The sequence below is a fragment of the Mirounga leonina genome, unplaced genomic scaffold, assembly GCF_011800145.1.
Source record: "Mirounga leonina isolate KUSES-001 unplaced genomic scaffold, KU_Mleo_1.0 Mir_129, whole genome shotgun sequence".
Taxonomy (NCBI): Eukaryota; Metazoa; Chordata; class Mammalia; order Carnivora; family Phocidae; genus Mirounga; species Mirounga leonina.
The window spans coordinates 10794693-11065250 of NW_023270323.1; the positions used below are offsets into that span (position 1 = coordinate 10794693).

At 41.7% G+C, this 270558-nt stretch overlaps 3 protein-coding genes and 1 long non-coding RNA gene across 10 annotated transcripts in view; 1 reads left to right on the plus strand and 3 right to left on the minus strand.

Moving 5' to 3' along the window:
* Nucleotides 1-25641: 25641 nt before the first annotated feature.
* On the minus strand, nt 25642-229049 carry AFF1 (AF4/FMR2 family member 1). Of its 4 annotated transcripts, XM_035004571.1 has the most exons (21): nt 228816-229047; nt 213724-213797; nt 118422-118542; nt 117108-118028; nt 79460-79504; nt 73821-73907; nt 72829-72865; nt 69324-69375; nt 60464-60518; nt 60305-60342; nt 57167-57323; nt 51269-52219; nt 41712-41815; nt 40474-40741; nt 39647-39738; nt 39404-39464; nt 35477-35613; nt 34820-34888; nt 34066-34203; nt 31981-32186; nt 25642-30956 (listed from the first exon to the last, which is right to left on the minus strand). In XM_035004571.1, the coding sequence occupies exons 2-21, from the start codon at nt 213759-213761 to the stop codon at nt 30835-30837; spliced, it is 3699 nt and encodes a 1232-aa protein (XP_034860462.1). In that variant the 5' UTR covers nt 213762-213797; nt 228816-229047; the 3' UTR covers nt 25642-30834. The 4 variants fall into 4 exon arrangements, with proteins under 4 accessions (XP_034860462.1, XP_034860460.1, XP_034860458.1 ...); XM_035004569.1 differs by having other exon boundaries at nt 25642-32186; nt 79460-79501; nt 228816-229049; XM_035004567.1 differs by having other exon boundaries at nt 25642-32186; nt 228816-229049.
* LOC118010361 (60S ribosomal protein L10a-like) lies at nt 136026-138921 on the minus strand. The gene has a single exon (XM_035004579.1). The coding sequence runs from the start codon at nt 138505-138507 to the stop codon at nt 137932-137934; it is 576 nt and encodes a 191-aa protein (XP_034860470.1). The 5' UTR covers nt 138508-138921; the 3' UTR covers nt 136026-137931.
* Nucleotides 229050-230499: 1450 nt separating the features above from the next.
* Nucleotides 230500-269926, minus strand: LOC118010364. 4 transcript variants are annotated; one of them, XR_004679175.1, is made up of 6 exons: nt 269578-269926; nt 269414-269466; nt 254789-254926; nt 244822-244909; nt 234348-234404; nt 231320-231344 (listed from the first exon to the last, which is right to left on the minus strand). It is a non-coding gene; the product is annotated as an uncharacterized LOC118010364 (long non-coding RNA). The 4 variants fall into 4 exon arrangements; XR_004679176.1 differs by lacking the exons at nt 231320-231344; nt 234348-234404 and adding an exon at nt 230500-230789; XR_004679177.1 differs by lacking the exon at nt 234348-234404 and having other exon boundaries at nt 231318-231344.
* Nucleotides 269927-270167: 241 nt separating this feature from the next.
* CUNH4orf36 (chromosome unknown C4orf36 homolog) overlaps nt 270168-270558 on the plus strand; it is a 15226-nt gene continuing 14835 nt past the window's right edge. The window contains exon 1 of the mRNA XM_035004580.1: nt 270168-270250. The gene's annotated coding sequence lies outside the window, so the exon portion shown is untranslated. The remainder of the gene's footprint in view (nt 270251-270558) is intronic.

Consider the following 270558-nt stretch of genomic DNA (forward strand, 5'->3'; position numbering starts at 1 on the left):
GTAAGTAGTTTCACTAATCTTAGTAACTGATTAAAGCAATGGTCTCTTCAGCAACTGCAGACTTGTATAGAAATGAGATTCTTTATGCATTAGGATGAATGTTGTCCTTCCAAGTTTGTTTTTTCTTTTCCAATTATGTTGCCATTGCTAAATATTTTTCTGAAAATGGCCAGAAGAATCCATTTGTAAGACATCCAAGAGAATTAGTCTTGTCACTCATTTTAGTCATACGCTATTTTTAATTTAAAAAGTTTTTAAGGGGTGCCTTAGCCAGGCGCCCAGTCATGTTAATTTTGACCAAAATCTTGATTACAGCCATGTGTACTTTATTCATCAAGCTTGATTAAAAATATCTTACAGTTACAACAGGGGACATCTACCCTCAAAAAATTAAGATTTTCGTTTACTGGAAAAATTTTTTCGCAAATAGACCGTTCCAATGGAAGATTTCTAAAATCACCCTGAGCGATAGTAACTTTTTTTTTTAAAAGATTTTATTTATTAGAGAGCAAGTGTGTGTGAGAGAGAGCACAAGCAGGGGGAGCAGGAGAGGGAGAAGCAGACTCCCTGCTGAGTAGGGAGCATGATTCGGGGCTCCATCCCAGGACCCTGGGATCATGACCTGAACGGAAAGCAGATGCTTAACCCACTGAGGCACCCAGGCGCCCCTGAGCAATAGTAACTTTGGTGAAAGAAGTATATAGCTTCTTTGAGGGGAAATATTATTTGATGCAAAAATTCTGGTGGTTTTTGTTGTTTTAAACAGTTACTCTTCCATTATATTAATGGTTGAAGCTAAGTTCAGCCTACCTGAACAAACTCTTTAGAATATAAGGGGCTTCTTTTTCTTTTTTTAAAAGATTGATTTAGGGCGCCTGGGTGGCTCAGCGGTTAAGCGACTCCCTTCGGCTCAGGTCCTGGGATCGAGCCCCGCATCGGGCTCCCTGCTCAGTGGGAAGCCTGCTTCTCCCTCTCCCACTCCCCCTGCTTGTGTTCCCTCTCTTGCCATCTCTCTCTCTCTCTGTCAATTAAATAAATGAATAAAATCTTAAAAAAAAAGATTGATTTATTTTAGAGAGCACATGTTGGGTGGGGGGAGAGGGAGAGGGAGAAAAATCCTGAGCAGGCTCCCTGCTGAGCAGGAAGCCTGACGCAGAGCTTGATCCCAGGACCCTGAGATCATGACCTGAACTGAAATCAAGAGTTGGATGCTTAACCGACTGAGCCACCCAGGTGCCCTATAAGGGGGTTTCTTAAATTGGGGTAATAGTCAAGGGGAAAATATAATTTTTAAAAAATGTAGTTTGTACCACTTTATAGCATTTTAATCTTTATAATAATTCTGTATTTTACAGTTAAAAAATAGATTCAAAGACATTAAATGACTTGTCCAAGATCCATAACTAATGCGTGGTTACAACCTGTATTGTGACCAAAAAACCCCATTGTTCCACCTAACCAGCTATACTATACATCTGCTTTTACAAGGTAGTGTACATACATTTAAGGGAAGATGATTTCCTTTTTCATAGTGTCTTAGCAATATAAAAGTGTTTCTGATCACTTTTTTAGCTGAGATATAATTGACATATAACAGTTTTAGGTGTACACCATAATGATTCAATATATGTATATTTTGTGAAACAAGTCAAGATTCATCACAACACAGTTACAGTTTTTTCTTCTGGTGAGAACTTTTAAGATCTCTCTTATTGGCAACTTTCAAATATACAACACAGCATTATTAACTACAGTCACCATGCTGTAATTGTATCTCCAGGACTTACTTTATAACGAAGTTTGTGTCTTTTGACCACCTTCCCCCACTTTGTCCACCCCCCACACCCAACCTCTGGCAACCACTGGTCACTATATTTCTTTATGTAATGTTTAATTCATATATAAAAATATATGCGTATGGAGTTAATAAATAAATGCCTATGTACACACTCACTAATTAAGAACTAGAACATTTCTGATAGTATTGACTGTACTTTCATGTTCTTCCCAATTCCAGTACCCAGCTTACCCTCTTCCCCAGAGGTAACTATTGTCCTGAATCAATCACTTTTTTGTTTTTTGCTTTATATATATATATCTATATATCCTACATAATGTTTACTTTTTTTGGTGAACTTTATGCAAAATAGTATTGTACTTAATATGTAGTCTTACGTTACTTGATTTTTCCATTCAACAGGCTCATTTTTATAATTTAATTGGGTATAGTTTTCCTTATTTTTGTTTTTGGCTTTTATAGACAATTCTAAAATGAACATTCATTAGTTTCTTGGTACAGATCTACAAGAATTTCTTTAGAGTGTATCCCTAGAAGCAGAGTTGGTTGTAAGGTATGTGCCTGATTAGCTTTTTAACAGTTTTATAAGAAATAATATAGTTATTTTCCAGAATGGTTGTGCTAGTTTACAATATGGTTTATCATTTGTTTACTACTAGAAGATCTGATTCTTGCCAATCTGGTAGGTGAAAAATGACATTTTGTGGCTTTAATTTGCATTTTCCTAATGAGTTGAACATGTTTTCACTATTCTTGTTTCTTCTGTGAAATACTTCCTGGTGTCTTTTGTCATTTTTTTCTTAGAAGAGTTCTTCATAATAGGATACTAATATTTCTACTGTTAATTTTAACACATTCAAATATAGTTATTTTTATGTCTTAAGATTTTTTTTTTTTTAAGGGACGCCTGGGTGGCTCAGGTCATGATCTCATGGTTGTGAGATCACCTCCACACATCTGTCAGGCTCCGCAGTCAGCGCAGAGTCTGCTTGAAATGCTCTCTGTCCCTCTCCTTCTGCTTCTCCTCCTGCTTGTGTGCATGCATGCACACTCTCAAATCTAAAAAAAAAAATTTTTTTAAATCCTTAAAAAAAAAAACATTTTTTAAGATTCTTAAGTAATCTCTACACCCAACATGGGGCTGGAATACAACCCTGAGATCAAGAGTCGTATGCTCCACCAACTGAGCCAGCCAGGCATCCTATGGCTTAAGATCTTTCTTATAGTCTCCTCTAGCAGTCAGAGTCTCACATTTGCCTTTAGTCCCCTTGGAATTGATTTATGTATGTGTGAGAAGCAATTTAATTTTTTACTATGTGGATAACTGGTTTTCTTTCTACTGTTTATTGACTAATCCATCCTTTCCTTGGGGACTTTATCTACATGGCGAATTTCCACATAAATGTCTATTTTGGGACTTTCTTTGCCATTCTATTGGTTAATTTGTCTAACCAAGAGCTAAGGTGGCACATTATTTTAATTACTGTAACTTGATTACAAGTCTTGATAGCTTATAGAGCAAGTCTCCCTTCACTTTAAGGAGTGTTCTTGGCCTTTTGCTCTTTCATTAAATATTAGAATCAGTTGTCAAATTCTTTGGGAAGAAAAACAACAGGAGATTCTTTTTTTTAAAGATTTTATTTATTTATTTGACAGAGAGAGAGAGGCAGTGAGAGAGGGAACACAAGCAGGGGGAGTGGGAGAGGGAGAAGCAGGCTTCCCGCTGACTCCGCGATCACGACCTTAGCCGAAGGCAGACGCTTAACTGACTGAGCCACCCAGGCGCCCCTTTTTTCTTTAACTAGAATCATATTTAATCTGTAGTTATTTAGGGAGTACTAACAGCCCTACAATATTGAATTTTACTAGGTTTTGCTACTCTTTATCAGGGCAAGGAAGTTTCCTTCTATTTTATTAAGCTTTTATTATAGGGGTAGAAATTTATAAAACACTTTCTTTTCCTCTTGAAGTAAATGTGTTTATTCTACTTTAATCTGGTAATGTGGTGAATTACACATTTAAAAATTTTTAAATGTTAGCCATTCTTGGGCTAAAGCAACTTGCTCATTAAGGAACGATCATTTTTTAAAAATACACTTCTGAACTTTAATTGCTGATATTTTGTTTAGGACTTTTACATCTGTGCTCAGGAATGAGATTAATCTGTTACTTTGTTTTCATAGTTTTTAGCCTCATAGAATGAGTTATGGAATATTCTTTTCTCTGAATTCCTTAACATTGAAATAATCCACTTTTTGAACATCTGATAGAACCTCATTGTAAAACCACGGGGGCCTACAGTTTTCTTTTGTGGAAAAATTAACTACCAGTTCATTATTTTATTGATAATAGGATATTTTAGAATTTTTAAGTCAGTTTTGGCAAGTTTTATTTTTTAAAATACCATCATTTTCTGGATCCCACAAGTTTTATTTTCATTATTTCATTTCATTTTCACTTCTAAACATTTTTTTTTTTTTAAGATTTTATTTATTTATTTGAGAGAGAGAGAATGAGAGAGAGAGAACACATGAGAGGGGATAGGGTCAGAGGACGAAGCAGACTCCCTGCCAAGGAGGGAGCCCGATGCGGGACTCGATCCAGGGACTCCAGGATCATGACCTGAGCCGAAGGCAGTTGCTTAACCAACTGAACCACCCAGGCGCCCACTTCTAAACATTTTTAAAATGCTTATTACAAGTTTTCCTTTGAGCCAGGAGTTTAGAAGTATACTTTTAAATTATTTTATTTTATTTTATTATTTATTTGAGACAGAGAGAATGAGAGACAGAGAGCATGAGAGGGAGGAGGGTCAGAGGGAGAAGCAGACTCCCCGCCCAGCAGGGAGCCCGATGCGGGACTTGATCCTGGGACTCCAGGATCGTGACCTGAGCCGAAGGCAGTCACTTAACCAACTGAGCCACCCAGGCACCCTAGAAGTATATTTTTAAATTACTATTTTTCATTTCATCAGTGATCATGATCTGTTTGACTCCACTTCATGGAAATGTATTGAACTTGTTTCATGGCCAATTATGGAGTTAAATTTTATTTATGTATTTTTTTTTTAAAGATTTTATTTTATTTATTTGAGAGAGAGAGAATGAGAGACAGCATGAGAGGGAGGAGGGTCAGAGGGAGAAGCAGACTCCCTGCCGAGCAGGGAGCCCATTGCGGACTCGATCCTGGGACTCCAGGATCATGACCTGAGCTGAAGGCAGTCGCTTAACCAACTGAGCCACTCAGGCGCCCTTTATTTATGTATTCTTAAAAAGCCTGTTTTGGTGCAGCTTCTGTATTTGTGCATTATATCAAACTAGCAGTTCATGCTGCTCAATCTTCTATACTTTGCCACTTTTTTCTTTGGCTAATCTCTTCCTCAAGAGAGGAAGTGTATTGACATTCTACTTTACGATTAGTTGTATGTGTTGAGGTTTTAGGTGTATGCTGATTTTAAAAAGAGTTGAGCATTTTAAGTTGTGTGTCTTCAGATGTGTATTTGTTTCTAGGGACTTTATCCTGGAAGGGAGCTTTCACTGGTTTTGAGAGTTCATGGGCCCAAAAATACTTCAGCCTTTTCAGACCGGTCTCAAACCCTTTGCTCTCAATATTTGAGAAGGCAAAACCCCATCCAGTTTCAGTACTGTTCTGGAGCTAGTCCTCTGAATTTTCCAATCAGTATGTTACCCTCTTTTGTGGTTCACATTCCTGGTTGCTTTCCCCCTGCTCAGTTGCTAATTTCTCACAGGTCTTATACCTGCCCAAATTTTGGGGTTCCTGAAACACCTAGTTTAATTAGGATGTTGTACATAGGTTAATTTTGTTATCCTACTTGTCCTGTTTTTTGGGGGTTGGGCAGGTTAAGTGGTCAGAAATTTTACCAGAACTTCCATTTTTGTCCAAGACCTTTGCCTTTGTTTTAATGTTTTTGTGTGTTTTCCCTCCACCCCTTCCTGTTCTTTTAGTAGTTAACCTTACATGTGCATTGAAATCTTCAACAATCTAAAGTTACTTAGTACATTAAATGCCTTCCTAAACACTGAGGGCCTTAGAACACTAAAATTCATCACCTCATCCAACCTTTGTTATTCAGTATTTTAGTTGTTTCCAATCCACATGTAAACAATATTTATTTGGGTTCACTTTGATCATTTTTCTTTTGTGATCTCAGAGGTTCCTTCTGAGGTAATTTATTTTCTAAAGGATGTATTTCTATAAGTTACTTTAAGGAAGTTCTAGTTAATTGCTCAGTTTCTATTCATCTGCAAATGTCATTTTACTGCCATTTTTATATCTAAAAAATTTTTTTTAGCTTTGTTGTAGTTGACAAAATTGTATATTTGAAGTATAGAACATAGGGGTACTTGGCTGCCTCAGTCAGAGCATGCAATTCTTGGTCTCAGGGCTGAGTTTGAGGTCCATATTGGGTGTAGAGATTATATTTAAAAATATATATATGTATGTGTGTGTATATATATATATAGAGAGAGAGAGAGAACATGATTTAACACATATACATCCATCACCTCATAGTTACTTTTATGTGTGCATCTGGTGAGAACACTTAAGGTCTACTCTCAGCAGATTTCAAGTATACAACACTTAACTCTTCATAGTTTTACTGGGTACAGTACTAGTTAATACTTTTCTTTCAACAGTTTGAAGTTATTCCACTATTACCTGGTTTCCTTTGTAGTTTAAGTTAACTGCTATCCTTTTCTTCCTATGGGATCTCCTTTTACTTTCTGCTCTTAAAATCTTTTCATCTGTTCTGATCTGTAGTTTCACTAAAATGCATCTAGATGTGTGTCTCTGTATTCGTCATGTATCTTTCTGCTCAGAAAATTTCAACCACGGACTCTTTGAGTATCACTTCTTTTTCTGGGACTTTACACAGAGCTGAAATGAGAAGTAATAAAAGTTTAATCTGCTGTTACACCGCTGAATCTCTAATTTCAACTGCTGTTTTTCATTCCCAAAAGTACTATTTCATTCTCTTTTAGATAGGCTTGGCCTAAAGCTTTTTCATTCTTTTTGTTTGAGCATTTCATAATAGTTAATTTTATATCAACTATGGCTGGTAATCCTAGTATCTGAAGTTTTTTTTGGGGGGGGGGTCCTAAATCTGTTTATTGTCGCTGGATTTTTCTTTATGGTGCCATTCTACCACCGTGTGTGGTGATTTTATTTTGTGAATGCTTTCTTGGTTGAACTTGTGGGGATCCAGAGGTTCTAAATTGGGCATGTTCTCTCAGAGAGGTTTTGCATTTGCTTTTCTAGGCCAGGAACTGCCCCTGGGACACTTTAGCCCTCTCCTTGGTTCCTGGCCTAATTTGGGGTATCAGGCTCAGCTCATCCCCTTACTGTTCAACCAAGGCTTAGTCTCAATCCCAGTGCTGGTAAGGGCATTTGTCCTCAGGACAACCATGGCTTTTCTGTTTACTTACCATTCCTGCTTATATATTGTCCTTGGAGGTTTCCCTGCTTTCCTGAAAATCTAGTAAGCATTTTTTTTTTTTTTAAAGATTTTTATTTATTTATTCATGAGAGACAGAGGGAGAGGCAGAGGGAGAAGCAGGCTCCCAAGGAGCAGAGAGCCCGATGCGGGACTCGATCCCAGGACCCTGGGATCATGACCTGAGCGGAAGGCAGACGCTCAACCATCTGAGCCACCCAGGCGCCCTCTAGTAAGCATTTTTAAATGTTATTTTATCCAGGAACTAATAGTAATGGGAGAGTCCTTCAGAGGGTGCCTGGCTGGCTCAGTAAGTACAGCATGGGACTCTTGATTTCAAGGTCATGAGATCAATCCCCGCGTTGGGCCTAGCACTTACTTAAAAAATAAAAGTGTATTTTATTAAAAAAAAAAAAAATTGGTCTTTAGTAACTCCGAGTGTTGCCACTGCCACTCTAGAGCCAAAAAAAGGGGCATAGTTTTGTCTTGATATTCACTTACCTTTCTCTTATTATAGCTAGACCCCTTTGTAAAATTTAGTAGACCTTAACAGTTTTTAGTCCCAGATACTTGTCATACCTGAAGTGTTTTTTTTTCCTTAAGATTTTGAGAAAGAGTGAGTGAGCAAGCAGGGGCAGAGGGAGAAGCAGACTCCCCACTGAGCAGGGAGCCCGATGTGGGGCTCCATCCCGGGACTCTGGGATCATGACCTGAGCTGAAGGCAGATGCTTAACTGACTGAGCCACCCAGGGCGCCCCCTGAAGTTTGAGTAAATTAAAAAATCAGGAATTTATAAAGGATAATTCAGGATATGTAACATTACTTTGGCATAGATGTGTCTATCACTTCTTGTCTCAAGTATCAGTTTTATACACGAGACCCTTAACTTGATATTATAAATCCTTTCATAAATGTGACTCCACAGTATTGGTTTTCATTCAGAAAATAACTGCGTTCTGCCTGAAGCTTTGCAACTTTTTTTTTTAAATGTTTCCGTTTTGGCCTCTGGCCAAGAGTAATGAAATTTTTACGTGACCATAAATTCCCTGATTCCCCTCCCCAACCCCATTCATCTGCAAACAATGTTCTTTTTTCTTATCTGGAAACCAGAGCCCAGGACTGAAATGATACAGGGCTATTTGTATTATATTCTAACAGTGTTCTAATTTTCCTTCTACTTGTCTCACTTCTCAATATCTACTCTAATGCAATACTAAATCAATGTGCCTTTTTTGGATCCAGTTTTATTGAGATATAATTTATATAAAATTCGTTCACCATGTTTACAATCCATCATTTACTAAGTTTAGAGTTGTGCCAACATTATCATAATCCAAATTTAAACATTTTCATCAATCCTCGCCCCCAAATTTTTATGACCCTTCTTGCAGTCCATCTCCACTTCTCCCCAAGCAACCATAATATGGTTTCTGTCTATAAATTTGCCTTTCCTGGGTATAAGTAAAATCGTATTCTAGATAGTTTTGCATCTGGCTTCTTAGTATAAATTTTTTGAGGTTCACCTCAATCTATAGCATTTTTATTGCTGAATAGTATGTCATCTTATGTATGTATCACACATGTTGTTTATCCATTCACCAGTTGGTTACCAAATTTTGGCTATTTCTGAACTTTAACAGCAGCATTATATATAACAGAAGTAACACCAATCACCAAAGTAGTGATTGTTTATTGTGCATATCCTGGGAGCATTCACACCACGGAATGAGGCTCAAAGGTATATTATCAAACAGCTTATATAGTGGGAAAGCAGTGACTGTTTATTCTTCCCAGCGATTAATAGGGAATTGGTCAGTGGTCCCCTCATATCAACCTGGGGAAACATTTCAAGTTTTGCATAAGCAAGAAATGACCCAGGTCAAGTTAATCTTGCAAAATAAACTAAGTTTACTGTGTATGGCTAAACTGGTTTTGTCGGCCCAAGGAATTTTTAAGGCTGGTCTCCATTTGTTTTTGTTTTTTTTAATATTTTATTTGACAGAGACACAGCGAGAGAGGGAACACAAGCAGGGGGAGTGGGAGAGGGAGAAGTAGGCCTCCCGCCGAGCAGGGAGCCCGATGTGGGGCTCGATCCCAGGACCCTGAGATCATGACCTGAGCTGAAGGCAGACGCCCAACAACTGAGCCACCCAGGCGCCCCTCTCCATTTGTTTTTAATAATTACCCCCTTTTGGTCATTTTCTTAGCAGGCTGAGTATACTATTAACCAGTATAGTGTTATTCTCAGTTACCACCATTAATTTAGTCACGCCAAAGAATCACATGTTCAGGGTTTTCATCCAGTTGAGTTGTCAGACTGGAGGGCCATGTAGTCACCGTCTTCATCATATCTGTGGTTATTGTTGAGTTCATCCAGTTGTCTGATAATTGGTATGTCAGTGGCTGCTGACGGCATTAAAAACCCTCAAGAGTATACAATACACTGGAGAGGTGAATATGATGACTGTAAGGAAAACACCACAAAGGACTGAAAAATTCTCCAGAGTGGAGATAACCACTTGGAAAAAAAAAAAAAAAAACCCATTTATATACATAGGCACAACATGATGAATTAGCATTCACATCCTTGTGATTACTTAAAACATCCTTATATTCGTCCTGTCCTGTTTCAGTTGAGCTTTCACCTAAATTAGGTCTCTATATAATGTGAACAAACAGATAATTTAACCAGACGCATTTCAGTGGAAACAAAAGAGAAAGATTAATAGCAAATTGGAGAACTGTCAGTTGAGAAAATTTCTAGTGTTGGGTTCAGATGGAGTGGGGGCAAGCAGTGAGAGTCTGACAGATTTTCCTGGTTTGCAATGTGAATGAGACATACGAGCTGTTGTGAGGATTTCTCTGAAGTTTGTATCAGGTTGCGCAGCTTTAAGCTTGCATGGCTCTGGGAAAAGGGCAGTTTTAGTTTCATACTGATTCTAAGTCAAAACTGGACATGTTAGTTGGAGAGTTCTAGCCAAATACTGGAGCAAACTAGAAGAATTCAGGAACTAGTCTAGTTTACAGGTAGAAAACAAACCTCAAAGACAACAGCACTAGAATCCAGTATCCACAAAGGTATATTATTGAAAGGTAATTGTAAGATTTTATTTTTATGTTTTTTAAAGATTTTATTTATATATTTGTCAGGGAGAGAGAGCACACAAGCAGAGGGAGCAGCAGGCTCCCCGCTGAGCAAGGAGCCTGACTCGGAACTTGATCCCAGGACCCTGGGATCATGACCTGAGCCGAACGCAGACGCTTAACCGACTGAGCCACCCAGCTATCCTGAAAGGTAATTTTTCTCATCACTCCCCATTATGATCAGAGATAATGACAGTAGACTAATTTGTTTACAAATTAAATCTAGTTTCAATAAAGTTGGCCTAATTAGTTACACAACTGCAGCAAGAATAGGGATTGACTGCTTTGCTGGGACTTTTCATAAGGAATCTCAGATTGGACTTTCAAAAGCTTGAGGCTAGGAAGCCAAGCCTAGGACTTACCTAACTGTGTCCTGTTACAAAGAGAACAGATTCTTACTGAACAACTTTTTTTTTTTAAGATTTTATTTATTTGACAGAGAGATCGTGAGAGCAGGACCACAAGCAGGGGGAGTGGGAGAAGGAGAAGCAGGCCTCCCGCTGAGCAAGGAGCCCGATGTGGGGCTCGATCCCAGGACCCTGGGATCATGACCTGAGCCAAAGGCAGACGCTTGACGACTGGAGCCACCCAGGCACCCCTGAACTAACATTTTTTTTTTGAGAGGGAGGGACAGTGTGTGTGCATGCATGCAAGTGCGAGCGGGGGTGGGGGGGGGCAGGGGGAGAGAGAGAATCTTAGGCAGCCTCTATGCCCAGTGTGGAGCCCTACACGGGGCTCAGACTCACAACCCGGAGATCATGACCTGAGCCGAAATCAAGAGTCAGACACTCAACTGACAGCCACCGAGGCGATCCTGAACTAATTAAATGGTTTTCAAAATCTGGAGAGATCCCGTGGAGAGAGAGCGATAAATGCTTCAGCCTTTGTTGCAAACATACACTTTACCAAATTGCTGTAAGTTATAGATAGCTTAAGAGAGGAGAAAAAGGGGTCCTCTAAATCTAAAAAACATTAAAGAATCAGTTGTGTTTTAAATGAAATAAAAATTCTAGTCATCTTCATAAGTTCATTTAGTTGTATGTAATTCTTGTTTTGTTTCATCTTGGGTTAGCAGCTTTATGAATCCGTTTTCCATTAGAGCTTTAGAAATTCTTACCCAGTTCAGTGTTATGAAAGTTGCCAGAAGCCTGCATCTTTGAATAATTGTCAAGATCTTTCCCATGAATTTCTTTCAAAATGAAGCATTTCTGCAGGAACACTTCTGCAAAACCATCAAACAACTACTGTCTGTAAATGGCAAAAGACTTAAATAATAGCCACTTACAAATCTGGCAAGAATTCTCATATATACACCCCCAAGATGATGCAACTGGCAAGTAAATTTGGTTATTTTTTATGATCTACAATATTTTAAGATCATACTTGAAACTATGACTGATAACACTATACCGACATATGAAATTCTTAAAAATTTTATAATTTCTGATTTTAATGACCTACATATCCCAGAAATAGGATCTAAGAAGGTTAAGCAATTTGATGTTTCCCATGCAATTTAATGTATCAAATAAGCCTAGATAAATTAATACTTCTCTTTTTCATTCAGAATTTGATTTGGGGAAGTTTGTCAAAAAATGTCAAAAGATTTAAAACATTTGATCCAATATGATCATTGGTCACTGTGAAACGATACTTAGTTATCCATTCAACCAAAGTGACAGAAGATTGCAAAGGCAAATACATAGAAGTTTCATAGTTGTAAAAAAATCTTAGCTTTTTTAATAGAAGATTCAAGGGCTTGAAGCACAGGAAATATTTTCGTAAGATACAGATCTTTGTTTCCTAGGCAAATTACATTAAAGTTAAGAAAACCACTTCGTTTACAATTTCTTATTAAAAGCAGACCAATAATCTAAGGAAGAAACTTGGCTCTTTTAACAGAGAGGAAACCAAATTTTAATGTGCATCAGTATACTTTTGATATTAAAAGTCTTTTTAAAACTTAAATCCATTCTAATCTTGGCTGGATCACACTTAAGATTCCTTTCTTCTTCTGGAACAATCATTTTACTTTAGGACAAAATTATTTTTTTCCCTAAAGAACAAGGTAAAAACTCCCAAGTCCTTCATACCTTTCCTTAGCCAAAAAATACATTGTTTTCCTTACCTACTTTTTTTTTTTTTTTTTAAAGTAGGCTCCACGCCCAGCATGGAACCCAACGTGGGGGCTTGAACTCACGACCCTGAGATCAAGACCTGAGCTGAGATCAGGAGTTGGGACACTTAACTGACTGAGCTACCCAGGTGCCCCTCCTTACCTACTTTTCATCTACAGTTTGTTTTTTTATCCCTATTATTTCTAGTAATTTTAATATTACATATATTAGAATTCTTAACTGTTTTCACTAGGAATTAAAGATCCTAAGAAAAAAGCAACTGTGGGTTGACAAATTTATAAATATATCTCATAGTTTCTAGAAGTATATTCCTCATAGATTCTTTGGTGTGGCACCAACCATGTTTATTAATGGACCCAAGTATCTTTTATCTCCCTGTAGAAAATTAAAAAGCCAAAAGTAGGTAAACATTAAATGCTAAATATAAGTTTAGAAATGATTTAGATATCCAATGAATATCCACCATTCAGTTAAAATTAAACTTCAAGTTATTGCTTTAAACACTCATGTTTGGAGTAGGCATCAAGCAACTAACCATCTTATTTTTCTTTTTGGCAAATTTTGAAGACATACCTGCTTTTATTAAACCAGCAAACTTAAACAAGTTTTTATTTAAGATTATCTCAGATCATATGACCTTGAAAAACATCTGGGTTAGTTCCTATACTTCTGAGAGTATACTTGATAAAACACTTAATTTTTTTTTTAAGTAAATTAAAAAGAACTCTTTGCAATTTAATTTGGTAATACCATCTGGAAAAAGCAAAATATCACACCTGTAATATGCATAGGCGTACATAAACATACAGACATCCACAGAGATCTTAAAGCTTTTGTTGTGAAAATTTTACCCACGTCTCAGGTACAAAAGTCAAAAGAATTGTTGGATCCAAGCTGTTTTTATATTTTTGAGAGCGCGTGCATGCCTGCAAGAGTGGAGGGAGAGAATCTTAAGCAGGCTCCGAGCCCAGCACAGAGCCCGATGAGGGGCTTGATCTCATGACCCCAAGATCATGCCCTGAGTAGAAATCAAAAGTGGGACACCCAACCAACTGGAGCCACGCAGGTGCCTCCCAAACTGTGTTTCTGACAGATGGACTAAAGTTAAGGTTACATGCTCAGGTGGCCAAAGATTTTTTATTTGCATGTTCTAGGGATGCTTTCAGAGCTCTTTTTGGAGTTATTTTTGTCTTTAATTGCTGCCTATCAGTGAAAGGATGCATTCCATGGTCTCTGAGAGGTTTGGAATCTTCTCTTTTAAGGGTGCTTCTTAAGGTGGACCTATCTACATTAAAGGTTCCCCAAAGTGGCCACCCCAATTTCAGAAGTTCACTCATTTTCCAAAAAGGCACAAGAGCCTCATCCATAAACCAGGTGGAAACTGTCTTTGCCTTTAGATGTCTAAACTGAGAGAGGCCCTGTTTTCTAACGGTTTCAAAACACAGGGAAATCACATTCCAGCCCCCCCAATTCACTGAGTAGAATGACTTACCAAGAAGCTCCAACAAGCAAAATGCAGGTGTGCACTATGAAGTTAGAGAGCTCAAAACAAAGAGCAGAGCTCAGATCCCAGAGAGACCTACCCTCAAGTTCCATGATTAATGAGAAAGCAGTGAGTTCTGTGGGCTTCATGGATACCAGCACCTGTTTGTTCACTGGCCTTGGAGACATTCGGGGTCGTCTTTGGATCCCATTTCTGTTGCCAGGACATGGCAGAAGTTCAGAAACAGCAGAAGTAAAACTAACCCATCACCAAAGTAGTAATTAGTAAAAGTGTCTCGTACACACACCGGGAGCACTCAAACCAAAACATGGAATGAGGCTCAGAGGAATGTTTGTTATCAAGTGTCTTATATAGTGAGAAAGCAGCAGCTGTTTATTCTTCACAGTCTTTGGTTAAATTAGAATTTTCTTAAATGGTAGGGAATTGGTCAGTGTGTTACCTCCTACCAACTTTGGGAACTGTGCAAGTTTTGCTTATGATTTTCACAGACATAAGCAAGAAATGACCCAGGTCAAGTTAGTCTTGCAAAATAAGGTAAATTAAGTTTTGTTTGTGTGACTAAATTGGTTTTGTCTGTTCAGAGAATTTTCAAGGCTGGTCTCTGTTTTTTTAACACTGCCATGAATGTTCATGAGCATGTCTCAACATAAACATGTTTTCATTTATCTTCATAGGTTCATACAACTGGAATTGTTGGATTGTATGGTAACGATTTTTAAGAAACTACTAAACTTATCCACAGGGGCCGTACTGTAGAATATTCCCATCTGCACAGTATGAGGTTTCTGGTTTCTCTTCATCCTTTCCAACACTGTATGTCTTTTTCTTTGCTTATAGCCATTCTCCTGGGTGTGAAGTGGCACCTTCTTGTGGTTAAATCCGTGTAGTTTTTCCTAAGGGAAATGACTGCTCTCTAGTGGTGCATTCTGCGCATTACAATTGGGGTAAGGGCACTAATGAGAAGCCTAAAGCTAAAACTTGTTAAAATTTACATTCATTTCATGTTGTTCCTGCATTGCTTAGCATACTGCAATTTGAGGCCCAGGTTCAAAATGTTTTCCTCATTACCACTAAGAAGAATCCTCAGGAGCTGGCTGTTGGCTGTGGTTTGTACTTAATCCCCCGAGGTACGGTACAGTCAAAACTCTACGCTTTTGTGTTTCAGATCTCCTCCAGTTTATGACGCAGATCTTTTGGTGTATGGGTTTACACCTGTGAGTGACTAATGCCTATGAATAAGGGGAGGAAGAGGACAGAGACAGTTTTGTTGACTCACACCTACCATATCCTTTCAAGCCAGAGCCAGAGAAGTAAATAATTCTTACTAGTAGAATGAATGTAAATTCTTTTTAATGAATTGCACACAAATGGCATGTCTAGTGGCTCCTTGGTATTTTCAGGTAACACTTTGTAAATACGCCTGTAGAGAGTTGTAAAGTTTTAGGAGAATGGGTCTCGGCTGACCCCAGGCTCCTGGGCTCTGCTGAAAGGAGAGAGCACTATGCACATTAAAAATAGCAAAGAAATTGAGCCAAAGAAGGAACCTGGCCAGGGATTTACTTACAGGAATGTATATTTGGTAAGTAATGAAAGATGTGGGTTCAGGAAATTAGGGAAGCAGAACCAAACATTTAATGGTTTAATGTAAGAACCTACAACTTTTGCTTTAATACAACAGGATATTGCACTTTTTTTTTTAACGAAATGTCCATATGTGAAATTTCCCTAACTTCCTGTGTTTTAGGTAAATGCATTGTGCTAACAATGCACTTAACTATCCTTATATGTCCATTAAATAATCAATCATGGATATTCATTTGTGTGTATAGATACATATACACATACATACATACGTATATGCAAATGCCTGAACACAGAATAGTAGAGAATATAATGGATGGGCCTCCCCATGGTTGATTTCCTGTTCCAGTCAAATGGAGGCAAGAGGAAGTAAAGAGGCCAAGCCATCTGTGTGTGACATTTTTGTACACAGTAATTCTACTCCATAGTTAAAATATAGTCGAATTCGCTTATGTTCCCAACCGAGGTGGATACAGGGTATAAGGTTTAGTATAGGAGAAAGTCTATTCAACTTCAGATTAAGCACTGGAGAGAAGGAAAAATTAAAATACTCTGGAATTAAAATAATTTTTATTATTGTATTAGAACTTTAAAAATGTTGCTATAATAAATATTGCTATATATAAAGAATATGTAGAAATTTTGATTAATCCAGTGATGCTGCCATCATGACCAAAAGAAACATAAGGAGATACTGGCATTATTTAACAGGGACATTGTTTTTCCTCTGCTTTTTGAAAATTGGTGTTTTAGAGCCAAGTCTGGTGGACAGTATTGTTTAATTCTTCCCAGAAAAACGATCATAAAATAAGGTGTATGCTTGCCCATCTAGTCCTGCAAACAACTTTAAAGTGTTCTACATCTGTTTGGAACAATGCTCATACATGTGTACAACCACCCCCCACCCCAAGATGATGATTTTGAAGGACTTTTAGTAAGTCTTTTTAGTAAGTCTTTTTAGTAAGTTCTGTGTCACAATCTCTAAATTTTAACCCATCACATTTAACAAATACATTACTAACATTTTTCACTTCATAGACTTTAGGATAGCCTTTCTTTTTTGTTACAGGTGAGGAAATAGTACCAGACATTCAGGTGACTTGCACAAGGTAGAGGATGATTACTGTTTTTGGCTTCTGGTTGTTTTTCCTAGACACTGCATTACGAAAGTGAGAAGCGTCCTGCTCAGCCTTCAAAGTCATCAGTTTCTGAGCTGAAGTTTTATTTGGTCCTACTATTCTCCAACTTGGAGGGCCCTGGGTGGGGAGTGGTGGGGGGATTCATGCTGTTGCCTGTTTCAGTTATTTCATATTTGCTGGGGTTTTAACCTTTAAAGCTTACTTTGCATTGTTCATGACTTTAGAACTTTTGTTTTATGCTAGTTTCTTTAAAGGTTTATCACTAAATTTTGTTTTATTGTACTTTATTAAATAATACATTTACTCATAAAAAGAAAAAAAACTAATTTCTGCAAGCACTAGAGGTATACTTGTATTCTTACTCTAGTAAGTGGAGAAAATCTACAAGTCATATGTAAAGCAACCTCAGACTTGGAAAACCCCCACTGGGCTAGTCATGTCTAATGACTGAAGATTCTCAGGACTTCCTTCTCAAGTTCTATTTTAAAGAACGTCTAATTCCTACCCACAATCCAATTTTACGAATTGTCTCTAATACAATCCAAAACTGGTTAAATGTTAAAACAGAGTTAGGATACTGGTTGTAGATGACATTAAAACAGCCTATTTAAAAAACAAAACAAAACAGCTTATATTGGGGTGCCTGGGTGGCTTAGCTGGTTAAGCGTCTGACTCTTGGTATTGGCTCAAGATCTCGGGGTCCTAAGATCAAGCCCTGCACCAGGCTCTGCACTCAGTGCTGAGTCTGCTCTTCCCTCTCCCTCCCACCTGCACGTGTGTGTGTGTGTGTGCTCGCTCTCTCTCAAATAAAATCTTAAAAACAAAAAACAAAGCTTATATAAGCCACATTTCCTCCAGTTCATTCTCATAAGCAAAATCCTTCATCATGAAAGACAAATCTGTATCATAATTTGGGTCTCACCTTTTCCTAGCTGCTTGACCGTAACTTACTTTAAGTTTTATCATCTGTAAAGCATGATAGTGACTAATTTGAAAGGTAGTTTTAAAATTAGAGACTATGGAAACTACAGCACACACAGTTTAACCCACATTCTTTTTCCCTTCCCCATGTTTCCATTTTCTATGTCTGTTGTGCCGTAGGGATGGGGATGTATCATGGATGTAGTAAATGAAAGGAAAAAAGGCTGAGTAGCTCCATTTTGCTCTGGGGAATTTAGGACAAATACACAGGGCACAAGAGGAGTGTTGTCCTCTGCCTAATAGATAAACTGGCTTATGCCACGCTGTCAAGCTTGAAATAACTCAGTCTGAACAGTGTAGCCACAGGGTGTTAGTTTTACAAAAGCATCTATATTAAGACTGGCTGGAGGCAAGGACAACGGCAAATCTGGATGGGAAAGTACCAAATCTGAAGTTACCTGTCACCTGGATGGAAATGAGACACGCCGTCCGGAAGCTGGGCACCCTGCCCTATGCTCTGTGTTAACACATTCTGAAGCACGTCATTGACACAAAGCAATCACTCAGACTATTGAATGGACAGAAGTAAACTTCACAGGGATAAGAAATCAGTCTTCCCTTGTTCTTTTACTTTCATTTAAAATAAGCAAATATCAGGTTAATAGGACTGTAGTCAAATGAGGCTCGGGACTGACCTGTGACTAATTTGATCAGAGATTTGATCTCTGTAGGCCACAAAGAAACCTACGGTGAAGTTCATTCTGTACAAACAGTGGGCTTCAAAACTGCCAATATTTCACAGCTTTCAGTTTGTCCAGGATGAATATTATTTGCTTGGACTAGTAGTATGCTTTAAAGATTAATGGGCCTTCAAATTCTATGTCAGTGTTGTGCATGCAGTTTCACTTACACAGGGATCGATCATTGCCTCCTAAAGGGTTGGAAAAAAAGAAATGGGAATTGTAAGCAGCTCGAGGATGATGTTTTCTGAGGTGCAAGCTATGGAGCAAACTTGGGAAGGGTCATGCAATGGGTTAGAGGCAATCAACAACCTAGTCCAGGTTTCTTAATTTCCAAATTAGAAGAAAAAAGATAACCTCATAGAAAATGAGCTAAGCACAGGAATAGGCAATTCCACAGAACCAGAAACAAATGGCCAATAAATCTGTGACAAAATGGTCAATTTCAGTTGTCAGAGAAGTGCGAATTGGGTAAGGTTTTTCATACTGTATCCAAAGCTGGCAAGGATGTATGCCCAACCTGATAAAGGCCTTATATAAAAAAACCCACAGCCAACATCATACTCAATGGTGAAAAACTGAGAGCCTTCCCCCTAAGGTCAGAGCAAGACAAGGATGTCCACTCTCACCACTTTCATTCAGCATAGTACTGGATGTCCTAGCCACAGCAGTTGATAACAAAAAAGAAATAAAAAGCATCCACATTGGTAAGGAAGAAGTAAAACTCACTACTCACTATATGCAGATGACAGAATACTAAATATAGAAAACCCTGAAGACTCCGCCAGGAAACTACTAGAACTGATAAATGAATTCAGTAAAGTCGCAGGATACAAAATCTATGTACAATGCAATCTTTTGCATTCTTATGCACTAATAATGAAGCAGCAGAAAGAGAAATTAAGAAAACAATGTCATTTATAATTGCATCAAAAAGAATAAAATACCTATTTAACCAGGAAGGTGAAAGACCTAGCTATACTCTGATAAAAAAAAAAAAAAAACCCTCTAAAACACTGATGAAAGAAACTGAAGATGACACAAAGAAATGGAAAGACATTCCATGCTCATAGGTTGGAAGAAAAAATGCTGTTAAAATGTCTGTACTACTCAAAGCAATCTACAGATCTAATGTAATCCCTATCAAAACACCAGCAGCATTTTTCACAGAACTAGAACAAACAATCCTAAAATTTGTATGGAACCACGAAAGGCCCCGGATAGCCAAAGCAATCTGGAAAAAGAGAAAGAAAACTGGAGGTACCACAATTCTAGATTTCAAATTATATGACAAAGTGGTGATAATTAAAACAGTATGGTACTGGGGCGCCTGGGTGGCTCAGTTGGTTAAGCGACTGCCTTCGGCTCAGGTCATGATCCTGGAGTCTCGGGATCGAGTCTGCTTCTCCCTCTGACCCTCCCCCCTCATGCTCTCTCTATCTCATTCTCTCTCTCAAATAAATAAAATCTTTAAAAAAAAAAAAACAGTATGGTACTAGCATAAAAATAGACCCATAGATCAATGGAATAGAAAATCCAAAAATGAACCCACAATTATATGGTCAATTAATCTTAATAAAGGAGGAATGAATATACAATGGAAAAAAGATTGTCTCTTCAACAAATGGTGTTGGGAAAACTGGACAGCCACATGCAAAAGAATGAAACTAGACCACTTTCTTTCACCATACATAAAAACTCAAAATGGATGAAAGACCTAAATGTGAGACCTGAAATCATAAAAATCCTTGAAGAGAGCGCAGTCAGTCATTTCTCTGACGTTGGCCATAGCAACATTTTTCTAGCTATGTCTCCTGAGGCAAGGGAAATAAAAAATAAACTGTTGAGACTACATCAAAATAAAAAGCTTCTGCACAGTAAAGGAAACAATCAACAACAAAAAGCAACCTACTGAATGGGAAAAGATATTTGCAAATGACTTATCCGATAAAGGGTTAGTATCCAAAATATATAAAAAACTTATACAAATTCAACATCTAAAAAAACAAATAATCCGATTAAAAAATGGGCAGCTGACATGAACAGACATTTCTCCAAAGAAGACAGACACATGAAAAGGTGCTCAACACCACTCATCATCAGTGAAATGCAAATCAAAACCACCATAAGGGGGACGCCTAGGTGGCTCAGTCGGTTAAGCGGCTGCCTTCAGCTCAGGTCATGGTCTCAGGGTCCTGGGATCGAGTCCTGAGTCGGACTCCTTGCTCAGCAGGGAGCCTGCTTCTCCCTCTGCCTGCCGCTCCCCCTGCTTGTGCACTTACGCGCTCTCTGGCAGATAAATAAAATCTTTAAAGAAAAAAAAAAGCCAAAACAAAAACAAAAACACAAAAAAACCCCACCATGAGGTATTACCTTATACCTCTCAGACTGGCTAAAATAAAAAACACAAGAAATTAACAAGTGTTGGTAAGGATGTAGAGAGAAAGGAATCCTCTTGCACTGTTGAAAGAAATGCAAAGTAGTACAGCCACTGAGGAAAACAGTACGGAGGTTTCTCAAAAAATTAAAAATAGAACTATCCGATGATCCAGCAATCACACCACTGGGTATTTACCCCCAAAATACAAAAACACTAATTCAAAGGGATACATGCACTCCTATGTTTATAGCAGCATTATTTACCATGGCCAAACTGTGGAAGCAGCCCAAGTGTCCACTGACAGATGAATGGATAAAGAAGACGTGTTATATGGGCGCCTGGGTGGCTCAGATGGTTAAGCGTCTGCCTTCGGCTCGGGTCATGGTCCCGGAGTCCCGGGATCGAGTCCCGCATCGGGCTCCCCGCTCTGCGGGAAGTCTGCTTCTCCCTCTGCCTCTCTCTCTCTCATGAATAAATAAATAAAATCTTAAAAAAAAAAAAAAAAAGTGTTATATACAACGTGAGAATATTATTCAGCCATAGAAAAGAATGAAATCTTGCTATCTGCAACATGGATAGAGCTAGACAGTATAATGCTAAACGAAATGTGAGAGAAAGACAAATGCCGTATGATCTTACTCATTATGTGGAATTTAAGAAACAAAACAAATGGAAAAAAAAAAAAAAGAGAGAGACAAACCAAGAAACAGACTCTTAAGGATAGAGAACAAGCTAATGGTTAACCAGAGGGGAGGTTGGGGGGGGCGGGGTAGAGGATTAAAGAGTACGCTTATCATGATGAAAAATAAGTAAGCAGGAAAAAAAAAAGAATACACGCCCATCCACAGTTGGTATGAAAGCTTTTTGGGAGAAGTGGTTTGGTTAACATAAAAAATCTTAAATTTATCTTTTGTTCCAGACATCCCCCTTACTAAAAGACTTAAAATGATGTGTATATCAAGATCCCTCAAAAAAAAAAAAAAAAATCATCAGTACAGCACTGTAACAGAATAATGGGGGGAGTGCCCAGGAGAGGCACATATGCATAATGCGAGAATGTTTACATAAAGGGTGATATATCCTTACTGCACAATACTGTGTAGCCAAAATAGGATTACCATAAAAAGACTGAGTAAAATGAAAGAATCAGAATATGGTATATTCCACATCTATGTTTAAAAACAAGGTATAAGGGTGCCTGGGTGGCTCAGTCGTTGGGTGTCTGCCTTCGACTCGGGTCATGGTCCCAGGGTCCTGGGATCAAGCCCCGCATCGGGCTCCCTGCTCAGCGGGAAGCCTGCTTCTCCCTCTCCCACTCCCCCTGCTTGTGTTCCCTCTCTCGCTGTGTCTTTCTCTGTCAAAAATAAAATCTTTAAAAGAAAAAAAAACAAGGTATAAGGGCACAATAAAAGTTCTGGAATGAGATGCACCAAACTTTATGGCTGTTAGCTCTGGAGGGAAAGGGGTGGAGTATGTCTGCCCTTGCAAGTTTTTGCTTTGTATGCTTTTATGTCATTTGATATATATATTTTTTAATTAGCCTCTTTGCAATTCAGTTGAAAACAAGATTAAAAAAATTCCAAAATGATTTACATGTATATGTAGGCTTGGGAAGCTCTGCAAAGCCAGTCTATTGTATCACTCCCTCCCTCCTTAAGATGCTTGGCAAGTCCTCAGTTGCAGTGCTGGGTGCTGAGACCTCCCTGCAGGAAGAGTTTCTTCAAAGACTGCAAGACAAAGATGGAAAAGCAGGGAGTAGAAGAGTTAAACTGAAGACCTACTTCTAAAGCCCATGCGGTTGAGTACAATTCATTTTTCACATCCAAGAGTGTATACACCTGTAGAAAAATGTGTGCATGTGCCTGTTTGTGTGTGTACTGTTGCTTAGATGATAAGTTATAGGAATATTTAGCAGTAGAGAGCTACAAACCCGTAATTGTTTCTGCCGCCTACCCATCAAGTAAGGTAAATGAGAAGTTAGGACTGGGCCCCAGTAGTAGAAAAGGGTGATTTACAGCACTTATCCAGGGCAGGCACATGGTCTTTTGAAGCTAAAATAGAATTATCTGTTTAGAAAAGTATTCCAGGTCCGCCCTCCAGTCTGTTGGAAGGGCACAGGTCTTTATTATCTGAGCCTTGATGTCTCACTACAGTCTTGCTTTCAGCGGAGTGTGATCTATGGGGAAACCACAAACACTGACCGAGTCCTGTTCTAAGACAAAACCGACGAGACGGGTACATTTATTTAAGCACAGCCAAAGGAACAGCAGATAAAGCTCTGCTTATATTAAGGTAAAGACCTGTTGGGCTTCAAAGTTGTTTAGAACGGATTAGAAGATTCTCAACACCTAGATGTCCTAAGTAAAAGAAGCCTGGGTTGTGACAATTTACATTTCCAACAACCCTGGCACAGAGTAAACCAATATCTCTTTAAATAACTCAGACTCCAAAAGTGCCAAAATGGTTGCTAATGCAAAGACTGCATAGGACACAAAGGGCAAGGCGTGCTTACCTCAGAGTTGCTCGGTGCTCAACGACAGTAACATGGCTTCATGGCACCTGGGGTGCGCGCAGCCCATACGTGCCTCAAGACACCCAAAGCAGAAACTGCAAAAAGACATTGGTAGGAGTTGGCCTACTTAAAACAAAACAAACTTTCTTTAAAAGTGCCATAATAAAAGCTGAAATGCAGAAGATAATTTAGAGAGAAACCTTTCTAACACAATATGAGGTTAATATCCCGAATACAGAAATCAAAAAGGAAAAAGATGAATAGCCTCAAGGGAATCATCTATTCATTTTTGCTGCTCAGCCTCCTCTCTCTCCATTAAGAGAACCCTTTCCTAATGGTGAACTCATTACATGATTTAGGTGAAAACCTTCCCCACATCTACGGAGTTGGGCACTTGAACTGGGTCTTAGGGTATGGCCACAGAACCCACGCTCTGCGAATGGCAACTTGGCATGTGATGGGAAAAAACAGCACCACAGGGATAAAATGTAAATGAAAACATCAGAAGACACTGTTTCCCACCTAAAGAATTAGGTGGGGTTCCCCCCCCTTGCATTCTCCAAACATGATACCCAGGATTCGTAAAGGAATGGATTATCAATGCATGCTAAAATCACTAAGTGTCAGAAGTTGTTGGACCAGGGAAAGCCCATATTCACAACAGTGTTTCGATGGTCGTACCTTAACCAAACAGTTAGCATCACTAACAATTTTAGGTGCCTCCTGATAGGACACAATGTGAAGTATACCACATCCCCTGTGGGGTCCTGCCAAATATAATCCAGCCTCTAAGACCTAACCCAGTTTGCGGGAAATACAGGAGTTGGAGGAATGAATTAAAGGACACTTTGGGAAACACACAAATCCAAGATGTAGGACATCACATTTTTAAAAATATTTTTTTATATAATGACTAAATGTTCTGCATGAAACTTGACTGAATCCTGGTTTGAAAAATAAGCTCTAAGACCTTTCAGGGACAACTATAGAAATCTTAACATGAACTGAATATTAGATGTTTGTTGAAAATTTTTCTTAGATAACAGATATTGCTGTTGGAAAAGGTCGTGGGAAATGCAAGAACTTTTTAGGGCTGAAACCTACTTCAGCAGAAATATATATATGCACACATTTACTTAAGGACAATATGGTAAAATATTAATTGCTGAATCTGTCCAAATAGTTTGATTCAGGGATGGTTGTGGAAGCATTCTTTATCATAGCCCCTAATTAGAAATAATCTCAATGTCTAACAAGGAGGTTGGTTAAATAAACTGGTACAACCATACAAAGGACAACTACTACTGAAAATTTGTAATAGACAAGCTAGGACATGGGACATTTTTTGTGAAAAAGATGAAAACCAGAGATTTTATGGCCCATCTTTCAAGGCCTAGTTCAAATGAGATGTCTGCCCTACAGCTCCTCTTAATAGGGACTAAAAACACCCTTTCTCCACACGTGCTTACCGGTTCTTGCTGCTTGTCGACTCTGCCACAAGCTTGCTGAGTGAGGTTGGGGGTCTGTTCAGTAGGATCAATGTAAGTAGAGGTCAACCTAACCTATGGAACAAAAGATGGAAAAGGAAGAGGAGGGTAGTGAGGTCTTTATCAGTGTTCGGTCAGAGGCTGGAGGGTAGCTGTGGGGATACTGTGGTGCAGTAAGGGGAAGGAGTAAATTAAAGGAGCCACCAGTTTGAGTGTTCATGCCAAGTATTATGCTAAGTGCTCTCTAGAACCATCAAGCCTAATCCTCACCATCTTACTAGTAGGTAGATACCAAATCAAGAAAGTTTATAAAAATGAGAAGACCCCAGAGAGGTTAAGTAACTTGCCCAAGGCCACACATAGCAAACTCAAGAGCCAGGATTCAAATTCAGCAAGTCAGATTTCAGCACCTAGGTTTTTCCTGATTTACTAAAAGCACTGAGGTAGAACATGAGTTCTTTCAGAGTAGCAAAGGGAGGAGAGACCAGATGGCCTTTCAAAACCTTTCAACACCAACATTCTACAGATCTGTCCACCCAACAAACATTGAAAACAGGCAAATTAAGGTCACCGTTGCCCCTGGCCCTTAATGTCAGAGAAGATGCCACACTGGTGAAGGGTAATTCGTGTGTGACTGAAGTTCTTAAAAATAAACCAAAGAAAGAGAAGGATGAGCTTCCCTCTGCCCACACTTCTTTTCCCATTTCAACAATAAATACATATTGTGAACAAGGGCATGTCATTCCACCGTGTCAGACTCTTCTTGGCTAAGTGGTAATTATATATAGCAATTTTAGGAATTACTTTATTCAGGCAAAATGAAAGCATGGATTCAGCCCCAATGATTTCTCTAAATTTTTATTTTTATTTTTTTTTACAGCTCGATCCTCTTGTGAAAAGGAAAGAATTTGAAGATTAACAAGTCAATTACATGTCTTTTTAAACAGCAATTAATCCTCATTACAGAGAACAACAAACAAAAGATCTGTGGCACGTTATCTTTGGAAAGATCTTTTGCAAATTCTTCTTCTAAAAAAAGAAAACTATTATTTTCACAGATCACATATGTCTCTTTCAAAGGACTATACAAGGCAGCTAAATTTTATTCACAAAAGCCCCAAGTTGCAGTTCCATTGCTGAAGTAGATACAATACATGGCATCCCCCTTCCTTGTGTTGCACATCTTCCCGCTGAGAGCATCCCTGCTTCCCTAGCCTACGTACAAACTCACTGTGTGGACTAGACAGCTGGCACATTATTCCACAAGAACTAGAGACAAATTCGTATTTTAGATAGACCAGTGATCATTTATCAACTGGGCAATTTATTCCTTTTTTAAACAATTTTAATACCAAGATTTGACTTCCTCTAAAGTTATAAGAAAGCAACAAATATATAATATAATATAATATATAATGGTAATAAATAAAAAAAGGCAACCCTGCTCAGGTATCATCCAAAACATGATCACATTCAGAAAAAGACAAAAAAGATTTGGGACACATACCTATAAACACACACATACACACACACACACCCCAACATGAACAGTGTATACTTGATATCTGAGGGGGAACGTGCAGTAATTTTAGCAATACATGTTGATGGCCTGAACAAAAGGCGAAGTTAATACTGCCTGTGTTAAGCATCACTTAAACATCTACTTCTATAAGCAAAGCACGTTATCTGCCTTAGGTCGGCCACCGCCTGGTCTCACCAGTGCAGCCTGGCCAGCCTTGCTGCCAGTGGTCTTATTCCCTTGTCCTTGCAGGCCGAGAGAGTATTATCTAGGCTCACAGGGAGCTGTAGGTTTCCTTCCTGCCCTTGTGGGTAGAGAAATACAGGCACTTTTCTACCCATCACAGTACCTGTTGAGATCTGTTGCACAGTGGAACATTGTGTGATTTCCCTAGGACAACAGGAAGTCCACAGCCCCCTTAAGTAGATAGGTGGTGCTTGCCAGCTCATCGTAAGAACTAAAGAACATGGCCAGTGGTCATCATTCTTAGTCACCGAGAAACCAACACGACTGGATTGCATATTGGAGGTTTATATGGTACAAATACGCCTTGCAATGTTTGAAGGAAGATCCCCAACACCATGTAATTCTGCCACTCAACCTCCAGCAAACAAAAGGACAAAAGATGAAAAGGCACAGGAAAAACCTTATATTCATCAATTCTCAATAGGACCAAAAACAATCAGAAGAGACAACCCACTACAGAAAGGGAACAAAGAAGTACCACCATAATCCTGACTCGCCTCCGTAGCCCCATACACAACTCACTTTCCAGTGAGCAAATCTCTGCATTTGTGTTTCTAAAAGAAGCCCAAATATCCTTGCAAAACTGAAATACTGGTAATTGATGGTAAAGACTGTAGTAGAAGAAGTGGCAACCTTTTTTCAAAGATTTGTGTAGTGTCTGGGAAAATAAATCCTTAAGAAAAAAGTAGAATCTGTGGTGGGAGGTAGGGAATCAAGCCTTATTTGATTCATTTACCTGAAGATGAATAAATATGCCTCAAACTTCACGAAGCAGAACAAAAGGTACAAGACCCACATTAACATGTCTTAAAGCCGTATCAAAATAAATACAGCATTATCCCAAATTAGTATTATTTCAAAATTAGGTTTGGTCAACAAAGGCACAATGAATACATCTAATTCAACGAGCCTCATAGTCTGTGTGTGTGTGAATGCGTATGTATGCATACAACACACGCACATCTCCTTTCTGTATCAGATACAAAAGCTGTTCATTTTGAAGGACATAATGGTTCATCTTTTTGCTTCTAAAAATTATTGGACAGGAATCCTAACAAAATAGTAAGCTCCTGGTTCTACTGACATGAATATTTAAGGTACCAATTAAGGCAAGTTTTCAGCCAGAAAGGGGTCAACTCTTAGCTTCTCAAAAGCCTGGGATCTGGAATCAAAGGATATAAATGTGTTCTAATTTGTCTAGGGGAAAAAGCTAAATATCTTGGTCAAAACAGATCTATAAAATAAAGATCCTTTTATTTAAAAAAAGAAAAATTCTGATTCATTATCAGTCAGCACTGAGTGTATCCTAGAAGTCATGCTATTGCAGCTCTCGTCCTGATAATACACCCCCTGGACCCTCGCTTCTTCACCGCAGCTCACATGTGGCGAATGTTTTCACATTCTTAACCCAGTGTCATTTGGTAAATTTCAGTGAAGTGTTTATCATCCTTTAGCAGGGCCCCTAGTCTGGCTAAAATCTCAAGTTCAGTGATTCACATTTTAATTATCTCCAGAAATGACAGAAACATTCAACATTTTAAAAAGTAAAACAGTGTTCTTCCATTTCCTAGTAAAGACACACACACACACACACACACACACAAAACTGTAGTGCCGAAGGCAAGATTTTACACTCAATTTTCACTCCTTAAGATGCTTTGTTATTTGTCTCATTTTATAATCTAGTCCTTTCAATGATCTACCTCAGTACAAATTCTGCCTTTGGGAATTTAAGCATGCAGTGAAAAAGTGCAGTGATTTTTAAAATTCTTTAAGATTTCTATATACAACTGTAACAGGAAAAAAGACCTTATGAACATTAAGGATTCATCAGCCACTATTTTTCACATACTCTATTTAAAAAGTAGCCACTGGGAATCCTCTTTTAGGTACAAGGCAGTAAGAATCGGAAATATCCCATGTTCAAAATACTACAAATTGATCTCTGCAAGTTGATTAGTTTTTCAAGGGACAAATAAATTCTTAATATAAAGGTCAGGGGAGAAAAACACTACACACGAAGAATAAGGCCACTGAAAAAGCAATCAGTTTTTTTTTTTTTTTTAGAAGTGGCTGAGCAATCGACACCAAGATGTCTTCAGTCACAGGAGCAGTGTCGCTCACTGACAGGAGATCTGCATAGATCAGAACCTGTCCGAAAAAGACACAGCTTCCCAAACTGACAGGTGACTTGTACTGGGGAATGGTGGGGCAAAGGGGCAGAGAAGGCCAAGTGAATAAGCGGGAAAAGGACATTAAATAATCACAGAAACCTGAATCTGGTGTCTTGTTTCACACATACAAGAGATGGGCATGATGCCACAACCCAACAGACAATTAGGTTTTGTTAAATGGCCTTGCTTTAGAACATCAGCGAATGAAATCGGTCCATCAAGACCACACATCCAGTCCTCATGCTCAGATATTAGTACTGCTGTAACTCTCTGGTTTTAACCTAAACATGAGGTAACAAACCTCTGAACTAGCTACTGATAACAAAGAACAGGCTGGCTGAGACACTGAAGGAACAGCTTCACACGAACAATTCATACGTGAGAAATCATCATCACTCCCATCCTCTACACATCCCTTTACGTATTGACCAGATCACCGAGTTCTTACATTCCTTGTATGGACCTTCGACCTCTTCCTTATAAAGATGGCACTCCCTTCTTCATTAATAATATGAAAATGACAAATGTTCTGGGTAGGAAACAAAATGTAGAGGGGCAGAATGGGATAAAGGGAGAGAAAAAAATGGACCAATGGTAGCGGTAACACTCACTCCTCAATTTTAATACATGTGCAAATTCTACTTCTAAAAGGGATATCAAGAATTGGCTTTTAAAAACACTGCACTCAAAATAATGCTTCCAATAGCCTTCAAAGTTTCAATAAAAAAAAAATCTGTGCTTATGGTTACGTGGGAATTTTGACTGTGTTCTTTCATTTTAGGTCATTCCCTATGAACTTGGTTTAACGTCTAGAATATGGCAATAACAACATACGGGAAGGCCACGGTTCTTCAATCCAATCAAATCTAGTTGACTGAGAACACTTTGGAGTGAAGGCATGTGGTGACTTTTTTTTTTTTTTTTTTTTTTTTTAAGTCTAATTAACCACCCAAATCTCCACATCCTCTTAGGGAGTTGACTTACCCTAGACAATCAAGGGCTCAGAAAGTCTACTTTTGCTATAAATATAAAATAATCTGTAGCAGAAAAATATAGCCTCTCTAAGAAGTAGATTTCATTTTTCTTTGTTTGCTGACAAAATTCTGAGTTGGTTAGACAACATGAGTTACCACATAACTGTAGACCACAGATCAGCACCTCAAATTCCAGCTCTACTTAAACAAAAATTAAAAAGCACTTTAGCCATCTGGTCGGGTATAAATGTTGGTTCCCTTCTTCCCCAAGGTAGAAAATTCAGAATATAGTCAGTGGTGACTGCCTTTCGCTGAAGCAGGGGGTGGAGATGACACCGCCACGTCCTCCATCGTGCATGCGATCTCAAGATGGCGTCCCCGTGGGCAGCAGCTCCTCCCTCCACTGCTCGGACTTAGGCTGACTCTCAGCAGTGACGGAGAAATCAGAAGTGGGGTGAACGCGCGGTACTCCAGGCAACAGGGGCGTGGGGGGTGTGGGGGAGTTGCCTTCAATTTTATAAATTGTGACAATACTTGGTATTATCAAAGTCACTGTTCACGGGCAGAAAGTGGGGTACAGTGGAGTCCTTCACAACTTACGCTTTATAGATGACCGTTAAGAATTTACTAAACAAAGATTTCCCCCAAAACTTAAAAGAAAAAAAAATCATCCACAAAACCCTACACCAAAATTCATTGTTTAAAATATTTCCTTCTGGGAATAGACTAGGGTGGCTACTGAGATGACATGAACTTGCTCTCAGAGCTGAAACTGCTTCTCCTCATTTCATCTGCCATTTGCATCCTGCTGGTTAAAAAAAGTACGGAAATGTTTCTAGACCACTCATACGCCCACTTAGTCTACATTGCACTTCTGTCCTTCAGTTAGGAAAGGCAAGATCATCTCTGAGGCCAGCCTCCTCCTCTCTGCTTCTGTATAGCCACCATGTCCAACCAACGATCACATAAGTTCTTGAAAGCTTAAGCGGACAAATGTCCTGGCCATCTCATGGTGCTTCTCTTCTCGAGTTTGGTGTCGTGATGAGACAAACGTCTGAACTGTTTTTGAGGCTTTCAATGTGCAAAAAAGTTCCCAAGCCATCAAATCAACTTGGGCCTCCGTTAAGGTGTTTTGGTTGCTTGTTTTAGCCGCTGAAAACCCTGTCTTGTATAGTGCACCAGATCCATCAAACTGCTGTTGAGGGCCAAGGCGCACACACTTGTGCTGAGCTGAGCAAAAAATTCTGCAAACAAAGCAAAACCAAAACCAAGTGAACACATTTGCACACACAAAAATAAAAACGGAAACATAAAAAGTCAAAGTTCCAGCAACCGTATCCCCACAATATTCTGTACTTCATCACAGCCAAAAACCGCCATCTACTACCGTTAAAGGCTCGCTAGTTCTCCACATCCCCCCACTGGGCGCCAGGCTGGGCCCTGAGCCAGTTCCCAAGCGGACTCCTTCATGCCTGGCCCAGGGCACGTGCTGGAAGCTACCCAACCTGTACTACGGGGCTGGTGGGGGGCCGAATCAAAACAAAACGAAACAAAACACCCCCAACCGGTGAAAAGCGTCATTAGTTTGCTACGAAAGAAAGTAAAATTCTAAGAGGCTACGAGAAAAGTAAGTGGCTGCAGCCAGCTGGCCCCTGCCGTCCCTAGAGCCGGGAGAGAGTCCGGAGCGGCATCCGGGGCAGGGGCAGGGCGGCTTCCACTCAGCGCTCGCCGGGCGCCCACGGGCAGTCCCTCCAACGGCCCGCGCTCCACCACCGCCTAGGCCTCGGCTCTCTCCCGGGTTTCTTCCTCTCAAAGAAGCCTCAGGACGGTCTGCTATGCCACGCTTCTCAGACTGCTGCTGACCGTCTTTCTCAACAGATACTGAAAACAAGCGTGCGACCCGCTATTGAGGTCACACTACCTCTCGTACACAGGGGTTGTGCGCAGACAGCCGGTCCCCTCCCGTCTTCACGAGCCTTGCCCTGTCGCCGGCACTTCAGCTCGGGCTGAAACGATGCTGCCAGAACGTCTGGAGGGCAAGGCGCCGCAACCACTTCTACTTTAATTTTGCGGAGATCGGGTCACGGAAGCCTGGCTCCGTGCCACAGGGCTCAAGCAGGAACTGCGGCTGGGTCGGGAGGCGGAGGGAGGACAGCAGATAGCTCCACACTCCCTTGTCTTCAGAACACTGAACATAAAATACAAACCAACAATGGCACTCCCTCCAGATGCCCACGCCCCGGGAATTACCACCACAGAGCCTTTTACCTTTATTCTTCCTCGTCAGGACCTCAGCCTGCTCCCAAAGATCGAAGGCGGTAAGGACGTGGGATGTAATGGTGACATAAGACGACGTCATGTTTTGGATGGTGACAGGCATGCCGCCGCTCCCTCCGCTGCTAGCACTTGACTGGGAGCCGACGGAGCTGGCAGGAGAAGGCATCGGAGAGACAGGGGACGGTGTGCCTGTGCTTCTGGGAGGCGGGACAAAGAAGAGAACCGGTTCATCACCTTAACCCCGCAGATCACGGACTTCTTGTCTCTGGGACTGCAGTCCAAGTTACAAAGTTCGGGGTGCACTAGCCAAGATGAAAATCACTTCTAGAAGATCAGAGACACCCTTCACCTTCAGGATTTGGGGAATTTACTTAATGGCACACAACAAAATGGGGCCACCAAACAGAGAAAGTAAGTAGCTGGACGGACGCAAGGCGTCCTTCGCTGGACCCAGAATCACGTGGGCACATCTACATTCCGAATGTGCTTGCTCCATTTACACAGTCTACTCCCTCGGCCTGAAATCCCTTCCTCCCCCACCCTCAGTTCTAACTTCCACCAAAACAGTGCTTCCCTGGGAAGACAGTTCTAATCTCCTATATATTCATTCTCTCAACCAGTCAAACATTGACCGAGCACCCACTCCACACTTGGCCCTCTTCTGGACCCCAGGGAGACAGCATGGCCTCCCTTTGGCCACCACCTGAACTGGTCTCTTTGCATTTACCTATGAATTTATCCACCGCATTTCTCACATCCCATTATACTCTTCTGTCTATTCCTTTTCCTTCCTTGAAGGCTGGGACCATTTCTTATGAATCTTTGCATTTCTAGCACTTAACACAGAGAGTAGGCTCTTCCCAAGTATCTACTGAATCAATGACTAGATGAATACAGGACAGCCTCCGAGGAGACTGGGAAAGAGGTACGACGCATCAGGGGATGCAGTCTTCTCTCTACTCTCCTTCTGGCTACATACCTGCACATGCAAATTAACAAGGGCCTGATGGGCCTCAAGTGAGAAACAAGAGGAAAACACTTCGATCTAAAAAGTAATGGAAAGATGGGTCAAACAGCAGGAGCCTCATGATTGGGTCCATCTGCCCTTGGGGGGCTGCAGGGACCCCAAGTGTCCCCCGCAGAATGTACACTGTGAAGGACTAGAGTGGCAGCTCCGTGAGGGCAAATTCCTGTCTGCTCTGTATACTGCTTTACCCCTGTACCTAAAAACCAGGTTTGGTACAAAGAAGGTGCTAGCTATACAGCGGCTGGACAAACGGTGAAGGAGTTATTTAAAATAACGTGGCTGACAATTTACATCTGAGGTGAGAGTCATGAAAATGTTCAGAGGTGAAAAGTTACTTCTCAATCAGGACTTTTTTTTTTTTTTAAGAGAGGCCATATGGGACTCTTTTCTCTTGAAGGTGCTAGAAATGGGGCAATCTTCTAGGTGATATTCTTAAAATAGCAAAACTTATCAGAACGGGGAACTTTTCAAGGAGTATAACCAATTAAAAAAAAAAAAATGCTAGGTAAGTACTACAGGGAAGAAAATTCTAACTTCATCTTAACAACACCTGCACAAAAATTCTGTTTTTCAACATCTTATGGCACAGATGAACACCTTCAGTTCACAAAGGAGGCAGGAGCCAGCTAGAGATAGTTTTCATTCTTAATATTACTGTCATGGATCCCAGATAAGGGCATTCGGTTCTGGAAAGTTCTTGTTTACTGAAATGCCAAGACAACAGGTCACGTAGATGGAGAAAAGACTTCGGCTCTGATTGGCTCTGCCTTTGTTTTGTGTTGTTAGGCGTATCTGAAGATCCTCAAAGCTCTAAAATTTTGACCCTATATTCTTTGTAATTATCTTTTTATGTTACTTACTCAGCAAACACCTTGACTTATACCTATTCCTCAAAAAGGTAGAAATATGCTAATAATTTAAGGAGCAAATCAGCACATAGATGTACACAATTTTTAGAAAGCCAAAGTCATACAAATGGTTGCAAAAGCAAGAGCTAAATAAAGAGATAACTTGATCTTAAGAATTATTTAAATTAGACTTTTCATTACCTTGCAATGCATGGAGAAGGTGCCTGGGCAACTTTGAAAAAACTGCTGAAGTGTTCGTTAAGAGCACGAGAATACTTTATTGCTGTATCTTTTTTACAACGAAACATCGCCATGTTCAAAATGGACTGGCAACGCATGCTATGAACATAAACAGAAGTTAAAGTGAAGAATTACTTCGTAGACACGAGTATCACTACTACACAAAGCCATCTAATTAACATTTTATAGTCTAAGGAACACGCTGGGTTTTCCTCATCTACATGAGGAGAACATCTTAAGAATCTTACCGTACTGCTCACATTATCATCAAAAGTAGATAAGGCATAAAGGGGCTCCTGGGTGGCTCAGTTGGTTGAGCATCCCACTCTTGATTTCGGCTCAGGTCATGACTTCAGGGTCCTGAGATCAAGCTGACACTGAGCGTGGAGCCTGCTTAAGGTCCTCTCTCTCCCTCTCCCTCTGGTCCCTCCCCCCAAAGTAAATATTGGTGGAAAAACACAAATACACAAGAATATCATTTAAGTCATGAGACCAAAGCATCTACTGAGTCAACAGTAAAACGGCAGTAGATGCCTTTCATAAAAAATAACTGTCAGCGGGATTAACCTCTTGACCACGCATCCTACTTTCTATTATTGTTCTGCCTTTCATTATTAATTCCCATGTTAAGAAAACAAATTTCAAAATCTTTTTTATAACAGCAAAAGATGCAAAAGCAAATACTATTTAGACAAGGAAAAATAAAAGTACACACCATAAAACAGCAAATATTTTCTCTTGTGGAGTTGAGGCGTCTGAAAAGGATTTTAACGACATTATAAATCTATAGGAAAATATAAAAATACATCAGGTTAACCAAAGGCAGTTAGAAAATCCCAGGCACAAAGATATCTTATTAGGTTTGTCTTGGTTTTATGTTGATTTTCCTGAAGATGTGAAGACATGAAAACCACGCAGAAGAAAACCCCAGGCTTTAGAGCAGTAATTCAGGCCATTCAGCAAAGCAGACAAGGACATGTCTCTTCTCTGGCCTGTTACCTGCTGGAAACCACGTAGACGCGTGTCCTCCCGGCGTCCCCTGCCCAAACACAGACAAAGAAGGGAGCGGACACGGAGCTACCAGTGCATCTGGCAAGACAGCCAAACTGGAAAAACCAGGCTCTCCCTGAACGGTCTGGCATTTCACGGTGCACTTGGCAGGAGGATGGAGCTGGACCCGGTCCCTCCGTTTTATCACATCATCTAGAATACAATTTTCGTTTCGGGCCCAAGAAACGGTTCTGGATCAGTAACTTTTTTTTAAGGCTCCCCTTTGTTAAGTTGTCTTCCTACTAAATTCGAGTGGATTCGAACAATAAAAGGCGAGGAAGGAGAAGCACGTAGCAAGATGGCAAAATGACGTGGCACTTACTTAATGAGGTCCGCGCTTTCCGAGTACACCGAGTAAGCCGACTTGGACGTTGAGCTTTCCGACTCCGTGGCAATCCCACACTCAATGAGGGACAAGGCGGCCTCCAGGTACTTAAAAGCCTTCCCAACCTTGTCTGTCTGTAGAAGAGCATGGTCAGTGTTAGGCCTCAGACAGACTTAACTGTTTAGTTTCTCAACCATATTCTCTACCTCAACTTCCCTCCACTGTCTTAATTATGGCTAGGGAAAAGCGTGAGAACAAAGGAACTCAAAATGATAACCAAAGCCTGTTGGCTCTGACCTACTGCAAAATTTCTTTTAGCAAAAATTTAGTAGGAAAAAGAAAACCTTATTAAGACTACTCTCTCAAAGTCTTAAACTACACATTCAAACCAAGGCAGTAAGCACATCGTCCCCTTGTTACTGGTGTACAATTATGTGATTTTCATGAAAAGGAGATTTTCCTACTTAGAATGATGCAGACACAAATTTCTTTGCATGTGTGGAAGTTTATCTTATAAGCAATAGGAAACATGGTTTAAGGAGCATCTTAGAACTTATGTCTAACAATAATTGTCTTATGTATTTTAGAGCCAAACAGATTATCCAATCTCATTTGGAAGTCAGGGTTAAGTGTACAAGGCTATCCCTGGGCCAGGGAGGATAAAATTTCAGAGTCCCTTAAAGGGCAAGTAGAAACATGAATGAGCTCAAATACTGGTGGTCACCTAAACCTGAAGGCACGTGGTGTCACGGAATGCTCTCCTCCCTGGAACACAGCCAGCTCCCCAGAGACTGTGATGAGCACCCCCACCTTTTCTCTACACTTGCCATATGGACCATGTGTTATAAGAGCAACCAATTAACACATATCCAAGTTTGTAGTTTCTGCTAATGCTTTCAACTTGATATGTTCAAAAAGGAAAACAGCAAAGATGCAAGAGGAGTATAAGGAGATGGTAACATATCAGCAAAGAAAGATGGCGTGGGGCTGCTAACTTTTTAAAAATAACTTTGTTCTAAACTATTTTTTCCAGAGAAAGCCAGGCTCAGAAAATCAGTGACAGTAGGGAGGTTCCTCAAAAAGTTAAAAATAGAACTAACTACCCTATGATCCAACATATACACTACTAGATATTTACCCAAAGGATTCAAAAATACTGATTCAAAGGGGCACACGTACCCTATTTATAGCAGTGTTATCTACAATAAGCCAAATTATGGAGAGAGCTCAGATGTCCAATGACTGATGAATGGATAAAGATGTATACAAATGTATATATAAAATGGAGTCTTACTCAGCCATCAAAAAGAATGAAATCTTGCCATCTGCAACAACGTGGATGGAACTAGAGGATATTATGCCAAGTGAAATAAGTCACTCAGAGAAAGACAAATACCGTATGATTTCACTCTTGTGGAATTTAAGAAACCAAACAGATGAACATAGGGGAAGGGAAGGAAAAATAAAATAAGATAAAAACAGAGAGGGAGGCAAACCATAAAACACTCTTGACTGTAGAGAACAAACTGAAGGTTGCTGGTGGGGAGGTGGGTGAGGGGTGGCCAGATGGGGGATGGGTATTAAGGAGGGCACTTGTTGTGATCAACACTGGGTGTTATATGTAAGTGATGAATCACTAAATTCTACTCCTGAAACTAGTATTACGCTATATGTTAACTAACTTGATTTAAGAAATAAGGAAAAATTAAGAAAAACTTGAAACATTAAGTATTGTATTTATTAAGTGCTGTCAACTTCCTGTACTTGAAAAATGTTTTCTATGTTTAATAAAAAGTCTGTTTTACATTTCAAAAAAAAAAAAAAAACCCAAAAACTGAAAATTAGTGACAGAAAGAATAAAGATCAAATTGGCATGCCCCCACTAAACCTAAAGCAGTACAGGGCTTTACTGGTTTGCTTCACTGGTGAGAATTTAACTCCTCAATTTGTTTATTTAATGCCATTTCTTTCATGGAAATTCCAAGATTTATACTGGCCTTAGTGTATAAACAAAAGGAACTATAGTAAAAAAAAAAAAAAAAAAAAAAAAAAATTGCCAATATCCGCTTCTTTGAGGGAAGTATTCTGTAAGGCTAAGAACGAAAACATTCCTGTGACAGCCCCCTGGGTAGCTCCGGAGACAGGGTTTAAGAATAGCGGCCTCACTTCCCTTCTCAACAGTGAGTAGGACACAGAGAAAAAAAGACACTCCTCTATGTTCAGTGGTGCACTTAACGATTTGGAACACAAAATGGACCGTTTTGAGACCTTGTGCAAATAAAGGAGAATTAAAGAAAAATAAAGAGGCTGCCCATTCGGGCTTTTGTCCAAACCAGCATATTTTCAGAGTGAAATGAGCTATTATTAGCTATTAAAATGAGATGCAACAAGGTATAAACCAGGACTGAACTGGGAACACTGGGATATGTGGGCAACTTAGGCAGGGAGGAAGAAGAGGTGCATCTATACAAATTAAAAAAAAAAAAAAGTCCCCTGGACTACTGTTTGAATAATGAAGGAATCTGGGGCGCCTGGGTGGCTCAGTCATTAAGCATCTGCCTTCGGCTCAGGTCATGATCCCAGGGTCCTGGGATCGAGCCCCGCATCGGGCTCCCTGCTCAGCGGAGAGCCTGCTTCTCCCTCTCCTACTCCCCCTGCTTGTGTTCCCTCTCTTGCTGTCTCTCTCTGTCAAATAAATAAATAAAATACTAAAAAAAAAAAAATAATGAAGGAATCTAGTGGCTGAAAGCGTCCAATGTCAGGGCAAGTTTTAGACAACTGGCTGACAAAGTACTAGAATATTTACTCTTTTGCAGAACTCAAAAGGTTCTTACAGTTCTGGCACCAGCTCTGGGGAGCTGGAAGGGAGAGACAGGAAAAACACTGTCACATTTAGTACAGATGCAGCCGTCCTAGGAACGGGGCCGCTCTGGAGACAGGTCTAGAGGCAGAGGCTGATCTTTGAACCCCTCACAGCATTCCCGCATAGTAAGGATTTGATAAGCATCTTGCCCTGATGAACAGGGGCTGATAACAGGGTCTCCGTCCAGCCCTCCCTAACCGGTCTGAGGATCTGAGGAGAGATGCCTGTCTGCAGACTGGGGCAGAGAGCGCAGGCCCAGGTCTCGGGGGCCACCATGCTCTTCTCATGTGTACAAGGTTCAATATATGGTATTTGCAGGGGTTGGGGCTTAGAGCACACATGAAATAAATAAAAGGCCCCGAGCCTCAGATGTTTGAACACGACAAAGGGCAGGCATGATGTAATCACACTGCAGCAGGGATGAACAGCACATTCAATCACGGATGCAATTAACAACAAAGCACCGCTTCCCAGAACGTCCCAGCAGCCACTGGGGGAAGAGGGCTCATTCTGTAAAAGCACGTTTTTTTTTACTGTTTCATTATTACCTTCATGTTCAAATTTTACCGAAGAGCACTCGTTCTACTCTTTCCTCGGGCCATTATCTCAAGGGCGTTAAGACAATTTGGGAGCACAGACTACCTCAGTTTCTGAAATGTTTCAGGCTGAACACAAACTGATCGACTTTCAATAGCAGAACTTGTCTCCCACAGCCAAAGAACTGACTCAGTGGCACGAGGAAGCCCTCATGTATTAAAACAAACACCACCAGGTAGATTTAACTTCCATTCATTTAGATATAAAACTTGTCACTAGGTACCCTGTCTATTCATTCACTCATGTTCAGACTGAGTCAAAGTGAATAATTTCACTAAGAATCCCTTACCCCTCGCTGCTTAAGACCTGCTGATCCTGCTTTCCTTTGTGGCCCATGTCGCGACACGCTCCCCCCCCGCCCCCCCGCCCCCCCGCCCCGTTCATTCAGTGATAGGGAATTCAATGAGACCACAGAGATCTTATCAGAAAACATTCTACCAAAGGGATGAAAGAGCCAAACTGACCATTAACTCTGCTTTTTGCTTCAACTTTTTGGCCTCCTTCATGTGAAAATCTGCTTGTTGTCTGAAAGAGAAGCAAATATCAGCAGTGAGTCAGAGGAACCTGGAATTACTAGACTGGGACAAGATGAGTGAAGACGAAGGGGGTGAAAAAGGCTGGGAGGAGACGGGGCGGAGGAGGGAGGAAGCAGAGAAGGGGCAGAGGAAACAGGAGGAAAACAGAAGCAGGAGGACCCAGGGTCTTACCTGTCAGGCTTCACTGGAGGCTTCCCTGGTTTCGAGTTACCATTTGGCAAAGAAGGCACTAGAAAAGGATATGCAGTATCTCCAGAAGATCCCTTTAAAAAAATCATCATACAGGTCACACTCCAACAGTTAAAACCATTGACCTAAAGGTACCACACCCCTCTAAATTAGCCCAAAATAGTAGTTCAAAAAAAGAGGAAATCAAGTACTGTACAATGTAGCTTAGCTAAGCATTTTCCCAGCTAGATTCATCTGAAACTGTAGGTACTGATTGTACTGAGGACCAAAAAGATGTAAGACAAGAATGTCCGAGGCACAGATACTCAACAAAGCTAAACGTAACATTTTCTTGTAGTACACACACACACACACACACACACACACCCCACCCCACCCTCCAGGTTAGCAGGAAGAAAGGACCTTATATTTGACTATTATTTGAGAAAGTGGCTATTTTTTTTCCATTACAACCAAAAACCAAAGTATCTGATACCAAACATGTGAACCAAGAACTAAGCTAGGTAACATTTTTTACTGCAAAGCACCAGATAGAAAATTAACACAAAAATCTATTCCGACTTTTCACCTCTGAACCACTTCGTTAAGGAAGAATAAACTGACATCTAAACTTACACGGAATATTAACCATCTTTTTTACTCTTCCTCTAAAACGTGGTAGAATCTTAAACACAAATAACTCATTATTGCCCTATTAGCAGTGACGAAGAGTTCTGAAATACCATCCTTAGGAACTTCTCTTATCTGGGAATTCAAAGTAAAGATGTACTGATGGATTCCACTCCGTAAGTTCCAGCCCCCCCACTTACTTTGTGCTCTGTACTGCTTCCAGGTCCCTTCCCCTCGACTTTTCTGTGCTTGGGGGCGGAAGAGTCTTTGTGGTTGCCCTTGCTACAACTGGCACTTTGGGGAGGGTCCTGGCTGCAGGGGTCGGCTTCCCGCCTTGGCCTCTTTTGTGCAGGCTTGGCTGGCTTCTGGGAGGAGGAGGAGGAGGAGGAGGAGGAGGAGGAGGATGAAGACGCAGGTGGGTGGGGAAGCGCTTCCTTCTTTGAGGGCTCAGAGGAGGGCCTGGATGTTCTGGAAGGAAACATCATGCAAAATTTTAATTTAAGACAGAACCCGAACCACATAACTTTAGTAGTTTAGTTGTAAGAAAAAATGACTGACGACACCAAAAATTAAGAAATCACAGAGCATGAAGTCCATTCTTGTAGAAAGGCCCAATTTCAGGGACTTTGAAAGATCTAGTCCGATCTATGAATAATGGATTAAGTTGTGTGGTTTGTCACTAAGCTCCCAGAGTCTGCCACAGATCCCAACTCCCCCAACCAAGTTAGTCTTGTTAGCTGCTCCCTAACCTGTACCCTTCTCTGACAAGCGGCCAAGCCAGCTGCCACCTTCTCTTGCCCTCCTCCCCGCTCCTTCCCTCCCAAATCTCTGTTGGCTCCCACCCAGTGACACTATACACTTTCTTTTGCCAAGTCATCGTATGAAGCGATTTCTTGAATAAACCAGAGAGTGAATAATAGTTATTGTTTATAGTCACACCTTCCTGGAAACCCCCGCCGCCACCTCTCTCCAAAGCAAGAGACTGAGTGAATAGGCCTGGACACTCCCAGGAATCGCCTGAAGAAAGAGCACTGAAACCAGGCTCCCAGGGTTCAAGTGCCAGTTCCATCTGTCATGAATTTTGTGACTATGGACAAGTCATTTTCTCGGTTTCCAATTCCGCAAAGTAGGGATGATAATAATAGCACCTTTCTTGTTTTTATGAAAAATTCTTTTAGAAAGAAATTACTTCCAGATATTCAGGAAATTTTCCATAGTTAAAATGTCTTTGATAAACCTAAGTTTGGATTCAATGAATTGTTAATTCCCAAAAGGTCCTCATGGATAAAAGCAACATGAAACAAACTTAGCGCATCATCAAAAGGAGCCCAACAGTGTGCTGATCCCACTCCTACTGCAGAAGAAAACTGTTTTTGCCCCGTCAAGACCCAAGAAGACTCAATCACCTTTCAGGGCTATTGCTGATCTCTATACTCACTTTGTTTTAGAAGATTCTTTGTGGGAGGATGAAGATGATGACTGTGACTTGGTTTCTTTCTCCAGTCTGGCCTTCTTGCTATCGTGGTCTTTCTCTGCTTCAGCCTATTAGTGTAGCATAACAAAGTACACTGTTACAAACACAGATGTATGGACAAAACAGAAAAGACTTCACAGCGAAGGTAATGAGTCATTGGACTTTTGACGACATCTATACACACACAGCAAACTTCTAAGTACCTACACTGTGTGTGTTTTGGGGGGTGGAGGGAAGCAGACAATGGAGATTTGATGAGATTTGTACTGAGACAGATTTTCGCACAAGGAAGGAGGATTCTTCCCACCCAGGGAAGGGAGGATCTCTATGTCTAAGTAATAGCTGACAACAGGAAGAGTAAGTAATAGTCCTCAACACATCACTGACGTTTTTCTAAATATAAAAGAATCAATAAAACATGCATATTCACAGCAAGTAACAACGGATGATTTTATGAGTAAAGACATCCCCCTTTATTTCAAAAGGACCATCCACTTATGCCCACTAATTTATTCTTTGTATAAAATTAGGAGTGGAGTACTTAAAGCTCACTTTTCATCTAATGAAAAATAAGTATATTGTTGAGAAAGAAACAGGGTTACAAAACCCTCTGTCTCTATCTTATAGGCAGGACTAGAAAGACATACAACAAAGTAAGAATAGTTGCTTTGGGATTCTAGCTAACTTTTTTTTTTCCTCTTTCACGGACACAACTGTCATTCTTCCTTTCTTTTTAAGAGACTGTCTTTATAGCTCTGTATACATATACGGGGACACATGTTTCTATTTTTCAAAAAATTTGAAAAAAAAAAAAAAAAAGGAAGGATAAGGGGAGCCTGGGTGGCTCAGATGGTTGGGTGTCTGCCTTCAGCTTGGGTCGTGATCTCCAGGGCCCGGGATCGAGCCCCATGTCGGGCTCCCAGCTCGGCGGGGAGTCTGCTTCTGCCTCTCTCTCTGTTTGTGCTCTCTCTCAAATAAACAATTAAAAAAAAAAAAGAAGGATAAGTATAATTTTAATGAGGGAAAAATATGAACAGAAGGGATATTTAAATCTATAGTCACATACCTCAAAAACATCTGTTTATACCAACTAAAGCGCACGCTAAACACACGCAGTGATTAAGAGAACAAAGAATTCTTCATGGCAAAAGTCTTTTTCCCTTGTTAACATACAGACCAAGTTTACAGCAAGTCTCACATGGACTCAGTGACTTCACGGCGGCCTCCTTCCCACTGGTCTGAGTTCACATAACCGCTCCATGGGAAGAACAGCAAGTGACAATAAAGTGATTGGCGGGAGTTGTTCAATTAATTCTGATGCACATTTAGAACTAAACTCCTCCAACTGTCAGTTCACCAAGAGAGAAATCTGGGACACTACCCAGTCAATCTAGGACAATCCCTAAAAAACCTGAAATCCTCTCTTAAAGCCTTAGAGGAAAAAAAAACATTCTTCGAATTAACTGATTGTGGGAGGCCCCGACTTTCACCACCGGTCTCTCCCTCATTCCCTGAATTTCTCCAAGAAAAAATGAATAAATTCAGATGGGCAGGCTCAAGCTCTGCCCAGACATGAATAAGCAGCTTGACCCCGCTCAAAGGAAGGGGAATAGGAAACACGTGCCCCTCCTCCACCAGACATTCTGCAAACCCATGCACCTGAGTGTGCGCGGCCATTCAGCCCTTCAGCTCTCCTCTGGAAAAACACTTTTCTCTGTTGTTTCAAAACGGATCATTCAAGGTGGCTTATAAAGGTACAGGTTTCTAATCACTTGGTGTGTGCACAAGTGAGAATATGAAGAAGGGAAAATATGGGGAGAAGAGAAATGGAATCCAAGGGAAGGCTTCTACCCTCTTCGAGGCTCATTCTGCATGGCCGGCACAAGCCTGACGGCCCCCCGACAGCATCCAGACAGAACTCCGACATGGCTGGTCCAAAGTGACGGAGTTCAAAGACTTAGTGCAAAAATGGGAAACATACTTACATTTACATTGATAAAATGTTGAAGTGGTGATGTTTTAGATATACTGGATTCAATAAAAATTTAAAAATTATTTTCACTGGTTTCTTGCCTTTTTATAGTTTTTAATGTGGCTACTAGAAAATTTAAAATCACATACATGGTTTACATTGTATTCCTAGTGGACAGTATTGTACTACAGTTTTCTAGAGCCACTCTGCAAATTAGGCTCTGAACTTCCAATTAGCCAATTCAAAGAGGAATTATAAAATGTACAGGTTAGGGGTGACTGGGTGGCTCAGTCGTTTACGTGCTTGACTCTTCATTTTGGCTCAGGTCATGATCTTGGGGCTGCAGGATCGAGCCCCTGTCGGGCTCTGTGCTGAGCCAGGAGTCTGCTCGAGATTCTCTCTCTCCCCCTCTGCCCCTCCCCCTCCTCTAACAAAATAAGTAAAATTTAAAAAATAAAATGTACCGGTTAGATAAGATAAGAACAAACCAGTTGCTCAGAAATAGAACCATTTATTACAGAAGACTACAGAAAAAGCACCCTGGGGGACCCTAGTAAGAAGATAATGTGACGTAAACAAACAGGCACATCTTAGAGGCACAGCTGGAGGAGGACAGGGAATGTGACCCAGCGGTTTCTCTTGTGGCCTCAGCACGGACGTCGCGGGCCAGCAGCAGAATTCTGGAGCACAGTTCAGAAGAGATGAAGGGCGCTGGCACATGCCAGGAGAAGCCTCCTGGGGTTCCGCAGAGCACACAGATCCCCATCCAACAATTCGTAATGGCGACCCTTGAGAGACCGTCAACGCTGGCAGAGAAGAGAGAGTAGACTGGAAATGACTGGGTTAAAATAGAGCCCTGCTATTCTCCTTGTCAGTTAAGAACCTACTGTGCCCATGAGTCTCTGCCCAGTGAATTCTCCTCCATCTCAGATTAAGGGCTGGAAAGTTGGCCTAGCAAGCAGTGAGAGATGACGGGAGATTTCTCTCTGGGCAAAGTCACTGAATTTGCTGAAATATCCAGACAGATATTAACTTGTACATGTGGTAGATAGCAATATATACTTCTTCCAGTGGAAGGTGTTTCTAGGCAATTAATGACACATAGATAAGTCCCCACGGGAAAACTAGACATCAGCTGTCCACAAGGTTACTTCCTGAAAACAAAACAAAACAAAACACCACCAAACCCCAGAGGTGGAATAAGAGTTCATTTTGTTTGTCTTCACACTGCTTAGGACATGCTGGTTAGGACTATAAACCAAAGTGGCAGACGTTATACACCACACATGAAAATAAGACTCACAGTGAGGCAACCCTCACGAACTGGACATACCCCTGGCTTGTGCCAATTGGTGACTCAAGAGAACAGCCAGAAAACCCCAAGAAATCACCAAACATAAACGCTGACACTAACATTTCACACCTGTGTTGGCACTTACTGGAGTAATATGCTCATGACACTGATAGGCCGCACTGACAAACTGATCATATTCTGTAAGCTGGTAGAAAGTAAGCCATTAAACCCAACGAAGCAACATTCCCCTTCTGGTGACTGTCCTCGCTTGACTGAGTTCAAGTCTGTGGGCTTGAGGTCAGTGTTTCTGTACACTATGCACTTGAAACCCTGTCATCTTCTGTCTGGAACAATCACAGAGGCTTCCCCAGAGTATTTGTCAAGTGGCACAGAAAGTAAGTTGAGCGGCTGAGGGGCACAGCTGAGGCCCCCGGAAGCAGGACGGTGCTACAACTCTAAGTGGCTGGATTTAGGAAAGGGCCATTAAAGAGGGCACCAAGCAGTACTGAGTGGCAGGAAATGCAGTCTTGAATTCCAAGACCGAAAAGCAGGAGGCAAGGAGTTCTTCAGATTTTTCTGGGACAAGCAGCCATTTGAAAATGAGAGAAGAGTGATATACTCTTCAGGAGGAAAAAGAAGTCTCCTGCGCCTGTGGCTTAACCACAGATCAAGCCCTGTTACATGGAACCCTGTGTAAGCTCTGGGCTTTGGAAGTTCCCTTTTTCCAAAAGGATAAGCATCTCAACAGGGCCTGCATCAACAACAAAAGGAGGCTGCTGGCTGATGACTGGTTCTTAACTAACTTGTTTGCTTTTCTTAACCTGTTGGGTCAGGAGGCCAAGGATTACCTGCCAGATGCCACACCCTCTCCAGAGTACAGCAGAGGGCAAGTACAAAGCCCATAAAAGGAAGAGGGGGGCTGTGCTGGGCCAAGTTGGTTTCTGAAGGAGAACACCTTCAGGGCAGCCTCCTGCCTGCCCCAGCATCTGGCTCACTATCTAAGAACCGACAGGTAGCAAAGGGAAAATGAAGACAGCTTTTCCAAAACGGACACTCATTTTAGGCCACAGAGTTTCTACCAGGAGCTTAGCTACGACAGAGCCAAGGAGCATCTGAAAAGGAAACGGACATAGAAGGGTAGGTGGGGGTGAGAACGCAGCACACTGGAGTGGCAGGAATGGGGACAACAGAGGGACTGAGCCAGGATGGCACTCTGTCAGAGTCAGTACACTGATCTTCAACTGTGACCTTGTGCCTCTCTCCAATAATGCCCCCAACTAGACACCTGGGTACCAAAAAAACCAAAACCAAAACCAAAACCAACCAACCAACCAACCAACCAACCATCAGGTATGAAAGAGAAGAACATCACTGGACTGGGAGGAGTCAGCATGAGCTCCAGAACTACTTCTGCTAAGCACCCAAGAGATGTCAGAGCCTTCCTGGATCACCTCTAGAAAAGGAAGCAGCTGAGCAAGTAACCCGTAGGGTCTTGGCACTCAAACTGTAAGACCGTCACCTCCCTCCGGGAAGCCAGTGGGCTTGGTAGCACCTGGGGACAGGAAAAGTGGAGAAGCAGCCTTCTGGGAAATTCGGGATTTGCCTCTGCAAGAGGTGCACTAAGACGATGATGACACAGTGGACACCAGGTCCAATCAGTACCAAGAACGAGGGCGCGGCCTTACTGAGAAGACAGATTACAGTCACTGGGATAAGTACTACAGAAAAGGAAAATTAACCCACTGTCCCCCCCTTCTTCTTGATGAGGAAATACACAGGCATAAGAATGGTTTAAAACAGCCTTGGCAACCATGCTTATTCGGTTATGATGCTCTTCTTAGGGCAATTAACAAGGCATGAAGAAATCAGACATCAGTGGCTTTAGGAAACTATAAGGGATGACTTTCAAACCCTTGATTTTGAAGAAGACTAACTGGAAATGTTGGTCTGAATAAACAATCCAAGGAAAGACAGTCAGATCTTGGATAGAAGGGACTGAACCAACCATCCGCAAGCAATAAAAATGCACACTTTCCCACCACATCCCATAACTTCCTTTTCCCATTCCCCAAAACTGACATAAATGATAGTTCTGAAATGTAATTTCCAAAAATGCCAAAGTTTCTTGGTCAGTGAAGCAACTGTTTAGAAAAATGAAAAGGCAGACTTGAATGAATATACCTCCTTGTTCATATATTTGTCTACATAATGGTCAGGACAGTCTGGCATTTTATTTGAGAGGCGATCTATATACAATGATTGAAACTAAATGAGATATTATAGGGACGTCTGGGTGGCTCAGACAGTTAAGCATCTGCCTTCGGCTCAAGTCATGATCCCAGGGTCCTGAGATCAAGTCCCACGTCAGTCTCCTTGCTCTGCAGGAAGCCTGCTTCTCCCTCTCCCTCTGCCTCCCGCTCCCCCTGCTTGTGCTCTCTTTCCCCGTCAAATAAGTAAATAAAATCTTCTTTAAAAAAAAAAAAAAAAGAGAAATTACCTACAAAAGTGCCTAGAACGCTTAACTCACGCACGGAGCGCTATGCAAGTTAGGTGTGTTGTTAGAACACTCTCAATTGTGCTCAACTGACTGTATTTATTCTATTGTACTTCTCGACTTCCATGTCTTCCTAGCCTGGAAAACATAAGCTTGGTTTGCAAATTATATAAATGAAAATACAAGTTGTATTTTAAATTCTAAACCGTAAGCTAGATGATGAAATTTGCAGTTTCTGCAGGGAGTACTACGTCAAGTCATGCCTATTTTCTCCCACAGTTTTCTCCATTTTTCATCATGAACTGCCCCCTGCCCAGTCCTTTAAGGTAGTAAATACTTTTCTCCAGGGGCCACATCTGACAGCTTCAGCAGAACTGCTGTCACCCACCATTTTGTCCTTAGGATGATCCTCTCCTGCTTTTAAGTCTAAAATGGCTTCACAGATCTGTTAACCCTCTGAAAATATTTGCTACATTTTGCACCACAAAAGGAACAGACAGAATTTAAATGAAAAACTAAAGTTCAGGGGCGCCTGCCCGGCTCGGTCAGTAGAGCATGCGACTCAATCTCAGGGTGGTGAGTTTGAGCCCCATGTTGGGCATGGAGTCTACTGAAAAATTAAAAAAGAAAATATAGAAGAACAAAATTTCACTAATGCGAAGGATCAGGCACATTCTTCAACTGCTCAGAGCTTTTTTTTTTCTAGTGTTCACACTGAAAATGAAAGCAATGAACAAATCTTCACCATCCAAATTTGTGGAAAAGTGCTCAGGCTTGAACAGAGACCAGCCTTGCCTGCCTTGGGGCCCAGGTGCACACGCTGGGGGAAAGCAGCTGCTCTGTGGGAAAGGCTGAACAGTGGGAGTCAGGGTCCCGACAGGAAAGGGGGGAGCCCGCCCACACTGGGAAGGAGCTCAGGTTCATATGATCAATATTCATAGTACCTGGAACCCAGCAGGAATAAAACCAAAAGACCAGGATTCGCTGATCATGAAATAAGTATACAGTTGGATTACTTTTAAATTGACTTATCTGACAGCTTCTAACTAGTGACATACTTTAGGCAAGGAATTCCTCGTTGCCTAGATCCATGATGTCAAAACCGAGCACACTGGAGGAACATCTTGATCCAAAGAACTAGCTTTGTACAATCTCAGCCCTGTGGTATGGCTCTGTTCCAGCGGTTCCCAGCTCCGCTAGACATCAGGATTTAGAAAACATCAATGGAGAGGGGGAAGGAAGAGGGTGCAAACCCTGCCATCGGCCATAAAGGCTCCTAGGGTGACCATCACGTGTAGCCAGGTCTGGAACCACTGGTTCGGACCCTGATCCTGTCGGTATCACAGCAGAGAGGCAAACTGTTCCCAGGGGCAGATCTCTCTGCTGCCTGCCAAAGCATTCAAGAAAGCATGTATCTGACTCAGCTGAGGGGGTCATTATTTCTCCATCCTCTAGACAGAGAGCTAAATGAGCTGCCCTAGTGGAGCAAGGCCAAGGGCTGGGAACGGCTTTTTAGAGTGCACGGCTCACATACTCAACAGGGAGAGCGGAGTTTCCCATTCCAGAGTTATAGTCAATTGCTTCTGGATTTGCACTGGGGTATGGGCTGGGATGAGAACTGTCTGGGGAGCCTCCAATTTCTAACATTCCCACCTGGTTAGTAAGTATTTTAGAAGTGAATACTTCTCCCCACTCCAGCTAATGCAGAAGGTTCACTAGAGACTAGACAAGATCATGACAGCTGGGGGATAAGTGATAAAAAGATTTCCCAGGAGGAAGGAGAGGTAAAGGAGTGCAATTTTTTTGAGAGACAGAGAGAGCAAGAGAGAGCAAATGGCGGGAGGCGCAGAGGTAGAGAATCTTCAAGCCGACTCCCCGCTGAGCATGGAGTCTGATGAAGGGCTTGATCCCAACACCCATGAGTTCAAGACCTAAGCTGAAACGAACAGTCAGAGGTGCCCCCAAGGAGTGTATTTTTTGAACCTTTCTTGGGGATATGAGATGCAGGAAACTTTTTCTTAGCCGGGCCCATCACAATTTCATCCATAAAGTTTTACGCTTTTAACACACACACAGTCTTAAAAGTTACCTGACATGGGAATATGCCCTCTTCTAGCTGAAACAGCACCACCAATGAGGACTGGATCCCACCCGCTTGAGCTGCCGGCTGCGGTTATGGTGGTAATACACACCCTCACATCTCATTCAACAAGCTTCTGAAGAAAACAGTTGCCCTTTGCTATTTGATAAAGTCATGTTATATTTTTAACCTGGTAGAGTAATTGGTCAAATCACAGAAAGGACAACAAGCTTCATGATCTTTTTGTCCTTTGTTATTCTTAGCTCAACTTCCATGACTGAGGAAGAAGTTTTTTGTGTGCTTTTAAGAGTGTTAAAAATTTTTATCCCTTGTCAGCAGGAAAGACTTGGTCCTTCTTGTGCCTTTCACTCTGAATCTTGAACAGATTAGGTTGGAATGCCACTGGGGGAAAAATTCACTTATCTTTTACCATGAAGCATCAGCAAAAAGTATATCAGGAGCTCAGTGATTCAGAATCTAGGAAGGAAGGAGACTGTCCAAAACAGTGGTATGTCCAAGTTAACTCAGGATCTTAAGTAGTGTATAAATGTGTGTTTGTTTGGGTTTTTTAAAAGATTTTATTTATTTATTTGGCAGAGAGAGAGAGAGCACAAGCAGGGGGAGTGGGAGAGGGAGAAGCAGACTCCCTGCTGAGCAGGGAGCCAGATGTGGGACTCAATCCCAGGACCCTGGGATCATGACCTGAGCCGAAGGCAGACGCTTAACCAACTGAGCCACCCAGGTGCCCCGTGAATGTTGTTCTTTTCCCACTATGTTCGTTCCTTAAATGAAATTTCTAAAAATCGTGATAACTAAAATGACAGATTTTCAATACCGCAAAATATACCATTATCAGTCCAGTATTACTCAACAAGGAATCCTAACCATGAGTTTAACAGCTCTATAACTTTTTTAATAATGTTCTGTTTACTAATAAAAGTCTTTAATAGAGGTCACAAATTCTAAATCTGGTAGTTTCAAATTAATGAGGTGTCAGGCAGCCATGAGTTAAAATATAGATGTAGTATCGGTATTAAAAAGGATCCTACCACAGTAGTAGAATTTAGCATACAGCAGTTCTTTCAGTAATTCAGAATACTTATTAACATTTCAGTTCAGGGCGCCTGGGTGGCTCAGTTGGTTAAGAGACTGCCTTTGGCTCAGGTCATGATCCTGGAGTCCTGGGATCGAGTCCTGCATCGGAGTCTGCTTCTCCCTCTGACCCTCGCCCCTCTCATGCTCTGTCTCATTCTTTCTCTCTCAAATAAACAAACAAAATCTTTAAAAAAAAAAAAAATTCCAGTTCATGTAAGATATTAATTTCTAGGGCAAAACTTAGTAATGGGTAGAGTGGTAAATACCAATGTTATCAGAAAAAATAAAAGCATACCCCGAAATGCTACATTATCCTATAACAAGATATCCTTTTCCACATCTGCCTCACCTTTTCTCCAACTAGGAGGACTGCTGCAGGATCTAGCACATGCCAATGCCCGGGGGCAGAGTGGGAAGCATGCTGGTCCACAATGACAGGGTCACTCTGGTACAGGAGCAAAGGCTACATCACATCAGAGCAAAGATTTCCTGCCTCTTCTAAGACAATCCAGGGGTCACAGCCAGCCCCAGGCCAACAGCACGTACAATCCACACTGCAGAGGGAGGCCAGGCCCCCTTCACTCACCTTTCTTTTTTTGGCCAACTTGCTTGAATTGTCAGAGCCCCTCTTCTCCGAATCGAGCTTCTTCCCTGCGGGGGGCTGCTTGTCCTCGGGTTTCCTCGGACGGCCCCCCTTGCCAGGAAGCTGGGGTATCCGGGAAAGAAGGTCCAGGGTTATCTTCACCATCAAGATTGGAGGGGGAGGAGTGTCCCTGAGCGGGGACAGCAGCTTGGGGTCTCTCGCGGGCCCCGGGAGCTTGTCCTTCCTGCGGTCCTCCTGGACGACCACAGCGCGCCGGCAGCCACTAGTCCTGCCGCCGCCGCCGCCGCCGTGGGGTGGGCCCTGGCTCTGGGTCAGGGGAACCAGGGCAAAGTGCTCGGGGCTCCTGGCCCCCGCATTGTCCTTCGTGGGCTCCGGGCCCGAGAGCGCCTTTGAGGGGGCCAGCGGCGCGCTCCTGTGCTTCTTCCGCTCGCTGGGGCTAGGCGCCGCGGGCTTGGGCTCTCTGCTGTCTCCGGCACGGGGCCGGCCTTTCGTCTTCACCTTGGGCTTGTCTTTGGAAGGCTGGTCTTTGGAGCCGTACGGAGGGGGTCCTGGCTCACTCTCCACCTGCAGGCCGGCCCGCGAGTCCGCCTGGGCCGAGGCCTTGACGGGCTTCTTGGGCTGTTTGGTTCCGACGGTCTGCCTCGGCGGGGGTTCCTGTTGCGCGGGGGACTTCTGACAGCTTCTCTTGCCGGCGTGGGGGCCTTCAGAGGAGCCCCGAGGGGCTTTGCTGGAGCTTTTGAGGGGAGGATCTTTGGATTCCGAGCGCTCGTGACCAGGGACGGGGCCGCCGCTGTCGCCCCCACCTTTGCCCTTACTGTCGGGGTGCCGAGGCAGGGGCTCTGCGCTCCCCTGCGCCTCCGGGGGTGCTGCCGGCTGGTTGACTTTGGTCAGCCAGTTGTCCAGCTGCCATTTGTTTGTTGTAGGAGGCTCAGGCTAAAAACAAAGGACAAGAGAAAAATGTGAACTGACCAAGGATGATAAGTTCTTCTGTGTTAGTCAACCAATTGTATAGGACTCTCCCAGGGAGATGCAATCATTCCAAAACCTAAGAATTCGAGTCCTTTTTATCCTTCTCTAATTACAGGTCAGAGTCTCTTAATAATTAACTCTTAACACAATCTTCCAGTCTGTTTGTGCTACAGGAATTTTTGCTGTAGCAGATATTGACTACTGATAGACCATGAGATACCGACCACTAACCACTGCTGAGAAAAAATCTTTGTAATATTAAGTATTTTGTCCTAATGGTAATTACAGTGTAATTTAGACAGAATTGACACATTTTGGCTCGCAAACTATCCGAAAATGAAGGGAGAAATGAAGAAATAACAGAATCCTTTTATCAAAAGGATTTTCAGAAGGCTAATAATGAATAAACTAATTCTTAGTGATTACCTATAGGCTTTATCCTGTTTTTTGACATACTTTTCAATTGAAAATAACTTTCCTCAAGACTTGACTTCATCTCTTTTATTTACTTAAAAACATAAAACATTTATACATGACAAGGTTTGCAGTATATCATGGATTACAGCCTGATTTTCAAATTTTGCACCTTGGTAAAAGAACAAGTGACGTCACATTAACCAATTAAATTGGTCCCTAAATTTAGTCCCACTTGAATTCTTTAAAAATCAAACATTAAGTCTCTTGTTACAGATAATCTTATCTGAAATAGCATCTATTTTTCTAAGAAACATAGGGAGGCTCCAGAGCACACAATTAAAAGCAGTGAGATTAGACTGTTTATATGTACATCTGATCTGACGAACAAACAGAAGTTCCTGACTTCTGTATCCCAACATGTCTCTCCAAGTAGATTATTAACAGAAGACCCAATGACATTTGTATCTCCAAGTTCCACTATTATGTCTTGCATATAGTGGTGTACATGAGATATTTACTTAGGCATATTACTGTACCTATACATCTTATGCCATATGGAAACATCTGTGTGTAACAGAGTAAGCAATGATCACACCTTTTGAAAGGGCATTACATCACCGACATGCTACATGTTTTTAAGATCCATTCATTCTGATGGGTGGTTTGTATGAATGACTAAATCACAAACACAGTGCACGAGGAAGTTAACCGAAAGATAGTCCACATGGGATTTAACTGGTTAGATGATGGATAAGGAGATTGCTCCAGTAGGCGGATGGTATTTTACAGGGAAAGATTGCTAACAATTTTCCCGAGTGGAACGTTCCAAATAATTCAACTCTTTAAAAACACAACAACACATCAAGACATGTGGATATAATATAAGAGTTCGGAGCCAGGAAAAAGTTAGGTAATAAAATGATCAGGTAGGTAGTTTGGGCTTGGTGTATTACAGCAGAAGAGGAACTTTAAGGAACCAGGTAGGACCAAACTTCGGCCACGAAGAGGGCTGCAGAACTGTTTTTTTCTGCCTACCCTTTTATTGCTGCTTAATAAAATAGATCTCCTTCAATATCAACTCTACATCTAGGCTCTCATTTGAATTTCAGAGCAGGGCGGAGGGAAGAAGGAAACTACTCTAATGTGCCAGGCATTTATTTTGCCACAGGAAATCTCAAACTGAATTCCATATTCGAACAAGACAGGAGGACAGTTAAGGATGGAGAAAAGATCAGCACCCAATACCTACTTGTCAAACGATATTTCCTGCAAACACTTTAGGGTGTGGTAATCCAGGTGGCTCACTGGGGACCAGGCATTAGGATATATCACTTGCCACTCACCTTAGGAACCAAACCCTTCAAACTCTTCTTTGGGACGGGTATGGACCTCTCAACAGGGCTAAGTTTATAGCCCCATTTGAATCACTGACATGCTCTATAGAAGAGTATTTATTCATGAACCAAAAAGGAAAGTCATTCCTGGTATAAATAACATCTGCTCTCCCCCCACCCCAAAACAGGGCAGTATAAGATACATTTAGTAGGAATGTCCTACTAAAGGAATGTCCTGATTACAGAAATAAAACACATTTTCTTCCACTGTGGTCCTAAAAATGTCCAGAAGGGAGGCATATGGCCCAATTGCAGGGTAAAATTGAGTTTATGTGCCCAGGCAAGAAGAAAGGGTAGGGCGAGTCCTTTCTACAGACCTGCTATAAAGACAGAAAATGTATAGAATTCTTCTAAGGTCAGATATTTGGGTGTTGGGATGGGGAAAACTTTAACATAAGGGATTGACTCAAATTGATTTCACAATGAATTTTAAGTCTAAGTGCTAGGTAGGATCAAGGTTTGGACTCTGCTTTCTTGCCCTGCCTTTCTTCGCGCCCCATCGCCAGCCTCCCAGGGCTGGTGCAACCCAAACACTGCACACTGGGCATGAAAAAATACCAGACTGGTCTTCATTAGGTGTTTTCAGAAATGTTTGACTGCACGTCCCTTTACGTATAACTCCTCACATTGTCAGAAGTTCGTGTATTTTAAGGTGAATTGTGATATTGAATAAAAAGTTCTGAGCTATGCACAAATATGCCTTTTTTTTTTTTTTTTAAGTAAAATCATCATCATTATGAGTAGGAGTCTTAAAATGAAAGGAAAAGGAAGAGGAGAGAAGTGTGAGAGAGAGGCATAGTGTCATAGGGAAAAAAGGCTTCAGAGTTAGATGGCCAAGGGCCAGAATCTTGGTGTTGCTACCTTTTTACAGGTGAAAAGACAGCTCCCAACCTCACAGGGTTGGCAGAGAGCTAACTCAAATAATTCATGAAAAAGTACCAAGTGTCTAAGAGGCAAACCAACAAAGGTAGTTTACTACGGGGGAGAAAAAAAAAAAGGACAATGAATAGATTAGAAAAGTAAGGAGATCCTTGGATAACTGAGAATAAAAGCATTTTTTCTGAACCGAAGCAGGAAAAAGATGACTTGTCCTACATATTTTGAAAAGCTGAGATTTACATTTTGATTCACACCATAAAGCAGACACTGAAAGAGCCTTTCCCCCAAGTTCGCCGCCCACCCATTGACAGGCATAGGACATTTCAGATCTCTTAGGATCACTGGCCTACTTTGTCAAATGACCTTAAAATGGAGCCATAAAAAGCAAAATTCTCTAAAAAATCTAAAAATAGATTTAAAAAAGGTTAAAACTAGTAACTGTGGCTTATTGTGGAATTCATGTTACTCTCACACAGGAGATTTACAATAAGGCAGGTATCGAGGGAGAGAAGGTAGTTAAATACAGTGGGAAAAATTAAAGGTTTAAAATCTAGACCCAGACAAAATATTTCTGGTGAAGTCAAGTGTCAGGACATGACATACAAACTATGCCCAAGTCTAGATAGATTTGCTCATCAACACAAAGGTACAAATATGAGCCTATTTGGTAAGGTGCTTTAAAAAAAACAAAGTAGAATGGGAACATTTCTTTTTCAATTAAGAGTCTCTACATCTACTCCAGTAACCTTCTGGGCAATAAGATCTAATGGTTTCATTAATACAAACACCAGATTAAATTTTTCTTCCAAGTTTCAATTATTCAGCCAAATCTGTACCATTTCCATTTTATTTGAAGGGAATTTTATTATTTAATCTGATTCTCTTTATCTTAGTAACCGAACAAGCATGCAGATTTCTCTAATTGAATAAGGTGAGACATAAAGCAAAGATCTTATAAACAGGGAACAATCACACAATTTGTCTGCAGAGCATATTCAATATCTTTTTTCCTGAGGCACAGAAAAATGATTTCAACAGTAATTAGTATCACACAAGGAAACGGCCCCCAGAAATACACAGAGCAGTTTCCAAAATCTGAAAGGCATTTTAAGTGCAGTTAATGCTGATTCATGTGTATTCACTCCAGAAAATATTTATTGAGCACTTACTCTGTGCCAGACATAAATTCATATCTAACAAAAAAATGACACTCGGTTATTTTTCCAGCCTCCCTTGCCCTCGGCCACGGCTGTTAAGGCTCACTGCACGTCCTCCAGATGCATTCGGTTAATGCTCTAGTGGAACTGCCTTGGTTGCTAAATGGCAGAGACAAATACTGGGAACTTTAACGCTTTCTTAATCAGAAAGGCTCATTTCCCAGGATTCCCATCTAAAACATGCAGAGTAATTTTCACTATATAAGCTGGTCTAATTCACCAAGAATGTCTTTCTTCCCTTTTCACCAAGTAGTCTTCCCCAGCCTAATTTTTACATTGCTACTCCAAGTTTTGAGGGCATCTGGCAGCCCTGACTGTTGTCATTAAACTTCTTGTGCTCAACGATCCAGTAAAAAATAGCATAAATCCTCCAGATAAACTTAGTGCTTGCGATTTGCCATCTCATCGGTTTATTTTACAACATCGATGTCCCAAGGGTGGGTGACAGGCAAACACAATTATCCCTGTTTTACATGTAACAAAGGGAGCAAGAAACACAACCCTGGCAAAACCACTTCGCCATCAATTTAATGCATGGCTTTTAGTGATTCAAAAATAGAACCTCTGATGACTTATTTCTAGTTCACATTCCTGCCCTTTGCTAAATTGGGCTGTCTCCTTTTGATTTCCTTAATTCATGCATTCCTGAAATTTCAGAAAGAATTTTCATTAAGATTAAAACAGGAGCCTACTAAAAAACGAGTTTTCTTTTTCAACAGAAGGGAAAAGAAAATGGTGTGCAAACATTCTTAGTGAGTTGCTCTTCCAAACAACAAAGAACTTATCAGAAGACTGCTCACCGAAACCTCTGGGGCTGAATGTATGGTAAGAAGTAAACAGAAATGGCTGGCTCTACACAGCCCGGGGGCAGGAAAAGAGCTGCCCCACGGGACAGAACCACTCGGGCCAGGGTCAACGCTGGCCCACAGCCGACTCTAGCCCCAAAAGACAGAGCGCGCTGCCATCTTAGCTCGCCTCTCCGCCTCCTGGAGGGGACACGGTACCTCAGGAGCTGGAGTTTCTAGGGGTTCATTCTCTTCGCTGTCACTTGAGCTGCTCTCGCTCTCCGAGTCCGAGGAGCTGTCTGAGTCACTGGTGCTCTCTGACTCGGCACTGCTGGAATGTGCTGAGGCCACTGCTTCCGGAAGCGACTGCGGAGCACTGTGAAGTAACCCCAAGAAAGAATCTGAAGACACCTCACAAGGTGGACGTTGTCCCTCTCCACTCATTTCCCCCATTGGCCACTGTTCTGCTACTCAAAAGAAAGGGCCTCAATATTACCTAATATTACTAAATTACCATACCATCCAGTTGAGAGAAAGGCCCAGAGGGGCTCAAAAACCAGTGAAAAATCCTTAAAATAGCACACCAAATAACTACATAGAAGAGAAGCCTGTGGAATTTTGCTCCTGAAGAACACTGTGAGCTATACAAAATTTACGTTCAACGGTGGTGCCTATTTTTCTAAATAAAGTTTTACTGGAACATGTCCACACCCATTATTTTATGTATTATCTATGTCTGCTTTTATACTATGGAAGTAGAGTTGAAAAGTTTCGAGACAGGCTAGATGGCCCACAAAGCCTAAAATATTTACTTTCTGACCCTTTAAGTTTACTTTAAATGGATATACATTAGCCCAAAGAAGTTAATTTATAAAAGGAAAGCCAATACATTAAAATTTCCCTCTATTCTCTGTATGAAAACTAACCAAATGGTAGCCAGAGAATTACTAAATATAATATTTTGAATATAAATGGTGCTCCTCTAGAAAGTGACCTCAAAGATAATCCAGTCACACTCTTGGGCAGAATTATAAAAGAGGCCTTTCCTTATGAGAGGCTTAGGATCACCCCCAAATACCAGCCAAAGTAGAGACTAACTACTCCAAGTTTTAAGAATAGGGCAATCAGGGCGCCTGGGTGGCTCAGATGGTGAAGTGTCTGCCTTTGGCTCAGGTCATGATGCCCAGGTCCTGCGATCAAGCCCCATGTCCGGCTCCCTGCTCAGGGCAGAGCCTGCTTCTCCCTCTCCCTTTGCCTCTCCCCCTGCTTGTGCTCTGTCTCTGTCTCTCTCTCTCAAATGAATAAATAAAATCTTAAAAAAAAAAAAGAATAGGGCAATAACTCTAGGTCAGTGAGACGTACTTCTGGGCACATACAGAATTTCACAACCTGTGTTAAAAGCCTGCCCCAGATGGAATCAGCCAGAGCAGTAAATCAATAACTGTAATCTTTTGAAAGCATCCACATCTACCTAAGATACTAAATAACTTATTAAATAATACTGTTTATTAAAATAAGCAGAACAAAAAAATATTAGATAAAAAGTCACTAGTTGAAGTAATTTTAAAACACACACACTATGCTATGATGTAATTTCCTCATATAAAAATGCTACATCAAATTTGTGATCACTTTCACATTGGTAGCTTAAGTCAGCGATGAATGAGATGCACTTTCAATGTTATTGCTGCTTCTAATTTATGCCCACTTTTCCTTTTTTCTTTTCCTCCACTTTTAAGTTAGGCTATTTCGTCATAATTTATGGGACATTACAAGCCACCAGGAATTACTGAACAGAACAGAATATAAATAAGTGAGCAGAGCTTATGAATACATGATCTTCCTCCACATGAACTATAACATCACCTGTTAGGCAGGAAGAGTTTCTTGCTGCGCTGGTCTCAATGGATGAGCACATGTCAAGGAGTACAACCACTACCACAGAGTTTAACTCTTTGTCCCCGGAAGGCAGGTATCGGTGTATTAAATCATTAAATTCAGTACCAGAGGAAAATATTATAAAGGTAGTTTAGAGACAACTCCCACTTCCAAAAATTAAAGCATCTAATTTTCTGAAATATGGCAGCAGTTTGCAAAGTGAAAAGAGCGCCATTTTTCATCACACGAAAATGCACTCTAGCTCATTTTTAAAAGCAGCTGAGGGGCGCCTAGCTGCGCTCCATCAGTAGGGCATGCAACTCCTGACCTCAGGGTTGTGGGTTCAAGTCCCATGTTGGGTACAGAGATTACTAAAAATCTATTTAAAATCTATTTACTTATTTACAAAATGAAATAAAATGAAAGCAGCTAAACAATTAGAAATTCATGACTGAGAAAACAGGAACTATGGAAAACAATTTACAGAAATGATTCAGCTTTACAATTTTTGAAAACAGCAAATAAATTTCCCATAAAAACTTTCACAAAAACATTGGGCTTTTCAGCATAACTTTTAAAATATTGGTTATATAATACTGATGAAAGTGATTTAAGCTTTTTTTTTTTTTAAGATTTTATTTATTTATTTGAGAGAGAGAATGAGAGAGAGAGAGCAGGAGAGGGGGGAGGGTCAGAGGGAGAAGCAGACTCCCTGCCGAGCCGGGAGCCCGATGCGGGACTCAATCCTGGGACTCCAGGATCATGACCTGAGCTGAAGGCAGTCACTTAACCAACTGAGCCACCCAGGCGCCCCTTAAGCTTATTTTTAAACTCTCAAAAAATTATTAAAGATTTTATTTATTTACTTGACAGAGAGACAGAGAGAGAAAGCACAAGCAGGGGGAGTAGCAGAGGGAGAGGAGAAGCAGACTCCCCGCTGAGCAGTGAGCCTGATGTGGGGCTCTGTCCCAGGACCCTAAGATCATGACCTGAGCCAAAGGCAGACACTAACTGACAGAGCCACCCAGGTGCCCCCAAAATTTTATTTATTTTTAAAGATTTTATTTATTTACTTGAGAGAGTGAGAAAGAATGAGCACAAGGGAGGGGAGGGGCAGAGGGAGAAGCAGACTCCCTGCTGAACAGGGAGCCCAACTTGGGGCTCGATCCCTGGACCCTGAAATCATGACCTGAGCCGAAGGCAGATGCTCAACTGAGCCCCCCAGGCACCCTATGAACTCTCAGAAATTTTAAACATCCAAACTGATGATTTAGGTGGGTACAGGGACTTTCTCTTTTATAGAGTTAACAAGCTCTCTAAGGCTGATTTAAGCTTCCAAAAAATTAAACAGGTACTTTCTTCTAACTGTGATCCTTTATGTCCTTCCCCATGAAGAAGCTATGAAAGCACTAAATAAGGCTGTATGTTCCCCATTTGGTAGAAAAACGCAAACATTTTGCTCACACACGCACACGATACCTTGGAGGTGCAGATACAGGAGGAGGCTTCTCTGGGCTCTAGGTATTCACAATAAGGGGAAGGAGGACCAGGAAAAGAACAAACAACAGGTTAGGATATGCAGCTCAGAAATACTAGATTTAAAAGGATTCCTGGTATGATGGGGTGTACGAAACTTACTTGTTCGTTGTCACTGTCCTCACTGTCACTGAGCTGAAGGTCATCTTCAAGCATGCTGAAATGAGCAGGGACAGAGACATTGTAGGATTTAAAATAATTTCTAATAACTTATTTTAGCATATAAATTGAAAATATGCTTAATGATTAAAAAAGAGGGATGGGATAGGTCTAATTTTTATTTATTCATCAAATGCTTCATTTTCCTAGAAATGTAAGGTTTACTATTAACATAACACAGAAACTGTTTAGTATATGATCCTTACCATCTCAAGATGGACTCTTCCACACATTTTGAGCATTAAAAAGCAGAACTACCACGGGACAGGGATTTGTGGCCAGCCCCGAGACTCAAGTTCCCAGGTCCATACAAACAAAACAAACAATAACAACAACAAAGAGAAAAACATATGCACAAAGAGAAAAACACCCTACTTTCTCCTATAGTCTCCAACTAGAATAAGTGATTAACTGTTAATAAGCTAACCCTGGATAAGTGAATATTTGTGAAGTATTGGGAAGTGTGTCAGGGCACTTAAAAAGTACTCTATGTGAACTCAATACACAGTAAGATATAGGAAGCTATTGAGGCCACGGTCACCAAACCGTGCAGGTATCTTCCATTTTTGTCCAAAGGACATTATCAATATGGTACTTTACTTTTCACCGCTCCCCCCGCCAGCCCCGGACATACAAATTCTCATACACGAAGTCTGCTTAAAAACTAATCAGTTGAAAGAGTAGTAATACAAATAATCTTGTTGTCTAGAAAATATGTTTAACCTTACTGCTATCATTCTGGTGAAAATAAAACCTCAGTTCAGTTCCTCAAAGTTATCATAATACTTCTCTCTAGGCATTCTGGTTTATGAGCAACCTAAATATTAAAAGCAAATAAGATACTTCAATTTTTAAAAAGGCCATTTTCCAATCTGTACATGTTAACTGAAATCTTAGCCCTTCCCTATCTCCTCCCTCTCTTACCATCTTCCAGGGGGATGCCTACGTATCAAAAGAATGAATTAGTCGTTAACTGCTTGTTCCCACTTCCCCCCAAATTTATGAGGACTATTTGAGGAAATGTTATTAGTGCAAGTGAAAACAAAACCAATCTGCTTAAGTATTATTAATGCTCCAAAAAGCAAAAATTATATTGGAGGTTATAATACTTTAGCATTTCTGGGGCGCCTGGGTGGCTCAGTCATTAAGTGTCTGCCTTCGGCTCAGGTCATGATCCCAGGGTCCTGGGATCGAGCCCCGCATCGGGCTCCCTGCTAGACGGGAAGCCTGCTTCCTCCTCTCCCACTCCTCGCTTGTGTTCCTTCTCTTGCTGTGTCTCTCTTCTGTCAAATAAATAAATAAATCTTTAAAAAACAGTAATACTTTAGTATTTCTAAAAACACCTCTTCAACAAATAATCTGACCATTGATTTTTACTGCAAACCCACTAACCTGCCGCTGAAATAAGCAAGCATGATTATTTTGGGAAACCTTGGTAAAATCATTGTATTTTCTAATGAAAATAAATGATAAAATTTGGCTCTTTCATAATGACCACTTAATGCAATGTTGTAATTCTGCCAAGGAACTATTTTCACCAACAAATGGTACTAAAACTATCCTATGGTAAGTTTCTAAAAAATATGAAAACTGTTAGCTACTTGTAAATGTAGATGCTGCTCGATATTTACCTAATGAGAGCTACCTTCTTATTTTAGCAAGGCTAGAAAACACAGCCTTCAGATGCAGGACTTGGCAGTAGATATCATAATGGTATACAAGAAAAAGTCACTCAACAGTGTTACTGCCAAGTCCTGGCTCGGCTGGGGCATACCCAAGGAAAAGATAAAAGATGTATCTTTGAATAAATGTAAGGTATAACACAACCAGGAAAAAAAACCCACAAAAAAACCAAAAAACCGACAGCAAAACCACAGTAAGTGGACCTCTTTGTTTCTTAGTCACTGGCTTTTGTATAAAACTGATTTGCTTTAATTTCCTGAAACATCAATGATCAGGTAACCCATCACATTTCCTGATGTAAGCAGGGCACTAAATAATCTGTAAGCTGTCTGCCTTGCTTCCACAAATATATTCTCCTGAAGTAAGTCAGAAAGCGTTATGTTCTGACTTTTAGCTCTACTTGCTCTTAAGGAATAAAAGGCACTGTAAAAATGCTGTCCCAGATTCCAAGAATTTCCCCTTCAGAGCCTTACATAGACAATAACAATAAAAGCCTGCAGGTATGATACCTAAAGAGATGAGGGATAGTGACCTCTGAAAGAAGAGTGCTCCAGATATCGCCAAAGAAACACTCAAAAAGCAATGATAAACCAATAGGGTCAAACAAAATCTACCACTATGTAGGATATACTGGTTATTTACAGATGGTATTTCATTTAATCAAAATTCATGGTTCAAATTTGATAAAAAAATTAGTTTGTTGGTTTTGTTTTTGTTTTTTTAAAGAATAAGTTCTAACAGGCCCAATGTGGGGCTTGAACTCATGATCCCAAGATCAAGAGTCGCATGCTCTATCAACTGAGCCAGCCAGGCACCCTGATGCAAAAATTAACGAAGTGTACTGTCAGTGTCTGCCACCCCTAAGAGTAACATGGAATCTTCCAGAAACCAGAGTTTATTATATCACCAGATGGGTAGCTCAACATAAACCAGCATACTATTAGTGGGGCTAAGAAAGATACTTCTAAAATTCTTTATGACAAACCTGTCCTGAATCTGTAGTAAGAAAAAAAGTTACTTAAAAACCGTATCTAAGTTTTACTAATACAGAAAATTAATCATGAATATCATTGTAATTAAAAAAAAAAAAAAAAGAGGGGCGCTAGAGTGGCTCAGATGGTTGCGCATCTGCCTTCGGCTTGGGTCATGATCCCAGAGTCTTGGGATCGAGCCCCATATTCTCCCTCTCCCTCTGCCTGCAGCACCCCCTGCTTGTGCTCTCTGTCTGTATCAAATGAATGAATAAAATCTTTATAAATAAATAAATAAATCCATATAGTTGGGGGGAATCTAACCTGATAACCGGTAAAGGTTTTATCTTTAGAGATAAAGGAAAAAATTTAAAGGAAGCAGCTGCTAAAATCCCCGACTTGTCCCACAAACAGTTAGGTCTGAGCCCAAGCACATTACTCTAGCACACTTCACATGGTACATGTGGGAGAATTGGTCCATAATGTGAAAAATGGCAAAAACGAATTACAGCACATCTGGGTGACCACCTCAGCACCCACCAGAAGGGAATCAAACCTCTTAGACCCAGGCTCACTCATACCAGTAAGATCTAGGTCAAGAGAGCATCAAGGGACATACTCAACTATAAGCTTTTCTGGGGCAGGACCGAGTCATTTTCACCTTCGTATCTTCTATATCCAGAACTTGGCAGGTAACCCTAAAAGGCTGGCTGAATGAGTAGCAGCACCCTGTTTGCTGCATAGGTAACGGTACCGCGTAGCTGCGCCCCCTGTGTGCTCAGAACTCTGCAAACACTGCCTTTACTCACAACCGTATGGCCGCCTCTGATCATGCCCTCACATTCTGAGGGTGAGGAAACGGGCTCAGAACAGCCACCGACCCTGCCCACATCATGAAGCTGGTACATGCTGGATCTGGAATGCAAAAGCCATTCTGTCTCATACGATTGCCTTGTTCCGGCCAATAGAGGGCGCAATGGCTAGAAAACCTACATGATAGGAGGGATTCTCCAGAATCCCTGGAGAGAAAGACTTCGATTAAAGAAAACAGTAATCACCCTGCTGGAATAAAATGGATACGCTCTTTTTCCCTTACGAAAATAAATGAACTATAAACCTCATATACTTTTAAAATTGGTTAAATGACTAATTTCACTTCCAAACGCCAAGACAAAGCAGCTATTTCAAAGCATATGCCACCATATGGCCTACCTTGGCCCTGGTCAAAAGAAGCCAAATACTCAGGTAGAGCCACTCTTTGAACTAACACGTAGGTTTAACCACATTTTACATTACCGGTGAGGTAGAGTTTTTATTTAGAGGTTACCAACTATCCTCAAGCCCCTTTGTACAAATGCATTCTTCAGGCCAACTGCTCTGCAACGCTTAGAGAGCCATGTACATGTTCCAGCAGGCAGGCTTCAGTGACTCAGAGCCCGAATGTTACTGTGTGAAGACACACAAGACAAGCCTTTATTCCTTTTCCATTCCCCAGTCCTGGGCTTGCCAACAACTTCACTGCCAATAGTCTGTAACATCTCAATTCAAATCCCAAAACTACTTAAATAAGCTGATTTTTTGGCTCAACATTTCCTACAATTGGGCCGTACATTTTATTTGGGAAAGAGCAAGTGAAGGCAAGCTCACGGTAATTAGTAAGTCACAACCCTGGTATTAGGTGTGCGTAAGATGGCACGTAATACTTTTCAGAAACCGCTAATGAACATGTGAGAATTGGTGAACTTGAACAATCTCACAAACTGAAAACTGATTTGGGGATAGAATGGGTAACGGAGGGCAGAGAAAGAGAAAGAGGCTGGGCTCCAAAGCAGACATATGTAAGTCCCCAAATCTAAAATTCAATCAGGCTGTGATTCCTTTTTTTGATCAAGGGCGGAAATACGGACTGCAAATGCTTTGCAGGAGATGAGGGAAGGCGACAAATTATGAAGAAGGCTCCACATATAATAAATGAAAAACTGAAAACAACAAATCTCAAGCAGTTGTGACACTGCATATAGGGGGGACTCTCCAAATGGTGACAGTGGCTGGCATTATTCAAATTCAGGGAGGGACGGTCTATGGGAGATTACGGACAAACAAGACAGAGCGGAAAGTGACAGTACACAGAGTAATCAAGGTTAAAAACTGCCAGAGGTATAAAAGACTATTTAAAATCCATGGATGAAGTGAAGATTATCTGAGGTCATGGAAGGACATGAGAAAAATTACAAGACTATAAACGAGGGGAAATCTGAAGTTAATAAATAAGATTAAATCAGTAAGTATAACAGGGATGCCTGGCTGGCTCAGTTGGTAGAGCATGTGACTCTTGATCTTGGGGTTGTGAGTTCAGGCCCCATGCCAGGCGGAGAGATTACTTAAAAAAATAAGTATGACAACTAAGATATTAGTGCAAGAATGACATACTGGACAACCAGGAAAAACCTAGAAAAGTTATTGCCTTAAATCCCATGTATTAAGTATTGTTTATACACATATTTAATCAAGTTTCTATGTAAGTTTTCTTTCCACATTTACTCTTAGTACTTACTACATGCCAGGCCCTGCTCTAGATTCAGTGGATACAACTCTAAGCAGACAAAATCCCTGCTTTGTAGCACTGACAGTCTAGGAGATAAACAACTAAAATATATACTTTTCCCTTATGAAGAGGGAAATAAACAACTAAAATATATATTTTTTTCAATGGGTAAAAAGCCTACGGAGGGGAATAAAAGAGTAAAGATGGGCGTGGGTTGCTTTTCTACATGGGGTAGTTAGGGAAGTCTGCGCTGGTAAGGAGATTGCATACACTGCAGGAACAGGGGGTAGAGTGATCTGGGCACCCAAAACAGCAAAGAGGGGGCGCCTGGGTGGCTCAGTAGGTTAAGCATCTGCCTTCAGCTCAGGTCATGATCCCAGGGTCTTGGGATTGAGCCTCACATCAGGCTCCCTCAGTGGGGAGCCTGCTTCTCCCTCTTCCTCTGCACCCCTCCCCCAGCTTGTGTTCTCTCTCTCAAATAAAATCAAAGAAAGAAAGGAAAGAAAGAAGAAAAGAAGAAAAGAAAGAAAGAAAGAAAGAAAGAAAGAAAGAAAGAAAGAAAAAAAAGAAAAGAAAAGAAAAGAAAAGAAAAGAAAAGAAAAGAAAAGAAAAGAAAAGAAAAGAAAAGAAAAGAAAAGAAAAGAAAGAAGAAAGAAAACAGCAAGGGGGCCAACATGGCCACAATGGAAAATATACCAGAATATGGGGGGAAAGGGATCGTAAGGGGGGTAGACAGGTAAGTTACTGGCAGGCTTTGGAGGCCCCTGCAGGGTGAGACAGAATACACATTCTTGTGGAAGTAGACCACATCTTGTTGATTTAATAGCCCAGCATCCCAAGGTGGGTGGAAGGCATAAACTGCCTTCAGGGCTAACAGATTCTTAGTGCATTAAAACATATCTTATTCAATCTTTCAGGCAATGTTTAAATTAGTCTATGGTCACTTACTGCAGGAAATTAGCAGTTATGATCAAATGTGAGACTTAAATGGACCTCCACAGGCTCCTTCAAAACCATGCTTTGCATAGGCAAAGGAACTACTTCAAAGTTGTCACTGCCAGTAAGAATTACTACCCCCAGATGTTTTCAGATGGCTTCAGAGCCTGCCGCAAAATCTAGCAAGCCCCTTTAGACGTGGCAGAAATTCTCTGCCTCGCTCTCCCATCATTCAGGCTCCAGATCAAACGTCACCTCCTCTGAGAGACCTTTCCTGACCTCCCTCCCAAAAATATCACCGCCACCCAAAAGAACTGCTCCCTGAGCCTGTAGCCAACACAGAACCTAGAGTTTGTATGACATGACAGCTACATTAAGTTACAAGACAAAAAGACAAGAATTTTGTCTCAGCGGCCACCGTTTCCAAGTCCCTAAAGCAGCACCAAGCACACAGCATGTGTTCACTAATTATGCCCTGAATGGAAGAATGGAAGCAATTTTTGGAAAGATCTCCAAGTCACCTGGAACCAAGTCCAGAGAATAATATCGTATGTGAGGATTCCCAAGTACTAGCAACTGAAAGAAAAAGCATTAAGACCTAGACTGAGTTTTAAAACCACAGTACACATGATCCCGAAATGAACGTTTTTTTCTCTGACATTCAAAGTGCGTTAGACCATCTCTCTGGCACTCTGCCGCTCAAATAGTTTCAGTGCATGTCATAGAGCCTACACGCTGACGCTAGATCAAATTAACCTGTGAGCACCAACAGATGTGACCTACGGAGTCTGAAACCATGACTGCAGTGCACAAATTAATCGGGACACGGACGTGATTCCTTTTCCCAGAGGTACCTTTCTGGCTCTTATCGATCCCACCAGCCCTGCCCATCCGACCACCGTACCCCCCTCATTCTCTCTTCCTCTGGCACGCTTCCCTTTCCTCTTCGCCTCCTTCGAAGGGGCGCTGTCTTCCTCCCCTCCTTCAGTCTACCAGGATCATCATAAATACTCTTTTCTAGGCGATTTTATATATGGCAAATGAACAGTTTTGTAAAGAGAGCACTACCTATGTCATATGCCTGTCACATACTTGTAGGCACCTCTGATTTCTGGGCTTCAACTCAGCAGGAGGACGGCCCATCTCTCTGAGGAGCAAACCCAGCACAGAAAATGGTCTAAGTCCCTACCAACTACCCGAGCCTGAAAGCTGATGGAAGTGGGTGGTGTGAGAGGGTGTGACTTTGGCCTGCTCGGTGTGAAGCTGCTTCTTGGGCCTCACTCACATCCAGTGAGTGAGACCCAGTGTTTCCGCTGAGACATCCAGTGTTTCCTCCTCTCCCCACAGGCCCAAGGACACAGCGGCTTCCCTTCCTCTTCAATTCCCCCTTCCTCGCTGCCCCCAAAAACACAGACAGGGGCCTTTTACGGTCTAAAGGGCTTTACTACCAATCCTTACAAAGAGCACAAGGTGTAAAACCTTGGGGGAAGTTAGAGCTTCCACAGAATCGTTACAATTGCAGTCCCTTGAACTACAGTTTCTGTTCTCTACCAGCCATCGATTCCAGACTTCCAAAATTCAGGAGCCAGTAAAATTTAAAAAGGAAGGAAGAAAGAAAGGGGGGTGGGGAAGGGAAAGAAAAGGCACATAAGGTTAAAAAAAAATTTTTTTTTCTGGTAAAGGACAATAAAAACAAGCAAAAATCTCACCATCTGCCAGTACCACAAATGAAATAACTTTTATTACATGCACAAAAAACTCCACCCTTTGAACTGTAAGAAATTAATCTTTAAAAATATCTTGCCATATTGTTCTTTTTTTCTTGTTTTGCGATGGAGAAAGGAGCTGGCACTTGGGAGCTGTGATTTAACTTAGTCCCACATTCAGTCACGGTGAAAAGATAAAATAACCTCTTTGCCTCGACTACACAGCTTCTCAAAATACTCAACCCACAGCAATGACCCCTTCCAAGATGCATGGAACAAACACTGTACCCAGAGCAAAGCTGGAGCTTAAACCCAAAATTCGGGGAGGCTAGCGCCTCCCCCTCCCCCGTCAGTGACTGATTAGATACTGAAGGAGCATCACCTCGTTCCCAAAAACCCTTTGCAGTTGGAGGAAAACAAGTATTACTTCAATACCATCAAGAAATGACCAAGTGGGTCCAATTGCTGATTTGAAAATCTTTATTATGTACTTTAAACCGTTCTAAAAACCCCAAATGTATCTGGACTTACTTGGCCTTAATAAAGAACAGCTGGGCAACAGGACTCATTCTTTATTAGTTAAAACTAGGCCAAAAAAGTGGCCAAAAAATCTTAAATTGTACACATCCCCTAAAATTTGTTTTCCAAAGCAAAAGCTATTTAGGACTGAAATTTACAACGCTAAGACCTTCTATTTTCCACAGTTAATATGTAAAGAATGGCTCACATGCCTTTCTTTTGAGAAGACGCCTTAGCAAACTCTCTTGTGGTGCCTGAACCTTCAACAGAAGAACTTAATCCAAGTATAAATGTAGGGCATTACTTCCTTTTACAATGCAGTGGTAGGTTATGAAAGTCATTACTTGAAAGCGGTAGGGAAAAAAAAATCTAAGCAATGGATTTACATGGGAAATCACCATGTTACGTTATAAACTTTTAATAAACAAAAGCATATTACTTACGATGTTCCCTGCTGAGAATTAGTGTGGGTTTTTGAAGATGTATCATATTGTTCTGTGGGGAAAGGAAAATGATCAGAGCAGCACAATGAGATACATTCCTGAGTTTATTCCTTATAAATCCCCCCCTTTCTGTGCTGTCCCCCTCACCCCCGTCCTTGCTTTTTCCACCTGAACACTTAGTCTACTTCAACTCGGTCAATCATAGTGCTTGCTATATGCACCGCACAATGGTGATACATTCTCACCATCATACAATAGCACTTACGTTACCTCTAGATCGAGGACTTGCTCAGAATCGAAAAACCCTGAACAGAGCAAAAAGTCACAGAAAAGCCCTGCTTGCAACACACCCTACCCCATGACTGGTAACTTTCCTACCTGCTGGGGACCTGACTTTCCTTGATGTCAGCTCGCGGTGGGGGACCCGCATGGAAGCCCTAGGAGAGAGCTGCTCTCACTCCCACCTGGTCTGCCCTTCCCCATCTACCAGTGATTTACCAGCACTCCCTTTTCCCAGCCTCTGACCTCCGTCGAGTGTGCGCTCCCTCTCACCCGTCCATTATTCAACACCTGCCCCCATCCACGTAGTCACACTGCCTCCCAGATACAAGATATTCAAGGCACTCGACCCTATCCTCGATGAGCTGACAAGTAACTGAGGGACGCGTGCCGGGCACACAAATATCTCCAATGGCGGGCAGTGTGAGAGGGGCACGCAAATTGGTCACCTAAATGAACGGTCCCAGGAAACTAAAGAATGGTCTCTCTCTTGGTAGTGACTAAAGAAGGCAAGCTAGACAAGGAGCAAAATGAATTGTGTCACAAAAGATGGGTGAAGTTTTGACAGAATGACTGCCGGTCAAAGGGAGAGGAGGAGGAGGAGGAAGGCCTTCGGGCAGGAGAGGGAAGATTTAAAACGGCACAGACTTGGAAAGGGTAAGGACAGCGTACAAAATGTGTGGACACGATGGAAAGACAGGTGAAAGTCAGATTTGGGAGGGCGCTGAATGCCAGGATGGTAAGTTAGAAGTTTGTTTGGCAATGAGACACCACCAAAGGTCTCTACCAGGTACATGCTAGAGAGATTCCTCAGAAAGATTAATTTAGTGGTGCCACCTGGCAGAACCTAGAAAGGAACGGGCAATATTAACGGTGGAGGCAATAACCCATCTGGGAAGCTGCTTTAGGCGTGAGGTAATAGGGACCTGAAACAGAATGGGGAGTGGAATGGGAATACGGGTGCCTTTTAGGCAGGCTTGAATGAGATTTCCCAACAATGTCATGTGGAGACCTTGCAATTAATCACTTTACCCTCATGGCGGCAGCAGCTCTTACATGACGGTTATAACTGCTTCCCCTTCTGGCTAGAAAGCTACAGGCAGAACTACAAATCGGAGGGGCTAAGGCCACTCTTCGAGGCACTCACAGGGACTCTCATATACTGGTCTTCACTGGGTCTGAAGCACCCCAAGGCTCTGATTACCCTTAGGCATACTTCATTCTCTGCAGGCTCCAAACAAAACCTTAAGATAACTCCCTCTTCACCCAACATAAAACTAGACCTCTCTAGGGTTCAACTAGGTCCCACTCTCACAAAAGTAAACAAGGTTCCCCGGAACACGGACAGACAGAATGGCGGCAGCATGAAAAACCCCAGGGTAAGCATCTAGTGAGCCAAGACCTACTGGAGACCTGCCAGGGTCTGAAAACGCCTCAGAGCAAGAGCAAGGAGAAATTGGCCCACACTACTCCATCGGCTGAGAGGGCCACCCATTCTCCGCCAAGAAAGTGCTTACCAGCTCATCTTCAGCTAGATTTTGCTAAAAGGGGAAATCAAACAATTTAAAGGATTAAAAGGGTCTTTCTAAACCAGGAGTTAGCAATCATCAAAGCTGTGAGGAACCCAGGGGAAGGCATATGATCTGCCTGGCGGGCAGCCCTAGCAAATGGGGAGAGGGGAGAGCAAGCGGTAAAGGGGCACAGAGCAAGCCTGTCCACAGCTGAGCTGGCCGTCCTGCCGAGCCTTGTCCCACTCCACTGCTTATTTGTCTCTGGAGAGACCGCCAAGATGCTGAGAAAAAAAGATTTCCCAATCGCCCCAAGAAGCCATTAATTTTGGTTAATTTTACCTTGCCACTTATACAAATACTGTGGCAGGATGATCAGGTTTAATTCTCTGCATATGGGGGAAATTCAGTCATGAGTCCTTTGCAAGATCTTATTTAGTATCTAGAGCAGAGAATGGCAAACTTTTTCTATAAAGGTCAGAGAGTCAATATTTCTGGCGTTGCAAGCTGTACCTCGTGGCATAATAATAAATGAACGGGCATGGCTGTGTCCTAATAAAACCTTCTTTACAAAAACCAGCTGCAGAACAGATGGACTCTCAGGCTATGGTGGGTCCACCCCTGCTCTAGAGGAAAGGATATTCTGTTTCTTGCTTTCCTCATCTTTTTTCTACTCTCCTCACATCCGTGCAATTTAAACTGTAGAAAAATAAAGGGAAAAAAATATATAAGTGAGGGAAAAGAATGAGGTGGGGAGATTTGAGGAAGAGTCACCTCCATGGAGTATCTATGTGCAACCTTCCCCCAACATACATACATATCCTACTTTGGTTGCCCTATTTTTTTGAAGACTAACACTTCATAACTTGGACATGCACCATATATTAATAAACTAAATGACTGCAAATACCCTAGTCATTTTCATAAGGTTTGAAATGCCTTGCATGTAGTTGAGACACAAAAACTTTATTGAATCAAGGGGTTATTGATGAAGAGAATGGCTGGATCCAGTTAGCTTACTTCTGTTTCCCTCTGAATTATCAACTATTTACAATCCATAAAGAGAGACCAAACAAGAATTGCAGGGTGAATACATAAAGAAAAACTAAAGAAGCTATGTACTCTATTCCTTATACAAATTTCTTACTTTTCTTAGAAAAAAACACAAGAACCACAAAAAATATCCCAATCTATTCTATATACTATTCCTGGGTTACAATGCTTTGAGAGTCACATTCAAGATGTGTGCATACGTCAGGTAATTATATTTGTTATAATTATGACACATTATATTTGTCAAGTACTTTACTATGACATCTTCATTAACTCTTTGCAACGATCTGAAATTCCACCTAAAGCACAGTTTTATGTTTGTGCTCCCTTCCTATTCTTTCAAAATAGGAAGCCCTCGGGACCCCTGGGTGGCTTAGTTGGTTAAGCGGCTGCCTTCGGCTCAGGTCATGATCCCAGGGTCCTGGGATCGAGTCCCACATCGGGCTCCTTGCTCGGCGGGGAGCCTGCTTCTCCCCCTGCTTGTGTTCTGTCTCTCTGACAAATAAATAAATAAAATCTTTAAAAAACAAAACAAAACAAAAACAAAAAAACAAAATAGGAAGCCCTCATCTGTGCTGGGCTATTTTGCATTGTTTTTTTTTTTTTTATAGTAAAACAACAAAAACCATGCTTTGTTCTCCAATGCAATAATCAGTTCCACCTACTTTGGTTTTGGGTTGCAGAACTGATGTGCTGAGAATCCTAGAAAGAAAAAAAAAAATCTCTAGTTATTATTAAGGTTTATAAATCTAAGGTTGCATCACTGCTATGTCTGATGAACGCTGATAAATCTATTTTTTACATATGTAAAATGGGTTTTAGTTCTTCTATTTATTATTTATTTCTTCTATTCTTTCCTAGAATTTATTTTTCCTTTGGTACTGAGCAAAGATTCATTTATTTTTACAAAGTATAATGTTTGTACCAGGAATAACAAACAACATTAAAAAAAACTATCATGAGAAAATATGTAAAGTATCTAACATGGCAGATTCTGGTCTGGGTAGATATAACCTCTTTTGAAAACAATACCATGCAAAGGAATAGCTATAATATATTAACAGTGTGCATGCATACCAAGCTGGACAGAACACAGATCTGAAGGTGCTATTTCTATACTCTGAAGGTTATCCCAAAGTACAAATAAGCAAAGGAAAATGGCAGGGTTTAAAATACACTGTTCACAAATACTTCAATGGAAATATGCGAGTCAGCAACTGATTCACTTGTTATTAAAACCAGCACTAATGTAGATGATCACAGCAAACTTTAAGAAAATTAGTAGGTATGAGAAAGTCTAAGATTTATGTGTTATGCATATATCTAAATTCCGAACGAGGATTCAGACACCTACGTCACTCACTCTCCCTGTACTTCTGTTTTCCCATGTCTAAGTAAGAAGTCTCAAATGAGAGAATTTACTGAAAAGTCCTGAATGCTTTCATAAGCTACAAAACCCCATACAAAGGTAAGATGTTCTTACCCACATAATTTGGAGAGTGAAGTGTTGAAAACATTATGAAGCACTTCAGAAGCTTAGTGGCAGTTTTAACCGAATCTGCAAAGATTTCAACAGCTAGTGCTAAGTTAATCTATCTCATAGCAATACTTCAGACTTTGCACGGGTGTGGATACACGGCCTGTTGTAAAGAATTACCTTTGTGGGAAAAGGAAACTTGGAGGGCTCGGCTGTACTAGGCGTGTGTATTGCTGTCAAAGGAGGCGGCCATGAATGGGTCATTTCCTGGAAAGAGACATGGAAAGGGAAGAAAAAGTAAATTATAAATAGAACATTTATTGCTACGTAAGTTAACTTTTCAAACTAAACGTAAAGTGGATTGGTGGTAAATAAAAAGTGAAACCTTAGAAGTTATTTATTTTACTTTTTAAAAGACGCCTACTTAACGGGCTGTGTTCAAACGCTGAAGATCTCCCACTCACAAAACAGCATTCAGTTCAGAGAGGAAAAACAAGAATGCAGAACATGAGCGGTCTTCACACTGGAGATCATAAAGCATATTAACAGAGCTTATGTAACTGTGAACACGGAGTTGCAACTCAATGCTTACTTTCTCCCTCAGCTTCTTTATTGCATTTCCTGGAATTATTTAAGTTCAAAGGAAGAAGAACTTTCCTGTTTGACTTAAGCAAACAAGTAATTCAGGTCACTTGTTCCACTTGGGAGAGTTTTAATGGATTTGACCCTCCCCTGATACACACTATTAGTACATACGAACTTTTTTGGGGGGGCGGGGAGGGCCTTAAAAAATTACCTTCCCTTTCCAGTAATACAAGTTTCACTTCTATTCACTATTTTCATGGAGGCAAGATTTCTCTATCTCACAAATTAACATATTTATCTTGACCATGAATTCTTTTTTTTTTCTAAGCACATTCATGACTTATAGTCTGCTTTGCTAAAAAACTGGCGGAAAACAGGTCAGATTAAACGTGTCTAATCACAAATACATGCATGTGTGTGCGCGCACGCACACACACTTTGGTAAAGAGCTAAAATGGCATTGGAGATCATTCATATCAACCCCTCCATTTTTTTTTTTTTTTTTCAGATTTTATTTGTCAGAGAGCAAGAGAAAGAGAGAGAGGGAACACAAGCAGGGGGAGCGGCAGGCAGAGGGAGAAGCAGACTCCCCGCTGAGCAAGGAGTCTGATGTGGGGCTCAATCCCAGAACCCTGAGACCATGACCTGAGCCAAAGGCAGACGCTCAACCATCTGAGCCACCCAGGCGCCCCTCAACGCCTTCATTCTTACAGATGAGAAAACAGGCCCAGAATGACTGGATCAGGCTGATGGCTGAGAACACATAGCGTGGGCCCTTTTGCTTCTCCAGTCTAAGAGCAAGAAGTCCATTCCCAGGTGTGTCAGACTTGCCTGGGAAACTGGCTTAAAGATGGACTGGCAACTCCCTACCAGCAAGCGGGCGACCTCAGACTGCACCGAATTACTTCACTTGTACAATTATAACACTGTACTCTTTTCAAGTGCGGACAACCTCTCCATTACCACAGAAACGCTATCCGATCCTTGAACAACTGGAGATGGATCTCTAGCAGGTATTTCCATCCCCAACCTCTGCACCTTCCCCCTTGCCTTTCCTCATAGCCACTCTCTGGGTTGCTATCACCCCAGGACAGACAGAAATAACCGGGCACAGTGATGAGCAAAGTCCCTGATTCTGGCTTTCTTGAGTAATGTTTGCTAAAGGTGAAGACATGCCCCTGTTCACTGACTAACCCTCTGCTTTGTGCAGCACAAAGGAAGAATCTGTCCTCAAATATGATGGAAAGAGTAACCACTCTGGAGCCAAAGTCCCAGACTGGAATCTGAACTCTGATCCTTACCAGCCCTGGGCAGCCTGAGGTGCCTGAGCCCTCTGAACGGCTGTTCTCAGTGAGAGGTGAACTAAGACCACTTATTTTTCTGAGGATTTGAAATGAGGGTAATTTATGTAGTGTTTAGATATATGGTCATAGAAAGTACTTAAGTTAAAAGCATCACAACTTTTAATTAAGTCCGGTTTTTCAAGAATTTCAATACTGCACCAAAGAGAGCTCCTTGCTGTTTTATTTCTTTTACTGTCCTTTAAGGAATGTGACCATTATACCGCTACAATGTAAAAATGCAATTAATTGAGGTGTTTAAAAGTATCCCCCTCTTTTGTTTTCCAAGAATTTCTTTAGAATCCCAATGGTATCTATGACTTTTAGTCACCAGTTATTCCCAGAAAATGTCCCTTGTACTCACAATGCCTAAGGCTGCCCCAGCTATTAAATTAGGCAGTTGGAAAGTGCATAAACTCTTTCAAGCCCTAGGTTGTTTGCCAACAGTCTGAAAGAATTTATACACTTCCCTAAATGCCTAGCTTACTGGAGGGAGTTAGGCCTTAGGAGAACTGGGGCCATAAGGCAAAGAGGCTGCCCAGAATTGCACTCAAGGCCATGAATTCACTGCCTACCTAAACAATGACTTATCACACCTGCCCAGTCTTGGCTTGTTGGCTTCTAGGCACCAGGGCTGATGTTGCTCCTTGCTCTCCACCTTGCTCATTCTGCTCTAGACACACTGCCTAGCTCTTGGTGCTCTTCTAATACAGCAACCTGTTCCCACCTCAAGGTTTTTTGCATTCTTTCCTCTGTCTAGTCCTCTTCATTTGCCTGCTGTCGGACTCATAGTACTTAGCAGTACCTGACATTTTTATTGTATAATTCTCTTCCTCCTGTAGTCCCCTTTATTTTTTTTATTTTTATTTTTTTAAAGATTTTATTTATTTGACAGAGCACAAGCAGAGGGAGAGAGAGGGAGAAGCAGGCTCCCCACTGAGCAAGGAGCCCGATGTGGGACTTGATCCTAGGACCCTGGGATCATGACCCGGGCCGAAGGCAGCCGCTTAACCGACTGAGCCACCCAGGCGTCCCCTGTAGTCCCCTTTAAAGCAAGAACTCAGTCTTACTCATACGGAATCCCCAGTGCCTAGGAAAGTATTTGAGGCTTAGTGGGTATTTGTTGCATAAATGAATGAGCAAATACTAGTGCTGCCACTCACTGTCACAGCATCCCTACTGGGAGGCTACACTGAGGTCATGTCCACGAGAATTGCACTGACTTCCCCAGGAGGCTGTCCAGGCCATCCCACTGTAAGGACAGAATGTGAGCTGTTTCCATACACCCAGTGAGGACATGAGGGCACAGTGCCCTGTCTGGATCTCATGCACGACCAATTCCTAGTTTCTAGTAGTATCTATCTGCTATCTCCTTACCCCATCAGCCTACAGGAATTATAGGCCACCACCTCCCCTTCATTAAAAACACTTCCACTCTTAATATTTCCACCACAGAACCAAACAGTATCTTCTATGATTGATTTTTTCTATTAGGGAACTATTTACTGCTTCTATTGCCCATCAGAAAGATTTGTGTTAGGATTCCTGGCAATCTTCATAAATTGCTGGTACAAGAGAAAAACAGGAACCATGAGGCAGAGGAAAGTATCTGGATCAGCACCAGAGAGTGGGAGCTAGATCATACCCTAGAGTTCATCTATTAGCCCAGGGCCTTCATTTTACCAACGAGGAAACCGAGGCCCAGGGCACATGATGTAGCTGAAGCTCCAAACACAGGAGAAAAGGGGGCACAGACTCTAAGTCTCCGCTATGCAAAAGCCTGTGCCCCTCCCCAGTCCAGGACATCCTTCTGTTTGCTTTCTATACGATTTCCAAATGAAAATACTCATCCGGTTGCTTGCATTAACCATTCACTTTCATGTATTTCCAGGTAAGGAAGAACCTGTGAAAGTGATGTTGGCTTAGAGGGGAGGGAGTTTATTAAATTAAAATTGCTTGTCTGGTGCTCTAATACCATCGTCCTCATTAAGGGATTCCACAAGTAATATATTAACCCACATCAAAACCTAAGAGTAGCATTTGACATATACAGAAGACAAACTAATCTATATCGCTGCATTTACTTTTGAAATAACTATAAAACAAATCACATACACTTTCAGAGAAAATGCTAAGCCCATATTTTAAAACTAAGTCATTTGTTGTTTTTATGACTCATCACACCAAAGGATTTCAGAAATACCAGAAGGAGAGGATGAAACAAAAGCTTGATCAAGATAACCTGTTTATTATTAAGCTGGTTCATAAAAATTGCTCAATTCTAGCAGTACAAAGCATGTTTCCTTACAGATATTTCTTTCTCAGAAGGTCCTAACCACAAAAGCAGGGGACAAAGAAAACAAAAATGATGGGACTACTTTCCAAACATCTGGCTAGACACTACCTTTGCCAAAAATTTTGCAAGTGAGAAGGTAACCGATATAATTACTGGTTTCAAGGGCACCTGGGTGACGATCGGTTGAGCGTCCGAGGCTCTTAGTTTCAGCTCGGGTAATGATCTCAGGGTCGTGAGATCAAGCCCTGCGCTGGGCTCTGTGCGGAGTCAACACTCTCTCCCTCTCCCTCTGCCCACCCATACCCCCTCCTGATCACTTGCTCTGTCTCTCCCTCTAAAATAAATCTTAAAAAAAAAAAAAAAAAAACTACTGGTTTCAGTACCACCTTACTTTACAATGAAAAATTAAAGGAAAAAATTGGGTAAGCATATATTTTGAGAAGTGAACAGTGAAGATACAAATGAATAGGTACATGTGTCATATATATCTCTACTTCAAAAAAAAAAATCAGAAAACTTATAGTAAAACATAAAGCAAGAATATCATTAAATCCCACACGGAGGAAAGTTAAAAGTCAAAGAAAAGGAATGAGAAACAAATAAAACCCTTAGTTATCACAATTACAGTACTCGGGCATTAAATTTAGCTCTAGATTTCCTGGAAATTAAAGCCAAAATGGGAAATTAAACAGCTTATATAATTCTTCTCTGATAAAAAGAAAGCATGCTGGCTCATGAGGAGAATTTATTCTTTTTTCCTGGAGCTGAATTCTAGGAGGGATTTGTTGTCCTTGCGCAAAAAAACCTTGAACCCACAGATAATGGGTTCAATGATGGATCTGTAGAAGCAGCACAAATGTTCATGGCACCATCTCAAGAAACTAGAGTGAAAAATAACCCTCCAAGGTAGGTTTATAGATGTCCACTTACTTTCTACTGCTTTGTTTTTTTATTCCTTTAAAAATTCATGACCTCACTGAAGATGAGGCCATACATATCAGGTGTCACCTACGAAACACTAAGAGTATAAATCAAGCACTGTTTAACCCCTTAAATACAAAGGACTTTCCTTTCTGAGAAGTGAACAACCCTCGTGGGTCTTTATGAACAACAATCAGAAAAACCTGAGAGAGGTCTTAAAACTCTGGTCCAAATGCCTTGCAGCTTGTAGACTTCATTTTATTTATTTATTTATTTATTTATTTATTTTTTAAGATTTTATTTATTTATTCATGAGAGACAGAGACAGAGAGAGAGAGGCAGAGGGAGAAGCAGGCTCCCAAGGAGCAGGAAGCCCGATGCGGGACTCGATCCCAGGACCCTGAGATCATGACCTGAGCTGAAGGCAGACGCTTAACCATCTGAGCCACCCAGGCGCCCTAGACTTCATTTTAATTAATAGAATCTGTCAGAGAGCTCAGTCAGGCTCTTAAGAGTCCCTCTGTTACTGTTCTGGTTTATTTTGCATTGGAAGGTGTGAGGAGGGGAACGGTTTGAAGGGGTTTGGAATGGCAACCGTTCTTTAAAGTCAAAGTAAATAGATATCCATCTACCTCCTTCAATATTTCTTCAAACGGAGAAACAGTAAATGAACTCACCTTCAGAATCTCTTCAACACAATGAACTTCATTGGAGTAGGTCTGCTGAAAGCGAAAAACAAGAAGGAAAAGCTTAGCACAAGCAAACAACTCGAGTGATGGTTATTAGGGGATGCTGGGATTCACACAGCAACCCTCTTGCAAGGGCAATCACCTCGGGGCCACCTCTTACTGGTTAAGTAGTAGGAGCTTCACATTCTGGAGAAAACAAGGCAAGAGACCAACCTGACTTAATGGGTGGGGAAAGGGTTCTGCTGGAGACAACAGGAGGACAATTTGGATCCTCGGGTCAAAGTTTCCAAAGGAAAATGTGTATCTTAAAGAAAATCAGTAAATGAGTGAATCTAGGGGATTAACAGACATAACGAAAGTGGAGGCAGAAAGAGAGAAAACCGGGGTCACAGCTTGCGGCTTCATAGCAACATCTATCCAGCCAGCCAAGGAAAATGAACACAGAGATGGAAATCATCTGGACACCTCAGTGAGCCCACAGTAAAGAGGCTAACATCGAATCAAGGACAGATTAGATTTTGGGGGTAATAATCTAGCCGGCCAAAGACTGTCTTTAAAGTCATGACATTCACTCTAATGTCTCTACCCCTCCGTCAAGTGAGCATTTTCACAGTATGTAAGCACATGTATATACATGCACATGTACACACGAACATACACGGGAGATTTCCTCGTGTCTTGGATGAAAGATCTACTGTTTATACCTCTTCCCGATTCCCAGCTAAACAAACGACGGCTGTTACCGCTAGTATAACTACCACAGTGTCTAGGAAATGCCATTTTACAGTCTTCATATTTTTAAGTGCAAAGAAAATGGAGAAGTTAAAAAAAAAAAAAAAAACACCACTTTTCCTTAACTGGAGACATGAAACAAATCCCATGACCTCATGATTTTCACCGGAAAAGCAACTTTTTGCTTTGTGTCAATTCAGAGCCAAGTGCCCTGGGCAAGTTCTGTACAACACGCATCCGTCCTGTTACTGCCACTGCTGTGTGCCTAACGCTCTGGTCTTCCCAGTCCCGCAGGTCCAATACCTGCCTCACAGCTGGAGAGGACATGAAAGGGTTCTTTTCCTGGCTCTCATTTCTAATCTGAGTGTAATTTAATACAGCACTGGTTGCCAATTCCTGATCTAGGATTCATTAACCCACCATTTCAGTTTAAGGATGAAGGAAAAGGAAAGAAAAGAGCACACAACATTCACACTGTCGTGGAATCAAATCAAATGGACAGGTCAATGTTCAAATGTAATTTAACCTGCCTGGGTCTGGTTTTAAAACATGTAAATTTCACGGAAACAATTTTGTTGAAATTTCTGCAGTTTCCTATTTTTGAGGAAGTTAGAAGGTAGAACCAAAGAATCAAGGGTTATCACTTTTACCTGCATCCTATCAGATCTGCCTTTAGGCATTCTGCATGTCACTAACTACATTTCCTTACCTGCTTTTTGTTTTTCAAAACCACTAAGAGATGCCTAAAAACTGGACCAAACCCTAATAACCAAACATTTTAGTACAAATGTCAGAAACAGAACTGAATGCTGTTTTGACCTGAGGATAAAATGTAAGAATATTCTATGGTTTCAATTTTTCACATGCATCATCAGGAAAAATAACAATTATAAGCTGAAGGTGAATCAATACAACAGAGCATATAGCATATTACTACCGACTCCGGTCAAACAGTCCCCTCATCCCCCATCTGTTCCTGGAATGAGAATGGGAATCTGATTAACATGTTTGGGAATCAATGAAATAGTGAAGCACGTTGGAATGAGAGAGAAAAAGATTTGCCCACCGCTTCCAACAGAATGAGATGAGAAAGCTACGACTTTAGGACGCTAAAAGACTTTCCAATCTTCGTAATTATTCAAGGAGTCAACACTTAGCCAAGATGCTTCATGTCACTAAAAGATTCTTTTTTTCTAAAGCTTTGTTACATGAGATGAAGCAGAACTGAAGAAATTTTTCTATAGCTCAGTATTAATATCTGGGTAAGATAAATATTGCTAACTAGTCAACATTTAACCCATTTAAAATTGTAAATAAGGTCTTAGGTTCAAGCATTAATTTGTTTAATTTACTGTGAATTTTCTTATTAGGTCCACTATGAGAGTGGGAATATTTCAACAGAGTGCAGGGATTCCATTCCAAATACATGAGGATATTATCATATTTAAAGACCTCCAAACAGCACTGTTTATAATGGTAAATTACTGGAAATAATCAAATGCCCAAAAATAGGAGTCTGGCTAAACACCTTCACAGTACATCCACACAGCAGTATGCTACAGAAAATTAAAATAATAATGTAAATGTATGGGCTTCCATGGAAAGATACTCAAAATATTTTCAACTTTTTCTTTAGAAATAATTTTATACTTACAGAAAAATTACGAAAATAGAAAAAAATTCCCACAAACCCTTCACCCAGATTCCCCAAATGTCGGCATTCTACCACATTTGTTTTTTATTTTTCTCCCCCACCCATCTACACTGAACTCTTTAAGAGTAAGTTAGAGTTGGGGAGCCTGGGTGGCTCAGTCGTTAAGCATCTGCCTTCGTCTCAGGTCATGATCCCAGGGTCCAGGGATCAAGCCCCACATCGGGCTCCCTGCTCGGCGGGAAGCCTACTTCTCCCTCTCCCACTCCCCCTGCTTATGTTCCCTCTCTCAGTGTTGCTCTCTGTCAAATAAAATCTTTAAAAAAAAAAAAAAAAAGAAAAAAAGAGTAAGTTAGAGTTAATGCCCCTTTACCTTTTACCTATTTACCCTATACCTCTGTGAGTACCAAGACATATTTTTAAAACTATATTTAACAGAGGGGAAGTTCCAAGATAGTCTGTATAAAATGAGCCCATTTTATGTTCCATCTACCTGAGATTCAGATCTCTACTCTTCTTCCGACCCAAATTAGAGACTCTTAAACTAGAGTATAGGTATTTCAAATGTGTCTGCAGAGAAAGATCTGTAAGGACAGGCTCCCTTGTTTAATAAAATACAGTCTGGCACCTTCAAGTCTGCCACTGGAAGGAGACCTTCCAAAAAGGGAGGGGAAGTTCAACAAACCATTATGGCCTAATCCCTTCCTTAAAATCTACTTTGGCCACAGGCTCTCCAGCTGAGTTGTGCCACTCCTGCCTCAAAGAAGCCAGGCGTCTTGGAACAAACCCTGCAGCCCAAGAGGAAAAGTAAACAGCCTCTCTAAAGCACAGCCTCGTTAAGGCTGAAGATCTTCAGGTAAGACTGCCACAAAGAATAAGAAGTGACAAAAAAGCAACAACAAGGAAAACGTGTGCTAGCCGCACGAATCAGGAAGTTCTACTTTGCAGGTCCTTCCTCGTCCAGCTCCCGCTTCCATGGTGTAGACAGTGACTTCAGCACTTAAAACCACAAATCCCACTGCCCTCTCTCATATTCAACAGCTAGGCTCCTAGGAGGTGCTCTTCCCTCCTGCCCACTGGTGGCTACCTCACAAATCTGATGTTCTGTGTGTAGACTGACCTCGTTTCCCTACTAGGGTATGGCCTTAACACAGGAACCATAATTCTATTCAATTAAAAATAAAATGATAGCAGCTACTTACTGAATACATATTGTACCTGACATGGCATTAACTGCTTTACATACTACTATTTCCTCTACTTGATACCATCTATTGTAAGATGCAACACCAGTAGCTTAGCGGGCGGGGGTGGAGAGACTACACTAAATGTCCCCATCGACTGTAGATACAGCCCTCCATTACAGAAACTTAAAAATGAAATACCACGGTTAACATTACATTCAACTGTGAAGAGCTGAAAGCTTTTCCTCTAAGATCAGGAACAAGATGAGGATGTCCACTCTTGCCACTTTTATTCAACACAGTAATTGGAAGTCGTAGCCACAGCAATCAGACAAGAAATAAAAGGCATCCAAATTGGAAAAAAAGTAAAACTGTCCTTATTTGCAGATGACATACTATATATAGAAAACTCTAAAGACTTCACCAAAAAACTATTAGAATAAATGTATTCAGTAAAGGTTCAGGATATAAAATTAATATACATAAATCTGCTGCATTTCTATATACTAATAACTATCAGAAAGAGAAATTAAGAAAACAACCCCATTTACACTCACACCCAAAAACAAACCCAAACAAAACACCTAGGAATAAATTTAACCACAGTAAAAGACCAGTACTCTGAAAACTGTAAGACACTGGTAAAAGAAACTGAAGACAACACAAGTATATAAAAAGATATATCATGCTCATAGACTAGAATATTGTTAAAATGTCCATACTACCCAAAAATAAAACATGCATACTACCCAAAACAATCTACAGATTCAGTGCTGTCTCTATCAAAACACCAATGGCATTTTTCACAGAACTAGAACAAATAGTACCAGAATTTGTATAGAACCAAAATAGACCCTGAATAACCAAAGCAACCTTGAGAAAGAACAAAGCTGAAGGTATCACACTCCCTGATCTCAAACTATACTACAAAGCTATAGTAAGCCAAACAATATGGTACTGTCACAAAAACAGACACATAGATCAAGAGACCAGAATAGAATCCAGAAATATAAAACCATGCTTGTACAGTCAATTAATCTTCAACAAAGGAAACAAGACTATACAATGGGAAAAAGTCTCTTAAATGGTGCTGGGGAAACTGGACAGCTACATGCAAAAGAATGTAACTGCATCACCTTCTTACATCATACACAAAAATAAACTCAAAATGGGTTAGAGACCGGAAACCATAAAACTCCTAAAAAAAAAAAAACACATGCAGTAATCTCTTGGACATCCGTGTAAGCAATATTTTTTTGGATCTGTCTGCTCAGGCAAGAACAAAAGTAAAGATAAATAAATGGGACCACACCAAACTAAAAAGCTTTTGCACAGTAAGGGAAACTATCAACAAAACGAAAAGGCAACCTACTGAATGGGAGAAGAGGTTATTTGCAAATGACATAGCCAACAAGGGGTTAATACCAAAATACACAAAGAACTCACAACTACTATCCAGAAAACAACCCAATTAAAAAATGGGCAGAGAACTTGAATAGCATTTTTCCAAAGAAGACATACAGATGGCTGACACATGAAAAGATGCTCCCTACCACCTCACACCTATCAGAATGGCTAGTATCAAAAAGACAAGAAATAACAAGTGTTGGTGAAGATGTGGAGAAAAGGGAACTTTCGTGCACTGTTGGTGGGAATGCAAAATGGTGTGGGTGCTATGAAAACAGTATGGAGGTTCCCCCCAAAAATTAAAAACAGAAATAGCATACAATGCAGCAATTCCACTTCTGGGTATTTATCCAAAGAAAACAAAAACAGGAGCACCCCTTCGTTTACTGCAGCATTATTTACAATAGCCAAGATATGGAAACAGCCTAAGTATCCACGGATAGATGAATGGATAAAGATGTGGTATAAATATGCAATGGAGTATTACTCAGCCACAGAAAAACATAATCTTGCCATGTGCCACAACATGGATGGACCTAGAGGGTATTATGCAAAGTGAAAGAAGTCAGAGGAAGACAAATAATGTATGATTCTACCTATATGTGGAATCTAAAAAACAAAACAAAACAGAAATAGACTCATAGATACAAAGAGCAATTTGGTTGCCAGAGGGAAGGGGGATGGGGGGGTGGCTAAAGGAAAGGGATTAAGAGCTACAGACTTCCAGTTATAAAGTAAGACACAGGATGAAATGTACAGCATAGGGAATATAGTTAATAACAGGTAACAACTTTGTATAGTGACAGATGGTAGCTAGATTTATTGTGGTGATCACTCCATAATGTATATAAAGGTTGAATCACTATGTTGTACAACTGAAATATAATATTGTATGTCAATTATACTTTGGCAACAACAAAATAAATCTGAGGGAATTCTGTATAATGCTCCAATTCTCCTGTCAACCTCTATGGTAGGAGTCACACAATGCTCTGGAGTGACTGAGCCTGGGTTCATAATAGTGTTAAAACTACCTTTCCAAACACCTCAACCTCCAAGCAAGAGACAAACATTTTAGCATTTTAAGGAGGGGATGTGACTCCAATTGTCCTTAAGAACAATGTTTTGCCTGTTTGTGCAAAGGAGCACTTTGGTATTCAGATTTAAGCACCTCTTAGTACTTGAGGTGCATCAGACCGGAAAAGGCAGCCACGCTAGCCTCAGTCTGATTTCTCACTCCTCTTGGAATGACACTGTGTAATCATAAGGAAATGCCCTGATACCAAAATAAAATATGTTCGTGAATGTCTTCTAAGCCTGACACAGTTTGTTTTAATAAGCTAAAGAGAGCTGGACGGAAGAACTCTACCTCACCGCTGAGACCAGGAGCCCCTCGCAACCCTGTGTCTCAAGTCTCTCAAGTTTCAACAGAGCAGCACTTTTGTAACGAGGCTGTTCTCAAAAAGCCTTAGTTATCACTAACCAGGAACTGCAGGGCACAAAGGCAGCATGCGGAGGAAGGAAGCCAGAAGATCTTGGATTCTAGCTCTGGCCCTGCTGAGGACTGGCTCTTCAATTCTGCAGGAGATTCAACTTCTTTGGGACTACTTCCTCATGGTGATAAAGGGATATTAGCAGTCCTAACCAATACACATCTGCTGGAATGCTTTCAAGGCTCAGAACTCACAACATGAAAATAAATATCCAGATTTTAGCTTCAGAGATGTCCTAAACACCGTAGTTTGTCCGAATTATAAGTCAAGGTCTTAAGTAACAGACTACTGGAAATAAACATACTGGGGACAAAAGGGAAATTGCTTTGCACAGTTTCCTCCTTAAAAACATCAGGACTACTCTTCGAAACTATTTTTCACCTGACTAGCAAAACAAAAAATAGACGATACTGTGTCCATAAGATAGATATGAGGAAACAGGCACTCCGCTACCCTGGTTGGTGGGAGGGTAACGGGTCACAACGTCTGAAGACACCAATTAGGCAACAGCCCCCAAATTCTAATTTCCCGTACTCTGACACAGCAATGTGACTTCTAGCACCAACTTCTACGTGTACACACAGACATGTGTACAAAGTTATTCACTTCAGCCTAGTTTGCAAATAGTTAAGATATTGGGAACAATCTAAATGCCCTTCTAGGGATAACTGGCTAAGAAAACTGTGGTACGTGCCCCTTACAGAGAAATACTATGTATGTGGAGTTACTAATGATGCATGAAACAGCACTAGGAACATGGCTGAGAAGAAGCCTGTCACATCAGTTGCTTCCAGAGGGAGAATTAGGTGGTGGGGTGGGGGAGCAGTGGGAAGATTTTCCATGTACATATTTTTATCCTTTAAATTCTGAATCACAAAATACATTATCTATTCATAAATAAAAACATTAGGCTGAGATTTTTTAAAATAGGGATAAAAATTTTTACTCAAAGTACATTCAAATGTCTTCTGCCACATTTGTCTTTACTATTAGTCTTCCACTAAGTGTCATTCCTTCTCCCAAACACACACCTATGGGCCTCTATTCCCAGCTTCTTCCTCGCTGCTCTGGGCTTGCCCCAGCTAACACTCAGCGCACCGAGCTGCTCGCGGATTTGCGGTCAGCCTTCCATCATAGACTGCGAGGTGTTTCTGTGGAAGCCCGGGACTACTGTTAAGGCCTTGAAAGGGGGGCACTGTTTGGGTTTGCTTTTTTAAAATCAGTCATACTTAAATACTGAGAAGCCACATATGAAATACACAAAACCTCACCCGATTGCTGTGAGGAAGAAGTAAGACAATACACGTTAAAGCTAATGCCATATAAATAAATGCAGACATTTATCATGAAGATGCCACAATCAGCATTTCCAAGAGAGAGATTAGAGAAGGAAACCAAAAGGCCTGCCTGAGCAAGGTTTTGACACAAAATTAATTTTATTCTGTGAATACACAGTAAATTACCTCAACAGTGAGGCTATTACAAGAACATGCTCATACTACTTGGGTGTGCCTACTTAGGCTGAGAAAGGTATAAAGGTGCTAGGAATATTACTACTTCAGAAGCATCATGCCCTTTGGGCAACTATCTAAATGTCTACACTTCCACACCTGGTATCTTGGAAGAATTTTTAAGATCCCTAGACAGATTTACAGGCACACTTAGAGGACAAATATTTTTAAAAAGGAAGCTATAGATTGGGATGCCTCAGTTGTTAAGCGTCTGCCTTTGGCTCAGGTCATGATCCCAGGGTCCTGGGATCAAGTCCCGTATTGGGCTCCCTGCTCATCAGGGAGCCTGCTTCTCCCTCTCCCTCTACTTGTGAGCTCGCTCTCTCTCTCTCTCACTCTGTCAAATAAATAAATAAAATCTTTAAAAAAAAAAAAAGGAAAGCTATAGATTGTTAATATGGGAGGAGGAATAATGAGCTAGGAGACAGAACAGGGCACTTTTTTTTTTTTTTTTAAAGATTTTATTCATTTATTTGACAGAGAGAGAGAGAACAAGTAGGCAGAGAGGCAGGCAGAGGGAGAGGGAGAAGCAGGCTTCCCGCTGAGCGGGGAGCCCGATGCGGGGCTCGATCCCAGGACCCCGGGATCATGACCTGAGCCGAAGGCAGCGGCTTAACTGACTGAGCCACCCAGGCGCTCCAAGAATAGGGCACTCTTAACAGTATAATAGTATTATGTAAATTGCAAACCAATTTTAACTGTTAAATTCTAAAATTAAACACCCTCCCATTTCTCCCCAAAGATTTTCAAATAAAGGAAAGGTTTTGAATAGCTTTTAAAATGTGATATGCTCGGGAGCGCCTGGGTGGCTCAGTCGTTAAGCGTCTGCCTTCGGCGCAGGTCATGGTCCCAGGGTCCTGGGATCGAGCCCCGCATCAGGCTCCCTGCTCGGCGGGAAGCCTGCTTCTCCCTCTCCCATCCCCCTGCTTGTGTTCCCTCTCTCGCTGTCTCTCTCTCTGTCAAATAAATAAAATCTTAAAAAAAAAAAAATGTGATATGCTCTAATATGTAGCAAAGAATCACATTTCCTTAGAATCCTTTTTTTAATGCCAAACTGTCCACCACACATGAAGGCTACCACAATTAATGTTATGCCAATTGCAGAAATCTCTATCTATAGCTCTCCAAATAAATTCTTCAAGGAAAGAAGGAAAGAGATTGATAAAGGACAAGATTTTAAATGATAAGGGATCTATAGGTCACCTACAGTTATCATCCAACAAAAATTTATTGTGGAAAGACCATGCTTTCTACTCGTGTTGGAGGATCTAGAAAGAGTGGTCGTGTCGAAAGAGGGGTGTCACAAACACTGGCAGACCTTTTCTGGAAGTCTTCTTATCCTTGACTCTCTACCCACCTTCAACTCCGAAAGATAGTCCTTGGTGTTTTCATTTGCTTTCCGCAGGCTTGTTTCCTATTTGGTGGGATCTGGGATTTATTCATCTCTGTGACTCCCAGGACCTCAGCATAATTCTGGACTAACACAGATGTACAAGTAGTATTTGTGAAATGAATGTGATTTTGTCATTTCACGGCATCTCTGACAAAATTCAGAAACAGCTTACCAAAGAGTATGGAGTATTTTATGGTGAATTCTCTTTTTCCTATATATTAGAAGCAATATGTTTGTTCACATTTGTAACATTCCAGATATCTTCACAGAAATCCTGGGCGCCTGGATGGCTCATTCGTTAAGCGTCTGCCTTCAGCTCAGGTCATGATCCCAGGGTCCTGGAATCGAGCTCCGCATTGGGCTCCCTGCTCAGTGGGAAACCTGCTTCTCCCTCTCCCACTCCCCCCACTGCTTGTGTTCCCTCTCTCGCTCTCTGTCAAAAAAATAAATAAAATCTTAAAAAAAAAAAAAACGATTATAACAAAATTCCATCACCACCACCAACCCCATCAGATGCTTTTCACCCAAGGAGTAGTGTCATGAGTGCAATTTGGGGATGTGAATCTCCCAGAGCAAAGTATGAGATATGAGAGTAACAGGAGATCATGACTGGTGGGACAGGAGGTACTTCAGGCATGCTTGGGTACTTCAGGTCATGGGTTGGGGTAAGGAAAGGCATGTGTCTTCTTGATATAGGACATCAAGAAATACTCCAGGGATAAACACGGAAGAAGAATGCTGGAAGCTTGGAAGATGGGGTGGCACCCCAATTCACTTATTAAACAAGAGCTAATATTCCTGATTTTTAAAAAATTTACCTTTAGGTAAACTGCTTTATTATAGGCAAATTATTATTTCCTTGTCTTTCATGAACTAAAACAAAACTAAAAATGAAAAGAACCCTAAATATTATTACTGAAACTTATAAAACCTCACAAGAAGTATTTTGAACTTTTAAAGATCAATACGAATAGTTTATCATTCCTTTCCACTTTCATTTTACCTAAAGTAATTTGCTTTAGTGTCATTAAGATAATTTATTTTTCTAAAATGTGTAAATTTTAGAAAAGCTCATAATTTGTATTAACTGAACTACTTAAAATAGTCTGGAAATTCTGTTTAGATCTCTATTAAAACAAAGTCTCTTTTCATTATAGAACCTAGGATTTAGTTCTTAAGATTTGGTTTAAATAAAAATATGGACAGTGAGTAGCCTTCTCCACATACATAATTGTTAAAACTTACTTCATCTAAATGTACAAATGAATATGAGGGGAGTACTAAAAGTGTTGGTTTCATTTATTTTATTACTATTATTTTCCTAAGATCACCTGAGTGTGTACATTTTAATGCATTTGCAAGGCTTTTGTAGAGCCACATGTAATAGCTCCTATTTTTTATTTATTTATTTTTTAAAGATTTTATTTATTTATTTGACAGAGAGAGACACAGCGAGAGAGGAAACACAAGCAGGGGGAGTGGGAGAGGGAGAAGCAGGCTTCCTGTGAAGCAGGGAGCCCGATGTGGGGCTCGATCCCAGGACCCTGGGATCACGACGTGAGCCGAAGGCAGACGCTTAACGACTGAGCCACCCAGGCGCCCCAACAGTTATTTAATAAAAAAAAATACTATTTATGTTTGTGCATTATATACAGAAATGTCTTCAGTAGATATTATTTATGATGATGTCAACTAGTTTTCTTGGTGTAAAAGTTAAGAGGCAGGGGGTCTACCTGAGATAGGTTTAAACTGACTTAAAAACAAAGTACCTGGATGAAAAACAAGTGTAAAAAACTTATCATTGTTTGATAGTACTTATGTCTTGGGGCACCTGGGTGGCTCAGTTGGTTAAGCAACTGCCTTCAGCTCAGGTCATGATCCTGGAGTCCCCGGATCGAGTCCCGCATCGGACTCCCTGCTTAGCCGGGAGTCTGCTTCTTCCTCTGATCCTCCGCCTCTCATGCTCTCTGTCTCCCATTCTCTCAGATAAATAAATAAAAAATCTTAAAAAAAAAAAAAAAAAAGTACTTATGTCTTATCTCGGTTATTCACCAACTTTCTAACTTTTGCCTGTGAACCACTACCATTCACCATTTAATAAGGTATCAGAGGGCGCCTGGGTGGCTCAGTTGGTTGAGCGACTGCCTTCGGCTCAGGTCATGATCCTGGAGTCCCGGGATCGAGTCCCGCATCGGGCTCCCTGCTCGGCAGGGAGTCTGCTTCTCCCTCTCCCGCTCCCCCTCTTGTGCTCTTTCTCTCTCTCACTCTCTCTCTCAAATAAATAAATAAAATCTTAAAAAAAAAAAAAGGTATCAGAAATCCCCAATGCTCTTAAGACTTGAAAACACTGCACCTTTGATGAAAGATCACATGCGACCCCATGAAGCCCATTGTGGGCATAGCAACCATGAATGATTTAGTAAGACTGGCTAAAAAGGCACTGCTTTAAAAAAAAAAAAAAAAAAAAAAAAAAAGGAAGGAAGGAAAGAAAGAAAGAAGCATCTCAAAGAACAAGTCTAGACAGATACTGGTTCTGTTCCAGTGATAATAAACTGACAAGTTCTTTGAAACGGACCAAACTATATGGTCTATTCCTTCCACAAGCAATTGTATTCACTAAAACAATCTTAACAGTTTTTTCTAAGAGAGATTTAATTTTTACTTTTGAGTGGTTACATTAATTTGCAAAGCATGAACAGTCTTTCAATTAAAATATATCACTGTAGGGAGGGTGTTACACTGTAGTGTGATGGTGTTTTATGACCATGCTGACTCCCATCCCCACCCCTGCTTCTCTCTCCTGTGTGTGCGCGAGCACGCTCTCTCTCTCTCTCTCTCTCACACACACACACACACACACACACACAAGTGCTCTCTCACAAATCATATTAACTGATGGTTTTGAATCTAAAACAACACTACTAAATTACTTTGTCAACCACGACCGGATTTATAGATACATAAACCTGTATTACTGCTCCTCCTTTGAGTGTATGTGTCTATCAAACTTAAGTGGCAAACAATGTTCAGGAACCATGTCTAATTCTATGTTACACAGGGGTGACTGGACTTTTTTTTTCATAGCTGAGCAAAAGTGAGGACTAGAGAGGCACCAGAAAAAAACTTCCCATCGGTTTCTGGATTAGGTTGAAAGGAACTGAAGTCATATGAATAAGATAAGCCATTTAATCCATGCTTTGTCTGAAAGAACATAAAGATTTTATCTTGGGTTTATTCCAAGAGTAATCTCAACAGTCCCCTCTGGGCTAGGTGTTGGTTGTCTGTCTCCTGGCATGATGACTTTGTAAAAAACAAAAAACAGAACACAGTGGAAAAAAAAAGGAAAGAAAATTACTGAAGCAGGCATATATGCTCTGAGGAAGCAATTTGAGCTTCAAACTACCTTGGGGATTACTGATACTATAATAAACAGAGGAGAGAAGGAAAATAAAGATGGCCTTGCCCGTTATATCTAATTTACTAATAAGTAAATCCCACCCCCCCTTTCTTGGGGCTTTAATGTTAGGTAACGAACAACCAGGTTACTTGCCAGGGTCTAGAAAAAGGACCAAAGATCATTCTGGGAAAGTACAATTCATATAAGATTGTAACATTATGAATGGTTACAAATCACTTATTTAATTCTATCATCAAAGAGCACCTATATTTAAGAGACAATTTTGCTTTTCTATAATCTATTAAGAACCAGATTCAGGGGGGATTGGGGGATGGGTTAGCCTGGTGATGGGTATTAAAGAGGGCACGTATTGAATGGAGCCCTGGGTGTTTCACGCAAACAATGAATCATGGAACACTACATCAAAAACTAATGATGTAATGTATGGTGACTAACATAATAAAATTAAAAAAAAATTTTTTTTTAAAAGGCAAAAAAAAAAGAACCAGATTCAGTCATTCTTTTTTAGGAAAAACAAAGTTTACTAATTCCACTGACTCTCTGATAAACTTAATAATCTTTTCCTTTTCCTGCATTATCTTTGTATGTAAATTTGGTCTGAAAGTTTAGACAAATTGCATCAAGCTTCCAGTAAAGCTCATCTCATAAAGTGATTTACTGTGCTGGTCAAAGTGAAAAAGTTTAATAACAGTGTTTTGAACAAATACTTAGTCACTCAACAAGCGCTAGTATTTTTTTTTTACTATATAAATGCAAGGGGCAGAATAAATATATATAAAAATTTTATTCTTGCAGGGCGCCTGGGTGGTTCAGTTGGTTGAGCATCTGACTCTTGATTTCAGCTCAGGTCACCATCTCTGGGTGGTCAGATAGAGGCCCATGTCAGGCTTCACACTGAGCGTAGAGCCTGCTTGGCATTCTCTCTCTCCTTCTCCCTCTGCCCCTCCCCCAGCACATGCTGTGGCTCTCTCAAAAAAATAAAATAAATTTTATTATTGCATATATCTTAAATAGGTATTTCATATGTGCCAAGGGAAAACATTCTTTGCTTGTAAAAGAAATGTACTCTAATACCTGCTAATTTTTTTTTAAGATTTTATTTACTTATTTGAGAGAGAGAGAGCATGCATGAGTGGCAAAGGAGCAGGAACTGTAGAATTAGCACTGTATTTTTAAAAATTCCTGAATGGATTATAAGTAGTTGTTATTAATTCAGTATTTCACATTTGTAACACATAAGAATGGTTGTTCCATTTGAAAACAACATTATTAATGTCATCAGAAAGGATGTAAAAACCATGTTCATTTGCATGAAGCGTACTTTGAAATGTAACCTTATTTTTTTTTAAAGATTTTATTTATTTATTTGACAGAGAAAGACACAGCGAGAGAGAGAACACAAGCAGGGGGAGTGGGAGAAGGAGAAGCAGGCTTCCTGCTGAGCAGAGAGCCCGATGCGGGGCTCGATCCCACGACCCTGAGATCACGACCTGAGCTGAAATCAAGAGTTGGATGTCTAACCAACTAAGCCACCCAGGCACCCCTAATACCTGCTGAATTTAAAGCATTTTAATGGGCCGCCTGGGTGGCTCAGTCCGTTAAGTGTCTGTCTTCAATTCAGGACATGATCTCAGGGTCCTGGGATTGAGCCCCATGTCTGGCTCCCTGCTCAGCAGGGAGTCTGCTTCTCCCTCTGCCCCCCGTGCTGTCTGTCTCTCTCTCAAATAAATAAAACCTTAAAAAAAAAAAAAAAAAGAACTGCCTTTAAAAAAATAATAAAGCATTTTAAGCATTCAGACTATGTATGATCACAATCCTAAAAGTTGCAGCAGCAAACAGCTTATGCCCATTTTGAACACATGAAACAGTAACCCTCTCCTCACAACTTTCCCCATCTCAGTATTTTCCGCTCTCAGTCTCCTCACTCTTCTCATCCCCTCAACACTGACACACCTGCCGTGAAGTTTTAAAAGTACTCCTGACTTTAACCCAGAGCCCTTGACCCAAGACTCCAACTATTTAAGTGTTTTAAAGCAAGGGTAACTCAACCCCATCTGTCACAACTCACAATATTCTTGCATTTACTGTTGTTCCCTGTTTTCCTAGAATACAAAATCTAGGTGCCAGAAGAGAGATTGTGAAAAATAGTGGTAACTATTTGCTAACAGTACTAGTTGCTAACAGTAGCAACAAAACCAGCTCCTTTTTGAAAACTGTCTTTAAGAGAAAGGAGGGTCAAATCAGCAGAAGTAAATTACATCTCAGTTGTACATAAATCCAACTGTGGTCCTCCTGACTATTCTTACACCTGGCACAGGGCCTGCTGGGAAGATGCTCTTAAAGCCCAGGTCACTTTTTTACTGACATCATAATCACAGTGCCAGTTTGGGGGATGCGGATGGGAAGGGGCACACGCTATTTAAAAAGTCCTTTCAGTTTAAAGTTCTCTAACTGGTATACAGCCGAGTCATCTGTAAAAATAAGCAGTATTATTTATACTGCCACAATACTGCTGTCTACCAAGTAACATTAAATGAACCTGAGGAGTTTTAGACGGGCTCCAGAGCAGGCGAGTCTTATCTGTTGTATTATCTCTTTTAGCAAAACTTTTAAGAGGCATCTCAATGTCAAATGCTGTTTCCTTAATAAAATTCTCTCAAAAGCTTTTTGTAGGACAAAATAAGCCAGTTTCTTCTGGACTTAATTAGAATGAGTTCATTAAAAAACAAACAAACATTATTTGTGAGGGACTTAAGTCACTTGAAAACTCTATTACTTCCTAAATCTGGAGCTAATAGGTCCTCCAACTCATTTTAGGACATAGTTCTTACTTTTAAAAAGTCCCAAGGTAGGGGTGCCTGGGTGGCTTAGTTGGTTAAGCATCTGCCTTCGGCTCAGGTCATGATCCCAGGGTCCTGGGATCCAGCCCCATATGGGGTTCCCTGCTCAGCGAGGAGCCTGCTTCTCCCTCTCCCTCTGCAGGCTGCTCCGCCTACTTGTGTTCTCTGTCAAAAAATAAATCTTAGGGCACCTGGGTGGCTCAGTTGGTTAAGCGGCTGCCTTCGGCTCAGGTCATGATCCTGGAGTCCCAGGATCGAGTCCCGCATCGGGCTCCCTGCTCAGCAGGGGGTCTGCTTCTCCCTCTGACCCTCCCCCCTCTCATGCTCTCTCTATCTCATTCTCTCTCAAATAAATAAAATATTTAAAAAAATTTAAAAAAAATAATAAATCTTAAAAAAAAAAAAAAAAGCCCAAAGGTATATCCTGAATTCAAATCAATCAACGAAGAGTTCACACTATAATAACTTGAGGGTTCTCCCTCCTTTCTCATTATTTGTGCCCATTTTCTCTGCTCTCTTGTTGTTGACACAAGATTCACTACTGCTTAACCTTAAAGTAAACAAATTGTATCTTCTGAGGGGGGGGAATGAAAACACTGTCATCTTCTCTAACTAGCCTTTCATCACAGAAATTTACATTCCACATAGATACAGGCTATGTGACCAGGAACTATGCTGAATAAATTAGTAAGAACCAAATAACTATAAGAATATTAATATTTGTCTCCTACACTTGCCTGTACCAAAGCAAAATTACTTCAAAATATTCTTTTACCACTGAAAATCAATTATTACTTATAAGTCAAAATTTGGGTAGGAGCCCCACAGTCATTTGACTCAAATTCTATTTGCTGAAAACAAAAGCAAAGCAATAAAAGCGGGGGGGGGGGGGGGGAGGAAGGGAAGGAGAGAGAGGGAGAGAAAGAGGTAAGGGAGGGAAAGCAGAGATTGGGAGTGTATATACGTGTATAAACACACATACATAAGCTTTTAAGCTGCCAATATATTCCATTTGTACCTTTACTTTAGAAAGACAAAAGAAACCATCAGTATTTGCCAAGAGATCCAGAAGTTCAAGACCAGAGCTTGAAAGATGGACCAAAAAAAATCTGAGTGGTAAGGAATTGCTTAAAGTGTTTAATTTCTTTAAAATGCATTGCCAAAAATAGGCTGTGATTTCATACAGACAAAAAATGATAACATTATACTTTCTCTACTTTTACTCCATTCTTTCATTAGAGAGACAGTGACAGAGAAAGGAAAATCCATAATCCAAACCAACAACCGCGAAAATCTCAAGAGGTATTCAGTCTCTAGTGGCAGCCAAAAGGGGGGGGGGGGAGCCACACCACACCACCTGTGTTACCTATCAAGTGTATACCAAGGGAGGGGACATGGGAGGGGCCGAATACCTGTGGCTGGAAAGCTTATGCACCCTGTTTCGAAGGTCACGCACACAGCATCACTCAACTGCAGAGGTTATTCTGATCCTTCTCTTCTTTGACTAACATCCCCTAACAGAGGAGGCAAAAGAGGAGAGGAGGAGGAAGGGAGGAGGAAGGACGGGAACAAGGAAGGGCAGGATGGAGGGAGAGAAAGGGGGAGGGACAGAGGTGCTCTCTTTCGAGGCCTCACTTTCTCAACCTCCTTCTTCCCCACCTGAACCTCACGCTTGCACTTCCTTGTACTTACTGTGGGGCAGCTTTTCACTGAGGGGCACTTACCTCCGTGCACATGTCTTACTGCCTTCCTACATGGCAACAAAGCTTTCCTGTTTGCACACATGCCCTGCCAGCCCTAATCGGTGCCACTGGGTCACCGGCGTCTGTGCTATAGCAGCTGCAATGGCGGCCCTGACAGGAAGGAACTTTTCATCTCTTCCCTCGGACTGAGCCATAAGCAGCAGCGAGTGCTCCCAGGCACAACTCCCCTGGCTCTGCTCCTAAAAATGCTCTCTCAAGTACACCGTTGCTTAGCAATATTTGCCTTCCCCCTGTACGTCTGAGATTGGCAACATCTGTCCCTTTAGCAATTTTGGCTTGTGCAAAGCACAATGCTCATAGTTTAAAAACATACGGCTGCATGAAATGGGCAAACCCTCCATTCTTCCCACCAAAACCAGGGATGTGAAGACCCCCCTCAAATGGTTTTAATCTTTGCTGTACTTTGCTTTCAAGGTTGACATAAAAGTCTTCATCCTTTAAAAGTCTCAATAACACAAAAGCAAAATACTGAAGCCACCGCTGGGATTTCCCATTAAACCCCACCTAGTAAGTGTCTGCACGATGACACCTGAGGTAAATCCCATTCAGCTCAAAATTTTCTATATAACTAATTATATCACCAGGTATTATATGCAAATATGTATTAGGTAAGTCATAATGCGTATTAGTAAATATGTATAACATATAAAGGCAATGTATTCATGGAGTAGATAGGGCAATTTTCATGCTCACATTAGAACCCAACTTCATAAAAATACACCAACACAGACACACAGACACACACACACGCGCGCGCGCGCACTGATCAATGGCAAAAGAACCTCGTCTAGGGAAAAAAAATTCATTTAAGTAATTCCAACATTATGTACTTCAAAACAAATGACCTTAAGTTTCCTAAGTTTTTTTATTTATCCCTCAACAGTCATCTTAGTATTTTGCTAAAGTTATTCATTAACACAAAAGTAGTTCGTAATGCTATAATTTTACACATAAGAAAAAATCCAACATAAAAATGAGTATTTTTATGGGTAGTATATATGTTCTGCAAATAACTTTACTTACCCAGCACACTGATGGGAAATAAAAATCACAGTAATAAAAAGCATAAAAGTCAACAAAGAAGTAAACCGCACTTTGTGCACTGGAACTTTGGTGTGTATTTTTGTTTCTTTAAACAAATCAGGCTACAGTTTTGTTTTTGGCCAAACCAATTGTGACAGATTAGAAACACATGTTTTCGAAGACATTCGACAGGAAGAGAGTTCCAGCTACAAAGGGCAGGGTGACCTATTGGTCTCATCAAGTCTCTACCTGGAACTCATAAGCAGCAGAAAAGACTGGGTGATACTTGTGGCCAGTAAAAATACATCCAAAAGGTCCCTTGATTCTGCAAATTTAACAACAGCCCTGAAATCCCATTAACGTGCATGGGTTTGTAATCCTGCTTAGCGAACAAACATGAATTCAACACCCTAGAACCCACTTCTCACGGTAGCTCATCACTCATACTTGCCCAGATGCACACATTAATTCTTGTGAAGTTAGGCTTTTTATTGCAATTGGTTAAAGAAACTTGAGCAGACTTCGCAATTGGGGATTTTCAAAAGTCTCAGACGTTCCTCCAAGTCATCCTCAATGGTTCTGGCCTTGCAGCGTAGTGCTCATGAGTCTGAGTTGGACAGACTGGCTTCCAGATAAGACTCTGCCAGGGACCAACTACAAGCTTGCTGCATGGAAAGGGCTTAAACACAGTGCCTGGTACATAGTACATTCTCAATAAGAACATCATTTTTACTGTTACACTCTTATAAAAGCCTCAGTCTTTTTATTTTTTTCCCTGTTTTTCCATTCTACTAAACTTTCCCACTTCTCCACACCATCACCCAAAACAAGCTTTATTTAATGAATACGTATAAAAACCTCCTCTGGAAGGGGGGAGGGAATGCTGAAGGAATGAGTGACAACAAATTTGATATCTTTTAATAACTATTTAGTACAATCCTTACTTGCACTTTCCTCTGATTTATCCTTAAACAGCCAAGGTCTCTTCAGCTTTGGAGCAGCCATCACCTATGGACACTTATGTCTGCAATATGTTTCTAATAAATTCCAAATTAATTAATGTGGGGAAAACAAGGTAATTTGTAGAGGCTGCCTCCTGGGCCCTAGGAACTGGAGACTGGGAGGATGGAGGGAGCCCGGGCAGGGGCTGTGGTGCTGTCCACCAGCCAAGTGCTGATAAGCCCTAAGGGTTCAGTTGAGCCTGCCTCCAGGATAGCCCTCCTGTCAAGCCATTTATTAGACGAGGAAAAAGTGCAAAAAAGGCTTTCCCTGAGAAGAGTTTCGGGGCCAGCAGGGGAAAACAGGGACTGGTCATGTCAGCACTGTCCTTCTCCATGAGTGCCCTTTTGCAGAGTCTCCTGGACGGGCAATCAATGAGGGGCCACTAGAAAGCCAAACCCTGGGGTTTACTTAACCAACTAGAGCATTCTTGAGAATTTCTCCATTGTGGCATGAGACCTGCTCTTAAGGATGAATGCCATGACCTATCCCACAGTGCCAATCAATAAAAAATTATTAAGTCTTCAAGCAAGGGAACTAAAACACAGGCTGTAATACTCATCAAAATCAGCTGTGTCTTCATTACCATGTAGGGATACTCTACCCTATCCTGATACCCTGCAGGAAATCGATGGCCCTTGTACCGCTTCCACCTCTGAAAATACTCAGAGTTAAGCCCCAATCTCCTTCCCAGCCTACATACCTGGTAACTTTGCAGGACAACCTGCTGGCACAGTCAGAAATAAATTTCAAACAATATTTTCATTGAAGTCTTCTAAAAAATATTCCTCACTCAAGAAAAATTTCTATAGTATGATACTGGTAGCAGCAGAAGCAGCTGTAAGTAGGAGAAACATCTATTAAGTGCCAGTTGAATAGAGGAGGTGGAGGAAGGGGGAAAGGAAACAGTGGACAAAACTGAGTTCTGAACAGAGGGAAGCTCTTCAAGCATGAAGAGGTCCTTCACTGGCAAAGACAAGGAAATGTTCCAAGTCACCACCAGGACTCAAGCTTACTTTCCTTCTTTGACACGGGTCCATCTCCAGCCAAACTTTGTAAATTTTTTCCCCCGTGACTCAAAGAATAGTCTACAGCAGTTTTACCCAAACTTTCAGTCATTTCCACACTATCTTGACAAGGATACCATATTGTACTGTAGCACCGCCTGTATTATTTTCTTTAAATCAACTTATGATCAATTCAGTTTTTCCCTGGCCTCATAAGTAACAGTATTTATGAAATCCTGAATTTGGTGTGCTGGTATACATATTTTTTTACACTTGCATTAAGATACATAAAATAAATATTGGTGCCCCTATACTCTTTTGGAAGTTCCGGTACTAATCAATATTATTTGAACCCAAAATTGAATGGATGTCCTGGGACATTTCACTGATGTTTTTCAGAAAAGCTGTGGTGACTTCCCTACTTCATAAAGTCATCCTAGTTTATATAAGTGTTGCCCACTCTCTATAGCAGACTCAGGAAGACTTCACAAATTACATGAATATGCCTACTCATGCCTATTCTTACCGGACTTGTGACCCAGATGACAAAATCAACACTATATGATCTGCAGTTCAGTACCGTAACTTCCCCCCATGTGTTTCATGATGCCCAAATACAACCGAAAGCTCTTCACAAGGCTGGAACTAGCCCCATGGAGTTCTCACAACAATTAATACAATTCTGGAATCCTGAAAACACAGCAGGTACTCAGTACTTTATTAGTGGTACAAAATATTCATTCAAATCTCTTATTTTAAAAACCGTATTTTAAAATTTGAATAAAATTTGAATAAAATTAAATGCATGACAAAGAATTTCATTACTTCACCAAAACACTTGAGAAATACAATCAAACCAAGCCAAAACATTAGGACATACCTTAGGATCCTGATGACTTCTAAACATAGTTGTAAAGTCAATAAAGAAACTTGCAGATGAGTAAATATACAATTTTCCTACAGTGTGAATTTGCTTTTACTGTTATGGCATGTCAATGAAGGTGGGACATCATGCAGTCTACTGTATGCTAGGCAAATGTATAACCCATTTCATTTTCACACCAGCCCTGTAGCTCAAGTAGAAATGTCTCATTTAAAGATGGAGGAAAATGAACCCGGGTATTCTGACTCCATAGTGCCATCCGTTAGACAGATTACCTCCCATTTGTAACTCTTTAAAGCCTTAAAATTCAAAACTATTGAGGTGCCTGGATGGTTCTATTGGTTGAATCTTGATTTTGGCTCTAGTCATCATCTCAGGGTCTGCTGGGCATGGAGCCTGTTTAAGATTCTTTCTCTTCGGCTCCCTCTGCCCCACCCTTCCCTCCCCCTCACATGCACACACCACCACTGGGGGGGGGGGGGGGGAGGGGCAGGGAGGAAGAAATTCAAAACTATTAAAACTACCCAAATTTCAGATTCTAAACCAAGGCAAAGAAGTGAATCTACTACATTTACTTATACATTTAGACAATGTTAGAATAATTGTGATGACATAGATACAGCAGCTATTAAATATTTACTGTATGCCAGTCACTAATCTAAGGGTTTCATGTACATTTTCTTTTTAAGCCTGACAACTATTTTATGAGAAAAATTCTATTATTTCTGTTGTAAAGGTAAGAAATGGAGGCTTGAACAGTAATTTTTAGTATTTAAGTAATTTGCCTGTGGTCTAACAGCTAGTTTGAGATAAAGATTCAAACCCAAGTCTTCCTTAATCCAAAAATCATGCTCTTAACCACCACCTATAATGCCTTAACGTCCCATCTAATTAGCCAAAAAAAAACAAAAAAACCAAGATGACTTAAAAAAAAAAAAAAAGTATATCTTCGTTCCCTTCAACAACTGCAAAGTTTTTAATGTCCCATGGGCTATATACTCTATTATAGATTTATTATTTATCCCTAGTTATTAGTATTAACACATCAAAATTCTCAGCAATGATATCGACAGAGGGGAAACAAAATCATATCCAATAAGAAAGAATAGTTTGGAAATTCTCGAAAACAGTCACACCCCAATTCTTAAATAGTACCCTATACTAATTAAGTATACTTGCATATTTGTACAAGTACAGAAACCTGTACCTTATAGAAACCTCAACATGAACTGTCCATACAACTACAGGATCAATATTTTTAAGATCAGCCTTTTGGGGGGAGATGCGAGTCTCTGGAGCCAGGAACCAAAGCTGTTGTATCTCTTCCTCTCTTCCCCTTCCTGTTTCAACTAATAAAGGCTGTTCAAACCATAAAAACAAAAACACAAACACGTATACATGTTGCTAAGATCAAAGGAAGGAAAGCCTACTTACTGGATGGGCGTTGAAGCCCCATTTCCCATTATTCACTATAGAAACAAGAAAAATAATTTTGAATAAAAGGTACTGAAGAATATGCTACTGGTCTCAGCATAGGAAACAGCATCAGCATCCAACTGCCAGGAATTCAAATTCCTTTTTTAAAAAGAATCATAATATTTTAGAGCTGAGAAGAGCATGACTGACTACCCACCTCCTCATTTAGGAAACTAAGGGAGCGTATTTCTACTTGGTGACAAGGAAAATAAGAATCCATGTTCCACAGTTTTAGGTGGTAGCAAACAACTTAAAAAAAAAGTTAAGGAGGCTAACACTGTGCGGTTTTCTTTAAAATATGACTTAACTATCTGAATCATACATTTAAAGGCTTATTGGAAAACATCTCTGTATTTGGAAATAAGGGCAAAGATGAAGCAGCAAAGTAGGACCAACTTTACATAATTTCTTTTAAAAGTTTGAAGATCAGGGATGCCTGGGTGGCTCAGTCCGTTAAGCGTCTGACTTTGGCTCAGGTCATGATCCCAGGGTCCTGGGATCAAGTCCCACATCGGGCCCCTTGCTCGGCGAGGAGCCTGCTTCTCCTTCGGCCTGCTGCTCCCCCTGCTTGTGCTCTCTCTCTCTCTCTGACAAATAAATAAATAAAATCTTTAAAAAAATAAAAATTAAAGTTTGAAAATCAGGGGCACCTGGCTGGCTCAGTTGGTAGAGCATGGGGTGACTCGATCTCAGGGTTATAAGTTCAAGCCCCGTGCTGAGCACAGAGCTTACTTAAAAAACAATAACAAAAATAAAAGTTTGAAAATCAATTGCTTTTTACTTTAACTAGATACCATTAAACACATTTCATTATAAATCCTTCTGAAAAGATAGGTCTTTTGCACATCCGGGTTTTCATCCATTGGATCTGCCCAGAGGGAGGAATAACCATGAGGACGTAGAAATACTTGAATTCACAGAGAGAGAACACTGACACTCACAGGGCTCAAGCCAGTGTGTGTGTGCCCTAAAGGATTAGCCAATTGTAGCTTTGCAGGAATGCAAAACCTATGTTGACAATGTTTATGGGGGAAAAAAATCAAAATCCAGATTTCAATGTGAAGTGTATTAATTTTCAGATGCTGGCAACTCAATCAATCCCACCATACAAGACCCTGGCCCTCTGAGGGTGAACACTCTCTAAAGTTGGCTTTAGGGCACCTGGGTGGCTCAGTCATTAAGCGTCTGCCTTCTGCTCAGGTCATGGTCCCGGGGTCCTGGGATTGAGCCCCGCATCGGGCTCCCTGCTCCGCAGGAGGCCTGCTTCTCCCTCTCCCACTCCCCCTGCTTGTGTTCCCTCTCTCGCTGTGTCTCTCTGTCAAATAGATAAATAATCTTAAAAAAAATAATAATAAAGTTGGCTTTAATGCTTCCTTCTCTCACAAATGGGGGAATGGGAGAACATGATACTGGGGAACAGGCTCATTTTGAAGACCTGAGTCTCTTTTTATATGAAGCACAGCCCCACATACACTATGGGCATCTTCAGTCCCCTCGGGGAGATTGTGAAAAGGCCCTCTGTGTGGGGGACACAGGGCGAGGCAGCCCCATGGCTGTACTGTGTGATGGTCTCCTGCTTGCCACACAGGCGCCTGCCAAAGCCTGCTTCAGCGGATTGGCGTATGCAGCCTGACAGATCACCAGAAACATGAACCAAGTAAGCAAAACAAACCACAGTGTAGTTATTTTACATGACTTGCATGGAATAAATCTGTGAACTATAGGTGAGTCATCACATAATAAAGGACTCAATTAGATTCAGAACAACACACCAGTGTTTTCCCCCATCGTAGCAACTAGCTCACTGGAATCTTGAGAGAATATAAGGGACATAAAGAACCCTGGTGTCTCTGTTTTACTCTTTCCTGCAAGATAATTAATCTTACTAGAAAATTAAACCCAGGTTGCCAGTCAGGCATTTTCAGGGTCAATAATTCTTAAGTTACTAGGATACCAATTAATGATACCCAAGTGGCCTAGAAGAGTTAATGCCCCTACCCAAAATGGTTGGCTCATTCCCAAAAAAGTGATTCATTCAATGGCAAAATATTTAAAATTGAGAATCCTCTGATATTAACAGCAATTTTATCATATGTAAGCACTTATATAAAAAGAAACCCAAAATTCACTAAAGGAAATTTGGTGTCCTATTTAAATAGAGAGTAAAGCACCTACATACATGACAGATACAGAAAAATCATGACTTTCCAAATTTTATAGTAAATAAAACCACCTGATTAATCTCTAAACTCAATGCTGAAAGAACAGCAATTAGGAGGCCGGAGCTCTACTAAGAACACCTAATGATCGGATTAGGCTGCTTATTTTCAAATCCACATGTAAGAATGCCTAACATGACCTAGGAAATACTTAGGCTAAAAATGGTAAGTCAAACAATTTCTTTAAAAAATTTCTGAACTTAGTGCCTGCTTCCCAACCCAGTGTCCTAAATAGGAAATACAGTCCCGCATCAAATTGCCCCTACACACACACTCCGATAAACATTTATAAGAGATTATCTTTCAGACCACAGATCCAAGTGAACTAAGAACTCGAGCTTAGCACAGAACAGGAAAATTCCCGTTTTTGCTCCTGTCCTCACTTGTGCTAAACACAAAGGACAAAGAAGCAAAGGAGACACATGATCCTGCCCTCAAAGTGTTTTTACCACCTGGAGAAAGACACAGAGGATAACACCAAGAAGTCCTGAGGAAGAAGTCTGGGTACCAGGAGCACAGAGGAGAAGGTCATGTCTTTCAGGGTCTGGGTGGCTACAGAAAGGACAAGGAAGCATCAGCAGAAAGAAGGGCCATAACCCATGCCTGGAGAGACAGGTAACAATCCCATCAAGAAAGCAATTGGGGGAGGGGGAGGTTGGAGAGAAGGCAATTGGAAATAATCTGGATTTTTATCTTGGGCGATGAAGAGGTACTGAAGGATTTTAAACTAGGATGACTTGGGCAATATTCATAGGACTGGGTTGCCAAATGGATAATGCAGGGGACAGAAAGGAATGGAGACTGACGACCAGAAAGAAGGAGAATATTTTGTGTGGACGAAGAGGCACAGGAGACGTAATGAAATCCGTCACAGATGCTGAATTTGAGATGCCTGGGCAACACCAACAACAAGAGCTGGATAAAACGATCTAGAGCTGGAAAAAACTTTCTGCAGTTTTAGGCTAGAAAAATCAATTTGGTGGTCATGAGGGTGCAAGCAGTTGAAATCTTATGTGCAGATGAGATCACCAGCAAAAGACTGCAGAATGAGAAAAAATGGTTGAAAGCAGAGCTTGGGGAAGAGGTGGGAAAGGCAGCCTCCAATGGGGATTGTTAAAGCATGTGTAAAGAGGCAGGAGAAAAACCAGACAAACGAGGGCAGTGTTTCAGGGGATGGTGGTCAACAGTGCCAGAGGCCATGGAGAGGCCAAGCAAGCAACCCCCGCCTCAAGAGAGCTCCTTGATTCTGTCCACCAGGCGTCCACTGGAGGCAGCACTGTGGAGTGGCAGGGGAACCCCGCAGCCTGCGGTGGGTTCGGAGATTACCTGGGAAGAGAGGATGCAGGGAAAGAATGTTTACCTACTTCTTTCTCCAGAGCATTGGCTAGGAAGAGAACAAGAAAGAGGTAATTAGAGTAAAAAAGGAGTGAGGAAAGGTTTGTTTTGCCCTTATGCTAGGAAAGGCTTGAATTAGTAACTAGACTCTTAGGGAAGAGGCAAGTAACGAGGGAAAGGCTTAAGGTAACCAAAAAGGGTGTGTAGGTAGAAGGGCAAGAGAAGGATCTGCTCCTTCTGTGAGATCAAAGGGAAAGCTGTAAATGGTGGATGTAATTACAGATTTTTGGGGGGGTGGGGTGGGGGGACAATGTAGATGGAGAGAACCGAGAGATCTCATACCTGGTAGCCTCCTTCCTTAAAGGGTAGAAACCTCAGAGAAAGCCACATGGCTACCAGGACCAAAACTGAGTTTTAATCATCCTCTCATTTGAATCATCGATTCCACCCAACAACTGCATTTATCAGGCACTGACATGAAGGCAAGGCCATGGAGAAAAGCAGAGCTCTTAACACTTCAAATAAAAGTGTTTAAAAAAATGATCATTACTCCACAGAGGCCATGTTTTGTGGTAGAAAGAGGACTGGAACTAGGAGCCAAGAGTCCTGGTTTCATGCCCCCAGCTCTGCCACTTAGGAGCTTAAATCATTAGACTCCATTCCATGGCATGTAAAATGGTGATTCGTGCCAACCGCCCTAACTCACAAGGTTGCTGTGACAATCGAGAGAGAAACAAATAAGCAAGTGCCTTGGAATTAAAAAGGGGTGGGTGGGGGCGGCAGTAAATTTTTTCAAGTGCCTAAGTTTAAGGGAACCATTTATACCGGGAATTGCCAAGCTATGGGAATGTGCCCCACAGGAGTTGAATGCAAATCCCCTGTGCTCTCAGGCAGTGTTGGGCAGCAGTGCCCCTTGGCAAACCAGTTCTTGAAATGTTCTTGATAACACCACCCCTAAGCAAATGCGGTCTTTCTCTAAGCTCTTCACTGGTTTATTTTTAACACTTGTACATCAAATTTTTAGGCCTTTATTCAACCTAGCATCTTAACTGGGAATTCCTGGTCCCTTTGATCTGATCCCACCTACATTTCTTTTTTTTTTTTTTCTTTTATTTATTTATTTGACATAGAGAGAGCACAAGCAGGGGGAGCAGCAGGCAGAGGGAGAAGCAGACTCCCCGCTGAGCAGGGAGCCCGATGCGGGACTCAATCCCAGGACCCTGGGATTATGACCTGAGCTGAAGGCAGATGCTTAACCGACTGAGCCACCCAGGCGCCCCTACATTTCTTTTTTAAAGATTTTATTTATTTGACAGAGAGAGACAGTGAGAGAGGGAACACAAGCAGGGGGAGTGGGAGAGGGAGAAGCAGGCTTCCCACTGAGCAGGGAACCCAATGCAGGGCTCAATCCCAGGACGCTGGGACCATGACCCGAGCTGAAGGCAGACGCTGAACGACTGAACCACCCAGGCACCCCTCCCACCTACATTTCTAAAGCATACACCAATAAACGAGAATATGTTCAAAGTCTTTCTACTTTCCCAACAACTCCTCATTTTGATAACCCTCTGTCTAAATTCTACCTCTCTCCTTAAAGCCCAGTTCAAATTTTAACTCTAATTGCTCCTTCTACCACCCGTTGAGCTCTTATTATGTGCCAAGTGCTGTTCCAACCATTTCATACGGATTACCCTCAATCTAGTGGCCCCACTGTACAGATAAATAAACTAGTAACAACATGGCAAGGTCAAGTTTCCTGCCCCAGGTCTCAGAGAATTGTAACCCCATGCTAGAGTGTCTGCCATCAAGCCAAAGTAATTTCTCCTCTTTATTAAGCACCAGCTCTTGGATAAATTATTCAATAAGGAACTGAAAATTTTCAGGACCCCCATTCTCAGGATGTAGGCTCATCTCCCCATTGCTCCGCTCTGCCTCTCCTCAACTACTCTTGCTAGGCTCCTCACTGTCTTCCCTCCACGTTTCTTCTCTCCCCTTTACTGTAGCCTGGAATGCACTTTTGCCAATACCCAAAATTGGAAGTGCTACAAAAGCCGACACTCAAAGAATGGACAGCTTCCTCTTTTGAAAGGCAGCATAATGTAGGGGTCATAGTTAAGAGTGTGGATGCAAGCCAGACTACTTAGCTCTGGATTCCAGAGCCAGCACTTAAGGCCTGGGTAAACCTGGACAAATGAATTTCTCTGTACCCTTGTGAGTCTCTCAGTAAAACTGCAATAATAATAGTGCCTACCACAGGGGATAGTTGCAAGGATTAAATGAGTTAATGCACACAAAGCATTTAGAACTGTTTCCACCATAAAGGAAACAGGAGAACAGTGTGAGCATTATAAGGCCATAATTAGTAGTTCCACACTACCTTTTTCATACTGATGATACTTTGGTGTTTTTTTACACTATGTAATAAATGTACTGTGTCAATGTCTTTCTCTCCCATTAGCTCCCTTTATATCTAGTGGGTGTTCAAATGCTTGTTGACTAAAAAGGCAGAAACCTAGAATGTAAAGAGGTAAAATCCTTCCAGACCAAACTGTTCCTGACAAGAAAAGAATTTTTAACATTTTTAAAGAATGTCCAGATTATCTGATAATAGAAAAAAAGAACATTTTCCATAAGTTAACATGTTCTCAAGTATGAAAAAAATGTTAGAAGTAACAAACTCTATAGCATCAAATTCTGTAAAAAAATAAAAATAAATTTTCTAAGTTTGTAAGAGTTTGTAAGAACTGCAGGAAATGTGAACAACATGGAACACTTTCTTTAATTCACGCAGCTCAATTCAAAGCTTCAAATTCTGGTCCAATATATATTTTCAGATTCTACTATTTGTACATAGGGAAAAAAAAAAAAACCCTAAGATGATTTATCTAAGGGACAGAGCTAGAAATAGGACCTCTAATTACTTAAATACCGAGGCCCCTAGATTAAAACATTAAACCTCAAAACCCTTTAGCCAAAGGATTAAGGAGATTAGAGTGAGCTTGACAAATTACCACAGGGTTAGGGGGAAAAAAAATGCAGACAGAAAGTAGGCCAAACTTAAACAGGGAACGAAATGAAGTTCAAGAGAAAACTAATGGTGTGTGTGTCCCTGAACCTCTAGAGGGGGAGAGATTGTCAATCTAGTGATTTCAACAATTAAAGAAAACAGTGTCAGTGTAAAAATAGCTCTTATAAAGTTCTTGGAAAATGTGAACATGCAGCAAAGTTAACCTCGGAAAATAACGATTTTCAAATAGATCTTGGCAACTGGAGAGGAGAAATACAAGGCCAAAAAATAAACTTGTTATGATAACAGGAACCAGGATTCTCTCTTAAAAGGAATTCTGCTTAAATAGCTCATAAGTATTGGTCACTCCCACCAAAACAACCCAAATCAAAACTACTAACTCCGTCATCAACAGACTCCCCTTGGAATATTTGGTTTTCTGTCCCTGAAGATTATCAGTTGGCTCAAAATAAATCACAATTAATCTAGACAAGAGTTAAAATGACTCCAGTGGCTATGTGAGAGCCTGGGAGAGCACTTGGCCTGGAAAGATTCTGAAGAGCTGAATGTCTACATTTTGGCAAAGACACAAGATGAGGGACCCAGGGGGGATCCAATAACTCTCCACAAACATCTCAAGTGTGAAAACAACAAGGAGGAACAGGAATTTCTTATCCTGGTACCAAATGTACTTCTGGCATTTTGAGAAGGAATAGAACATAAAACGAACAAAGAAAACAGCTCCAATTAATACCACCCAAAAAGATTTTCAAGGTTCAATTGTAGGCCTTCTTGGGCTACTATATGTAATTCCATTATTCATACTAACTCATTTCTAGCAATTCTAGAGCTTCTCAAAAATATCTTGCCTATGTTACTTAGAACGTTTCCTTCAGTGTTTAAACTGTTTCTTCAAACTCAAAGAATGACCAGGATCAGGAAACAGCTCTAGTTGGTGAAACTGAAATCTGATTTTTCACCAGAATTCTCGTTTGTAAATATCAGCTCAAAGGAAAAACAAAAAACCAAACACACACACACACACACACACACACACACAAATTCAGGCAAAACAAAATAGTCCACAGGGCCAATCTAGTGCTCGGGCTGTTTGTAGCTTCTGCTCTAAAATTTCTGTCAGTCACTTGCTACTATTTTTTCACTTTTATATTAGCCAGCCTCTAAGCAGATACAAGCTAGTTACTATTCAATATTTCTCATAGTTGGGAAGTATTCTGCTCCAGACACCAAGCATCATCAGAGACTTGGGTACACAGATAACCTTTCCTTCCACTTTGTTATCATTTTCTTAACACAAACATTTAAGTACAGCAGGTCTGCCCAAGTTAACTGAGTGCTAGCTCCTGGAATCTAATTTAATTTGCTATAAAAGAGTTACTGTAATAAAAACATCTTTAGAAAACTGAACAAAGCTAGATAAGCTAGATAAGGGGGTATCGGAATCTTACTTTCCCCACAAGCTTGACAATGTTGAGGACACAAGAAAGGAAACAGGAGGGCGCCTGGGTGGCTCAGTTGTTAGGCTCAGGTCATGATCCTGGAGTCCTGGGATCAAGGCCCACATCGGGCTCCCTGCTCAGCGCGGGGTCTGCTTCTCCCTCTGACCCTCTTCCCTCTCATGCTCTCTCTCATTCTCTCTCTCTCTCAAATAAATAAATAAATAAAATCTAAAAAAAAAAAAAAAAGAAAGAAACGAAACAGGAGCTGTGGAGGAAGAAAAAGTGTATGTAGTCTTTGGAGTCCTACTCCCTCCTTTCTTCCCTGAGGCTACTCTCATTTCCTACTCAGGACAGAAGTCCTATCAATCCAGCCTGCTCCTTTTGCCTAAGGCCCACTTGGGAGACACTGGGACCACTGGGGTTGGTTTTCAGCCCTTGTGGAGCAGTTTTTGTTTCCAGACTCTAGAACAAACCTCATGAAAATCACAGGTACAGATTCTGGAGCCCACCTGGATACCTGCGGAACCAATCTCCTAGGGTGGGGATTCAGAATTTTTATTTTTTACAATCTGTATCTTTAGCAGGCTTCCCCAGGTGATTCGGATGTGCTGCCAAGTTTCAGAATGAATGCAAAAAAATCCCCTTTGACCTACAGTACTGAGCTTATAACCCAAGAGAACTGTAACGGTCTCTGTACATCACGTGGCATAAGCCAGTGGTACATGCTGCTCCCTCTTCCTGGAATATTGAGGCTGCCGAACCCCCAGCACATCTGTGATGGTCTGAATGTTTACGTGCCCCCAAAATTCATGCTGAATTCCTAAATTCATGTTGAAACCCCAAAGGTGATGACAGTAAGAGGTGGGGCCTTTGGGCAGAGCCCTCCCCAATGGGATTAGTGCCTTATCAAAGAAGTTCCAGAGAAATCCCTGCCCCTTTCACCAAGTGAGGATCAAGTGAGAAAACACCAACTAGGAACTAGGAAGAAGGTCCCTCTTGTGAATGTGATCACGACTAGTGCTTTGATCTTGGGCTTCCAGCCTTCAGAACTGTGGGCAATAACTTTCTGTCGTTTATAAGCCACCCAGTCTGTGGTATTTTGTTCACAGCAGCCCAAACAGACTAAGACAACCCCTCACTTCTGTCACTTTTACTTGCTATTCAGGTCTTACTTGACTTCTTCCCTGAGCCCCTGATTCCAAGCCACAGGCCCCCTTTATCCCTCTTATAACAGTCTGTAGATTTTTTTTCTTTTTCTTTTTTTAAGATTTATTTGACAGAGAGAGACAGTGAGAGAGGGAACACAAGCAGGGGGAGTGGGAGAAGGAGAAGCAGGCTCTCTGCCAAGCAGGGAGCCCGATGCGGGGCTCGATCCCAGGACCCCGGGATCATGACCTGAGTCGAAGGCAGACGCTTAACGACTGGGCCACCCAGGTGCCCCAACAGTTTGTAGATTCTTTACAGTGCTTGCCAAAGTTCTTACAATTTGATCAGAGTGGTCATCTGCATGATGTCAGTTCCTAACTAGATAGTCAAGGCCCAAGAGGCTCAGAACCATCTGTTTTGCCCACCGTTGTAACTCCATCCCCAGCACGAGGCTTGGCACATAGTAGGTGCTCTAGATAATTTAGGTAGAAGGTGCAGAATTGATGGTGTTTACAGGAGAGAGTAAGCTTCTTAACTCTACTGAGCATCAGCAGGCGACATACCACCAACACACCTAAAGGGAACTGCCCTAGATCATTTCGTAATAGGTAAGTTGCTCTTTTCAAGGTTTAAGATAGTAAGAGGACTAAAGATGGAAGTAGGAAAGACTATTTGCACATATGAATGCAAAGTGAATCACTATTACAAATTTTCCACTGTGGATTAATTCACACTGTTAGACTGGCAGTTTATTGAAAATAGAGGGTACTGTTTAAGAATTGCCATGAGTCAAGGTAGTCCAACAATGAACTCACAGCTGCAGGGGACACTCGGGTTTTGGAAATTAGGTGGAAGCATTTGGTAATAGAAGTCATTCCTCACTGATGCCATAAGAGGCCACAGGGAAATCAGAGACCATCAGGACTCAAGATCAGATTCATCGGGAGGGTATGGCTTGGGACCACATAAGGACACAAGCAACAGCAAATTTAAATTTACAGTAAATTCTGCTAGATGCCAGTGAGTTATTTGAATAAATTAAGATAACTGTACCATTTACATGTACACTTCAAACTAAGTGAAAAAACAGAAACCTATCATTTCTACTACTTTATAAGCAGATTCTCAAGTTCCCAGGATGGTCTTCAGTTTCTGTTTCTGAAGATCCAGCCCATCCTCATTTCTTCCCACCAGCTGCCCCTTGCCAAGGTTAAGCTGAGCCAGGAAGGGCTTGATTCAGGGACTTTTCGGGCAGTCTAGTCCCAAAGCTTTAAATACTTCTATATGCAAACATAGCCCAAACTTATCATTTCCAGTCTTAACACTTTCTCTGAGCTGGTCTACTACCTACGACTGCCAACTTGTCGCATCTACCTGGACAAATAACGGCATCTCAAACTTATTATCTGATTTACTCAGAGCTCCTGGTTTTCCCTCCAAACTTGTCCACCCAGGTCAAGTCCCCCTCAGCAGCAGTTATCATCCCAGCATCTGAGACCTGTGAAGTAAAACAACCCTTGATGCCTCACTCTCCCTCACCTCAGGCACACTCCCATCTCCAGCCAACCAAAGCCCCACCAGTTCCCCGTCAAACACATCTGGAATTGGCCCCGTCTGCACCACATCCACTCCTATTACCTTACTTCAAGCCATCCTCATTTCTCAACCCCTACCTGGTCTCCCTGCTTCCACCCTTGCCCCTCAAGCCATTTCCACCTAGAAGCCAGAATGATTTTTTTCAAAAAAGAAAGCTACATCACTGCCCTGCTCCAGATCTTCCAGCCGTCTCCATTTGTACTTAACAAGCAGAAGTAGAAAGATCATAATAGAATGGAGAGTCTGAGCTCTGGCCCTGCTACTAACTCTAAATTTCAGCAAAAGTATGTGACTGCCTCCTCCAAGGCCTTAGTTGCAAAATGAAAGGGCTGTACGTTTAGCTTTAAAAGTCTAATATTCTAAATCCAGTATACAATTTAAAATGCCCATCTCGGCTTATTCCATTTCTCTGTATCAATAAAACATCTATTTCATATATCCTGTATCTAATCCCCCCACTCCCCATCCTGGGGTTCGTGCTCAGGAACACAACACAGAGATGCCACAGTTTTTCTCCCACTTTCATTTGATATCTTCAGGCAGAAAAGAGGGATAGGGACAACTGGGTGGCTCAGTTGGTCGAGCATCTGACTCTTGATCTCAGCTCAGGTCTTAATCTCCGGGTCATGAGTTCAAGCCCTGTGTTGGGCTCCACGCTGGGCATGGAGGCTACTGAAAGGAAGAAAGAAAACACAGAAAGGAAAAAAGAGGAGAAAGAAAAGAAAGGAAGAAAAGAGGGGCACCTGGGTGGCTCAGTCAGTCAAACATCTGCCTTTGGCTCAGGTCATGATCTCAGGGTCCTGGGATGGAGCCCAGCTTCAGGCTCCCTGCTCAGTGGGGAGCCTGCTTCGCCCTATCCCTCTGCCCCTCCCCCACTGTTGCTTGTGCTGTCTCAAGTAAAATCTTTAAAAAAAAAAAAAGGATAGAGAGGAATCTCAACCTTCCACTTGGGCAGGTCCATCTGACATGGCAACTCTACAGCTGGAAGGTATCCACATAAGATCACCGAGTCCTGGTCGTACCCCTCAGATGGGTCATTTCAAGCTGCTACGCACCTTCCAGGTGACACAAAACTAAAACTGACACACCCACAGAAAAGCCAAGTGCAGATTTTTGTGAGCCAGGCCTCTATGTGGTCAGAATACTGACCTTTTGATCATTTTTTTTCTCCCTGTAGGATTCTAGGAAAGACTACGTTTTAACTGTGAGAATGACTTATTCCAGAAAAGAGTATCATTTTTTTAGGAGAACCAACTAAAATATACAAACCACGTTTGTCTCCACGAAATGAAAGGACAGTGTGGTGTAAGGAATTCACATGGATGTGGCTTGAGAATGAAGGAGAGCCAGGCGGACAAGATGATTTTCCCAGTTTGGTTCATTTTTTAAAATACTGTTTCGTGGAAGCCATGGGGAAGGGGGTGGCGGCGAAGAAACAAACCGCAAAACCCTCACACTCGGAAAGCCAGGAAAGAGAACCTCCTCTGACTTGACTTAGGACAAATTAAGCAAATAAAGGAAAACCACTTAGCCACCCCCACGCCCCTTCTGTCAGGTCTACCAACAGCCAACTTCCTCTATCCCCATCCTCTATCTTTCTGCCCCAACGTCACAAACAGCCCAAGGTATTGCTCATGTTCTGGTTCTATATCCAGAGTTTACCTGCTCTGGGGTGAATTCCCTGCTTCTTCTGACCCCCATCTCTATGCTTTCCTTTGATTCATCAGAATATTAAAATTTGAGATCTTAATAACACTGCTTCCCAGATTTATTGCCCCTGCACGCCAAGATCTTAGCTCTGAACTCCCCCTTCACGCTGGTCTTGCGGCACCCTGCATCTGCCCGGGGCTCCACGGCAGTTGGGAGCCCCAGCTGCCACTACCATGAGAAGCCCCAACAGAAACTAGACAGAGCCAGCAGATTAAAATGAACGCTCACGGCAAACACGGGCCAAAGACAAAAAGTTTACATCTACTCAAACTGCTGGAGACGGCAGGTGACCCTGCGCCAGGAAAGCCCCATTCTCCAATCACCAAACCCATGGAGGATTTTGCTCGTTTCAAATATCCACTCAGAAAATATTCAAGGGCCATCTGGCATGGTCCTAAGTTTGAAATACATATTAAATATGAGGAGCTTTGAGGCCTTAGAGAAATCTCAACTTGGCTTAACTCTTCTTCACCAAGGAAGCAAAAAGTTAACCAGGACTCTCTCTCCCCTGGAAGGTCTACTGGAAATCCAATTGGTTGAACATAGTAACTAGGTTCCCAGCTTTAAGACTGCCATTTGAAACTTTCTCTAAGCACCAAGTAGTAGGAGACTCTGGACTCCATTGTTCTCTAATTGTTTCCTGTGTGGAGGCTGATCTACACACCAGACTGTCGCCTCGCCTGTGGCAGGGACCAGTACTTGCTTGGCATCCCACCCCGCACTTAAGCATATGGTTGAGCATTTGGTAAACAATGCAGATGTTTGCTGATTTGTCTTAAATTTGTTTTAAAGCAATTTTTAGTTGCTTGGGGTTTTTTTGTTTTTCTTTTTTAGGAAAATAGGTTTAAATTCCCCCCTTATCTGCTTTTTTTTAACCTGGGAAAACAGAACACACCTTATTTGATAAACAAAGCAAAGAAAATCCCACTAAGTTCCTCACTGTACGAATTATAAGGCAGGCTGACTGGCCATTATGAGGGGGAAATCTCCCTTCATTCCACTCTGCCCTAATTTGCTGCCTACCCCTCCTTCCAGCACAGCACAAAATGTTTGGTAAATATCTCATTATGGTGAATCTTCATGACTTAAGAGGTTAAAGGTAGAGTCCTGCCATCTTGGTCACTTCTACCACTTGCTGTCCTCCCCCTTTCCCATTTTTCCTCAGCCTCCACACAAGTCCCATTCTGAAGACAACCAAACTCACTCTAGCTCAACAGCTGACTGTGGACAGAGCTATAACCTCTTCTAAACCAAAAGCTGACACCCCAGAGGAACAGATTTTCCTCCTTCAAGGTAAGGGTTATCTTTCCAGCTAATCATCCTAGAGTCTGTTTGGGTTTTGTTTTTAAGCCTTAAGGAATTTTACCTTCTAGCACCACCTAAGACTGCTATCTGGGTACACACAGAAGCCTTTGAGCAATGGATATGCAAATTAGATGGTTTATACAATAGATGTGACTAAACCAAGGACATTACCTTAACAGGTAAGTTTTCAGACAAATTCACTTCAAACATTTCCACTAATCTGAATTTTGGGGTAACTTATTAATTTAGAATTTCAGTGATAAGATGTGTCCTCTGATTCTCTTCATTCAAACACAATGCTGCCATTTACCAAAGGGGCAGAAAAAGGAATTTTTGTTTGTTTGTTTAAAAAGATAAAGTATTTTGGTTACTTGAAAAAGCCATTGCTGAATAACATTCTGTACAGTATTTGTGACTCACTCTCAAATGGGATGTCACTGACACCCCCAGTCTTCTTTCTTAGGTGGTAAACAAAAATATATTAGAACAGAACTTTAGTTTCATACTTTCTTGTAATTTACAGGAAACAAATCTTTAGAAATACTTTGCCTTCAACATTTTAACCTCTTAATTTTACTTTTTTATGGTTTGGATCTCAGAAAAACTAACTGGGGCTGAGGAAGTATTACCCCTCTCCCTTTTTGCTCTACAATGTTAAAGTCAGTGTTCCCTCAAACAAGTAAAAACAAAAACAAAAACAAAAAACAATGACAGCTCAAAACCGTCCTGAAACTTTCTCATGATAAATACCGTAACTGGGTTGTGCGTTATACAGGTGTATACATTTTTCAAAACACAGCAAACTGTGTACTCATGACCTCTGTATTTTACAGCATATAAATTATGGCTCAGTAAAAACTGGAAAAAAAAAAAAAACCTTCCTGAAAATCACATTTCAATATCTGTCATCAGTAATTCCTCTCAGACCTGAGTTCTCTGTGGGGCAACAAGATCCTAAAGCCAAAAAGGAATCTCACAACCCAAAAGCCATTGATACCCAGATCCCCAGTTCTCCAGAAACTTCCATCTCGAATTTTCCTTCACACTGGAATTGCCCCAGATACGAAATTCCACTCACCTCAGCTGACTGAGACGGCATCTTCAGCTTGGTGAGCTTGGCTTTGGCAGGCACTTTTAAATCTGTTTTTTCAAAGGTCTGTTGCCGGTAGTCTTCCGGCAGGGGCTTCAGTTCAGGAGACTCACTAGGAGCCTGATCTTGACCATCCATGGGCCGGACATAAGCTGTGGGCTTCTGCTGCATTGCAACAGTTTTTGAGGGGAGGGAAGGTGGGGGAAAAGTCTGAGAAGGTGGCTGGGGAGGGGCCACCCCAAGGCTGGCAACTGCCACTAAATTGTCTTGAGGAGTCTCTTTATCGTGGACCTTTACCACGAGGTCTTTGGGAGATGTGGCTAGGCAATAGCCTTTATTGTTACTGTTACTGTTGTGAACCTTGCTGCTTCCTTGTGTCCTGGGAAGAGTCTGCTGGTTGGAACGTACAGGTGACAGGGGGGGCACTGGGGAAGGCAAGGAGAGTAAGGGAGAGAGCTCCCTCTCTGGAGCGGAGTCTGTCACCAAAGCACAGCGGTCTCCATCAGCCCTGCGGTCACCCTTTCTGTGATGACTGGAGCTGCACCCCTCCTGACCGAGGCGATCTTGGGTCGGGTGCTGGCTGTCTGGTGGCCCATAGCTTTTGACACGAGGATTTGACATTGGTTCCATTCTTGGCTGTGCCATCTTTGGATTGTGGCTAATGTTACCAACAGGAAGTGGTCCAGAGGCAGGAGTGTTAACAGGCTGGTGGTGGGCACTAGTGTGGAAGGAGTGGGATGGAATGCTGCTCCCCTTCTCAGGAAATAAAGGATATCTTGGCCTTCCCAACCTATTTTCAGAAGCATCCAAGTGATGAGGGTGGGACTTGCTACTAAGGAACTCCTTCACTTCTTCATAGTTTCCCAACATGTTCTGTATTCGACTGGATAGCTCATCACCTTTTTCTGTCTGGAAAAAGATAGCAGAGTTAGATACTGCGAAAAAAAGTCTAAGGAAAATCATCATTTAATAAATGATGTTACATAGTGCCATTTAAAGGGGGAAAAAACACTTCAATTTAATGTGTAACATAACATTGAACATGCAGTTTCAACTCAATTTCCCTGTTGAGAAGCCTGTCCTGGACAAATATTACTAAAGACAGGAAATTAACATTACAAAAGACCACAAACTTTGGCAATTTGAATAACAAGGTTCAGAGAATTTTCATAGTTTATTTTCAAAGACAATCTAAGATAAGTTGTCTTATTTTCACATGTGTGGCCCTTGTTCAAACTCACTTTCATCACAGAGTTAAATACGGTGATAAACCAGGCTTTCTAGTATCCAATAAATAAATACCTTGTAGGGCTCTCCAAAAAGGGGGATCTTTTCAGAAAATGCCTCTTTGTCTTGGTGAGCTTCCTGGTTGCGTCTTTCCTTCTCTCTAATTCGAAGCAGGTTTCTGTCTTCATTGTACAAGCTGTTTCAGATGCCACAAAAGAACAAAAATAATAAAAATGTATCAGTGTCCAAGTTTTGCTATGCATATGTACATGTGTGAGGGAGGCCAGAAGAGGTCAACAAGAAGTGATGACAAGGGAGAGGTTTTAAAGAAGGCCTAAATCCCTCAACCCACTCCTGGATTAAGGCTGTGACCCTCCGGGCCTTGGGTCCTGGCTCCAGAAACCTAAGCATTCACTCTGGAGTACCGCCTTCATGGCTCAGGACTGACTCCAAACTGAACAGTCTTTTATAGGCAGTCGTGGAACAGAGACAAGATTAATGATATTTTTGCTTCCAGCTTGCAAAATATGGGGTAGAGGTAGGAGCTTTTCATCTGAAGGAGTCAGCAGGATGTGAACTTTAAAAAGGCTGTTTTCCTGGATCAGTATTATACATTTTGGAAGATTAAAATCAAAAGGTTTATTTCATAATTAAAAGATTACCAAGCACCCAAAACAGCATTTACTTTATTCTCAGCTTATTCTACTGGGAGTGTCTTGGCATGTTAAACCCGAAAAGATAATTTTTATTTCTCATTTCAAATGTCATGGATGGGAAAATCCAATTTTAGATGTCAACTTTACCTACCAAGAAGTCTGATAATCTGATTGCCCTACTTAAACCACATAAAAATACATCCTAAATCATCAAGCCCTGGCACCAAAAGGGGTTGAAAATGCCTTCACTGACAAACAAATGGCAGAGAAGGAAACCAACAAGAGAGCAGTTTTAGCTAGCATGTAAACCAAAAGTGGGCCTGCCTCAGGTGGGCAACACAGGCCACACCCTCCTGACCCCCACATGTGATATATAAGAATAATGAAGGTAAGAACTATAAACTGACTTTTGCCCTCATACATTTGCTTCTAGGGTAGCTACTAAGTAGCTATTTCCCCCCCCCCAATATTATGTGAATAAATAAGTAGGAAAACATTAAATTGTCTTGCCAAGACCATATGTACCTTTAGAAACTCTAGCCCTGATCTCAGACACCCCTTTTTCCTGGCCTCTCTGCTCTCATGACTTCTCTTATTTCCTCTGACAAGAGCCTACTTACTGGTCTCCTTGCCTCCCCAACATCTTGTCCCTCTAAACTAGCCTTCTCATGGAAAGAAATCCAATCTATAAAGCTGTGGTTCTCATGCCACTATCCACATTTTAAAATAAGAGGCATTTGATGGCTCTTTGCTGCTGCAGAATAAACTCTAAATCCTTGCTTGGGCATTAAAATCCCCCCAAGAATCTGGTACAGATCTACTCTAGATATTACCCCACTGTTTCCCTGCAGCCCTGCATTCTACCTGTCGGTCATATCCATTCCCCAAACTTTTACATTCTAATCCCCACCCCAGAACGCTGAATGATAACCAATTCTTCCAGGACCAGCTTACGCATGAAATAGGATTCTCCTGCAAACCATCTCTATATTCCAGGGATACCAGACTATTCCCTGCTCCTCACTGGTACCCTGGACTTTGATGCTTTCATTCTAATCACACAAATTTCCTCCGCTTCTCTCTCAACCTCACACCCTCAGCCCCAATTTTCAGCTACCAGCAAATCTCGAGTAGTTCCAATCACTCTAAAGGCTTCCTCAAATCCACCCAGCCTGTGCTGAGAGAACATACTGATTGCTTCTCTCTCCTCCTCCCCTTTCCCCTAGGATGTGAACTCCATCAAAGTAGAACCTCTCATTTATCTCTCTCCTGATGCTAACGCATGGTACTTTGCATAAAAACCAGTCATTAAATATTTTTTTAAATTAAAAAACAGCCACTATGCTTACAGTATATTTTTAAAAACTTACTTGTAATTAAAAAAAATTAACTCTGGAAGACATATGCAAAAACAATTTTAAAAAATAGCCATCTAAAAAGTGGTTTTCTGCTATTTCCATAGCCTTAAGCTACCTGGCTAAATTCACCTGGATGTGGAAAAGAATTCCCTGCTTAGTCCACCGGAACAAAAACTTTCCCTAAACGATGGATATCTCGATGGCCTACTTTATAAGAGAACTACAGAGTGAACAATTTTTGTTAGTCAACATACTGAAAGAAGTTGAGGAAAAAAAAACTAAACCGAAAACTGTCTACGGAGTCTTCTTTAACACAGTCGGAATCTCACAAGTTTTGGACAGTTAGATTTATTTCTGGTTGAAAGAAGCACAGTGGACTTGACCACTCAGGAATTCCTTTCAGTTATTTTATAATTTTGGTAATTCCCCACTGGCTCTAAAAAAAAAAAAAAAAAAATCACGTAACATTAGCTCCATGGGAGCCAAAAAGAGGTTTGATCAGGAAGTAACTTTTTCCCTTCAAACTTCTTTTACAGCCACTTTGTTTGCAGAGGGGGTGGGGCACGCTACTGTCCTGTGAGCAACCTGAATAGCCAAGCTTCCCTTTTCCAAAGCTACGTGGTACAGGGACCCCACACGGGGTACACACAGGAGGAGCAACAGCTTCCCAAGTGCATCTGCTTCACTGTTCTCTCCCTTTCTGATTCTGGTTACAATGCGAGAGTCCCTGCCCACTTCCGAATTGCTACCTTTGTCCCCAAAAAGGTAACCCCAAATGGCAAAATTCTCAGTTCCAGATTGAAAAGTGAGGGTGTGAACAAGTAGCAGCTCAACCATCATCGGGCTGCTTGGGGTCCTCACGTAATTTTCCTATCAACTCCACACATACCTTTAAGAAAAGCTACCCTGGCTTAAAAGTACTGAAGTATTTCTAAATTGATCAGCAGAGTCTTATCTCAGTATCAGTTCGGTAAGTTTTACCACACACTTCTAGGTTTTAGTTCTCAAATAATAAAAATTGCTATGGAAATAATAAGAACCCAATTGTACAACATTCCTAACACTGGCTTATTGCTATGTGATTCAAAAATCAAGGTACCTCCCACAGGGAAGAAATCCTATTAAATTAAGGACTCTGCTTAATTAAAGGTTTTACTTCATTAGTTTAAAAAAAGTTAAAACGCACACCAACATTTTATTGGCAGACATATGTAATACTATACCAATTTTGAAACAAGCTTTGAATGTGTGGGGTTTTTTTTAATTAACCACTACCCTTCAACTGAGAAACCCCAAAATTGTGAGATGAGGAAAGACCTCACGAGTGGCTCTGGTAGGATGAGTTTTAGGAGGTTTGGACCTAGTGAGAGAAACTCACTCTCCCCCCACACTGTCCCTTGGGTCTCACTCCCCAAGGCTCCTGCGCAGGGCAGGGGAAGGCAGAAGAGACAGGAAGTGACCAGTCCATAATTCCCAGGACTGCACAGGATAGGCTATGAGCCCTCATTCTTCTGGATTGTCTACCTTCTCCTTGCCACTGACCAGGTTTTACCAGTCATACTGGGGAGCTTTCTGGTTTATTTGGTTTTTACTTCCTCTAAGTTTGCAATGATTTAAAGAATAGTTTGTTAAGGTTCGTAGGCAAATTTTTTCACAAATATTTTCTTTTTCTTGTTTCCATTTTGACATCGGGGGAAACATACATTTTAAAAATATCAACACAATTAGTAGCATGAGTAAGTAAATCACTGTTCAGTCTTACACATCATTTTTAATTCAAGGTGCAAGCAAAGAACGGGTAGACGGAAAAATTTTAAATGAGGGGATTTTAGGTAGCAGTACACGTCCTACATGATTCACAGACTGTTAATTACCATTGAATAATTACAAGTTGGCTATCACTTCATTTAATTAAAGGTGGCATTTTTCCTCTGGTGTGGAGAAAAACATTCTCCCTCTCAGGATAACCTCATCCCAACGTCAGCCTTTCACAGTCAGACTTTCTCATTGTTCCACACAGAACAGAGTGAGCAACAAGTGCTCCTTCCCTGCTCTCCAGGGCGTTTTGTATTAGATGAGAGGTTCCTGAACCAGTTAGCACTAGAGAGCGCCGAATCCTAACCACTAGACCACCAGGGAAGCTCCAGTTAGCACTAGAATCACCTGGAGGACCTGTTAGAACGCGGAGCGCAGAGACTCCTCCCCCCCGCCACCGAGTTTCTGAGTCAGTAGATCTGATGCGGGGCCTGAGATCTGCATGTGTAACAAGTTTCTAGGTGGTTCTGAGGAGTACAAGAGAGCACACTCTTCTTGGGCTCTATGGATCACTTTAATAAAGCTTACCAAAAACAGGAGCAATGATGACAGCAACAGCAGGTTGCCAAGGACTGCCACCACTTAATGTCTGTTATTTGGTCAGCACGGATTTAGGCACATCACACCAGTGTCCTATTTAATTTTCACAACAACTCTGTGAGAGGGAGATTATGAACCCCATTTTCTAGGTGGGAAAAAAAAAAAAAGGTAAAGCTCGGAGATTAACTTGGTGTTAAATGATAGACCTTAAAATTTGAATGCAGGTCTGCTTGGCAAAAAGCATGTACCCTTAATCACAGTTCTGCTAGCAAGTTCTGCACAGCAAGGCTGTGTTAAATAGGGCAACAACAAAGAAGGCATGCTGTACGTGTGCTCACTCACAATCACTCATAATTCCTTGTTCTCAAAGAGGTACACATCGATAAGGGAGGTTTCCACCCCTGCCAGCTGAGCAATTTCAGAGCCACAAAATGTGTTTGGTTAAATGTATTCACATGGGTCTGTCTTTGCCTACGGACCTGACAGAGAGCCCTTGGAGAAAGGGATGGCCGGCAGCACAAAGTTACTCCTCCAGTTATAAAAGCTGCACTAAAATTCTTATTTTAGAGCCTTTTTTTTTTTTGAGCCCCTTTTTAACTTACAGATTTGAGGTCCCTGGCCCATAATAACCTCTGGATTCACAAGTCACCTCCAACATGTTAAGGGGCTCTTCACATTAATTTCTTTCAAGGACAGGCTGTCAATAAACTTGCACCAAAGCTGCCATTCCATGCCCGATATTGGGCTCCCCTCCCAGTAACTTCTGGCCACTGACCTAAGCCATGTTCCTTGGGCCTCGATGCCAGTTGTCTGGTCAGCCCAGGAGCCCCACCTGGGGAGAAAAAGACCACCAAGTCACAGGATGATCTGAAGCAACTGAGGGTGGCATTCACAAACAAGGCCCCGGGGGGGGGGGGGGGGGGGGAGAGGATGCAGAGTCTGACCACCCAGCAGATGGCCAGGAGTTCCACCACTGGTCTGCCTAAATAAAAGAGGGAAATACTGTCAGTCGCCACATTGTTGCTTTGGGGTCATATACTACTGTCCACCATCTGCAGAGATGCAGTGCTGATGCTTCAAAAAGATCTCTGCAAAGTGCAACAAACCACCTCCCTCCACTTTTTTTTTTAAGCGAACATGAAAGACCAAAAGGGAAACCCCAGGCTTCAGTTTCCAGAGCCTGGTGTGCCCTGCAGAACACAAGTGCACAAGGCATTGCGAAGGGGGACTGTGCCACAGACGGAATTCCGCCCTTCTAATCCACACAGGCGCCCGAGCGAAGCTGGCGAGTCTAAAACACGCAAGGATGCTCTTGCTTTCGGAGAGGTGGTGAAACTCCTGAGGAATTCGAAGCTGCCCATTGAGCCCCTGAATGCAGTCATTTAGTCAAGCCCATGCTGGGGCCTGTCAGGGCACATTGACTCTGACTTTTCAAATGCTCCTCCTTGGGGTTATGGGTGGGTGTGGTAAAACACTGTGATAAAATGAAGAAATCACAGCTCTGTATGGATTAATGAGAGCGATCCTCTTTGTCACCTTCCCTTGCATTCAAAAAGGAGAGGAACGTACGTGGAAGGAGGAAAAGACAGTAACAGGAAGGCCCACGGTGAGCGTGAGCCGTGGGGCAGCATGCAACCTAGGCCATCATCTGGCTGGGAGCACCTTCTTCCAGGCTGGAGCCCACAGGCCCTGCTGCTAATCTAGGTTAGTCATGCAGGATCGCTGGATGCCATTGGGCGCTTCCATGGCAACCCTGGGCCCACGGGGCAGGCTGTGCACAGCTGACTACCCATTTATCACCCTTGACTGGCCACTTCACACAGACCTGCCTGATAGATGTGACCAACTCTCTCGAGAACTCACGTTTAAAAGTTTAATTCTCCCTTGGGGGATAGAGTGTAATTTCTCCAGTGTATTCAACTCCCGAGGCATGGGAGAGACGTTTGGCAGGAAGGAAAGGAAAAAATCCTCAAATTAACAACGTACGTTAATTTTGGAAAAGAAGGAGTCTTTTTACTGTTTTAGGAGCAGCACTATGCCATTCTGATTTGAATGTATGAAAGATAAAACGAAAAACTTGCAAGTCTATTCACAAAAGTTGGGCAACCCTGGTTTAGAGATTGGTGATAAAACATGTCACAAAGTGAGAGGCAGAAGGATAGCAGGTTTGGGTTCTTACTCTTGTGCAAGTGACTTTATTTTGAAAACCACCCCTCTTGACTTTTACAGTCATCTTCTGGCCCTTTTTTCCCAGGTTTCTCTAGTCCAACAACCTAACATCTAGGGAACATTTTTCACACATTACAAAAAAGTATCAATATACTTCAAAACACAAAATTCGCTTTGTCATTAAAACTATCATTCATCAATACAGTTTAAACATAATAAATCAAAGTGGCTCCATGTTAGAAGAAATGTTCCTTCAAAGAATGGAAAATCTTTTCCTTCTTTCGCTTTGTGCATATGAAAGATTTTGCAACAGGCTTTCTTGTAATAAAAATCACTCAGCTAAATCTTCCAAAGATTTCACCTTCTATTACTTCCCCTATCACCTAAAACACACAATAAATGCAAAGAAAAAACAAAGACTTAATCCTTAATTTCAAAAACCAAATCTGATTTAATAAAAAAGAGAAAAAGCCAAGTGAAATGACAAAATAGCATTATGTCACTGTTGTTTTCCTGGAGGAGCTCCCAGAGGATCATCTCAAAGTAACAGCTCTCTGCTACTCACTTCTGCTTGCCACAGAAGACTCAGCCTCATTAGAATACTGGAAGAGTTGTACAGAATTCCATTTTGCAAAATTAAACCAACCTTTAACGTTTTTTACGTAACTTAAAGGCATACTATCAGTTTTAAACTGAGAAAGCCTCTACCTGGGCAAACTTGAGTAAAAAGTAAGTCACTTACATCCTAATGAGAGACATGTTAATTTACCTTTCAAAATGAATCTGCCAGTTATTTTTCTGCATGCATGTTAATATGTAGCAAAGGTCTGAAAGGTTTCACTTTACAAAAATCTACCAAGAAGGAGCACCAGATTAGGGTGGAAGTGAGTGGTAGTGTGGTGGTTTAAGGAATATTTTAACATTTTTTTCCACAAGAAAGTATCCATTTATTATTTGTGTAGTTAAAAATTTTGATTAAGAACAAAAGAAATTGCCTCATATAACAACATCAAGATCAGGGCTAAAGAAATACTGGGGTGTTGAACATTTTGTCAGTAACTCTCACTGGAACACTGATTTTGGACCCTGGACTCAGTCTTTGATCATTACTAATATTTATAGACCCATCTGCATAAAGCAGTGCATTAGAGACTATGTCCCAAAGTCTAAACACCAGCAGCTCTTTTTTTAGAAGAGTAGTCTCACTACAGCCCATTTTGGTTGTCTTAATAGATCATAAACACATTTCAAGAGGCATTTTTACCCTATAGATGGAAAATCACAAGAATCTGTCTTCTTCAATGGTCTTAAAAGGGCAGTGAGGGAAGCCGTACAGGTGGGGATACCCAGCTCTAACAAGAGGAGGATGAGGGTAAAGGAGACAGATGAGCTACTGCATTCCTATGTCTAGAACATAATCCCTTACCTTCTAAACATGTTTTATTTTTTTAAATGCATTTTATTTATTTTCTTTCTTTCTTTCTTTCTTTCTTTCAATTAACATATAATGTATTATTTGTTTCAGGGGTACAGGTCTGTGATTCATCAGTCTTACACAATTCACAGCGCTCACCATAGCATATACCCTCCCCAATGTCCATCACCCAGCCATGCCATCCCTCCCACCCCCTCCACTCCTGCAACCCTCTGTTTCCTGAGATTAGGAGTCTCTTATGGTTTGTCTTTAAATGCATTTTAAACATTAAAAAAAATTCAGAACTAGTACTGAGGAAGGTCATCATGCAAATGGCACAATTACACAAACCACAACAGTGAGAAGAAATCGCTCCAGACCTTGAAGATTTGACAATCTACGGGCTAGGGGTTAGTAAAATTCGTTTTTAATGCTATTTGAAATAAGAACACATTAATGTTATTGAGAAATTCCAGAAAACGGCAGTCTCTCAGAGGGGATCCCTAAAATGCTGACCGTTCTTACAGTTAACTGAAAGCACATACAGAAATCACCCTCTCTCCCACAGTGGTCACAGGCTCACCAGAGATAAATCTGCCACCTATTTCTGTCCCCCCCCCCAATTTAGTTATAAAGGTCCCTAGTGTTCTGAGCTCCCTCAGACCGCCTGTTTTATTGGCAACTGCACATTTGGCATCAATCAGAAACATGGGCAGAAGCTGCTGGCTCTTCCCCTGCAGGTCTCGTCTGTACTAGGATCAACCAGAGCACTGGCCTCATTACCATGCCATTCTTCTTACACACTCAACTGACCATGAAGGGCCACATCACATACATATAAAATAATGAGGCTGGTGAAAGTCTGCATCATTACAGCCACAAAATAAAAGAATGCGGTGGTCACAGACGAAGAAAGAATGCAGACTAGAAAGCTCAAAGTTCTGGGCTTTTCTTTAAATGCTTGTCTCATTTAATTCACACTCAACAAAAAAAATGTTTTGGGTATTAAATCTATTAAGCATCCAAAATTCAAATAAAATGTGTGGACTTCCTTACTTGCGATTCAAAGCACAGCCCCAACAGGCTCCTTGCCCTGGGCCACTCAACTCCACACAGATACTTCATTGAACTTTCTAAAAATCATGAATCTGATCTTATTATTCACCTATTTGCAACTTTTCTGAGCCCAATGCTGCCTACAGGATTAAAGGTGATTGGTAGTGGGGTACCTGGATGGCTCAGTCGTTAAGCATCTGCCTTCGGCTCAGGTCATGATCCCAGGGTACTGGGATCGAGCCCCACATCGGGCTCCCTGCTTGGTGGGAAGCCTGCTTCTTCCTCTCAGATTCCCCCTGCTTGTGTTCCCTCTCTCACTGTGTCTCTCTGTCAAATAAATAAATAAAACCTTAAAAAAAAAAAAAAGTGATTGGTGGTCAAGCAAAAAGCCAAGCAACACCCTTCACTATCTGGCTTCAACTTACCTCTAACCTTCAGGGGGTAAGACCTCTTTCTGCTTATTTCTCACCCCAAAATGGATAAGACCCATTTCTGCCCCCTCTTTCTCTTCTAGACACTACGAACACAAGGAATTGCGAGGCATGGGGGGAAAAAGCACAGCCCTGGTCTCCGCCAGTTCTCTCATGAACTCCTCTCCCCTGACTTTCAGAGCCTTCCAAAATATCCCTGCCCCTCCATCACAGTCCCCCCCGCCCCAACCTCCACTCTCACCTCCCATCCCTGCTGTTAATAATTCCTTCCTCTGGGATACATCTGTTCTTGCAAATCTGTCCATGTTTAGATTTACAAAAATGAGACAGTCCATACACGTGCCTGCAGGTTTTCTTTATTAGACCGAGCTCCTTAACGGCAAGGACTATTCCTGAGAGCACAGTGCTTAGCAAAAAGTGATGCTTAATACACATCTTTGACTTAATGCAATACTCAATTTCAAACAATCCAGAATTCTACTGAAGTCTGCCAGTCTTATTCATTATTTGATGACAAAATATGATTCATTGTCTGATACCTAAAACTGATTTTTACCAGATTGTTGTACCCATCAAATGACTCAACCTAGAAGGAGGCTGACAGCTCTCTTTCCTAGGTCAGCCACGAAAGCTGCCTCAGCTAACACCATATGTTTATCAGTTAATATTACAGTTTTCATTTTTCAGTTTGCCATACTCTATCATGAAAGTCCAAGTATACTACACCAAAAAAAAAAAAAAATGTTTGAGTAACATTTATAGCAACTACACATTTAATTTTAAATCAAGTAAGATTCAGAATGATATTAATAAGCTGTCTCTAGGACTAAAACTTCAACAACAAAAATCCCACAATGAAAAATCTCTCCATGCTGTTACAAATGCATCGTGGGGAAAACAGAACAAAAATACAGGATCTAGAGAGTTTTAAAATGCAAATGAGATTATGTGGCTCCTTCCACTGCTAAAAGATCACCACAGGCTTCCCTTAGCATTCAAGATTAAAACCCAGAAGGCTGACCTAGAAGGCTCCATCCCTAGACACCGCCTCTTAATTGCTACCTCCCCCAGCCCTTCTCAACTACTAGCCACACGGGCCTTTCCGTGCCTGGAATGAGTGGGGCTGTGCATTGCCAATCCCCACCTGGACACTCTGTCCAGAGAACTCAGGCCAGTGTTGTTACCACCACCTCAGGTTAAAGGAACTCGTCAGTGAGGTCCCACATCTGAAAGTGCGCTTGGGGGCGCCTGGGTGGCTCAGTCGGTTGAGCGACTGCCTTCGGCTCAGGTCATGATCCTGGAGTCCCTGGATCAAGTCCCGCATCCGGCTCCCTGCTCGGCAGGGAGTCTGCTTCTCCCTCTGACCCTCCCCCCTCTCATGTGCTCTCGCTCTCTCTCTCTCTCTCTCTCTCATTCTCTCTCTCAAATAAATAAAATCTTAAAAAAATATATTATAAAAAAAATAAAAATAAAAGTGCGCTTGGTCCCACCAGCACGAGTTCTGTAGCCCTTCGTCTCTTGGTCACTATCTAAGATTATCTTGTATATTCATTTACCTGTTTAATTATGTCTGGCTCTCCACACTCATCTCTTTCAAGAATGTAAGCTACTGAAGGTCAGTCACCTTTTCTCTCTTACGCCACATTGTGTACCCAGCACTAACCCATTAGGCTAAATGAGTATTGGCTGAATGGATGGAAATCTGCATACGGATGCAGAACCTCAAGTAGTGGTTTCTTTTAAAAACAACAACAACAACAACAACAATCATACAATTTGAAGCTAACCGAAGTATTTTCAAAAGACCGTACAAAAAATAGTATGTTATTTTTTTTTTAAACTAGGCCGTTATGGACAGCATCCTACAAATAACAGATTTATACATCAAATTGTCAAGTACCACACAGAAAGGAAGAGAAAAACAAATATTCCTAAATTCATCTTGTGTCTCATGAGACTCCTGAAATGCTCTTAAGGGGATTAAAAAAAAAAAAAAAACAGCCACCCTTCTCTCAAGTAATTATTCAGGAGCAAGTTTATTTTTTGTTTTTTGGTTTTTTTTAAGAAGAGTCATAAGAGATCAAACATACTAAGTGGATATTTTTTTTGTCACTTAACATCTTGAGCACCAGCTAATTCCCAACATATGTCAAAGTGAATGAATTACACTCTATAGAACAGCTTAGAAACTGTACAGATTCACCATTCCAAAAGGAAGAGTCCCTCCCAATGACTGAACTTCTAACGCACACACATTCCAGAGAACCAATTGCACCACATATGATAAGAAGAACTGCTTGAAACTGGGCCAATGTACCAAGTACTGCTTCAGCCAGAATAAATGCTCAACATTTAGACTTGCTAACCAACAGTAAAAAGCAACAGGAAAAGGCTTACATTTGGAAAATGAAAGGAAAAACAATGTCTATGTATTGATAAGAACAGTGAGGAACAATGGCATAATAAGGAAACTGGCAAGAGGGGATTTATTTTTCTAAAGAAGAAAACATTAAGAAACATTTATTCTTTACATGAGTACATAAAGACCCATCAACATATATCAGTTACTGTACAAACAAAAAAAAAATTGTAGGGCTCCTCCTCTATCCATTTAATGAAACTCATTCCATTACAGGAGTATATCAAAGACTAAACTCAAGGATGGATCTTCCGTTCCCCGGTCAACACACAACTTCCAGTAGAAGCTGCTGCCAATTATATTTTAAACCGAGTTAAACTGGCTGCTGTGGACATGTATATAAGAAAAGATAAACTTTCTACAACTGAAAAAAGTTTTTTTCAGGCTCCAACAAACACATGGACATAAAAACACAAAGATATCCAAACTGACTTGCGTATCACACAAAACAGACGACAACAATGTAAGAATAGAGCGTTGGTATGTTTTTACAGAATCATCAGGTTTTTTCTTTACCTCCTGAATTACAGTTATCTTTTTTTAGTTTAATTGCACATGTCACATTTGTTTTCAAAAAAAGAAAGCTTAATGTCATAAAAACTAGAGGCAGCCTCATTATTCTATTCCATTTCATCCCACAGACATTTCAAGAAGGAAGAACAAGGAGATTATTATAGGAGAAGAAAGCTAGAAACATGTATTGCTATTTTATATGGCAACAAGCAACAATTACATGTTTCTAAATATTCTCATTTTCATCATAACCCCAGCTCACCTCCTACCACTGGCTATAATTGGCATCTCCTTAAAGCTAAACAGTAAGCCATTGTTTTTCTGGAGAAGTCTCCCTTCATTTTGACCTCTGCTAAGCAGTGTTATGAGCCTTACAAAGCTTGTCAGGATTCTTTGGGCTGGATTTTGGCCCAGCCATGGACATTTATATGCAGAATATATCATCTTTTCCCCATCACTGCCAACATGCAGTTCACTCGCTTAAAACAAAGGGTATTTATCTAACTTAATACAGCACCCTCCACCTACTTGAACACCAGTAAACTAGAATCTGAGAGTTCACTCTTTTTTTTTTTTTTTTTAAGTACACTTCAGGAGCTTCAAAGACTTTTTTACAATGCTTTAAAATTTCCATTTTTAACACTCTCTTTGAGAAGCAGAAGCAAATATATCCATTCTAAGGAAACAATAAGCAAACATTTAAAGTTACCAAACGTAGTGATAATTTATATTAAAAGCCTCTGACTGTAAAACAGAATTGCATTTTAAATGTTATGCCACTTAAAAGTTATTTAAGAGCACAAAGGCACTTCTATGGTTTTCCACAGTCCAACTAAGATCTTAAAGCCTCGTGGAATAAAAAACAAAAAAAACCCAAAAATCTATTTGTTTCCTGTCATTATTGACTCACCGCCTATGTGCTAGACCTAAGGGCAAAAGAAGTAAGGGTTCTTGGAACACTACATCGAAAACTAATGATGTAATGTATGGCGATTAACATAACATAATAAAAAAAAGAAGTAAGGGTTCTACAATCTAGTGGGAGAAATACAAAAGGGGGGTAGGTGCAGACTGCTAAGAGTGATTGCAGAGGTTGGTTACAAGTGCTAAAGAATCAGGAGAAAAAAACCAACTCTAAAGGAAGGAGCCTGGGATGATTTAATTAAGAGCAGTGACATCTGAGCTTGAAGAATGAACAGAGTTTGGAAGAGGGGAAGGAGTCCCCATGCCCCTGCTGAGAAAGCATGTAAGTCCGTGGAGGGGTGATCATTCACCATGGGGTGTTTGCACCATCTTACTTCATTCCCCAACTCCAACTCCAAATTTCACCTAAAAAGGGCCCAAAGAACCACTGACAATTCACAGGGATGACAGCCTTTTGCAGCCATCCACTCCACTTGGCTGGCCTAGAGCCTCAGTGGTATTTGAGGGAAGCAATCCCCTGAGAATTGCCTGTGGACTTTCCTGGGCCTGAAACAATGACCTCAAATTACTCTGCACATGAAAAACCCGTCAATTTTAGGAAACGAGCAGAGTGGGGATGTCACGGTTTACAATGCAAATGGACTTAACTGGCCTAGATGATGGCAAAAACAAAACTCACCACTCCTCCCACCCCTCCATCCTCCTCATTGTCCCAAAGAACGCAGTCCCCGTGCCCACTTGATACAGGGCCTTGCTGTGCAAAGTCAGGCCTGACTTCCTAATTCAAATGATTTTACACTATTCTCAAGACCTTGTGTTCTTGTGTTTGTTGAGCCAACAGTCACAATTCCACGATTTTAGAAGTTCAGTAATGGGGCGCCTGGGTGGCTCAGTCGTTAAGCGTGTGCCTTCGACTCAGGTCATGATCGATCCCAGGGTCCTGGGATCGAGCCCCGCATCGGGCTCCCTGCTCGGCGGGAAGCCTGCTTCTCTCTCTCCCGCCCCCTCTGCTTGTGTTCCCTTTCTCGCTATGTCTCTATCAAATAAATAAATAAAATCTTTAAAAAAATAAAAGTTCAGTAATAAATTTAAAAGAAGCATTCAGTTGAACATCCCCACTCAAAATGTTCCTTGATTTCCTGACATGCTGAGCCCAGAAGTTTCAGGCTTTTAAGTAAGATTAGTTTAAAAAGAATAAGGCTACCAGTGGCAAAGAGGGGAAAATGTGTTGGAACATTCCAATTTGAATGAACATTGATTGATGCTTGAATTTCAACCTAAAAATGTAAACAAAGTTAGCAGAAACAAAAAGATGGACTAGACCACAGGTTAGCAAACTGCCTCATGAGCCAAATCTGGCCCAGCTGCCTGTTTTTATAAATAAAGATTTATTGGAACACAGCCCTGCCCATCTGTTTCCACCCTGTCTATGGCTGCTTTGGTCCTGGAACAGCAGAGCTGACTAGTTGCAACAAAGACTGCATGGACAGCAAAGCCTAAGATATTTACCATCTGGCCCTTTACAGAAAAGGTTTGTCAGCCCTTGGACTAGACCCTAAATTATTAAGAAAGAAAGATAAAGGGTGAATTTTTTTTAAAGTTTATTTTGAAGTGTTTCATTTTAAAAGAGTAAAGTCCAGACTATTTCTGAAATAGTTTCTTCTGAAACATATACGGCTTTCAGTAACAAACCAAATTCTCTCTTATCAGCTTTCCTATCTTGGGGGGGAAAAATGAGAAATCTCCACTCTTATCTCTATCTAATTTTAATGCCTTACTCTTTTATTCCAAAAGATTAGCATACTGTAGTGTGCAGTGAAAAGTGTGCCAAGCTCGCAGCCTCCAGGGTCTGGCGCCGCTCACTGTACGATCTTATCTACTCCCTCCAGGACTCAGCTCTAATACCCTGCCTGGCCTAATGATCAACAGCCTCAAGAGGGTTGTAAAAAGAGTGTGTTGGTGGAAGTTTGGGAAATGCAGGGGGCATAAAAACCATCTCAGTCACTGGTTCCAACTGCATCTTCAATAGAGTAATGGACCTCACACTACAATTGTGTATGATTTTTAGGGTGAAGTGAATGGGAAAGGACAGAATATGAGGGAGATTGCAGCGCAAAAGAAAACACTAGGAGAAGCTCTGGGATTAAAAACTCCCAAGGCACAGTGAGTCCATCCAACTTCCCTGAGCTATCTACTTCAGCAGGCGGGTGTGGTTTGCGGAAAATATGAAGAATTAAGCCAGTGGTTGCTATTAAAGGTCAGAACTTACTGTTCCTCAAATGTCCTGGTTCTTTAGAAGTCTGGTGGGAGACTTCATCACTAGATTTGAATACCTTTATTTAAGTAAAAGGACATTTGTCAGGTTGACAGTGTAAGGAAACAGGCTGACAGCCTTGATAAAATTAAACCAAGATCTTCAAATAAAGGTAGACAGAGTGAACCTCTTACACATTTTAATCTTATTCCTTGGATTTAAAGCCGTCTAGGGAATCTCTCAATAATCAAGGCTGCTACCCTCTCTCTGCCCTCAGGGGAATGTCGCTTCCCTATAACTCTGGCCCAATCACAGACTCAACTATTCCCTTACAATAAAATAGCTGAGAAGTGGCTGAAATATTTACATTAGACTTTACCAAAAACCAGAGGATAACACAACAGAAATAAACAGGTAACATTCAACCAGGTAATTTGATTGACAAATTATAACTTGCCCCACTTCACCTCGGGGCCCCTGGTTATCTATGGACCCACCACCAGCTTACTTGGGAAAGCATTCCTTCACTCCCAGACTGCTCTCATTCATCCTGGTCCATCCACGCAGGATGAGTGACATTAACTAAGCCCACCTCTTTCAGGAGAGACCCCCACCTCCCTACCGATGACTTCCACAGCATAATCCTGGAAGAACATGACCCAATCATCCTGGCACCCCTCTACTACATGCGCTCTTTAAGCAGCAGGCTTTAATTACGCTCTGTCACATCCATTCCACTGTTAACCAGAAATAGGGAGTTCTTAAAGAATGGATAGAGGCCTGTACTCCCCATGAAGTACCTTAACTGGGAAAAGGGCTAATCCAAAATAAAAAGTCATGATTTTGGACTCAAGCCTCCAAAGCACTCTATAAAGAAGGCTTTACGTGTTTTAAAGCAGTCGCTGCCATATGCCTGGTGACAGAAGAAATTTTAGTCTGTGACAGTCATGGGAGAAGTCATTTTAAAAACAATATTCAGGGACGCCTGGAGGGCTCAGTCGGTTAAGTGTCTGCCTTGGGCTCAGGTCATGATCCCGGGGTCCTGGGATGGAGGCCCATGTTGGGATCCCTGCTCCGTGGCGAGTCTGCTTCTCCCGCTCCCTCTGCCTGTGCTCTCTCCCTCTTTCTCTCTGTCAAATGAATAAATAAAATCTTTAAAAATAATTTGTTTTTATTTATTTATTTATATTATTTAAAAATAATAACAAAATAAAATTTTTAAAAACCCCACAGTATTCAAGGGGCGCCTGGGTGGCTCAGTCAGTTAAGTGTCTGCCTCTAGATTCCAGCTCAGGTCATGATCTCAGGGTCCGGGGTTCGAGCCCCATAGGTGGCTCCCTGTTCAGTGTTCAGTGGGGTGCCTGCTTGAGGATTTCTGTCCCTCTCCCTCTGCCCCTCCCCCTGCTCACATTCTGTCTCTCTCAAAATAAATAAATCTTTAAAAATAATTAAAAAAATTAAAAACACACAGAAATGATACCTTGAAAGGAGGAAAAATAAAACAGGAATGAGTCCACTCACTCATCTTCTAATCCTCTTCCCACATACATACCAAAAAATAACGCTAAGATTAGTCCTATATCTTCATAGGGGTTTGGGTTACACAGACATATACACTGTCAAAATGCACCAAAACACCTAAAGTTTGTGTATTTCGTGGCATACCTTTTATGGTAGAAGGGGAAAAGCCCTGTAAATAAATACTTAACTTTAGTTAATGACATACAAGCTGAAGTAATCTGGGATCTGCAACTTACGCAAGAAGCATAAGAGATTAATGGATGGATATAGCAATGAAGAGATGAGTACATACGTGGTAACACAAATATAATAATAAAGTGTTAATAGTATCATCTGGGAATAAGGCTTTTTACTGTGAAATTCTTCCAACTTTCTGAATGTTTAAAATTTTTCCTAATACAGGGACGCCTGGGTGGCTCAGTTGGTTAACTGTCTGCCTTCACGCTCAGGTCATGATCCCAGGGTCCTGGGATCGAGCCCCATGTCAGGCTCCTTGTTCAGTGGGGAGCTTGCTTCTCCCTCTGCCTGCCACTCCCCCTGCTTGTGCTCTCTGACAAATATATAAATAAATAAAATCTTTTAAAAAAAAAAAGGTTTTTTTCCTAATACAATGTTAGGGGAAATAGCCACAAGAATACACTAGTAAATATGACAGGATCTAAGAGGCTGCCAAACACGAGGAGATCCCACACGGTTCCATCACACACATCTATAGACAAAACTTCAGGTTGAACGGGAAGTCTCTACCAGAAAGAGGTAAGGGGGTGGAGGTGCACCTGAGTGGCTCAGTCAGTTGAGTGTCGGACTCTTGGTTTCGGCTCAGATCCCGATTTCAGCCCACATCCCCCCACATCCCCACATTGGGCTCCATGCTCGCCAGGGAGTCTGCTAGAGATTCTCTCCCCCTCTCCCTCTGCCCCTCCCCACACTTGGGCACACACTCTAATAAATAAATCGTTAAAAGGGGGGCGTGGGGCAGTGAGAAGCACAAATTCATCTATTAACTAGCACAGTGGCTCCCTGAAAGGAAAGGACATGAAGAGTGGTCCTGAACTCTGTGAGATACCCGATGACAGCCGCTGCCGGCAGAACTGAAACAGCCTGAGCGTACGTATGCCTGCACGCTGCAGTTTATCTGTGTGCGCACACCAAGCAAAACCTTACCTTGCTCTTTCAAAATCTTCCGCTTTTGCTCTATTGAGAAACTACAAGGGAGCCAGCAGAGATACATACGTGCATTTGGAGGAGGACATTTCAGACTCCCATTTGGAAAGCTTTTAGGGCAATCTCCTTAGCAGCCACTGTGGAGACTTAATTCACCTTTCCCTCCCCCTCCTCCAATCTTCACCTTTGTGTTAAAAAAAAAAAAAAAATCATTGTTTTTCCCTATTTGAGAACTAAATTGGTTGTGAGGTTTCAGAAAATTAATCTTCTCCAATTCTTGTCCTACTTCTTCATGTACAGATTTAGTGCCTATAAAGGAACCACCGGAATCACATTTCCTTCTTCATATTTCAAAGCGTTTTTCCTGCAAGTCCTTCCCTACAAAATTACCAAGCCAGAAAGCTTTGGGCTTTAAGGAGGGCCTGATTCTATGGTTTCCCTAGTTTAAGTTACATCTGATATCTAAGATACAAAACGCCCAGATTTTAGACACGCATTTTACACAAGTAAATCTGTAATACAATCGGTGGTTACCTTATACCTACCAATCTCCCTTTCTGTATATTTTCTCCCTTGAGTTAGTTGAAAAGTGCTTCTGCAATCAACCTCTTCCCTGCCAGATATGTTGAGGACCCATGTCACTCAGAATTCTTCCCTTGCTCCTTTAAAAGGCTCGCTTTAGTTCTCTACTAATGGGCTCCCTCACCTCTGACCCCTCTCTATCACCTCCTGCTACAGAGCAACCGAATGGAGACGGCTGTGTGTCAGTCTCTTACTGCAGCTTTGCTAAATTCGGGGAAGGCAGAGAGGAGGATGAGCAATACACAATAGGATGCAAACACTCTGGTTACCAGCATCGTAAGCTGGTTAAGGGCATGGTCTCTGGAGTTAGGGATGGGTTCATACATGGACTCCACGACTTTCTAGTAGTATCCTTTGGGCAAGTCATTTAACCTGAATGTCAGCCATTTTATTTTATTTTATTTTTTAAGGGCAGCACTAGGATTTATTGAACTGTGCCTTAATACAGGAGCTGGGGCTTGCCCATGGTGCTCTTGATGTATAAAGCCCGGACGTTCTGCCAATTCTTCTTGAGCAAGGACACCAGGAAATTGACTGCTAAGTGGATGTTGTACACAGGCTCGTCATCTGTCATCTTCACATGGCCAACAGCCACTGCCAGACACAGCACCTTCTTCATCTGGAATTTGATGGTGGACTTCACTTCATCCACTTTGGCCACCATGTTCTCATTGTGGGTCAGCAAGGAAGGGAACCTGCCAGCCTTATTCAGGCCTGGGCCCAGGATTCGTGGGATCTGCTTGATCAGAGATTCTTTTTTTTAAAGGTTTTATTTATTTATTTGAGAGAGACACAGCGAGAGAGGGAACACAAGCAGGGGGAGTGGGAGAGGGAGAAGCAGGTTTCCTGCGGAGCAGGGAGCCGGATGTGGGGCTCGATCCCAGGACCCTCGGATCATGACCTGAGCCGAAGGCAGCCGCTTAACGACTGAGCCACCCAGGCGCCCCTTGATCACAGATTCTGAAGCCAAAAAGGCATCATACTTCTTGGCCAGCTTCTTAACTAATTTCTTATTCTTGTTGAGTTTCTTCAGTGCCTCAATGTCCATGTGGGGAATATCCACTGCCTTGGCCTCATCACAGTGCTGCTGATACCCCAAAACACATACAGAGAACTTGGGGCGGGGACTGGACTTAAGCCTGACGGTGCCCGAGAAGCGTTTGTCCTTCTGAGGGTCATAGTTCTTCAGGCTGATCTGCAGCTCCACCATCTCCAAAAACTTCCGGCGCTTGCGCTGGTTCCCGTGCAGGGCTTCCTGCACCGCCTCGTACAGGGTGTCTTGGGAGACTTTGCTGCTCATGGTTCTTCGCGCCGCAGTAACCAGAAAAGAGTGAATGTCAGCCATTTTAAAAAAGGTCGTGGCAATCCTGGTACGGATTCCCTAAAACTAATGTGAGGTTTAAGTGAGCTAATGCCTTGTAGTACCATAGTAAACTGAGAGCACTCAGGCGAGCAAGAAAGGAGAAATCTGAAAATGTCTCCAGATGCACCTCCAGCTGTGCTCTTCAAAAAAACCTCAGGTTTTACACTTTCCCAATTTGCAGCTTTTATCTATCTAAGCCTTTGTCCTCCCCACATCCTCTCTGCTTCAACAAATCCTTTCCTCACCACCACCCACTTCCATTTCTCCCTTTCCTACAGGGCTGCGTAATCCACATGGTGCCCAGCAGTGTCCCGCACACACACGTTGCGTCCTAAACAGACTTATAACTAACCCTTGGGGCCAGCACTGGTTGAGCTGGAGTCTGTTTACAACATACTGATGTTCTCTGAGGCACAAATATGCACATACCTATGAACTAGGAGGAACCAGTGGAGCAGGGGTTCTCCACTATGGCACTATTGATATTTTGAACCGAATAATTCTGTGTGTCAGAGAATGCTGTCCTGTGCATCGTGAGACATTTAGCAGGATCCCTGGGCTCCACCTTCGGTGATGGAAGCACACTGTCTTCCCGGATGTGACAATCAATTATGTTTCTAGACTTTGCCAAATATTCCTGTGGGGGGGGTGGGGGCTAAAATAACCTCCTCCTCTTTTCCCTGCCTCCCCGGCGTTGAGAGCCACTGCTGTAGAGAACGAGAACTATTCCCCAAGTCGTGGCATTAGTTTTCTACTCTAGCAGCAGTCACAACAATGCGGCACATGAAAAACAGACGCGGGAACTCTTTAGCTACGTTTGTGCAAGGCACCTTCGAGATTCTGTCACTACTAGCTATGGCGGACAGGGTAAGTCACAGACTCGAAGCTCTAATGGTACCAAAGGTTCAGAACTGCTGTAAGAATGAAATGAACTAACGCATACACATGCGTGCCCAGTGCCTGGCCACGAGTTTAAGTATTCACCACCTGTGAGCTCTTATCAGTAAGTATATACAGCTGAGTGCAAGTGCTGGGCATGACAGCGCAGGCCTGGGCTCTCCCCTCACCCATTCTTTCCATGTTCCTCCCACCCAAATCCCGCAGGAGGAGGTAAGATAATTCAATACTAAACAGCACCAGGGGCCCTGGAGCTGATAGCGTATGAAGCGGGATAAGAGAACAGAAGAAAAAAAGGAGAATCCAAGAACAGCAGGAAAAGTGTGGCGTCCTGCAGGAGAGGCAAAGGGGTGCACACATTTTCCACTAAACAGGAAGCGGCAGAAGGATGCCTGGTTCATTCCAAAATGGGTTTCTTATAAGGAAGCAGCATCCTGAAAGAGGATGAAGGGTACAAGGGATTTCACATCTTCTATCCACAGAAGTTCCACCCACGTAATTCTCCCTTTCCAAATATCATAGGAGTTCCCTGAGTTAGAAATACCCCCATAGGGCGCCTGGGTGGCTCAGTCAGTTAAGCGTCTGCCTTCGGCTCAGGTCATGATCCCGGGGTCCTGGGATTGAGCCCCATGTCGGCTCCCTGCTCATTGGGGAGCCTGCTTCTCCCTCTCCCACTGCCCCTCCCACCCAACTCGTGCTCTCTCTCTTTCTCTAATAAATAAATAAAATCTTAAAAAAAAAAAAAAGAAAAGAAAAGAAATACCCCCATAGCTGCAAATAGCTGCACTGTCTCTCCTTAATTCCCCATGTGGTAACCAAGTTGTGGGGAAAAGGTACTTCCCAGTGCGGGGCATTCGGAAATACTGACCTCATGTTTCTTCACCCTGAGAGGAATTTTACACATACTATGTTTCCCTGCTCTCATCTCGTTCCCTTTTCCTGTTTCATACACTTCAGTTAAAAGACACACACACACACACACACAGTCATGTTCCATTTTCTCCATCCTTCTTTTCCTCCATTAGTAAACGAAGGCGCACTGATCATACAGGTAAGTGTATGAAGGACAAAGCTGACATTTATGTGAAAGTCTAGAGTAGATGGGTAGAGGCTGTGTGCCAGCTCTGTAACCATGATAAGTCAATCACTGAGAGTCAGTCACTTAATCTCCATGAGCCTCAGTTTCTTCATCTGTACAATGGGAGGGATAACCCCTGCCTAATAGATTCAATGACATCAAATATGCAAATTCTTGGTTCAGGGCTCAAAACGTTAAGAGAATGCACAATAAAGGATTGCTATTATTATATACCAAAATTATACACGTCTGTGTCCTTCAGAGTACCCAAAGTTTACCAACAGAAATACTCCCAAGAGAATTCATTTTTTCCACCTTTTCTTCCTATCAAACCTAAAGGTCCCTTACAGCACTCATTCCTCCCACCAAAAGAACCAACTTAAGCAGAAGATAAGCTGTCTTATTGAAGCATGGTTCATCTGCTTTGTTTAATCAATTGCACTGTTTTCCATTATTGTACCACATGTTTGACATTTTGGCACCGTAAGTGAAGAAACATTCTGGGTTCAGCCTGGGGCCTAACCTTCGTCACATGATTTTTGTTGCTGCTTCTGTAGAATTTTTTCTGTTTTCCAAACCCATTTCTGGAAGAAAAGCAGTCTGTAAATAGGAAACCATGCATGCTTTCTTTTTAAATACCCAACATCTAGAAATAACATCTACTCTTACCAGCAATTCAACTATGAAAACATAATGAAAGAAATGATTTTTGAATTAAATAAGAAAGGTTTCTCTCAAAAAAAAAAGTGGCTCTTGCTGTCCTAAAGTTTGGGCACAATTTTTAAAGGAATTCTATAAAAATATAAGATCTGAATTTTCTATTCCTGATAATCTAAACAATTAAAGTTTATAAAGTTAAAGACAATTGCCAAAAATCTGTTTATTTCCTTGTCAATTTTAAAATGAGATCGCAAAAACAAGAAATGCAATTTTTCATTGGCTAATTTTTTTATTTTTTTCTCAAGATTTTATTTATTTGACAGAGACACAGAGAAAGGGGGAACACAAGCAGGGAAAGTGGGAGAGGGAGAAGCAGGCTTCCCGCCGAGCAGGGAGTCCGATGCGGGGCTCGATCTCAGGACCCTGGGATCATGACCCGAGCCAAAGGCAGACGCTTAGGGACTGAGCCACCCAGGTGCCCTCCTTGGCTAATTTTAAACTAATATTTAAAAGCACAATGAGGGGCGCCTGGGTGGCTCAGTCGGTTAAGCGGCTGCCTTCGGCTCGGGTCATGATCCCAGGGTATTGGGATCGAGCCCCACATCAGGCTCCCTGCTCGGCGGAGCGCCTCCTTCTCCCTCTCCCTCTGTCTGCCGCTCTGCCTACTTATGCTCTCTCTCTGTTAAATAAATAAAAATCTTAAAAAAAAAAATGTAAATGTATAAAAAAAATTAAAAAAAAATAAAAGCACAATGAGAGGGCGCCTGGGTGGCTCAGTTGGTTGGGCGGCTGCCTTCGGCTCAGGTCATGATCCTGGAGTCCCTGGATCGAGTCCCGCCTCGGGCTCCCTGCTCGGCGGGGAGTCTGCTTCTCCCTCTGACCCTCCCCCCTCTCATGTGCTCTCTCTCAAATAAATAAATAAAACCTTTTAAAAAAAAAAAAGCACAATGAGAAATAACCATTTCAGTCTGCATTAGGATTCCAACTTCTATTGAGGCAACATGTGTGTTCTGCGTGAGCATGCGTATACACGTACCTGTGTGTATGAATAGAAAAGAAAAAATCCTAGGTCTTCAATATTTAGTTTGTGAGCTATACTAGTTCTTCTTCAACTATGACAGTCTTATACATAAACACGAATGAGTGAAGCTCATAAATATGGTATTCAGAGTAGTTTCCATACCCAGGATCATGAACAGACCGTAACACCTATCTGTGGCAGTGTGTTAATATCTGTCACTTCCTTGGCTCCTAGCACAAGGTATAAAATAACACCTTGCTTTAGTCAATATTAACTAGGCTGCTTTTGGCTTTTAAAAATGTATTTTTTAGCATGGCATTTCTAAGCATAAAAGAACTGAAAGGCTTATGTTCCTCTTCAAATTTAAGACAAAATGACAATCTTAAAAAAAAAAAAAATCACAACAGCCTAAAGTAACCCCCACCTCATCTTCTCCCCTATACATTGAATAAATCACCTATCAAACATATATCAAGAATGATTCAGGGCGCCTGGGTGGCTCAGTCGTTAAGCGTCTGCCTTCGGCTCAGGTCATGATCCCGGGGTCCTGGGACCGAGTCCCACGTCAGGCTCCCTGTTCAGCGAGGAGCCTGCTTCTCCCTCTCCCTCTGTTGCTCCCCCTGCTTGTGCTGTCTCTCTGTCAAATAAATAAATAAGGGCGCCTAGGTGGCTCAGATGGTTAAGCGTCTGCCTTCAGCTCAGGTCATGATCCCAGGGTCCTGGGATCGAGTCCCACATCGGGCTCCCTGCTCCTTGGGAGCCTGCTTCTCCCTCTGCCTCTCTCTCTCTGTATCTCATGAATGAATAAATAAAATCTTTAAAAAAAAAAAAAATAAAATAAATAAATAAATAAATAAATAAAATCTTAAAAAAAATAATGATTCAAAATGCGGTAACATTTAATGTATAAAGAAAAGAACAAAAAGAAAATGGTCAAGTTGTTGAAAATTATGGAAGATGTTTCTCTTTCATTTTAATTAGTTAACATTAATAAACTGTTGCTTTTGTTTTACTGAACTACAGAATATTTTAAAGAGTAGAAATTGTATCTATTATGGTCAAGGAAAAGTGAATGAAAAAAAGTCTGCTCGGAAGTGAGGTCCTCTCAGGGCTCCTGCCTAGCTCAGTCAGTGGAGCATGTAACTCTTCATCTCAGGTTGTTGAGTTCGAGCCCCACGCTGGGTGTAGAGATTACTTAAAAATAAAATCTCAAAAAAAAAAAAAAAAGAGAGAGAGAGAGAGAAAGTTAAAAAAAAAAAGGAAAAAGAAAGTGAGATCTTCTCTACAGCAATAGAGACTACAAAATCCTCCTGCCTGAAGTCCAATGTAAGTCACCTACAAAAATATGATGCCACTCCAGAGAGTTAGATTAACAATGCATTCATTTGGGACAAAAGCAAATGTATATTTTCACTTCTTCCAGGAGAAACTGAGGCTTTCCCAAATGTCCCCAAGATAAACAAGTGGTGTCTGGCTAGTGATTCAGGAGTCCCTGGCATTCAAACCTACTCTTTTCCATTCCATGAAAATTTGCAAAGAACACAGTAATCCTGTCTAAAACTTTAATACTTCTGAAAAACAGGATGAGGTTTTTATAGGAAGTTATCCCATTAAAAGGCCACTAGCTTTTTTTAACAAAATACTCAAGTTGATCTTGAAAAATATCCATGAAAATTCCATAAGCACGAGTAAAGGAGGGAGATTGGCTCTATCACATGTTAACACACGTTATAAAGGTGCAGTGATTGAGTCTGAAAATGGCTCTTGAACAGAGAGAACAGAATGGCTACTTCTGAGGGAGAGGAGAGGGCTGCAGAACCCTCACTCCTCAAACCAAAATAAAATCCACATAGATAAAAGATAAAAAGATAGCTTTTAAAAAAATGTATCACCAGTACTCAAAGAAACCTTCTGGAAGAAGACTTAAGAAAGTAATACTTTGGGGCGTCTGGGCGGCTCAGTCGTTAAGCGTCTGCCTTCCACTCAGGTCATGATCCCAGGGTCCTGGGATCGAGCCCCACATCGGGCTCCTTGCTCCGCAGGAAGCCTGTTTCTCCCTCTCCCACTCCCCCTGCTTGTGTTCCCTCTCTCGCTGTGTCCTCTCAAATAAAAAAAAAAAGTAATACTTTGAAGGGGGGCAATTTAAAATGAAGACATAACAATTATGAATATCTGGGCGCCTGGGTGGCTCACTTGGTTAAGCAACTGCCTTCGGCTCAGGTCATGATCCTGGAGTCCTGGGATTGAGTCCCGCATTGGGCTCCCTGCTCAGCAGGGGGTCTGCTTCTCCCTCTGACCCTCCCCCCTCTCCTGCTCTCTCTCATTCTCTCTCTCAAATAAATAAAATCTAAAAAAAAAAACAACAACAAACAAAAACAATTATGAATATCTATGCAACAAAAGCACCAACATTTGTAAAGCAAAAACTTCAGAAGATTATTAGGAGAAAAGCTCAATAATTGTATCAGACTTATTTTATCTCTTAGTATGGTCAAAAATAAGAATACAGAAATGATGTAAGACAGATCTAATGTACAAAAACCCACGTTAAACTCTGGGCCCTGAAAATAAAGAATATACATTCTTTTTATATGTTCACAATACATTCATAAAATTATCATATATGATGCCACAAGAGATCCACAACTAAATATGTTTATTTGAAAAATAACTGTAAAACAGAGGTACAAAAGACATGAGGTGATGATAATGAACGCAGGATTCCTGAAGTAACTTTATGTAATCAAACACAGCTGTGATGCCGGCAGAGGTAAGAACTTTCAGTTCCTATAGTAGTTCGCTGTGATCACATTTTTTCAAGAAGCCACAGAATCCCTTGAGAAAAAGGTAGTTAAACCAGCTGCTACTTCCTAAAATATCCAAGGTAGAAGATTATCTATTTCCTATTTCTGAGACACTGAAAGAACTCCACCTTCCACTGTGTTTTCATGTTTAATTATCTTCAATGAGAAGTTCGTTCCTGGGCTTTTCCTTAAACCCCGTAGCATATATAATTTATTAATTCAAGATCTGTTTTCGGCAGAGGTGGAGGACATCTTTTACCACACTTCCTATAGCAGTCTTTCACATGCATAAAAGGTTGCTTTGTAAATTAACCTTTGTATTTAACAGCCAGGCTAAATATGCTCCTTACTGTCTAACTCTTCACTTCCTTATGACTGGACTCACTGAGCTGGGACTTCCCTACTTCCATCGCCAATCCTTATTTGATGGCTTTCCAAACTAAGAAAAACGTACTCTGAAATTTCTTTTCCACATGTTTAACTTGTTTATATTTACGCACCAATTAAGGCAAACTCTTTGAAAATACATTCTCTATTTTAAAAGTACAATTTGTTATGGAACTCATTTTGCCTTTACTAAAAACAAAAAACAAAACAAAAACACAGGGCTGTTTTGATAGCCTTAATCCACAAAAATAATTTTTATTTCAAGAAACTGCCACATGGCAGTATTTCCTAAAACCACATTTGCCCTGTTTAAAAATGCCACCCTTTCCACTATCATCACTTATTTCCATGTATATTCTGAAAGGGCAGTTAGTTCTAACACACATCATGACCCGCGTTTTCTCCACTTCAGGTCAACTTTGTCAGAGGTCCTTGTGGCTGACGTGAGATCAAGTTCCACACTCCATTACTCTCTGTCACGACACCCCATTTGTTTTTTGTCGTAGTGCTTTAACAGTTTGTGATTGTTTCATTGGCCAGTTTGTTGGCTGAATTTCCTGTCCTCTACCCCCCCTCCCAACCAGCTAGGAGCTCTTCTTCATGTGGGGAGACAGATTTGTCTGAACCAGCTTCGAGCCCTGCCCACACTGTGGCTGGCTCTCAGTGAGCAATGCGGCATTCATCAATACATAATATGGATAATATTAAAAGCACTGTTCATGTATGTGAATTGGCCACAGTCATAAAGCTATTAATGCTGATATAATCTTTAAAAAGGGTAGGTAAATTCATACCCAGAAGCAGTGAATTCCAGTAACATGCCATAATGTTCTGAAGCTCCAAAGCTGAAAGCACACTGGGTAGGCTCATTAAAGGCAGCCATGCAGGAGACAACGAACCAGGGTCTCCCAGCTCTTTTACAGACAGACTAGCAGTGGGAGTGCTGAAAAGATGATTCGCTTTCACGACCATCACACACCCATCTAAAGACAATTTCAGAGCATTTCATGAAGTATTTTTGGTCATAAAATAGATCTATCTTTTCCTGAAGTTTGGAACACACACCACTGATTGGGGGCATATGGTCACCACCTTCCCCTAGCAGGACCCAAGTTTTAAAGATAATTTCCAGAAGCTCCACTCAGATAACCTATCTCTGCTTTCAAGACTGCAGTGAATGGGAACAGCTAATTTTTGCCTGAATGTTTTTATTAAAAAAAAAAAAAACACATTTAAATGAAAATTTCTAAGGCTATTTTTCAGTTCTGAAATAAAGGATTTATATATATATTTATATTACATATAATTATTATATATTTATATTATAGAATTTATAAAATTTTATATATATACAGCTATTTGCAGTGAGCTGTGTTGGAAAATTCACTTCCTACTTTGACAAAAACATGCATTGATACTTTAAATGTTAATTTGGTTTTCTTTAAATAGTCTTTGATACAAGTTTCTTCTTCAAAAAGCCCAACCAATTTTAGAAATACTGTATTTTCTATGAAAAAAGTTGTGTTTTTAAGCCACATGTATTTAAAACATCGCATTATCTTTTAATAATCAAATGCAAAATTGATCAGATCTCAGAACCACCAGTTCCACAGCCCAGCTGACTCGAAAGATAGCAAAATAACTTGCAAAAAATTGACTGAATTAGGTCACTTTAAATATGGGCTAGGGTGGACATACAGTCTGAAAACAGTTTAGTGGTTTTTCCAAAAGTGAGGCATAAAACTATCCTAGGACCCAGCAATCCCACTCTTAGGTATCCAACCAAGCAAAAGGAAAATGTACGTCTACATAAAGACTTGCATGCAAATGTTCTTAGGAGTATTATTCATAATGGCCACCCACCCCTACTCCGTGGGAGTGGGCGCGCACACACACACACACAACCAGTCTATCATATTCAGACAGAATACTATTCAGTTATTACAAGACACAACTGATACATGCTATGCCATAGACGAACCTCAAAAAAATTATGTAAGTGAAAAAAGCCAGATGCAATAACCCACAAGGTTCCATGTATGTGAAGTACCCACAAAAAGCCAAATTTACGCACAGAAAGATTTTTGCATGGGACTAGGAACAGGGATTACACATAATTGGACATGAGAGATCTTACTGGGGAGATGTCCTAAAAATGATTTATGATGATGGTTGTATCACTTAGTAAAGTAAAAATAATTGAATTGTACACTTGAAATGGGCAACTCTTACTATATGTAAAATATACCTCAAAGTTGTAAAGGAAAAAAACACTTGGGCTAAGAAAAAGTTCATAAAATGAGAAGTAACATAAGAGATAAAAGATCTGGGTGATAGTGAATGTATCCTGATTAAAGCAAGCTAATCCCCTCCCCTCCTCTCCTGTCCAAAGAGTCATTTACCAAGCTACCAAAAGACCATGTAGGAGTAAAGTTTCTAGTCCACTCTTCAAAATAATAGCTAACACCAACACCTTGGAGGTACCACCAGGATATGGGTGACCTCAGGAAGAAACCAAGTTTTATTCTAGGCTTATCATGAGAACTTTTTTCTTTTTTTTTTAATTTGACAGCGAGAGAGGGAACACAAGCAGGGGGATGGGAGAGGGAGAAACAGGCTTCCCGCCGAGCAGGGAGCCTGATGCGGGGCTCGATCCCAGGACCCTGGGATCATGACCTGAGCTGAAGGCAGACGCTTAATGACTGAGCCACCCAGGCGCCCCGAGAACCTATCTTTTCAAAGCCTACAAATTAAGTAAATCTAATGATTTTCACTTTATCCTTAAAAAAACATGACTCTTAAGAAAAATACAAAGCTGTTTGTAAGACTAAGGCACCTGTCATGAAATTTAAAAACAAAACCCCCACACTATCAGCAAAATGATAAAAAATTCTCAAACTCAATCTTTTATTAACTTCCAATCTAGGGAGCTTTTTTTTCTTTTTTTTTTTTCTTTTTGGTCTTCTGGGCACAGTTCCCACTTAAAAACAAAAAACTGTTTAATCAGTTATTCTGAATTATACTAAAAACAAGTGATACGACAAGCAGACAACACTCATCTCTTTATTCTTTCCAACATTTTCAGCTAGAAATTGATTTTGGAAACAAATATAACATACTGGGTTCCACTGTATCTTTTTACTATGCTAATGTCAGTAAATGTGACTGCCTAATTTCTTTCCTGTGGTACAAAGTTTATATTTACACAGCTTTTTAAAATGGGAGAGTTAGCACAAATATGGTTTAACTCTAAAAGGAAGTGAGGGGGTAAAGGGAGAGACACCAACTATAAAATAACAGAAAAACCTAATTCCTAGAAGTGTAATTGCAGATCAATGTTACTTGGAAAAAAAAATGAGTTAGCTATGTGTTACTGTCCAGAATTTTGTACCAATAAATACCCCCTTTAACAAAACTTTTAAAGTATTTAAAATTCAGCATGTTAACCCAAGAGGTTCTGTTTTCCTTTTAAAAAAAACCCCACAAAAATCGTAGTATTATGGACTCATGACAGCAAAAGCTACCAACTTAACTAGATAGGCCATCTTACTTAGAAATGTTTATGGTAAAATACTAATTTATCAATCAGGAGAAAAAATATGTAATTTCAGCAAAACTAGGAAACAGGTTTCATTCTTTTACACAAAACAATGGGAACTGGTTAATTTCGTACCACTTTCCAAAAATTCACATCCAGAGTAAATCAGGTAGACCTGCATTTTTAAGGCAACAAGAATAAGGGAAGCAATTTAACAAGCTATCCAGACGCACATTATCCAAAATGAAAGTCATGTGAGAGGCCAGGCTCTGTCATGACCACAGAAACATACGTACCAAATCAAAATTTAATTACACTGCAGGACACCGTTTGTGAATTGTGCTACATATTTTATCAACTGCTCCCCTTTGACAGGACAGTTTCCTGCAGGAAAGTTCCAAGAACTGAAGAGTTACGACACCCACATACCAGAAAGTGTTTCCTGAATTTTGTTACAGGAACTGACATCTGCTATAATTTGAATATTTACTTCCCAGTAGGAGGAGCCCCATGTAAAATTCTGTTGAACATTATTTGTTCAACACAGTAGACACAGGCAATGTTTTGTTTTAAAAACAAAACAAAACAAAACCACCACCACCACCTTTCAGTTTCATAGAGTCTGGATATAATTGACCAATTCACAGTTGTAACTTTTCCCCTGGGAACAAAAACATCTGCCACCTGATAAACTGGGGTATGTGTGGTAGAGAGTGCATTTGTAGTTTGGGAGGCAGCCCAGAGTGGACAGGAAAGGGCAAATTAAATAACCAGGTCCTTGGGAAGAAACAACTGTTAAAAAGTGCTGCACGATCAAACGTGGGCTTTACTTCTTGGTACCTTCCTTTTCCTTTTATTTCTTAAATTTAAGTGCACCTGGAGACTTCAGCACTTATAGTTTGTTTTTTGTTTTAAGATTTTGTGTTTATTTATTTGAGAGAGAGAATGAGACAGAGAGAGAGAGCATGAGAAGGGGGAGAGTCAGAGGGAGAAGCAGACCCCCTGCCGAGCAGGGAGCCCGCCGCGGGACTCCAGGATCATGACCTGAGCCGAAGGCAGTGGCTTAACCAACTGAGCCACCCAGGCGCCCTATAGTTTGTAACAGATACATAAATTTATAGAGATGGAGATCTATTTTTTCTACCAACCTCTTGTCTATTTCAATGGGGGAAGGAGAACATGTGTATATATGAGGGTATATTAAGTCAAAATGTAACTGCATTGCACGATATACTTTATATATCTCTCACACACAGACTCCATTTCACAAAAGGTAGTAGGGTGGGCCTCTGGCCTCAGAGAAGCAGATCTCCACCCAAGCTCCACCCCAGGCCTGTCCAATCAGAATCTTGGGAGGTGGGGAGTAGAATCGGCACATTGGCAAGCACTCCTAGTGATTCTAGTGTCTAGTCAAGTTTGAGAACCTTGAACTTAATAGGACTACATTGCATCTAAAATATTCTTTTCTTTGTCTAATTGCCAATCCAGCAGGAAGCAAGAGTGAAAAGAAAGGCAAGATCATTTGGGGTAAAATACAGGCAAGCCAGTGAGTCAAGAGTCACATCCTTAACTCTCCAGCCCACCCAAACAAAGGATCATGTGGGCCCACAAGTCTCCATGTATTCATTATCATATGAGCCATTACAGAGGAACAACAATTCTTGGTACTTTTAGAGTGTGGTCAAACTGTGGGTGTCCTTTGGAGATACAATACTTAATTCCAAAGTAATGGCCATTTAGGTGTCAACAATATATATTTCCCCCTTCAGTTAGCTTCAGTTCTTTTTGACAAGATGTCCCTACTGGGATTCCTCTTAATATATTACACCTGACATCAAATTACTGCTTGAGTAATCGCCCTAAGAATCTGATCGTTCAATCAGGTTAAATTAAAAACAAAGCCAATAAACCATAACAAGAAAACACATTCACCAGAGAACAAGACTTCCAGGATTAAGTCTGCTGGCTTTGTGGCCATCAGGTTAAGCTTTAACTCAGTGTGGATAGCTTGGAAAAGGGAAAAGTTTGCACAGAGGAAAGATTCTCAACACTGATCACTGCCAAGACAAAAAGTCAGCACTTGGGATTGTTTTGAAGTTAATTTTTACTTTAGGGTCTCTAGGGCATTAACACCAAGAGTTATCTTATTTTTCCCCTGAAGGCCTGAAGCTAAGCTCCACCTGACACATTTATAGTTGAGCAAGATGTTATTGTGCATTCTACTGCTGTATTATTCTGAGCAAATGAATACATGTATATTCATAATAAAATTAACAATCTGAAGCAGAGCTAAAATACTACAGCTTTATCTTGCCCAATTTTTTTTTTACTTACGTAAAAAAGGTAATCATTTAAGCTGCTGTAAAAGTTACGCACACACCCTATGCCAATAAAATGTAACTGAACCACAAGAGATTATGATATCCAAGCTTGTTATGTTTGTACTTCTGAGCCAAGAAACTTTGTCCTAAAGATGTAGACTGTATTTCCAACTAGTACGGAGGGAAAATCAGAATACGTTACTGGTTGTAGTTCTCACTACAACTCACATATAGGACTTTCTCTTTTAAAAGACAGATTTGGGAATTAAGTTTATTTGCCAATCTTGGAAAACAAACGAAATAGAGAAATTTCCTAATAGAAAACAGTAATAAAGATAATTGGCTTTATAATTCCTCCACTTTACAGCAATTGGGTAATATATATAGATTTGGATGCTCAAACCAAAGGACAGTACCAAAATGAGATTTCCCTCTTATCCATGATTAAGATAACATTTTTCATTACTGAGAATACATGACATTTAAATTGCTTAAATGCAGCATTCTCTAAATTCCATTTTCAAGAGTACAGAAGCAGCTATTGAATACCTTTTCATGCTCTCGTATAGAATCCCCTAAATCTCTTGAGAGATCACTTGCGTTAATGTTGCCAAAGAACATCCCCATAAACCAGCTGACTGAAAAAAATGACTCAGTTCTCCTCCTTTATCTTGGAAGAAGCTGTAGTCTGTGAGTCAGGAAGCTCAGCTGGCTCTCAGGATGAACTAGAAGGAAATCACTTAAGAGACCTGTGTTTCTCTTCTGTCAAGGACACTGTTCACAATGGCGTCATAGGGGAAAAAATGAAGACATTCACTGGGTCAAAATACTGCATAAATTATTTCCCTCTTGAAATCACTGCTCTGAACTGCACTTTTCAAAATACCATAGCATTCTTCTTTGATATTTGCTCATACTCAGAGCTTCTTTGCTTTCATGAATTTTCTTCCAAGGTAATCAGTAGGTCACAAATCAGGAGGGCAGAGGACAGAGCAAAACTGATTCTATACCAGTTTAAGAGCAATGCTTTTTGCAAAAAAAAAGGGGGGGGGCAATGCTTTTTGCAATGGAAAAATTTCCCTCACCAAAGAGATCCACCAAAAACTGGCTTCATAATAATCTTGGGAATAATCTGACTTTGATTCATTATTATTTTTTAAACTTCATTAACATTAACTTCAGTCAAATTCAAACAAAAACGCTGTGGGAGAACTGACTACACCAATTTTCTTTTGCAATTTGTCTGAAAGTGCTTTCTTCTGAGATGTGCTCAGCCACCAGATGCTACTCTCCTACAGAATTTCAACTCTCCCACTTCCCCTGGAAAAAGGGGAAGGCAGGGCTTCTCCGGGAGCACAAGGTGCATTTTAAAACTGGTTAATCCCTGGCAGTAGGTGAAGGTATGTATATATTCCTTTCTAGAATTCAAAGATTGCTTCAATGAGGGGTTTAGCAGAGATGAGGAACCAGACAAAGCCCTCCTTTCTGTTTTATCCATCAACACACTCCTCAATCTAAAGCAAGCTAATCCTCACAGAAAAGCATAAATCTTCAAACTATTGAGATTCCATGCCCACCCACCCCCCTTCCCCATCATAGGCTTGCTCCTCTCAAAAGAGGGCATGCCAGGCTGTATACTTCTATAAAGTATTCTGTGCCTTAGATCAGAGTTTGGAAACTAAAGCCATGATCTGTAACTATTTCACATTAAAGAAAGCAAGTTTGTTATAATTCCCATCAGAAAGTAATCAATGTATCTGTTGTGTTTACAGGTTCTAATCTGAGAGCTGAGGCATAGTTTATGTCCTGCTTTAACTGATACTGCATTTCTAAGTGACTGCCTTTCTCCACAACTCGAATGAACACTCAAACCAAATATTAAATGCTTTCAAAAGACTGACCCAAAATCTAATTTTTAAAACGTAGGCAAACGTGACCTCTCATTCAACAGATGTCTCCCACTTCTGGGAGAAAACAATGAACTACAAAGCAAAACAAAATAATCAACTTCCTACTTTTAGGTGCTTTCTCCCCTACTTATAGGTTTAAAATGAGGGAGGGGGCTGGTTAACTTCAATTTATAATGGTTCACAAGCTAAGAAATAGGTAGTCCCTCCCTCATTCAAAATACTTCTAGCTTATGCGGGAGATACCAAAAATGTGAGACAACATCTTAAGGAGCTGACTATAGAAAAGGAATACACTGACTAGCCTACTCACATGAAAAATTAGTCATATACCAACCGTAAGTATCAAATGGAAGAATATTACCTTACAGCAATGACAAACAATGACAGAAAAGTGCTATGGCCACCTCATGTATTCACTGTCAGTGCCACAAAATTCACTTTCATCTAAGTTCTCATCTACCTCTTCTACTAAGAAAAAAAAAAGTCAAACTATTTTAAATAGTGCACAATGAAACAACCGTGTTTAGAACAAACTGAGCTCTGAATCTTAAGGGCCAATGAGTCCAACAATCCAAACTAATTGTTCCGAGAGCAAACAGATACTGTGAGTGGCACTTGGGCAAGATTTTACTATCCTAGATTATAAATCAGAGGTGATGGTTTTGTTTCTCTTAGCACTACTCTCAACAATTTGACCCAGCTTGAGGTTTCCTCGAAATCCAAAAATATGTGCGATCTTCTCTTTAGATCTCAAAGATTATCTACTGTCCCACAACACACAATGTCTAGGGGCGCCTGGGTGGCTCAGTCGGCTGAGCGTCTGCCTTCCGGCTCAGGTCATGGAGATCCCAGAGTCCTGGGATCAAACCCCACATCACATTGGGCTCCCAGCTCAGTGGGGAGTCTGCTCCTCCCTCTCCCCCTGCCCCTCCCCCCTGCTCATGCTCTCTCTTTCAAATAAATCTTAAAAAAAAAAAACACCACCACAATGTCTAAATGAGCACAGACCACATTCCAGATGTAACTGTAGAAAGTGAATATTTACAACTTGTGAGATACACTCCTATTATGCAGGCTAAGAAAACAACAGCCATCATGGCCCTGTGGCTTTGTTCCTAGTTCAAGGGCATGTCTGAAGGCCAGGTATAAGAGCAGAATATATACAGTCCTCCTGTTTCAATTGCTAACAAGTTGAACTACCATATCGATAATTCAGATTTTTCCATTTTGTAGCAAAGCACTTTTAGCAGAAATTGCTTTTTGGACACTTACATTGAGGCTTTGCAGTTCCCTTTTCACACCTCCCCTCAGGATTGAAGGGAAAGTCTGGAAGTAAGGAAATGCTGCTCAGCAGCTCCAGTCAGGCACTGCTCCACCTATGTGACCTCAGGCGAGAAACAGGCTGGCTGGGCCTCAGTTTCCTCAACTATAAATGGGAAAAATAAAAAGTACTTACCTATTTAAGTGACTGAGAAGGATCAAAGAGATAATCCAATTAAGGCAGCTGTGCCTGGCACACTGCATGCAGTGTCCAATTAGCTATTATCTCATTTTATTCTTAGTTTAAGAGCTGAGGCATTGAAATCACTTGCACCTGAGTTCAGATCCCAGGCCTGTATTATTGAGTTCTGTTGGATAGTATTTACTTAGTTTCTTAAGATACTAAGGTATCTTAATCTAAGGCTTTATTCCAAAGACCCCCTTGGCAGTTAAATTTCATTAGAGGTTAGCAAACAAAGATGCCACTTTTGCTTCTCATCTAAGTTTTCCCACTACTTGGTCCCAAGAACCCCTTTCTTAGAACAACCAAGAACATGGGGCAGGGGATAAACCACAAGAGTTGAGAGGATTAAATATATAAAGCAGATGGTGCACTATATGGAGTAGTTGGTTCTCTTCCTAGAAAGTTCTCTTAGGAAAAAATCTTGAATTTCAACTTCAGCACTGGGGCATCTATTTCTTTTAGTGGTACACCTGGGTTTTCAGACCTGAAACATAGTTAGCCTTCTAAGACATGCCCAAATCACTGTACTACATCAAATATCAACTCGAAGAGCCCTATTACTTTAAATAGGTGACACCAAACTGCTTTCTAGTAAAACTAAAAGTTAAAAAAGAACTTATTATATAACTCTAAGTTTCCCTTAGCGCCAACTGCTGTCACAACTAAAATGAACTCACACACAACAGTCTCAGTCGTGTAATGATCACTGATGCCTTGTCATCACTCCTTAACACTCATTACAAAAGAAAAAAAAAGGGGGGGGAACCAACCATGGAAAGTCAGAGCTTGAGGTTCTTACAATAGCGTTCCTCTGACAGCAACTGCAGTTCATTATCCTCTCCCCTCACCAACCCCGGTACATTCCCAGTCTTTGCCTACTCAGCAGATTGTCCGCAAGCTGTGCCGTTTTATGTGGAATACATTTCAGCAGTAAAATTTTCGATCACCTTCTCCAAGGCGAGCTGTTTTTACATTGATTTCTAAAATTCCGATCAAAATACTAGCTCCCCGCCACCCCCAAATCCGGAGAACCAAAGGGAGGTGCACAAAGAAACTAAATTAAAATTCGGGAAAGGCAAACAAGTTAAAACAACTTAATTCCTCCGAAAATAATTATTTTGGAAGACGGAAGAAATTTAACTTTTAACTTTAACTCAACCCCTCTCCTCTGCAGGAATTATCCAGTATGCTCTCCCAACTGTTTTTTTGTTTTTGTTTTTAAATCTGACGTTAAGTAGTGACCCACAGCATTGGGAATGATGAGAAAGCAATGACAAAGCTGCTTCCTGCCGGTCTTCCTCGCAGCACCCCAACCCTCCCTCCCCCACCCCTGCCCGCAACCTTCAATTCCCCTAGCCACAAACACATTTTAAAAAGTTTCTCTCGGTGCCCTGCTTACCTTGACTGGGCTGCCATAATTCAGTTTAGGAGCTCAAGGACTTCTGTCCATCGGAGCCTTCAACCCGCGGCCCTTCTGCCAGCGCCGCGCTCACCATTTGCCGGGGCCGGGCGGGGACCGTCTCTCCTGCGCGACTCCCCGGTGTTACGGGACTACCTGCTCCCGAGCCCGGGCGTCCTCAGCGCAGCCTCGGGCTCCGACCGTATTGGCTCGCACTAATCCTGATGGACATCCGGGCACTGGGGCCTCTGCAGGCGAACTACACTTTGGACCAGCTCGGGGAACGTCGCGTCCGAATTCAGAGCCAGTGAGATCCCTCGGGGCGATTTCGCAGAAGGGAAACCCAAGAAGCCCACGTCCACAGCCCACCAGCGCACAGCTCCCACCGGGCGGCACTAGAACTCGGGCCAGCGTTAGAAGAGAAGCGAAATCGTCTTTTGGCTCACTGAAAGTTGTCCGAGTTCGCCTGAACACCCCCTGTCAAGAAAGTTCTGGTGGTACGGTCCACCTCCTTAAATGGGCACGGCGCTCCGCCAGCCCGAGCCGGAGGCTGCGCCGAGCGGGGGCATCTAGTCCGGGCGCCGGCGCAGCCCTGCTTGCTCGCTCGCTCGCTCGCTCGCGGCCGAGCCCCGCCTGCAGGCTCCTGGCTAGTGCTCTCTTGCCAGGTTTTAAACAATGTACAAACACACCGCGGGAACACACAGTACCCGGCCGCTCAGAACTCCAGCTCCAATTTGAATATTTGTTGAATATTGGGCCCCAAGAGGCTGCAGTGAGCAAGGAATAAAACCACCAGCAGTAAACCACGGTCGCTACTTTAGATCATTCCAATGCTTGCGGTCAGGAAATGTGCAACTAACGCACCCTTGTTTTACTTTGTTCGCTTTCAGTTTTGATTTCATTACATTGAGAAAACATTTACAAAACGCCCTTCCCTTTTTTGGACAACATACAGATTACAGAGTAAACAGTAACTCATTTTGGGGTTGGCATTTAGAAAACAATCACTGAGGATGCAAACCAACAATGTAGTAAACACTATGTAAGAAGTACAAACGAGAAAACGGGTCGTACTAAGAGCACCAGGGAAGGCATTTAAACAGTGCCTAAAGGTAAGCAGGACAAACCTCAGGTGGGCAGAGAGGGAGGGAGGCTGTGCTACAGTATCTCCCGGGGATCCAGCAGCACAATGTCCGAACTGGAAACTCTTAAAAGAATGAATGCCTGTCCTGGACACTCCTTAGTTCTACCTGGAACCGTTGCAGCGTTGTCCACCTCACGAACAGATAGTCCAGACTGTATTACTAACAAGCCACGGAATGGACGTGTTGACCTCTGGCAAGAAAAAATACGATGCTGGGAGGAAGGCCCAATGCATCTTTATGTGTGATTCTCAAAGTGTGATTAGTGGACTCCTGGGAGTCCCCAAGAACTTCTCAGAGGTCAAAACTATTTTTAGAGTAACACGAAGATATGATCTATCTTTTTCACTGCGCTGACGTTTGCACTAATGGTGCAAAAGCAATTGTGGGGTAACTGCAGGCGCCTTAGCACCAACCAAGGCAGTGGCTGCAAACGGAACCAGTGACACCGCATTCTCCACCACCACACACTAGCGGTTAAAACAAGGGTCCTTTAAGAAGGTCCTTAATGAAGCAAGCAGTAGGAATTACTACTTTTGTCAAATCTCAACAAGGCCTCGAGCAGAGGTTTTTGACTTTGTGACGTTGTGACAAAATGAGAAGTACACACGAACCACTCTGCTCCTGCAGAGTGAAGTACAATCGTCTGGAAGAAAAGCACGTGTGTAATTGAGTTGCGAGATAAACCAGCTGTTTTTTTTTTTTTTCCCACGGACTACCATTTTTACGTGCAAGAACAACTGATGAACTGTGGTTTTTCTGACTTGGGTTTTTGGCAGTCATTTTCTCAAAAATGAACAAAGTGAGTCTGTTTCCTCAAGGAAAACAATTGACAGTATTTATTGCCAATGATAAGATTTGAGCTTTCAAGCATTCTGGAAAACTTTACATCTGCCACTGTGAGCTTTATAGCTTCCCAATAATTAAAAGACTTTTTCCAGTGAGATTGAAGGAGGACCCAGTTATAGCCTTGACTGACTCCATTTTGCCTTCAAATCTGTTCCTCTTAATTGTTGTGTTTCCCCCCCTCCAGCTTTATCTGTTAACTCAGGCAAGGGACCCAGTGGGCAAAACATCCAGTGTTGGAAACCGAAACTACCCCCTCAAGAAACAAGGGCTGGCTGCCCTGACACCAGCAAGACCCTGCAAGATTGACCCCCAAGAAATAATCAACCTGACCTTTTGCTGCTCAGCTGCAGAGTACCCACCAATCTTGGTTCTGCGTTTTCCCTATATAAACTTAGACGTATTCTCAGCACCTTGGAGACAGTTCTTAGGACATGAGCCCACTGTCTTCCTGGTGCTGGCTTCACTGAAATGAATTCCTTTCTTGTTTCACCACCCCTGGTCTCTAATCCTTTAGATTTCGTTAGCAGTGAGTGGCAGAACCTGGTGTGTTTGCCGCCCAACCCCCCCCCCCCCCCCCAGGGGTCAGGTGCTCCTGCACCCTTGGCCTCCAGTAACACATTTTCTGGTGAGCCGGCCAGAAGCTGTGCTTCCGTTTTGTCCAGCCCTCTTGGGATCCCCGGATGGAGCAGCTGGAGGCAGGGCGCTCAGGGCTCGCCCGTTCATTTCCCAAATCAGGGACTATGATGGGTGGGCGACAACCACTATGGACCTCAGGCAGGGAGAGTGAGGAGAACAGTCCCTGACAGCTGCGAAAACTTGTTTTGGGGACACTCCTTTTCGCTCGCCCCAGATAGGCACGAACTGCCTTAGCCACGTTTGGCGAAGCAGAGAAATGAACTGAGGGTAAGTGGGCCCTGAAAGATTTGGTTCCTGGTATAAGTTCCTCCTTAGTGCATGCTGGACCCTGTCCTTCCCTAGTTCCCTGTTGTCTGAGCTCCTGGGAACCATTTTGAGCTTGCGTGGCTCGTTCATATGATTTGCAACAAGGAATTTATAGAATTCATCATTAGAGGTACCATTAGAAAAGGACAAGGGACGAGTGGCAAGTAGGGAAGTCAGGATATGTGTTTGTAAGATCTCTTAAAGTTTGTGTAAGAATGGGAAGTGCTATTTCTATACCCTCTCACAGCCCCCTAAGGAGAATATTGGCTGACTAGTCTATTTTTAGCTATGAACCTATGACTAAAAAGAAGATGGTATTTTACTGTTCCACCACGTGGCCTGTGTATATGTTAAGCTCAGAGGAAAGATGGTACTGAATGGCTCTCTTAGAGTTCTTCCTACCATTCAGTGACCACCCCCAAAGAGGGGGTTTTGATTTGGCTCTCTTAGCTTGTCTAGAAGCTGTTTGGTTCAGCCAGTGAAGCCCCGACTTTTGGGAAAGAATGAATGCTAACAGAGGTACTCTGAGCTTCATTTAGTGTTTCTTCTGTGTTCTTTCTGAACCTCTGCCTAGGAAGATGGGAGATACTTCTGTTTCCAAAGAAAGTTCATTAGGACATATTTTGAATAAATGATGTAGAGGGCTAAAAAGCAACCAGAGAAAAAAGTCTGTTTTGCAAGGGCAAGAGACAGGAGATGGAGACAAAGGAATGTTAGTCCAAACTTTGAATCTACCTCCAGCCTTGCTGGGGGCACCCCTGCCACCTCTGCCACCACCTCCCCCACCCCCTCCTGTTCCTACATCACCACTCGTTTGGCTCGCACACGTGACTCCTTCGTTATCCTTGGTGCTTCCGGTGCCAAAGCACCCCAAGCTTTGGGGCCCCCTCTATATGAGGTTCGAACTGAGGTAACCTCCCAAATCCGCATGAAGGCGTCCAGGGGCTCCCCTAGACTCAACCCACCCACTTCAGATTTCCCCACAGGAGCCCCAGGGAAAACTGACAGTGGGGAACAAAGTGATGAACTGTTCAGTGGACACAGGTGCAGCACACCCAGTATCAAAGCTAATGCAAAGCTGTTGGTTTAATTAAAAAAGACAGGTCTTTAGAGTTATCAGAATTAAATATAAAACTCATCCTACCAAGGTTTATTCAAGGTCAAATAAGCTCATGTTATCTCTGTTGCAATTTGTCAGCAAAAAGATGACTCAAAGTGATGGCTAATTTAGTCTCTCATGAAGTTTTCATGGGTAATTGTTAAAAGCAAGTAGATTTTTAAAAAGGTTTATAGGTAAACTTTTTTTGGTAAGATTTATTTGAGAGAGAGAGTGAGAGTGCACTCAAGAGGGGGGGGGGGAGGGGAGTGCAGAGGGAGAGCAAAAGAATCCCCCACTGAGCCCGGAGGCAGCCATGGGGCCTGAGATCATGACCTGAGCTGAGATCAAGAGTCAGGCGTTTAACCAACTGAGCCATCCAGGCGCCCCTATAAGTAAACTTTTAAATAGCTTTCGAAATCTTTGGGTAACCTAACTTTGAAATTCCGTTAGTTAAGTAACAAATTGGTTTGAACTCATTGTATATGCAAGTCTTTTCCAAATAAAATAAAATACTGAAACATTAATTACTAGACACAGGTTTATCTGCTTTTGGCTTCTTATTACAAAGAAACTAAAGATAGTTGGGTCTACTAGTAAACATATTTTATGCTTCAATGAAAGTTGTACTATGAAAAAACACGTTCCTAAAAATTATGAAATATATTCATAAATTTGCCAACCTAAAGAATTCTGGTGTAACAGTTCACAGTCAGTCACTAAAGTTTTCACTGGAGACTAAGGTTTCTAAGAGTCAGAATTCGGATACACGTAATTAAGACTGCTAGACATGATAAGGAGAGCCACTCTCTATGTAGGGAAAGTAAGATGTGTTTTTGATAAGAAAGGTTAGGAGAATGGGAGTACATTTTTGCTGAGGAAAAAGAAAGTAATTTTGTCCCAGAATGAGACTGGTTAGAGAGAGAAAACTTAGGATAAAATATGAATCTAAACAAAAACAAAAATCAAACCCCTGTGGAAGGTTTGTGAAGGGGAATCTTTGGAAAACAGTTTTGTGCGTGTTCAGGACTAAGATTGGAATGAATGAATTTTAAAAGAACACTGGTATAAGATTGGAATTTGGGGGTTTTTTTTCTTTCTGTTAAAATGACAATGTTTTCTTAGATTATTGGTCTACTCTTGATAAGAAATTATAAAGTTTTTTTCTTTATCTGCCCAGAAAACCAAAGTTTCTAGATTTTGTCTTTATCAGGTCTTTGATTACTTAAGGTTAAAATTTCTCATTATTAAAGGAGCTAAGTTTTGCTAGCAACTATGTAACCTTCTGTAGAATCTCTTATTGCCACTTTGATTAAATAGATAATTAAATGTTATGTTTTATAATGATTTTTAATTCTATCTAGGCATGTTGCTTTAAAACCTGAGGTTTTTAAAAAAATAAATTAAAAAAAAAACCTGAGGTTTTTAACAAACCTTCCCCAAAATTCAAATTCTAAGTGAAGTCTTTTTGACTAATTAGGCTTGTTTATTTAGTATGTTAAGTTACATGGGAAGCATTGTCAAACAAATGATGATAAACCTCCTTAGGTTAAATTGCATGGGCAAATGCTATAACTGTCCTAGAAATTTTTTTTTTAAGATTTTATTTATTTATTTGAGAGAGAGTGAAAGAGAGAATGAGCAGGGGGAGGGGCAGAGGGAGAAGCAGGCTCCCCGCTGACCAGGGAGCCCCGATGCCAATGCCCCCGATGCTAATAAGATTCCCGATTCCCGGACGCCGGGATCATGACCTGAGCCAAAGGCAGATGCTTAACTGACTAAGCCACCCAGGTGTCCCTCTGTCCTATAAATTATAGGAAATTCTTAAAGTTTTAGTATGTCCCGGCATAAGGTCATCACTTGACATTCTACTTATTGAAATGCCATGTGCTGCAGAAAGAACTGGATCTCCTTGTCAACTGCATTATAATGAACTCTCATCAGATCTTTAACCAGGTCCATCTTTGAGCCTTTTGTCATTTACAATTATTGTATTTGATGCTCTCCCAAAACGTGTTTCATCTTCAAGGAAATTCATGAAAAGGACTTCTGACAAATACAGGTTTCTTATATCCTTAAGATCACAAAACTAAACTGCGTAAGAATTTCCAAAACTAATGGAAACGTAGCATTCAAACAAAACAAGATTTAATAACAAGGAAGTGAATGAATTGAGGAAGATGATTACAGTTTTTATGACTCTCCTTTGAAACAATGCTGGTTCTCTAATGTTTGCTCTTCCAGATTTTTTTTTTCCCTTCCAGATTTAAGGACATTTTTTCTCTTAAAATATCTATGACTTACAGAAATATGATAAAATAGTCCTTTGTGAGCAAATGGAAACATTAATCTTTTCTCCCTATCTGAACCCTCTAGAATTCAGAAACTCTCAGTGCGTATTCTTTCTTTCATAACAATTATAATTGTTTACATAAGTTCAGTAAGAATCTGTTCTCCTTATAACGGAACACCATTGGAAACACTGGTTATATTACCAAGGCTTTGAGTGGAATGTCATATTTGAGAGAGACATACATAGACTCAGATATGACCACACAGCTTTAAGGAACTGAAATTGATTTTATGGAGCCAATAGACCCCCTTGGAGATGTTCCCCAATACTTTGCTTACAGAGTTCCCAGCAGCCTTACCAAGTAAGTCAAGAATGTCACTTCCTGGCAGATGCAGGAAACTTATGATACTTGGGGAACCTCAAGAAGAGAGGAATTCACTCAAATCTACAGGTATTGCAGTAGGATCTGATGGCAAGTATGTGGCTTGACTTCTCGCCTTGAGAGGCTATTAAAAGTTCAATCTGAAATTCCTTATAAAAAAATTCCAGGGACGCCTGGGTGGCTCAGTTGTTTAAGCGACTGCCTTCGGCTCAGGTCATGATCCTGAAGTCCTGGGATCGAGTCCCGCATCGGGCTCCCTGCTCAGCGGGGAGTCTGCCTCTCCCTCTGACTCTCCCCCTCTCATGCTCTCTATCACTATCTCTCTCAATAAATAAATAAAAATCTTAAAAAAAAAAAAAAAATTCCAGCAAAGGGCGCCTGGGTGGCCCAATCAGTTGAGCATCTGCCTTCAACTCAGGTTATGATCCCAGGGTCCTGGGATCGAGCCCCGCATCGGGTTCCCTGCCCTGTGGGGAGCCTGTTTCTCCCTCTCCCTCTGCTGCTCCCCGCTTATGCTCTCTATCTGTGTGTAAAAAAAAAAAAAAAAAAAAAGTTCCAGCAAAGCAGATTTAAAAGAACTTATATGGCCAATTACATTTCTTCCTGTGCTTATGTAAATAATTAGGCCAAGTTTGTTAAAACTGGACTTGTTTTACAAACTAGTCTTAAGTTGGCTATCTTTGTTGGAAATGAGGGTGATTTTAGAGAGAAAAATTATGTCTCAATAACACACTTTTGTGGATGTTAGATTCTAGTTTTGATTGTCTTTAAAGGTTTGTTGTTCACCTAACCTACACAGCTTGAGGTAAACTTCAGAGAAATGTCACAATAACTCATGTATAGACAATCTTCAAGCCTGTTACTCTGTGGGGATAATAAAAGGACCCATGGGCATATGACTGAACAGCTGGACAATGGGAGGCACTTGCTCGTTAGGAGTTCTTACCACTCCCTTCTCAGTCCACATTAAGTCTGAGGTTGCCCATCAGACTAGCTCTCTCAAATTATTCACACAGGTCACATAGGACCTCCCTGGGGAAATATGAGATGGAGGTGAATATTTCTTTGGGTATACTCTGTTCCCCTGGTGGGAAGTTGTAGCTCATCAACATGTGTTTGCCTTAGTAAAGGAACAGATAAACACCACCACCACCCCCCACTACCCCTACCCCGCGTGTGGGAAATGAATTACATGGCGGAACCGAGTAGCTAACTGCTGAGCAAATCTAATGGAGTAAAGCTGCCCCCCCCCCCATGTAATAAAAAGCTAGATAGTATTCAGGGATCATCTCAGGCAATGGTATCAACTTCCTGACAATTGTGTAACTATCACCTTGACGGATTCTATGTGGCTGGGAGGGCAAAAATTGCTCCTTACAAGCCAAGTGTACCCCACTCTATAGGGTTAGCTGCAGACTTGTGGAAAATAATGGATGGCTTTACCTTCCTTATGATTGGATTAGCTGATGCACTTGGGGATAAGTTATCTTCCACCGATTAAAGTTAAATCCCAGTGATTTCTCATAACTGGGATATTGTTAAAGCTCAACATCAGGCAAAGAGGGCTTCTTGATGGTTTTATCCCTTAGCCATATTTGTCCCAGGAACTGCCTCTGTCGATGTGGGGGGCTTTAGCCAAGCATACAACAGCCACCTTTATGTAAACGCAGCACGCAGTCACTCTCCTAAATGATGAAACCACACAAATGCAAAAGGTAGCCCTTCAAAACTGGATGATCCTTGACATTTTGACTGCAGCCCAAGGAGGAACCTATCCTCTCATTAAAATAGAATGTTATGTCTCTATTCCAAGTTACTCAAAAAAATGTAACGGAAGCCGTGAAAGATTTAAACAAACACGTAACTGCTAGGGATGCCCTAGTTCTAGATCCTTTCAGCAGTCGACTAAATTTGATTCCTTTTAAACGGAAATATGCCCTGTTAAGCATTGCTGTATTTCTTGTTCTTCTCTTTGGTTGTTGTCTGACTTTGTATTTGTCACACAGAAGCCCACGCTTGTACTAGCTCGGAGATGCCCTTTTTGTCCTCCTCAGCGGGAACACAAGAAACAAAATGCTCCTAACCTGTCAAAATCTTCCATTCCAGAATTCCTACATTATCCTTGGTCCGCGGGAAGTAGTTAGGACTGTCGTCCCTCCTCCTTCCATTGAAATGGAATGATGGCGTGACAGTGAGGATTTGGAGGAGGACCCAGGCATTGCCCTGACTCCATTTTGCCTTCAACCTTTTCCTCTTAATGGCCTTGTTTTCCCCTCCAGCTTATCTGTTAACTCGGGCAAAAACCCAGCAGGCAAAACATCCCTTGGTGGGAACCAAAACTACCCCCTCAAGCAATAAACTACTCCCCTGGCACCAGCAAGACCCCACACAATTGACCCCAAGACAACAGTCAAGCAGACCTGTGGTGCTGCAGCAGGTACCTACTGATCTTTGTTCTGCGGTTTCCCCATATAAACTTAGCCGTATTCTCAGCACCTTGGAGGCATTCTTTTTTTTTTAAAAAGATTTATTTATTTGATAGAGACACAGCGAGAGAGGGAACACAAGCAGGGGGAGTGGGAGAGGGAGAAGCAGGCTTCCCGCGGAGCAGGGAGCCCGATGCGGGGCTCGATCCCAGGACCCCGGGATCATGACCTGAGCCAAAGGCGGACGCTCAACGACTGAGCCACCCAGGCGCCCAGGACTTTTTTTTTTTAAGATTTTATTTATTTATTTGACAGAGAGCGAGACCACAAGCAGGGGGAGTGGGAGAGGGAGAAGCAGACTCCCTGCTGAGCAAGGAGCCCGATTTGGAACTCAATCCCAGGACCCTGGGATCATGACCTGAGCCGAAGGCAGACGCTTAACGACTGAGCCACCCAGGCGCCCCCCTTGGAGGCATTCTTAGGACATTAAGTCTTCTGTCTTCCCACTGCTGACCTCACTGAAATTCCTTTCTTGTTTCACCACCACTGGTCTCTCGGCCTTTAGATATTTTTAGTGGCAAGTGGCAGAACCTGGTCTGTTTGGGCCCCTCCCCGTCAGGTGTTCTTGCACTCCTGGGCTCCAGTAAACAAGATGAGGGAAATAAATGTGATTTTAGAAGATCTGCATAACTTCGTGACCAATATCTTCTATTTGGTACAAAGTCATGCATGGGCAGAAGATTCACGGAAACTGTAAGACAGATCAATGGATTCTAATGTATCAAAGTAAAAAAACAAAACAAAACACTTCAGTGACAGGATTTCAGATTCCGCATTGCAACTAAGCTTTAAGAAAATATGACTTGTAGAGTTTGGGTATAATATCAAAGGAGGCATGAAAATACTGCCCCCCTTTTCTGTGTAAGGCTGGATCTTCTTCATAGATTTCAACAAAAACAACACTGCAGCAGATTGAATACAGAAGCATATATAAGAACCCAGCTGCCTTCACTTGTATTAACTTTCTATTGTGTTAACAGTAAAGAGATTTGTATAAATGTAAAATAATGCCATAACTGTTACTAATTTATTTTATTTTGGAAATAGTTTTTTTTTTCAGTAAGAAAGTATTTAAATTAATAATGGGTTTATTTTAAATATTTAACATTTTAAATATCTCAATTTTAATTTTTTTAAAAGATTTTATTTATTTATTTGGCAGAGAGACACAGCGAGAGACGGAACATAAGCAGGGCGAGCGGCAGAGGGAGAAGCAGGCTCCCCACTGAGCAGGGAGCCCAATGCGGGGGCTCAATCCCAGGATCCTGGGATCATGAACTGAGCCAAAAGCAGATGCTTAACGACTGAGCCACCAGGGTGCCCCTCAATTTTAATTTTCTTAATAAAATATTTGATTTATTTGTCAGAGAGAGAGAGAGAGTGAGCACAAGCAGGGGGAGCAGCAGACAGAGGGAGAAGCAGGCTCCCCACTGAGCAAGGAGTCCGATGCAGGACTTGATCCCAGGACCCTGGGATAATGACCTGAACCACAGGTACATGCCTAACTGACTGAGCCACCCAGGCGTCCCTCAATTTTAATTTTTAATACAGTAAATATCAATAGATAAAACCCATATATATAAAACTCTTTGGGGTTCTAATATAATTGTGGGGCACAAACTTTTCCATGTCATTTGCTAATACTTTATTGTCCCCCTCACCTCTCCACACTCATCATGGCTTCTCTTGCATTACAGGTAATATTCTTATAACTAGTCCCTTAGCACCTACATCAGCTTTGAAAAAATATGGTCAGATCACCTGGGACTTGTGTTAAAAACACAGTGGAGAGGCGCCTGGGTGGCTGAGTCGTTGGGTGTCTGCCTTCAGCTCAGGTCACAATCCCACGGTCCTGGGATAGAGCCCCACATCGGGCTCCCTGCTTGGCGGGAAGCCTGCTTCTCCCTCTCCCACTCCTCCTGCTGTGTTCCCTCTCTCGCTGTCTCTCTCTCTCTCTCTCTGTCAAGTAAATAAATAAAATCTTAAAAAAAAACAAAAAAAAAAAAACGTGGAGTCTAGAACTACTGAATCAAAGTCCTTGTGGGTTGAGATCCCAGGGATATGCATTTCAGCACATTCTCCAGGTAATACTTGTCTGCTTCTAAGTGAGAACAACTTCCCTAGATCATGCATATTTAGAAATGAATGTTAAGAGCTTTTTGATTCACTATTGGTTTATAATCCCTGAATCATTTTATGGATCACGGTTGGACCGCATATATCTTCATTGTCAGCGACCTCTATCAAACAATAAAATATCACTGCATGCATATATTCATAGTAGAGTGATAAACCTTCAAGGAAGTATAAATTCAGGAAACAAGTATAAATTCAGAAAAGTATAAATTCAGGAAAAAAGTCTACTCCTAAGAATTTTCTGCTTGCCATTTCCCCCAGTTTTTCTCTTGTTCTTCCCAATACTAACTAGGATCATCTGTGCTTTAAACAAATTGGTATCAGACATCTAAGTAAGATGAAACAGTATTTCATAAGAGCATTTACTCACAGTCTCCATTTACCACAGGCTAGAAATGTAACATCAGTAATACTAAAATTACATGTTTCCTCTGTGAACTGTGTTAATTATTCTGGCACTATTTAAATATGAAGAAATGAAAGAATACAGCAAACAGTTACCCAAAAGGAAAAAGGGAATCACCAGATCATGATTACACCTTGAGATAACCCAGGCTGTCAAAACTGTTTGTAAATTAGTGAGGGTAATTTAAAACTGAAGCGGGCTTATACTCGACTCGTAACAGATCTAAAAATACTAGAGGAAAGTGCAAGAGAAATTTTCTGGAATTAGATACTGTCTGTGGCTGAAGTACAGCAATACAAACATGGGTATTACTACTTCCAAGCATTCTGAAAACACCACACTGTCCTAACCACAGACTTGTTCAGTAATGAAACTGAACAAAGACAACATTTTTAACCTTTGGGGGCGTAGAGGGGCGCAAAATTCTTTGGTTTTTGGATGAAATTTGAGGAGAAAGCCCCATGCATACATCTGTTACACTTTGATGTGTTCATGATCTCCCTGGCACCCACCACAGGAGCCCCCTGAGGTTTTGTAGACTTTAGGTGAAGAACTGCTGAGCCCTTAAGTATGCTCAAACTGGACCAGCTCATAGACCCAGCTTAGCTTACAAGTCAAGAGGTAAGATCACCTGTCAATCTTCACTGCCCCTTTAAAAACTTGGAGCTATCTTATTAATTGCCCAGTGCAGTGAAGAATTGCTAATGAAAATAAAAAGATGTTACATGACACCAAAACATCATCTATACAACAAAATAAGAAGTCTCTCTGTACAGTAAGAATATGCTAATCAGTCTACATTTTCTGAATTAATCCTACAGTGACCAAGTATGCTCAAACCAAAAGGTACATGATTTAATACATAAGGTAGAATTTATAAGGTGAGTGGGACAGACTATTTTACAATCCAAAAGTTCTTGAATCACAAGGCTATCTTCTTCTTGGCTCTTTAAGTTAATGGCCTTTATAAATGACACTTGAACACATATAGTGGCATCAACATATGGCATGTGTAACACACTGTAAGTACAATCACAAATATGTACTAGATCTTGTTATCCAAGAGTGAAAACAGAATCATCTTTCCAGTGCTCCATTATCTGTTTGGCAAAATATACAGACATATGTTTAAAAATATATATATATATTTACATTTTTATTTTTTTTTAAAATTTAGAATGCAAAATCTAACATATCTTAGTTGAAATTAAGGGGGGGGGGAGAAAAAAAGGTTACACAGGTTGCCTTAATCCAAACTGTAAAATGCCTCATTCAATGTACTATGCATTTGGTCCACAATAGTCATTCAATGATTCTACTCTTTAATAGCATTTTGGGTCTAAAAGTTACATAGGTCAAATCTCCTATGAACTGCTACTTCATTTCAATGGAATGTTGTTTAATGAGGACACTGCAAAACTCACTTCATGAAAAGAAGACCGCTCAAGGTTGCCGCTGGAAGATCTCAAATAAAGTAGGACACAGGAAAAGGGAGAAGAGGCAAAGGAGGAGAAAAAAGATGAGCAGTCCAAGGAGGGCAGAACTAGCAGGGCAAACAGTATCATAAGCATCACTGGAAATTAACTGACTTCCCCTTCAGCTATGACCTCAACACAAAGTAGTCCTCCCCTCACTGGGCTTGAGAAAACCCTTTTCTTTACCAGGCACTATTCCAAAGCTTTCTTCCACATCTCTCAGGTTCTCTACTATAGTAGTCTTCAAACTGGGGGTTCCAAGGAAATTCCCAAGAGGTATGAGGGCAAAGGTTTCACATAAATCTCTTTCTAAGGCCCTAACTTCCCTCTTCAGGCTTTCCTTTCACTTCCCACTTGCCTTTCCCTACCTGAACAAGAAAAGCAGGCCTCTCACTCATTCCAAATCAAGGGTACATTGCTCCAGGGTGTAAACAACTCTGAGGCCCCAAAGGAACAGATCTATGTGGGAGAATCCGTGGGCTCAAATCAAGAAATATTCATGGGTGATTCCTCATTAAAGGAACCTCACTACAGGAACTGACCTGTAGCAAGGCCCATGCCTTCTCTATCTAGCTATACAGAATTACAAAATGAGGTGGAAGATTTTCTCTCACAGGTTTGAAAATGAAGACTTGCAGTTTTTCAACATTCTGTTGAGGTGGGGGGCTGTACATAAGCAAAAACGTTTAGGACTACTGCCCAACTTCAGCTCACTCTTGACTGAATGAATGTCTTTTTCTCTACTTCTGGTTTACACTTTTCCATGTCTCCTATTTGGGCATTGTTAGAGCATCCCCCCTCACCCTCCCCAGGACGCCTGCCCTTCCATACCAATGACTTATTCGCAGCCTGCAAACAATCTTAAATTTCCAAAACCCCACCCCAATACAAACACACAACCCCCCACACACACATACACACTCACACACACCATCTTAAAAAAAATTTTTTTTGGACTTTATTGAGAGAAAGAGAGAGAGATCATGAGCAGGGTGAGGGGCAGAGGGAGCAGCAGACTCCCTGCTGAGCAGGGAGCCAAATGTGGGACTTGATCCCAGGACCCTGGCATCATGACCTGAGCCGAAGGCATGACTGAGCCACACATGCGCCCTAAAAAATTTTTTTTTTAATTTTAGAATTATTATTTTTTTTTAAGATTTTTTTTTTTTATATTTATTCATGAGAGACAGAGAGAGAGAGAGGCAGAGGGAGAAGCAGGCTCCCAAGGAGCAGGGAGCCCGATGTGGGACTCGATCCCGGGACCCTGGGATCATGACCTGAGCTGAAGGCAGACGCTTAACCATCTGAGCCACCCAGGTGCCCTAGAATAATTTTAGATTTACGGAAAAGTGGCAAAGAATTCCCATTTACCTCCCCGGTCAGTTTCCCCCATTTTCACATCTTACAGCTGTATTTGTCATTTGCCAAAATTGAGAAATCCACACTGGTATATTCCAGACTTTGTTTTGAATTCAGTTTTTCCATTAATGTTTTCTGTTCCAAAAGCCAATCCAGGGTATCACACACTACACCCTGTGACAGTATCTCCATTTTTCTTGGCTTTTCATGACCTTCACAGCTTTGAGGAGTTCAGGCCAGGTGTGCTGTGGAATGTCTCCCTCCCCTCCTCCACCAATCTGGGTTTATTTGATGTTTTCCCTTCATGGGAAGGAGGGAATTACACTCCACCTCCTATAGAGTGTGGTGGTATCTATACATCCTATCTGGAATTCTTCTGTGGGAAAGATTTGCTTCTTCTCCATTTATTAACTTATATAATCACTTCTTTATATCAGTATGGACTCATGATTATTTTATCCTTTGGGTCATAATTCAGTGCTACATGATTTATTTTATTCATCAAATTGTTCCAGCCCTGGCCATTGGGTGCTCTCAGGTTAGCTCTTTGTCCCTTTGATTTGCTCCCATCCTTTTGTCTTTTGAGCACTTCCCTACCTTCTGGTCCTACAAGATGCTCCAGGCTCATCTACTTTTCTCTATCTCAATTCTAGAATCAGCCATTTCTCCCACATATCAGTCTCCTCTTCTTAAAAGCTATCACCTGGGGTGCCTGAGTGGCTCAGTCAGTTAAGCATCTGACTCTTGGTTTCAGCTCGGGTTGTGATCTCAGGGTCGTGAGATGGAGCCCCGCATCAGGCCTCACATGAGGCTCCCCGCTCAGCTGGGAGTCTCCTTCTTTCCCCATCTTTCGCCCTCTCCCCCTTTGCCCCTCCCCCTGCTTGAGCTCTCACTAAATACATCTTAAAAAAAAAAAAAAAACTATCACCAATCTCCTGCCATCCCAGCCAAACTTCCTAAATGAAGAGCAGTCGGCTTTATTTATAATGCCAGTGACCACCTTCCCTGAAGGTCTCCTCTGTGGACTTTTAGGATGCCACTCTATCTGGGGGGGAACTCATTTTATAATTCTTTCTGCTCACACATCCAGAATTCATTATAAGACATTAGAAAACTTCACTTAACTCTCAGTCTCTGTATGTGGTCTTGGACAATATCATCAATGACTCTCCAAAAGTTTAACCTTCAGCCCAAACCTCTCTCCACAACTCCAAGTTCATTCTTCCCAGCTGCCCAGAAACTTGATCCTAGGTATGAAAAGGCACTTGGAAGGCTGTCCAAAATGCATCATTCACTTAGTGGAAAGTGTATCACCCTGGAGATGCCAAGAGACACCTATCATTCAGCCTGAGCTGCTGCTTGAGTCTGCAAAGGGCGCTTTCTCTATAAAGGAGACAATGTCTCCCTCTATGCAAGAATGCCCCAAAGAAGGGATGGGAAAGAACTGAGAGAGGAAGGCTAGAGCTGGTTCCATTCCTGGGAATAAAAGCAGAAGGCAGAATTTTAAAAAGGCTTCCAATTAGCAGATCAGGAGGGACATGAATAACATAAAACTAAAAAATGTCATTATCTTTATAATGTGTTTAACTGTAATGAACAGCAATAAACATCTTAACACCTGCTTCCTTAAATTTTTGACTAGCAAAACCAATGAGTGTGCACAGTAACAGGTGGTATGCGAAGTAGAGTAGTGGAAAAAAAAAAAAAGAAAGAAAAAAGGCAGAGGGGGCGCCTGGGTGGCTCAGTCGTTAAGCGTCTGCCTTCGGCTCAGGTCATGATCCCGGGGTCCTGGGATCGAGCCCCACATCAGGCTCCCTGCTCCGCGGGAAGCCTGCTTCTCCCTCTCCCACTCCCCCTGCTTGTGTTCCCTCTCTTGCTATGTCTCTCTCTGTCAAATAAATAAATAAAATCTTAAAAAAAAAAGAAGTCTTCTGGTGCAGGGGCGCCTGGGTGGTTCAGTCATTGGGCGTCTGCCTTCGGCTCAGGTCATGATCCCAGGATGCTGGGATCGAGCCCCACATCAGCTCCCTGCTCCGTGGGAAGCCTGCTTCTCCCTCTCCCACTCCCCCTGCTTGTGTTCCCTCTCTAGCTGTCTCTCTCTCTGTCAAATAAATAAATAAAATCTTAAAAAAAAAAAAATATGTGTATTAAAAAGATTTACTGGGCCTCTGTACCAAAATGCTAGCCATAGATATTTCTGGATGGAAGGATCAAATGGCTTGTCTTATTCTGGGCATTTAAATATCTTCTAAGTCTTATAAAATGAACACATATCTGCATCCTAGTCTCTAAAACAAAACCAAACCAAAAAACCCCACACAATTATTATAAAAAATAAACTATAATCAGGTGAACCTGGGTGGCTCAGTCGGTTAAGCAGCTGCCTTCAGCTCAGGTCATGATCTCAGGGTCCTGAGATCGAACCCCACATTAGGCTCCCTGCTCAATGAGGAGTCTGCTTCTCCCTCTCCCTCTGCTGCTCCCCTTGCTTGTGCTCTCTCTCATGAGCTCCCTCTTTCTCAAATAAATAAATAAAATTTTAAAAAAATAAACTATAATCAAATCTTAGTTCCAGAAAGGAGACCAAGGTCATCTAATCCACATCTCTATGCAAGAATGCTCTTTCTCTACCTAGACTAGTCTTTTTTGCCAATCTCCAGGGACATCTATTGTAATTAAAAAGCAGCCCCTCCCACTGCTGGCCAGTGATGGGACCAGAAAGTTCTGTGCTCCACAGACCTAAAATTGGCTTCCTAACAGCCGTTGTCCATTGGTTCTACTTCTGCCCTCTTGATCCTAATGTAGCTGTCCAGCTTTCTTATGCTTACTGTTTGAGGGTATTTCTTATTCTATCCTTTTCCCTTATACCTATGCATGGTTTTATATTTAAAATGCATCTAAAATAAAATAAAATCCATCTACTGTAAGGGTATTGTGTTGGGCGAAGCCCAGTCCGCTGGATCTTTGCCTTGTAATTGAAATGTTCAGTCACTTATTTTAATGATGTTGTTGGGTTTAAGTTCTACCAACTTGTTATTTGTCTTTCATTTTCCCTCCAGATTCCTGTTGCTCCTTTCCTGCATTCTTTTGCAAATTTTCAGGCCCTACCCAAACCTGTAGAATGAGAAAATGTGGGTGGGGCCCAACAACTGGAATTTCGACAAGCCGTCCAGGTTATTCTGTTGTACACGAAAGTTCAGAAACCACTGCTCTAGGGCTAATAGAATGCATCCTTAACGTACCAAATTCTATTTAGAGTCAATCTTGTACCTCTTCCCAGCTGACACTTCCGTCATCTAATTCCTTTTGGAAATTAAAAATAATCACAAGGTCTTCTAGAACCCCTACCATTCTCTTAGTTCAGGTTCTTTCTCATACATCATCGTGCTTTTTCAACAGAATTCTCTTGCCAACCTTCTCTCCCCACTTAGCCTTCAACACTACTGCCAGAATATATCATTCCTAAAATACACATCAGATGTTACTCTCTTGTGGAGAAAAAAGATAAGATGCACTTTGCCTGCAGCCTCCAGGATGAAGACCATACTTCTTACGGGGACATCCAACACCCATCCCCGTTGCGTCAAACTTCAGCAGTCCTTCTCATCTGCCAACCCCCTCCACTGCTTCCTCAGCTTATCGCCACAAACACCCTCCAGCCAGAAGCCTCTCATGCCAGCCATCTTTGCACAAGAGTATTTTCTGCGTTGGAATGCTCCTTCCCCCTTCTCCAGCTGGAGACCCCGTACCATTCCTCAAATCCCAGCCCATGCAGCTCCTCTCAGAAGCCTCCTCCTCTATCTTAACCTTCATGCTCTCCCCCAAGCTCCTAGCCCTCCGGTGTATCAAGTCACAAGGTGGGAGAGGATGGTGGGGGGGAATGTGCACTCGTTCAAGTGTTAAGGCAGCCAAAAGATAACGCAGCTGACAGATAATGCCTGAAACGGAGGACTGTGAGGAACTCGGCTCCCGGCAGCTGCGAGACCGCTTCCTACACCTGAAGCCCAGGGACAGCTCTGCCCCAAACCAACAGAACCTGAGGCGCTCTCTCATGATGTAATCGCTGGGCTCTGACCTAGGCCCACACATGGAGATCAGTCAACCACTGTCGACATTTCAGAAAGTCCAAAGGAAATCCCGAATTTGCCCGTGGAAAGTATGGGCAGGACTCTGCTTTAGGCCTTTCTGGAGTGTCTGCCAACTGCGCGTGGTAACACCAGGGAGCTCAGGCTCACCAGGAAGTCTGACTGACAAGCTTATGTGGTTTGATTACGTTAAAAACAGGGAAACAGCAAAGTTGTTTAAGTGGAGTTTCTTTAGTAGAGGGGCTCTTTCAAAACACGGGGTCCAAAGAAGGGAGAAGTAGTAACAGAAAACAGTAATAATTTAAAATGCACACAGAGGACTTAACTTTGGAGACAGGTACTTCCCCACAGATGTGAACTAAGAATGGAAACCATTCAGATCCTTCAGACTGAGCACTGGTTCACAAGCCTTGACTCTCCGTGAAAATCACCTGGGGAGACTGATAAGTTCCTGACATTGGGGGCCACACCTCAGGCCAATGACTCTCTGGAGGTGGGACCCCTGTGTCAGTATTTTTTAAATGTCCTCAGGTAATTTAATGTGAAGTCAAGTTTGAAAACCTCTACTTTTGAGCCCTGCTACCTCAGCTGAGGGCAACACGGGAGGCTGCTCAGAAATACAGAATCTAGGGGCGCCTGGGTGGCTCAGTCGTTAAGCGTCTGCCTTCGGCTCAGGTCATGGTCCCGGGGTCCTGGGATCGAGTCCTGCGTCAGGGTCCCTGCTCAGTGGGGAGCGTGCTTCTCCCTCTGCCTGCCACTCCCCCTGCCTGTGCTCTTTCTCTCTCTCTGACAAATAAAATCTTTAAAAAAAAAAAAAAGAAAAGAAAAGAAAAGAAATACAGAATCTTAGGTTCCATTCCAGATCTACCAAATCACAATCTGCATTTTAACAAAATTCCCAGGTGATTCATACGTCCAATAGAGTCTGAGAAGCACTGTTCTGTAAAATACAGAAGACTTAAGAATTCCTTAAACTCTCAAAGACAAGTGACCAATATCATCCCGATATTCAGTCTAAAACAATAATCTCTACACAATGTTTTGGTGAAGTCCTCTACGAGTTGGGGACTTTTCCATCCCTTCAAAATACCCCCAAATTTCCCTGAATATACACATAAGAAAAAGGGAAGGATGTAAGAATTGGAAGAGAGGAAACATTTCCCCATCTTTGCAGGCCGTTTTCTCCTTTTGTGAGAAAAAAAGTTTACATACACAGACAAGCCACAATGATCAGTAAATTGCATCTTATAAATGACATTAAGATCTCATCTCCCGGGGCGCCTGGGTGGCTCAGTCGTTAAGCGTCTGCCTTCGGCTCAGATCATCATCCCAGGGTCCTGGAATCGAGCCCCGCATAGGGCTCCCTGCTTGGCGGGAAGCCTGCTTCTCCCTCTCCCACTCCCCCTGCTTGTGTTCCCTCTCTTGCTGTCTCTCTGTCAAATAAATACAGAAAATCTTAAAAAAAAAAAAAAAAAAAAAAAGATCTCATCTCCCCACAGATAAAAAGAGGTTATGTCAACTATTGACCTTTGCCTGTGATAGCCAGGCCTGGCCTAAATGTGTTTTTATTCCTAGCAAATGTTTGAATCCAAACAAATCAAAACCTAACATGAGGCACGAGTTTTGCATTCCATTGGAGGGCAGAGGCTCTTCAAAAAGCCAGGGGGATTTCATTTGAGGTCATGAGCTCTGCCTCCTACCTAGGTCACATGCAAAACAGGAAGATTAAAATGAAATCAAAGCACCATTTATTAAGCATCTATTATGTCCAAAGCCCTGCACAACCCTATAGGAGAGATTTAAAAATCCTTTGTCTTCTAAGCGCTTGCTAACTCAGGGAAAGGGCATTTTTCTATGTCCTAAATACCTTGAAAATATACCGAATCTAAAGAACAAAAAGTTGAGTAATAACCAATTAAACCTCTTCATGATCAATGATCTCTAAGGTATGGAGTTAATTAGTTTTAAGCATCATGTTTAAGGATTCCTTTAAGAAACTTACACCAGTTTTGGTTCACAAATGTTGCCTATAGTCTCAGAAAGGAGGCAACTTCCTGGCTAATCCAATTAGAACTCATCCAGTTCCAGTGGTCAAGGTGAGAACTCTCAGCTGGGAACTCTACTCCCAGCTGACAGACCAGTTAGTGCCCTTTAACACCTCAGAGCCAGCTGGCCTCGTGCCTTAAAATGATTAACAACTTAATGGGCCCCTAAGCTTCTTCCACTTGGAAATTCACAGAAAGATGACTCTCCCCCAAATACAATGGAATATTGTATGTGTGTTTGAGATGTTTAGTAACAGTCCTAGATACCAAAGCCTGGGCACAGTGGTAAGCAAGGTGCTGGGAATAATTTTGTTAGTGACACGAATTGTGAGCACCCACAATATACAGTACTTAACCTGTATTAAATTAATTCCCACCACAGTTACGAAGCCAAGTACTGTTTTACCATCCCAGCTTTACAGACAATGATGGTGAGGCCCAGGGAGTTGGGTGACCTTCTCAGTCACACAGCTGGTACGTGGTGGGACTGAGCTATCAACCTGGCACCCTGGCTCCAGGAACCCTTGCTCTTAGTCACTACGCCAAGTAGCCTCTGGAGAAGCTACTGTTACAATGTCGGGCCGTAGGCCACTGGATCACTTTTACAGTCTTTTAGGAAATACTTTTCCTGACATCTAGCTATGTTTCATCACAGCATTCCCAAATTTGATATTACTTTTGAACTCAGCTAGATGGCTTCTGCAAAAGGCAAAAAGAGATTTATTTGGAATCATGACCTGAGCCGAAGGCAGACACTTAATGACTGAGCCACCCAGGCGCCCCAAATAAAATATTAAAAAAAAAAAAAAAAAGAAATTCGATATCTGGGGCCAGAGCATCTACCATATTTTAATGACTAAAGATAAGGATATATATATATATATATATTTTTTTTTTAAGATTTTATTTATTTACTTGACAGAGAGAGAGAGACAGCGAGAGAGGGAACACAAGCAGGGGGAGTGGGAGAGGGAGAAGCAGGCTTCCCGCTGAGCAGGGAGCCCGATGCGGTGCTAGATCCCAGGACCCTGGGACCATGACCTGAGCCGAAGGCAGACGCTTAACAACTGAGCCACCCAGGTGCCCCAAGGATATATATATATTTAAAAAAAAAAAAAAAAAAAAGCCAAGTTGAAGTAAACATGGAACTCCAGTCCTGGTTTTTACCTGATGTTTCAGGTGCTTTGAACACTCAAGTTTCCCCCCTTGAAGATGTGGTTAAGAGATGCCAGCCTCCATCTTAGCAGAAAGTTTGCAAAACTGTAAGCTAATGTTACCGAGTCTGAGGGCTAACAGTAAGGCAGTTATTGATGGTGGTGTCATCTAGGACAATCACTTTATGAAGACAAAGTGCTTTCAGAATAAGAACTTGGCTGAAACAATTTCAACTAATAGCATTTCTCTCTCCTCTCTACCCCTCTTCTCTCTCCTTTAATAAATGCACAGTTGCAGGGAGCCATATACGTAGGTTACATATTGCCAACAACCTTAAATAAGTGGATCACAGCTGTGTTTTCTTCATACTTCTTTCCTGTCAACAGCTAACCAAGGCTCTTTGAAAATTACCAAAGCAGGGGTGCTGATGGCTCCCACTGAAGGGGACCTGCTATCTTCTACAACCCATGTAGTCCTCAAGAAGTGCTAAGTTGTTACTACTCTACAATGGTTATTGCCTCTGGTTTCCACCTGGATATGAGTTATCACCTCTTGAGGAATGAAGTCATCCACACAGAGGGCTGACTGTCAGCCAAGTCTGACTCAGCCCAGTCCATAATTGTTTTGTTGTCAAGCCCCCGCTGGACCCCTCACTCAAAGCTCAGAACTGTTGTGGTCAGACCCTGCTCAGGAGAGGGCGAAGGGCCAGGAAAAAAATCACAGAGGAGTTTTCTAGGGCCTAGGGTCAATCAGGCCATTCAGGCTGAGCCGTGGAGTTCCTGCCCGCAGAGGTACACTTAAATAAAGGCTTAACCACATGCAACACTATTGCTTGCCCTTAAGAGTGTAAGATTCTAAGAAGGAAAACAAGAGGGAGTGGCTGTTGCATAAGGAGCAGAGAAAAAACAAGAAAGGCAACTAAACTAATCCTCTTCCTTATTTTATAGGTAAGAAACAAGGACCAGGGTTTCCCGGGTTTAAATACAACTTTAATATGATTTTCTTAAAAAAAACATAACCACAATATTATCCCATCTAAAATGTTTTCTTTAAAAAAATAAAAATAGGGCGCCTGGGTGGCTCAGTTGGTTAAGTGACTGCCTTCGGCTCAGGTCATGATCCTGGAGTCCCGGGATCGAGTCCCACGTCGGGCTCCCTGCTCGGCGAGGAACCTGCTTCTCCCTCTCCCACTCCCCGTTTGTGTTCCCTCTCTTGCTGTGTCTTTCTCTGTCAAATAAATAAATAAAATCTTTAAAAAAAAATAATAATAATAAAAAAATAAAAATAGGGGCACCTTGGTGGGTCAGTCGGTAGCACGCCTCTTAGTTTCAGCTCAGGTGATGAGCTCCCAGTCCTGGGATCAGCCCCTCAGTTGGGCTCTGCACTCAGTGCAGGATCTGCTCCAGATTCTCTGCTCCAACCCCCCACCCCGGCTCACGTGCGTCTCTCTCTATAAAATAAAATCTTTTTTGGGCGCCTGGGTGGCTCAGTTGGTTAAGCGACTGCCTTCGGCTCAGGTCCTGGGATCGAGTCCCACATCGGGCTCCCGGCTCGGCGGGGAGCCTGCTTCTCCCTCTGACCCTATCCCCTCTCATGCTGTTTCTCTCTCTCTCTCTCTCTCTCAAATAAATAAATAAATAAAATCTTTTAAAAAATAAATAAAATCTTTTTTTAAAACTTAAAAAATAAAAACACTATTTTAATACTAATTACTGTTTAATATTAACAAAATTTTCCTTTAATAGCCTCAAATATCCAGTTAGTCTTCAAATTTTAATTGGTATGCTTAGATCAAACAGGATCCTTTCATTACAGGGTTCTGTCTCTTGGGTTTTTAAATAACCTATATATATTTTTTTTTTTCCTACAGATTTGTTAAAAAAAAAAAAAAAGATTACTTCCTGTAGCGTTCTCAGGTTATGGATTTTGCTGACAGCATGCAGGAAACCCGTTTCTTGGTCCAGTGTATTTCCTATAAACTGGCTTGACCAGATCCCTGTCAAAACTTTTGAAAAGACTGTTCCACAGGTGGTTTGTCTCCATCCCAGTGAATCACATCAGGATACACAACAGTTACCTCTTTTAAAAAAAAAAATCTTAACATTAAATAAATGGATCCAGGTGTTATCAACCACTCTAAACCATCCCACTGAAAAGCTTCTCACCACTTTTTAACCTAATATCATCAGCTAATGGCGATCACTGCCTATTTAGTTTCAAAATGGAAATATTGAAATGATAATATTCCAATGCTATCACTCTTTATGTGTTAATGTTTTCCTGTAAGTAACATTTCCTCCTTAATTATTTGGTGACCCAGTTTGTTCAGGAAACTAGGATAAATGCTTGATATTTTGTTTTCATTTTTTTTAAATTATGAGCTGGTTCCCTACCATTTTCCAAAGATGGTTAATGGATGTTGTTGTTTTAGTATCAGTTTAAATCCCAGGGTTTAAATGTATTTGATATGTTTTAATCCACTCAGTTTTATTCTTTTAAGCTTTTATACTACCATTTGGCTGCTGGGAAACCCTTCAAGTTGTTTCTGGAGTCTTTTATCACCTGAATAGTCTTTAATAGTGCTTTGCTTGGGGCGCCTGGGTGGCTCAGTCCTTTTAAGTGTCTGCTTTGGGCTCGGGTCATGGTCCCAGGGTCCTGGGATCGAGCCCTGCATCGGGCTCCCTGCTCGGCGGGAAGCCTGCTTCTCCCTCTTCCACTCCCCCTGCTTGTGTTCCCTCTCTTGCTGTCTCTCTCTCTCTCTCTGTCAAATAAATAAATAAAATCTTTAAAAAATAAAATGAAAGATTGTATTTATTTTGGGAGAGAGCTTGCAAGCAGGGGGAGGGGCAGAGGAAGAGAGAGAACCTTAAGCAAGCTCCACACTCAGTGCAGAGCCCCATGCAGGGCTCAATCTCACAACCCCAAGATATGCATGACCTGAGCCGAAATCAAGAGCCAGATGGTCAACCAAGTCAGCCACCCAGGTGCCCCAAAAATGCAATTTTAAAAAGGATAATAGGCATCAGTAGTTTCCATTTATATTTTCAATTAAATTTAGGATTATAGTGTTTTTACTTACCCTCTTTGATTTTGAAAATTTTGTTTCCTAAAAGTACAATAATACCTCTATCATTACTAACCATGTTTACTGAGAACAGTTTAGTTTGTCACCAGAGTCACTTGATATACAGATAGTCTTCACTTTGCAGAGTAATGAAGGACCATAAAAAACAGAAACTCTGGTGGCGCCTAGGTGGCTCAATCGGCTAAGCGTCTGCCTTCGACTCAGGTCATAATCCCAGGGTCCTGGGATCGAGCCCAGCATTGGGCTCCCTGATCAGTGGATAGTCTGCTTCTCCCTCTCCCTCTGCCAGTGCTCATGTACTTGCTCGCTTGCTCTCTCTCTCTCTCTCATAAATAAATAAAATCTTAAAAAAAAAAAAAAGCTGAATCTCTGCAAAATCAATCTTAATAATCAGTGCAGAAAATTACAATTGTTGGGGTGCCTGCGTGACTCAGTTGGTTGAGGCATCTGCCTTCAGCTCAGATCACGATCCCGGGGTCCTGGGATTGAGCCCCGAGTCGGGCTCCCTACTTGGCGGAAGTCTGCTTCTCTTTCTCACTCTGTGTACACTCGCTCCATCTCTCTCTCAAATAAATAAATAAAATCTTTAAAAAAAATTACAATTGTTCCATGTCCTTTACAAATTTCTATCAAAATACTAAAATGTATGCTGTAAGTCTAAAGGTTTACAGGGAAATAACTTCTATATAACTTATAAGTAACAGAAGTTATATATAAATAACATACAAATATATAAATGAAATAGTTTATAGGGAAATGAAGAGTAAAACTAGTATTTATTAAATATGCTGTGGTTTGGGGCACCTGGGTGGCTCAATCGGTTCAGCATCCAACTCTTGATTTCGGCTCAGGTCATGATCTCAGGGTTATGAGACCAAGCCCCAAGTTGGGCTTGCGCTAGACGCAGAGCCTGCTTAAGATTCTCTCTTTCCTTCTCCCCCGACCCTCCCCCCCTCTCTTAAAATAAATAAATAAAAAATAAAACTAAAATTTAAAACATTAAACACATGCAGAATTAAAGGGTTTTATTTCTTTGTTAAAAAAAAACTTTCTAGGGGCACCTGGGTGGCTCAGTCGTTGGGCGTCTGCCTTCGGCTCAGGTCATGATCCCAGGGTCCTGGGATGGAGCCCCGCATTGGGCTCCCTGCTCGGCGGGAAGCCTGCGTCTCCCTCTCCCACCCCCCCTGTTTGTGTTCCTGCTCTCTCTGCGTCTCTGTCAAATAAATAAATAAAATCTTAAAAAATAAAAAATAAAGAAAACTTTCTAAGAGTACTTTGAACAGTGCTTGCCTTCTTGTCACATAACTCACAACACAAAATGGGCATCTCTTCTACACCTTGGCAAACTGTCACACTCCTAAGTATGGATCAACTTCCAACATTTTATCCTTGGCTCTTTCAATGTGGTGAAATGTCTCGATGTGGTGAAGTAAGAGTTCCTTTAATATGTTTCTGAGGCACCTCATCCCTTGGGACATCGCCCTCCTCCTCATCACAACCTCTTTCCTCACTTATGTCAGTAAGTACGTCTCCACTGTGTTCCTCTCTGGCTGCACATTCCCAGTCAGACACTTCTGTAGCTTCCTTTATGCTCCTTCAGCATTTCTCTCTCAGCATTGTCACTTTCTTTTTCTTTCTGCAGTTCCATATTTCTTGGCCCATTCTCTTTCTCAATTATCCATTTATGTGAAATGCCCCAGGGGCTTATCACTGGGAGACAAGGAGCCGACACAACTACAGCGACCAATCATGGGCAGGCTTTAAAAGAAGTAGCATGATTGGTTACTGATCATGATGCCCTTTGTTATTTATACAGTGATTTGTAGAGTAAGGAACGAGTTTGCACTTTATGAAATTGCTGTGCTAACTGAAATTTAAACCACTGTGTTTCGGGACTGGTGTTACTGAAACCAAGATAACGGAAATTCGTGCGCACTAGAACTGTGCAAAGCAAGGACAGACTATGATTCCTATCAGTAAAGACAAACCACCAGCTTGAGAAACAATTAGATTCATTTGCTCATTGTTGCTTTCCACTCTTAAGGGCTGGTTTCACCCTCCACAATTTTGATTTAATTCTTTTATAATTATGTACAACATTTAGGAGTTCCAAGGTGAGCCACAAAGCAAGGTATATTCAGGAAAGTCTAGTTTCTATTTTTGTCCCCCCATCAGTTTTTGGGTTATTACTTATTCTTTTAATATAAGCAAATGCATATACATTTTCATATTCTTCCCTTACTATATTTTACTATATTTTTTTAGAGAATTATTTACTTCTTTTAGAGAGAGAGTGTGCCCACACATGGGTGGGGGGGGATGGGCAGAGGGAGAGAGAATCTCCAGCAGACTCCCTGCTGAGCGAAGAGGCCCACTCGAGGTTTGAGCCAGGAACCCTGAGATCATGACCTGAGCCAAAATCAAGAGTCAGATGCTTGGGACACCTGGGTGGCTCAGTTGGTTAAGGGTTTGCCTTCGGCTCATGTCATGATCCCAGTGTCCTGGATTGAGCCCTGCATCAGGCTCCCTGCTCAGCGGGAAGCCTGCTTCTCCCTCTCCTTCTCCCTCTGCCTCTGCCCCACTCCTGCGTTCTCTCTCTCAAATAAAAACATAAAATCTTTGGGGGAAAACAAAAGAGTCAGATGCTTAACTGACTGAGCCACCCAAGTGCCCCTTCTGTACCTTACTTTAAAAAAATGATATATCTTAAGGATGCCTGGGTGGCTCAGTCATTGGGCGTCTGCCTTCGGCTCAGGTCATAGTCCCAGGGTCCTGGGATCGAGCCCCACATCAGGCTCCCTGCTCCACGGGAAGCCTGCTTTTCCCTCTCCCACTCCCACTGCTTGTGTTCCCTCTCTCACTGTGTCTCTCTCTCTCAAATAAATAAAATCTTTAAAAAATTATATATCTTAGAGATCACACAAGAGTAGAAAATAAAGTCCTCATTTCATTTTATACTTTTATAATGCCCCATTATGATGAATTACCAGCTTTTTATTTGTTTATGTATATATGTATGTATGCAATCTCTGCACCCAATATGGGGCTTGAACTCAGGACCCTGAGATCAAGAGTTCCATGCTCTTCTGACTGAGTCAGCCAAGTACCCCAAAGTACCAGATTTCTTTTAAACCAACTTCCTAATGATATTTGGATTATTTCATCTTTTGCTATTACATTTAGTCTGTAATGAAAAAACCTGTAGATAACTTTTTCTTATTTTTGCCAGTGTATCTTGGGGATAAATTCCTAGAAGTGAGTTGGCTGAATCAAAGAATAAATGCAAATGTGATTTTGCTACTTAACTGCCAAACCCCCCTCACAGGATTATACCATTCTGCATTCCCGCCAGCTATGTAGGAAAGTACTTTGTCCCCTACAGGCTTATCAATAAAACATGTTGTCAAATCTTTTATTTTTACCACCCTGATAGACAAGATATGATAGCTTAGTGCAGTTTTCATTTGCATCTCTTTCATTTTGCATGACTGAGCATCTTATTAAAGGAACATTTTAAAAAATTTAACTGCTCCGACAGGTTTGATATTTTAGGATAAGAAAATTTTCTTTTTTTTTTTTTTTTTTTTTATTCATGAGAGACAGAGCGAGAGAGAAAGGCAGAGGGAGAAGCAGGCTCCCAAGGAGCAGGGAGCCCGATGCGGGACTCGATCCCAGGACCCTGAGATCATGACCTGAGCCGAAGGCAGACGCTTAACCATCTGAGCCACCCAGGCGCCCAAGAAAATTTTCATTCAGGGTGCCTGGACGGCTCAGTCGGTTAAGTGTCTGCCTTCGGCTCAGTTCATGATCCCAGGGTTCTGGGATCAAGCTCCTCATGGGGCTCTTTGCTCTGCGGGAAGCCTGCTTCTCCTTCTCCCCGACCTGTGCTCTCTCTAGCTCTCTCTCTCTCTCAAATAAATAAAATCTTAAAAAAAAAAATTTTTTTCACAAGGATAAAAAGTAGTATTAAACATACTCCTTAAAAATCTGAGTAATTTAAATACTCTTCCAGTCCACATAGGCTTTATGCATATCAGTTTATTGAATCAACACATATCTGAGGGTTTTGGTGTACCAGGACCTGCCCCTGGTGTACTAACAGAGGCATGGTAAAGGGGTATGGGAATGCCAAGGATGCCATGTTCAGCAAGGGTCCCAATAGTTTAAAGATCACTGGAGTTGAGAGTATCTGAGGTACTTTTCAATAAGGAGTAGTTCACCAGGCCAAAAGACAAAAGGTTTTCTGGGCTTAGAGATGGTCTGAGCAAAGAGTGATAAATGTTCACAACAGTACAAGTCTGCCTTTTCTATTAAAAAAAAAAAAAAAAAAAAGGCAGTGGGGTAGGCTACAGATGCCAGAGAATTTATAGCAAGAAAAGCAGGGACAGATACAACCAAAAGCTTCAAACTATAGCTGTAATAAAAACCTGTAACCAGGTACCTCTCATCAAACATAAAACCCGATGCTCATTGTGGATTAAGTCCAAGAACGAAGAGCCCAGGAAGGTACTTTGTCCAAGGACAAGGATATATTCCCCCATCCCACATGAGCAGAATAATTTTATTCAGGATTAAAAACTGAGAAATGAGCAGGCTTACTGTGAAACTTGACACTGTGCAGTTTACCAAACACATTCTTTTTTTTTTTTAAGATTTTATTTATTTATGTATTAGAGAGCGAGAGAGAAACAGCATGAGAGGAGAGAAGGTCAGAGGGAGAAGCAGGCTCGCCGCTGAGCTGGGAGCCCGATGCGGGACTCGATCCAGGGACTCCAGGATCATGACCTGAGCCGAAGGCAGTCGCTTAACCAACTGAGCCACCCAGGCGCCCTACCAAACACATTCTGTCATGACAGAAAACTGAAACATAAAATGAAAAATAAGCTACCTTCAATGAGACATCATTAAAAAAATAAAATAATTCTGACATTCTCTGATTGAGGCAATTACACTTCTAAACAAAAACCCCAATACAGAGGTGCATGGGTGGCTGAGTTGGTTAAGCATCTGCCTTCAGCTCAGGTCATGATCCCAGGATCCTGGGATTGAGCCCCGAGGACTTGGGATCGAGCCCTGGGGTCCTGGCATGGAGCCCCGAGGCAGGGGTCCCTGCCCAGCGAGGGGCCTGTTTCTCCTCTCCCTCTGCCCCTCCCCCCACTTGTGCTCTCTCGCTGTCAAGTAAATAAATAAAATCTTAAAAAAAAAACAAAAACAAAAAAACAACCAAACCACTTCATAGCTTATTTCTCATCACACCTATCAGCAACCATTTATCCTTTCCCTTACACCCACAATTAAGAGTGTAAGAGTCAACACAACCCAGGGCAGAGTACACAGTTGATTCATCTTTGTATCCCCCACAGCACCATGTGCAGTAGGCACTCAATAAATACCTGGTGTATTAAAGAATGAAAACAACCTCCCATAGCAACATGCCCAGACTTTTCCATGGGAGGACCTTTCTCCTGAATTATAAGTTAGGGCAACTCCCTAGTAAACCTTTCAAATAAATTCAACAACCACTTGTTGAGTGCCCAGTATGTGCCAGTGTTCAGCCTGTCCTTGGCAGGGGCATGTGAAGATGAGTAACACACAGTCCTTAACACCCTGGGGGAAGTCAGTCCAGTGTGAGAAACAAAAACTATAAAATACAATGGGAAAATGCCACCATGGAGATAAAATGGTGTGGGAACACAGGTAAAGGAACACATAATTATGCAGCGAAGGAGGAGGAAAGGTGAGGTCAGAGAATCCACAAAAATACAATCCCGGTGCCCTCCTCCCCAACACACAGGCTCACACTTGCTCTAAGTTGATATTTGAGAAACTGAAGAACAATCAAGTCGTTCCACTGCAAATAACCCGTAACAGGTCTGCAGTGGGTCATAGCTTATCTCTGTGCAACACCAAGTCCACAGGCACCACCCCTGCAGTTAGTGAGCACCTGCAGGGCTAGACTCTGTGCCAGGCACTTGATCGGTACTTATTTAATCCTTACAATAACCTGATGGTGTTGGTGCTATCATCTCAGCTTTACAAATGAGGAAACTGAGGCACACAAAGATTTTTTTTTTTTTTAACTGTATCCTGTATGTGGGAATGCCAGAGACTGAGACCTGAGCCCAGTTCTGGCTCCAGAGTCCCCTGCTTCCTTCCCCCTTCTTCTCAGCCTCATGTCCTGCCTCTAGGCTCCTCGCACTATAAAATTTCAGCGGTATCAAAGTACTTTAAGCTCTGTGAACAGAAGTTGTTTTAAACCTCTGTGCTTTTGCATGGAAAGCCCCTCAGCCAGCCCTCACAAATCCCTCCACTGCATGGCAGAAGAAACCTTGGGGGCCCATCGTACTCCCAAAGCATCCTTGTTACAACCCTGGATCACTGAGTTCATCACGCTGTGTTGTAACTATTCGTTTGCACTTACATTTCAACACATAGGTCTCCTACACTACTCCTGTTATAATTAACCTTTGTTATGCTTTACTATAATTATGTTTAAATGTCTTTTTTAAAATGTCACCTCCTTGGAGAAGCCAATCCTGACCCTCCTTTTTTTTTTTTTTTTTTAATTTAAAATTGACTTCCCAGTGGGACGCCTAGGTGGCTTGGTCAGTTAAACACCTGCTTTCCGCTCAGGTCATGATCATGATCCCAGGGTCCTGGGATGGAGCCCTGCACTGGGCTCCATGCTCAGCATGGAGTCAGCCTGTCCCTCTCCCTCTTTTCCTCCCCCTGCATGATCTCAGTACTCTCTCTAATTAAATCTTTAAAAAAAAAAATAAAATAAAATTGACTTCCCTACCCTCCCAAGTTACTTGCTTTCTCAGATCGAAGGGGTTTTTCACAGTTTCTAAAATTTGATTTCTTCTCCCCCACCAGAACACATGCTTCATGGGGGCAGGAAGCGTAACGTCTGTTTTGTCATCATGTTTCCAACTCCTAACCCTAGCACTTACGAATATTAATAAATATTTATGTACCTGCCTCCTTATACTATTAACTGTTTGGAAAAAAGACTGTCTTCATGAGTTCTGTATCCCCAACATATAATGCATGGAACCACTTCAATAAATGTTTGCTGAATTGAAACCAAATAAAGGTTATGATAGGACTGATAAGATTTTCCCCTGGAAAACCAAGTAGTTTTGGAAGATCATTCAAGGCATGGGATCAATATGGTCAGAAACACAGAGGCAGGAGAAGAGGCAGCTCTTGGTGAAAAGGTGCTCTGCACAGCAGGGAGCCCAAGAGAGGTGAGGAAAGCCAGGAGAGGGGAGCACCCCAGGCTCAGAGACTTGTAATATTTCTCTTTAGGGAGCAATGATCTAGCAGAGTTTTTAAAGCAGTTGTGGGCTTTTTGTTTTTTGTTTTAAGATTTTATTTATTTATTTGAGAGAGAGAATGAGTGAGAGCACGGACAGGGGGAGGAGTAGAGGCAGATGGAGAGGAAGATGCAGACTCCCCACTGATCAGGGAGCCCAATGCAGGACTTGATCCCAGGGCCCAGGGATCATGACCTGAGCTGAAGGCAGATGCTTAACCGACTGAGCCACCCAGGCACCCCTCAAAAATGTTTTCAATCTGAGTCTTTCTGTGGCAAATTTTCTGAGAACTCGTATTCTTGAAGCTGAATATCGCTTTTCCTATGCCTTTATATTTGAAAGACAATCTGGTTGAATACAATATTCTAGGCTCAAGTTATTTTTCAGTATAACATATACTACTCCTTTGTCTTCCTGCAGCCAGTAGGACAGAGAGCACAAGCAGGGGGAGTGGGGGAGGGAGAAGCAGGCTCCCTGCTGAGCAAGGAGCCCAATGCGGGGCTCGATCCCAGGACCCTGGGATCATGACCTGAGCCGAAGGCAGACGCTTAACCGACTGAGCCACCCAGGTGCCCCGATACATCAGATTTTAACATTCTCCCTGCCATAGTTTTTAAGTAAGTACTTGCTGAATGAATGAAAGAATGAAAACAATTCTCAAAAAGGAGGGCTTTCCTAATAAGAACTCTGTAGTCCTCATTCTGATTCTAGGAAATAAAGCTCGGCAAATTTGTTATGTGGATACTTCCTTTCTCTTTACCAAAGCAATCTGCTTCCAGAAAGAATAAGGAAAAAGAGAAGTTTCTATACTAGTCCAAATATCTGCATTCAAATTTTTAGGCCACACCATAATTTGCACGCTTCCTCTTCCCCTGTGATAAAAGGTGTGGTAATTTCAGAAAAAAAGACAGGGACTGTCTGAGGCAGAACTGGGAAGCCCAGTGTAAAACGCAGCGTCAACTGCAAAGCTGTTCTGCAGGTTATTTCTACAGTACCTCATGCTCTTACCCTACCCCCCCCCCAAGAGGCTGCAGCAACCAGTTGCTCCCCACCTCCAGCTCCTGCCAGCTCCACATTTTGCTGCCAAGCCAATCTCCCTACAGCACAGCCTGTGACCAACAGGCCCGAATGAAATCATCACTGTCCTCCGCCCTCCAGCGCCTCCTTGCAGTCGCGCACTCCTTCACGTTCATTGCGACATCAGGCCAGAGCCTGGGGGGGAGGGGGGGCCACTGACCTCTCCCACACCCAGTAGTGTAAATCCTGTAGTTTTCTTCTTTGCCTCTCGTTCTCACTTTTTCGCCCCCCTTCCACTCCCTCTTCCAGGGTTAGTCTGCCTAGCCTAGATCAGCTACGACCAATAAAAATATAATGGTGGCTACAAATCTAAGTTTGCATTTGCCAGTAGCCACATTAAAAAGGTAAAGAGAAACCAGGGCAATAAATTTTAGTAATGTTTTATTTAAAACCAATATAACCAAAACGTAATTTCATTGTTTGACTTTCAACCAATATAAAGTTAACGATGAGTGGTTTTACTTTTTTTTCCCCTCCAGACCAGTCGTTGAAATCTGCGTGTATTGTCCTTTCCCGGGGCATCTCAGCTCAGACCAGCCACGTTTCCAGCGCCACATGTGGCCGGTGGCCACTGGACTGGACTGTAACAGCTCAGGCTCAGATGCAATGGTCCCACCGCACCCATGGCCTCCCTCTTTTCCACCTCCTGCAAAGACTTTAATCCAGCTGAAACAGACCCTTCCCTAAGCCCGTGTTCTTTCATGGCGCTCCTCTGGCTGTCCCTCCAGTCCAAAATACCTTCTGGTCCTCTCCAAACTCCAATATCCAGCTCCAGCACTACCTCATTCATGAAGCCTTTCCCATTATCACCACTCATAATTGGCTTCTACCTCCTTTGTACTTCCAGTTCTCATCTTGCAACTCTGTATCAAACATTAGTGCTGTTGCCTGTTGTACCCAACAGACTGCAAACTCCTTGAGGGCATAATACTGCTATTTATATTACAGCTCTTAAAGAACATGGCACACTGCTTTGCCTCCAGCCGACCGTGATAAGCTAGCTTCTGATGATGTAACTCTTTAATTTACCAGCCTTATGGTAAGTAAGTGTACCCTTAACATACACACTCAAGGTACAGATGGTTCCAAGGTAAGCTTAACCACCGAACGTGTAGGTGCATCCAAACACTGCCAGGGAAAAAGCAACACTAGGTCATACTCTGACTCAAAATTCTAGCAAACACCCTAGGTCAGAAGCATTATCCTTATGCAAAAAGAGGACTGAGGCCAGAACCCCTGGAAATTCTGTACAGCATCACAGGCCTAAGGCTCGTGATAATTCATCAGAGATCTAACTATTAAAAATAACATGTTATAACATATCAGAAAATGGAAAGTCCCAGATTAAAGTTCCTTATCTGTATAACAGAGTGCTGAAGTGACAGCCAGGAAAACTCGGGGCCCGGTCCTGCCTCTGTAATGTTTCCCGTTCCTGTACCAAACCTTTAACTCTCTCTACTTGTGAAGTGAAGGGGAAGGATAGTCCCCACCCACGACAGAGATGGTTTCTTTTGCGCACGCCCACCACAGTGTAAACGCCACAAAGCTTTCCCCAGGGACCCCGTTAAAAGGACACTCAGACACTGCTACTCCTCTGGTCAAAAATAGTTTTCCATCTCACTCCAACAACTTTCCAGTGGCCTAAAGGCCCTGCATAATCGCCTCCTGCTGGCTCTCTCTGACCTCATCCCCCACCCCTGCTCCAACATCACTAGCTGCCCCGCTTTGTCAAACTTGCAAAACGCATGATGCCCCAGGGCCTCGACACAAGCTCCCTCTGCCTGTAAAGTCAGCCCCCCCCACCCCACCCCCCACACCTCCAATCATCTGCCTGGCTTATACTCTTTCAGGTCTCTCCTCAAACATTACCGCACCAGAGAGACCTTTCCTGAGGACTGGATGTAAAGTATAAAATAGCAGCCCTTTCCTGCACATATCTGACTTTGTTTCCCCCCCCCCCACCAACACTACTTTATAACCCTGAGCTGTTACGTATTTACTCTTTGTCTATCCCTACACTGGCCACGAGCTCCAGGAAAGCACCATCCTGCTGGTTTTATTTGTTCCCGTATCCTCACTGCAGAGAATAATGCCTGGAATGCAAAACAAATATTTACTGGCTGAATAAGTGAATAAGCAACATTTTAACATTCCTTTGGAAGTAGCAGAACTGGGGCACCTGGGTGGCTCAGTCGGTAAGTGTCTGCCTTCGGCTCAGGTCCTGATCCGAGGGTCCTGGATGGAATCCTGCAACAGGCTCTCTGCTCAGTGGAAAGCCTGCTTCTCCCTGTGCCCCTTTCAAATATCTTTTTAAAAAGCAAGAGAAAAAAGGAGGAGCGCCTGGTGGCTCAGTCGGTTAAGCATCTGACTCTTGATCTCTGCTCAGGTCATGATCTCAGGGTTGTGAGCTCTGTGCTCACTCAGTGCAGAGCCTGCTAGTTCCTCTCCTTTCCCCCGCCTGCACATTGCTCTCTCTTTCTCTAAAATAAATAAATAAATAAATACAATCTTTAAAAAATAAATAAATAAAAAATAGAGGAAGTAGCAGAACAAGAGACCATTCCCTAACTTTTTCAAATATTTTAGAAAATGTTTTCATTTTAATATAATACACACACATCAAGAAAAAAATTACCCGTAAGTGTATAAATTTAAAAAACAAAAGTCATCCTACTGAGCATCCTAAATAATCCTATTCCCAAGAAAATTAATGCTGCAAAAGTTGGTAAATGTCCTTTCAGACCCATTCTATGTATGTTTGTCTACATCTCTACTCATAAAAACAGAATCATATCTTTTGATTTTATTCTGCAATTCATACACTGTATCATGCCATGTTCACATACTTACAATTATCTCATTCTTTTTAATAGCTACTTTCCTATTTTGTAGTATATCCTAGTTTAGAATTGAACCCCCCCCCTTTGATGGACTGATTCAAGTGTCTTTCATTTGAAAAGACAAAAATAGAGTTTTTTGGTTTTCTTTTGTTTTTTTCTAGGCAAATAATTTGCCCTCTGGCCAAGACATTAGGATCTCACTTACACATCCTGAAACTCGAGCAGAAACTGATGCAGATTAATGAAGGAACAGGGAGAAACTCCACACACAGGATACCATTTCAGACCTGAAACCAATGAACACAATCTTCTGCTTCCTACTAAATGGTCCCTTCAACTCTCTTCACAATTTAACAACATTTATAAAGCTAGAGATAATTCTTGGGCCCTCTGTGCGCCATCTCTCTGTTTTCTCCTGTTTCTTTTTCTCTCCTTCTGAAAGATGGATTACCTCAGCCCAGCATTAACCCCCACACAGACTCAAAAAGAATACCACCTATCAATTCTCTTTCACCCATGTGTTCTGCAAAAGATATCCATAAAAGGTCCCCCTGAGACCCCAAGAGCAGACTTTATTTCCTGAGCTGCCTTCATGATTTATACAGAAATTTCTCCCCCTATTCTGTCCCCAGCAGTGATCCCAGAGCAGGATGTTGCTCATAAATCTTTTCCCTCAGCTCACCTACCACCCACTGACCAGCTTATTTTTACAAGAGTTGCCATTTCCCATAATCCCCTAGTGTAACTCCCTATGTCACAAAGTCTTGTTCCTAAGCTCTTCGTCCATCACAAGAACCAGGCACAGTCAAAACATCATACTTCCGCCATTTTGAGTGCAGAAAATTCTACAAGGCGCTGTGAAAGAATACTGATATATTTAAAAACACACCCTAAATCCAGAGAGACAAAAGCAGGCAAATCACTAAGAGGCCATGACCACTTCTTGATGACAGAGGTGAATTCTCATTTATTTTTTAAAATATTAATTTATGAAAAAAAAAATAAAGTATTAATTTATGGGGCGCCTGGGTGGCTCTGTCAGTTAAGCATCTGCCTTCGGCTCAGGTCATGATCCCGGGGTCCTGGGATGGAGCCCCGTGTCTTCAGGCTCCCTGCTCAGTGGGGACACAAAGATGACAGCCCTTAAATCAGCTGTCTGATCACAGAATCTTGTAAGGAAGATAAGCATCACAGCAATTGAGGAAATAAATGTCTTAATAAAAGGCAGTATCTCTGAGAGGTGGGGGAACCACTGCTGCCCAAGGGTGACAGGAGAGGTTGAACGGAACAGGTGAGTGAACGAATAGTTGAACAGCATTTGATACGCTGAGCCATCCTTCCTATGCTCTCTTCTCTTGGCCCCCAAACTAGTACTCCCTTGTTTTTCCTCCCACTTCCTTGCTGTTGTCTTCTCAATCTCCTTGAAACTTCTTGCTACTTAGTTTCCTCCTCTTAGGCATTTTCATTTTCTCACCCTCCCAAGAAAATCTCATGGATAACTGTGATTCAATTCCTACTAAACAAATGTGTATCTTAAGTCCAGACCTTCCCTAGTGAGCTCCAGTCTTAGACAACCAATTGCCCACTTGACATCTCCACTTGCAAGGAGTTGCACAGGCATCTCAAACTTAAACTCTTGCCAAAGAACTTATAGCACCTCCAGTCTTCCCCACCTTGCCAGCAGCATCTCCCAGTAACAGAGCCAAATAATTAGGGATTGTTCTTGACCCTTCTCTTTTATACATCCTTTACATCCAACTACCTACAAATCCTTTTTCACTATTTCTCCAAAATTATCCAGGATCAATTTGGTCCTCTCCAGCTCTCCCATGAACCACTTAATAGTCCCCCAATTGGTTTCTCTGCTTCCTCTTGCGCCCTACTACACTCCATTCTCCATTTGATAAGTGACCTTCTAAAATCATGTCAACCGGGCGCCTGGGTGGCTCAGTTGGTTAAGCGACTGCCTTCGGCTCAGGTCATGATCCTGGAGTCCCTGGATCGAGTCCCTGGATCAAGTCCCTGGATCGAGTCCCGCATCGGGCTCTCTGCTCGGCAGGGAGTCTGCTTCTCCCTCTGACCCTCCTCCCTCTCATGCTCTCTGTCTCTCATTCTCTCTCTCTCAAATAAATAAATAAAATCTTAAAAAAAAAAAATTAATTAAAAAAAATAAAAATAAAATCATGTCAACCATTATTAACCCACTTAAAATTCTTTTTTTTTTTTTTAAGATTTTATTTATTTGACAGAGAGAGAGACAGCAAGAGAGGGAACACAAGCAGGGGGAGTGGGAGAGGGAGAAGCAGGCTTCCCGCCGAGCAGGGAGCCCGATGCGGGGCTTGATCCCAGGACCCTGGGATCATGACCTGAGCTGAAGGCAGATGCTTAACGACTGAGCCACCCAGGCACCCAACGACTGAGCCACCCAGGCGCCCCAACCCACTTAAAATTCTTTGAGGACTTCCCATTCCCCTAAATACAAAGTCAAATTTCTTAGCATGGCCCACCAGATCATTTCCTGGCTTGGTACTCTATTCTCCAGCTATAATGAAATTTACTTGGTTTCTCAAAGGAGCCTTATGTTTTGTTTGCTTTTAACCCAAGCCTTCACAAGTGTGTTTCTTTTTACCTGGAATACATTTTTCTTCTCCCCATTCCACTACCCAACTGTTTCAATTGACTAACTCTTAAACATACATTCATTTTCTGCCCAGCCACATCTTCCTCCAAGAAGTCTCCCTTGATTATTCTGCAAATCTGCCTTTAGGTGCCCTTTCCATATGCTCCTGCAAAGCCCTGTACTTCCTGGGTAGCACTTACAGATGAATGAAGCAAAGATGAGAGAAAGGCATAGCATATGCCAAAGGACGTAATTTGAAAGACAAAATCCTGCAAAGGGAATTGTGAGAACTTCTGTACAGCGAGGGACCGGGGTTGGTGGAAAGACTGGAGATGAGACTTGAAGAAAACGCTGAGGCCCAGGGGATGGAGGTTTGGGTGACCCATTAAGGGAATCCAACTATAAACAGTAGATGATAGGGAGCCCTGAAAGTTTTTTAGGTAAAGGAGCAAAATGAACACACGGGGAACCTCTTAGCGTAAAGCAGTTCCTCCTACTGAGGAATAGCCATGAAGAGGAGAAGCAATGAAGTCAGGATGGAGAGGACATGACTAACCTTTAGAGAGATAGAAGAATCTGGAGAGGGAAATGATGGCAGATGTGGAAGCCGTGCTGGCTTAGAAATCCAGATGTGGGAGTCACCTATCATGGGTAGGACAGCCACAGTGAGAGACTGTACAAAGAAAATCTGTGGTATAAGAAGGAAGCAAGTCAGGGACAAAGGTTTGAGGAATGACAACTTTTATTAAGCAGGAAAAAAAGGAAGTTGCATGTGGAAGTGGGAGGAGCCCATCAGAATGGTAAAGAGCTTATGAGCCAGCATGAATGTCCCAGAGAAGGTTATCGGGGAGGAGGGAAGGAAATGGCCCATCGTGTGCCCAATTTACTATATGGCACTCTGCACACAGTAGGTGCTGAGCATTTGTTGAAGTGTAAAATAATACACTGCACTCCTCTGTCCAGGTTACATATAGTTCCAAAGAAACTGCATGTATTTCTCAGATTATCAAGACACTATTTTACTACAAAGATATACTCTGGGAGATAGTTCAAAACACCACACCCATTCCCTGATTCAAAGGATGCCAGATGTGAATCCTTTTGAAAGGAAACAACAAATTTTTTCTTCACACAATTACCCTCTAACATTTCAAATTGAGGTCCTATCTTCATTAAGGAGAGAAATCTTGCTTTAGTGTAAAAAAGGTTATCTGAGTGGATGGAATAGGGAAGGGGTACAAAGATTTGGACAATGACAGAGAAACACTGATGGAGTAGAGCGGGGGGAAGGCAGAGGCAAATACCCGTGCGTGGAAATCGGCACGTCGTGAAGGGTCAATCAGCAAACTGCCTGAACCAAGTAATTCCTACTGACTCAAAAATGCCCATTAGCCTCCTAATGATACCAAGTATCAATATTTCCTTTCTGAACCATAAGGAAGCACCTATATTGACAATACAGGCAATATCCCTGCTTTTCTGGCTACACCGCTTTCCTAGACACAGACTCAGAATGCCAAGTGGAGGGAAAAAGATGTTTTCCCCTGTGGGCTATACCCTATACTCCTCTTTTGCTCATGGGTTGGTGAGAGAAAAGGATTAGCAAGTACGTGTATGGAACCTGCACATTAACCCAAGCTGAACACCCTGGCTCCACACAGACAACATTACTACTACCGTGAGGGGACATTGACAAATCAGCCTGAAAAGTGAAATACACACGATTTTTAAAGCACCATTGGCTACAAGGCTTGCTGTACTTTAAAGCAATTTGGGTTTTTGTTTTGCTTTGTTTTTTTAGCAATATGTTTTTAAAAGGTCAGTGAAGATAAATAGGCAGCAGTAAATCGCTGTTTACACAGTTCTGAAGACTTTACACACAGGCCTTAAAAGGTACTTTTCGATAACTGGGTCACCAAGTAATTGTCTCAACTGTGACAGGATTCCACGGAAACACCACCAAGTTAACGCATAGTAAGACAGCAAGAACTTTGAGCTGTCTTTCCCATAAAGAGCAATGAATACCCATTACAACCATCCTCCCTCTCTCTCTCTCTCTCTCTCTCTCTCTGACAGCAACAACAGCAGCAGGAAACGCAATCATTCATTCCTCACAGGTTATCTGCAAAGCACAGAGATAATGCTGCGGGATTCAACAGGCCTCTGCTGTCAAAGTAGTTAACAATTTACACAGATGTGTGAAATAACACAGAGACGAAGGAAAACAAGCACTAGAGGTTGTATTCGTCTCGGTTCGACCAGGAAAGAGAAACCACACAGTAATGTGAACAGAAATGTAATATCAAAAAATAATTCAACCCTCGTAGGGGAATTAAAGACAAGTCGAAAGGGTACCCGGAGCTGAGAGAGGGTACCCAAGGAAGAACAACCTTTGAAGTTTGGGGGAGTCCCTCCCCCAAACTGAAGCTGGGCGGTCACTGGCGAGGGCGTGGTTGCCGCCCGCTGGGCACGGGTCTACACTAACAGAGCAGCAGGGAACAGTCCTCTGGGCACAGGGGCCCAGGCGGCTGGCGGGTATGCGGCAGGCACTTCTACAGGCACGAGGCCTGGAGTGTGCAGTGTCTGCTCTGAGAGGATGAAGGCAAGGGCTGCAAAGTTGCCAAGAGACTGCGTGCACGGAGGCCGAGCCCCACTGGGTCCGTGCGCACACACACCGTGCGCGTGCTCACACTGAGGCCCTGCACAGCAGGAGTGAGAAAAAGAAGCAACCTCGACCCGGAAGAGAATCTCCCCAAGCATGTGGCCAGGGTGAGCACCGTGCTCCCTGTAAAGGAGAAACGCTTAGTCTATTACAACAGAGCAGGTCCTGAAGGGTGAATTTGGAAAAGAGAAGCATTAATGAAACTGTGGCACAGAGGAAAGGACAAAGGTGAGAGCGCACCAAAAGAGCAATGAATTCTGTGGGTGGTCAGAGTTCTAAAACAGGCATGATTTCAGTGGAACCTGGAAAAATGAGTAAGATTTTTGAAAGACCTGGGGGTAAGGGGGAGGCTGGGAAAGTGACGGAAAACTCATTCCAGGTTAAGAGGACTGTTTTATCATTAACTCTGGGATGTTGGGCAAACCATTTAACTTCTGTAAGCCTACCCACCTTATAAGATACCTAGGAGGTTAAAATGCAACAGAAGACTGTTAATAACGCTTTGAAAAAAGTTTAAAGCACTAGGGGTGCCCGGGTGGCTCAGTTGGTTGAGAACTTGACTCTTGGTTTCAGCTCGGGTCCGGATCTTGGGGTCGTGGGATCGAGGCCCATGTAGGCCTTGATTCGAGCACAGAATCTGCTTGAGATTCTCTCTCCCCCTCTCCCTCTGCTCCCCCACTACTTGTGAGCGCACGCGCATGCTCTCTCTCTCAAAAGTAAGTGAGTAAAATCTTAAAAAAAAATTTTTTAAAGCCCTGTATGAAAACCACTCGACGGTAATACCTTTACATAGTAGTTAGAATGCCAGCTCTAGTCCGGGCTCCTGACAGCTAACCTACTCCCGTCCTAGCTCCTTCCGTCCCCACGCACTCCCCCTAGTTTCTGGGAGACACCTGTGACATCAAGGCCCTACCTGTGTAAGTCATTGCTGAATGAATGCGTGCATCCTGGATTATCAGAAGAACAGAATAGACCTTTCATTTAAAATCAAACTAACCCAGGGGCGCCTGGGTGGCTCAGTTGGTTAAGCGGCTGCCTTCGGCTCAGGTCACGATCCTGGAGTCCCTGGATCGAGTCCTGCATCAGGCTTCCTGCTCGGCAGGGAGTCTGCTTCTCCCTCTGACCCTCCCCTCTCTCATGTGCTCTCTCTCATTCTCTCTCTCTCAAATAAATAAATAAAATCTTTAAAAATAAATAAATAAATAAAATAAAATAAAACTAACCCAAAGGAAATAAATGATTTATTTCCTTAAAATAAAAGGGTAAAAAATGTTATTAAATATCCTCTCTAGGGACGCCGGGGTGGCTCAGTTGGCTAAGCGTCTGCCTTCGGCTCAGGTCATGATCTCAGGGTCCTGGGATCGAGTCCCGCAACTGGCTCCCTGCTCGGCAGGGAGCCTGCTTCTCCCTCTGCCTCTGCCGCTCCCCCTGCTTGTGCGCGCTCTGTCTCTGACAAATAAATAAATAAAATCTTTTTAAAAAAATCGTCTCTACATAGTCAGGCACACTTATCTTGATGGATACCCTAATGTATATTCTTAATGTAACATTTTAACAGGAAATATGAAATGAGGATTTTATTGAGAAATGAATGCAAAGTGTCATCTACCATTTAGGAATTACCCAAATGCTCAATAATATAAATCCCATAGTAACAAACAAAAATCATTCTCATGCTCGCTTTAGCAGCACATATACTTAAAAAAAAATCAATCTCAATCACCTGAGCCCAGAGTTCGCAGGAACAGTTGATTAAGCAGTTCACACACTGCCACCCCCCCCAACACCCCCACCCCCCAGTCACTGACCAGGTGTTTCAGAGCTGGGTCTCAAAAGCACAGCAGGGCAACTTCCCAAATAGTGCCCAGTGGAGCCCAGACTTTTACACTCTACTAGGTGCTTCAGGAACATCACAGAGTACAAATTCTCTAGGCCCTGAACACTAAAATTCTCAAAAGCAGGTCAACAGAAAGGGAAATTAATATCTATTAGATACCGACTCACTGCAGGCACACTGCTGGGTTTTAAAAAATACATTATCTCACATAATAATTTTTCTTTTTTTTTTAAGTAGGCTCCACGCCCAACATGAGGCTTGAACTCACGACCCTGAGATTAGGAGTCGTGTGCTCTCCTGACTGAGCTAGCCAGGCGCCCCACATCATTATTCTTATTTTACAGATGAAGGAAGTAGAGGTTGGAGAGATTAAGTAAATTGCCCAGCATTACACAATCTAGTAGGGCTAGAATTCAAGCCCAGGTCTAACGGATTTCAAAGTAAACTTTTTCCCTTGAACTTCAGCTGCCGCCAGGTAAAATTCAATGGCAGAGTCTCAGTGGGCCCTGTAAGAACTCCATTCACCCAGTCGCTACGGGAGGTTGAGGACACAGGGACAGAAAGGAATAGTACCATCGACATTAATTAAGAACTGTTCCAAATCCCCCCTCTCACTCCCCTTGTTAAGTCTTTTGTTTTTTTGGCTTTTTGGGTTTTTTACAAGCTAGCACATATTTTTAAATATATTTTTGAGACGAGATAGTCTCGGCTCTCATTAAATATTCTGTCATATTTGAAAATCAACGCCTCCATTCTTCAATTAAGGACAATTTCCTATTTCAGTCATCAAGCACACACTGGAGGAAAGTTAAGTCTCACCGGATGTTGAAAAGATAATCTGAATAACCGTTGAGACGTTGATTTATTACCAGGGCCACCACCTGACATCTGTGCAATGCTCTACAGACCGCGAGGTGCTCTCCAAGAGAGCACACGACATCCCGCAGTGAGGACTGACAACAGCTCTGCTAGAGGTCAGCTAGGGAGACCCCAACTTATCCTAGTCTGGGCACCACCTCTATCCCTCAGGTCATCGTTTTCCTGCCATTGGCTCATCAGTCACCCCAGCCCCCGCTCTTCCTTTCTTGTCCTCTCTGCACCGTCTACACCTCAGTGTAAAGAAACCAGTTTTGTCCCTTCCCTAGAAAGGATGTGTGTTTCTATGACTACTGGAGCCAGGCTAAAGCGCTGTCCCAGGGGAAACCTTTGATTAATTCTTCTTTCTGGTGTCAGAAAAGGAACAGTCCACTCCAGAAGGTCTCTGGTCCAAGCCTGCGAGTTTCAAATCAGAGCTCAGAACGTGCTTCCGTGCCCCAAGCTTCTGCCAAGACAACCTGGACCAGGGGGTTAAGGGCGTAGGGTCTGGTGATAAAAGGAAGGTAGCCTGATTATCAACCAGCGATGAGTCAGGCATGATTTCATGCCTATCAAATAAAGATGTATTGGCACGAATTCTGGCCCCTGTGCTCATCAAACATTAGCTGCCGTTGGCACCTGGAGCTCACAAAGGCAGTGCTAACTGCAGTATCTCCCACGGGCTCACCATTCTAGGGCCTCCAGTACTCTTATCTCTAGTTGAATCACCCCAGCTGGAGGACTGCTTCTCTACCCACCATCCAGGGACCTGCTTGCTCCCCTCCGGCGGCGACTTCTGCTCCTTTCTCAAGTCTTACCACTTGTCTGGAAGATACACTCAGAAGGCGATTACCGAACACCTGGAAAGTCAGTAAACACATTAGAAATTCTTGGGTGCCCGGCACCTTCTGAGCTCCACTCACAAAGGGCAGTCTCTGACCTTCAGTTTACCATCTGGTCGGGGCTTTAGATTAACAGGATCAAAGGAGCCAGGTGAAAACCCACCAAGGGAGAAGTTTGGTGGGGAGTGGGGTACACGAGGGAGTGTACCGAAGGTGCACCTTCAACTCTGCGGAACTGCATTGAGAGAGCACTTTCCAAGTCTTGACTCCCTAAAATGCTAGATTACTAGTGTTCATAATAGCGTCGCCTTCCACAGAAACACTGAACATAAAGTGTTCAAATACCATCCTTTCGGCGGCAGGTTTCCATCACATGCAAAACCCTGCACTACACAAATAAAAGGAATAGAACTTTAAACCTTAAAAGTAAAATTGGAAACAAGAGCCTCTGGACTTCTTTACAAAGTTCTGAGAAGTCACAAACACTGACCTCTTCCTGCCCGACACAGGAGCAACGGAGTTTTTCTCTTGAGGTTGGGTGGGAAAAGGAGCAGAGTAAGGGTCTAATAAGCCCTCAAACTCCTCGGAGGTACAGAGCTAAAGAATTCTGCCTTGTTCCCCTTATGGCAACCGGCACATCGCGGAACCCGGTGCACTCGGGTCTCCAGCAGGGAGCAAGACCTGCGAGGCCACCCGGGGCAGGGTACGCTGAGCCGGATCTGGAGTCACGGCCGACCCGGGTTAACGGTGGCCGCCGCCTCACAACTTCATCCGAAATCTCTGGCATGAACAGTCAGAATTCAAACGAAGAGCAGCCCCACACTCGGCTCTGGAAAACCCTGTTTTCTTTTAATTAAAAAAAATTGAGAGGTCACCCCTCAGCTTTGTTTACAAGTAATGAGTCCAGCAGCCCCCATTTATCACCCCTGGAGATTCTCTTACACTTTGATGTGAAAAGAGTCAGGGGCCCATTGTGATTTCAACTACTCCAACAGCAGTCCTTTCATTTGCAAACGAAGTCCCGGCCCCAGCAAGAACCAACGGTCAGGAAAAATTCATTGCCTTTCCTTCCAATGATTTATCAGAGACGGTGGGGGAAGAGAAGCTGGCTTTAAGACAACTTTCCAGAAAGGATTCCCAGCACAGCCCTAATGCATTCCCAACCTCTGCTGGTTCTTTCGGCCCCAAATGCCCCTTTCCCAAACCCCACTGCTCACAAAAGGCGACCTTCTCTCTTGACACCATCCCCTTTGGAGGGACTCTCTCCCCTTTCAGCTGTCAGACAAAGCCCAAGTGGCCTAACTTTACTCGCTGTTCTTAGGTGCGATCTCCCTCCTGGCAATGCTCCAGAACAAGAAAAATACCTGGCTTGGCCATAACAGACACTCGACCATCCCAATAATTGGGTCACGAGGCACCTGTTTTACGTCATCTTTGTCATTCCCTTGCAGTAAATGGAATTGAATATTAAGGAAGTTTAAAAGGGAAGAGGATTTAAAGATTTCCTAACACATCTAAGAATCCAACATGATAGTCAAAGATACACAGCAGGACTAGTAAGGCTTTTTCAAGTAAACTTTAAAAATTAGAATATAACATATATTTAAAATATACACCGCTCCTGCTGCCATTTGCAACAACATGGATGGACCTAGAGACTGTAAAGCTAAGCGAAATAAGTCAGTCAGAGAAAGACAAATACTATATGATTTCACTCATATGTGGAATTTAAGAAACAAAGCAAATGAACAAAGAAAGAGACAAAAAAAAAAACAAAAACCCAACAACCCCAGACTCTTAAATACAGAGAGCTGGTGGTTGCCAGAGGGGAGGTGAAGGGGGGGAGGGGTGAAACAGATAAAGAGAATTAAGAGTACAGTTATCCTGATGAGCACTGAGTAATGTACAGAATTGTTGAATCATTATATTGTACACCTCAAACTAATAACACTATGTTAATTATATTTCAATTTTTTTAAAAGATTTTATTCATTTATTTGTCAGAGAGCACAAGCAGGGAGAGCGACAGGCAGAGCAGGCAGAGGGAGAAAGGCTCCTCACTGAGCAAGGAGTGCAGTGCGGGACAGAACTCAATCCCAGGACCCTGGGATCATGACCTGAGCCAAAGGCAGGCACTCAACCCACTGAGCCACCCAGGTGTTCCTATATTTCAATTTTTAAAAAGTGCACAGCTCACACATGCATTTCACAGAGATATACTCTTGTAAGCAGCACCCAGATCAAAACACAGAACACTATCAGCACTCTTGAACTATTAAACTATTTTTAGCAATGAGTCTAACTGAGCTTTAGAGCTAACTTCCATTCTACAGGAAATACCTGGGATAGAACCACAGGGATTCTCAATCTCAGCAACGCTGACATTTGGAACCAGAAAATTCTTTGTAGTGGGGGCCATACTGTGCATTGTAGGATATTTAGCAGCACTCCTGCCCTCGACTCATTAGATTATGACAATACAAATCTCTCCTGACGTTGTCAAATGTCCCCCCAATCCTGGGGCAGGGGGAGTGGGGGGCATGTAAAATTATTCCTGGTTGAGAGCCACCGGAACAAAGAGATAAATCCACAAAGTAGGACAGTCAACTCAATTCTACAACTAGTCAATCCCTCCCTCCCCCCAACACCCCTCAAGGAGGGTAGCTGCTCTAGATTAAGACTCAAGAAACAAAACCTAGGGGCACCTAGCTGGCTCACTGGAAGAGCATGAGGCCCTTAATCTTGTAGCTCTAAGTTCGAGCCCAAGTTGGATGTAGAGATTACTTAAATAAAATTTTAACAACAACAAAGAAGCAAAACCTAACACAACACAAGCATTTGGCTTGCATAAATCAGGATGTAAGTAACTTTAATAGACTTTTTTTTAAGTCCTCTCTATACCCAACATGGGGCTCAAACTCACAACCCTTGAGATCAAGAGTCGCATGCTCTACCCACTGAGCCAGTCAGGCACCCCTAACTTTAATGGACATTTTTAAACAATCTGAACAGTTCAGATATGGGCTAGCCATTACATGAATCTAAAATGTTTTTTTACGGGCGCCTGGGTGGCTTAGTCGTTAAGCATCTGCCTTCGGCTCAGGTCATGATCCCAGGGTCCTAGGATCGAGCCCCGCATCGGGCTCCCTGCTCAGCGGGAAGCCTGCTTCTCCCTCTCCCACTCCACCTGCTTGTGTTCCCTCTCTCGCTGTCTCTCTGTCAAATAAATAAATAGACCTTTAAAAAAATAAAATATTTATTTTATTAGGTATGAAATCGGTGTACAGTTATGTAGGGAACTATCCATATTTTTTTAGTGATCCACATAAGGTATGCAGGAGTGAAAAAATAGATGCCTGCCTGGGACTTACTTTAAAAACACTTCAGCAGGGGCGCCTGGGTGGCTCAGTTGGTTAAGCGACTGCCTTCGGCTCAGGTCATGATCCTGGAGTCCCTGGATCCAGTCCCGCATCAGGCTCTCTGCTCGGCAGGGAGTCTGCTTCTCCCTCTGACCCTCCTCCCTCTCATGCTCTCTGTCTCTCATTCTCTCTCTCAAATAAATAAATAAAATCTTTAAAAACACTTCAGCAAAGGAAAAAAAAGACAAAGGATAGGTGGTTTTTTTTTTTTTTAAGATTTTATTTATTTATTTGACAGAGACACAGCGAGAGAGGGAACACAAGCAGGGGGAGTGGGAGAGGGAGAAACAGGCTTCCCACTGAGCAGGGAGCCCGATGTGGGGTTCCATCCCAGGACCCTGAGATCATGACCTGAGCCGAAGGCAGACGCTTAACGACTGAGCCACCCAGGTGCCTCCAAAGGATAGATTTTTAAAGTGTGGCAAAATACTGAGAAATGTTAAATATGGGAAAAGGGTATTTGATCATGAAATATTCTCTCTACTTATACTAATGTCTGAATATTTCTATGAAAAAAAAGTCTTCAAATTTTTATTTGAAAAATGTCTTTTAAAGTGAAGGAGATGAAAGGAGACAGTAGGCAAGAACTAAGATTAAGTCCATACTAAATTAGATTACCAAGGCCAATCAGAGCCAACATTGTTTCTTTATTGCTACTTCAATGCAGATTTCTTTCCCTCCGTCCCTTAGACTCTTCTTCTTCTTCTTTTTTTTTTTTAAAGATTTTATTTATTTATTTGAGAGAGAGAGAATGAGGGAGAACACATGAGAGGGGATAGGGTCAGAGGGAGAAGCAGACTCCCTGCTGAGCAGGGAGCCCGATGCGGGACTCGATCCAGGGACTCCAGGATCATGACCTGAGCCGAAGGCAGTCGCTTAACCAACTGAGCCACCCAGGCGCCCTAGACTCTTCTTCTTAACACGAAGTCTTGGATGACCTCATGCTTTCAATAGCTTTTATAAGACATGTTCTCTTTATATCTATGAACATCTTACTTACATAAACATACACAATCCAGAATCTACAATTTTAGCAACAAAAATGGTGACAAGTCTGCATTGCAGTTTATGAAAAAGGCATCATCTGATGAAGGCATCCAAACTTGTTGGTCAAGAGCAGAAATGCAACTGCACAGTGCCTCACATGTTAAATGTTATTCTGTGTAGTAATTTAAGAATTTCACAACAAAACAAACTAGTTGCCCCCAGCATTCCCCATAGTCTGATTCACACATTCAGCTATTAAGTTCTCCAAGCCTTTCCTTCCTCCAGTACAAGGAAGAAGATTACCATCTAATCTGACCACTTTACAGGGTTATCATGAGCTACAGAAAACATGACTCTGAAATAATGTCCTCCAGGCTTCTAGAAACCACAGGAACCTGGAACTGAAATTCTCTTCTTCCTAACCCTGTTCCACAGATTCCTAAAGAGGCTAACTGCTACAGCTTCAGAAAAAAAAGATTATCGTTGAAGCCTCCCAAAAAGAAGAAAAAGGTTCTTCTCCAAATCCAGATAGCATAAAATTAGGATCCCCACAGAGATGGTGTAATCCTAAACAATTTATTTTATTTATTTAAGATTTTATTTATTTACTTGAGAGAGAGCATGAGAGAGAGAGAGCACCAGCGGAAAGAGAGGCAGAGGGAGAGGGAGAAGCAGACTTCCCACTGAGCAGGGAGCCCGATGTGGGGCTCAATCCCAGGACCCCGGGATCATGACCTGAGACGAAGGCAGACGCTTAACGACTGAGCCACCCAGGCGCCCCCATAATCCTAAACAATTTAAATCAATGTCCATCTTATCTACCACCACAGACCAAAGTATCACCTAAAATGATATCATGCCAACTACCTAGACTAGTATCCATTACATAGAAGGCACTAAATAATATTAATCCATTCTCTTCCAAGTCTTAGCATTAGTTACAGTTCAGGGCTGAAGGCAAAGAGAAAAACCATACACAAATGAATCTGAAATTGACACATCAATACAATGAACCGGAACTTAGAATAATCTAAAGATGACTCTAGGGTGCCTGGGTGGCTCAGTAGGTTAAGCGTCTGCCTTCAGCTCGGGTCATGATCCCAGAGTCCCAGGACTGAGTCCCGCATAAGGCTCCCCCTCTGCGTCTCCCCACTCGGCAGGGAGTCTGCTTCTCCCTCTTACCCTCCCCTCTCTTGTGCTTTCTCTATCTCAAATAAAGAAATAAAATCTTTAAAAAATAATAAAATTTTAAAAAGATGACTCTAAACATGAATCCACCTTACAAGAAAGCAATCCCACTTCTAATATCTACCCAAAAGAAATGAAAACATATGTGCAATATTATTCATAATAGCCAAAAAGTAGATACAACCCAAATGTCCATCAATTGGTGAAGAGTAAATAAAACATTGGTATATCCATACAATGGATTATTTGGCAATAAAAAAGAATGAAATATTGACACATGCTACAACATGGATGAGTCTTGAAAACTTTATGCTAAGTGAAAGTAGCCAGTCACCAAAAAAAGGACACAAACAAACCCATATTATATGATTGCATTTACATGAAATGTTCAGAACAGGCAAAACTGTTAAGTAGATTAATGGCCGCCTGTGGCTGGGATGGGAAACAGGCATCTACTGGGAGTGCAATTCTGAAAACGGACTGGAGAAATGGTTGTACAACTCAGTAAATTTACTAAAAATCATTAAATTGCATACTTAAAATGGCTTGTAAATTATACCTCCATTAAGTGTTATTTTTTAATATATAAAGACAATGCTACTTGTAGAAAAGAAAATACTATGCAGCAGTGTTTTTTTTTATACTGTGTGTGTGATTTAGGACAATCCCACTGCCAATATTAAATGTAAAATAGACCACAGTAAAACTTGTAAGTGTATCCACATGCTCTGCAAATAAACACTCTGTGTTTTGTTTTGTTTTTTTAAAGATTTTATTTATTTGATAGAGAGAGAGACACAGCGGGAGAGGGAATACAAGGAGGGGCAGTGGGAGAGGGAGAAGCAGGCTCCCCGCCCAGCAAGGAACCCGACGTGGGGCTCGATCCCAGGACCCTGGGACCATGACCAGAGCCAGCAGAAGGCAGACGCTTAATGACTGAGCCACCCATGCGCCCCCTGTGTTTTTGTTTTTAAAGGTCTGTTTCCTCTATCATTCTTTGTACAAATGCTATTCCTGGAGTAGCTCACAAAATCTCTTCTATCCAAAGAGTTGCCTCTAAACAAAGCCTTTTCCCTCAAAATAGAATTAAGGAAGCTTCTCACTCCCCTGAAATCCACCATTCTACCATCATCACCAAAGTGGTGGAATTAATAATTTACTGAGGATTTATGATGTAGGAGGTCCTATGATAAGCACTTTACACCCATTATTCTTCCTATCCCCATCTTTTTTTCTTATCCCCATTTTAATGAGGCTTTACAAGTTGAGCAATCTGCCCAAGTAACCAGAGTGTCAGAGATCTAAACACAGCTACCCCACTGCGGAGTCCCACACTCCGGCTCGCTCTATCACAGATCTAACGCTAGCTCAACGGGACTTCACGGTGGAAATTACGCAGTGTATTTCGACAGTTCAGCCTCCCTCCCCCCTCATTTAACTGTCCCTCTGGGAGATACCTAATTCTGAAAAAGATTTCCTCAGGTCGGGGATAAGTCTGAAACCAAACTCTCCTAAACCCGTCAAACTGAGTGACTCATCTTAAACTACTTGCAACAAAGTCACATACTTAATGATTAGGAACCATTTTCTAAAATAAAGGGATACAATGAGTGCTACATAGGAAACATTATTGCACTTGTAAATCAGGCCCCTTAGATGGCTTGCCTGGCAAATACAGGGAACCTTCCTAGTTGCCCAGTTCACAATCCAGGTGTGGATTATTTACAATGCCCAGGCCAATCCCTGTTTCAAGAAAACATGGCCTACAGCCATTAATCTCTCTAGTAAGCATCTGGAAGTTAGGCCCCTGATTTACTCAAAGAAAATCTGTCCATGTAATAGGTGTTAATCGGCTTAACACCTTGTAGCTTCCTTACTAATTGAGGACTCCTCTCAATTAGGAGAGTTAAACATTATTTCAGACTCTGCTGGGGAAAAGGAGAGCTTCTAAGAGTACCGTACTATAATATGATTCAGCACTCAAAAAATTCAATCTTTCAAATCTTCCCAAATACTGAAAAGCATAGCTCAGCAGATCTAAAATCTGTATAAGAAGTACCTACCCTTAATGGCAGAAAACAATAAAATCATGTCCCACAAATCTGGTGATACAGCCTGGAATAAAATTTCTTTCATTCTTATGTTTTACCTTCACATGTTTTCCACCCATCATCAAGTAACATTTTCCCAGAATGTATCCCAGCTTTACTCTCTGGCTTCACTTACCTGAGCCCAATTTCAGAAGAATGTAATTTAGCACACACTTTGTAAAAATTAATTTTAGTTTCATGATTCCAAGAGGGAAATGAGACTTTTCAATCAGTAAGTAAGAGTAAGAAGTGGGGGGTGGCGCTGGGTGGCTCAGTCGGTTAAGCGGCTGCCTTCAGCTCAGGTCATGATCCCAGAGTCCTGGGATAGAGCCCCGAATCGGGCTCCCTGCTCAGCAGGAAGCCTGCTTCTCCCTCTCCCTCTGCCTGCTGCTCTGCCAACTTGTGCTCGCTCTCTCTGTCAAATAAATAAATAAAATCTTAAAAAAAAAAAAAAAAGAGTAAGAAGGGGAAGAAGGGGAACAGACTGATGAAATGGCAAAAAGCCATGTTCGCTCAATAAGGAAAAAGAAAGTAACTAAACACTCCAGGAAAAATGAAAACACCATTCAAAGATGAAGCAATTTAAAATGTGGCAGGAATTTGAACAATTTATTCCGCTAAAGAACTGATGTGTCCTGACCAAAATGAACCTTCTTTTTCAAGTGGTACTTGTGAGAACTTTGAACCCATATGAAATATGACCCTATATGAAATATGAAATGAAACCCTAAACACTATTTTGCTTCCCGATCACAATAATGTGAATAGGGCTACTGATTTTTCAAACTTTTTTTTTTTAAAGATTTTATTTATTTATTTGACAGAGAGAGAGAGAGACAGCAAGAGAGGGAACACAGGCAGGGGGAGTGTGAGAGGGAGACGCAGGCTTCCCACTGAGCAGGGAGCCCGATGTAGGGCTCGATCCCAGGACCCTGGGATCATGACCTGAGCTGAAGGCAGATGCTTAACGGCTGAGCCACCCAGGTGCCCCTGATTTTTCAAACTTTTTTTTTTTTTAAGATTTTATTTGTTTATTTGACAGAGACAGAGACGGTAAGAGCAGGAACACAAGCAGCGGGAGTGGGAGAGGGAGAAGCAGGCTTCCCGCTGAGCAGGGAGCCCGACGTGGGACTCGATCCCAGGACACCGGGATCGATTTTTCAAACTTCTATTACCAATTTAGAGACAAAGCTTTTAATGCATAATTATAAAATAAAATGTGCTGTCAATCTGGACAATTTAAAACTAAAAGCAGAGCTAATAGTTGGAGGGTAGAAGAGGAAGAAATGGAAGAAAGAATAAGGATAATTATATTATCATATCAGACTGGAAAGTTGATGGAAAGGAACATAAAAATATTTAATATGGGCCATATAAAATATACCTAACATAGTAATTTAATACAAAAAACATTGAGATATTTAAAAGTTAAAGATATTTAAATGTATGAAATAGAATAAAAATAAACATCAATACTGAAGAGAAAATATAAAAAGTATACTCCATGATTAAGTTTAAAGAAAATTCAAAAGCAAACAAAACAAATTCATGGTGTTAGAAGTCAGAAGAGTGGCAGCCTTTGAGGGAGTTAGTAGCTGAAAGGGGACAAGAGGAGGCTTCTGGAGGGCTGGTATTGTCACTTGATCGGTTACACAAGTGTGTTCACTTTGTGAAAACGCACTGAACTGTACTAATAATGTCTGCCCTATTCAGTTTGTTATACTCCAATAACAATTTTTATAAAGAACAGAAAGAAAGGGGAGGAAAAGGAAGGTGGGGGTAAATATAAGTGAGCTGAAATTCACTAGTGTCTAATGCTGATAAATCTGCAAATTAGAGAATAAGCCTATTATTTATAAGAACTAAAACACTGTCTTTACACATTACATTAATATTCTGCCCACACTTATGACTTTTGATATCCCTGAGCAAAGTAAGGGCTCACACTCAGATTTCTGTTTAGTTTGAACAATTAGAGTTGCATACTCAATACACATCTGTTTCCTTTCAAATACGTGCTAGCCCTGGACCAGTTCCACATGAATTTGATGGGGTTTTTTTCTGGACTACTAAAAGATTAACCTGTCATGATTAAACATTTAAACAGTAAGCTATTGATATATATTAAAAATTGAGCTCCATTCAGGACTTTGCCTAGCTTTATCACTTGCACTGGGTATTAAAGGAGCACATCAGGGAGGTTATGAGTTGAAAAAAAATGTAATAAACAATAAAACTGGTTCTATAACTGCCAGAATGTTCCTATAAATGCCACTTACCCATCTTAATAATGATTTTCTTAAAAGATTTTGTTTATTTATTTGACAGAGAGAGACACAGCGAGAGAGGGAACACAAGCAGGGTGAGTGGGAGAGGGAGAAGCAGGCTTCCCGCCAAGCAGGGAGCCTGATGTGGGGCTCGATCTCAGGACCCTGGGACCATGCCTGAGCCGAAGGCAGACGCTTAACAACTGAGCCACCCATGTGCCCCACCCATCCTAATAATTATTAACAATAGCAAACATGTAAATAATAGAATACAAAATACTTTTTAATCTTGTCACTGATAATACTGTATTATAATTATTCTACCAAAAATTACATAGGATGCGATGTCAACAACTAGAAATTTTTGAAAAATCATATGCCCACAAAAATCTTACAGTTGAAATTTAAAATTTCTTCATCCTCTTAAAAGTTCACCATTCTGATATTTAGACTCTTGGTAGGAAGACCCAGTTTTAATATGCTATAGAATGCAACTCTCCCTAATTGATGAAATTCAAAGGGACCCAAATCAAAATGCCAACATTTTTCTAGAAAAGGACTAATGACTTCAGAGGAAGCATGGAAATGTAATCAGATGTGAGTAACTACCAAAATTCTAAAAATGAAAAGTAGTGAAAAAGAAGTGCCTGAATATTAAGATCTAAGAAAATACAGTGAAATAGTAGGGCACCATTGCCAGAAGAAACAATCAATGGAACAAAAGAGTCCAACAGACTAAAAAATGTGATGTAATTAAGATGATGCACTCAAATCAATGGAGAAAAGATAGAGATTTACTAAATTATGTTGAAACAACTGGCTAGCCTTTTTTTTTTTTTTTTTTTTTTTAATGACTCCTGGAGCGCCTGGGTGGCTCAGTCGGTTAAGCATATGACTCAATTTCAGCTCAGGTCATGTCAGGGTCTTGAGCTCCCCTCTCAGCAGGAAGCCTGCTTCTCCCTCTCCCACTCCCCCTGCTTGTATTCCCTCTCTCGCTGTGTCTCTCTCTGTCAAATACATAAATAAAATCTTAAAAAATAATAATTAATCAATAAAAATTTTAAAAATGTAGAAGTCCAAGATCTGGCATGGGTCACAAGTGAAGGGGGCTAAGCCGTGAAGTAAATGTGTGAGTCCACCTGTGTGGGAACTGCAGCAAACTAGAAAAGCATCTGCACTCTCCAGACCTTTTTTTTTTTTTTTTTTTTACATCGAGTCTTTCTGGGGCAACCTGACAAAGCAGATGTCTGCAGGAGGAAACAGGTGGGAATTCTGGAGTTCTGGCTGACGGGCAGGCCGACAGGATGAACATGCCGGCATACCCCGAAGCGTACTGGTGACATGCCATTTGGTAAGGTGTGAATTAGAACTCGTCTCAGCTCAGGCCCTGGGAAAGACAGCAGCCCTTCAATGGTACCTAAGTGCTGCCACACAGCAGTGCAAGCCCCCTGGCGTGAAATCTTACATTTCTAAAGAGATTTGGGGAGTCTAGATGGTTAGGTAAAAAACACGGGCAGATCTTTTTTTTAGAACACTGTGAGGGGCCAAACAAAACCCATCTGTTGACCAGATCGTCCCAGAGGCCACCAGCTCAAGTTCTGATTTAAATGCAAAAATTGAAACCGTTCAAGTGTCAGCAGAGATCACATGACATTATTTGCACAATCTCGGAGTTGGAAAGACCTTTCTCAGCACAATAAAACCAGAACCCATAAAGGACAAGACATTTAATGGCATAAAAATGTAAAACTTATGTGTAACGAACATCATGCACAAGCCTAAAGGCAGCGGACATCAGCGTCCCCGAGTTCCAGCAGAAGGGGGGCTGCTGCAGCCTGGGTCACGGGCCTTCCTCTATCAACAGTACCACCAAGGCCACCTGGAATAGAGGAAGAGGTTCCCAAATGAGCCCGAGAGGGGGCGTAGGAAAGCATCCAGGCAGGACCTTCCAGAATTACAGGCACCATCATCTGTTAATAAATATTAGTTGAGTAAGCTTGAGTATCTAACAGTAGAAATAAAAATTGATCAGTGACATTAAGAATTCCCTCTGGAGGGGCGCCTGGGTGGCTCAGATGGTTGGGCATCTGCCTTCAGCTCAGGTCATGGTCTCTGGGTGCAGGGATCAAGCCCCACGTCAGGCTCCCGGCTGAACAGGGAGCCTGCTTCTCTCTCCCTCTGCCTCTCCCCCTGTTTGTGCTCTCTCTGTCTCTCTCTCAAATGAATAAATAAAATATTAAAAAAAAAAAAAAAAGAATTCCCTCTGGGTAGAAAATGAGTTATTCTTAATAGTTGCTTCAGAATGTTAATATGCTCCCCTCGGCCAACCCTGATCATGTAGGATATGCAAGAAGGAAGTTAACTCCATGTGCACATTCTATGTGGAGGGAGAGATCTGAAAGCATTAAAATGTAACTGACAAAATTCCCTCCTTCATAGCTCTTGGGAGAAGGTGGATTTCATGAATAGGTGGCTCATTTCTCCAAAGCTGTGTAATATAGACCAGTATCTTGAACCCAGAATTAGGATGCTGATCTACTATAACATCCATATGTAAAGAAATGAGTTAGGAGGCTCAGAAAATGCTAGATTGAAAGAAAATATGGGGGCAGTCTAAGGTTTGGCTTCATGTAGAGAAAACTGAATTTTCCCATATTTTCTTCGATCAAGCTTATTCTTTGAAAAATACACTCTACAATTAAATATTGTCACATCGTTGAATCATGGATTTCACCGTTACCTGCTGCCGCTATTCTTGACCCTTCCGGTGAACGCCATTGCTGCCAGTCAGTGGAAAATAACAAGTCTGTTCATCTGAAAGAGAAAGCGCAACCTGTGACTTATTAGCGCATAAGTAAACTCATAGGTATACATGACTTCCAAAAAGATCTTACTGGAAACAGAATTCAATGTTCTCACTGGAATCAGAGAGTGGTTCTTCATCAACTCTCAAGTTGCAGGAAGAAACTGGTTACCATATATCAAAGGCCAAATGTACTTTTAATTTTGAGGCCGCTGCTCACAGCCATTTCAGCCAGAAGAAATATGCACAAGTTTATCATGAGAAGGAAGAAAGGAAATAACATTTCCCCAGTGTCTACTCTTGCCAAGCATTGTGTTGAGCCCTTTTAAAATGACATTTCATGTAAACATGAAAATAGACTTGCAAGGTAGATGCTAATACCCCATATACTAATAAGTCATTTTAAAGAGGAAAACTGCAACTCGGTTTTAAGTAATTTGCCTGAGGTAACAGGCTGTGTCAGCACCCTCCCTAGAATCAAAAGGTAGAAAGGTAAGAGTATGCACAAGAAAGGAAATCAGCCAGTTGGTTTTTACATAAGAATACTTAATAAAAAACTAGGATAAATAAGAGCCAATTGTAAGAATTTACTTCCACTCATAAAAGGTGCTTAATCTCCAAAGACATTTTTGAGCATTCTCTCAAAAGAGTACTGGGAAAAATGAAAGAGAGAAAAAGGAAAAAGGAAAACAGAAAAAGTTATACAATCTGGGCAGATGGCCTTGGTACTGTCCTGTGTATCTCTAGAAACAACCTCTCTCTCTGGTTAACACTATCAACAGCTGTTTCCTTTTCCCTTTCTTGTAGGTATTTGTAAATTTACTGCACTTCTCCTAACTTGCTTTAAATAGTTTCAATTTTTCCAAACATCCTTAAGGCAAAGGATCTATTACAAATCATCTTGGTACAGAGTTAACAAACTATGTGATACAAATGAAAACACACTACATTTGTAACAGTTTTAGCCTGCCTCTTACGTTTAAGAGGCTGTTACACTTCCGGCTGAGGCTGAACACTGAATATAGTCCCGCTCTACTCTGACACCTGATAAGGTCTTTTATCTCCTCCTCCATGAAATTAAAATTGCTCACCACAATGTTTCCATACCAGCAGATTTCACTGTCACTCTATCTCCTCCCCCCAAGAAAGAATGCAATATGGATGCTACAAATACTCTAATTAAACTCACACTGGTAGAGCTCTAAATTTTTCAGGGTCAAACATGCTCTGGGGTATAAAATTAAAAAACAAAAAACAAAAAACCATGCTTTGGAGTAACACACTCCTCCAACCAGCTCTAGCAGCCCTACAGGGGCTTAGGCAAGTTTCCTAAATTCTCCAACTGAAATCCCAATCATTCCCCCCACCCCACCACTGCTGGCGCCACCCCTTACTCTCTCTCACTTTCCCGCTCTCCAACACACTTTTACTTCCCTTTCCCTTCTTTCTCTACCCTCTTTCCCTTCCCTTTCCCGCCATTACTCCCCCTCCTTCCTTTTCTCTCCCTTCACCTCTTCTGCTGCTCTCTCCTTTTCTCTCTCTCAACATGTAGGACCGGCACACAGTAGATGCTCAATAAAATAGTGTGTCCTTTCAGCATTATTCTTCATAACACTGTGACAGCTTCCAAAGAGTCTGTGATGGCAGTCTCCCACACAACCCTCCCAATCAAGATGCCCACCTGCTTGCAGCCCAACCGTGCCCTCCCTCGGGCTTGTTGGAGAGCCAGAGGGCAGTGAGGGAGATGGTAGGTTGGGTTGTGGAGGAACACCAACCTTGAGAATGGTCCTGAGTTCCCCTATTTGTTCATTTAGTCACTAAGCCAGCAAGTATTTCCTGAGCATCTACTCTTAAGCCACATACAGAGAATAGGAGTGAAGAAAACAGACCTGCCATCACTGAGCTTGCAAACTATAGGAGTTTAGCAAAGAAGACACGTAAGAAAAATACGTCGATGTTAGATATTAAAAGGCGCTACAGAGAAAAACAAAAGTGTACAGTGGCAGCAAGGAACCAAGGTAAGGTGTTGTAATTTTGTATAGGGTGATCAGAGAATGTAACATTTGAGCAAAGACCTAAAGGAAATGAAGGGCAAGCCGTGCAGAACTGCGGAGAAAGATGGTCCTATAACCCTAGGTGATAATGATGTGTCAATGCAAATTCCTCATTTGTAACTAATATACCACTCTGCTGGGAGATGTTAATTATGGGGAGGCGGTGCATGGGGGTAGGAAGGGGAGTGGGGGGGAGGCAGGGAAGTCTATGGGAAATCTCTGTCCCTTCTGTTCAATTTTGCTGAGAACCTAAACCTCTCTTTAAAAAGTCTATTTTGGAGGCACCTGGGTGGCTCCGTTGATTAAGCAGATAACTCTTGATTTTGGCTCAGGTCATGATCTCAGAGTCCTGGGATCAAGCCCCCGCATCAGGCTCCATGCTCAGCAGGGAGTCAGCTTGGGGAGTCTCTCTCACTCTGCCCCTCCCCCACTCACATGTGCTCATGTTCACATGAACACGCACTCTTGCTCTTTCTCTCTCAAATAAATAAATAAATCGCTAAAAGACTATTCTTTTTAACTGTCCTAGAGATTGACAAGTCCAAGACTGAAGGGGTTGGACAAACCTGTGGGTCTTACCACTGGCTTCTTGGGTGAGTGGACACAGTACAAAGTGAAAGAGACTTATTCTCTGAGGGATCTGGCCCCAGAGCACAGCCAAGAACTTGTCTATTCAACTCAAATTCTTTATTCTTTAATTTGCCAGGAGGCACGAACCTTTCCCCAGAGTCAGGTGCAAGGAGGCTGCATTGCCAGATTATTGTCTGTTATTTCAATTATGTCTCATCAAAACAAAACAAAACAAAAAAACAACCCAAATTCAGCCCATGAAAGACTGTTTAGATGCTGATGTATGATTTACACAGCTGTAGGGAGGAGCCATGCAACTCACAAGGTTAGGTTAGGTTGGAATGGAGGCCTACTGTAGTCAGGAAGTTATTAACCTAAACCACTGCTAAGAAAGGAAATTAGTATACGCTTCACTTAATGTCTCTTTCAAAGAATCTTTCTTAAAAATACAGTCACAGGGCACCTGGGTGGCTCAGTTGGTTAATCGACTGCCTTCGGCTCAGGTCATGATCCTGGAGTCCCTGAATTGAGTCCCGCATCGCGCTCCCTGCTCGGCAGGGAGTCTACTTCTCCCTCTGACCCTCCCCCCTCTCCTGCTCTCTCTCTCTCATTCTCTCTCTCAAATAAATAAATAAAATCTTAAAAAAAAAAAATACAGTCACAAAACTGGACCATTTTCTTACACCATACACAAAAATAGACTCAAAATGGATGAAAGACCTAAATGTGAGACAGGAATCCATCAAAATCCTAGAGGAGAACATAGGCAGCAACCTCTGTGACCTCGGCCACAGCAACTTCTTGCTAGACACATCGCCAAAGGCAAGGGAAGCAAGGGCAAAAATGAACTATTGGGACTTCATCAAGATAAAAAGCTTCTGCACTGTGAAGGAAACAGTCAACAAACCAAAAGACAACCAACAGAATGGGAGAAGATATTGGTGCAGCCACTCTGGAAAACAGTATGGAGGTTCCTCAAAAAGTTGAAAATAGAGCTACCCTATGACCCAGCAATTGCACTACTGGGTATTTACCCCAAAGATACAAATAGTGATCTGAAGGGGCACCTGCATCCCAGTGTTTATAGCAGCAATGTTCACAATAGCCAAGCTATGGAAAGAGCCCAGATGTCCATTGACAGATGAATGGATAAAGATGTGTATATATATATACATACACACACCCACACACAATGGAATATTATGCAGCCATCACAAAAAAAAAAAAAATGGAATCTTGCTATTTACAATGACGGGGATGGAACTAGAGGGTATTATGCTAAGTGAAATAAGTCAATCAGAGAAAGACAATTATCATATGATCTCACTGATGTGTGGAATTCAGTTATTTTTTATTTTTATTTTTTTAGATTTTATTTATTTGACACAGAGAGAGAGACAGCTAGAGAGGGAACACAAGTAGGGGGAGTGGGAGAGGGAGAAGCAGGCTCCTTGCCAAGCAAGGAACCCGATGCGGGGCTTGATCCCAGGACCCTGGGATCATGACCTGAGCTGAAGGCAGACGCTTAATGACTGAGCCACCCAGGCGCCCCATGATGTGTGGAATTTAAGAAACAAGGCAGAAGATTATAGGGGAAGAGAGGAGAAAATGAAATAAGACGAAACCAGAGAGGGAGACAAACCATAAGAGACTTTTTTTTTTTTAATATTTTATTTATTTATTTGAGAGAGAGCACATGAGAGGGGGGAGGGTCAGAGGGAGAAGCAGACTCCCTGCAGAGCAGGGAGCCCGATGCGGGACTCAATCCAAGGACTCCAGGATCATGACCTGAGCCGAAGGCAGTCGCTTAACCAACTGAGCCACCCAGGCGCCCAACCATAAGAGACTCTTAATCTCAGGGAAAAAACTGAGGGTTGCTGGAGGGGAGGGGGAGTGGAGGGATAGGGTAACTGGGTGATGGACATTAAGGAGAGCATGTGATGTAATGAGCACTGGGTATTATATAAGACTGATGAATCACTGACTTCTACCTCTGAAACCAATAATATATGTTAATTGAATTTAAATTTAAAAAATAAACTTAAAACAAAAACAGAACAAAATAGGGCACCTGGGTGGCTCAGTTGGTTAAGCGACTGCCTTCGGCTCAGGTCATGATCCTGGAGTCCCTGGATCGAGTCCCGCATCGGGCTCCCTGCTCAGCAAGGAACCTGCTTCTCCCTCTGACCCTCCCCCCTCTCATGTGCTCTCTCTCTCTCGTTCTCTCTCTCTCAAATAAATAAATAAATAAATCTTTAAAAAAAAAACAGAACAAAATAAAAATAGTCACATGTGCACAAGGAATTATGTGCAATAAAATATTGTTTATAACATTAAGAAAACTGGTAACAACTTAATACATGCCAACACAGAAATGGCTAAATCAATTATGATACATCATGAGATGCAAGAAAACATCAAAAATAATACGTTTATCTAAACAAGATGTGTAACATGTACAATGTGAGCCAATTTGCTTAAAAAAATGTTTTTTGTTTAAGCACCATACAAACACAAATGTGCAGGCACACGCACACACGTGTGTGCACACATACACCAAACTATAAATGGTGACTTCTCTGGAAAGGGACACTTCTATTATGTATGCTATGAATCCTTTATTATCTGTGTAAACATATTTTTCTCTAAATAGAGGGGCTGGAAGGAAAATGGACTGGCCTATAAATATTGAAATCAGAGGTCTTCCTTAAGTTTTCATACATTTTTAATATTATACCCCCAAAGATTATAAAGACAAAATGTGATGGGGGGGGAGTAGGCAGTTTAAAATCTTCCTATTTAAAAAGAAAAAAGCAGGGGGCGCCTGGGTGGCTCAGTCAGTTAAGCGGCTGCCTTCGGCTCAGGTCATGATCCCAGGGTCCTGGGATCGAGCCCCGCATCGGGCTCCCTGCTCAGCGGAGAGCCTGCTTCTCCCTTCCCCTCTGCCTGCCACTCTGCCTACTTGTGCTATCTCTCTGCCAAATAAATTAATTAAAAAAAAAAATCTTAAAAATAAATAAATAAATAAATAAAAAGAAAAAAGCAGAGAAAGTACCAACTTGGCTGTACAGCAGAAAAAGGACAGGTTCAAGTGAGACAGGTGATCACTTTGGGCAAATTAAACCTTACCAGCCTCAGTGTTCCCATCCATAAAATGGAAAATAGCAAATTTTACAGTGTTACTGAAAAGAGTGAATTATATAATCTAGCTAAAATGCCTAGCACACTGACACATCATAATCATTCAATACATAGCAGCTCTTGTGGAGTTGGCGGGGGAGGGGAATACACAGCAGGTCTTATTTAAGTCAGCAACATTTATGTTACATTTCATATAAGTGAAACAAATATGTTTCATTTAGGAATGTACCCTGCCAGGTCTTCTGTAGTCCTTCCAGCCTCTTGCAACAAATTTATTCAGAAATAAAAAAGTCCGGGTACCTGGGTGGCTCAATCCTCTAAACATCTGCCTTCGGCTCAGGTCATGATCCCAGGGTCCTAGGATCAAGCCCCAGGTCAGGCTCCCTGCTCAGTGGAGAGTCTGCTTCTCCCTCTCCCTCTACCACTCCGCACCCCCCCATCTCCACTGCATGTGCTCTATCTCAAATAAATAAAATCTTTAAAAATATGTCATGTATATCAAATTGCTTTTCTCACCAAAATAGCAAGTAAAACAAGTCAAGTAAAAAAAAAAATTTCCCTCACTTTTTAAGGGCTTCCAAAACCTAGCACATTCTAGGGAACCCACTCTCAGAAGTCTTACGACAAGCTGGTTAAAAGGTCTGTTTTGCAACCTACTAGCTATATAATCTCAAAAAAATTACTATTTTTTCCCCTAAGGTCTCAGCTTTCTCATCAGTAATATGGGGCTTCAGGGGATTGTCGTAGGGTTAAATAAAAGGTGTGTCATACTTTTAGCACAATGCCTGGCTCATGTTAAGCACTCAGTGAAACAGTCGCAGTTGTTGTTCGGGTTATTTTTCTGCCAATCAAAGCACATGCTTGGGAGAATCCATATTTTGCTTTTCAATGACAACAGAGATAAGCAAGTCTCAAAGCCCCATGACCATGACCCAGTTCCCAAAGGAGAATATGAGGAAAAGAACTCCGTCTGGATTCAAGAGGGAGTGTGGACTGGTCAGTAGTCCCTGTCAAGTCTACTTCCCTTCCCTTCCACACACATTCCTCCAGGAGTTAACAGTCTCCTGGTAACAGGCAATGTGTCAGGGGTGAGTCATGGATCATACACTGTTTTCATCAGCATTCTCCCGAACTCTGCCCCAAGCAGATCATAATCTCCCAAGGCCCCAAACTGATCTGATCACTCAACAGTTCCTTTAGCTCTCCAATGACATGTGGCACCCATAGCTTAGAAATCCATCATGGATTTCCCCAACTGTCTCTTCATTTCAAAATCCTTGTTTAAGAGGACTCCAGTGCTACCCCAACCTCAAGTACACATTTCACACCTTGTTGGCTCCCTCTCATCATTTGGGTCTCTGCTCAAAGGTACATTCTCAAAGAGGCCTTCCTGGTTACAGCAGCTAATGTGGCACTGTTGTGCCTTCAATCATATCCTCCAGCCAACCATTCTCAATTCCATTATAATCTACATGGGTTAGGAATGTGTCTAGCTGCAAGTAACAACTGCTTAATTAATGGAAGTTTATACTTCCACAGCAAGTCCAGTAGCCACTAGTGTTAGCCGTTCAATGAGGCCACCAAGAACTCTGGCTCTTTCTGCTCTGCCATATTTAGCATGTTGTCTTTATGCTTGTCACCTCATGGTACAAAAAGGCTGCTACCATAAGCAGATATCTTACCTACATTTAAGGCTGGAAGAAGATGAGAAGAGGAAGGTGTGGCTATGCCAGCCACATCTTTCTCTTTTGTTAGGAAAGGAAAATCCTTCCCCAAGACCTTGCCTATCAAAAATCCAGAGCTAGGTCACATGGCCTCCTAAAGCTGCAGGGGAGGCAGGTAAGTTAGGATACAAATTGTTAGCACTGGCTAAGAACAAGCATGATCTATCACCTAAGACTAGGCACAATGTAGTCCCACACACAATTAAGGTTCTTCTAACAACAAAAAAATGGGAATGGGTGTTGGGAAGGAAAGTAACAATGCTGGCCACACCTATTTTTCATAGTACTTAACCATCTGAAATTACCTTATGCAAAATAATAAAAATAAATGTTAACTGCTCATATCCTCTCAACAGAATACAAGCTCCTAGTCTAGATCCATATATATATGGATATATATATATATATATATCCATCCAGAATCTATATTTTAAAATAGTCAAGTTTCTTGCAGTAGGTAGGTATTATATTTTATATACAGGCACTGGAAGATAGTGAGGGTCATCCAGGTTATCCTGTAGTGGCAAATTAAATCAAAAGCTCAGTGTTTGACAGAACAAAGGTTTATTTCATACTCACTCTTCATGTCCATTGCATACTGGTGTGTTGGGGTAGGAAAGAGGGCAAGGAGCTTTTCTCCACATTGAGAAACCCAAACTGTTGGAATCTCCACTAGTTCAAAATGTGGCTTCAGGGTTTGCCATAGTAAACGGAGTTGGAGGGTCTCATGAGGGCCACTTAAATGCTTTAGCTCACATGTTACTCCCACAGATAGCCCACTGGACAGAATTAGTCACATGACTATTATTTTTTTTCCCCCCAAAAGTTTATTTATGGGTTGTTGGGTTGTTGTTTTTTGGTTTTTGGTTTTTTGTTTTTGTTTTTTTTTTTTTTTTTTCAGTAATCTCTACACCCAACATGGGGCTCGAATTCACAACCCCAAGATCAAGAGTTGCATACTCTTCAAGAGTCACATGCTCCTTGGACTGAGCCAGCCAGGCACCCCCAGAATTAGTCACATGATTCTATGTAATCGTAACGAGGCAGAGAAACAGGAGAGAACACATGAATATTGGTAGTAAATGTTTCTGCCTCATTCCCCACGGGCTGGTACAACAATGCATTATCCCATTTTAAAATGTAGACCCATTAAAGAAGTTCCTTGGAACAAACTCAACGTTAGGGATACTCAGTAAAACAATTATTTCATCTTATAAGGTAATACTTACCATTAAGACACACACACACATTTTTCCTTCAGGAATAATAACAGGAAATATTTATGCAGCAGTTACTATGCTCTGCTCCAAGTACTTGCCAAATTTTAGTACCTTTAATCTACTCAACTACCCAGTAAGGGAGATCTTATTAGGAGTAACAGTCTTATTAACCCCATCTTGTAAGGAAATGGAAAAGTGTTAGGGGCCAGTATTCCATGGGTCTATGGCACTTCTGCATATTGTACAAGCAGAGTCAGCAACTGTCTTTGTTCTAGACAATCTTTAAGGATGTTTGTATAGAGAACAGCCTTGGAAAATAGACAGTGTCTCCTACAGCACAGGGCAGCATGTTTACTGAGCAGTATAAACAAAATACTGTCTCTCCCTCCGGAGCAAAGGGCACACTGCCCATTATAAAAGACTAGGTTTCCCTAAGCTCAGGATTCCTCTCCTGTAATGCAACCCTCTTTATTTCCAGGTGTCATTTGACTCTCTGCGTCTTGCTTTGGAAACCGGGGCTTAAGGAACCAGTCTAAGAAAATGTTGACACTCTGGCTATGGCTATTATTATTATTATTTTTTAAAGACTTTATTTGACAGAGAGAGACACAGTAAGAGAGGGAACACAGCAGGGGGAGTGGGAGAGGTAGAAGCAGGCTCCCTGCTGAGCAGGGAGCCCAATGAGGGACTCGATCCCAGGACCCTGGGATCGTGACCTGAGCTGAAGGCAGATGCTTAACAACTGAGCCACCCAGGCGCCCCGGCTACGGCTATTATTATGAGCAATAAAGTCGAGCCCACGAAACTGTGGCAGGTTAACCTGTTGAAGTAGGGTAAAATCTCAGAGCCTTCGGTTTTTGACAAAAAGTTAAGCAATTTGCCTAAGGTGTGACAGCTAGTAAGTGGCATATGCAAGAGTCAAGCCCAAGCTGTCTGGTTCAGTAACCATGCTTTTAAAATTTTAAATTCTCTGCTATATGGCAGTAGTTCTTGAAGTGTTGTTCCAGAACTAGCATCATCAATATCACCTGTGAACATGTTACAAATGCAAATTCTTGGGCATTACCCCAGACCTACTGAATCAAAAATTGGGGGTGGGGGGGAGACATGTGTTTTAACAAGTCTTCCAGAAGATTCTGACAATATAAGTTTGAAAACCACTGCTATATTGCATATATTCACTGAATCTATAAGATTGAAGGAAATGGTATGGGTATATCCTGATTCACATAGGGATGTGACTGACCTTTCATAACTTGAATAGATTTCAAACACTAAGGGAGATGGTTTTTCATAAGCCCTTGCATATAATTTTTTAGGAAGGTAAGGATCTTTATATGGTGCAAATAAATATCAAATGTCTTTTTAATAGGCCTGCATAATATTTTCCTTTCGAGTCACAAATATATGTCCAGAATGCTTTTTTATTCCCATAATGATCAGAAAGAATTACTTAGCCAAGGGAGAAACACTATTTATATTTTAGAGTCAAGCTGTAATTCTTGAAAAACAGGAAACCACATATCAACAAAGCCAACTCAGTGTACCATAGTGGAAAGGGCACCGGGCTTTGAGTCACAGAGTCAAGTCACTTAACTTCTTCAACTCAATTTCCTGATTTTAAAATGGAAAATGAACTCCAACTTTAGAGCTGCAATTAAGCTTAAATGATACATTATTTGAAAGCTGTGGGTAAATAGCTTTTATGCTATGTGAATGTAAAGTCCACCTGCATGAGCTCGCTCTTTCTTGATCATGGTGTTACCACAGTTTCTCCAAAGCTTAGAGTACTGCCTGGCACATAGAAGATGCTCAATACGTATGAGGTATTAGGAATGAATATGAGGTATTATATTAATGATGTAATTGACTCCTCTGGACTCCACTTGTCACAATAATTTCAGCCTTTTAATAGGAAAAAGTCACTCTAACAAGAAATCCTTAGTCATGTTTAAAATGGGCCAGCTAATTTAAGAATCAGCTGATTTTCTTCCCCTGGAGAACACTACTGAAGAAGTTCTGTCCTAAGGCATAAGACAGAAACTCCTATTAGCAACCCTGATGGCCTTAGAACCTCAGGGTTTCAATTCTACAATACTCTGTTGTGCATATATAAACAGGAGTAAAGGATGTGTACCTACAAAGAACTACATATTTCACGTTTACTTCTGCACTGCGGTAGGATTTTAATAAATGTATTACAGGGTTTATGAAATCTATTTGAATAAAATCTGAGATTCAAGTCAGTAAATATTAAATAAACTACTGTGTATAAAAAAGAGAGAGACAGCTAGAAAACTACAGCCAATTAAAGATTGTTTGGGAACAGAATTTATTTATTTTTTTATTTTTTAAGATTTTATTTATTTTGGGGCGCCTGAGTGGCTCAGTTGCTTAAGCGGCTGCCTTTGGCTCAGATCTATGATCCTGGAGTCCCAGGATTGAGTCTCACATCGGGCTCCCTGCTCGGTGGGGAGTCTGCTTCTCCCTCTGACCCTTACACCTCTCACGCTCTCTATCTCTCAAATAAATAAATAAAATCTTTAAAAAGAAAAGATTTTATTTATTTGTCAGACAGAGACAGAGAGAGAGCGAGCACAAGCAGGGGGAGCGGCAGACAGAGGGAGAAGCAAGCTCCCCACTAAGCAAGGAGCCTGATGCGGGACTTGATCCCAGGACTCCGGGATCATGACCTGAGTTGAAGGCAGACACTTAAATGACTGAGTCACCCAGGCATCCCCAGAATTTATAATTTAATGAGGAAAATATTATTTACAAAACTTTGTAGATTTATGTTAATGCAGTTCTTTAATTTGTACTCTCTCCAACATACTTTCTCAATATCCTGAAAAATTAGTTCATAATCTAGAGTTCTTAAAATAGAGGAACTTCAAGCTTTTAGCTTCAACAGACATATCTAAGTTAGCAAATGAATTCAAGTTGAAGGTCAGCTTTCAGTATAGGGCTTTAATAGTAAGGACACTATCCCAACTATGTTGCCATACCTTCAGAGACACCTGCAGGGTATATTGTTCCCTGTCTTACAATGATCCAAATATTTATACATATATTAGCTCTACCTTTTAAAAAGTGAAAGCATAAGTCCATCTTAAAGATTTATAATTTGAACAACCAATTAATTTCATAAATGATCATGCAAATTCATTTAATGAAAGCACAAATTACAGTTGAGCATGAAACTCCTTTCACTTGCTTCTTGAAAAAATATTGAGGGATGCCTGGGTGGTACAGTCGGTTAAGGGACTGACTCCTGGCTTCAGCTCAGGTTGTGATCTCAGGGTTGTGGGATCAAGCACCGTGCTGGGCTCCTGGGCTCCTGAGCTCCGTGCTGAGCGCAGAATCTGCTTGAAGATTCTTTCTCCCTCTCTCTCTGCCCCTCCCACTTGTGCATGCGCGCTCTCGCTCTCTCTCTCAAATCAATCAATCAATCAATCTTTTTAAAAAACTCCAAAGAAAGGAAAATATTGAAAACAATTTTGCTTTTCTAAACTTAATTTTTTTACCCATCTTTTCAACTCAAGGCAATATAATTTCAACTGAACAATCACATGGCTACAGTGATCTGTAGACATTTTTCAGACATGCAACTTGTATGTATCGTAATTGAACAGTACTCTTCCAAATTTAATCCAAAATCAATTGAGAATTTTAGTTAATAAAACAGTAACTTTTAGCTCAACCCACTCCTTCAAAATGCAGTCAAACCACATAGGATGCAGAAGAGACAGCCAGTTTTGATGTAGTCTAACTCCACCTCCAAGTATTAAGTCTTATAACCTCACAGCAAAACAGTGACTTCTGGTGGCAAAAAATGCATGCCTACTCCACATTTTGCCAGAGAAAGCAGTGTTTAAAATCACTGGGCTAGGGGCGCCTGGGTGGCTCAGTCGTTAAGCATCTGCCTTTGGCTCAGGTCATGATCCCAGGGTCCTGGGATCGAGCCCCACATCGGGCTCCCTGCTTGGCGGGAAGCCTGCTTCTCCCATTCCTGCTCCCCCCACTTGTGTTCCCTCTCTCGCTATGTCTCTGTCAAATAAACAAAATCTTAAAAAAAAAAAAAATAAAATCACTGGGCTTTTCTGACCATAAATTCTCAGTCCCTGGATGACCTTTGTATTCTAATTTAACACACTGTGATTCTTCAAGATTGTATTTTTACAAAGTTGAAGAGTTAAGCAAATCACAAATGCCAAAGCCACCACAGAAATTTGATTGCTACAGTGAACGTATAGAACATGTTAACTCTGATAAGTTAACAGTTCATTTTCTTTCTGCAGGTGGAAAGCCTGCAAGTCCTACACCTCTAGTCTCATCATCCCTGTAAGTTATATTTAGAAAAAGAAAAAAGGGGGGATCCCCCAATATCTAAATTCATTTTTATTGTTATTTAAGTAGGCTCCACACCCAGCGTGCAGCCTGAGGGGCTTGATCTCATCCACTAGGGGCACCTAAACTCATTTTTTCCAAAGCCTTGTGTCCTACTCTTCAATACTACTTTGTCTTAAAGATCCCAAGTCCTTTCTGTGGTTCCCCCTCTCCTAAACTAGCTAAATTCAAATTAGTCTTCTAGTTTTACACAAGTGGCACGAGTTATTCTCTTGCTTTCTCTCCTAGTCTCCGTTCTCTTGGGTCATTATTCTTTAGTACTCTCCATTCCTTCTCTGCGTCTTTATCTTCAAATACAATATTTTCTAACACTGGCAAGAGACAACACCTTTAAATTAAAGCAGGGAGCCATGCAGAATTTTCAACTCTCCTGTGAATTTATGTCCAGAATATCCACTCAAGGAATCCTTTCCACTAAAGATGAAAGGCAAGCTAAGGAAATACATTAGACAGAGGAAGTAAACACTGAAACAGGGCCATGCCTACGTATTCTCAAGCCTCTGAGCATAACTAGACTCATAGTCCAAAGGTCTTTTTCTTTTACGTGCCTTCTATCTCCACCCGGAGTATGACACACGTACTGCCGGCAGAGGTATCCTACCTCTGCCTACCTTCTACGAACTCTGCAGGACCTCGCTCTGAAATAATCTTGCACAAGCAAAATCCCCACACTTCTCAGGGCGCTCCCTAGCCTGATGTTTCTGTATCTCAATTTCTGAGCTTTTTTCACTTTGCAACTGTCCCAGGGAACACTGGGTCTTCGCCTTAATTCCGGTTTCGCCTTTAAGGTTTTAAATCTGTCTGGTTCCTCGATGGTATGTCATCCCCCGGCCCCCAGCCCTCAACGTGCACCAACAGGGTTAAAATTGCCCCATCCCACACTTAAAACATAGCAAAACATGGTCTGCAAGCGCCCCCCGCACCTCCCCTCCCCGCGAGAGACTGGCTCCCGGAAGAAACGGACACATCTCCACCTCCAAAGCCAAAGGTCTTCCTGGGAAATTTGCATAACAATACTGGGGTGTAGGTGAGTGTAGAAACTCCTGCAAGACCAACCAACCTAGTAAGAAAGTATCGAGACCCCCGAAGATCCCTTGCAGATTCATTAACGTAACTACCATTACGTTAAGGTGGGTACGATTCACACAACTCTCCAAGTCCTCTCCCTTTTAATTCGACGACCTTGGCGCTCGCAGCGTCGGGGGGCTCGAAAGAAGCAGTCACACGAGGATAAGACACCGGCGTAAAAAATTATCAAGAGAAATTAACCAGTTCCACGTTCTGCAGATGCAGTCTCCCTGCGCCCCAGGGGCAAGTCTCAGAAGGTGCCACCTTCAACCTTCCCCCTCCCTCTCTCGAGGCTGCGGACCACCGACACGCGCCTCCATCTCAATCACAATTAGATTGGATTGGATCCACTAATTCTCTCAATCAGACGCAAGGGGGAGGGGTGAGAATGACGGGGGGGGGAGGTAAGGGGAACTCGGGATGGAAGAGAGAAAAGCCCCGCTTTTACTCCCCGAGAAACTTCTGGGACGCTTCTATTACGCAACCCCGAGTCTAGGTTCCAAAACCGAACATCCTTCCGCAAGACGCGGGGCGCACCAGCAGACGACTGATTTGGGGGAGTGGGGAAGGAAAATGGGTCTCTTCCTGTGTTTCCCACCGCTCCACCCCCAGTTCTTCCAGACGCTACCTGCCCCGGATTTGCAAGGGTGATGCGAGCTCCGCGTCTCCTTCGCCCGTTTCCCCCGAAGGTTCCCACCGGAAAAGTGGGAACGCCAGCTACTTGAGTCAGCGTGCTGGGAAGCAGGCAGCGAGGCGGGGAGAGCCTGGGCTTCCCAGAAGTCCGCGGCTGCGACATTCCCGGCGAGGCTGACCCCCAGCCCGGGGGCGCACAAGGCTCCGCTTACCTTCCTGACCCTTGCTTCTCCAGTCTCAGGTCGTGCGCCCTCGCCACCTCCTCCGCCCTCCCCTGACCTGTTGCGGTGGGGAAAGGGCGCGGGTGCGGAGAGCGAAGGGGATCGCGTCCTCCCGGGATTCGGAGGCGGCTCGCACGGCTCTCGGCTCGCGAGGAGCGGAGGCGAAAATGCAGCTGCGCCCGCGATGCGCGCAGGCGGCGGCCGACTGCGCAGGAGCCGCGCGCTAGTCCGCTTGCTGGCTCCCAAGCTCCGCGCGCCGGCAGCGCCAGAACGCCCCGGAGGCAAGGCCACGCCCTCCTCGGGAGACCCCGCCCCCGGCCCGGCCCGGCCCGGCCCGCCCCCGCCCCGCAGCCCGGCGCTAAGCGGATCAGCCCGGCCCACGCCCTCTAGCTGGCGCGACCCAAATGGCTAGGAACATCGCCGCCCTCCTCGGAAAACCGGTGGGAGGATCCAGGGCGAGCAACCTCTGAGGACGGAATACTGCAGTGACCGCGCAGGCAGCGTGGGTGACCCTGCCCCGGGCTGATGTGGGACACAAGAACCCTTTCGTGTTACAGAGACAGTCAGCTCCGTGTCACGTTCTGACTAAAAGTGTCAAGGAGTCTTTCTGCAATCCCCTATGCAATCGAAACAGATTCTGTGCCCTTTAAAGGAGATAATAACTCATATCTAGAGAGTGCTTTCCAGTTTATGGAGGGCTTTTCACACACAGGCCCGACTCATCTTCGCAACAACCTTATAAAACAGATACATCATTATCGCCATTTCCCAAATAATGAACCCGAAGAGCTGAAAATTAAGTGGTGTGCCCAGTGTCCACAAGCTACAAAGTGGCATGGGAAACAGATCTCCTGAATCCATCCTCTGGGTTCTTACATTTCACCCGCCCAACCCCAGAAAATCCGCATAGGGGTAGGGGCTTTGGCAAACAGAACCAAAGGAAGAAGGGAAAGCTAATGTCTAGTTAAAATGCTACTCGATTCCTTCTACGAACACAACAAGGAAAGCATCGAGTCTAGCCTTTGCGCCATCTCACCTCCCCCACTGAAAGAGATGCAGAAAGATTACATTGAATGGCTCAGATGGGTTTTTACAGTAATGGTTTAAACTGGGTGAAATTATTTGGATGAAGATTACCTTATTCAAATGTAATATGTAAATGTAAATGAATATAATGTATGAAAATAACCCACTCAGTGCCCTCTGTATTTCTTTTCACCTTCCTCCTCTTCTTCCTCCTCCTTCTTCTTGTCCCTCTTGCTTTGCCCCTCATTACTCCTTCATTGTGTACATGAACGGTGTTGACTGAAAACCCAATCAATAGATATTTGCATTTCCAAATTAAACCTTTGGTTACCTCACTTAATTTCCCATGGATTGTTTTCCAAAATATAACTCCTCTTCCTACTCCCTATGCTCCCATGATGATATTGATTTGGCTTACTTTAACAGCTAAAATAATGAAGGTGTCCCTGATGAAATTTGGTGTGCCTCTAGATGATTAGAGGTCATCTCTGAGCAGGAGTCACCTCTGACAGACGGGTGTTTGTATAGTTCTTAAAAGTTTCTAACCGAGATTGGTATCTATTCTAACCATAACAAATATTTTAACCTTTTTGTTATAGAACTAATCTATTTCATTGTAATATATATGTGCATAATAATATTTTATAATCTGTCTTTACCACTCCTATGTGAAACTTTTTCCTTTGTCATGTTCCTTTTAATCATCCCATACTACCTCCTAATACCTTCAAACTGTGGTCAGTTTAGTAAATAAGGTTGTCAGTGAAAGTATGATAATTTTATTTTCCTGCTTTTGGAGCTGAAGGATGTCATTTTGCAAAAATTTTTTGTAGAAGATGATGTAGTTTTGCTTCAGAGAGTAGTCCATTCCATTTATATGGATATTCTTAAGGCAATGTGCTAGGTGATAGGCTGTATCAATAACAAAGGTTCCAGTGCCTAGCAGAAACAAATAAATAAATAATTCCAATGCATACTTCTATCGATTAATTTCTGGAAAGATGGTAGGTTACTTAAAAACACTTAAGTCAAAATTAATTTTTTTAAAAGATTTTATTTATTTATTTGACAGAGAGAGGGAACACAGCAGGGGAAGTGGGAGAGGGAGAAGCCAGCTCCCCATTGAGCAGGGAGCCCGATGCGGGGCTCGATCCCAGGACCCTGGTATCATGACCTGAGCCAAAGGCAGATGCCCAACTGACTGAGTCACCCAGGTACCCCTTAATTTTTTCATAATAAATAAAAAGCAGGATAGTTATTCTAGTGAGTTTTTTTTTTTTTTCTTTCAAAAAGTTGCCTTTCTGAGGCACCTGGCTGACTCAGTGAGAATAGCAGTTCACTTGATCTTGGGATCCTGAGTTCAAGCCCCATGTTGGTATAGAAATTACTACTGAGGGACAGAGGGATAGGGAGAGAGAGAATCTTAAGCAGCCTCCATGCCCACATGGACCCAATGCAGGGCTGGATCTCACGACCCTGAGATCATGACCGGAGCTGAAATCAAGAGTCAGATGCTTAATTGACTGAGCCACCCAGGTGCCCCCCGCCTTCTCCCTTTTTAAAACTGCCTCTTCATGTAAGGACTCCTGGGATGCTACTTGACAATTTTCAGCCATGTTTTTACTTAAAATTTAAAGACAAACAAATGAACCCCCTGGGACTCACAGAAATTCATAGGCTATATTCTCAGAGCGCCCGAATGGTACAAAGGGGCAGGAACATAATGTTAAGATGGAGACTGGTGGGAAATGTGCCTGCATCACGACACAGACAGCTGTTTGCTTGACCAGCCTGAAGCGCTCCTAAACTCCGCAGTTAGCAAGACCGGCAGTTTAAATTATGTTACTCCAAAATTACTGCATGTATATTTCAAAGGGATAATTTCTTCAAAGTGTAAATAAATCCCAACCAAATTGAAAGCTGAGCATACACTTGTAAAAGAAAACAAGCAACCCAGAGTTGGGAGGTGTGTAGATGAGGAAAAGGTGACAGTGAGGGAGGTGGAAAGCTTAGCTTAAACCAGGTAAGGGAAAGTGGTGGAAGAGCCAGTTCCCAAAAAAAGAACACAAAGAGGGGGTAGTAGGACCTTGGGGCAAAGATTATGAGGGGCAGTGATAAGATAGAAGACAGGAAAGGTCAACAGAAAGCTGCTGGTAAAGTACCAGCCATGCCAACCTAGAGTTATCCTTTCATCCTAAGTGCAGTGAGTAGGAGATTCAAACAGGCTGCATTTTATTTTATCTTATTTTATTTTATTTTTTTAAAGATTTTATTTATTTATCTGACAGAGAGAGAGAAAGCACAAGCAGGGGGAGCGGCAGGCAGAGGGAGAGGCAGACTCCCCATTGAGCAGGGAGCCGGATGCAGGGCTCCATCCCAGGACCCTGGGACCATGACCTGAGCTGAAGGCAGTTGCTTAACCGACTGAGCCACCCAGGTGCCCCCAGGCTGCATTTTAGACAGACTACTGTGGCTACCTTATGAAAATGAATAGGAGACTGGAAGACTGCCATCATAATCCCTGAGGCCACGTAAGAAAGTGTGCTGAGAGCTCAGCATAGATTGTAGGCAGATACAGAAATTCCTAGCTTTACATCTCAACCTGGGAGGCAGATATGCAAATATAAACCTGCTGTCTTTAGCTCTAAAAAGAACTAGGTGCGATATTACTGGAATTAAAATAGCTGTCTTTATTTCATCATGAATATTTAGCAGAAAATATGGTTCCAAGTAACCTGACATCACATTTTCTAACCAGTACAATACGAATTTCATATCATCTGTGAGTTTTTACTCATTGCTACTACATACTGCTTCCCAATCCCAGTGGGGATTATGAATGTTTTTTAGTCATGTAGTAATATTGTTAAACTGATTTCATATGTCTAATAGTAATTTGAAAAATCCCAATGAATCTGGAGCAAAAGAATATGAGCACAACATCCATATTTTTCTCTAAAAAAAATTAATGCAAGGATTTAACTGAATTTCTACAATTTATCAGACATTTCACACACAAAATTTTATCTAATCCTCTTGAAAACATGCGTAGATATCTAGTTCATGTATAAAGAAGGAATAAGCTCGGAGAGATCATTCATCTTGATCATGATTATACAGCAAATAAACAGAGGCAGTACTTGAACCCAGCTCTTCTGTGGCTCAAGGTCATGTTCTCACCACTATACACATAATTAGATTAGTCTAAATATCCCAACTAATGTTTATTACAGTTAAATCCACATCAGCAGGCCCAAGAGAGTTGGCAATAGGTTTTTATTCTGACAGTTACATCTGGAGGGTTAAATAGGATGAGGATAAGAAAAATTTGAGTAATTATGGGAAAATCAAATAGTTGGGAAGTAGAAAAGGGAAAGACATGAGTCAGAGCCAGAATACAAAAGCCAAGTTATGGGAGAAGGATTGGTGGTAAGAGTACTCTACCAACTATGGCACAACTTAAGAATTCAATACTCAATACTATGATTCACCTCGACCCATATCTCTCTTCTAAGTTCCAGACTTTCACCCTCATTTGTTCGCAGGCAATTTCCACATGGTTGTGCCATAGGCAAAACAAACTCAGCATATGAAGTATGAAATACATATTATTTCATTCTGTCCACTCATTCTTCCATAATCAGAACCCACTCAACCCAATTCCTCCTATTTGGTTTTCACCTTTTTATAATGGCACCATTATAGACCCAGGATTCAGGTTCAAATGTCCATTACCTACCAAGTCATATTTAATATCTCCCTCCCCTACAAGTTCCCTTCCCTTTCTTGTTGTATTTCTTCATTCTTTCAGTGAATAGCTGCTAAGTGTCAGGTACTAATTCTGTTCAATTCTGGGATATAATGACAAACAAGAAACTTGCCTTGTCTTTGGACAGTTCACATCTAGAAGGTGAGTATGGAAGGCAGAATTCTAAATGGCCCCCAAGATTCCCAGTCCTGGTATGTATTTGCTATTTAATTTTTCTCTCCTTGAATGTAGGTGAGCCCAATCTAATCAGGTGAGCTCTTTTTAAAAAGAGGATCTAGGGGTCCAAGGAGGAGGAAAGCAGATATTTGAAGCTATAGCAGAAGCTCTCCTCCTGGCCTTCAAGGAGCAAATCACCATGTTGCACAGAGGGCCATAAAATAAGGACCAGAAGGTGTCTTTGGGAACTGAGAGTGGTCTTTGGCCACCAGCTGGCAATAAAATAGGAACCTTAGTCATACAACTGCAAGGAAATGAATTCTGCCAAGGCAACTTGGAAACGGATCTTTCCTTGGTCAAGCCTGCAGAGGAGGATACATCTGGCCAACACCTTGATTCCAGCCTGGTAGGATCCTGTGCAGAGGGCGCAGGTAAAGCATGCTGGCCTTCTTAGTTACAGAAACTGTGAGGTAAAAAATGTGTGCTGTTTTTGACTGCTAGGTTTGTGGTAATTTGTTATACAGCAGTAGAAAACTAAAACAAAGAGATAAATTCATTGTCATACAGTCTACCTGGCGCTATGGGAGAAGTGTTGATGGACTCAGGGACAATCCTGCCAGAGGCCGAACCTAGGATAATAACAAAAAGAAAGAGGGAGTTGGGGGAAATGAAAGTCATCAGGAAAGGGCGCAATGGTGTGTGGCAAAGGGAGCTAAACATGCACAAGTCCCAAAGTGATGGAGTTCACGGTGAATTTTAGAAATTAGAAATAGTTCAATATGTCCAAAATAGGAGGAAATTGGTAAAAGATGAGGATAGAGATGTAAGAAAGGGTAAGAAAAACCCCAAACCCAGGGCGCCTGGGTGGCTCAGTTGGTTAAGCGACTGCCTTCGGCTCAGGTCACGATACTGGAGTCCTGGGATCAAGTCCCGCATTGGGCTCCCTGCTCAGCGGGGAGTCTGCTTCTCCCTCTGACCCTATCCCCTCTCATGCTCTCTCTATCTCATTGTCTCTCTCAAATAAATAAATAAAATCTTTAAAAAAAGAAAAAAAGAAAAAAGAAAAAACCCAAACCCTTGACCATTTACTGATTGTATACCATGTGGCGGCCCAGTGTGTAGTCTCAGCTGCGCTGGTCACAGTAACCTCTGGTGATACATCCATGTGTGTTGCGGAGTTGCGTGTTTGCCTCACATCCAGTCCCTACTCTTCCTCTACTCTGCTGTGAATCACAAGGGGTTGATTGTTGCAATCACCTTTCCTAGGTTTCTTTGTTGGGAACTGACTTCTGTCTAGGTTTGGCCAATAGATGTCACTGGAAGGAGACAGGAGGGCAGGGAGAGAGGAGACTCCAGAGTGGCTCTCCTCTCTCTGCTTTGGGCATGGCTCTGCACCAGTGGCTGCTCCTTCTCCCTAGCTCTAGCTCCCACAGGTCACGATCAGCAGCTCTGCCTCCTGGGCTCTGCTAACACTGTCTTTCCTTAGTCCCAGCCTTGGAAGTGGCCATTGCTTCCTGCAGTTGCTTAATCCCCTGCTTGGTCTTTCAGCTCTTCAGCCTAAAAGACTGTCTTCCCTTATTAAATTCTATTAAATTACCTGGCATGAGTGTTATTTTCCTAATTGGATCCTCACTGAATCACCATGTTTTACAGACAAAGAGACTGAAATCCAGAAAGACTGAGCAACTTGCTTAGTACCCCACAGTTAGGCTACTGTGGGGCTGGGATGTAGACCAAGTACAGTGAGTCTATCAAGTTGCATTGTGTCTCTGAGCTGACATCAACCATACTGAGTCAGCTTCTTTGTATTTCACTATTCCAGCAGCCTCTGAACTGTTCTCCATTCCTCCTCTGTCTTCTCTCTCTAGTGTGTTCTCCACAATGCTGCCAGATGAGTCCTCCTAAAGCATATCTCCGGTCATGTGACATATCTGGCAATTGCAAAGAGAACTAAGCACCAATTCCCCATTCTAGACCCCAGACTTCCCAAAAGAGTTTGTCTTTCCAGCTTCACTTTTGTTAAATATTTCGCTTTACCGGAAATCTACCCTTTTCACTTTTTCATCTTTGCTTATACTGTTTCTTTTCTTTTTAACAAATTTATTTATTCTTTTAAGTAGACTCCATGCCCAGCAATAGAGCCCAATGTGGGACTTGAATTCACAACCCTGACATCAAGACCTGAGCGGAAATCAAGAGTTGGATGCTTAACCAACTGACTCACCCAGGCACCCCTTTGCTTATACTATTTCTGTTCCCTTTAGCTAGAATGCTCTTTTCATCTTTTGAAATAAATCTCTCTCAGTTCTACCTATTGATATAATATTTGTCCTTCAAAGCTTATTTATTCATTCATTCAACAAACCTGGGAAAGGTACATTCTAAGCCCTCAGGATAGAAAGAAGAAAATTGTTCCTATCGTGTAGAGTAGGGATTGGCAAACTTTTTCTGTAAAGGGCCAGATGGCAAGTATTTTAAATATTTAAACCTTGTGGGTCACATGGTCTGTTGCAACTATGCAACTCTTCCACTGTAGCACAAAAGCAGCCATAGATCATACATAAATGAACATAGCTATTCCAATAAAACTTTATTTACAAAAACAGATGACAAGTTGGATTTAGCCCATAGGCTGTAGTTTGCTGAGTTTCTCCTTTAGAAACTCATATCAAGGGGCACCTGGGTGGCTCAGTCGGTTAAGCGGCTGCCTTTGGCTCAGGTCATGATCCCAGGGTCCTGGGCTCGAGCCCCACGTCGGGCTCCCTGCTCGGTGGAGAGTCTGCTTCTCCCTCTCCTTCTGCCTGCCTCTCTGCCTACTTGTGCTCTCTCTCTATCTCTCTGTCAAATAAATAAAATCTTTTAAAAAAAAATTTCCTGCAAGAAAAAACAAAACAAAAAAACTCAAACAAATGGAAAAGCTAGCAGGAAATGATAATGAATAAAACATAGCAAAGAGATATGGAGAATAGAAGTAGTAGTGTCAGCATCTTTGTAAGAGGAGTCTCAAAAGACAAAATTTAAAAGAATAAATAAGAACAGGATATATTATAAGAAATAATAAATTTCTCATAACTAAGGAAGAATGAATGATTTCAGATCAGAAAGTTCAGAGAAGACATAAGGAAAAATCAGACCTACACACGTTATAGTGAAAGAGTACTAGAGATAAAGAAAAGGTCTGAAACTTTCTAGAAAGAGAAAACATACAATCTGCAAAGGAATAGGAATCATACTGATATTAGACTTCTCAACAGCCTACCGGCTGCAGGAAGACAAAGGAGTAGTATATGTTATACTGAAAAATAACTTGAGCCTAGAATGTTGTATTCAGCCAGATTGTCTTTCAAATATAAAGGCATAGGAAAAGTGATATTCAGCTTCAAGAATACGAGTTCTCAGAAAATTTGCCACAAAAAGACTCAGATTGAAAACATTTTTGAGGGGCGCCTGGGTGGTTCAGTCAGTTAAGCATCTGCCTTCAGCTCAGGTCACGATCCCGGGGTCCTGGGATCTAGCCCTGCATCGGGCTCCCTGCTCAGCGGAGAGCCTGCTTCTCCTTCTCCCTCCGTCTGCTGCCCTTCGTACTTGTGCTCTCTGTAAAATAAATAAAATCTTTAAAAAAAAAATTTTTTTTGAGGAAGTACAGAAATGAGAAGAAAAATAAAAAATCCTAATGTGTTTTAAGATTTATCAGAAGTAAATGTATCATATATTTAGGTAAAGTTTGTTGTAGCCTTAAAAAAGAAAAAGTAACTAGAACCAAAGAAAAGAGAAAGAGAAAATATATCCATTACAACACAAAACTAAAATACTAGATATTATTAATATGATGGATGCTTTGGGAGGATATGAAAGGGACAGGAGAGCATGCTAATATATATTCCTTAGGGTAATAATAAGGATGTGATAAGTTTAAGAAATGAATAGGAAGAAAATAAATAAGGTTATGGTTGTATCAGTCTGGAAAACAGAGACCACACCCATAATTTATCAGAGAATATTTAATGTAACATTATGAGCTAATAAAAGGTGGTTAACTATTAAGAGAGGTAAAAGAGGTTTGCTAAAAAATAGCAAACGTAAGCAACATTACTACCCCTATGCTTGAGGAAGAATATCCACCCACCCACTGGGAAGAGACCCCATCCCCAACATGAAGCTAAGGTTCAGACCTCCTTGGAGAGGATAAGGCTGCAGTCTACTTGACAGACAAGTTCAGTGGAGTGCTGCAACAGCCCAGAGCTGGGGCGCAGCCTGCAGACCAGGGAGGGTCAACTGGAAGCGATCCATTTAGGTCTCTTCATAGGAGACAGCCCAGGAACAGGAAGATCTAGGAAGGGAAGCCACCTACCTCTCTGCTACTTGCAGTGTCCCTCCAGTGCCCTCTGCTGTAAGGCCGACACTGTACGAGCTGGCCAATGAGGAGTTCACCGGGGCCAGCTCCAGGTGGCTTTGGAACTGACAAGCAATAAACTATAACAGTCCTCTCCCATTTTTTTGCCCCACTCAGTGTTATTTTGTCATTATTCATCCATGTTTTATGCATATAGTTATTGAATATACTGCCTTGAGCACACTTCCTAATTATCTTTTTCTTTCATTGTGGTTTTTTTGGGGGGGTATTTTACTATTTCGTGGGTGGTAGAAAACTAATAATAATGCAAATGACTTAGCCCATGGAAATGGAAATTAATTGTGTTAGTGGAATACAACTGATTATTTTGTGGTGATTAGATCATTTTGTATCTTTTTATAAATTCATTCCAGCATTCCTTGTATCCTATATATGTGTGGTTGTTGTTTGAATTCTCCTTTGATCTAGTTGTAACATCCTACTGGCTTCCTCATTAATTAATGAGGTAAATAAAACCTCTGACACATATTCATTTTATATTTGTATGAGAGTTATGATCTTAACTTTCTTCTTTTTTTTTTTTTAAAGATTTTATTTATTTATTTGACAGAGAGAGACACAGCAAGAGAGGGAACATAAGCAGAGGGAGTGGAAGAGGGAGAAGCAGGCTTCCCGCGGAGCAGGGAGCCCAATGCGGGGCTCGATCCCAGAACCCTGGGATCATGACCTGAGCCGAAGGCAGATGCTTAAGGACTGAGCCAACCAGGCGTCCTTTTTTTTTTTTTTTTTTTAAGATTTTATTTATTGGACACAGAGAGGGAGAGCATGAGCAGGAGGAGGGGCAGAGGGAGAGGGAGAAGCAGGCTCCCCACCAAGAAGGGAGCTGGATGCGGGGCTCGACCCCAGGCCCCTGAGATCATGACCTGAGCCAAAGGCAGACATTTAACCGGCTGAGCCACCCAGGCGTCCCATGATCTTAATTTTCAAAAAATATATATCTTGAATAAATCAGTCCTAGACTAGTCAAATTCATAGAGATAGAAAGTAGAAGGGTGGTTGCCAAAGCCTGGTGGGAGAACATGGGGAGATACTATTTAATGGGTACAGATTATCAGCTCAAGAAGATGAAAAAGTTCTGGAAAAAGAAGATGGTTGCACAAAAATATGTATGTAGTTAATACCACTGAACTGTACACTTAAAAATGGTTAAAATGGTAAATGTTGCTATGCATATTTTACAATTTAAAAAAATTAAAAATTCAAAAATGATACTTTAGGGGCCCCTGGCTGGCTCAGTCAGTGGAGCATGCAACTGGATCTCGGGTTATGAGTTTGAGCCCCATTTGGGTGTAGAGATTACTTAAAAATAAAAAATCTTTTTAAAAAATCTTTAAAAAAAGTATACTTTAACACTGGCTATATTGTTTCTCAAATTCAGTCACAATTTTACTAAATATTCTATTACCAAAAGACTAAAGACTAAGTTGTAAAGTTAACCTCCAAAAGCTTGTATATGAAATAATAATGGAAGAAAGAAAATGGTTAATATTTACAAATAAATGCACATATACAACAAATGAGAAAATATACAAAACTACTGCAGTCCTTGTTTTTGTAACTGATCACAGGGCCATCGTCGATATTTATGATCCTGTTCTTCCAAACTTATCTGTATTTCCTTTGCTCTGAACTAGAAGCTCAGCTGGTCAGTTTCTTAGTGGGGTGACCTAAATCTTCATTCTTGAAGCATCTCAGTCCTCAATATGCCTGCCTCTTTTTGTTTTAATTTTATTTTATTTAAATTCAATTAATTAACATATAGTGCAATATTAGTTTCAGAGGTAGAGTTCAGTGATTCATCAGTTGCATATTATACCCAGTGTACATTACATCATGTGCCCTCCTTAATGCCTGTCACCCAGTTACTCCATCTCCCTCCCTCCCTCCCCCCCAGCAACCTCAGTTTGTTTCCTATAGTGAAGAATCTCTTACGGTCTGTTTCTCTCTCTGATTTTGTCTGATTTTGTCTTTTTATTTTTCCCTCCCTTCCCCGATGGTCTTCTGTTTTATTTCTTAAATTCCACATATGAGTGAAATCATATGAATCATATGATCATGTCTTTCTATGACTGACTTATTTCGCTTAGCCTAATACCCTCTAGTTCCACCCATGTTGTTGTAAATGCTAAGATTTCATTCCTTTTGATGGCTGTGTAATATTCCTGTGTGTGTGTGTGTGTGTGTGTGTACATACATGTCACCTCTTCTTTATCCATTCATCTGTCGATGGACATCTGGGCTCTTTCCATAGCTTGGCTATTGTGGACATTGCTGCTATAAATACTGGGGTGCAGGTGCCCCTTCGGATCACTATGTTTGAATCCTTTGGGTAAATACCTAGTAGTGCCATTTCTGGGTTGTAGGGTAGCTCTATTTTCAACTTTCTGAGGAATCTCCATACTGTTTACCCTGCCCCTTTTTTAATATGGTTTTCTATTAACACTTACTATTGGGCATGGAAGTACTAAGATATGCCCAGGAAATGTCCTGGGTTCCAGATATAGTCTTATTTGTACTCATGGGTTAGTAGCAACCTAAGTTCCCTCTTGGTAACTGGGATCAGTCACTCCAGCAGTAGAGAGATGCCTTTTACTGCCCATTGGTTTGGGACATAAGAAGCTTAAGATGGCGGGGTGGCAGCCTCATCTTCCAATGTAGTGCATGTGTTGTTGTGTCCCCTGCTGGAAACTTTCCTCCCTTTGGAACAAAGACCTTTAAAGCAGCAAATCTGAGTTGCCTGGATGGGAAGCAAAAATTTGTGAGTAGGTTATGATATAATGGTGAGAGGAGCCACTCCCAGTTACATCCCTTGGTTCCTGAATCCACGTATTCTGGCTGTGGAGGAGACAACACTATATAATGACCTCTGATTCAAAGTATATAGTGCACTTTGCAAGTCGGAACCCTGTCTTTGAAGATGTTTTCTCACATCTGGCACCATAACTGAATTTTCAGTAAGCAATTCCACCTTTAAGTTAAAGTAGCTACTTATAGATAATGGAGTATGTGGTAAGACCAGTTAATTCTATAGGCTTTTTAAGTTCACTGCTGCATTTCTCTTGGTATGAAATGAGTTTCTTCATCAGAAGCAATGCTGTTGGAATACTGTAATGGTGAATAAGGCATTCTGGGAGTCCACTGATGGAGGTCCTAGCAGAATTATGGGTAGAGAAGGAATCTATATCCAGAATATGTGTCTATTATAGTGAGGAGGATTTTCTGCCCTCTCAAAAATGGAAGAGTTCCAATGTAATCAACCCGCTACCAGGTGGCTGGGCAATGGTGCCTTATCAGGGACCCAGTGCTGATCTCTGCTGTTGGTAGATAAGGCATTCAGCAATAGCATTAGCCGGGTCAGTCTTGGTAATGAGAAGTCTGTGTAGTTGAGTCTATGGCTAGCTTCCATCCCTGCCATAATCATTTTGTTCATGGGCCCATTGAATAAGTGCTGGGTACCTGGGGAAAGAGGTTGTCTGACATCCACAGAGCATGCCATTTTGTCCACTTGATTATTAAGAGCCTCCTCTGTAGTGAACATCCTTTGGTGGTCATTCATATAGACAAAAGTATCTTTTTTTTAAATAAAGATTTTACTTATTTATTTGACAGAGAGAGACACAGCGAGAGAGGGGGCACAAGCAGGGGGAGTGGGAGAGGGAGAAGCAGGCTTCCCGCCGAGCAGGGAGCCTGATGTGGGGCTTGATCCCAGGACCCTGGGACCATGACCCGAGCCAAAGGCAGATGCTTAACCGACTGAGCCACCCAGGCGCCCCAGACAAAAATATCTTTGCAGTCTGTGTCCTTTCCAAGAAGACCACCAACATTCCACTTCTCTGTGCTTTCTTGTCACCAATCTTTCAATCTGTTTCCTTCCCTACCTATCCAACCAAATTGTTAGCAACCACACATGACTTAGTGTAGGTACATCATCTGTCTTCTCACTTCAGACAAGGCAGATATATATGTTTCCTCATTTCTAAGCCACAAATCAGGTGGCTTAGAACAACAAAAGTTTATTGTCTCATAGTTCCAGAGGCTAGAAATCTGAAATCTAAGTGTCAGTAGGGCCATCCTCTCTCTGAAGGCCCTACAGGGGGATTATTTCTCTCCTCTTCCTCGCTACTGATGCTTGCTGGCAATCCTTGGTGTTCCTTGACTTATAGCTGTATCACTCCAATCTGCCTCTGTGGTCATATGGCATTTTCCCTGTGTATTCTTGTCCAGATTTTCCTCCAGTTCCTGGGTACCAGTTCCTGCGTTAGGGCCCACCTTAGTCCATTATGACCTCATCTTAACTAGGTTATATCTGCAAAGATGCTATTTCCAGATAAGGTCACATTCACAGGTTATGTGTGAACACGTATTTGGGGGGAGGACACTATTCAATTCAGTACAGTAGACAATCCTACTGAGGGTATTTCCCTTCCCCACTGTCCATTAGGGTGATTTCTGGGTGGAGTTTTGTTTAAGCATATTGCAATGAAGTTAAAATTTAATTACAAAAGTGTACATGCAATTTCACATATTTGAAAATTAAGTTATATATTACTAAATAACCTTTATGTTTAAAAGGAAGTACAAAGTAAATTAGTACTTAGAAATAAATGACAATGAAAATGCTACATGTAAACACTTTTGGGTCACAGTTAAAGCAGTTTTGAGAGAAAAAAATGATAATTTACATGTATTTATTAAGAAACAAGATAGTTTGAGGATTTTTTAAGATTTTTTAAATTCATCTGATAGAGAGAGAGAACCCGGGAGGGGCAGAGGGAGAAGGAGAGAGAATCTCAAGCAGACTCCACAATGAGTGGGGAGCCCGATGCCGGGCTTGATCTCACAACCCTGAGATCATGACCTAAGCCAAAACTAAGAGTCAGATGCTTAAATGACTGTGCCACCCAGGTGCCCCAAGAAACAAGACAGTTTTAAAACAAAGCAGCTGAGGGGCGCCTGGGTGGCTCAGTCATTGGGCGTCTGCCTTCGGCTCAGGTTGTGATCCCAGGGTCCTGGGATCGAGCCCCGCATCGGGCTCCTTCCTCAGTGGGAAGCCTGCTTCTCCCTCTCCTACTCCCCCTGCTTGTGTTCTCTCTCTCGCTATGTCTCTCTCTGTCAAATAAATAAATAAAATCTTAAAAAAAAATAAAACAAAGCAGCTGAGCATTTAATTATGTTATTTGTAAACAGTAATATCCAAAGAAATAAGAAGGAAGCAAATAATAAAAATAAATAAGAAAATAAAGGGGCACGTGGGTGGCTCAGTTGGCTGAGCGTCTGCCTTCGGCTCAGGTCATGATTTCAGGATCCTGGGATCGAGCCCCGCATCGGGCTCCCTGCTCAGGGAGGAGTCTGCTTCTCCCTCACTCTCTGCCTATCACTCCCCCTGCTTGTGCTCTCTCTCTCTCTCTCTCTCTGTGTCAAGTAAATAAATAAAATCTTTATTTATTTATTTGACAGAGAGAGCGAGAGAGCACAAGCAGGGGGAGCAGGAGAAGGAAAGGGAGAAGCAGGCTCCCTGCTGAGCAGGCAGCCTGATGCAGGGCTCGATCCCAGGACTCTGGCATCATGACCTGAGCCAAAGGCTGATGCTTAACCATCTGAGCCACTTAGGCACCCCTAAATAAATAAAATCTTAAAAAAAAAAATGAAGAAATAAAAGCAGTAATATTTTTTCTTTTTTTAAAAGATTTTATTTTTTTGTTTCAGAGAGAGAGAGCACACACAAGTGGGGGAGACAGGCTGAGGAAGAGGGAGAAGCAGACTCCTCACTGAGCAGGGAGCTTGATGCAGGGCTCAATCCCAGGACCCTGACATCAGGACCTGAGCCAAAGGCAGATGCTTAAGTGACTGAGCCACCCAGGCACCCCAGTAATATTTTTTTAAAGATAGAAAACAGTAATGATATATTAGAAGAGATATGAATCCCTAGCAAGATTAAGAGAGAGAGAGAGAGAAAGGGGGAGAAAATGCAAATAAATAACAATATGAAACGGTGGGGGGATTAACCACAGTCTCAACAGAAATTAAAACTTAATAAAATAATATTATGAAGAAGTACATGTAAATACATTTTAAAACCTAAATGAAATGGACAAAACCCAGAAAAACTGCAAAAATAATGCAAGAAGAGACAACTTGGAAAGATCAATAAGGATCAAACAAAACAACAAAACCTCAAGTCCTACATGGCTATACAGATCATTTCTACCCAAGTTTTTTTTTAAGTTTGTTTATTTATTTTTAAAAGTTTATTTATTTAAGTAATCTTTACACCCAGTGTGGGGCTTGAATTCATGACCCTGAGATCAAGAGTCACATGCTCTCCTAAATGAGCCAGCCAGGCACTCCAATTTCTACCCAAGTTTTAAGGTATAATTAATGTGCAATATAAACTCAACAGTGAATCTGACAACAAACAGAAAAATCTAAAATGTATTCCTTTGAGATCGGGAAAAAGAAAACAGTGTCCAATATTACTGGTGATTTTTAGTGTAGCATTAGTGGTCTTGGCCAATGGTATTAGGAAAGAAAAAAAAAAGCTGAAGGGGTATAAGAGAAAAGATAAAACTGTGATATTTTTCCAGATAATATAATCATCAATAAAGAATAACAGAATCAAATCATGAACTTACCAGAACTAATAAGAGAATTGAATAATGTTTCTCATACCAGCACAGCATACACAAATTAGTTTCATTCCTCTACGTCAGCAACAATAAACTAGAAAATATAATTTAAGAAAAGATACCATTTAACTTAGCAGCAATACATTTATAGAGAAAAACGTCAAACTGTAATAAAGGACCTAGAGGATGATCTGAACGAGTAAGAAGACATTCCATGCATTTGGGTTGGATAACTTATTATAAAGATATTAACTTCCCCAAATTAATCTATAAATTCAATGCAAACTCAATCAAAATTTTGGTTGAAAATTTTAAGGAACTTGAAAAACTCACTCACAGAGAAAAGTCCGTAAATAGTTAAGTCAACCTTGGAAAAGTAGAATAAAAAGTAGATCTTGCTTTATCAGATATTAGGGCATATCACAAAGAAATAGTAATAAATGCTGGATGTTGTTGATACAGAAATAAATAAGAAATGAGATTGCCATGTGGAGACAATAAAACTGGATCCCTTCCTAACATTATGTACAAAGGGAAACTAAAGATTATTTAAGAGCATAGATATGAAAGATAAAAATATATTTTAATAGAAGTAAATGTAGAATTTTTTTTGAGCAAGGAACTTGGAAGGTGAGAGCTAATCATAGACAGTGGCCGTGGGGATGTAAGGGTCAAGATATTTAGGAGGTTACCATTGACAGACTCCTATCTGACTCTGCCTTATACTACTATTTCAAAGTTTAGAGCAGATAGCTGAAGTGGGTATAAATTATAAATGTATATACATATACATTGCTTTATATTACATAGCTATGTGTGGTAGTTTTGTGGCACAGTGTTATAAACTCAGAAGTCCTGAGTTTAAGTCATGGATCTGTCATTGACTAAGTGTGACCATGAGCCTTAGTTTTCCTAGCTCCGTAAAGTAGATGGTCAAAAAAACATAAAACTTGTTATGTACTAAATATAGAGCTCAACCTACCAATACCCTGTTTTTTCATTTGGATATCCTCCTTCCTATTATAGTTGATCTTTGGTGTATGTCTGTATCTGGGCATATTCTTTCTTTCACACATTACAGATAGCTCAACTCAAACACGACTAAACAAAATAAAACAAAAAGGGGAAAAGGGGAGTTGTTAGCTCTTATAGATTTAAAATCCATGAGTAAATCTAACTTCTAACATGGCTGAATTCAGATGCTCAAGTATGTTTCAGGAAGGTGCCCCACTTCATCCCCTGGCTCTGTTCATCATGGGTTAGGTGTGTTGTTCCCAGGAGTTTCAGGCTTGTATTTTCACAGTTCCAAGATGGAAAGAGCGTCTTTTGCTGCAAACTCTCCCAAAAGTTCTGGGATATATGCTGTTTGGGTTAACTTGATTCCCTCTTTCATCCTTGAGCCAATCACTGTAGCCAAGCTGGTGGTATTTATGTTGATCAGCTGATGCCAATGTCATGTGATCATTCTGGGATGGGGTCAGGTGCACCCAAACTATGAATACTAGAAGTGAGGTGGGGGTAGTTTCCCAAGGAAATGCAGGGCTCTACAATAAAAAAGGAGAGGAGGAGGTGTGGGAGAAAAAAAGAATATTTATTGTATCTTTTCCCTTTCCTTTGTCTTTATTGTTCATTCTGACAAGAAAACATATATGAAAATGTTGCAGGAGCCAAAGACCTGGTGATTAGCCCTTGGGGAGGACCCTGACTTGAATTCAAGGATAACTGGGTATATGAGAGACAGGGTTGTGTAGGAAGAGTAACTTAGAAATTGGTAAAGCCCTTTCCTCACCTCCTCGTCCTACAGAGAGCTTTTTTTTATTCAGATATAGTTCATACCATATAAATCCCTCATTTACAATGCACAATTCAACAGCTTTTTGTAATGCACAGAGTTGTATGACCCTCATCACCATCAATTTTACAACACTTCAGCATCCCCAGGAGAAACTCTGTATCCTTTCACTATCATTCCCTTTCCCCTTAATTCCCCCATCCTCACCAGCCTTAGGCAACCACTACCTACTTTTTGTCTCTGTAGATTTTCCTATTCTGGACATTCAACATAAATGGAATAATATAATATGTGATCTTTTGTGACTGGCATCTTTCACTTAGCATAACGTTTTCAAGGTTCATCTATGTTGCATGTATTAGTAGTTCATTCCTTTTTTATGGTTGACTAATATTCCTCTGTATAGATATACCACCTTTAGTTTATCCCATTCATTAGTTGATGCATGTTTGGGTTGTTTCCAGCTTGGGGTATTGTTTTTGGGTGGAAATATATTTTCATTTCCCTTGGGTATATTTTTAAGGGTGGAATTGCTGGGTCAAATGGTAACACTGTTTAACTTTTTGAGGAACTGCCAGGTTGTTTTCCTAAGTGGCTGTATCACTTTACATTCACAACAAGAGTGTAGGAAAGTTCCAATTTCACCACATCCTAGCCTGATCTTTTTATTATCTGTATTTTAAAAAATTACAGCCATCCTAGTAGATGTTAGGTGGTATCTCATGGTTTTGATTTGTATTTCCCTAATGAATAATGATGCTGAACATCTTTTCATGTAATTGTTGGCCATTTGTATATCTTCACTGGAAGAAGGTCTGTTCATATATATTTATGCAAATGTTTTTCCCATTCTGTGGGTTGTCTTTCCACTTTCTTTCCACAGTGTCCTTTGAAGCACAAATTTAAAATTTTTGAAGTCCAATTTATCCATTTTTTCTTTTTGCCACTTGATTTTTAACATGCCACGCTGCTTTTTTTTGTAATTTTTTTATTTGAATATAGTTGACTTCAAGTGTACAACTTATTTTTAATTTTTATTTGTTTATTTACCACCCTTGCTGCTTTTAAACCTGATGGTTTATACAAAAGCTTATCTCTGTTTCTTTTACACATAAGATCTCACAAGTACTTTAGGTGAGTCCTAAGAATATTAAAAAAAAAAAAAAAAGACTCATAAGCATAGGACATCAGAGCCTGAATAAGGTGAGAAGGATATCCACTCAGGGGTAGCCGGATGTGAAGGGTCAGACCCACAGAAGCTAGGAGGACATCCATGTATGGCAGTGGTTCAGAACTGGGTGCTGGAACCCAAGAAAGGAAGGCATCTACACACGGGAGCAGCCTAGTGTGGGGAGTCAGAACCTGAATGTGCAATGAAAGGCATTCATGCCATGGGGCAGCTTAGTGCACTTGAGAGCCCAAATGGTGTGAGAGGGCTTTCACACTGAGGGAGGAATAACCTGGAATAGAGCATTGGAATACAAGTGAGATGAGCAGGGTATCTGCATGGGGGAGAGGATGGGTGATGGGAGATGGATTACATTCAGGAATATTGATCAAATACTAAGGATAATAAGGGCCAGGTTTCTCACTATTGGAGAAGGGATTAAAAGTATAGAAGGGAAGAAAACTGGAATGAAATTTGTGGTGGATTAGGATTGGAGGTATTGGTATAAACTCGTAGTTTTTGTTATATAGAGATCAATATACAAATGTAGATATAAATGCATGTACATGCATTTACATATGTGTGTTCACATATACATGTCCATCCATGCATAACACACATGTACACACATGTATTGATTAGATATGCCTCCTGAAAAAACTTGGGAGTAGTGGCATCTCCTACAGCAATGAGCAAAACCAGTCCCCAGATATTGGTCTCCAAATACCATTTTGAGAGCAGGCGAAGCAGCTTGCATAAGGATAAAGGCAGGCATTGACTATTGGGAAATGTTCGTTCCAGGAAGGTAGAGTGGAGCTGCTCACAGTGGGAGCACAGGGTCCTATAGTGGTTCGGGGACCAAGCGTTGGATCCACACCAAGAGTGAGGTGGATCCTAGCTTTGGATTTATCAGTTAAATGATGTATTGATAACAGGTCCTTTAACATTTCCAAGCCTCAGCTCTTCATTTGTAAATAGGACAGTATAAGGATAGAAAGGGAAAAAATAAGTCAAATGCCTGGCGTGTTGTGAACACTCAGTATTCTTAATGAGAACACCAGGAAGGCATGTTGCAGCAGTGAAAATAAGTCACAGAAATAAACAAAAACAAAAAGACTCTGAAAACTTTCCAAAATCTTCATCTAAGCTCAGGAGGCCAGGAACTTGGTGGAGTTCCAGGGGCTTTTCAGTCCCATATACCAGCTATGAAATTAGTATGTAATGCTTTCATGTTAATTAAGCCTATTAATATAAAATTTGTGGTAAAAGATCTGACCTGTGTGTTGGATAGTCCCAAGAGCAGGGTGTCAGATGGGGTGGGATAAAAAGAATTATTCCAATTTGACTTTATTCCACAGAACTAATGAGTTAGGGAAATTCCTATGAAAATGGGCTGCCCCTGGGATCTCACTACTGTTCAAAACAGAGTCTTCTCTGTTTCTTCCCTCCCTCAATAGTGCTTACATCCAATAAGTCACCAAGCCTTTCTCCTCAGTTTCCCCACAGTTGTTCTGCTTCTCATCACCTCCACTCTGGTTCCAGACTTCCCTTCTGACTTGGTTATTTTGTGCAAAACTTTTTTTTTTTTTTTTTAAGATTTTATTTATTTGACAGAGAGACAGTGAGAGAGGGAACACAAGCAGGGGGGAGCAGGAGAGGGAGAAGCAGGCTTCCCTCGGAGCAGGGAGCCCTATGCGGGGCTTGATCCCAGGGTCCTGGGATCATGACCTGAGCCAAACGCAGACGCTTAACCGACTGAGCCAGCCAGGCACCCCTGTGCAAAACTTTCTAACTGGTCTTTCTGCCCCTAGTTATTATGTTTCCTAATCATTCTCCATCCTGCCATGTAGTGATTTCCATTTTCCCAAGGATTAATCTGATTGCATCATGTCCACACTGAAACTCCTCAAATCCTATTTATTCCACGATAAATTTTGCCCTCCTTAGATGGCATTCAAGGACCTCCTGCCACGCAAACAGCTACAACCAATAGAGGCCACTCACTCCCTGTCCTTTGGGACCATTTTCCACATTTCTTTTTAAAAAATATTTTATTTATTTATTTGAGAGAGAGAGAGAGAATACAAGTTGTGGGGGAGCAGAGGAGGAAGGAGAGGGAGGGGAAAAAAATCTCAAGCAAACTCCCTGCTGAGCGGGGAGCCCAATGCTGAGCTCAATCTCACAACCCTGAGATCATGACCTGAGCTGAAACCAAGAGTCGGACACTTAACCAATTGAGCCACCCAGGCATTCTCATATTTCACATTTATACCTAAGTTTTTTACCTAAGCCTACCTTCCTTTTCCTTTTGCAATGATTGTTTCTTTTTATATCCTGTCATTAAAATGTTTTAAATCACAGTTTAAAATGTCCACAGCAAAACAAAGAGTGTAAAAGATTGTGATAATCTTTTATCACAGGCAGTCTCCTGCTTATCACATTTCCTTTTCCGTGGAGGCTACAACTTTCACTCTTGTTCATATCTTCCTCCATATCTCTAAATAAAATGTTTATGTTGCTACTCAATTAAGAAAGTTTCAAACAAACAGAGGTCCAGGACCAGAGAGCTTCAACACGAATTCTACCAGACATTTAAAAAGCAGTTAATATCTGGGGCGCCTGGGTGGCTCAGTCGGTTGGGCGACTGCCTTCGGCTCAGGCCATGATCCTGGAGTCCCTGGATCGAGTCCCACGTCGGGCTCCCTGCTCAGCAGGGAGTCTGCTTCTCCCTCTGACCTTCCTCCTTCTCATGCTCTCTCTCTCTCATTCTCTCTCTCTCAAATAAATAAATAAAATCTTTAAAAAAACAAAAAAAAAGGGGCGCCTGGGTGGCTCAGTTGGTTAAGCGACTGCCTTCAGCTCAGGTCATGATCCTGGAGACCCGGGATCGAGTCCCGCGTCGGGCTCCCTGCTCGACAGGGGGTCTGCTTCTCCCTCTGACCCTCCTCCCTCTCATGCTCTCTCTCTCTATCTTATTCTCTCTCTCAAATAAATAAATAAAGTCTTTTAAAAAAAAAAAACCAGTTAATATCTATTCTTCTCAAACTATTCCAAAAATAGAAAGGAAGAAAAACTTCCAAGTTCATTCTATGAGGCAGCATTACACTGATACCAAAAGCAGATAAAGATACCACAAAAAAGAGAACTACAAGACAATATCTCTGATGAACATAGATGCAAAAGTCCTCAACAAAATACTAGCAAACAGAATCCAACAATACATTAAAAAAATAATTTGCCACGATCAAGTGGAAGTTATTTCTGGGATGCAAGAGTGCTTCGATATTCGCAAATCAATCAATGTGCTACATTACATCAATAAGAGAAAGGATAAAAACCATATGACCATTTCAGATAGATGCAGAAAAAGTATTTGACAAAGTACAACATCCATTCATGATAAAAACCCTCAACAAAGTAGGTTTAGAGGGAACATATCTCAACACAATAAAGGCCTTATGTGAAAAACCACAGCTAACATCATGCTCCATGGGAAAAAACTGAAAGATTTCTCCCTAGGGTCAGGAAAAAGACAAGGATGTCTATGCTCACCACTTCCATTCAGCATAGTACTGGAAGTTCTAGTCACAGCAATCAGGCAACAAAAAGAAATAAAAGGCATCCAAATTGGTAAGGAAGAAGTAAAACTTTTACTATTCGCACATGACATGATACTATATATAGAAAATCCTAGGGCGCCTGGGTGGCTCAATTGGTTAAGCGACTGCCTTCAGCTCAGGTCATGATCCTGGAGTCCCGGGATCGAGTCCCGCATCGGGCTCCCTGCTCGGCGGGGAGTCTGCTTCTCCCTCTGCCCTCTTCCCTCTCTCTCTCTCTCTCTCTCATTCTCTCTCTCAAATAAATAAATAAAATCTTAAACAAAAAAAAAAGAAAATCCTAAAGACTCCACCAAAACAATGCTAGAACTGATAAATGAATTCAGTAAAGCTGTAGGATACAAATCAATGTACAGAAATCTGTTGCATTTAAAAAAAAAATTATTTATTTATTTGACAGAGAGAGTGAGAGAGAGCACAAGCAGGGGGAGCAGCAGAGAGAGAGGGAGAAGCAGGCTCCCTGCTGAGCAAGAAGCCCGACGCAGGACTCAATCCCAGGACCCTGGGATCATGACCTGAGCCGAAGGCAGATGCTTAACCAACTGAGCCACCCAGGCGCCCCTCTGTTGCATTTCTATATACCAATAATAAAGCAGCAGAAAGAGAAATGAAGAAAACAATCCCATTTACAATTGCACCAAAGATAATAAAATACCTAGGAATAAATTTTTTTTTTAAAGATTTTATTTATTTATTTGACAGAGAAAGACACAGCGAGAGAGGGAACACAAACGGGGAGTGGGAGAGGGAGAAGCAGACTCCCTGCCGAGCAGGGAGCCTGATGCGGGACTTGATCCTGGGACTCCAGGATCATGACCCGAGCCGAAGGCAGTCGCCTAACCAACTGAGCCACCCAGGCGCCCACCTAGGAATAAATTTAACCAAAGAGGTGAAAGACCTGTACTCTGAAAACTATAAAACACTGATGAAAGAAATTGAAGACAATACAAAGAAACAGACATTTCATGCTCATGGATTGGAAGAACAAATATTGTTAAAATGTCTATCCTACTCAAAGCAATCTACAGATTTAATGTAATCCCTATCAAAATACCAACAGCATTTTTCACAGAACTGGAACAAATGGTCCTAAAATTTGTATGGAACCACAGAAGACCCTGAATAGCCAAAGCAATCTTGAAAAAGAAAAACAAAATTGGAGGTATCACAATTCCAGACTTCAAGTTATATTATGAAGCTGTAGTAATCAAAACATTACGTGGTCCTGGCACCAAAATAGACACATGGATTAATAGAACAGAATAGAAAACCCAGAAATAAACCCACAATTATATGGCCAATTAATCTTCAACAAAGCAGGAAAGAACATGCAATGGGAAAAAGACAGTCTCTTCAGCAAATGGTATTGGGAAAACTGGACAGCAGCATGCAAAAGAATGAAACTGGACCACTTTCTCTTTTCTTTTTTTTTTTTTTTTAAAGATTTTATTTATTTATTTGAGAGAGAGAGAATGAGAGAGAGAGCACATGAGAGGGGGGAGGGTCAGAGGGAGAAGCAGACTCCCTGCCGAGCAGGGAGCCCGATGTGGGACTCGATCCAGGGACTCCAGGATCATGACCTGAGCCGAAGGCAGTTGCTTAACCAACTGAGCCACCCAGGCGCCCCCTGGACCACTTTCTTACACCAGACACAAAAATAAACTTAAAATGGGTTAAAGACCTAAATTTGAGACCTGAACCCATAAAAATCCTCGAAGAGAGCCCAGGCAGTAATGTCTCTGACACTGGCCATTGCAAGAGTTTTCTAGATATGTCTCCTGAGGCAAGAGAAATAAAAGCAAAAATAAACTATTGGGACTAGATCAAAATAAAAAGTTTCTGGGGTGCCTGGGTGGCTCAGTCGGTTAAGTGTCCAACTCTTGGATCAGGTCCTGATCTCATGGGTCATGAAGTCGAGCCTCACATCGGGCTCTGTGCTCAGCAGGAACCTGCTTGGATATTCTTTCCCTCTGCCCCTTCCCCTACTCGTGTTCTCTCTCTTTCTCTCAAATAAATAAAATCTTTTTTAAAAAGTTTCTGCACAGAAGATATTTGCAAATGATATATGCAATAAAGGGTTAGTATCCAAAGTATATAAATAACTTACACTACTCAACACCCAAAAAACAAATAATCCAATTAAAAAATGGGTAGAAGACATGAACAGACATTTTTCCAAAGAAGACATACAGATGGTGCACAGATACATGAAAAGATGTTCATTATCACTCACCATCAGGAAAATGCAAATCAAAACTACAATGAGATATCACCTCACACCTGTCAGAATGGCTAAAATAAAAAACACAAGAAACAACAAGTGTTGGCGAGGATGTGGAGAAAATGAACCCTCGTGCACTGTTGGTGAGAATGCAAACTGGTGCAGCCACATGGAAAACAGTATGGAGGTTCCTTAAAAAATTAAAAATAGAAATACCGTGTGATCCAGTAATTGTACTACTGGGTATTTACCCCCCAAATACAAAAACATTAATTCAAAAGGATACATGCACCCCTATGTTTATAGTAGCATTATTTACAATAGCCAAATTAGGGAAGCAGCTTGGGTCCATTGATAGATGAATGATGAAGAAGAGGTGGTATATATATATATATATATATATATATATATATATATACACAATGGAATATTATTGAGCCATAAAAAATAATGAAATCTTGCCATTTGCAACAACATGGATGGAGCTAGAGAGTATAATGCTAAGTGAAGTAAGTCAGTCAGAGAAAGATAAATACCATGATTTCATTCATATGTGGAATTTAAGAAACAAAACAAATGAGTGAAAGAAAAAAAGAGAGATATAGGTGAAGGGGATTAAGATTATACTTTATCATGATGAGCACTGTGTAAAGTATAGAATTGTTGAATCACTGTATTATATACCTGGAATGAATATAACACTATATGTTAACTATACTGGAGTTAAAATAGAAAACTTAATAAAAAAATTTAGGTATCTATGGACTTTCTACTACTGAAAATTATACTCTTCTTTCACACACACCCACATTCACACCTGTCCTGCCACACATCCTGCCAGGTGCCAAAGGTGCTTGTGGCCCTTATAGAAGTGCCCTCAATGTTTGCCCATGATTATCTTTCTGGGAACTTTCTTTTTTTTTTTTTTTTTTTTAAAGATTTCATTTATTTATTTGACAGAGAGAGAGACACAGCGAGAGAGGGAACACAAGCAGGGGGAGTGGGAGAGGGAGAAGCAGGCTTCCAGCCGAGCAGGGAGCCCAATGCGGGGCTCGATCCCAGGACCCTGGGACCATGACCTGAGCCGAAGGCAGATGCTTAACGACTGAGCCACCCAGGCGCCCCCGGGACCTTTCTTCACTTCCCATGAGGAAAGTCTTATTTACTTACTGTACCTGTCTTCCCCTCATGATGGAGGTCTGGTCTTGTCTACTGTCTTCCTTTCAGAAGGGAGGTTCTTGCGTACTGGATCCCATGTCTTTCTCTTTTTGGTTTATTCCCTCATTTTGGAGAAGCACGTTCTTTCTAGTTTCCTATAAAGGAATTCAGTGCAGGTATATATTTGAGATATATTTTGTGTACTAAAATAGCCCCATTCTACTTTCATACTTAAATGATAAGTTGGCGGGTCTGAAAATTCTATCTTGGAAAAGCTTTCCCTTCATAATTTCATCATCTAGCTTTTCAGGGTTGTTGCTGAAAAGTCTGACTTCATTCTGACTCTTGTTTTTGTGTGTGGAATCTTATCTGCTTGTCTTTTTAGCTTTCATTCCCACTATATCCCCTGTTTTGGTTGGGTTGCCTGCAGCAGCAAGTAAATGAACATCAACTCAAAGTGGTTTAAACAATAAAGTTTTTCTCATATCATTGGTCTCAATGCAGGATGGGCTCCAAGGATAGTTAATTCACTAACAAAGGAATTATCATTGAACCTGGTCTTTCCATTTTCCAGCTTCCCCCCAACCCCTCTTTTTTTCCTCAGATCAGCTCTCCTTATGTTCATAAGATGGCTACAGCAATTCCAGGTGTATCCAATATCCAGATACTCAGAAGGTATAAAGGAGGAAAAGGTAATCTCTTCATCAGTATCTTTTCTAAGTTCTTTCCCAGAACACCCATTCTCATCGGTGAGACTATATCACCTGCCCAAGTCTACATGAGAGATAAAGGGAATGGTACTACCTTGATTGGCTTAAATTAATCAGGATTCACCTTTAGGAGCTTAGGAAGTAACTGGCATCCATACACGAACATGACCAAGTGCAGGAGCATAGATACCTGAACAAGACCAGAGCTATAACAGTAAAGAAGTGGGGAAATGATTTTGGAAGGGAATCAACAATGTGTACTACACTCCTGGACATATTTTGTTTCAGTAATCCTGACTTTATTACAGTTTCCCCAATGTTCTTATTTTTAGGCCTCTAACTTCACATTGGCTCCTGCTGTTCTTGTCACTGTAGGAAGCTGAAGAGTAGGCTTGATTTCTGGAGTCTCCCTAGGAAGCCATTTATCTCCATATGCTTGACTAGCATTAGATTAACCTTGAATCTTCTATAAGTAAAAGTCTGAGTGTTGACACTGGGTGCTCCCTTACCCACTGAGATGGGGTCCTGGCGCAGGTTTGTAATGAAGTTCTCCTGTTCTCCCATCACCACCAAGGCTAACTGGTTCAAGGAGAGAATACTGAACCCAAGTTTAACTAATCGGATTCTCTCCCTATTTGGTATTAGGACTGAAAGAAAGTCAGTCTCCATTTGCTTCAAACTATCACTTCAAACTCAGGAGGGGCAGCAGTATTCCATCTCGTGCTTTGAGGAACAGAGAAATCTTTGTAGGGAGAAGGAGCAAATGCACAGAGAGAAGCAGGAATGAGATGGAGTGGAGTGTTCCTGGCTTCCTACTTCTTGATTTCAGCCCGTCTGAGGGTTGGCTGCATTCCTTGCCCTTGTGTCTTGTGAGATAGGCAAGTATCCTCATTTTAAATCCCCCTTTTGATTTAAACTAGTTTCCTGGATGTTCTGCTATTTTTAACTATAGCATCTTAATTTAAGGAGTTATGACCAATCCTTCTGGACTAGGGCTATGAAACCTGAGGGCTTGTGACTTTATCTTGAGGCTCAGGGTCTCTTTCTTTTTCCCTTATCAGTTGGTTTTATTTATTGTCAACCTTGTGGGGGATCTGGTATGCTTGGGAAGGGGAGCTGAGGTGTTGTAAACAAGAATGGGTAGAAGGGCATGTGTTTGGTTCATGCAGAGACGAGTAGGATGTTTCACTTTTCTTCCATGTAGCATAAAGTAAGCATTAATAAATATTTGAACAGATAAGCAGTCTGTACCTCATAAATCTGAATCTGATAAAAGATTAAATCTTAAATTGATTGTTGATAGCTGTTGTGTCACACTGACGTCTGTAACTGTGTTATTAATTGTTGCATCTGTGGTCATTGTGTTGGGGTATCAGACTTACATTTATGAGCTGACTCCACCTTCATGTTATGCAACTAGTTTGTTGTAGGTGGGACAGTTCTAGTGCTGACACAGGAGACCACACTTAAAGTCCTGAGGAGTTAAAAACAGCTTGGGATCTGAATAAGCACTTTTGCTCAGAATCTTTGCATTGTGTCAACTTTAATCATGCATTGGCCTCTTGGTCAACTTTCATCACTTCTTGACCCAATTCCTCATTTGTATGGTGTTTCTTTGGATGAACTGGAACTACAGTTTTCAGAATCCTCTTCCTTGTGTGATTTGCCTTAGAGTTGGGGGAAAAAAAGCCCAGTATGAGATTTGGAAGGTAGTAGTGAATGAGCAGTCATGCTCTGGAAGAAACACGCAGAGAGGTTTGCATATGTCAGTTGTCCCCACTCTCCACTACACTGGTGGCAGGTTCCGCATGTTCTTGCTCTTGCCTGCCCCATACCTGGCTCTTCTCTCAAGTGCAGGCCCTGCTGACCAGCAGTGACTCCAGGCTGGGCTGTTCCACTCTCACAGCTGAAGTGCCTGGTTTCTCAGATGGCTTTGCAAACTCCATCTTGCCCACCTCTGCCAGCACTAACAGAGGATTGGCCAGTGACTTTTCCCTGATCCTTCAACTTCTGCTTTTCCCTTGATTCTCCTGCTTCTTCAACGATAGTGGGTAGAAGTCATCATAGCTTCTAGCATATAATGAATCCTCAATTAACATTTACTAAATGATCTTTAGTTTATAGAAAGAAGAAAAGAAGGAAAGAAACTACTTGGGGCACCTGGGTGGCTCAGTTGGTTAAGCGTCTGCCTTTGGTTCAGGTCATGATCCCAGAGTCCTGGGAATAGAATCCTGTGTCCAGCTCTCTGCTCAGTGGGGAGCCCGCTTCTCCCTCTCCCTCTGCCTGTCGCTCCCCCTGCTTGTGCTCTCTCTCTGTGTCAAATTAATAATTAAAATCTTAAAAAAAAAAAAAAGAAAGAAACTACTTGTCTCATTGAATTGGCCTAGATGCCAGATGGTGGAGATTCTCTTCACAATTTTGGCTAAAAGTAAAAGGTGCTTTCCAAACTCTTATTACTTACTTAAAATAATTCCACAAAGCATATTCCTTAAAAAAAAAAAAAACACAGTTGAAATAGAGAAATGAAAGTAGCTTACTTAAGATCCTGGGGCAAAAGAGGAAGTAAACCAAAATTAGAACTTGTAGTTATGTTTTCCCTAACTTACAGCTGAAGTCTGCTTAGCAGTTCATTAAGTTTTATCTTTCTTACTTTATCAAACCCACTTTTGTTCACCGTCACCTCTTCTGCCCCTTGCGTGTATACACATGTATATTTGTCTAAACACCACCAGGAAAAAATATATCAAAGTTTATGGAAGTACCTGTTGAAAGTATGGCTCTCCAAAGGGGATTATATTCAAGTCAACTTAATGAGTATTTATTGAGCATCTACATGTAAGAAAACTTAGACTGCAGGCCAAGTAAGGATGAATAGAGAGCCAATGTGCTGTGGTGTTGCTATTGGAGAAACTTTACAAAGATTCTTTAATGTGGAGCCATTGTTGGTTATTACTCAATTCCTATTCTCAGTACCCTGTCTTTTTCTCATTCCTCAGTTGAGTCTTGGGGTTGTGGTTTCCACATGAACATACACCCAAAGTAGCTTAATGAGATTCAGCAGAAATAGGTCCTCCAGGCCATGGCCCTTCTAAGAGAATATTTTGTTATTCCCTAGGCAGGTAGTTCTTAAAATTTACTAGTAAACCTTCACCTGGAAAGCCTCTTTAAAATGCAGAATCCAGGGGTGCCTGGCTGGCTCAGTCGGAGGAGTGTTTGACTCTTGATCTCGGGGTCATAGGTTCAAGCTCCACAATGGGTATAGAGATCACTTAAAAATAAATAAATAAGCCTAAATAAAATAAAATAAAATGCAGAATCCTAGGCTTCCTTCCTCACCCTCCCCCCACCAACTCGGCTCCTGCTGATTAAAATTCAGGTTATCTACGGAATTTCTATTTTTCACAAGACTCCAGGCACTTATATGATGCAATGGGCTCCAGGCCAATTTCAGGGAAATGTCCAAAAACACCTGGGCACTTACTTTTTATTTTATTTTATTTTATTTTTTTTTAAGATTTTATTTATTTGCGAGAGAGAGAATGAGAGATAGAGAGCATGAGAGGGAGGAGGGTCAGAGGGAGAAGCAGACTCCCCGCTGAGCAGGGAGCCTGATGTGGGACTCGATCCCGGGACTCCAGGATCATGACCTGAGCCGAAGGCAGTCGCTTAACCAACTGAGCCACCCAGGCGCCCTGGGCACTTACTTTTTAAAAAGCTGATTCTTGGGGCGCCTGGGTAGCTCAGTCATTAAGCATCTGCTTCTCTCTCTCCCTCTGCTACTCCCCCTGCTTGTGTGCGCGCTCTCTCTCTTTCTCTGTCAAATAAATAAAAAAATTTTTTTAAATAAATAAATAAATAAATAAATAAAATAAAAAGCTGATTCTTGATCCCTCTGAATTAGAATTTTGGGGGTAGAGCCTGGGAATGTGCATTTTAAATTCATCTCCCACTTGATTCTTATGAATTCCCAGACCCCCTTTGAGAAGATTAGTAGATCTCCTACTTTATATTTAAAGCCCAGTTTAGACACAAAGTCCTCTGGAGAGAGAAACAGAAAAAAGAGAAGGCTTTCCTTGCTAGTAAACATTGATTTTAGAATCATTCCTTCCTAACTCTTAGAATCCATTCCCAGCTTATTGCTGTTCTAAGCATTTCTTGGAAAAAGTCTGGGTTCCCAAGGCCAGGAAGCCTTTATATCCTCTGAGGTGGTCAGGACTGCTGATGGGCACATCTTAGGCAGCCCTCATTTGCAGATTAAACACAGGCAGGCCAATCAAACAGTAATGGGAGCTCCAGAAGCCTCGGGGGTTGTGAGGCAGTGTCTTCCAGAATAATGGTCTTTCCGGGGCCAAGTCAGGCCACATGTCTGCCTCCCTACCCCATCCCATCCTGACATTCCCCATGCCCAAAGCCATGTCTAACATGTCATCCCAGAGGCCACTTTGTAAAACAGTAACTGTCCTTCCAATAATTTGAAAAGGGCATGATGTGGGCCGTGTGGAGTGAAACAAGCATCCTGAGATGAATATGGGTTTGAATCCTGGCCTTCCCCCTTAGCAGGCCTGAGTGTGGACTGGCTACCGAGCCTCCAAGGTAACTGCTGGGAGGGGCTGTGTGAAGTCCGGAAAGCTGGTGTGTGAGACCACTAGAGAGGGACCAGAGACATGGTACTCTCCTCTCTTCCTGACTCCCTAGTTCCTTTGATCCTCATTCCTTCCACCTTATTCCATCTCTCACCCTCCCTGTTCCAGACCACTGGACTGGTTTGTAAGTGTGAGAAGGCTTTCTTCGGCGCCTCCCCTCCCCATGTTGTGGAGGACTCTGGTCGGGCACTACTTGTTCTCACCAGCCTACCATAACCACAGCCATGACTTGGTCATCTTTGTTGTAGCAAAACCTGCTCCAAAGACTGAAAGGGAACATTTGCCGAGCACCAGGCAAGTACTGAAGATACTACAGGAGAAGTGCTTAGGGCGGTGGCTGGCTTCTTTAGTAAATTATAGCTATTACTCACCATTGTTTTGCTATTTATTTCTCAAATGAGTCTGGATGGGGCACCTGAGTGGCTCAGTAGGTTAAGCGTCTGCCTTCGGCTCAGGTCATGATCCTGGGGTCCTGGGATGGAGCCCCACGTTTTCAAACTCCCTGCTCCGTGGGGAGTCTGCTTCTCTTCCTCTCCCCCTGATCCCCACGCCCCCTCCATGTGTGTGCGTGTGCTCTCTCTCAAATAAATAAATAAATAAATCTTAAAAAAAAAAAGTGAGCCTGGAGAGTGGGTCCTAACAGCTGTTCTGCTTCTCTTTGCAGCTGAAAAAACTGAGGCTCAGAGGAAATGAAGTTACTTGCTCCTGATCACATAGCTAGGAAGTGGTGAACTAGAATTTTAACCAGTCTAGAGACAGCTTCAAAATCCATGCTTTTTCTTTTTTTTTTTTCTTAAGTCCTTTTTATTTTTTTTATTTTTTAAAGATTTTATTTATTTTTTAGAGAGCGAGCGAGAGAGAAACAGCATGAGAGGGGAGAGGGTCAGAGGGAGAAGCAGGCTCCCCGCCAAGCCGGGAGCCCGATGTGGGACTCGATCCCAGGACCTGAGCTGAAGGCAGTCGCTTAACCAACTGAGCCACCCAGGCACCCCCAAATCCATGCTTTTTCAACTGCCATTAGTAAGGCCTCAGTCTGAAGTCTCACATTCAGAACACATATGGGAAAACCAGAAAATGCTGCTAGTTCTGGAGATACAGACATATTCATTTTTTGTGTGTGAAATAAAAGTGCCTTATAAATGACTTGAAAAAGTCACTCTGTATTTATGGGGAAAGTGACATTATACAAGATCGGAAATCTGTTGACAAACTGCTGACATTGGGTGATATGTAGATGGAGATTCCGTATGTGAATCTCTTTGCCTTTGTATATATTTGAAATTTTCTTCATTGAAGAGTTAAAAACCAAATTCATTTCACATCTGTCCAAAATACGGTGATTATGTACAGTAGCAGATTATCTATAGGCTCTAAATTTGTAGTTGATAGACTTCACATTTTTGTGAGGATTCTGTGATTTTTGAAGATTTGGAAGACTAAATTTTTGCTTTTTAAACTCTCAAAATATGCAAATTTATATTTGTTGTATAATATGGGCAAGGCAACTAACGGCCATGACAGTCCTATGGTGAAAGTCGAATTATCTCCATCTTGCCGATGAAACACTGAGGCATTGAGGGAACTCCCTGGCTGGAGGACTCTCAGCCAGGGGGAAGGGGATTCTCAACTCAGGTAGAATGTCTCAGGTCCACACATATTCTGTTGCTCACCTTGAGGGCACCATGTTTAAGCAAATATTCATCTTAAGTCTCAGTTAGGAATGATTTTACCACAAATACAGAAAATTCTATTTGTTAGGAGAGGGTCACACTCAAGGGGAGGAGACTTAAGCATTCACACACACACACACACACACACAACACAAACACACACGAGTTAACCATGTTAACTATTAACTATGTGGGATGGTGGATGTGTTTATTATCTTGATCTTCTTAATCATTTTATTTTATTTTTTTAAGTATTTTTCAAAGATTTTATTTATTTATTTGAGATAGTGTAAGCGAGAGAGCAGGAGCAGGGGAGCAGGGGGAGAGGGAGAATCAGGCTCTCTGTTGAGCAGGGAGCGCAACGTGGGACTTGATCCCAGGACCCTGGGATCATGACTTGAACTGAAGGCAGACGATTCACTGACTGAGCCACCCAGGCGCCCCTTAGTAATCATTTTACAATGTATATGCATATCAAATCATTACATTGTACACTTTAAATATATACAGTAATAATAGCCAATTATCCCTCAATAAAATTATAAAAAAAGAACTTATCTTAGAAAATTAAGCAGATGGAAAAGAATTAAGGAGTAAAATTCATAGACAGTTTTATCATTAGGAAGTGCTTGAGCAAGTCCAAGAAGTTCTACACTTTGAAATAATTCCTTTTTCTTAAATCCTAATTTTAAGTAGACTGCTATTTAATGTCTGTGGGGGCTTATATACATTCTAATTTTAGATTTTGGCTTAAAAAGGGAATCTTAATTCTTTTAAGACAACTTTCACAACTGACAGAAAGAGTGGTGATAATTTCTTTTTCCATATTTCTCCAAGCTGAGAATGTATACTTTTCATAACTGACTTACATCTCCATGGGAAAAGAGAGCTTTACTTCTTTTTACTTTTTGTATTGAACAATAATTGACATACAATATTGTATTAGTCTCAGGTGTACAACATAGTGACTTGATATTTATATACACCAAGAAATGGTCACCATGGTATGTCTAGTTACTATCTGTCACCATATAGTTATTACACTATTATTGACTATATTCCCTATGCTGTACTTCTCATCCCCATGACTTATTTATTTTATAATTAGAAGATCATTAATCTCCTTCACTTATTTTGTTCACACCCCCTATTCTCTTCCTCTCTGGCAACCAACAGTTCATTCTCTGTATCTGAGTCTGTTTATTTTGCTTCTTCGTTTGCTTTATTTTTAGATTGCACATGTAAGTGAAATCATATGGTGTTTGTCTTTGTATGAGTTATTTCACTTAGCAGAGTACACTTTAGGTCTATCCATGTGGTTGCAATTGACAAGATTTCATTCTTTTTTATGGCCAGGTAATATTCCATTGTATATATACCACATTTTCTTTATCCATTCATCTATTGATGGATACTTAGGTTGTTTCCATATCTTGGATATTGTAAATAATGCTGCAATAAACATAGGGGTGCATATGTTTTTTTTAGTACTTTCATTTTCTTTGGCTAAATATCCAGAAGTGGAATTGCTGGATCATACAGTATTTCTATTTTTAATTTTTTGAGGAACCTCCACACTTTTTCCATAGTGACTGCACCAATTTACATTCCCACCAAAGAGTTTACTTTTCTCCTCTTCCTTGTCAACACTTGTTATTTCTTGTCTTTTTTTCCCCTTGTCTTTTTTTTTTTTTAAGATTTTATTTATTTATTTGAGAGAGAGAATGAGACAGAGAGAGAGAGCATGAGAGGGGGGAGGATCAGAGGGAGAAGCAGACTCCCTGCTGAGCAGGGAGTCTGATGCGGGACTAGATCCTGGGACTCCAGGATCATGACCTGAGCCAAAGGCAGTCGCTTAACCAACTCAGCCACCCAGGCGCCCTCCCCTTGTCTTTTTTTTTTTTTTTTTAAGATTTTATTTATTTATTCATGAGAGAGAGAGAGAGAGAAAGGCAGAGGGAGAAGCAGGCTTCCTGCGGAACGGGGAGCCCGATGCGGGACTCGATCCCAGGACCCTGGGATCATGACCTGAGCTGAAGGCAGATGCTTAACCGACTGAGCCACCCAGGTGTCCCCTCCCCTTGTCTTTTTGATACTAGTCATTCTGGCCCTTGTGAGGTGGTATCTCATTGAGGTTTTTATTTGCACTTCCCTGATCATTAGGGATTTTGAGTATCTTTGTGTCTGTTGGCCATCTGGATGTCTTCTATGAAAAAATGTCTATTCAAGGACTCTGTCCATTTCTTAAAAAAGACTTTATTTATTTATTTGACAGAGAGAGACACAGCACAAGCAGGAGGAGTGGGCGAGGGAGAAGCAGGCTTCTTGCAGAGCAGGGAGCCCAATGCAGGGCTCAATCCCAGGACCCTGGGATCATGACCTGAGCCGAAGGCAGATGCTTAACAACTGAACCACCCAGGCGGCCCCCTCTGTCCATTTTTTAAAAAAAGATTTATTTATTTATTTGAGAGAAGGGGGAGTAGAGGGAGAGGGAGAGAGTCCCAAGCAGACTCCACCCTGAACACAGAGCCTGACACAGGGCTCAATCTCACAACCCTGAGATCACAACCTGAAGCGAAACCAAGAGTCAGATCCTTAACCAACAGTACCACCCAGAGGTGCCCCCTCTGTCCTTTTTTTAATTGGACTGTTTTTCAGATATTGAGTTGTATGAGTTCTTTATATATTTTGGATGTTAACCCCATATGGGATATATATAATTTAAAAATATCTTCTACCATTCAGTAGACTGCCTTTTTGTTTTAAGATTTTATTTTTATTTATTTGACAGAGAGAACATGAGAGAGGGAACACAAGGAGGGGGAGTGGGAGAGGGAGAAGCAGACTCCCCGCTGAGCAGGGAGCCCGATGTGGGACTCAATCCCAGGACCCTGGGATCATGACCCGAGCCGAAGGCAGACGCTCAACAACTGAGCCACCCAGGTGCCCCTACCTTTTTGTTTTGTTGATGGTTTCCTTTGTTTTGCAAAAGCTTTTTAGTTTGATGTAGTCACAATAGTTTATTTTTTCTTTTGCTGTTTTTGCCTCAGGAGATAGATCCAAAAAAATATTGCTAAAAGTGGTGTCACAGAGCTTACCTCCTATGTTTTCTCCTAGGAATGTTATGGTTTCAGGTCTTACATTTAAGTCTTTAATCCACTTTGAATTTATTTTTGTATATGGTGTAAAAAAGTGGTCCAGTTTCATTTTTTTACATGTAGCTGTAAAAAACGCTCTCTAAAAGAGAACTTTTCTTACGTATGGGGGAAGAGGGAGAAGAGGGACAAATTTTAGACTATGGGGCCAATCACAAAGCTTTGCATACAGAAAGTGCTCAATATATGTGTGTTAAATTGGCTTGAAACTAACTGAATGGAAGCTTACGATGAACTATGAACCACTGAGATGAATAAAATTAAAAGGACTATATGGATATTGTAACCCTGGGATATAAATCTTCAAAAAAAGGTTAGGACAAATAAACTTTATATTCTATATGAACTTTAATGAATTATTTATTTATTTATTTTTAAGTAATGTCTATGCCCAACATGGGGTTTGAACTTATGACCCCAAGATCAAGAGTCACATGCTCTACCTATTGAACCAGCCAGGCACCCTGAACTTTAATGAATTCTTTACATAAATATGTCAAACTACAAAACAGGTAAAATTATTAAAAGTCATTTGCTAACTTATTAAAAACTTAGTGTAATTATGTGAAAGATTTAGACAGATTCATGGAATCAATCATAAAAATATTTTGGGGTGCTATTGGTTCAGTTTCATAAATGACACAAAGGCTCAGAAACTTTTCATATTTATAAGGGGTCTCTAGCCTAGGTTTTTTGATTCCTAGTTAGGCCTTTTCTATCAGAGCACACCACCTCTTCATCTGGTCTGTATCTCTTCAAGAGAAAGCTCAATTGATATGATTTATTATTTATTTGAAAAGTCAATAAAATGTGAATAATTTTAACAAATATTTAATGAATAAATGAATTAATTTGAAAAGTCAATAAAATGTGAATAATTTTAACAAATATTTAATGAATAACTGGAGACCTCATCTTAATTTTCTAATTGTTCCTACTTCCTAGTTATTATACATTAGCATGAAATTGAAATGTCAATTGGACTAAAGTAGATAAATCTTTTGTTTTAATTAGTACTTTACAGGGTGACATTGTAACACTCCAAAGCCCTCATATATTACAATGTGTAAAGAAATATCTTTCTTCCTATTCTTACAACTAACGCCTTATGCTTGCACAGTGGAGGAATTCCAGTGTGGTTGTCAGGGCTAGCTATCCTGATGTGATCTGCTCCATGGCAGATGCAGGTTTATGGTGCCTGCCAGAGTCAGCCAGGGATCCTTACTGCTCTAGCTTTTGTCCTGGGGAGAATCCTAGGCTGTAAACCACACACCATAGTCTTGGATTAGGTAATAGATTTTGACCTGCTTTGTTCCCAAAGAACAGGAGTTTATCAAATGGGCACCTGGGAAATTGTAATTTATACCTCTAAGGAGAGCAGAGGAGTCTGGACACTAGCTGTGGCTATTATTTTCTGTGTTGGTCAGGCACTAATGTGTTTAAGGTACAGAAACCTACTATGTCAGGGCACCTGGGTGGCTCAGTCAGTTAAGCATCTGCCTTCGGCTCAAGTCATGATCCCAGGGTCCTGGGATGGAGCCCCACGTTGGGTTCCCTGGTCAGCAGGGAGCCTGCTTCTTCCTTTCCCTCTGCTGCTCCCCCTGCTTGTGCTCTCTTTCTCAAATAAATAAAATCTTAAAAAAAGAAAAGAAACCTACTCTGTCAATTTCAAATAAAATGGGTGGGTAGTCAATGTTATTGTAAGGATGCAGTGGACATTTCACAAATAGAGGGATATATAATTCAATCAGGGGATCCAGAGAACTCAAAGGAGGTAGGTCAGGAATGAAATAGACCTGGGCTAAATTAGGTTCTGCAATTTACTAGTTGTGTAATTGTAAGCAAGTCATTTAGTAGCCCTATAAACCCTTTTCTTCCTTAACTGTCCTAGGGAAACTATTATCCTCTTCCCCACTAAGCTGTGAAGTTCAGATGGCAGGGAGAAGAATAATTGCTGGCATGGAGTAGGTGCCCAACAATATTCTGTTAATATATGTATGATGAGAAATTAAAAGAATATTTGAAAAGGGCAGTTGCAAAAATATTTAAAGTTTATACCTTAAAACCTTGCCCTGATTACAATCCTGGGAGAATGTACAGTATGGTACAGAGAAAAATATCAGAATTGCATAGTCTTGGGTCAACTTCTGTGACTTTAGAAAAGTTATTCATGCTTGAGGTGCCTGTTTTTACTTCTCTAATATCCCTAAAAATCACACCACTAAATTTATAATAGCATCTATGGTTGTGATAATTACATTAGGCAATGTATAGGAAGTACCTTGAACAGTGTCCAAAGTGTAGTAAATATCACACTACTATTGTTTTTTTGTTGTTATAGGATATCATGTCTCTTTGCATACCTCTTTGTACCTTAGTTCTAACAGTAGGTGGCAGCAAAGCTCTCTTAACCAATTTGAATGAACCCTGCCAACTTTTTGGAACAATCAGTGAAGGCTTACCCAATAGGAAGATGTGTGTAGGGCACCAGAAAAGCAGGGGGAGAGAGATCATAGAGAAAAGAAAGGAAGGGAGGAGGAGGAAAGAAGAGAGGGGGGGTGGGTGGGAGACCGAGAAATGTTTAGATATGATGTGATAATTCAAAGGAAAATACTAAAATAGTCTTCATGGGTGTGGAGTGAGAACCAGATCTCTATTGGATATCCTTCCACCTTCTATAGGATTTAATGTTATTTTTGTTTTTAAAGACATGTGGGAGAGTGGTACGTATCATATATTTTCTGTGTTGACAGTTTTTAGGGCTCTTAACTGGTCCTAGATGAGATTTCAGCTGCCCAGAAAGAATCTCTAAGACATAATGTGTTTTACTGTTCATTTTAATCAAACTATTAATCTCAATTATAAAAATATGACTATTTTCCTCTGTGTAAAGTATTCCTTCTACAATAAGACACTTAGTGTGGGCGCCTGGGTGGCTCAGTTAAGCGTCTGCCTTCGGCTCAGGTCATGATCCCAGGGTCCTAGGATCGAGCCCCACATCAGGCTCCCTGCTCAGCGGGAAGCCTGCTTCTCCCTCTCCCACTCCCCCTGCTTGTGTTCCCTCTCTCGCTGTGTCTCTCTCTCTGTCAAATAAATAAATAAAATCTTAAAAAAAAAAAAAAAGACAGTGTATATTAGTTATCTGTTGCTCTGTAACAAATATTCTAAAGGTTGGTGGCTTAAAATGACAAGCATTTATTTTCATATTTTCTGAGGGCCAGGAATCCTGGAATGGCTTAGCTAGGTGGTTCTCACTCAGGGTCTACCATGAAGTTTCAGTGAAGACATCAGCTGGGGCTGCAGTCATCTAAAGGCTTGATGGAGCCTTGGAGGATCTGCTTCCACTCACATGAGTGATGGCAAGAGGCCTCAGCACCTCACCAGTTGTTGGCTAGAGGACTCTATTCCTCTGCATGTGAATTTCTCCATAAGGTGGCTTGAGTGTGCCCTAACATGGCATCTGATCTCTTCTAGGGTTAGTGATCCGAGAGACCACAAGAAGGAAGCCACAGTACCTTTTATGACCTGGTCTCAGAAGTCATAGTCTGTAACTTCCATCATATTTGTTCAAAATGAGTCACATAGGAAATAACTAAACACAATTCTCAGGAATCATATACATATACAGGAAATGAGGTTCAAAGTTGGAGAAATCACAGGCTGTCTAATCTCTCTCAGTGGGGCCCTGGACACATCATCCTCTCCCTGGATCTTGATTTCTTCCTCCATAAAAAGAGAACAGCCACAGCTCCATGAGCCACAACTCTAAAGTGGCCTATCTCTGCCCCACCTGGGTGTGATTTCAGTTAACAACTTGGTTTTTTCATCTCTAAAATGAAATGATCTTAGACAGTGGCTTTCACACTTTTTAGACCCATTGTGAGAATTATATTTTATACTGAAACTGCATGCACACACAGGCATGAAAAAGTCTGTACGGATAACAAAATACAAGTTCCACAAAACAATACTTAGACTTATTTGCATGATGTACTCTCACTCCCCAACCACCACCCCATTCTATGTTAATTTGTTTGAAAAAATTCAGTTCAAAATCTACCACATCGATGTTACAGCCCAATAATGGATTCAACATTCTTTGTGTTAAGAACTAACACCCACTCTCACTCCTTGAGGCTCCTTTTCCAATGGTACTGGAGCGGAAATGTTAAAGAGTGAAGGAGTCCTCACCTTCTAGTTTTGGGGAAGCAAAAAGCACCTTCAAAGGTGGTTCAAGCCTACCAGCCTATCCTAATTAGACAGGCGCTAGTATCAGAGGTATCTTGTCAGGGTGGAAAGGGTACCGTGTTGAGCTTCAAAAGTTGGCCCTGCAACTCATGAGCTGCGCCATCTCGGGCAGGCCTTTAACCTGAGTCCATGCCTCCTCTCCATAATTGGAATAATAAGTATCCCTTGCCTATCTCATAAAGTTGTTACTAAGCGCAAAATTAGACAGTCACTTACCGTGTCGGTTGGCAGAGAATGTACAGACATGCTCTTTAATCCTCACAAGGACCCTGCAAGATACAGAGTATGATACTTGTTTTACAGATAGAGAAATGGAGGATTAGAGAATTTACATAGGCAAGACCTTAAAGTTAGCAAGTGGCAGGACTAGAATTCCCAACCTGTTCTGATTCCAAGACCCATGTGAAATAGGTGGGCTGTTTTCCTTTGACGTTTAAGTGGCGACCATCTACGATGTATTAAAATAGATTCCTCCTGAATCACCACAGTGCACTGACTTCAGGAACTGGTCCATCAGGCTACCTCCTCTAATCTGTCTTGCCCTGACCACGATGAACACATACCGCATCACAGCTAGGCTTGGGCCTTTTTAGCGTTTCTAGCGGCCTTGACCCACCAGGGAGAGTGAACATTGACAAGAGCGCCTCCGCTCCTCAGGCGTCACCGGTGAGCCTCGCTCACAGTGAACACGCCAGAACGGAGCACATTTCTTCAAGTGGTGCCCCCACATGGTCCCCACAACCAAATCCCCGGGTCGCTTAATACAACTCCCCGACACTTAAAAGTGTCATTTTCAGAGAAAGGCCTAGCTTACAGCTCTTTTGCTCGTAAGTTTTGTTCCGTCAAGTGTGTGCGGGCCTCGGCTGCTTAACCCGAAGGCCCCCGCGGGCTCCCGTCCCGGGCCTGGCTCCCCGCGCCCCTGGCGGAAGGAACTGGCACCACAAAGCCCTTTATTGAGGCCTCCGCGTGACGCGAGGCACCCCGGCCCTGGGCGCGGCCCGCAGCTCGGGCGCGAGCAAGAAGGAGGCGTGTGCCCGCGGCGCGGGCCCTCAGGTGTGCGCGGCCGTGGGCGCCTAATCGGGCGCGCGCTCCGCCCTCGGCCCGCGGGGGACCGCGACCCTCCGAGACCAGCGAGCGCGAGTCACCTGGCGCGGGCGCCCGACCCCCTCCCTCCCGACTCCAGGGACCCACCCTCGGGGGCCCGGCTGACTGTGCGCGCCGACCGCGCGTCGGATGGGGCGCCGGCGTGGGAAGGGGCGGTGGGAGGGCCTGCCCCCCCTCCCCCCTTCCACCGCCCCCCTTCCACCGCCCCCCGCCCCCCCTCCCCCCCGCTCCCCCGCCCCCTTCCACCGCCCCCCCGC

Excerpts from the sequence above, each read along its gene's own strand:
- LOC118010361 (XM_035004579.1), bottom strand. The coding sequence starts at position 138,507 with ATGGCTGACATTCACTCTTTTCTGGTTACTGCGGCGCGAAGAACCATG.
- AFF1 (XM_035004567.1), bottom strand. The coding sequence starts at position 213,761 with ATGGCGTTCACCGGAAGGGTCAAGAATAGCGGCAGCAG. Across the intron at positions 118,543-213,723 it reads GTCAAGAATAGCGGCAGCAG|CTTGTACAATGAAGACAGAA; the intron begins GTAACGGTGAAA and ends CATCTGAAACAG. Across the intron at positions 72,866-73,820 it reads AGTTTCCTTTTCCCACAAAG|GATTCTCAGCACATCAGTTC; the intron begins GTAATTCTTTAC and ends TTTTCTTTCTAG.